Raw genomic sequence first — 288358 nt, 5'->3', positions numbered from 1 at the left:
GGGGGCTAAAAGGCGTAGAGGGAGACCAAGAGATGAATATAGCAAGCAGATCAGAAAGATATAGGTTGCAGTAATTATTCGAAGATGAAGATGCTCGCACAGGATAGAACAGCGTGGAGAGCTGCATCAAACAAGTCTTTGGACTGAACACCACAACAATAACAAAATGAAATTTCATGGAACAGTTTTGTGAAGTTCACGTTGGTCTTAGATGTGGGTAGCTACAGCAACACTGTATCTGTACATCATATTGAAAAGTCTGCGATCCTTTGTTGCTAGCAAAGTGATCACGCAGGTTGGCAATGAATGAACAAGATTCGCAAGTTCTTGTAAAAGGATTGTAGCACTTCCATGTAGTTTGGGGCACGCATATCACCGTTCTCGTCTTCTCCACAAGAGTAAAACTGCAGCCTTCGAAGATGTTTATGGAAACATATGGTTAAATATGAATCTGGTTATTGGAGAGGTGAGGTGTCTACGAATCAGCACATTTAACATAAGAACTGTTGTTTCGATAACACGAGTTGTGCACAACAGTGCTAATGAAGCATACACAGGGAAAATGTGCACTCTTTTATAATTGGCTTTTCTTTAAAAATTAGTCCACCAAATTGATGGTATCCCGTCCCACAGGCAAGCATTACACAACGATTCCTCAAAAAGTTTGCATTTGTCGGTTCAACAGCTGCTCTCCTCACGTACACTGAAATGACGTTTCCACAGGCACACAGGGACTGTGCATGCAAACGAAATAATGATCGTAGCTGCTTTTTAACAACGATATATGTACTGTCCGTTTAAGCAAACAGTGGCATTGCCTCTGATCAGTTCAAATGTTACTAACATTATTTCCGGGTACTTTTATTCAATTCATGCACGTTACGAAGTTGCGTTCTCGGCACGCAGATATAGACCATGAGAAGTATTCTGGAGCATCATGTAATAATCCGCGTTTGTGAAACAATCCCAAAACAATTTAGCTCTGAGTCTCCTTAGCAGCCACCAAAGATCATCATGTTGTGAGTTCTCGATCTGCGGTGGTGCATGGTATTGAGGAAACGAAAGGGGTGGGGGTCATGGGCAGGTGGCAGATGCCGCTGAGCCGGATAGTGTTGCTCACGTAGCATTCACAGCAACGATCCCACCCGTAGGGACCACCTTCCTGATACATACAAGACAGACGGTATCAGTAGATAGGTAATAGTTCAAATGTATTCATACTTTTTGGTACTGCTCCATCTCTGATTCTTTGGCGACTGCTCAGCATGGACATGTAATGTTTGCAATAACTAACGTTATATTTTCAGCGTTTATTATACGTGTTTTGCTGTAGCTGTGCATACAGTTGACTTAATCAGTTCCTCTAAAAGCAAGGGTAATATTAATTAGTTATGTGCTCCATACGTGATATTCATGTGTGTAACATCTAAATCGAACAAACGGAGAATGCATGTTAAGAAGAATTACTGACACATCTGCAGAAATACTTCTTGATAAATGAAGAACCACAGCAGCTGTTGAACGATTCTTTATTAAAATACTGGTTTTGCATCTTATAGCTAACGTGTTCATACGTATCTAATTCATATGAAATCGAGATCAGAATTACGTGGACGGCCCAGCATTCTTAGCCCGTGCTTTCGAAGGTCGTTTTATTTTGATTTGACTGAGAATGTTGTCCGTCCATTTAATCCTGGTTTGGATTGTATATGGATTGATTATGTGGACCTGAGGTTGCCGCTAAAAGCTACAAAATCGCACGTTTTAGTACTGGATCGTTAAACAGGTGTTACAGTTCTTTATTTGTCAATAAATATTTCTATAGCTACGTTCGGGCCATTTACAGGTTTTTCTGTATAAATGAGTAATTATTTCTTTTCAAGAAGTCTTGTGTTGAATAGGAGTTGTTAAGAAGAAACATCTTTCATCTACATTTGAAAATACTTTTCCTGTCTGTGAGACGTTTTATTTTCGAGGATAGGTAAAGAGCTCTCTAGCTATATATTTCAACCTCTTCTGTGCCCAAGCTGGATCAGTTAAAGGAAATGCAGATCATGTTTACTTGTAGTGTAGTACTTGTGAATATCTCTGTTACTCCCAAATTCTGATTGATTATTGATGACAAATTTGATAAATTAAGAAATTGGTTTGGAGGTTATGATTAATATCCCCAGCTGCTTAAAAAGATGCCCGAAAGATGTACGTCAGGGAACCCCACACACCACTGTAATTATTACGATATTACAGTGCCTGTGTTATTCAGAATTATGATGAAAAGATCCTTGGGACAAGCATGCATGTCCGAAGGCATAGGCATTGCGGCGACTACAGCCGTTACGAAGTAGATGAAATGTATTCGCAGTTGCCACTATGGACAAACATCAGCTGTACAATGGAATGATGACAATGAAAATTTATGCCGAAACAGGACTCGAACGCGGATTTACCGCTTATCACGAGCGGTCGCCTTACCATTTGGCTATAACAGCACGACTCACGGCCAGATCCAGACTTCCACATGTCGTTAACATGTATCTACAATCTGTACTCCTACATCCATATGTATATTCTAGTACGGAGGAGACATTTTACTTGAAAGTAGCTTTCCCGATGTCGGAGGATAAATATGGTATTCTAGTGCCAGTGTTGTTCAGAACTACGATGCAAAGTTCTTTGGGACGTACACTGTGTGATCAAAGGTATCCGGACACCTACCAAAAACATGTTGTGGTCTTCAGTCCAGATATTGGTTTGATGCAGCTCTCCATGCTACTATATCCTGTGCACGCTTCTTCATCTGTCAGTACCTGCTGTGACCTACATCTTTCTGAATCTGCTTAGTGTATTCATCTCTGGTTTCCCTCTACGATTTTTACCCTCCACGCTGCCCTCCAATACTAAATCGGTGATCTCTTGATGCCTCAGAACATGTCCCACCAATCGATCCCTTCTTCTAGTCACGTTGTGCCACAAATTTCTCTTCTCCTAAATTCTACTCAATACCTCCTCATTAGTTATGTTATCTACCCATCTAATCTTCAGCATTCTTCTGTTGCACCACATTTCGAGGGTTCTATTCTCTTCTTGTCTAAACTATTTATGTCCACGTTTCACTTACATACATGGCTACATTCCATACAAATACCTTCAGAAACGATTTCCCTACGCTTAAATCTGTACTCGAGGTTAACAAATTTCTCTTCTTCAGAAACGCTTTCGTTGCCACTGCCAGTCTACATTTTATATCCTCTCTACTTCGACCATCATCAGTTATTTTGCTCCCCAAACAGCAAAACTCATTTACTACTTTAAGTATTTCATTTCCTAATCTAATGCCCTCAGCATCACCAAATTTTATTCGACTACATTCCATTATTCTCGTTTTGCTTTTGTTGATGTTCATCTTATATCCTCCTTTCAATACACTGTCGATTCTGTTCAACTGCTCTTCCAGGTCCTTTGCTGTCTCTGACAGAATTACAATGCCATAGGTAAAACTCAAAGATTTAATTTCTTCTCTATGGATCTTAATTCCTACTCCGAATTTTTCTTTTGTTTCCTTTACTGCTTGCTGAATATACAGATTGATTAACATTGGGGAGAGGCTACAACCCTGTCTCACTCCTTTCCCAAACACTGCTTCCCTTTCATGCCCCTCGACTCTTATAACTGCCATCTGGTTTCTGTACCAATTGTAAATAGCCTTTCGCTCCCGGTATTTTACCCCTGCCACCTTCAGAATTTGAAAGAGAGTATTCCAGTTAACATTGTGAAAAGCTTTCTCTAAGTATACAAATGCTAGACACGCAGTCTTGCCTTTCCTTAATCTATTTTCTTAGATAAGTCGCAGGCTCAGTATTGCCTCGCGTGTTCCAACATTTCTACGGAATCCAAACTGATCTTCCCCGAGGCCGGCTCCTACCAGTTTTACATTCGTCTGTAAAGAATTCGTGTTAGTATTTTGCAGCTGTGACTTATTAAACTGATAGTTCGGTAATTTTCACATCTGTCAACACCTACTTTCTTTGGGGTTGGAATTATTACATTCTTCGTGAAGTCTGAGGGTATTTCGACTCCCGGGGCCTTGTTTCGACTCAGGTCTTTCAGTGCTCTGTCAAACTCTTCACGCAGTATCATACCCCCATTTCATCTTCATCTACATCCTCTCCCAATTCCATAATATTGTCCTCAAGTATGTCGCCGTTGTATACTCCTTCCACCATTCTGCTTTCCCTTTTTTGCTTAGAACTGGGTTTCCATCGAAGCTCTTGATATTCATACAAGTGGTTCTCTTCTCTCCAAAGGTCTCTTTAATTTTCCTGTAGGCAGTATCTATCTTATCCCTAGTGAGACAAGCCTCTACATCCTTACATTTGTCCTCTAGCCATCCCTGCTTAGCCATTTTGCAATTCCTGTCGATCTCATTTTTGAGACGTTTGTATTCCTTTTAGCCTGCTTCATTTACTGCATTTTTATATTTTCTCCTTTCATCAGTTAAATTCAGTATCGCTTCTGTTACCCAAAGATTTCTGCTAGCCCTCGTCTTTTTACCTACTTGATCCTCTGCTGCCTTCACTATTTCATTTCTCAAACCTACCCATTCTTCTTCTACTGTATTTCTTTCCCCCATTCTTGTCAATTGTTCCCTTATGCTCTCCCAGAAACTCTGTACAACCTCTGGTTTAGTCAGTTTATCCAGGTCCCATCTCCTTAAATTCCCACCTTTTTGCAGTTTCTTCAGTTTTAATCTACAGGTCATACCCAATAGATTGTGGTCAGAGTCCACATCTGCCCCTGGAAATGTCTTACAATTTAAAACCTGGTTCCAGAATCTGTATCTTACCATTATATAATCTATCTGAGACCTTCCAGTACCTCCAGGCCCCTTCCATATACACAACCTTCTTTCATGGTTCTTGAACCAAGTACTAGCTTTGATTAAGTTATGCTCTGTGCAAAATTCTGCCAGGCGGCTTCCTCTTTCACCCCTTAGCCCCATTCCTTATTCACCTACTACGTTTTCTTCTCTTCCTTCTCCTACTATCGAATTCCGGTCACAGATCACTATTAAATTTTTGTCTCCTTTCACTTTCTGAATAATTTCTTTTATCTCATCATACATTTCATCACTCTCTTCGTCATCTGCGGAGATAGTTGACATATAAACTTATACACGAAGCCCACGGCTATCACAGTAGTACATCTTGGCCACAATAATGCGTTCACTATGCTGTTCGTAGTAGTTTACCCGCACTCCTATTTTTTTTTATTCATTACTAAACCCGCTCCTGCATTACCCCTATTTGATTTTGTATTTATAACCCTGTATTCAAATGGTTCAAATGGCTCTGAGCACTATGGGACTCAACTGCTGAGGTTATTAGTCCCCTAGAACTTAGAACTAGTTAAACCTAACTAACCTAAGGACATCACAAACATCCATGCCCGAGGCAGGATTCGAACCTGCGACCGTAGCGGTCTTGCGGTTCCAGACTGCAGCGCCTTTAACCGCACGGCCACTTCGGCCGGCCTGTATTCACCTGACCAGAAGTCTTGTTTGTCCTGTCACGGAACTTCACTAATTCTCTCTCTATCTAACTTTAACCTATCCATTTCCCTTTTTAAATTTTCTAATCTACCTGCCCGATTAAGGGATCAGACATTCCAAGCTCCGATCCGCAGAACGCCAGTTTTCTTTCTCCTGATAACGACGTCCTCTTGAGTAGTCCCCGCCTGGAGATTCGAATGGGGGACTATTTTACCTCCGGAATATTTTACCCAATAGGACGCCATCATCATTTAATCATACAGTAAAGCTGCATGCCCTCGGGAAAAATTACGGCCGTAGTTTCCCCTTGCTTTCAGCCGTTCGCAGTACCAGCACAGCAAGGCCGTTTTGGTTATTGTTACAAGGCCAGATCAGTCAATCATCCAGACTGTTACCCTTGCAACTACTGAAAAGGCTGCTGCCCCTCTTCAGGAACCACACGTTTGTCTGGCCTCTCAACAGATACCCCTCCGTTGTGGTTGCACCTACGATTCGGCAATGGTTCAAATGGCTCTGAGCACTATGGGACTCAACTGCTGTGGTCATCAGTCCCCTAGAACTTAAAACTACTTAAATCTAACTAACCTAAGGACATCACACACATCCATGCCCGAGGCAGGATTCGAACCTGCGACCGTAGGAGTCGCACGGTTCCGGACTGCGCGCCTAGAACCGCGAGACCACGATACGGCTATCTGTATCGCTGAGGCACACAAGCCTTCCCACCAACGGCAAGATCCATTGTTCATGAGGGGGTGGGGGGAGGGGGGGTGCGGCAGGAACATACGTTTTTCATATGAGGTATATTGTGGTGCCACCTACTGCCAGGTACTGCACATCAACGATCTCAGTAGTCATTAGAAATCGTGAGAAAGCAGAATGGGGCGCTCCGCGGAACTCGCGGACTTTGAACGCGGTTAGGTGATTGGGTGTCACTTGGGTCATACGTCTGTACGCGAGATTTCCACACTCCTAAACATCTCTAGGTCTACTGCTTGCAATGTGATTGTGAAGTGGAAACATTAAGTGGGAAAACTTGGATTTCATTATCGAGCGGCTACTTGTAATCCACACATCACGCTGGTAAATGCCAAACGACGCCTCGCTTGGTGTAAGGAGCGTGAACATTGGAGGATTGAACAGCGGGAAAACGTTATGTGGGGCGACGAATCACGGTACACAATGTGGCGATCCGATGGGAAGATGTGGGTATGGCGAATGCCCGGTGAATGTCATCTGCCAGCGTGTGTAATGCCAACAGTAAAATTCGGAGGCGGTGTTATGGTGTGGTCGTGTTTTTATGGAGGGGGCTTGCTCCCCTTGTTGTTTTGCGTGACTCTATCACAGCACAGGCCTACATTGATGTTTTAAGCACCTTCTTGCTTCCCACTGTTGATGAGAAACTCGGGGATGGCGATTGCAGCTTTCATCACGATCGAGCACCTGTTCATAATGCACGGCCTGTGGCGGAGTGGTTACACGACAATAACATCCCTGTAATAGACCGGCCTGCACAGAGTTCTGACCTGAAACCTATAGAACACGTTTGGGATGTTTTGGAACGCCGACTTCGTGACAGGCCTCACCGACCGATATCGATACCTCTCCTCAGTGCAGCACTCCGTGAAGAATCGGCTGCCATTCACCGAGAATCCTTCAAGCACCTGATCGAACGTATGCCTGCGAGTGTTTAAGCTGTCATTAAGGCTAATGGTGGGCCAGCATTACCGATTGAAGTCGCCACAAACTTGTAAGTCATTTTCAGCCAGGTGTCCAGATACTTTTGACCACATAGTGTGCATGCATCTCTCTAGCACATGTGTGTTGTTCGAACCGACCAGTAACAAATTTAGCAACCTGTCTCTTAATTGATTCGGTTTCTTTCTTTAATGCGACCTGGTACTGATCCCAACATTCGAGCAGTACTCAAGAACAGGTCGCAATAGCGTCCTATGTTGGATCTCCCGAAATTCTCCTAATAAACCGAAATCGACCATTCGCCTTCCCTCTCACAATCCTCAGATGCTCGTTCCATTTCATATCGCTTTGGAACGTTACTACCAGGTACTTAAATGACTTGACTGTGCCAAGGAAGACACTACTAATGCTGTATCCAAACATTATTGGTTTGGTTTTCCTACTAATCCGCTTTAACGTAGGTTTCCTAAGTTTGGAGCTAGCTAACATTCATCACAACGACTATGAATTTTGTCTAAGTCATCCTGTATCCTCCTAGTCACTCAGCTTCGACATTTTCCCGTACACCACAGCATCTTCAGCTAACAACCGCAGATTGCCGCCCACCCTTTCTGCAAGATCATTTATGTCCTATCACACTTCCCTGGGACAGTCCTGACTTTACGCTTGTCTCTGCGGAACACTCGCCGTCGAGGGTAACATAGTGTGTTCTGTTATTTAAGAAGTCTTCGAGCCACTCACATATCTGGTTCAAATTGCTCTGAGCATATTGGACTTAACATCTGTGGTCATCAGTCCCCTAGAGTTAGAACTACTTTAACCTAACTAACCTAAGTACACCACACACATCCATGCCCGAGGCAGGATTCGAACCTGTGACCGTAGCAGCAACGCGGTTACCGACTGAAGCGCCTAGAACCGCTCGGCCACAACGGCCGGCTCCACATATCTGGAAACATATGCCAAATGCTCGTACCTTCATTAACAGTCGGCAATGGGGCACGATGTCAAATGCTTTCCGGAGATCTGGAAGTACAGAATCCGCCTGTTGCTCTTCATCCGTAGTTCGCAATATGTCATGTGCCAAAGGGGAAAGCCGAGTTTCGCGCGAGCGATGCATTCTAAAACCGTGCTGATTCATGGACTTCAGCTTCTAGGCCTCAAAAAACTTTGTTGTACTGGAACTGAGAATATGTTCAAGGATTTTGTAGCAAATCGATGCTACCGATATTAGTCTGCAATTTTGGGGATACGTTCTTTTACTCTTCTTATATACAGGAGATTTATGGAGGGGTCGTTATTGCCGAGGTAATCGAGATACCGTTCCTCTCATCTCTATAACGTACATCCAGCATCTATGCTAGGTACTACTCGACTCAAAGAGCTCCGCGTGATCAGGACGAGACAGTTTATTTTCTTCTCTTGAGCTTACGAACGGGGATCTAGTAAGTTTTGCTGCTGACGCGGCACCGCACCCGCACCCGCCGCCTGGGTGCTCGGCTCTCCCACACAGCCAGCACGCGCAGGGCTGACGGCGCCTGCGCTGATGGCCGCTTAACCCCGGAGCACGCGAGGGGGCGTAGCGTTTCTTGACGTCACGTCAGAGCACGGCACGGCTCGCAGGGCCCGGCCGTGGGAGCAGCACGGACCACTGCTCCACACGGCGCTGTAATTGGCCCACGGGCGCTGCCAATGTACATAAACGACTGGATGCGCCATCACCCCACGAGAAACACCGTTCCCAAGAATGGCCGCATCTTCAGAGGCATTGACTGCGGGAAATTCACTGGGACAGCGTGGGCGCTGTACCCAGTCTCGTAACGACGGGTTTGTGCGCGCCACTGCTTATAACGCCCGCAACTCGGCGCGGCGGTGGCAGATTCACAGTTGGTGAACGCTTCCTATCTGGAGGAGAATATTCTGTCTCTAATGCTAGTAACTCTCAGGCCATGAAAATCCCTTCCTGGCGTTAATTCCGTGTTCGTCGTTTACGCAGTTCGGAAATGATGTATACACTTTCATGATGATTACAGCAATTACTACATTTTTGTTCGCAGATGCCAACCTCGCGCCACATGCGTACAAATTTGTTCGGAATCTGGCGAATCTGCCTGTATCGCGAGGTGCCGAGATGTGCTTGACCCAAAACTAGTACGCTCTCAGAAAGGGAGAACCTCAACAAGTCAAGATTAGAATGTGACGAAACCTAGACAGAGTACAGAACACATAGACGACGTAAGTAAGACATTCCAACGTAGTTCTCAGCAAAGAATTTATGGGAGAACGTACAGATCTTGTGCAATACACGTCCATGTTGCTCCTGCATGTTTTCTAATATCATCCAGTCAGCTTACATTAGATCAATGTATCTTTCTTTTGTTCTTACGTCCTGGAATTCAGTGAAAAATTTTGTTTGTCCTTCTACCAGCCGTTACCTCCCACCCACATTCACTTCATTTCCGTGACGGTCATAACTACTTCTTGTACTCTCTCAGTCATTTTTGTTTATTTTTCCTTTATTTTCTAACAAGTATCCGTTGTTCGCCGATCAAGCTCTACCTTTGGAACTGTTTTCACATTAGAAGTGTTTTCTGACTACCGTAACTCAAAACAGGTAGCACACAATTTTTGTACGCTTTTATTTCAGATGCAATGGGGCCTTTATTTTGATACCCGTATTCAGTTAACCAAATATTCAAAACCTCATTAACTGCAGTTTGTTAGTGTGCTGGTTCCACTTTAAATTTATCTTATTGTGATTTTCATACTATCAGATCTGCTCTTTGGAATTCCTCTTTTCGTATTTTATCGGCACTACAGTACAACGTCATATGTGTGAATGTAGAATCTCCCGACATGTACTGTCACTGGAAAGCCCTCGGCTTTCAAGCCGGCTAATAGTGTTAAACTACCGTTTCGAAGAGTGTCGTGTTCATTATTATACCCGACAACTTTTTCACCAATAGTGTACACCGGGAGAGTCTACATTCACACATATGGCATCTGTACACGGAGAAGGTGACCGACAGCTTCAGCCAAATGCAGAAAGAAAACACGGGGAAAGGGAAACTTCTCAGCAACTTAGCTTTCCTACAGCGACGTCGAGATGAGAGCATACATCCTACCACGGTGTGCGGATCTAGTACCCTGTGAGAACCAAGAAGGCCAGCCGGATTCTACTATGAACAGGCATGGCCATAGCGAGGGGGCACTCGGTTTACATGGAAAGAGCTGGGCAGGGATGCACTTACGCTGCTCGCATCCCACTTGCATGTGGCACTCACACGTGGGAGTGAGCGGACACAAGTGGCACGGTGCCACAAAACAGCTCAGCAAATTCGACAGCCCTGACTACTAACAAGGAGGCGGATTGTACTACAACTACTGTAACTTTAATAAAGAAGTTACTAGATTTAGCTACAGTTTCCGTTCTCGCGAAAGGGCTGACCTTCGCACACATCCCGAGGACCATACCGAAACTGGACATCATTAGTGGTACGGAAGTAGCAATTAGAGGTCTGCTAAAGGAAGAAGCAGACGAGATATGGCGGAAAACCTTTAGGGTCGTCGATAAGTCTCAACTTCGGAATTCACACATGACCGCTGCGAAACGTAAGGCAATCCCATCACTGAGAGATGATACTGACACTCTGGTTCTTCCAGCGAATAAAGGGGTTACAACGATGGCGAGGCACACCGACGACTACCTTCATAAAGTTGGCTCGCTGCTACAGTACCCGGCTTTCAAGAAACTTAAGAAGGATCCAACCTCGACGTTGACCAGGAGAACGGTGGCTCTGCTGAAGAGTTGAGATCTGCCACAGGCAGTGATGAAGCGGCTGTAACCTAGGAGGCCTGTGTGGACTATCTAAAATCCACAAGGGTCTGGTGCTTGTGCGGTCAAAACTCGACACAATTAATTCACACAATGGCCAAGTATCTGGCGACACTTCTAAAAACACTTATGGGACACTGTATTCATCATGTTAAGAACACAGACGATTTCGTGAAAATACGTAACGACATGCGACTTCAAAGAGATGAACAACTGATGAGTTTTAATGTTGTATCTATATTCATGAAATATCTTCTGCAAGATTCTTTGGCGCTGCTTTCGCAAGATTTCGAACAGCAAATATTGAAACTTTTTGAACATGCACTGACGACCACCTACTTTCAGTGCAATGGAGGCTGGCTCCAGGGATCGCAGATCTCTACAGGGAACACTTTAAGGAGGTGCTCCTTGAAACCTCTTGTCAGAAATCCAAGCACTACTTTCGCTGTGTCGGCGATATTTTCGTGGTATGTGGGAAAGGCAGAGAGGCACTGGATGTGTTTGTGGACCACCTTAAAAGCAGGCTTCAAAATATTACTTTCACCACTGAAACTACGAGAATGGTTGTCTCCCTCTCTTGGGCGTAGTAATAAAGTAGAAAGAAAATGGCACTAGGCCATTCAGGGTATACGAAGAAGACACTTAAACACCTGTACCTGCATGCAACTAGCGCCATCCATACAGAGCAACGGAAGACAGTTCCCACCAACATGGTACACAGAGCGTTTGTTAGTGTTACTCCTAAAAATTTAAATGGTATGATATACTCCACATGTTCATTGCTAATCTTGTAACGAAATGCTATTGGATTCTTTCTCTTTGTTATGGGCATATATTACTTAAAATGTTCTCCATTCAGGTTGTGTAGAGACTAGAAATTTTGAGAAGTGTCACAAACAATACAGGTGCTAGAAAACTGGAAAGTTGTACTAAAGACAATAATAAAAAAAATTAAATTGCATTTGTAGCTGTAACAACTTCAGCTGAATGACGGAATGTTTTTCTAACATAGATACCGCCACTCTTTCTCAAAACAATAGTCTGATGCACCTAAAATATTTTGTGTAACAGGTATATTTCTTATACTGATACCTTGAAATACAATATCTCAAATGTGAAAGAAAATTGGCCGTGACCTGTTAAAATAAACTGCCCCGTAACACGTCTGAAAAATGTTTATTGCAGGCTGACAGTCTCATACCCACAGTTGCAATTTCGACATTTTGATCATTTTCAAGTGGTGACGGGTTCTGAAAACACAACAGTACTCAACATTAATAAGAAGTACAAGAATGACGCGCGTCTCTCTGCGCCTAGTATCAGCCTCTGTCACATACACCATCGTTATGTGACGAAACCCACGAAACGAAATTCGTGCTTACTGGTCATGTGATATCGAATATGCAGAAATGAGAAGTACGAGATTCTCGCTGGATACCGTGAACCGTTACCTCGTTTCCAGCGTCCACGACGTCGGTAGTTGGCTAACCTCTGAACCCTCCTCCCCTTCACGTTCTGAGGAGAAGTATCTGGTCTGTTAGAGGATCCCCACGCCGGCGGTGTCCGGTGCCGGGGAAGCGGCCCGCGGCTGTTCCAAATGACGGGCGGGCTGTCTGACGCGGGGGCGTAGGAACGCAGAGGTCGGCGCGCCCCGCGGCGAGAGACGGCCCGAGCCGAACCGCGCCTGTAATTGCAGGAGGATCCCACCTCTCTGGCGCCCGCATTTGAATAATCGTGCGGCCCGGGCCGGCAGTTCACACGCGAATCCAACACTCCTCGTTTTGTGAACGTGGCCGACACTGCACCGCGCTGTCATCAACACCGAGGGACGCCATCTTTTGGACAAACAGTGCCTGATCTGAAACGTGACGGTGTTACACTGGGGGGAGGGGGGGGGGGGAGAAGAAAAGTTACGAATAAAAATTTTCTTGCTTTTATAAGTACAATGATGTTGTCAACCTGAAGTTGCTTGTGTCCTATCAATTTGGAGAATCAGCTTGTAGCTTAAAGCCCACTTGCTAGTGTCCTCCGTAATTCCTGTTGCTGCTCAAGCCGCTGCTAGACGCACAACAGCCATTTGAATAATCTACATTTATACTCCGCAATGGACAATGGATGACTCGCAGCCACCTCTGACATTTTCTTCTGCCTTATGCTGATGACACTGGCTGTTCTTTTGTTTTTATACACTATAAACCTTGCGCGTTGTGGAGCTCAATTGTTCAAACACTTTCTATAACCAGGGTGTTACTCAAATCCTCAGGCCTACGTACTACCCGGATGCATCGCTAATCTGGCTGAAACCATGACGAACACAATCAGCGACCAGCCTAGAAAACCGGTGGCGACACTTTCTGCAGGACTCGCCCATCATTCTACAGGACACTGCCCGTGTGCATATGGCACAAGTTGTGACTGTTTCATTCGGATCGATGGCACTTGTGGTGTCACCGCTAGACACCACACTTGCTAGGTGGTAACTTAAATCGGCCGCGGTCCTGTAGTACATGTCGGACCCGCGTGTCGCCACTGTGTAATCGCAAACCTAGCGCCACCACATGGCAGGTCACAAGACACGGACTAGACCTCGCCCGAGTTGTACGGACGACATAGCTTGCGACCAGACGTACGAAGCTTTCCTCTCATTTGCCGAGAGACAGATAGAATAGCCTTCAGCTTAGTCCATAGCTACTACCTAGCAAGGCGCCATTTGTATCAGTGCTTATAGCTTACTAATATTCAAGAGAGATGTATTCCAACAAGAGAATAAAGATAAGTATTAAAAGCATCTACGTACTTTTCCTCTTATTCATTAATAAGTCTCATGTTCCAGAACTTCAAGCCCGTCTGCGTTAGTTTAGCGTGCACCTAGCTACCTCATTGTGTCTATGCTGTATGAACTAGACACAACAGCACTGGCAAGTGCTGTGCCACCCACCACATTCCCCGGACTGAATCCCTTATGAAGTCAACTTGGTTTATAAATTGAGGGAAGCACTTCATACCATTCGCTTCAGAACTGATACAGAGATTTGCCGGGCAACAGACGGGCTCCACTCGAACTATCAACGTAACTGTCGGTGCTAAAGGTATCCAATGACTCCCACATCACTGCCAACGGGCTGTACACAACGCTAGTCACAATTACTTTGAAGGGCAGAAAAACTGTGAAACATGTATCCAGTTTGAAAACGCTGTAGCGCGACTGCTACGGTCGCAGGTTCGAATCCTGCCTCGGGCATGGATGTGTGTGATGTCCTTAGGTCAGTTAGGTTTAAGTAGTTCTAAGTTATAGGGGACTGATGACCACAGATGTTAAGTCCCATAGTGCTCAGAGCCATTTGAACCATTTTTGAAAAAGTTGTAAATAAATACTTGCTACTATTAAAGTTCCAACCCATCTGTATACTCATGTATATGAATATATACAGGGTGTAACGGGAATAAGTTAAGATATTTCTAGACCGAGGTGTCAAAGGTCTTCGGATAGCGATATACGCGTGTATAAAGATGGCGGTATAATTTATTCTCATGTGATTCATTTGAAAACATTTCCGGCGTGATTTTGACCACGACGGGAATTAACAGACTTTGAACGCGGTACACTAGTTGGAGCTAGGCAAATGGGACGTCTCATTTCGGAAATCATTATGAAATTCAGTATTCCCAGAACCGAGGCGTCAAGAGTGTACGAGAATACCAAATTTTAGGCATTAATTCCCTCTACGGACAAGGCAGTGGCCGACGCACTTCACTTAACGACCGAAAGCAGCGGCATTTGCGTAGAGTTGTCAGTGCTAACAGACAAGCAGCACTGCTTGATATAACCGCAGAAATCAATGTGGGACGTACGACGAACGTATCTGTTAGGACAGTGCGACGAAATTTGGCGTTAAGTGGGTATGACAACAGACGACCGACGCGAGTGCTTTTGCTAAGAGCGCAACATCGTCTCTCCTGTGCCTGTGACCACATCAGTTGGACCCTGGATGACTGGAAAACCGCGGTATGCTCAGATGAGTCCCGACTTCAGTTTGTAAGATCTGATGATGGCGCAGATCCCACGAAGCCATGGACCCAAGTTGTAAACAAATCTCTGTGCAAGCTGATAGTGGCTATATACTGGTGTGGACGTATTTACATGGAATCGACGTGTCCTCTGATCCAACTGAACCGATCATTGACTGGGAATGGTTATGTTTATCAACTTATAGGCCAATTATTATCAAACAACGGTGGAATTTATCACATTGACTGCCATGATGAAGTTTGGACCATGCGTTCTATGCCACATTGGAATCAAGAATATTACTTCTGAGGCCAAATTGATTTTTTTACATCAGATGTCTTCTTTTGAACATGTAAAATTAAGTTACTTGATAAAATGTCAGTTTATGACTGATCTGGACTGATAACAGGCGTGAGCCATATATGGCTCACGTGGCCCAACAGCAACATTTTAACACAATTATAAACTGTGGCCACATGCCACATGTGGCTCACACGATTTAAAACCACATAGGTACAAAAAATCGTTTTTCAAGAAGTGATTCAAACACTTAGTTTATTTGATTATATTAGCTACGTATAATATTATTTACAATTTTTTTTGCTTGGTCTGACAATATTCATGAATAAAGATCTTAGATGTTCTACTTCTTCAACACAGCATTGTCAATGTCACTAAAACACTCGTTGCACATAATACTGTCACATTTATTGCATTTAGTGCACACCGTCGTCACTTTCTTAGCAGCATCTTTTCTTTCTTCAGTTCTTCGCAGGCGTTTATAACAGCCCGAACATCATCTTTGACTGCTGTGCTTTGGTCCCTCTACTGTCAAAAGGGGGTGGCTGTTATCTTCGTAGAACCGTTGTAGTGTTGCTCGTGGTTGTAGATCTTTGGCATTCAATAGCAGTAGAGTCAAGCGCCACCTGAAAGGAATTATTTGTTTGCGAGATGGTTCAAATGGCTCTAAGCACTATGGGACGTAACATCTGAGGTCATTAGTCCCCTAGATTAACTAACCTAAGCACATCACACACATCCATGTCCGAGGCAGGATTCGAACCTGCGACCGTAGCAGCCGTGTGATTCCAGACTGAATCGCCTAGAACCGCTCGACCACAGCGGCCGGCTGTATGCGAGACTTTGATCCTTTGTTTGCCGATTTGTATAGCACTTGAGTATTTACAAACATGTTACAAAAAGGATTTCAAAAACGATCTTTCTGTACCATTTAACCGTACGGCGAAGTTAGGAATCACCATGGCTACCAATTGTAAAAATATTGAGTGTTACTAACACGAGAGTGTTCCGTGGAGCCACCACTTTTAAACCTATAGTTGAAACGCATTATCTATGAGCCCTGTGAGGCTCGCGAGCCTCTAAACACAACTCTGCATGTGAGCCAGCTATGGTTCACGCGGCCCACAGTACACTGTATACGTGAACCAAATACGACTCACATGGTGTCACAACCGGCGTAACTTTGAGCCACCATTGGCTCATGTGGCAGTCAATGTGTTGTATGGATGGAAATACGCAACAACACCGCCCCGGTTCGAAGAACATTTTGGACAATTCGAACAAATAATGTGGCCACTCAGATCTCCCGACATGAATCCCATCGAAAATTTATGGGACATAATCGAGAGATCATTGCGTGCAGAAAATCCTGCACCGGAAACACTTTCGCACTTATTGACGGCTAGACAGGCAGCGTGGTTCAATATCTCTGCAGGGGACTTCCGACGGCTTCTTGAGTCCAGGCTACGCTGGGCAAAAGGAGGTCCAACGCGATATTAGGAGATACCCCACGACCTTTACCAGCTCAGTGTATTTGGCATTTTCTTCAGTAAAATAAACAGCGGCTGTCCAGTATTTACATATTTCAGTATACTATAACGTAATTTGTTTTCATCATTGTAAACATGTAGAATCGTGTAGCAGAACAAGAAGAGTGTTATGTGACGAAGGTTTGCTACCAGATGACTGAAGGGCTCAATTTCTTTTGACATAGTGATACAGCTGCATTTGCAAAACCGTTAACTGTGTTTGTTATCAAAATTCGTACATACTGCTATGCCAGGGTGACATTCTTCACATGTACATTGATAAGCCAAACTATTTCTACGACGAGACTGAAGGCAGCCTGGTAGCTTCCAGGGCATGTAACGTGGTAAGGAAAGTATGTAAGCGGAGCAGAGAGGAATGGGGAATCATTCTATCGACGATATTGGTCGCAAATGGTAAATCCGTCATAAGTGACTTTGGGGCGAAGGGTGGATAGTCATGACCCGGTGCCCGACAGCGAGAATCTCTGAAACTGATTTGCTGGTCGGCGGCTGTTTGCATGCAGCTGTCGTGGGCATCGATGAAACGTGCTTGAAGGACGGTGAAACCGCGGTTAGGCGACAAGGTGTTGGACGTTCATGTCGCATCAATGAACGTGGACGTCGGAGGTTCGCAGGATCTGCAGTGATCTACGGCAGATCTGATGACAGTGTCCAGTGCTGGTGCAGGCGCAGGTATTTCGGAGCATACCGTTCGCTGGACGTTGTTGAACATGTAGCTCTGCAGAAGACGACTACTATGTGTTCCCATGTTGATGCAACGACAGCTTCAGTTACGATTGCAGTGGGTATGGGATCACTGAAATTAGAGAGTCGACCAATGTAAACGTGTCGCATGCTCGGATGAATCACATTTCTTGTTACATCAGGATGAAGGTATTGTCTGCATACGCCATCATCCAGTCAAAGTTCTGCTTGAAATATGCACGCTCTAACGGACGCATGCCAACGGGGGCACTGTTATGCTATGGGGGACATTTATCTGAGTTTTCATGGGACTTGTGGTTAGTACTCGAAGGCAACACTGGCAGCTGTGGACTACTTGAATACTACTGCATGTTTGATGTCTACTTCGACGCCGACGGCATCTTCCACCATTATAAGTGTTCTTGAAAGATCACGGCCGAATTCCGTCCTACCACAATCCGAGCTTATACTCCGTCTCTAATAACCTCACCGTCGAAGGTACATGGACTCCCTATTTTCCCCCCTTTCTGGCTAAATGGTTAATAGAAATATTTCGACAGAAACACCTTAGTAGTTGTGTGTGTTCGTGTAGGGGCAGCAGGGGAGGGAGCTTAGTTTAGCTTGGCTTAGGATGAGTGACACAGGTGCTCATAGCGTTGCACGAGTTTCACTTTCACCCATCCAAATTAAGCTATAGGTGCGATCTAACTGGCTCTATAAATTCAAGGGTCGAATGAAATCAAGGGCATAGCACCTCCAGCTTTTAACCCTAATTTTCTTTCTTGTTCCTTGACGTTAGCGTGCTGTTTTGAGTCTGTTTCTTCGTGCGTTGGATATCGCTGTTCAATGACCTTTTCTGTTTAATATTACTAATCTGTTTAATATTACTCTGTTTAATATTACCATATTTATGGTAGACAATGTGTATACAAATGCAGAGATATGTAAACAGGCAGAATATGTCGCTGCGGTCGGCAACTCCTACTCTATGTGATCAAAACTATCTGGACACCTGGCTGAAAATGACTTAAAAGTTCGTGGCTCCCTCCATCGGTAATGCTGGAATTAAATATGGTGTTGGCCCATCTTAGTCTTGTTGACAGCTTCCACTCTCGCAGGCATACGTTCAGTCAGGTGTTGGAAGGTTTCTCGGGGAATGACAGCCCATTCTTCACGGAGTGCTGCAGTGAGGAGAGGTGTCGATGTCGGTCGGTGAGGCCTGTCACGAAGTCTGCGTTCCAAAACATCCCACAGGTGTTCTATAGTATTCAGCTCAGGACTCTGTGCAGGCCAGTCCATTACAGGGATATCGTGTAACCTCTCCGCCACAGGCCGTGCATTATGAACAGGTACCCGACCGTGCTGAAAGATGCAATCACCATCCCCGAATTGCTCTTCAACAGTGGGAAGCAAGAAGGTGCTTAGAACATCAATGTGGCCTGTGCTGTGGTAGGGCCACGCAAAACAACAAGGGGTGCAAGCCTCCTCCGTGAAAAACACGACCACACCATAACACCACCGCCTCCGAATTTTACTGTTGGCACCACACACGCTGGCAGATGACGTTCACTGGACATTCGCCCTACCCACAGCCTGCGGTCGGATCGCCATATTGTGTACCGTGATTCGTCACTCCAGGCAATGTTTTTCCACTGTTCAATTGTCCACTTTTTACGCTCCTTACACCAAGCGAGGCGTCGTTTGGCATTTACCGGCGTGATGTGTGGCTTACGAGCAGCCGCTCGACCTTGAAATACAAGTTTTCTCACCTCCCGCCTAACTGTGATAGTAATTGCGGTGGATCCTGATGCAGTCTGGAATTCCTGTGTGATGGTCTGGACAGATGTCTGCCTATTACATATTACGACCCTCTTCAACAGTCGGTGGTCTCTGTCAGTCAAAAGAAGAGGTCGGCCTGTACGCTTTTGTGCCGCGCGTGTCCCTTCACGTTTCCACTTCACTATGACATCGGATATGTTTAGGATTGTGGAAACCTCGCGTACGACGTATGCCACCCAATCACCTGACCACGTTCGAAGTCTGTGAGTTCCGCAGAGCACCCCATCCTGCTCTCTCATGATGTCTAACGGCTACTGAGGTCACTGATATGGACTACCTGGCAGTAGGTGGCAACGTATGTTTTGGGGGTTATCCGAATACTTTTTTTCACACAGTGTATACAAGAGAAGTGTTTGGTGCAGTTGTTAGGTCGGTTACTGCATCTACAATGGCAGTTTATCAAGATTTCAGTGAGTTTGAACGTGGTGTTACAGTAGGCGCACGAGCGGAGGGCCATACCATCTCCGTGGTAGCGATGGAGTGGGGATTTTCCAGTAAGACCATTAACGTCACGAGTGTACGTGAATATCGGGAATCCGGTAAAACATCAAATCTCCGACATCGCTGCGGCCGGAAAAATATCCTGCAAGAACGGGACCAACGACGACTGAAGAGAATCGTTCAGCGTGACAAAAGTGCAACCGTTCCGCAAATTGCTGCAGATTTCAATGCTCGGCCGTCAACAAGTGTCAGCGTGGGAACCATTCAACGAAACATCATCGATATGTGCTTTCGCAGCCGAAGGCCCACTTACGTACCCATGATGACTGCACGACACAAAGCTTTACGCATCGCCTGGGCCCGTAAACACCGACATTGGACTGTTAATGGCTGGAAACATGTTGCCTGGCCGGACGAGTCTCGTTAAAATTGTATTGAGCGGATGGGCGTGCACGGTAATTGAGAAAACCTCATGAATTCATGGACCCTGCATGTCAACAGGTGTCTGTGCAAGCAGGTGAAGGCTCTGTAATGGTGTGGGGCGTGTGCAGTTGGAGTGATATGGGACCTCTGATACGTCTAGATACGACTCTTACGGGTGACACGTACGTAAGCATCCTGTCTGGTGAGCTGCATCCATTCATTTCCATTGTGCATTCCGACGGACGTGGGCAATTCCAGCGGGACAATGCGACTCCCCACACGTCCATAATTGCTACAGAGTGGTTTCTGAAACACTCTTCCTAGTTTCATCACTTCTGCTGGCCACCAAATTCCCCAGACATGAACATTATTGAGCGTATTTTGGATGCCTTGTAACGCGCTGTTTAGAAGAGATCTCAAGCCCTTCGTACTCTTACGGATTTATGGACCGGCCTGCAGTATTATTGGCGTCGACTCCTTCCAGCACTACTTCAGGCTTTAGTCGAGTCCATGCCACGCCGTGTTACGGCACTTCTCGGTGCTCGTGGGGGCCGTACACGGTATTAGGCAGGTGTGCCCGTTTCTTTGGCTCTTCAGTGCAGATTACCAGACGTCAATATCGTCATCCCCATCATCCCCTCTTCAGCCCCAACCCAGTGTCTCAATCATTATCCATAGACAACCGCTGGTTGATAAACAACTGCTTTAGATGTTTTCATGGATCTTAATCTGAAGCGATACACGGCTATGTTGTGCCTGAATGTTTTCTAATATAATCTACATCTACATCTACATGGATACTCTGCAAACCACATTTAAGTGCCTGGAAGAGGATTCATCGAACCACCTTCACAATTATCTATTATTCCAAACTCGTATAGTGTGTGGAAAGAACGAACACCTATTTTTCGGTAGGAACTTGTTTCTTTTCTTTTCTTTTGTCTTGCATTGTATCAAAGTATTCCCGTAGTACATCAATTTTTAATTCACATTCATCGATCTATATTGTGTCCTACCCACCGACATTTAATTTTCGTTGGAGTCACAATTACATCTTCCATTCCAGTGGTTCCCTAATCCTCTTTATAGGAATAAACTAAACTTAATAAATGAATGTCTTATTTTCAATCTTCCAACTACCTTCGGATACTTGCAACCTCTGATGAAGGTGCATAATCTTGTTGAAGTATCTCACGCCTCTCAGGAAAAATAATAATCATTAACGACCACACGTGATCTGCGTGGCTGATTCGTAAAGAATCTCATTACAGCAGTCCGAGAGAATACACTAAAAAACCCACCATAGCATTGATCTGTCGTCATTGGGTAGTATCCTTCGCGCTGAGCGAGATGGGAATGCCGGAATAGTTCTTTCGAAGAAGACGTGGTCAATTTCCTTTTCCTTGTGCTTCATCTCTTGCTACCTCGTTATCGATGGAACGTTAAGCTTCAACGGTTCTTTTTACTGTCGTCCTGTCTTCGTCGTTGATTTCGTGTGGCGTAGAGTTTAGGTGAGTGGGGTTCGAGTTGGTGGTTGTGCAGTGTGGACCTCAATTTAACAGTTATTTTAATTAATATCAACAGAATAGAAATATACTTTCACAGTAGCAAAATATTTCTGTAGCGCGTAAACTTTATTAATTAGGACTTCACACAATCAATACAAAATATCTCCCATTAAATTATAAGAATACAATCCAACCTTGGCCCCAACACAATAAAAAAATCCACCACGAAGGAAATATCCGAATGTGACGGGAATCTGTAGACGTGATGTACATGTACAGACAAACAAATGATTACAATTTCAGAAAAAGGACGATTTATTCAAGAGAAGCAGCTGCACGTATTATGCAAGTCAATAACGCGTTAGTCCACCTCTGGCCGTTATGCAAGCTGTTCTACGGCTTGAGACTGACTGACAGAGTTATTGGACGTCATGCTGGGGGATATCGTGACAAATTCTGTCAAACTGGCATGTTATACCTTTCAAAATCTCGAGCTGGTTAGAGGGTCCTGCCCATAATACTGCAAATGTTCTCGGCTGGGAACAGATCCGGCGACCTTGCTGGTCAAGGTAGGGTTTGGAATGCACGAAGACAAGAAACAGAAAATCTCGCCGTGTGCGAATGGGCATTATCTTGATGAAATGTAAGCCGACGATGGCTTGTCATCACGGGCAACAAAACGGAGCGTAGAATACCATCGACGTACCGCTATGCTGTAATGGTGCCGAGGATCACAACCAAAAGGACCCTGCTGTGAAATGAAGTGGCACTCCTGGTTGTCAGGCCGTATGGCCGGCAATAGTCAGGTCATGATCCCACCGCTGTCCGGGGCGTCTCCAGACACGTCTTCACTGGTCGCCGGAGCTCATTTCGAAACGGGTTTCATCGCTGCAGACAATTCTCCGCCAGTCAAATAGGTTCCAGGCCGAATATGCGCGCTATCACTGCAAACGGCCTTGTTGGCGTACGGGTGTCAATGGTAGTGGGCACAAGAGGCGTCTTGAGGTCAGTCCCCCTTTCTGTGAGCCGCCTATTAATGGTGCTCGCTGTTACTGAAGCACCACCTGCACGTCGGATCGATAACGACGATGAATCTGGGATTCTGAGTGCCTCCTGAACACTGCTCGGTTCTCACGTGCTATCCTCTCTCTAGGTCGACCGCCTTCCTTCTTGACGCCGTGTTCGACCATGATGCACCCATTCTGCTAACATCGTCGAATAATGTCATTGCTTTTGTTCAAACGTCGTACAATTAGCCGATTACTACAACAGGCTTCTTTTAGAAAAAACTACGCGTTCTCTCTCAAATGCAGACATCTGGGCATATTATTCACGCGCCTGCCTGCGAAGCATAGTTACTGTCCAACGGAGTATATGGAATGTTACCTGCAAAGATTTTATGTCCTGGTAGTAACATGCCCCCGGTGTACTACCTTTTGCAACTGCGCGGTGAAATTGCACTGCAGCGTCACACGTTGATCCATCGGCCTCCAAAGCATGCAGTTTTGTATTTTCCGTCGGTACCTGTATGAATAATAGTTTGTGACTGATTTGCATCATTCTTTCGTGGAGGGTCTTTTTTTGGCGTTAGGTTGGACACATAACTTGGCAGCAACATTAACAATTAAAATTCCTATATATGACGGTAGTATCTGTTCCCGAAAGAACACATACCGTGGATGACCATGCAGCTTTGCTAGAAATGAAATGATAATTAAATAGACACCCTAGCTGCAAACATGTCCCCAGTGAAGTATATCAACGCCAGTTTGCAGCTAGGGTGTCTAATTATCATTTCATTAAAATTCCTGGCCCTCGGGCATAATCAGTAATGATGTCTGAGACAGTGCAAAAACAATTCTTAGGCTTAAAAAAATGGTTCAAATGGTTCTGGGCACTATGGGACTTAACATCGGAGGTCATCAGTCCCCTAGAACTTAGAACTACTTAAACCTAACTAACCTAGGGACATCACACACATCCATGCCCGAGGCAGGATTCGAACCTGCGACCGTAGCAGTCGCGTGGTGTGGTGTCACCGTCAGACACCACACGCGGTTCCGGACTGAAGCGCCTAGAACCGCACGGCCACCCTGCCAGCTCTTAGGCTTCGCTGCGATAATAGCACACAACTTAGCATCGGTATACTACCATCATACTTGGTTAAATGTAAGCCCACGATGACTTGTCATGAAGGGCAACAAAACGGAGCGTAGAATACCATCGAGGTACCGCTTCGCTCTAATGGTGCCGAGGATCACAACCAAAGTTAACCATCACTCCTGGCTGTCGGACCGTATGGCGCATATACCTTAATAAATCCTTTAAAATAACACAAACAACTGATTATTCACAAAAAACAAGTAACAAGTTGAAATCTCAGCAAAATCGTGTAACGACAGAATGAAGCTCACGGCGTAATTTAAATAAACAGATTAGGATTAATACAATTAATCACGATCGCAGCGTGTAGTTAAGAAGTCGAACAGCTCTCGTTCACAATACACATACTCGCACTTCTGTGTACAATCAATAAACAACCACATCTTGTCACACGACAACCATTGACGACTGGGCAGAGTGCTGTCGCTACCAAATAAACCCAATGCACTGCTCGTATGCTGCGCAGTACACTGTATCAACCGTAAAACCACCAGCATGCAATAGTCAGCTGCAGCTGCACTCAGGTAGTGCTCCTCTTGATACGCAGAAGCCCCTTTCTCTGCCTCGACTGGTGCCACTGCCGGCCCGCTGGGCAAAGACACCAGCCGTTCTACCAGGTTGTTGCGTCCACACAACGACCACGCCACGTGCAGATCGTAGCGGCGTCTGGCTGACAGAATCGCAGTACATCTGATTCTTGAGGCCCGTGCTCACGTCTCTTCCCAGAACTCGTTCGTTCGTCTTCGTCAAGTGACTGATCGCAACACCTGTAGGCCCAGCCGCCGAAACAGACTGGCCGCAGGCGACGCGCCGCTGGTGTATTCACCGTTTCCACCATGGCGAGGGCGACGGCGACGGCCTCCACAAGACGCCACTGGTTCTACTTGCTGCAACTGACTTCCTCCTGCCGATGCCCTTTCGACCATCTCAGCCATGGTGGCGCTCGCAACAATCACGCGCTTGCACCGTCCGATTTCTGGCGGCTCCAGCACCACTCTTAGTTCAAAATATCTCTGTGAAGACGAAGAAGACATCTACGCCGTTCAGCACGGGACAAGCACATGAGACAAAGTTGCTGGTGATCGTCCGTTGGATGGAGACGTTAAGCTCTGTGACAACCTTGGTGCTATTCGACAAGAGTAGGTTCTGTGCTGGCACCAGGTTTCATCCTCTCCTTTTCACAGTGTCATACAAAAGAAACATAGCACCACACTGTACACACACGTCCATTACACTCTCCTGAACTCATCAGATAAAAAATGGTTCAAATGGCTCTGAGCACTATGGGACTCAACTGCTGAGGTCATTAGTCCCCTAGAACTTAGAACTAGTTAAACCTAACTAACCTAAGGACATCACACACATCCATGCCCGAGGCAGGATTCGAACCTGCGACCGTAGCGGTCTCGCGGTTCCAGACTGCAGCGCCAGAACCGCGCGGCCACTTCGGCCGGCACTCATCAGATACACGTACACCGTGTGTCCAAAGTCTTCAGAGACTGATTTTATTCCTGGGGTACAAGCAACATCAGCGAAGTAACTACTATACCAGCTTGAACTAACAACCGCAAAAACTGTTGTGCAGGAAGCGTTACGTAGTTGACTCGCGACCACAGTAGGTCACAAAACGCAATGGAGCAACGTCTCTTAATCAAGTGGCCAAGACATTATCCAGAATGTTTTGACGACGTGAAAAGGGAGTGCAAAATTTATCCCTCACTCCTTGACTCGCGAAGAAAAACAACGATGCGTCGACGCCTGCCGCTACTTGACTGAAATGCGAAACGCGGAGAATTTTTTTCTGCAAAAGCTCATCGCGGTTGACGAGACTTGGTGTTGCCAACACGAACGTCCTACAAAACAACGAAGTGCAGAAATTTATGTGACGATATGATCGACATGCAAACCGATGCGACGGGCGAGTTGAACAACATCCCAGAAGAGGTCTCTTCTGACAGTTTAACATGGTTGTATGAACGATCTATGCCTTGTACTCAAGTAGGGGGAAACTATGCGGAACACCTGAAGCATTAAAGAACCATCTTAACTTTTCCCTCTTTATTTATTGATACAGTCTCTAAACGTTAAGGTCTGACGGGGTACAATTCACTCTCACCGCGAGGAAATGTTCTATTACGCGCGCAGAAAGAAACCCCTTCCCGTTTAGGCGGCCGAACCTACCCGTCGGGTTCTCCCCACCAATAATGGCCTACAACTCTTACTTTTTTTCTTTCCACCGAAGATTGCAGCATCCTTCTTTGTTCATTGATGCCTCTCGATGGACAGGCTGACCCCTACAAGTCAGCAGAAAACGAGATCCATCAGGGAATGCTAGCCAGCTCCAACCAACAGCAGGGCGACTGCAATACTATAGGACATAACAGAGGCGCTCCTAGCGATGTAACGCCATTGACATTAGCACGCACTATCCTCGTGCTTCGTATGCCCGTACGCAGCAGGATTCACTGAACTTTTGTCATAGATATGAGTTCGGACGCACCTTATTTTATTTATTCGTCTGTAGCAGGTCGGTTGGTCATCACACACCGTCGTCATCAACGTTTGCCTTAGATATACAAAAAGCTCGTGCTTACTGAAGGTGTCAGTAACGAACAGCGTACTGATAAAAAAAAAAAAAAAAAACAAAGAGTGAGAAACGAGCTCCAGGGAATGTATGCCACCCCGGAAGACTACGCTTGTGACACACACAGATGTTCTCATACACAACCTTTGTCAGCATTGTTATGTATACTCTTAGGTGCTAATCTTCTTGTAATAGGAAACCGAGAACAATCAGGCTTTATTTAAAGTGGAAAAAAGCTAGCAAGAAACGTAAATACCCAGTAAACTATCGAATACCTTCAATGCTAGGTGGTTATGAAGACAAAATATTCTCGTACTACATAGTTACCTTGTTTTTATATAATACCCAGGCGACACGCGACAACGACGTCAAGCAGTGTAAATTCATTTCTCAGTGTCAGATACAAAGGCAAATGTACAAGGTATTCATTTTAATTGAAGACATTGAAATATTTCGAAAACTACGCATAAGATCCCACTCCTTGCATGTGTTGCAGGGGGGGAACTTTGAAATCTTCAGTGAGAAGTCCCGTTTATAAATGCAGATCACGATTCTACTGCAAAATGTACAGACGTTTTATCTGAAGCATTTTCTTCCTTTCGGCACAGATGGCACTGTAATCGGAGGAGTAGAAATGGGTACACAATCGTAATTTACAACATCCCACTCAATGGCCCTTGAATGTCCAGTTCACGTGGGACCCCACCTCCAAGCTACGAGGGTAGTACAGGCCAGTACCTCACAACTTTTAACTGGGAACCTCATTCGAAACGTTTTATTCCTCCGATACATCGAACAGGGAACTGCTCGACGCGTCACTGTGGTCGTGTAGCGAATTATGACGTATCATAGCGTGCAGTACACTGCGACCGGAGCTCGCGTGTCGTGCAGACGTAGAGCAGACAGCGGCTCTAAACATTAAAATACTTAAGCAATGTTTATTGCCTGCACACCTGCCTATCACTTGGAGAAGAGCTGTGCAAGTGGACGATGAATGTTGCAACCGCAGAAGAAAAAATTGAAATGATCCTGATTTACGAAGAATGTAGGATAAATGTTGAGGCTGCTGTTGCCTTGTACGCCGATTGTTTTCCAGAGAAAGCTCTCGTTTACAAGATTGTCAACGCCTTTATAGCTCACGGCAGCGTTCAGACCGGCAAAAGAAAATTAAGCAAACCTGTTGCAGGAGAAGCTAATGAAAAATCTGTACCACAACCCACAGATAAGCGCCCGGCAATTGTACCTCGATGTCCGTAGGTAGCATTGTCGCCGTACTGCATCGTCAAAATCATCATTCAACCACTTGTCACAGCGTGAAGAACTTCATGGCACCGATTTCCATAACCGGATAGTGTTTTGTGAACGGGCTTGTCAACAGATGCAAACGACCCCCCCGTTCTTTGCCGAGGTACTATTTTCGATGAGTCGACATTCACAAATGATGGTAGCGTTGTTAAGCGGCATAACATGCATTACTGGGGTGTAGACAATCCCCACTGATTACGGAAAATTGACCATCGAGGCCCTTTGTCAGTTAACGTGTGGTGTGGTATAATGGGGAACAGACTTGTTGGTCTGTATTTTATCGACGGACTCTAATAGAGAACGTTTTTGGAACAGGAACCACCGGTACTACTGTAGGGTCTTGCCCTGCACGTTCGACAACGTATGTGGTTTCAGCATGACGGTTCCCCAGCGCAATACGCAATTGAAGCAAGGAGGGTATTAGACCGCGTTTATACTGGTCGGTGGATCGGCAGAGGTGGCCCCATTAATTGGTCCACTAGGTAGCCGGGTTCGACGTCACCGGATTTCTTTCTGTGGGGATATTTAAAAGATAAGCTGTACCAGCACGTGCCAACAGTTCGTGAAGACTTGGTCGAACGCATCAGAAAAGCCTGTGCTGACATTCCCGCAAATACACTCCTGGAAATGGAAAAAAGAACACATTGACACCGTTGTGTCAGACCCACCATACTTGCTCCGGACACTGCGAGAGGGCTGTACAAGCAATGATCACACGCACGGCACAGCAGACACACCAGGAACCGCGGTGTTGGCCGTCGAATGGCGCTAGCTGCGCAGCATTTGTGCACCGCCGCCGTCAGTGTCAGCCAGTTTGCCGTGGCATACGGAGCTCCATCGCAGTCTTTAACACTGGTAGCATGCCGCGACAGCGTGGACGTGAACCGTATGTGCAGTTGACGGACTTTGAGCGAGGGCGTATAGTGGGCATGCGGGAGGCCGGGTGGACGTACCGCCGAATTGCTCAACACGTGGGGCGTGAGGTCTCCACAGTACATCGATGTTGTCGCCAGTGGTCGGCGGAAGGTGCACGTGCCCGTCGACCTGGGACCGGACCGCAGCGACGCACGGATGCACGCCAAGACCGTAGGATCCTACGCAGTGCCGTAGGGGACCGCACCGCCACTTCCCAGCAAATTAGGGACACTGTTGCTCCTGGGGTATCGGCGAGGACCATTCGCAACCGTCTCCATGAAGCTGGGCTACGGTCCCGCACACCGTTAGGCCGTCTTCCGCTCACGCCCCAACATCGTGCAGCCCGCCTCCAGTGGTGTCGCGACAGGCGTGAATGGAGGGACGAATGGAGACGTGTCGCCTTCAGCGATGAGAGTCGCTACTGCCTTGGTGCCAATGATGGTCGTATGCGTGTTTGGCGCCGTGCAGGTGAGCGCCACAATCAGGACTGCATACGACCGAGGCACACAGGGCCAACACCCGGCATCATGGTGTGGGGAGCGATCTCCTACACTGGCCGTACACCACTGGTGATCGTCGAGGGGACACTGAATAGTGCACGGTACATCCAAACCGTCATCGAACCCATCGTTCTACCATTCCTAGACCGGCAAGGGAACTTGCTGTTCCAACAGGACAATGCACGTCCGCATGTATCCCGTGCCACCCAACGTGCTCTAGAAGGTGTAAGTCAACTACACTGGCCAGCAAGATCTCCGGATCTGTCCCCCATTGAGCATGTTTGGGACTGGATGAAGCGTCGTCTCACGCGGTCTGCACGTCCAGCACGAACGCTGGTCCAACTGAGGCGCCAGGTGGAAATGGCATGGCAAGCCGTTCCACAGGACTACATCCAGCATCTCTACGATCGTCTCCATGGGAGAATAGCAGCCTGCATTGCTGCGAAAGGTGGATATACACTGTACTAGTGCCGACATTGTGCATGCTCTGTTGCCTGTGTCTATGTGCCTGTGGTTCTGTCAGTGTGATCATGTGATGTATCTGACCCCAGGAATGTGTCAATAAAGTTTCCCCTTCCTGGGACAATGAATTCACGGTGTTCTTATTTCAATTTCCAGGAGTGTATACTTGTGTCCTGTGTACGGTCATTTGAAAAGCGAATCACTGAGCGAATGGAAGTTGTCGGCCTTAAGTTTGAACACTTACTCTAAATGGAAAAATAGAGAGCGTTCGCCTCGAGCCACGGCCACAGTGGAGCGTCGAGTAGTCCCGTGTTTCATATGTCGGAGGAATACAACGTAGAGAACGGGGTTTCCAATTAGAAGTCATGAAATACTGGGCTGTCCTACCCTCGCAGCATGGAGGTGGGTTCCCACCTGTCACTGGATATTCAAAGGCCGTTTAGTAGCACGTCATAAATTACGATTGTGTAACCATTTCTGTTCCTCCGATTACAGCGCCATCTGTGGCAAAAGGAAGAAATTGCTTCTGACAAAAGGTATGTAGATTTTGCAGTAGAATCGTAATCTGAAATTTAAAAAAATGGGAGTTCCCGTTGAAAATTTCGAAGCTGGCTCCCCGCCACCCATGCCATAGGTGAGTCGAGTGTGGTATCATTGGATGTCCTCCGCGACAAACGAATTGGAACTTTTTTTGATCCGATGTGAAGTTTTCTATAAATTTCAATATCTTCAGTTAAAATTAACACCCTGTATAATATTACTAACGATAAAGAATATCTCCTTTACGTTGAAATATAAGTAACGCACTTCGTGATAATGCATTTAACACGTCAGATGACTTGTCAGGGTAGGCAGACGTCATACCACTAAACATTAAACAGTGCAAATAGATTACTGTACGGCAGGCATGCGAGCAAATGAACTCTGTAATGTCTTGTAACGTCTACCAGCAGATGTCGCAATTCAACAGTGGCAAAATCGTAACATCTCAAGACGGCTGTTGATCGGTTCAGTTGTCAGCATCTCATGACTGCTATGCGAATATGAACTCCGTGGATTCAGGAGGCCCACACTCAATTCCAAGCAGGATATAAGCAGCACTGCATGACTAGGGTCCGAGAGGACAGGCATATTGTCAGGAAACAAGGTGGACACATCACTTGGAGCACCACGGACGAGGCTGTGGTTGTTTTGCTCGTGTATGAAGTGCCTGTCTGACTTCAGTATGTGCTGGGGATTTACGTGAAGATAAGGGTTTTGGGATTGTGTGCGTGTTTCCTATGTGTAAACGTGTTATGGGTCCCTAAAGAGGAGTGTAAGGATTAATTTTGGGCGTTTGTGAGAAGCTTCAGCGAGAACGGCGATCACTGTTGTAGCCTCACATGGCGTGGCAGCGGAGAAAAGCGCGCTGGCAGTGGTGCACCTAACGTGTACACATTGTATTTTGAGACAAGTCACGACAGATATATCTGTGTGTGGAGGTTCCGAGAAGAATGAAAGGTAACAGGTTGCATTTGTCATCGTCACACTGGCCCATCATGTAGCGTAATGGTAGAGGGTGCCATTGGGCCTACAACACGATCACCTCGGGTTCGCATAGCCTGTAATTTCAACAGCAGCGTTACATCTCTGACGTATTAAGGTCGGTGTCTGTGCCCTATCTTCATGGTCTCAATGATGTGATATATAAACAAGATAACGCAAGACCCCACGTTTGCCTTATGGGTTGTCCTACTATAACACAGAAAGTGTTGGGCTGTTACCGTGGCCAGTACATTGTATACATCTCTCGCCCACTGAAGGCAATGGCGTCACATTACTAACACCGCTTTCTGCCCGGTCACCGAATGTAACCAACACTGTGCACGGTTAGTTCTTGGATGGGTAAGTGTATGCAGAAGATAACCTCTGTTGGGTCCAGTTAGTATTTGAACAGATCCAAGTATTCCGGGTGAATGAAAGGTAACAGCTCTGTGTATATTAAATTTCGCACCTTTTATACCGCCAATCACCTAAAAATTTAATCATGAATTCTTCCTATTGTAGTGTACACGCACTGCAAAATTTCTTTGTTATCCTTCTTGGTGAGACTACTTTAATGGATAACGCTGTGCTTACGCTAAAATATAAATAAATGTTGAGGGAATCTACCAGAAAACATTAAGATAAACCTGTGAAAACAGAGAAACGTAACCTGCGTGGTTTGACAGCTGTCAAATTCAATTTTTCCTCGCCATGAAGCTGTGACTAATAGCGAACAAGCAACTTTAATTCTACTAGCCGGAGCCCAGAAACTAATGGCGGACGCCGCGATTTATGCGCGCAACCGTATCAGACATTAAGGTATGCCAACTCACTTGAAAAATAACACTGCCCAAGCGTTTGTGGCACTTCCTTCCAAAAGGCATGCAAAATGCACGAAACTGCAGCAGTATTAATTTAAAAGAAAGAGATAGTTTAAGTAAAAGAAAAATGCTTATAATTAATAGTGGGTCAACAAAGCGACATTGAAAGTTAATAGTTCACAAAAAAAATGGTTCAAATGGCTCTGAGCACTATGGGACTTAACTTCTGAGGTCATCAGTGCCCTAGAACTTAGAACTACTTAAACCTAACTAACCTAAGGACATCACACACATCCATGCCCGAGGCAGGATTCGAACCTGCGACCGTAGTGGTCGCGCGGCTCCAGACTGTAGCGCCTAGAAACGCTCGGCCACTCCGGCCGGCTAATAGTTCACATCAAGCAATTCTATTCACGCAGAAAAAGTCAAGAAAAGAAAAAGGAAGAAAGTAGTTCTACAATGGAACAAACGGTTTACAATCTGAACCTGTAAGCGTAAAGTCATCCACATGAGCATTAAAAAGAATTCGCTAAATTTCAATTACACGATTAATCACACAGTCAACTGTAAACTGTAACTGTAAATACTTAGCGATTGGAATTACGAATAACTTGAATTGCATAGATAATGTTGTGGGGAGAGTGCTTTCACTACGGTTGTGCGCCCTTTTCTGGAGTACTGCTGTGCGGTGTGGGATTCGCATAAGATAGGATTGACGGAGGACATCGGAAAATTTCAGAGAACGGCAGATCGTTTTGTATCGTGGCGGAATTTTGTTGGCCCCCACCTACATAGGGAAAAATGATCATCTTAATAAAGTAAGAGAAATTAGAACTCGCACAAAAAGATTCGAGTGTTCGTTTTTTCCACGCGCTATTTGAGACTGCAACGGTAGAGTAGTAGTTTAAAGGTGGTTCGGTGAAGCTTCTGCCAGACATTTAATTCTGAATTGCAGCGTAATGATGTAGATGTAGATGAAATGCTGAATTGTGTTAATCTTTAACTGGGGAGAGCGCACGGCAATGCAGCTTATTTGTTCGTTGTTGGAGAGATGTGGCGGAATGTCGAGATGACAGCGGAAGTGTGGGATGTTGCTTACGAAGTTATTACAGCAACTAGGTCTGTCGTATTTCCACAGACAAGTATACTGATGAAGTCACTTCTTGGTTAGGCTGCAAAAGCTATCCGTAGCGGCGTTCAACAACCCACTGGGTAAATAAACGTAATTGTTTATCATAATCCACAGGTTTAGCATGTGCACGTTTGTTATTAATTATACTCACCTAGCTCTCGTTTCAGCACTTTGTACGCTGATGTACTACTCGTAATAATTTCAGATCGCCGTGTAACTGTTCGTCGTGTTTTCGTATGAATACCGCGGTAACGAACTCACAGTCAGTAAAACCGTTCTTACATCTGATCCACAACTGTAGATATGTTCATCGCGACAGTTACGGCTGCAGACACTCGGCTGCTCATTAAGAACATAAATATATTACACAGTTCTAAGGAGCCTTGGTTCTCGCCATGTGGTTAAATATAAAAGCAGTTTCACTCACGAGGTAGCAACAATTATAATGTTTACTCGCGAAAGCATTGTCAGTACCGTTTGAGACACAGTCCAACAAGTAATACTCAAACCGTATCATCTTTCTGTCCATAATGATCACTTCAGCTTTCATTAAGCACAGTGACAATAATCCGAGTCGTCAGTCATAAAGTACCACAATTCACTGTCCCAGCAAGTTTTGCATCTCAAATCAATAACTCGTGCCTCGCCATACTGCCGCGCACACCCACACACGCATACTCACTAACACCATCACTGTATATCACTGCTCAACTATTTCTCTCGATATCGATATGTGCTTTCATGTCCACGATTTAAATAGCAGTTCTTCAAATCACAGTTGATATTACAAATGCAACTAAAATAAACAAAAGAATTTAAAGTCTCTCTATATTCAAGTAATAATAAAGAAACATATTTATCCATTAAAGAAATAGAAAAAGAAATAAATTGCTGTTGCATTTTAACATTATTGTCAACACAGCTGTGCTATACCATCGAAGATGTGAATCCTTAGTCTAAGAAAGCAAAAGAAAAGACAGAAAAAATTACCTACCACTCACGGCTACACAAAGGGTAGAGAAGTGCAGTCAACTGAAGAGGGATATCTGCATGTAACAGAACAATAGAATAATAATATAAATAGGCAGTCGCACTAAAATAAAATAAATACAAAACAACAACATTGGAGAAAAACTTGAAAAATGTTACAATACGGAAGGCAGTGTGCTGTTTCTGCACCTCTTTCGGCTTCGAATACTCGATTCCATTTACCACTAAGGCTGTAATAGCTGCCCCACTGACATTGTTGTACTTCATAAATGTTCACAGCGGTTTTGGTAACAGAACTCCAGTTGGCAGATACTGAATGGGCTAAAATTTTGGTTTCCACCAAGCTACTTTTATTCTTATTTGTGAAGCGTTGTCCAGATATTGTCCGTATCTCCAAATGACAAACATGAATATCATGTCACAGTTCTGAACGTCAGTCTTAAACTATGTGCTTGGACTTGTCAATATAACAGCTGCCACACTTACATCATTCAATATACCCAGATAGGGGATATTTTTTTTTACTAGGGGGAAAGCTTTAATAGGGTTCCACAAGGTTCAGTATTAGGTCCATTGTTTCTCATATATGTATTTATCCTTTCATTTAATTACATTAAACAAAACAAGTTCTTTTTGGAGGTGATGGAAGGTATGAAAGGGATGCAGCATCAGGAGAAATTGTAAGAAATATGTTTGAGCGATTGCTGACTGGTTTGAGGATAATGGCCTCTTTCACATGAAAATTTAAATTTAAAAACGGAAACAAATTTGAGCTTTTTAGACAACTCTGTTCAAGCAGTTTGGAGCTTTGTGCCATAGAATGTGTTGGAAAGAAACAAATCAATAACACACATTTACTGAATGGAATTATATGGAATTTATTGTGTGGTAATGAGTATTTAAGGAAGAAAATTTTCATTACAAAGAAATGTTGTATAATAATAGTGATAATAATAATAATGAGATGCAATAGTGGATAAGTAGGAAATAGAAAGGAAGAAGAGAAATTGACCTTGTTACATGTTGCTAGTTGGTCAGTACGAAGATAAATAAAAAGTAGTGATCGCCCATGTCTTGTACACGATTGTTTCAGAAGTATTTTAAGTTCGTGGCAGTACATACTTGATCTCAAAATTTTGCAAATAATCCTTTAGAAATCAGAAGAATTAACGACGTCCATAATTACATCATTAGAAGACAAATACCTCCATTGCTCTTAATTAAAACTTACTTTATCTCAGAGAGAAGTGAATATTACTGCTACAGGAGTATTTGATTACATATCCAATGGTGTTATGCCTACAGACAGCAAAATCAAATGTCAAAGTAGGCTGAGAAATTTCCACCACGAAACTACACCGCTGAAGGTTTCTTTTTAGAAACTTGTAGCTTTATTTATTGTTAACATGTTTCTTATTTATTTATGTTGCTACATATTAGTTTTTATAAATGATCAGCATGCATTAGTCTTTAAGTACAAGTTAATACCATGTAAATGGATTGATTCCACATTATTACGGAGTATAGTGCAAGAGACCAAGTAAGTATGTCACTAACAAGGAAGCGACCTCCACAAACTCTGAGACTAAGAATTCATTTTCTCTGAGTAGAATCTCTCTTAAACTCTTTGGTGGCCGGAAAAAAATTCGATTGTCTAATCTGCTCAGGATGCAGCCCCGGCGGTGGATACCTTCTTGGTCTGTTTCCTTCGCGATAGTCTTTGTAAAGTGAACGGTAAACGGGGGTTTTAATTTTTTTCTGAGGTTTTCAACGCACCACTCCGTTGTCTCTTGGTGAGGTAGCGAAGAGTGTAATTGCCAGAATCTAATTTCAAAAATCGGTGGCAAATCTCCAATTATCCCAGCGATGGCTGGTTTAGTCACTTCAGAGATCAGTGGGAGGCAAGGCGATATCAAAATTAAACTTTGACCTGAGGACGCTTTTCTTGTAGCTGATTACGTATGCGGTAGAGCTTCCAGCTGCAAATGTCTTAAGTACTGTTAAGGTCCGAGAAATTACTTCAGCCCTCTTCGCGATGAAGCTGGATGTGGTGACTTTGCGGCCTGTGTCACCCCATGACCACTCTCCTAACGACAATCACAAGCAGATCTGATCCAAGACGAGGCCAGCACTGCGTCCGACCTGCGGCCTTGTTCTGGCGGCCATTGTTTGGCGGGTCATCAGTCACTGGCGGTCACTGGAAGGTTTCCCTTCAGCAGCTTGCTGGCTTGCTGATCGCCGCTGCGCGATACGGGCGTGGCCTCCGGACCTCCTCAACTCGCTGACAGATGTGGATGGCCCGCCATGTCGTCTCTTGACAGCAGCACATTGCGCACCTAAGAGTTCCCTGTCTGTGTGGCACGCAGAAACCGGCCCGGGTTTCGTTCTGCCAACCTACATCCGGTGCATATCTGACGCTGGGGAAGCACACATCCCAACTGACTGGTTCTAAAACATGAAAATGTCTTATCTTCTTGCAAAAGCAGTTTGGTTTCAGTTCCAGGGATAGAAAGGTAATCCATCCAATTTGTGCGAAGCAGACTAGAGTGATCAACACTGAAGTAATGATATTGAGCATTCGTTGTCAATAACATCCAATATTTTCTGAAAATATTACTGGAAAATCAGTGAACTGTTTAGATAGATAATTTGAAATAGTAATCAGTCTTGATCGCAAATCTTTACTAAAAAATTAAAGATCATATGTCAGCGGTAACCGGTTTCGATCGCGTATAGGTCAATGGACCATGTCTCCTGAGTGCAAAAGATAATTCTCCTCAGAGGATAACAGGTACCAATATTACACAATTTATCTACATAATATAATATGGATACAAAATAATAATAAAACAGAAAGGTTCTTGTGTTATTAGGTGGTGACCAGAAACGATGAGTGGATCACTGGCAAGTATCGGAAGACAACTGCTGCATAACGTCAAAACGCCGCGCGTTGTGAAGGCGCGAAGTTCTGCCCCTCGCGTGCGGTATAACCTCATCGGGAACCAACACGGCTTAACATACCATGATAACGTATGTGAAAACGTACACTATCAATCTAGACACAAAATTAAATATAATATGAAAGCTGCTTATTCTGCTGCTGCTGCTGCATATCCACTAATGGATGTTTGCTATCACATTGCCGAGTCTTCTCTATCTCTTCCAGTATGGATCAAGCCCCCGCATTTCTTATTCCTGTCCATTATCTGACGTTGCGCAGCCATGACATCCCCCTCCTACCAATTCATAATACACCTTCAATCTTCCCCACGATTATCAGATAGAGAAAAAAAACTTTTATTTCGTATCACATGACTTACGTAAGCTGTTTTCTTGCGTTTGATTGTGGTTAGCAGTTCTCGGTATCTTTTTACTGTTCTCAAGATCTCTCCATTTGTTTTCCTTGCTGTCCTTCGAATTTTAAGAATTCTTCGATACAACCACATCTCGAATGTTTTCACTTGTTCTTATTGTATACATTCAATGTCCGACTTTCCAGACGTCATACAAATAAATATAATTCTGATATTCAGTCAGAGCTTGTAATCACTTTGTTAAATCTCATGAGTGTACTGCGGGCCTTCTCTATTCTACATCTTATCTCCATGTAGGACGACGAATTTTCGCATAACCACGTTTCTAATTATATGAATTTATTCTTCCTTTCTGTGGGCTGATTGTTATGCATTAGATCTACATTTTTGATGTTCGTTTGGGTTGCGAGTGACTCTCATAAATAGCTTAAAAATGTCAATTGGCCGTAGTAGTAATTTCTTTACATTTGTAAAAGCTATTTACAAACGTGCATGAACAACCAATAGTATTAGTTGTTATCATGCGATATACGGGCATTACGTGAAAGCTCAAACTAAGGTCTGGAAGCAAAGATAAGCGTAGAGGCGCCAGGCGTTGCTGTCGAGATGGCAGCGTGGAACCTCTCGATGAGTAGCGTCAGCAGCGAGGAATATTATTCGCCAGAGATATAACGTCAGAAGAGCGACACGGTCACCACAGACGCAGTGATCGACAAATGGTGCTCAGTGTCGCAGCTTTGAAAGTATAAAACATAAACTTCGATGATAAAATTGTGTAAGAGGCGAAAAATGTCTGTATACATGTCAAATCGGTCAGACTTAAAACGATACTAAGATAGAATGAGATTTTCACTCTGCAGCGGAGTGTGCGCTGATATGAAACTTCCTGGCAGATTAAAACTGTGTGCCCGACCGAGACTCGAACTCGGGACCTTTGCCTTCCGCGGGCAAGTGCTCTACCAACTGAGCTAACGAAGCAAAGGTCCCGAGTTCGAGTCTCGGTCGGGCACACAGTTTTAATCTGCCAGGAAGTTTCATATCAGCGCACACTCCGCTGCAGAGTGAAAATCTCATTCTGGAAACATCCCCCAGGCTGTGGCTAAGCCATGTCTCCGCTATATCCTTTCTTTCAGGAGTTCTAGTTCTGCAAGGTTCGCAGGAGAGCTTCTGTAAAGTTTGGAAGGTAGGAGACGAGATACTGGCAGAAGTAAAGCTGTGAGTACCGGGCGTGAGTCGTGCTTTGGTAGCTCAGTTGGTAGAGCACTTGCCCGCGGAAGGCAAAGGTCCCGAGTTCGAGTCTCGGTCGGGCACACAGTTTTAATCTGCCAGGAAGTTTCGATACTAAGATAGTCCACCGACAATTAGTCGGTAAAAATATTATATGTACACTTGCAGGTGTATGACTCAATGTCATGGAAGATACGATGACATTATCACCACGTTCACACGCTAATATTTGTCATACAAAACTTTGAGCTAAAAACGAACAAACGGATGTTTGGGTAAGAAAGGGAAGACGGAAACATAAAGCTAATTTAAAATATTTTTCGTAACAACAAGGAAAGCAAAAGAAGACATACATTACAGCAAATCGTCAGAAAGATCAAAGAATCGTTCTCCCTAATATCCAACTACTCATTTAAGCAGGGTAGATGGGTGTTGTGGTATAACTGGCATAGATTTCAACCTATTCCAAATCATTTAATAAGTGCCCTTTGCGGGTGTTGTGTAAATTTTTAATCTCTCTTGAATAAGCCTTTCTGGATGTTTATTATATATTAAATGCTGACCAAGCAGTGATTTAGTACAGGCTACACTTGTTCTTTCTACGGAAAGAAACAACTGCTAACACAAGAAAATATAAAGCTTGGATCCAAAAAAATATAAATAAAACGAGATGTTTGGAGCACAGCAACGCATGCAACATACGGACAGTACGGAATACAGAAATTAAACGACTACAGGTCTTAGAAATACGTTGCTACAGGAGACGTTTGAGGATCAGACAGATTGATCCAGGATGGTATGAAGACATCTTGCCACGAATCGAGAAAAATATCTAACAAAAACTCAACACATCGAACGTAGTTAGAATGATTGACCAAGTATTGCAACGTGAATCATTGTCGAAAAACATAGTTGAAGGGATCGCGGAAGGTAAGACTTGTAGGATCAGACCTAGATATGGGTACATAGAGACAAATCGCCGATCACGTGGGTTGCAGCAGTTATGATGAAATTAAGAGCATAACAAGCAAGCGACAGGAATGGAGGACAACCTATAAATTGATAATCGAAACAATAAAAAAATCTCACGTATCTGAAGTACCCTCGATCAAATCTACTCATTATCAATCAAGTGCCAGCGTCGTCCAGAAACAAAATTTATTCTTCTGAACATCGAGATTATGACGAGTAGGAAGCTCGTCGAAGCGTTATTTCTCGAACACGCTTCCACTTGGCTGACAGCACGACTACATTTGATTACTGAAATTCGCCGAAAAAGGCTGCAACTTTTGCAGTACTTTTTATTTACTGTACAATAATTACCGTCCACACAATTTTTAAGTTCTTGCTTCGTACTGTAGGCTGGTCGCCTAGAACATTATGACCACGGATCTACTATCGATATAAAAGCGTCCAGGAGATAGCAACGTCGCCTGGCTTGGAATGACTGCTATTCACACACACGTACATTGAATGCAGTACCAATGAGCGTGCTGTCCCTGTGTAGAATAGGGAAGGCGCAAGATCGATCAGAGTTTGACCGAGGGCAGACTGTGACGGTCCGAGGGCTCTGTACGAGCATTTCGGAAACTGCACGAGTTGTGTCTCCGAGGAGTGTTGTGGTGAGCGTCTTCACACATGGCGAAACCAAGGTAAAACCACATCCAGACGTCGTGGTGTTGGGAGGCCACCCCTTATTACAGTCGGCCGCGGTGGCCGAGCGGTTCTAGGCGCTTCAGCCCGGAACCGCACAACTGCTACGGTCGCACGTTCGAATCCTGTCTCGGGCATGGATGTGTGTGATGTCCTTAGATTAGTTAGGTTTAAGTACTTCTAAGTCCTAGGGGACTGATGACCTCAGATTTTAAGTCCCATAGATGCTCAGAGCCATTTGAACCATTTTGAACCCTCGTTACAGATGTTGGACGTCGTAGGCTGGGCAGCTGGTAAAACAAGACAGGCGGCGAACTGTGCTGGAACTAACAACAGACTCTGATGCTGGGCAAAGTGAAAATGTATCTGAACTTAAAAGTTCACTGGACATTTGCAACGATGGGCTTCCGCAGCCGACGATCCATACATGTGCCAATGTTAACACCACGAAACATCGGCAACTACAACTGAAATGGGCACGTAACCATCAGCACTGGACCTTGGCGCAGTGGCAGAGTGTTGCATGGTCTGATGAATGCCGATACGTTCTTCATAATTCCGATGGGATGGCACGAATTCGTTGTGTTCCAGGGGAACTGCTCCTTGATACTTGTACTTTGAGACGGAGACAAGCTGGCGGCGGCTCCATTATACTCTGGGGAATATCCAGGTGGGATGGGCATCCATTGGCCCAGTGGAGGTCGTGCAAGACACTGTGACAGCGAAGGAGTATGGTACGCTGGTTCCAGATCACGTACATTCCTTCATGACGATCGTATTTTCCGAAGGCAATGGCATTGTTCAACAAGACAAGGAGTATGATGGAGTGGTTCGAGGTAATCAGTAGCGAGTTCCAGTTGATGTGCAGCTCCCCCAACTCGCCAGATCTGAACCCTATCGAATACATCTGGGATGTGAGTGAACGGGGCGTCAGAACTCATCGACCCCTCCTCGAAACGTACCGGAATTAGGTGACTTATGTGTGTAGATGTGGTGCCAACTCCCTCCAGCGACCTATCAACGACGCGTCGCCGCTCTTATCCTTGCCAAAGGTGGACGTATCGGCTGTTAGGTAGGTGGTCATAATGTTTTGGCTCATCAGTGTACACTTTACCAGTTAAAGATACAAATTTCGTCTTCTGACGTCCTGAGAAACCTAGTGGTATCGTTGATCCTTAAGGGCTATGCTTCACGGACATATTCAGAAGTTAACCGTAGCACATACCTTTGCCTAGTCCCTCGAAAAACTTACAACACGTAAGCTGCAAGTTAACGCTAAATATAACGCTCTTGCGGACTAGTGTTATCCTCTGGGAGGAATTTAGAAATGTTTTGACTGTATGTTTACCTAATGGGCAGAGGGTATCGAACAGTAATTTCGTATTTATGGCAATTAATAGAAAATTGTACAGGCTTTGCTCTGGGAGTAACGAAAGTGTGAGGTTCATACAAATGAAACTATAAACGGTGGCCAGCCTAATTAGGCATGATAATTTGAAACATTATGTTTTAAGAAAAATGAATATGACTTACTAAATTGACTTTCATTAATACTCCTTTTGAATAGTGCAATGAATACATACGACTACCGGACGAACTGAGTAGTGGGTAGCAGTAGTTACTGTTTACTCAAATCAGCGATCATTGGAAATTTAGAAGTTATTTAATTCGTAGTAATAATAGTTACTGTAGCAATCAATAGCTAACTCAGCACTAAGATGTTATTAAAGACCTCATGAGGCTAAAATTGGGCATGACAAGAGTCCTGGTTTAACTAACATACAGACACCATAAATTAGGTTAAATAACATCACACAGTCGCTTTTTATACTCACTTATAGAAATGCTTCAGATTTCTTTAGCAAAAGCAATATTTAGTATATCTATCTTATAGTAGAAAAGAATATAGTGGGGACACATAAACTGAAACTGTCTTTACAGGAAAATTCTGTTTTAACTCCACATGAAATAGTTTATGTGCTCATACTTTAAAGCAAGTAATTCAAATATTAAGTTCAATTAACTTCAGAAAAAAGTTCATAGTAATAATAAAAGCAAAATTACTTCTCATATAGGTTCAATTTGTGTGCCTTATCCATTACCCGTGAAGCAGGTATTTTTACGGTAACACTACACACATTGGCACTGAACTTAAGCACATTTAGTACAGAAGCAAACCATTAATTAATTAGAAACAGGATACTCGGTTTCTGCAAATTTAGGAAGGGCCCCGCATTGATTTCATGATTCGGACAATTTTAAGTTTCAAACACATGTTTGTATCACTGGAATTATTACTTAAAACACTCACACAAACATACAGGGCCATACTATGATACATATCTGAGTTCCTGAACTGGGCGGAGCAGTGGCGCAAAAGTGGTGGAAAGCACGTGGCGGCTATCTGGTCTTACACTCTTGATGTTGAATCTTCTTTATAAATTCTTCTTGGCGACGTATTATCCTCGTTTTAAAGCCATTTCATAATAACAAGAGCACCATACGACAGCCGAAACCACATCCGAGACAATTTCAATATACATTGGCTTCCAAATGCCTCACTTGGCACCCTCGATGTTAACCATACAACGGCTAGCCAGTGACTGCGTAGAATGCTCACTCCGTAGCCGCCTAGATCGACCACCAAAACCACCTTTTACCGAGCGCCAAGCCACTTCCGTAGCGGAGGGGGTTCCCTATATCTTTTATACTACACAATACAAATTCCCTAAGCATGAACCAGCATTCAAAGTACAATTTTTTTATGAGCAGACATATAAAATTCCATTATTTTTCAATATCCTTTAGTTTCTTTACAATACTTATATTACAAACCTTCCCCCCCATGAACCATGGACCTTGCCGTTGGTGGGGAGGCTTGCGTGTCTCAGCGATACAGATGGCCGTACCGTAGGTGCAACCACAACGGAGGGGTATCTGTTGAGAGGCCAGACAAATGTGTGGTTCCTGAAGAGGGGCAGCAGCCTTTTCAGTAGTTTCAGGGGCAACAGTCTGGATAATTGACTCATCTGGCCTTGTAACACTAACCAAAACGGCCTTGCTGTGCTGGTACTGCGAACGGCTGAAAGCAAGGGGAGACTACAGCCGTAATTTTTCCCGAGGGCATGCAGCATTACTGTATGGTTAAATGATGATGGAGTCCTCTTGGGTAAAATATTCCAAGGGAAAATAGTCCCCCATTCGGATCTCGGGGCGGGGAGTACTCAAGAGGATGTCGTTATCAGGAGAAAGAAAACTGGCGTTCTACGGATCGGAGCGTGGAATGTCATATCCCTTAATCGGGCAGGTAGGTTAGAAAATTTAAAAAGGGAAATGGATACGTTAAAGTTAGATATGGTGGGAATTAGTGAAGTTCGGTGGCAGGAGGAACAAGACTTCTGGTCAGGTGACTACAGGGTTATAAACACAAAATCAAATAGGGGTAATGCAGGAGTAGGTTTAATAATGAATAGGAAAATAGGAATGCGGGTAAGCTACTACAAACAGCATAGTGAACGCATTATTGTGGCCAAGATAGATACGAAGCCCACGCCTACGACAGTAGTACAAGTTTATATGCCGACTAGCTCTGCAGATGACGAAGAAATTGAAGAAATGTATGATGAAATAAAAGAAATTATTCAGATAGTGAAGGGAGACGAAAATTTAATAGTCATGGGTGACTGGAATTCGTCAGTAGGAAAAAGGGGAGAAGGAAACGTAGTAGGTGAATATGGATTGCGGCTAAAAAATGAAAGAGGAAGCCGCCTGGTAGAATTTTGCACAGAGCATAACTTAATCATAGCTAACACTTGGTTCAAGAAGAATCCTGGAGATACTAGAAGGTATCAGATAGATTATGTAATGGTAAGACAAAGATTTAGGAACCAGGTTTTATATTGCAAGACATATCCAGGGGCAGATGGGGACTCTGACCACAATCTGTTGGTTATGAACTGTAGATTAAAACTGAAGAAACTACAAAAAGGTGGTAATTTAAGGAGATGGGACCTGGATAAACTGACTAAACCAGAGCTTGTACAGAGTTTCAGGGAGAGCATAATGGAACAATTGACAGGAATGGGGGAAAGAAATACAGAAGAAGAAGAATGGGTAGCTCTGAGGGATGAAGTAGTGAAGGCAGCAGATGATCAAGTAGGTAAAAAGACTAGGGCTAGTAGAAATCCTTGGGTAACAGAAGAAATATTGAAATTAATTGATGAAAGGAGAAAATATAAAAACACAGTAAATGAAGCAGGCAAAAAGGAATACAAACGTCTCAAAAATGAAATCGACAGGAAGTGCAAAATGGCTAAGCATGGGTGGCTAGAGGACAAATGTAAGGATGTAGAGGCTTATCTCACTAGGGGTAATAGGGGTAAGATAGATACTGCCTACAGGAAAATTAAAGAGACCTTTGGAGAAAAGAGAACCACTTGTATGAATATCAAGAGCTCAGATGGAAACCCAGTTCTAAGCAAAGAAGGGAAAGCAGAAAGGTTGAAGGAGTTTATAGAGGGTCTATACAAGGGCGATGTACTTGAGGACAGTATTATGGAAATGGAAGAGGATGTAGGTGAAGATGAAATGGAAGATATGATACTGCGTGAAGAGTTTGACAGAGCACTGAAAGACCTGAGTCGAAACAAGGCCCCGGGAGTAGACAACATTCCATTAGAACTACTGACAGCCTTGGGAGAGCCAGTCCTGACAAAACTCTACCATCTGGTGAGCAAGATGTATGAGACAGGCGAAATACCCACAGACTTCAAGAAGAATATAATAATTCCAATACCAAAGAAAGCAGGTGTTGACAGATGTGAAAATTACCGAACTATCAGTTTAATAAGTCACAGCTGCAAAATACTAACGCGAATTCTTTACAGACGAATGGAAAAACTAGTAGAAGCCGACTTCGGGGAAGATCAGTTTGGATTCCGTAGAAATATCGGAACACGTGAGGCAATACTGACCCCACGACTTATCTTAGAAGCTAGATTAAGGAAAGGCAAACCTACGTTTCTAGCATTTGTAGACTTAGAGAAACCTTTTGACAATGTTGACTGGAATACTCTCTTTCAAATTCTGAAGGTGGCAGGGGTAAAATACAGGGAGCGAAAAGCTACTTGCAATTTGTACAGAAACCAGATGGCAGTTACAAAAGTCGAGGGGCATCAAAGGGAAGCAGTGGTTGGGAAGGGAGTGAGACAGGGTTGTAGCCTCTCCACGATGTTATTCAATCTCTATATTGAGCAAGCAGTGAAGGAATCAAAAGAAAAATTCGGATTAGCTATTAAAATCCATGGAGAAGAAATAAAAACTTTGAGGTTCGTCGATGACATTGTAATTCTGTCAGAGACAGCAAAGGACTTGGAAGAGCAGTTGAACGGAATGGACAGTGTCATGAAAGGAGGGTATAAGATGAACATAAACAAAAGCAAAACGAGGATAATGGAATGTAGTCGAATTAAGTCGGGTGATGCTGAGGGAATTAGATTAGTAAATGAGACACTTAAAGTAGTAAAGGAGTTTTGCTATTTGGGGAGCAACTGATGATGGTCGAAGTAGAGAGGATATAAAATGTAGACTGGCAATGGCAAGGAAAGCATTTCTGAAGAAGAGAAATTTGTTAACATCGAGTATAGATTTGAGTGTCAGGAAGTCGTTTCTGAAAGTATTTGTATGGAGCGTAACCATGTATGGAAGAGAAACATGGACTGTAAATAGTTTAGACAAGAAGAGAATAGAATTTTTTGAAATGTGGTGCTACAGAAGAATGCTGAAGATTAGATGGGTAGATCACATAACTAATGAGGAAGTACTGAATAGGATTGGGGAGAAGAGAAGTTTGTGGCACAACTTGACTAGAAGAAGGGATCGGTTGGTAGGACATGTTCTGAGGGATCAAGGGATCACCAATTTGGTATTAGAGGGCAGCGTGCAGGGCAAAAATCGTAGAGGGAGACCAAGAGATGAATACACCAAACAGATACACAAGGATGTAGATTGCAGTAGGTACTGGGAGATGAAGAAGCTTGCACAGGGTAGAGTAGCATGGAGAGCTGCGTCAAACCAATCTCAGGACTGAAGACCACAACAACAACATATTACAAACTCCAACTTTCTCCAGTAATTCATCTTTGAGAAAGTCTTCATTGCTCAAAAATGTGCTGTGCATAGCCACGATCAGCTTGTAGACATCTGTTTAAGGAGTTAGGCGTTCTGACTACTGCTGCATAGTATATTTGTTCCCGCGTGTTGTTGTAATAATCCGCTACAATTCAAAAGCAACGTACATAGTTACAATACCAATTACAATAACAGAAGGAAAAATGACTTAATTACTCCACATTCAGATTTTTTTAGCAGAAAAAGCGGTGCACAACAAAAATGTTGGATAACTTACACAGGGACATAAAATGTCTGACAGATAGTAAAGTAAAATTTGAAAACAAACGAAAAATGTTTCTCCTTATCTGCTGCTTCTATTCTGTATAACGATTTATACTACTGTAATGTGTAGAAAGTGGTGGATAAAAATTACTAAATCACATCTGTAGCTATTAAAAAAAGTTCTATAAATTTCAGCATTTAGCCGTATTTAAAAATTGATATGTGTACGTAAAATGACTCATTCCACATCACTACGATTTATCATGCAAATGATACATGGAACATGAAGCTAACTAACTAATCAACCACGCTCAGTGATACAGTTCTTCCTATGTCAAAATATTCAAAGGTGATCACAAGCGAACCATATAATTCATTGTTTTCAGATTTTTGTAAAGATTTTGTTTCAGTGCTCTCGCATTCGGGAGGACGACGGTTCAAACCCGTCTCCGGCCATCCTGATTTAGGTTTTCCGTGATTTCCCTAAATCGTTTTAGGCAAATGCCGGGATTGTTCCTTTCAACGGGTACGGCCGATTTCCTTCCCTAATCCGAGCTTGTGCTCCGTCTCTGATGGCCTCGTTGTCGACGGGACGTTAAACACTAATCTCCTCCTCCTGATTCAGTGCTGCATCGACACCTTCTAAAAGAAATACTTCTATTATGACATGTTTAACTTGTTTTGCGACTGGAACGAACATTTCCTGAAGGCTGCACTCAACATGTTTTCTTGGATGCGGAGTCATCTACAAACAATGAAGTAATGTCTAGTGTGCCCCAGGGAGGGTTACAGGACATTTGCTCTTAAGGATTTTATACGTTACTGACTTAAGGAATAGTGTTAATAGAAATCTCAGAATGCAGACGATGCAGCTATCTATAAGAAATTTCTATGCAATAATAATTTTAGTAATATTAGTTGGATCTCGACAAACTATCAGTCTGATGCAAAGGCTAGAATCTGTCTTACGTAGAGAAATGTGATCAAGTGCTCTTCACGAAAAGTAAAAGCTTTCTATTCTCTTACGACTTGCTGGGACGGTTCCTTCAAAAGGACATCGTTAGTTTTCTTCTACAGTACGAGCTTATGCTTCATCTCCAATGACGTAGTTGTCGACGGGACGCAAACTTTAATCTTTCTTTCATCTTTTCCCTTTTTCTCACAAAGAGAGTCAGGATTGGCATAAAAATATTTGGCGGTAGCAACTAGTAGAAGCATGAAGGACAACGATCGTATTGACTCAGTTGCAGGTAAAGCAAAATGGCAAGCTACGACTCACTGGTAGAATATTGGGAAATTGCAATTACTCTACAAAAGCGATTGCATTGAAAATACTTGTTTCATACATAGTTGAGTACTGTTGACTTGTATGGCACCACTACGAGTTCGGAGTAATAGAGGACCCTTAGCCAGTACAAAGAAGTGCGGTGCGAATGATCAAACGCTTGTGTGACCGTCGTGACAGTAAAACAGAAATGTAAAAAAGCTGAAAACGCACACACCAATAAAACGACGCCATATACCTCACGGGAGATTGATTAGAAAATGTTAAGCAAGTTTCTCAGGGCAGAAACAAGTCGTACTCTTCAACGAATCATGTATTTATCCCGTACAGACAGTGCAGAAAAAAATAGGTACATAACAGCTCTCATAGAGGCGTATAAACAGCCGTTAATCCCACTCTCCACCCGTGAACCCAGCAGCGCGAAGAAACCTTAATAAACGGTACAATAATAATTAACCTACGTTGCCATCTTTACGGTGTTTTGGGGAGTATAGTAGCTGTTTAAGGGGCAGTGAAATGAAAATGAGCCAAGAGAAAAAAAGTAAGAGAACTGTTCGTTATTGCAATAGTAATCGCCATAATTCTTAATATATTTATTCCACTGTCAGACAAGACGGTCAATGCCTTCATGGAAAAATGTTTGTGGTTTGCTACATAACCATCATTGGATCCGAAGCAAATCGATAGCCACAAATGTCTATCTGCAGGGTTCCAAAAATATGGAAATCGCATCGGGAGAGTGTGCCCCAGGGAGGGTTACAGGACATTTGCTCTTAAGGATTTTATACGTTACTGACTTAATAGATTTCCAGTGAAACTTCTGCAGCGTCGTCGAAACAACCTTGGCACATGTGAGCCGTTAGTAACCAGTGACACGAACCACCGTCCGATGGTAGCAAGGTTCATAGCTACAGCAAGGTTTCGATGGACGTGATTCGCGAAACGATAGTGTAATCTCTGCAGTATTATACATACGGTCATAATTCTGCGTCCACACTTGTTCTGGGACTAAAATAAATGTCAAACTCTTTCACCACCAGGAAATGGTGGGAAGTGACGGAGAGGTGATTTACATTTCCTGATGTCTAAACCACGTATGTATCCAGACATTTAAACTCTAAGCTTGTCCCATGTGTTTCATGGAAAGAGTGCATGTGACTTTGTTGATGATGATCCGTTCGTTGCTGGAGAGATACATTTCACTTCCTACATTTCCTACATGAGTGCTGTCGAGCGCCTCTCATTGGCCACAGCTGAAGTGTATGCCAGCGTATATTGAGAATAATAACCACACTGTCTGAGGTCACAGATATATCCTCCTTTAACTGGGATGTAGCGTTGAAAGTGTCCCTATAGGTAACAGGAGTGCCGTAGCAGTAAGGCTGGTGTGGGTGGACTGGGATTTGATATCCATCTTGATGTCATCTGGTGTCTGTGGTTGCACTGTGTCCTCTGCCTGCGGTAGGGGCGTCATCACGATGCTGGAGCTGGTCGGTGGTGGTGTTACATTTCCCGGGTCCCCACTGGGTTTCATTAGCGCTGGAGGCAGGAGAGGGCCCCACTTCCTGGGAGGCATCCTGCGACGTTGTTGAATTCTTGTTGCTGCCCTGTGTCTCTCTTGCCTGTAAAGTTCTGCGGGGCTGATGGTGGGTGGTCTGACGTGGAAGCTTGTAGGAGTGAGCACAGCATTCTGCCATTGGCATCCACAGTGAATGTCTGTGGTACCCGGGAACTCACCCAAAAGAGCGAGCCCGTGCCTTTATACGAGGCCTAATTTCTCTAATCTTCACTGTCCTTACAAGAAACGTACATTGGCGGCAGTAAATCGTTCTGCAATAAGCTTCAAATTCCGGTTCTGTAAATTTACTCGATAGTGTTGCGTGAAAAGAGCGTCGTCTTCCCTCCAGGGATTGTTACTTGAGTTCACAAACATCTTCGTAATACTCTAGTGGTGATCGAACATGCTGGTAACAGATCTAGCAGTCCACCTCTGAATTGTTTCCATGTCTTCCTTCAATCCGGCCTGGTGGGTATCCCAAACACCCGAGAAATACTGAAGGATGGCTCGTACTACTGTTGTATACGTGGTCCCATTTACAGATGAACCACATTTTCCTAAAGTTCTCCGAATAAACCAAAGTCGACCATTCGTCTTTTCTACTACCGTCATTACAAGCTCGTTCTGTTTCATATCGCTTTGCATCGTGACGTCTGGATGTGACTGTGTCAAGCAGCGCACTACTGACGCATGCTGTATTCGAACACTACGAGACTTTTTTTCCTGTTCATTTGCACTGATTCGCAATTTTCTTCATTTAGAACAAGGCGCCATTCAGCACATCATCTAGAAATTTCACTAGAAATTCTGTCCAAGTCATCTTGTATCCCCCTAGAGTCACTCAATGGCGACACCTTCCCGTACACCATAGCGTCAGCAGCAAAGACCACAAATCGCTGCTCACCCTGTCCGTCAGCTCATTTGCGGATGTAGAGTATATATACAGCCCTATCACACTTCCCTTGGGCACTGATGACGAAAAACTCCTATCAGATGACAACCGAAAGTCATTGAAATAATTCAATGGCGAATATTTTCTGCATGGTGCTTATTGTCTCCCTTGGTCTCCCTTGCTATACTATTCGGTGTTCTAGTGACATACGGGATTTCGAGAATGAACAGATGACGATGCGGCACGTCTCTCGCAGGAATCGGCCGGCATAGTTAACGTGCAGGCGCCCCTTCGGCCGCTGCGGCGTTGGACAGCAGTAAAACTGATACGGGAGTACTGATTGGTCGACCCGGATGTTGCATAGGCGCGCACTGCCCTCATATGTCGTGCGTGGTGCCGAGCCAGTAGGCGTACCGCCTTGTTGCGTGGCATCCTCAGTGGTCAGTACGTAGGAAATTTATGACACTCTGGTGGAGTGGCAGCCGGATGACTACCCGATAGTTGTCGTCGTCTGTTGTCTGCATCAGTTCTCCCTACAGCATGTGGAACCTATTATTGAGAGAGAATTATGCGGTGTTTCTGAAAGATAGTGGGGTGGCAGGTATTCGGGACAAACTTGGTGAACATGATATAACACCTTGCTTTAGGGAGTGTCCTCAACCATGTCCTTTGTAATTGTTGCTGTTGTGAGGGGAAAATGTTGTGCACGAGTTTGTAAGGTGTCACTGATTTGGAAACATAGTGTCTCGTGAGAGTCAAATTTGGTTTGCCCAAATAGGTAGAGCATGAGTATGGTCGTTTGCATGTTGTGCTGTCGGCCGATGATGAACTGTATAAATGCTTAGGAGGAGAGCCATGCGTTGGGATCCCTGGGTCGTTTCCTCGTGAGGTTGCCCGTTATTGCCGAACAAGGAGATCAGTGGTTTGTATCAGTAATCAGGTGAAATTTTTGTTAAATAGGGAATGTATGCTATATCTGTGTTCTTAAACAGTGAGGGCGATAGTATATACACTGCCAAAGCTGCTGAGAGGAATCACATGGCCTTGGACTTTTTTAGATTTAAGAATAGATTATTCGCGCGGGAATTAGCATGTTCAGACGCGTAACCGCTTGGACGTCCATACCTATCAGCGCCTTTGTGAGAAAGAACGGCTCTGATGCCATGCTCAAACGTCTCGTTGGCCAGAATAAGCTTGGCCAGACCAGAAGAGAACTTTAGGTGTTTCCGTACCTTTTCTAAAGCTTTTTGGCGAGAAGAGGAGAGAACTTTAGATACTGCTTTAACTTTTCTAAAGCTTTCTCACTCTGCTGTGACCATTCATATTTTGCGCCTTTCTTACGTGGTCTGTGCGGTTTTTGGCAACGTACTTTATTACGCCAGGAAACGAAAGGTCTTTTAGGTTGGTAGCCACGAGAATTATTTCTGTGGCTTCCACATGCTGCTGGTTTGGTTACGGTCCTTTGCAACTCAATATATGGCCTAAATATTCCAGCTTCATTTGAAAAAAATTTACAGTTTCATAGATCGCAATTTAGCCCATTTTTTTAGCAGTTTCTGGAACAGTAGATTGAGGTTTGCAAGTTGTTGCTCTCTGTTACTAATATATGGTCCAGACAGTATACCATATTCGAAATCTTTTTAATCAGCTGCTCCAAAAAAACCTCGAATAATTGCAAGTACACAAGCAATTTCGAATGGCAGCCTGTTACATCTGTAGGATTCAAATGGGGTGTAAATATCCAATAGGTGGAGTGACTGTTCGTCTAGCGACAGTTTTAAATATCCTTAGGATGTATCAATTTTAGACATAAATCTCCGATTTTGCAATCGTTTTTACTTTAAAATTACCACGGAGAGAATCATTCGGTTTTGAAAAACTGTGAACAATGTGCGTAGACATGATATCATGGGTGGGATGGCCGGCCGAAGTGGCCGAGCGATTCTAGGCGCTACAGTCTGGAGCCGCGCGACCGCTACGGTCGCAGGTTCGAATCCTGCCTCGGGCATGGATGTGTGTGATGTCCTTAGGTTAGTTAGGTTTAAGTAGTTCTAAGTTCTAGGGGACTGATGACCTGAGAAGTTAAGTCCCATAGTGCTCAGAGCCATTTGAACCATAGGTGGGATGGTGCCTTGTTGCCTTTGTTATTATTCCAGTAAATGCTTTTGTAGCTGTTATTATTGCACATGCTGTTGCATTTTCAGCTGGAGCTTCATGAATTCTGGATTCATGATCACTGAAATTGGTTTGATTTCATAACATATACGCTAAGTTCGTGTCATCGTCGACAATATTACAATTGCCATAAACAGTCTTTCCTACACAGTAAGGATGGATTCACAATTATCACTTGAAATTCCTAAAACCAATTCCTTTGGGATCATCATAAAGTTGTAGAAACATACCAAGAGAGGAATCCAGATAATCCGTGGTCTCGCAAGTCCGTTAGCATCCGTGTATTTGCAGTAAAAAGAGTTTTCCAAGTGACGTCCTATAAGCAGCATGGTGACTTACGCAGTGTGTCAGCGAGGTGGATACCAGAGCACAGCGCGATGCGAAGTCAGTTCATGCTGGCAAGGCGGCTAGTTTTATTTCCTGCATGATGTCAGAAACCAGGCCTGTGCGATTGCTTCTGGGCGCTTCCTATGGCCGTAGGTTGAACCTTTCGCAGCGTATACCGCAGACTGTCGACCACACTTCTGCAGTCTTCTCCGTTGTCATCAACTACATTACTCTCTGGGCATACTCAACACAGTCCCCTACGCTTAATACACAACATTTGTACTTTGAGAGGAAAATGTCATAACGAGCGTGAAGCAAGGAATCGTTACCAGGCGGGCGGATAACAAGCTCCCTGGTGGCTCACAGCCAACAATATAGATGAAGAGTCACAGGTGCATTGGTTTTAGTAGTATTGCGTCACACGGCTGGCTCCTTACGCCTCATCAAAAATGGTTCAAATGGCTCTGAGCACTATGGGACGTAGCATCTGAGGTCATCAGTCCCCTATCTATCTAACTAACCTAAGGACATCACACACATCCATGTCCGAGCAGGATTCGACCCTGCGACCGTTGCGGTCGCGTGGTTCCAGACTGAAGCGCCTAGAACCACTCGGCCACACCGGCCGGCTTACGCCTTATCAACTCGCATGAGATGGTATCCTCTGTTGATAATACTTCTGAGCCAGCACGGGATGCCTCTCCTGTTGGAGCAGCGGCCAATGTTCCTGCCCAGTCCGGACAAGAGCAGAGGGAACTCTGCGTTAGGCAAGTAGCAGAGCCCATCAGGGAAATAACTTGCAGGACGGGGGAGTATGTCAGTGTGCAGGAGGCTTTGCCGACGGCTATCGAGCGCACTAGGTGCAACCAGCTGCAAATAGTGGCACATGCCAGTACGTCTGACACATACCACTGGTTTTGAGACAGTCCTCAGCTACTTTTTGCGGATGGCTGATATGGTGAAGGCAACTAGCATCGCCCGTGGGGTGCGGTCTAAGCTGACTGTAGCACCATACCCATGGTCAGTCGCGGTCATCTTGTTTGGAGCACCGTCGAAGGCCCAAACCAGAGGCTCAGACGTCTCTGGGAAGGTATCTGATGCGAATTTCTCGACCTCCGCTATCGGGTAGAGAATTGTAGGGTTCCCCTTAATAGCTCAGGCGTCCACTACACGCTGGGACTGGCTACTAGGGTGCCTGTGTACATGCGGCGTGCACATGGGTTTTTCGGTTTAGAGAACTCCCGCCTCCCCACTTGGGATCAGAATTAGTATCGCTTATTGAAGGCTGTCTAGGCAGAAAGCACTGGGAACAGGAAGTTGGTTGACACCGGAAGCGAATGGCAACGAAATCCTAAGTTCAGAATGGAATATTTTTCGTAAGGACAGGTTAATCGCCAATGGTGTTGGCGTATTTATTACAGCAAGGAGCTCGATAATATCTCGCGAAGTTATCACGGATTTCAAATGTGAGTTAATCTGGGTGAAGTTAAGCATCAAGGGTTGGTCAGAAATGGCAACTGGATGTTTTTATAGCCCGACTGTGTTACCACCTGTAGTGGTAGAGCTCGTCAGGGAGAACTTCCAGAATATCGTCAGGAATTTTTCTAATAATGACTTTGTAACACGGGGTGACTTCAACTTGCCAGATATACTTATAGGTGGAAGACATACGCTTTCAAAACTGGTACCGGAGACTGGGATTTGTCTGACATTATTCTGAATGTCTTGTCCAAACACTGCTTCGAATAGATATTTAGAGAACCAACTCGAGAAGGTAACATTTTGTACCTCCTAGCAACTGAACTTCTCGAAACATTTGACGTAGAGTGACAAGATACAATTTGCAGAGTCTCTGAGTAATCAGCGTCAAAGATTAATTGCTGAGGATGAAGATGTGGAGCACAAATGAAAAAATTCGAGAGAATCGTTCAATATGCCTTAGACAAGTATGTTTCGAGCAGGGTCTTAAAGGGAGGAATGACATTATTCCTGAAGTGTGAGGATTTTCATCTGTATCATATATCCTGTACACCACGTAATATGGTTTTCTCGTGGCTGGCCCTTCCAAGATCTCAATAGTTTTGAGGAAGTGTCTACTCGAGGGACCTTGTTTCCACTCACGCCTTTCAGCGCTCTGACAGTTTCTTCTCACAGTAATATCTCATCTTCATCTACTTCGTCTTGCCTTTCTAGAAGAGTGTCTCAAAGTTATTTCCCTTCTAGAGACTCTCAACGAATTCTTTTCTCCTTTCAGCCTGTTTGGAACTGGCTTGCCATATGAACTGTTGATATTCGGTTTCCTTCCCCATACATGAAACAATCCGAGCTTGTACTCTGTCTCTAATACCTCGGTGTCGACGGGACGTTAAACCCTAATCTTCCTTCCTCTTTCGAGCCTAGCGGTAACAAAGCTAACAGCACGCGTCTCAATTTCTCCGATATCTTCCTTCAATACGACCTGCTGGAGATCCCTAACACTTGAGCAGTATTCTGGAATGGGTAGTACCAGCGTTCTATTCGCTGTCTTCTTTACAGACAAGCTATATTTTTCTAGAATTATCTCAATTAACCGAAATCCAACATTCGCCGTATCTACTACAGACCTCATTTCATTTCATTTCATTTCATGTCGCGATGCAACATTACGCGTAGATATTTAATAGACGTGACTGAGTCAGCCAGCGTACCGCTGACACTGTATTGGAGCATTTAGAGGACTGTTTCTCCTACTAATCCTCATTAACTTGCTTTTTTTTCTAAATTTAGAACAATGTGTCTTCCATCACACCATTCAGTAGTTCTGTCCAAGTCTTGTGTATCCTTTTATAGTCATTCAAAGACGATGCATTCCCGTATACTACAGCGTCATCAGCGAACAGGCGAAGATTACCGCTCATCTTATCCGTCAGATCATAGAGAATAAGAGCTGTCCTATCACAGTTCACTGGGGCACTGTATCCTCTTATTAGATGAAAACCGGAAGCCATTGTCTGAATTATGTCTTGCATCTCATCACACATCACAGCTACTTGGTATAGAAACCTGTAGTGTTATGCTGAGTGTTGGCTTTATGTCTACGGGTATATTGTCTTCAATAATGCGTTCGATATGCTGTTCATAGTAGCCCACCCATTTTCCGGGTTTTCTTATTCATTGTAGTCCAAATCCTAGATTACCTCAATTTTATTTTGTATTTGTAATCCTGTACTCAGCTGACCAGTAGTTCTTTTCTTGAAACTTCTGGGCAGATTAAAACTGTGTGCCGGACCGAGACTCGAACTCGGGACCTTTGCCTTTCGCGGTCAAGTGCTCTACCACCGAGCTACCCAAGCACGACTCACGCCCCGTCCTCACAGCTTTACTTCTGCCAGTACCTCGTCTCCTACCTTCCAAACTACCTTTCCAAGGTTCGCAGGAGAGCACTTACCCGCGAAAGGCAAAGGTCCTAAGTTCGAGTCTCGGTCCGGCACACAGTTTTAATCTGCCAAGAAGTTTCACATCAGCGCACACTCCGCTGCAGAGTGAAAATCTCATGCTAGTTCTTTTCTTAATGCCACCAAACTTCACTAAGTCCCACTATCTCTCACTTCATCCTACTCATTTTACTTTTTAAATTTTATATCTTCTCTACCCAGTTAAAGGATCTGATATTCCACGCTCCGATGCATAGAATGTATCTGTTGTTTTTTTTCTGATGACGATGTCCGCTTGAGTAGTACCCGCCCGGACCTCCGAATAGAAGACAATTTTACTACACAATAGGATGCAGCCATCATTTAACCATATAGAAGTGATGCATGCCATCGAGAAAAATAACAGCTGCAGTTTCCCAATGCCTTGACACGTCGCAGTACTGGCACAGCGAGACCAGTTTAGCTAACGTTACAACGCCGTATCAGTCAGTCATCCAGAAAAACGTGCTGACTCTCTTCAGAAACTATACGTTTGTCTGAACTCTCCACAGATAGCCCCCTGCTGTGGTTGCACTCACGGTACTGCCAAATGTATCGTTGAGTAACTCAAGCTATCCCATCTAGGAAAGGTCCATGGTTCATGGGGACTGGCAATAATGTCTTGTGGCATCATTTTCTGGATAGCTCTTCGTTGAGAATGAAAATATTCGTTGCAAAGACACTACATGTGAAACGTTCCTTATCGTCCTTCGTCGGAGTTTGCGTAGTGTCTGACGTATTCCAAGTCGCGACAGTGGACAGAATCAACGCAAACTTGGTACTGTGCGACCCACGAGACAAATTGTTTGCTGTTTTCTCCTCAGACTTTTTTCGGAACCGTTTCTAGCGAAGCCAGACTAATTCTCTGCACTGTCATTCGTATTTTGTCAGTCTACCTAATGGTCGTCAAACTCGGTTTGGCCTGCGAGACAGGTTTAAAATTGGCACTAATCTGGTATCAGTAACCGGTGCCCTGTAGCAATCTAGCTACTTTCAAAAGACTCTCAGATCCGACCACGGGATTGGAGAACGAGCACAACGAACAGTCACAACAGTCGTTACAAAGCGGTTTCTACAATCTCGTCTATCAACAACACACAATCATAGTCTTAAGTAAACAAAAAACAAAAAAAAAAAACCTACAAGGCCTCTAAAAGTCCGCCTCTTCCTTATCAGACAGTACCTCCAGCTTTGTGACGTCTCCACGTTTTGATACGTGGTCTTTGCCCACAGAATAAGTGCTCGCTCTCCTTGTCACCCAATTGCTCATAAAAACCGCAACACCTATGGGATCTTAGTTTTTCATAGCAGAAGTACAATTTTATTGATCACTGAGGTTCACTGATTCCCGATTTCATACACGCTGCATTTTTAAAACCTCAACTTCACCCTACAGGGTCCATTACTCCTATCCTATCCCCACGAGGCTGACGGTTTACATTCGATAAGTTCCAGAAACCGTTCCTCTAACGTATTTTAACATTAAAGACTTTCGGCCAATCAGTATCCAGAACTTGGCCATTTCCTGATAACGCTCATAGTATTTTCTGTAAAGTACTGCTTGTACAGCTGGTGTCCCCCCAAACAATTACTACTCGTCACAGCCCGCCGCGGTGGTCTAGCGGTTCTAGGCGCTCAGTCCGGAACCGCGCGACTGCTACGGTCGCAGGTTCGAATCCTGCCTCGGGCATGGATGTGTGTGATGTCCTTAGGTTAGTTAGGTTTAAGTAGTTCTAAGTTCTAAGGGACTGATTACCACAGATGTTAAGTCCCATAGTGCTCAGAGCCATTTGAACCATTTGAACTACTCGTCACATCTTTCATGCGATGCCAAATGTCTACAGAAAGCGTCGGCTTGTTTCCCATTATAAACGGAACGATATTTAAATCGGGAATTCACGTGTCTGTTCGATAGAAAGCTCCCAAATTAGTGTATTCCGACATTTGTTTTATCGACATATATTAAGCACGAGGAATGAACAGCAATCCAGCAGTGACTAGGTAGCGCTGCATGCTCGGCAGTAACAGTCAGTTCGGGCCAGGGCGCTGCTGTTGCTGCTGTCGCTGCTGTTACACTGGTTACTCTTCGAGTTTCATTGTTATGTTAATACATGTCGATAAACCAAATGTCACACTAAACTAATGTGGGACCGCACTATCGAATGGGCAAGGTAAAGTCCAGCGTTAAAATCGTTTCGTTAGTAGCGGTAAACAAACCGATGCTTTCGATCGACGATGGACGTCGCACGAAAGAATAGATGAGCAATATTTGTGTGGGTTGATTCCAGGTACAGTATTTAAAATAGAAAGTGCAAATATCTGCCGAACCACCAGAAACAAAGTTCTTGAAGACTCTTTGGAGTGACCCCAGTACATATACAGGGTGACCCGAAGGCCTGTTAACATTTGAAAATACACTAATTGGCGGAATAATGCAGATATAGAAGTAAAAATTGACTCGTATGCCTGAAAAGTGGCGGGGTTTTATTGAACCAGTGAGAAAACTAGCCAATAGACGCCGCAGAACACCAACACTTCAGTGACGTCACATGAGAATCGTGTATAAAATGAACTGTAGTTCGAGAGGGTCTCTGGCTGCAAATACCAGCAGGATGGCGCTCCATCCTATATTGCTATATTTGTGGAAGATTCCTTGCACACATCATTTAGTGAGCCGCCATGTGCGTCACGATTGGTCTTCCAGCTCCCCATACCTCCATTCATGTGATTACTGGTTGTGGGTTTACCTGAAGTCTTAAGTCTACCTTAATCGTCTGACATCATCAGAGGTGCCAAAAGACTGCACCCCATGGCAGCTTCTCACCAGACTTACTAATATGATGTACAGTGTTGTTCACAACGTTGCCCCTCTACTGCATGTATTGTTGATGCATGCCGGCCGACATGTTGAGTAGTTGTTATAAAGAACATCGTATCTGCTAAGAATCAATTCTTGGTCATGTTATGCACTTTTTTGTTTCAAGCATATGTGGAAGTATTGGATTTTCAAACGCTAGCGAACACTTTTGTGTATGTAATACACACACACACACACACACACACACACACACACACACGCAGGGAGAGAGAGAGAGAGAGAGAGAAGGGGGGATGCACATACAATTATGTATAAAGATACCACGTGAAAATGGTAGGCCGGTTACCACAATTTTCATTTAGAAACTGAACTGCAAAAATTAACTGGCACGTTCCACATCAAAACGGGGCCGGGTATTTATGACCTATGTTACCAGTAAATAACTATCAAGCAAACTGATTGATTACGAGCTGTCTCTGGAAGATTCGCAGATTGCAGCGAAACTTTTTGGCTGCCGGTACTTGCGTATCACCTTGGCACATATATTTTCTGCTCTCAAGTCGACTTTTACAGTGTTTGCTCCACCTGGCGCTCCCCGTGCTTTACAGGCGCTCGTTTCCAATAACAATCTTCTCCTCCGCATGTCCCCCGCAGGTGAGCATAGTGCGGGCTGATCGGTTCCTGAGAACAAGTCGCCACAACCGGTCCACGCCGCGGTTTCCCGGAACGATCGCAGTCCGCAATTTACCCTCCCTAAAAAACATTTACACGGCAGCCGCATTCTGCGCTGTTTGGCGTACTGACTGCTTGAGCGATTCTGCTGGCGTCTCATCGCTGATGTCCCTTGTCCGCATACCATTCCTCAGGTATTCTTTCGCAACGAGAAATTTATCGGTATTTCACAGTTGCAGCGGGGGCTTTAAACCCCAATATTTCTTTCTCCCTGTCTTTCTTTGTCCGACGTTGTAGATGCTGTGATGACAGTCTAGAAATATACAAAGATCGGTTATTTTGGCCGGTTCTGGAAAGCAAGGTAACGCCCCTTGGTATTTTAGTGACCAGCGCTATTCAGAGGTGTGACTGGAATGGTGCTCTCTATTATCGGTCGCTGTTTTCTTCGAAAGGTGCTAATGTCATACTGAAAATTTACGTTTTTGTTTTAAATGTTTCCGCGATCAGAAAAACGGGTAAATCGAAACAAGAATATCGAGGATACACTGTCAATATTTCGTTATAAAAAGCCGCTCGCGCTAACTTCACAGCACGATACCTTGCATAATAGCATTACAAAAATTTCTATAGCAACATTTCTTTCTGTGTAGATTTGCGTCAGAAAATAGACCTCAAACAATGGCAGTATAGCGGCACTGGAATGCTATCTGTGTCAAGTATCTTCAGTGCGGTGTAATGTGGATTAGAATCAAGCACATGAAATCGAAAGAAGCTGTGTCAATCATATTGCTATGTCATGCTTATTGTTTAGACGGGGCTACTGAGGAGAAGAATGATTTCAACAGTGCAGAGCAACAGAAGCAGCGATAGACCAAATAGTAGATGGTTGTAGTTATTGTTTTTTGACTTTCGGTGGACACTATAATTGAAGAAGGGGGAGCAATACTCATAATTGACAGAAAGAATGGAAGGGTCCAGTGCGTGTTAAATGTACAGAGTGAGCACTTAAAGATAAATTACGTCTCTAAAAGACTCGTTTCTTCTCAGTGTTACGTAACTGCACAAGTTTTACAATTCCCGATGTAACGATTAAGAAGCCAAATAAAACTAACAAATACACTTAACCCGCAATCTAGCCCCCACATGCAACCCACTGCACTAACTGGCCAGCGTTGTTATAACGAGTTCGGTGAGGATATTTCTAGTACATGTGATCACAGTGTAGGCGGAATGCTATTCTTTGTGGTATATTTTCTTCTGAAAATATGCATAGATTGAAATTTGGTTGACACATTCGTTGTTTATACGCAAGGATTCACGGTACAATGTCGTAATGCGTGAATTTTTCTACGCCCGTGTGAAACAAAGCTATCATCAATTCGAAGGTCGGCTGAAATATCGCAGTGCTTCACTGGGGATGGTGCTGTTGGAAGTTGTACCGGGTGATCAAAAAGTCAGCATAAATTTGAAAACTGAATAAATCACGGAATAATGTAGATAGAGATGTACAAATTGACACACATGCTTGGAATGACATGGGGTTTTATTAGAACCAAAAAAATACAAAAGTTAAAAAAATGCCCTATAGATGGCGCTTCATCTGATCAGAATAGCAATAATTAGCATAATAAAGTAAGACAAAGCAAAGATGATGTTCTTTACAGGAAATGCTCAATATGTCCACCATCATTCCTCAACAATAGCTGTAGTCGAGGAATAATGTTGTGAACAGCACTGTAAAGCATGTCCAGAGTAATGGTGAGGCATTGGCGTCGGATGTTGTCTTTCAGCATTCCTAGAGGTGTCGGTCGATCACGATACACTTGCGACTTGAGGTAACCCCAAAGCCAATAATTGCACGGACTGAGGTCTGGGGACCTGGGAGGCCAAGCATGACGAAAGTGGCGGCTGAGCACACGATCATCACCAAACGACGCGCGCAAGAGGTCTTTCACGCGTTTAGCAATATGGGGTGGAGCGCCACCCTGCATAAACATCGTACGTTCCAGCAGGTGTTGATCAGCCAGGCTGGGGATGATGCGATTCTGTAACATATCGGCATACCTCTCACCCGTCACGGTAGCAGTTATCCAGCGCCATCTGTCGGACATTTTGTGAACTTTGATTTTTTTGTTTGTTTTTTTTTTTTTTGTTCTAATAAAACCCCATGTCATTCCAAGCATGTGTGTCAATTTTTACCTCTCTATATACATTATTCCGTGGTTTATTAAGTTTTCAAATTTATACTGACTTTTTGATCACCCGGTATATCGCGTCCTTCCTCTATCCTTCGATCCGACTTACCCAGCCAGTTATAGCAGAACTTAAAATTTAACGCAGACTCCGAGGAATGGTACATTTCGACATTGTCCACATTGAAAAATTACTGCCAGAGGTGACAGAAACGGTAAGAGGCAGAAATAATTCTGCGATTGACTGGCGTTTGTACCGTGGCCCGTGGAGTCGTAGACCGACACTTCTTCACTTAGCCGCCGAGTTTATTGTCCCTACGTATAGTCTACTCTCTGGATGAAGTTTGGCCGGCCGAAGTGGCCGTGCGGTTAAAGGCGCTGCAGTCTGGAACCGCAAGACCGCTACGGTCGCAGGTTCGAATCCTGCCTCGGGCATGGATGTTTGTGATGTCCTTAGGTTAGTTAGGTTTAACTAGTTCTAAGTTCTAGGGGACTAATGACCTCAGAAGTTGAGTCCCATAGTGCTCAGAGCCATTTGAACCATTTTTTGATGAAGTTTGCCGGATACCGTAATGCTGCAAAATTTGCAAGATACGGTCCTCGTAGTAATGTGGGACAGGAGCAATATTTTTCAAATTAATTTTTATCGATATAAGCACTTAGATCGTAATAAATCTGTGCAAGACTCGTGGTTTGAACATAGTACATTATGAGGAAATCATCGTATTACAAAAAACGGTATAACAAAGGACCATTCTTAAGATATACACTGATCACACTGAACAGTATGGTGTACCATCGATATAAACCCGCCCAGCCGATAGCAGCGTCATCTGGCGAGGAATGACTGCTGGTCACACACACGCACGGTGCATTTAGTATCAGTGAGCTTGCTGTCTCTGTGTAGAATGGGGAAGGCGTGCGATCTATCTGAGTTTGACCGAGGGCAGATTGTGATGGCCCGGGGGCTCGGCACGAGCATTTCGGAAACTGCACGACTTATAGGATGTCCGAGGTGTGCTGCAGTGACCGTCTTCAATACGTGGCGAAACCAAGGTTAAACCACGTCCAGACTTCGTGGGATTGGGCGGCCATCCGTCGGTACAGATGTCGGACGTTGTAGGCTGGGCAGACTGGTAAAACAGGACAGACAGCGAACTGTGGAGAAACTAACATCAGTCTTTAAACCTGGGCAGAGTACAAGTATTTAAGAACACATTGTTCCTGTGGAGAACATTCACGTGGGCATCCATGGGTCCAGCGGAGGTCCTGTGGGGCGCCATAATCGCCAAGGAGTGTCGTGCACTGGTTGCAGACCATATACACCTCTTCATGACGATCATGTTTCTTGACGGCAGGGGCATTTTTCAACAAGATAATGCGACATGTCACTTGATCAGGAGTACAATGAAGGGATGCTAGGAATACAGTGGCCAGTTCCAACTGAAGCGCCGGCCTCCCAACTCGCCAGATCTTGAGGGATGTGATTAAACGTGGTGTCAGAATTCATCATCCCCTCCTCGGAATTTACGGGTACTAGATGACTTGCGTGGGCAGATGGGGTGCCAACTCCCTCCAGCTACCTACCAAGGCCTCATGTCTTCCATGCCATGAAGCATCGCTGCTGTTACCCGTCCTCAAAGTGGACATACTGCCCATTGGGTAAGTGGTAATAATTTCTCGTTGATCCGTGTACAGTGCCTTGTAAATTTCAAGAAAATGATTAAATGGCATGCAAGGTGCCGCAGAAGGGAGGGACAGATGGCCAATTGCAGAAGACACTGAAAATGAGGTCACTTTAATTTTTGTTTTTCAAGTTTATTTTTAAATCGTCCACACAAAAAACACATGTTCTCATAGAGATCGGCATGGTTCATGAAGCCACCTAGAACATCCTACACATTGAATCCAACCAGAGGCAGACGATGTTTCTTGATAACGTTCAAGGCAATGTACACAATGGTTTTCTTCAAAATGCGTTTCATCGGAGGAAATATTGTGTAGGAAAATATAATCGTCATCTTCATCTGAAATTGTGTCTTTAAAGAAACGCTTCTTTGGCGTTTTTTCCCTCTGCTTTTGGGGATTTGATTTCTTTGAGCTCCTACATTTTTTGTGCACCGGCTTTTTCTTTCTTCTTTCCTTCAGTGATTTTCTTTCTTTTCGTTGCTGTAAACTCGTCCTATATTAGATTCATTGCTGACTGTTCTGTTTTGGATTTACTATTCTGAGGTAGTGCAGGAACAGATGAAATCTGTTCCAATAATTTTGATGGAGTTACTGAGTTGTCACTTACACTGCAATTGCAGTGTGCAGTTGGTCGAACAGTAGCCAAATTTGTGCATTGCTTGCAAGGAGAAGGTTATCCTGTTGACAAATTTGTTTCAGACGTTGATTTTGATGGCTGTTCTGGAGTCAAATCATTAGAGACGTCTTCAATAGTCGGGAGTTCAGTCGCAGTATTAGTAATGTCTAAAATAAAGACATGGATAGGAATTACTTCTCTATCAAGCGGGATAGTTCCAGTAGCACTAAATCTGGATACACTGATCTGGTCAGTTGCAGTACAAATCCACGCTTTGAAGAGCAACTTTCCAAACTGCTGCCTTGTAATTCTTCTGTATTTGCTTGCGTTAGCTACAACCCATCAATGACAAACGTCTTCAAAGTAAGATTTTAGCGCTTGAAAAATGATCGGTCTAGTGGCTTTAAAAATGTGTCGTATGACTAAGCCAACAAACTATCGACACTTCGTTTTCAACAGCCAGGGATATCACGTCGCTTATTCCTGTACTTGTCAGAATTTTAGGTACTGTCCGTTTTACAAAACGTCTGACTGCATAATGATTGTTGGAAAAAATTTACACACAAACAACTCAAACCATATTAAAAAAGCACAAAATGGCACCCATTTACTTTATTCTTTGTGTCTTGTTTTCTTTCTACGAACCAGTTGACAACCAAACTATTTTCACTGATGAACAGAGGTGGCATATGTACTGTTGAGACTACTTTCAATAAACAATATTTACGGGCATATGTTCACATCCGGATTTATGCACACTGCAGGCTTTTTATTTGCTTAGATATTGTAAAATCTAAATAACTTCTTGCTTTAAAGTATTTGATCTCTTATGGGAGAACCGTCATAGATAAAATATCGAGTCCTCGCGCAACTATCAAAATTGTCAAGACACAAAATCCATTACTGTAATATGTATGAACATAATGAGATTTCGATAACATCCAACGTTAGGACACGATGCTACCGTATCACATGTCTGCGCATCCGCAGCGTTTAGCATGCTTAGGAATTTAGAATGCAGCTCTCGACGTAACAAATTAACCATTGATGTCACTGAAATATTCGAGGCACAATTGGCAACTTATTTACAGACTGGCAAGTGACGTGCACCCACCACAAGCAGTCGATCTAGGCCAGAAAGCCGCTCGTGTAAAAAAGGCTTATATGAGAATCTGACGGAATCGGAACGCAACACTCTTAGGTTACACCGTGAGTGTCACAGAGCTCACTTTAGGCACTTCGCGGAACACCAACTTGGCAGGTGCGGGAAGTGGACAAAGCGACACCACCAGCTCACGGGGCTCGTAAAAACTCTGCCTCCAAAACGTTTCCTCAAGAGCCTTGGAAATAATATGTTACACACTACGCGGACAAGACGAATTGTTTCTCTGGTACTAGGCATCTCTGAGAAAAAACTGACGCTAACGTCAGGGCACGTTTACTTAAGACATCAAACTCACTGCTTCGTAATGCCGCATGCCAGTGATACTGCTAGCAGACAGTCAGCAGCTGCAGCAAACTTAACAATCTTGCATTTTTACAGCTGTAGCAATAGGAGGAAGCACCGGTACTTGCACTAATGAGCCTATGTTTCTTGTGTCCAGATGCAGTCATTCGCAAAAGTAAAACAACTTCCGCGCAGTGAAATTAGCTGCTTGCACTTCCGCTCCCATCTGAGTAAGAACAGAACACGGAGTTATTTGTTGTTTCATCTCCACTTCTTCCTGTGCATTGGCTCTCTGCTAATCAATATGAGGTACCTGGGAGTGGGTACTTACCACCATGCTTAATATGAAATGCTCTTTCCCTCTCATTCCATTCACATTGTTCTTAGCCAGCTGCTCTAGGCTCTGTCTGTAACACTAAAGTAACGCTTCTGAAATATGACAGTTAAATTTCGGGAGAAAATAGGTCTCATTTTTGTTAAATTCTATTGAGAACTAAAACTGATTGTAGCTATCCGCGTTTACGTATTTAGGTCCTCTGCAAAATCGAATTTGACACGCATTTCTTCAGACTCTTTCAATTTTTTACGCCAAGTCCTACACGCGTTTCGTATGAAGTCGCATTTGTCTAAACATGGAAATTTTACTTTTTGTTCAAAAATGTTCAAATGTGTGTGAAATCTTATGGGACTTAACTGCTAAGGTCATCAGTCCTTAAGCTTACACACTACTTAACCTAAATTATCCTAAGGACAAACACACACACACACCCATGCCCGAGGGAGGACTCGAACCTCCGCCGGGACCAGGCGCACTGTCTTTGACTGCGGCTAATCCCGCGCGGCTTACTTTTTGTTCTTGTATCCGGTTGTGGAAACTAAATGCACTGTTGTTCTGTAGCACTGATAAAAAGAAACTTGATGATTAGTTATGGATACGACAAGTGAACGAATTCTTTAGGTAGTAACTAGATTTTGTCTTAAACGCGACTTACAACACTGCTTACACATCCGGTACATGTAACATGCTGTTTCTCTTCTATTACGAATAAATGATGTCACATACTGCGCATCAACATACAAGGTACCGTAAAAATTACGATAAACTTGACGTGTTGACGATTAAAGTGTACTTATGCTTATCAGTAAGTATCAGTTCGATTAATTACCAATTGTAGAGTCAGATATTTTACACCCAAATACCTGTCGCGCTGGTACGGGGGCATTAGCAGTTTCAGTCAGTCAGCTAGGATTATCTGGGAGAGGATTCCCAGAATTGAGAAAATGAACTACACACATAAAAAAAAGGTTTGCATCTCCTCGGTTCCGAGAGTTCCGGAACCTGTACAGAAAATTGAAATAGAGATCAACATAAACATCATTTCCACCCTTTTTATTGCTCATGAAAACCACCCATTGCTTTTTGTACCACCATAAAGCGAGACCTTCAGGTGTGGTGGTCCAGATTGCTGTACACACCGGTAACTATAATACCCAGTAGCAAGTCCTCTTGCATTGATGCATGCCTGTATTCGCCGTGGCATAGTATCCACACGTTCAAGTCACTGGTGGTCCAGATTGTCCCACTCCTCGTCGGCGATTAGGCGTAGATCTCAGAGTGGTTGGTGGGTCACATCGTCTGTAAACAGCCCTTTTCGATCTATCTCAGGCATGTTTGATAGGGTTCATGTCTGGAAAACATGCTGAACACTCTAGTCGAGCGATATCGTTATCCTGAAGGAAGTCGTTCACAAGATGTGCAAGATGGGGGAACGAATTGTCGACCATGAAGACGAATGCCTCGTCAATATGCTGCTGATATGGTTGCACTATCGGTCGGAGGATGGCATTCACGTATCGTATAGCCATTACGGGGCCTTCCATGACCACCAGCGGCGTACGTCGGTCCACAAAATGCCACCCCAAAAGAGCAAGCAACCTCCACCTTGCTGCACTTGCTGGACAGTGTGTCTAAGGCGTTCAGCCTGACCGGGTAGCCTCCAAACACGTCTCCGACGATTGTCTGGTTGAAGGCACATGCGACACTCATCGGTGACGAGAATGTGACGCCAACCCTGAGCGGTCCATTCGGCATGTTGTTCGGTCCATCTGTACCGCGCTGCATGGCGTCGTGGTTGCAAAGATGGACCTCGCCATGGACGTCGGGAGTGAAGTTAAGCATAATGAAACCTGTTGCGCGCAGTTTGAGTCGTAACACGACGTCCTGTGACTGCATGAAAGACATTATTGAACATGGTGGCGTTGCTGTCATGGTTCCTCCCAACCATGATCGTTAGATAGCGGTCATCCGTTGCAGTAGTAGCCCTTGAGCGAGGCATGTCATCGACAGTTCCTGTCTCCTTTTATCTCCTCCGTGTCTGAACAACATCGCTTTGGTTCACTCAGAAACGCCTTGACACTTCCGTTGTCGAGAACACTTCCTGGCACAAAGTAACAATTCGGACGCGAACGAACTGCGGTATTGGCCGTCTAGGTATGGTTGAACTACAGACGACACGAGCCGTGTACCTCCTTCCTGGTGGGATGACTGGAACTGAGCAGCTGTCAGACCCCCTCCGTCTAATCGGCGCTGCTCATGCATGGTTGTTTACATCTTTGGGTGGGTTTAGTGACACATCTGAACAGTCAGAGAGACTGTGTCTGTGATACAATATCCACAGTCAGCATCAATCTTCAGGCGTTCTGGGAACCGGGGTGATACAAAACTTTTTTTGATATAGCTGCCGAGAGAGAGAGAGCGCTCTGCTCTTGTTGCCACATCGAACAGAAAATTTCACCCTGTCGCATGACATATTTTCTGTACTTTTACAGACCATAACCGTGCCGTGCCGTTTGAGTACAGGATGTGCTTGGCGTACGATAACGGCGCATTTGATTGCAGTAACATCGTACGTGTTCAATTTATGTGCCACGCCATTACAAGGTCACGCAGCTGTCGAGCTTTTCAGTGTCGCTGTGTCAAGAAATAAGCACGAGTTCCTCGATTTCGGAAACTACCAGACCAGAACAAACAACTGTAGAACTAGGCGGATCACAGAGCAGAATATCATTTGTTAATTCAATGACGGGCAATTACAACCTATGGGCAATGCGGGGTTACGAAGGCTTTGTCCTTGTGTTGTTTGTAGGTTAGCTTTCCAGGCAGTCCACCTCATGTACATCTTCATAGATACTTCGCAAACGAATAAACCTGAAACACGTTCCTCCAAAGCAAACGCATCAACACTTGACAGCTCTAGAGAATCACTATTTTTGGACGTAATATTAATTGATATCAACTAACATATAAGACTCATCAAAGAAGCAGGCAGAAAATTCTTGGTTTCAACTGTGAGTTTATTCCCGTCGGTCTGAGCGGCCGCCTTACACTGAAAAGCTAAAGATATAAGATATTGGTAGACCTGCTTTAATTTGCATAGAGCACGCAGAAGTGCCGCAAGACGACGTCGCATGGACTCGACTAATGTCTGAAATAGTGTTGGAGGGGGTGGAGATCTCTTCTGAAGAGTACATTGCAAGGAATCCCAGATATGCTCAATAATATTCACGTGCGGGAAGTTCGGCGGCCAGCGGAAGTGTTTAAAGTCAGAAGAGTGTTCCTGGAGCCACTCTGTAGCAATTCCGTACGTGTGGGGTGTCACATTGTCCTCCCGGTATTGCCCAAATCCGTCGCAATCCGCAATGGACATGAATGGATGCTTACGCACGTGTCACCTGTCAGAGTAGTATCTAGACGTATGACGGGTCCCGTATCACTCCAACTGCACACGCCCCTCACCATTACAGAATCTCCACCAGCTTGAACAGTCCTCTGCTGACATGGTGGATATGAAACGAGACTCGTCCGACCAGGTAACATGCTTGCAGTCACGAACAGTTGATGACGGGCCCAGGCGAGGCGGACGCCTTGTGTCGTGCTGTCGTCAAGGGTACAGGAGCCCTATTTCAGTCACGGGCACACACAAATATGGTCTTTAATTTAAAGGCAACACAGATGGCGTAGCATTCTATAAACATTACTACAATAACTTTTCTTCAAGAGAAAGATGGAGGTTGTTTTTCGGGTATGAAAACTAAAGAAATTTTAAAAATGCAGAAGATCGTTTGTCTGAACTAACCATCGAAAAATTCAGTCATGTAAAAGAGTTAAGAAACTGCTATTAAGGTTCTTACAAAATGGTGTCATCAACTCAAGGAGCCCATAGGATATTTTGTAGGGATAGGGTATTAGGCCTAGTGGTAGAAGTATTTTTAATATTTTGGAAGACGAAAGGTGACTTGACTTGTAGGTAGCCATAGAAAGCTCCAGTTACGGCCTGTTAGAAACATGCGTAATATCGGCCTTGAAATAATGTTCTTGAAAGAAAAACACCTGACTGCACTATATTTTTTTCTTTCCTGTGAGTTTGGAGGCCGTCCTTGCCTTTGGTTATGAGTGCCCTTGCATCAACTACTAACTTTTGGTATTTTTCAATAGATATCTTTGACTTGGAATGAAGTAATTAGAAAGGACGTTGCTTTCCTTAAGGAAAATAAGTAGATATTGTGAGTCAGCACTGTTTGACAAGTACGCACATTTGAAGAATTTATGGCTTCAAAAGTTTCAGAGGATAACTCGAAGTCAATATTAGTTGCCCAGAATAAATAGTTGGAATTTTTCAGAAGTATAGAGTTCAGCGTTCAGAACTCAGAATTGCTAAAGATATGCCATTGTACATACTTTAATTGTAGCACATAATTCTATTGTCGGGATAACTTTGTCGTTAATGGGAGCTTAGCGGACCAACGAATGTAATCGTTTGGAAGTAACAACAATTGAGAGCGTCTTACAAGGTACTTAAAGCTTTCAAATGCTGAGTTTTAGCCGGCCGAAGTGGCCGTGCGCTTAAAGGCGCTGCAGCCTGGAACCGCAAGACCGCTACGGTCGCAGGTTCGAATCCTGCCTCGGGCATGGGTGTTTGTGATGTCCTTAGGTTAGTTAGGTTTAACTAGTTCTAAGTTCTAGGGGACTAATGACCTCAGCAGTTGAGTCCCATAGTGCTCAGAGCCATTTGAACCATTTTTTTGCTGAGTTTTATAATTATGCAAGTAAGCAAACTTATCTTCTGAAAGCTATCAATTCATCTAAAAATGGCTCTGAGCACTATGGGACTTAACTTCTGAGGTCATCAGTCCCCTAGAACTCAGAACTACTTAAACCTAACTAACCTAAAGACATCGCCGGCCGCGGTGGTCTCGCGGTTCTAGGCGCGCAGTCCGGAACCGTGCGACCGCTACGGTCGCAGGTTCGAATCCTGCCTCGGGCATGGATGTGTGTGATGTCCTTAGGTTAGTTAGGTTTAAGTAGTTCTAAGTTCTAGGGGACTTATGACCACAGCAGTTGAGTCCCATAGTGCTCAGAGCCATTTGAACCATTTTGAACCTAAAGACATCACACACATCCATGCCCGAGGCAGGATTCGAACCTGCGACGGTAGCGGTCGCGCGGATCCAGGCTGAAGCGCCTAGAACCGCTCGGCCACTTCGGCCGGCTATCAATTCATCTGAGAAATATGGCAGGTTCATAAGATAATATGAATAAACATATTTTTGTAACTTATGTTACATTTTGTTCTTTTGAAATAAACTGAAGAGCCAAAAATCTGGTACACCTTCCTAATATCGTGTAGGGCCCTCGCGTGCACTTAGAACTGCTAGAACACGACGTGGCATGGACTCGGCTAATTTCTGAAGTAGTGCTCGAGGAAATTGACACCATGAGTACTGTAGGGCTGTCCGTAAAACCGTAAGAGAACTAGGGGGTGGAGATCTCTTCTGAACAGCACGTTGTAAAGCATCCCAGATATGTTCAATAATGTTCATGTCTGGGGAGTTTGGTGGCCATCGGAAGAGCTGAAACCCACAAGAGTGTTCCTGGAGCCACACTGTAACAACGCCGGACGTGTGGGGTGTCGCACTGTCCTCCTGGAATTGCCCATGTAAGTCGGAATGCACAATGGACATGAATAGGTGCAGGTGATCAGACCGGATGCTTACGTACGTGTCACCTGTCAGAGTCGTATCTAGAGGTAGCAGGGGTCTCATATCACTCCAACTGTACACGCCCCACACCATTACAGAGCCTCCACCAGCTTGAAGAGCCCCCTGCTGATATGCAGGGTCCATGGATTCATGAGGTTGTCTCCATACCGGTACACATCCATGCCCTCGATGCAATTTGAAATGAGACTCTTCCGTCAAGGCAACATATTTCCAGGCATGAATAGTCCAATGTCGGTGTTGATGGGCACAGGTGAGGTATAAACACCTTTGTGTCGTACAGTCGTCAAGGGTACACGAGTGGGCCTTCGTCTCCGAAATCCCATATCGATTATGGTTCGTTGAATGTTTCGCATGCTGACACTTGTTGATGGCCCAGCATTGAAATCTACAGCAGTCTGCGGAAGGGTTGCACTTCTGTCACATTGAACGATTCTCTTCAGTCATCGTTGGTCCCGTTCTTGCAGGATCTTTTTCCGGCCGCAGCGACGTCGGAGATTTAATGTTTTACCGGAATCCTGATATTCATGGTACACTCGTGAAATGGTACGGGGTAATCCCCACGTCGTCGCTACCTCTGAGATGCCGTGTCCCACCGCTCGTGCGCCGACTATAACAGCACGTTCAAACTCACTTAAATTTTGATAACCTGCAATGGTATCAGCAGTAACCGATCTAATAACTGCGCCAGGTACTTGTCTCACATAGGCGTTGTCGACCGCAGCGCCGTATTCTACCTGTTTAGATATCTCTGTATTTGAATACGCATGCCTATACCAGTTTCTTTATCGCTTCAGTGTATATTTATACTAATATTATGCTCAGCAGTGACGCATAGGTTCCAGGCATTTGAAGTCTCTCCTCACCCTCGTTATGATTGGATTTCTGTGGATTCTATCCTGTTTTAGTACCAATATGTATGGCAAACCTTTATTAAGGGGAAGAGCTTAAATTTGCCATGTGGGTACTGACTTAGACCTGAAACTAATTGCGGCTAAACAAATTATAGGTACTGCAAGATACTGGCTGGCCGATGTGTTTTTGTTATCACTGTAATACCAGAGAGGCCAGTATTCTGTATCCGTCATGGATGAAGTGGTACTACGTGAGCAGGCTCGCAGGGCAGTCCGGTGGGGCTAGCCTCTGGGGCTGCTACCCTGACTCGGTCAGCTGGAGCCCTTGTCGCGAACAGATGGCACGAAGCAATCACACACTTAGCTGCAATCAAGTAAGACTGCGCTGCCGTCTGTCCGTCCAGTGAGCGACGAGGCAGTGGAATGTGTGACCAACGGCGGCCCATCGGGGGACAGCGTGCTCGCGTCACACACACGCACACGCTTGTTTTACTCCAGAAACGTCCGCGGTGGTTTCTGTATCGTACGACAGGCGCGCAGCAAACACGCTAGCAGGTAATGACCGCCCTGCACCGGTCGCCTTATCCTCCTATTGCAGAGCCGCGCCTAAGAAGAGCGCATCTACGGAACGTGGGGGTTTTCACGTTAGTGAATTATAGCGGCGTCTAATACACCACTCAGTCTCGCACGCTCGCTCAAGTGCCCGCAATCTTCTATTTTGCTCCGAGATGAATAATCGAAAGCCAATAACACGGAAACGAATCTTATACTTTGTCGATGAGGGGTCGGTCGGGGATGATTACAGGCCTCCTCGAAGATTTACAGCTCGAGAACAGACAACTTTTGCTGTCATCCGCGAGCGTTACGCCGCCGTCATAGCACTTCCCGCGGCTTGCCGATAAAAGCTTTCCGTTATTCTCTGCTGCAGTGACTCTGAACATGTTTGGAAACTGCGTATGAGCAAGTGTGTTCATTCTGCCCTGCCGAAGTGACACAAGTAAACGACGATGCCACTTAGGTTTTGCTGTTCATCACCGGTTGTTAGTCAGATACTTCCAAGGAGTGTTCTGGAGGACGGAGGGCAACGAATGTTTTTGTACGATCTTTTTACAGAGAACATGAGTCTTCTCGTTCCATTTAAATGACACAGTCTTCAGACAGCTGCGACTGTACTTTAATGTACTACGGCACGCAACAGAATTAAACAATCACTTGCTAGAAACCCCGCTATTGCCTCGCATTGCAATGCATAACTTAAAATTTTGGATTAAAGGTACCTACAGCCACCCTCTGTAACAGTGCAAAAGGGTGGCGCCTTGCGAGGTCAACCTAGGCTTCGGCGACGCTTCAAACAACAAGGTGTCCACACATGGAAAAAAAGACGACGACTCAGAAGTTCATTTGAGCTGGAAGGTGGGTTAATAATGTCACATTGGCACCAAATTTTATCGTAATTCTACTGCACACCACTGTGGACGTGTCACACGATGAGAAGGCCGTCACAGCCTCTCTTACCCACACTTCGCGCCTTCTTTTGACGGCTCTGCGACAGATAACAGAACCGAGGGTTTCTTGAGCGTGGACAAAGAAAACATGTCAGACCCACCGCCGTTCAGATTCGAGGCGAAAAGGCCTCGGGAGGTGGCATAAAGGGAGTCAATGAAACTACCCTTATCGCTGTTGATTTCTGTACATTTTGCGGTCGAAAACGATTTTTTGCAGTGCGACGAGCAACAGGAAGATGTTCTTGACAGATTTTGACACTGCTGACACCTTCGGACATTTCAACCATTCACTAAGAACATTGTGGGGCTGCAGTCCCATTAAACGCACCCCCTTTGGTGTGCAGTGCGACCGCAATTTTTGCTCTCGTGTACAGGTTGGAACCACTAGGGGCCGTTGTATACTATTCGAGGAAATTTGAACGTTATCCGAAAGAGCAAAAGGTACTTGTGTTTTTAACCCACGTGATCACCCCCACCCCACCCTCTCTTTCTGGTTCAGAGAACGTTCAAAATTTGTCGAATGGGAAAAAATTGCTGTCACACTGCACTCCAAACGGGTGTGACGAAGTTCAATGGGGATGCAGCCCTACAGTGTTCTTAGAGAATGGTCCAAATGTCCGAGAGTGTCGGCAGTGTCAAAAGTTGTGAAGAACACCTTGCTGTTGCTGATCACACAGCGAACTGTCGCTTTCGACCGAGAAGTATGTGGGAATCAACGCCCCAGGGAAAGGGGTGGTTTTATTGACGCCCTTTTATGCCACCTCCTGAGGATTTTCCGTCTCAATTCTGAGCGGCGGTGTGTCTGACATGTTTTCCTTGTTCAAGCTTAACAAAACCGCATGATTTAAACGCTTGCTGTCGCGGGTGTGACACCCATCGCTCAGCCGTCAACAGATGGTGCAACACGTCCACGGCGGTGGTCGGTAGAATTATGGTAAATTTGGTGCCAATGTGACATCATCAACCCACCCTCCAGCTCACATGAACTCCTGAGCTGTGGTTTTTTTTCTATGTGTTGACACCTTATTGTTTGGAGCCTCGGCGAGGCCGAAGGTGACGTGGCAGGGCGCCACGCTTTAACAGGCAGAGGAAGATTGCAGGCCTAGGTTGACCTCGCAAGGCGCCACGCTTTTGCACTATTACAGAGGGAGGCCGTAGGTACCTTCTAACAAGTGACTGTTTAATTCTGTTTCGCACCTTAGTACATTAAAGTGCAGTCGCAGCTGTCTGAAGACTGTGTCATTTAAATGTAACGAGAACACTCATGTTCTCTGTAAAAAGCTCGTGCAAAAAACATTCGCTGCCCTCCGTCCTCCAGACAACTTGTTGAAAGTATCTGAGTCGACTGACAACCAAATTTCAAAGTTGTTCGTCGCATTAGGAGGCAATTACAGAGTTTCGACAAAGTGATCGTTTAATTTTGTTGCCCAGTGTATTTTTCACAAGGAAAATCTTTCGAGCCAAAGTCCATTTCCAACATATCATTCATCCCAGGAATGCTTCTTTTGCGGCGTGCTCAATGTTTTGTCCACTTAACGAGCAGTTTTGGCGTCACAACTGATTTAAAGTGCTCTGCGCAGCTACTCGTCATCATTATACAACTTTTCGAATCGCCAGAAAAAGCTTTTTTTTTTTTTTTTTTTTTTTTTTTAAACAGCAGAGTAACCTTCCTCTCTTCTGTTGTGCTCGTTACCATTTTTCGTCACATTATAGGCCTCCAGCCTCCAGGCTGTGAATGTATCTCGCAAAAGACCATGAAAGTAAAATGTGAGAGATTTAAGCTCAAAAGAATGCTTATCATCGATCATTGTTTCCGCCCATCATTCACCGTAGGAATAAAAAAATAGGGAAATGACAATGGTTCGATAAGTACGCTTCACCATAAATCGCAAAATGTGGTTGTATAATGGGCATGCAAATGAAAACTAGACAGATGTGAAAAAAGTAAGCGAACTGTTTATTATTTCAAAAGTAATCGTCATAATTACCCCACTATGAGACAGGTCTTCGTAGAAAAATGATGGCGGCTGCCTACGGAACCCTCATTGTACCCAGGCGTGAACCTTTTCGTCTGAAACAAATCGACTGCCACAAATGTCTTTCTCCAGAGACTCAAAAACATGGAAATCGCAAGGGGAGATAATTGGACTGTATGGAGGATGTATAACTTCCCAGCGAAACCCTGCAGCGTAATCCAAACAAGAGCCGCGCCAGCCCCAGATGACTTCCTCCTTTGAGTGCAACGAGCCGCTGCGCATTGACTTTCTGGAACACCACGCCACGATTAACGCACAACGGTGCATGGACACTTCGCAAAAATTGAAGCGCGCTGCGAAGTACAAGCCCTAAGGACTACTGATGGTTGGCGTCATCCAGTTGCAGGATAATGTCGGCTCACATGTTGTCAATGTTGTTTCTGCTACGCTGTAGAAGTTTCTGTAAGAAGCCTTTACACATCCTCCATACAGTTCCGATATATCCACATGCGGTTTCCATGTTTTTGCAGCCCTGAAGAAAGACACTCGTAGCCGTCGATTTGTTCAGACGTAGAGACGCCTGGGTACAATAATTTTTTCGTAGACAACCGGAAACATTTTTCGAGAAGATATTGACACTGTTGTCTCACAGTGGGCCAAATGTATTTTTTATGGCGATTTCTTTTGAAATAATAAACAGTTTACTTACTTTCCTTCGTCTGCCTCGTTTTAGTTTGACTGTTGCTCATATATGTAGCTCCGAACATGCAGCACGCGACTGATATTAAATAGACGTGTTCACTTCTGTTTGCTGTTTTTCTCTTCCACGCAAAAATATGAGTAGAATTCAGTTTCAGGTAGCTATTTTCTGTGACATTGATGTGTTTCATAAATGCAGTAGATACTTCTACTTCTTGCAATATAAATGTATTCACTCGCCGTCGATGTTGGCAGCGGCCAGAACCTGTTTCCGAACATTCGTTTTTAAGGCCTTATTGCACGGAGCTCATTTTCTGTATTTCACTTAAGTGACTGCGCATACGAATTTTTGCGTGAAATTTACATCCTGCGCAACGTACGCGATAGGTAGAGGTGAACGTCACTGAATATGGCAAACTTCTGTGCTCGTGAGTTGACATCTTTACGTTGGGAGGTTCCTCTTCAGATGCAGCCACAGTCGTGGAGACAGTTTGCGCCATCATTAACAGCCTGTGCATGCTTCTTCAGGCCTATAGAGTGAGCTGAGCGCTCTACATCATGCGTTTGAGTTAATTTTTGTCACGCATCGTTGGGCATCCTTGTAGTTTCGAACGAGATTGTACTTTGCTGTAAAGAACTCGGTGGGGAAGCCTGACTTATGTCACAACTATCTTAGCCGATTCTGGGAGATGATGGCTTCCTGTGAAGAATGTGTACCTCACGAAGGTTTATGAAAAACAGTTCTTTCCGTGTTGTTGCTAATTCTAAATAGACGTCGACCTCTTGTAACAATTAAGATTGTTGCGTCCAGAGTGTATTTCTCACTCTGCAGCGGAGTGTGCGCTGTTTTGAGGTTCGGGACAGATTAAAACTGTGTGCCGCGTCGGGACACGAACTTGGAATCTTGCTTTTCACGCAAAATGTGCTTACTGTGCTTACTGACTAAGGTATCCAAACATGACTCATATCCTCGAAGAAAGGATATCCTGGCGAAATTCCTAAGTCCCACCCTAGGGGTTGTTTCCATAATGAATCTTTCGCTATGCAGTTTTGACACTGCGGGTAATTTGCCGTGCACCGATAGGTCAGTCAGTACATGAAAACAAGGTTCCAGTTTTGTGTCTTGGTTCAGTACACAGTTTTAATCTACCAACAAGTTTCATACTGTTGCTGCTCCTCTTCTAGTATGAATCGCCTAAAACTTGCACCACAAATATTGCGGAATTGGAGAGTGCTATTGGTGTGCGGTTTTTGTTGGATGGATTGTTTGTCAGTGGCTCGTATTTTTAGCAAATAAACAGATTGCAATAATACTTATAAAGTGTATTTTTTGTGCAAACATGCACTTTTTAAACAGAATAATGGCTATTGACATTAACAAACTAAAAGTGGGTAAATTAGAATGTCAGTGGTGTTTTTACAGGAATTTAGTCCGAATCGTTTGCAAGATATCTTATTTTGAAAAGTTTCCACACCGACACTGGTTTGTGCCATTCAACCCGCGTAGTTCATAGGTATGATGTTGTTATGTTTGCCTGCAGTGTGCTTATGTGATGCTTGAGTGCTAGTCAGTGAGTAATAGTCCAAGCGGTAGTTCGTGAATGGACGGATAGATTTACCAATGCAGATAAAGCTGAAATGCTCATAGTGTATGAAGAGTGTAGGAAGAATACAGTTCGTTTCTGCACGGTGTTTGCGACAAGATATCCGAGTAGATGTCAGCCATTTCGTCAATTATTTATCTGCCCCTTCATCCAGTTACGTGAAAGTGGTCGTGTAACACGTAATGGAAGGAAACAAGTGACGACAGAGAGGGGAAAATTAATTTCCTCGCTGCTGTTGCAGTTAATCCGCATGTTTGTTCCCGCGCAATCGCACGAGGAAGTGACACGAGTCAGCCACGTGTCCTACGCATTCTCTATCGACATAGGTACCATCCCTATCGAATCTCTCTCCATCAAGAGCTGCATCGAAACGATTGTGAGAATCTTGTTAACTTCCATACACGGGCTTAGAGAGGATACTCCAGACGTGTCATGTATCTTACTTAGTGGTGAAGCTAAGCTTACCAATCACGGCCAGGTAAACAGCCGAAACGTGCGCTATTGGTCTACTGACAATCCCCGTTAGCTGCTTCAGGTGGAACGTCAGCGTCCATAGAGTGTAAACGTGTGGTGTGGGACAGTTAACCATCAGCTCATAGGCCCGTCTTTGATAGGCGAAACACTGAACGTGCACAGATATCTCAGCCTCTTAACAGACCATCTTACACGGATGCTGGAAGACGTTCCTCTGCAGACTACCGGAACCGGCAGTACGATCGTGATGGCTGTCCAGCCCATAGTGCACGAAGTGCTGCACCATGTCTTCACGAATTGTTTCCAAATGTTTGGATTGGGCGCCTGTAGACTTTTTTTCTATGGGGAAAGCTGAAAGACGCTGTCTACAAGGACATATCAACTGTACCTGATGATACGCAGGGACGTACTCCTGCAGCCTGGTCCGACATCTCCGCTGAAATGTTAGCACGTGTGCAGCAGTCATTCCTTACCATACTGGAAGCGTGTATTGCTGCTGTCGGTGGTCATTTTGACCAGAAACTGTGAAGTCAATTGACTCGGTACTGATCAGAATCCGCATAAGTGGTGTATGAACTTGGGTTGTTCTTTAGTGTGTGGTACCTCAGGTATTGTACATGTGTCGGTGTGTTTGAGTTTTCAAAATACGATATTTCGTATTTCCTGCAACAAACGCCGACTGGCATTCTAATTTACCGCAGTTTTAGTTTGTTAATGTCAGTAGACATTGTTCCATTTAAAAAGTGTATGTTAGCACTAAAAATATACTTTCTAAGTACTATTTCAATCTGTTTATTCGCTAACAGTACAAGCCTATGACTACCAATCCATTCTGTGAAAACGGGGCATCTATAGTACTTTCCATTTTCGAAATATTTGCGGCGCAAATTTTAGGTGATTAGTTCAGTAAGTAAGTAACACTATTTCCTTGGTCAGTTTCGGTTGAAAAAACGCGAAATTTGTTGTGGGACATCGTGGAGTATTCCCTCTTCAGCGCCTATAGTTTCATGAAGATTCGATAGTGGTGGCGTTACACGTAGCTTTCAAAATGGTGTCTGCAATGGAAGTGCCTTCCAAGCAAAATGTTCTAATTGTGCTTCTGTTGACGAAAAACCAGAGCATTACAGATATTCATATTCGCTTTCAAAGTGTCTAGCGTGAATCGGCAGTGAATGACACCACGGTGAGTCGTTCGGCAAGGCGTCTGTCGTCATCGCAGCAAGACCGCGCAAAACTGTCCGCTCTCCCACGTCAGGGACACGCTCCGAAGAGAAAGTTAAAAGGCGTACCTTCTGCAGGTAAAGTCATGGCGACGGTCTTCTGTGACTCTGAAGGGGCTATTCTGTTTGATGTCCACTCTCACGCTGCAACGGTCAACTCTGAAGTGTATTGTGTTACCCTCAGGAAACTGAAGAAAGAGGAGTGGTCGTGCGATTTGAGGCACCATGTCACGGATTGCGTGGTCCCTCCCGCCGGAGGTTCGAGTCCTCCCTCGGGCATGGATGTGTGTGTAGTTCTTAGCGTAAGATAGTTTAAGCAGTGTGTAAGTCTAGGAACCGATGACCTCAGCAATTTGGTCCCTTAGGAATCCACACACATTTGAACATTTGAAACCACTTCAGCGTGTTCGTCGCCAGAAAAATGCAAATAGTTCTCCTTTTCCATGCCGTTGCAAGGACGCACACATGCCTGCGCACCCGAGAACAGCTCACGACACTTCACTGGACTGTTCTTCCTCATCCGCCCTATAGCTCGGATCGCGCACCTTCCATCTGTTTCGACCGATGCCAGTAGAGTGGTTTCGTGAGCGCATACAGGCCTTCGCAGTAAGGTGGCGTAAGATGGTCGCATTGAACGGAGACTATGTTGAAATACGGGGTTTATAGGGAAAAGTTCTGGGAATAATGTGGTGTATTGTTATCCTGAATAATACCAACCTGCTTTCAGAAAAAAATGAATTGCATTACTTATTGAACCCCCCTCACACGTATGTGTGTAGCCGATTCAACGTCTCTACATCGAGCAAGAGAAAGACATTCCACATTTTCATATCGTAAATGAATAATATCGATGTAAATAATTTACAGGCAAGCTGCACGTAGAGTTCAACGACCAGATGTGGAGTAGGAAGGGGAAGAATCTGAGTGAAACTCGATGCCAAGATGAGTTTTTTAACGAATAGAGAGCTTGGCAGTCATTGATCAGCGCGCATACCGATACACTTTGGGCAGCTGGAAACGTTAAGTGGGCCTCGGAGAGGCTTTGTCCTTTAAAGGCTGGACCAGTGGACAGTGAGTGATCGTTTCTGGCGTGTAGACAGCTCTGTAATCTACATTTGGCTTAAACACAGCTGCAGTGGACGTGTCGCGTAAATTCGCAGCAGGAAAAAGCTGTGTAGCTGCGGTGTGGTCGGAATTACAGACAGCTCGGCCTGCGACAGAAGGCTGCAGTACGCCGTGTTGGTGGACAGGGAGGGAGGAGGGGGTAACGCTGCTGCGAAGTCGTGGAATGCTGGGGTGCGCGTGCTGCGCCTCCTAATGGCGAACAGCTACCGCTGTGGTCTGTCCGTCCCTGCATTTGAGCGCGACATGGGGTAGCCTGGCGCCGTCACGCGGTGCCACTGGTCATTTTCCGTGCGACGACAATACGGCAGCACCGTTCTGCAACAAATCACACGCTCTTCTTGCATGTGCAGGTGGGGAGGAGTGGTTCAGGTACTCAAGGATAAAGTTAGAGCTTCGAGGGACCGTAGGTCACACACCCAGGGGATCATTTAGATTAGAAATGTGTCCTTTCTTATCTGCCGTTCGTGAGTCACGTGGGCGAATGAGTATCATGGTACGCAACGCACCACGACCAACACGCAGCCAATAAGAAAGAGAATGAGCCAAATAATATCCAATCAAGCGATTGATGGCGAACATATGGAGTACGTCACAGCGTTTAAAAACTTCGAGATGGTATTAAGAACGGTAAGAAACGGGGCGAACACGTAAAATCAGTATTAAGAGAGGTAAAAAGAAGACTTAGATACATTGGAACTGTTTTTGAAAAGTGCGAATCATCTGTAAAGAAAATCACGTGACAGACGATAGAATGACGAATTATGGCGGACTGCCTAAAGGCTGAATGAAGTAGACAGAAAATAGCTGAAATTTGGGCGGAGTACCTGCTGCCACACATTACACAGTGACCTGTTGTCTACATGTGCTGAGTGAAGCCCCACAAGGATAGGAGAAAACGAAAATCTAACTTCACGGTTTGACAGGATGAGTACACAATCGAGCCAAATTTATAAAGAACTTGGAAGTATTAACCCAAAACTAACCAGTAAGACGTTGCGCTCCCCTCTGTCGTGGATGCATGCACTAATTCGGATGGGGAGGATGCCGTAAAGTCATTGTATCCTCTCCTGAGGCAAGCTGGCGCACAACTGTTGCAATTCGTCAATGATATTCTGGATACTGGCGCTTGGACGCCGTTTACATCTGTTCTGTGTTCTATCAGGGAAAGATCTGGGGATCTTGCTGGCCACAGGGGTACTTCATCATCACGCAGGTAGCGCACAGAGACACGTGCCACGTGTGGGCTAGCATTGTACTGTTGAAAAATGATAGCAAGATACTGCCGCGTAAGAGGTAACATGTGAGGACGCAGGATGCCCGTGTTCTAGGTCCTTATCGTCAGAGTTCCGTCTGTCACTGTCAGCCGTGACCTGCAGTCATGCCCGACAGCTCTCGACACCGCGATGCCAGGAGCAAAACTGCTGGCCCTCTCCAGAACACTGGTAGAGTGCGACCTCCTCTTAGGTCGTTGCAATGGTCATCTGTGGTAGTCCAAAAGCGTGATTCATCGCTCAATACAATTGGATGCCTTTCACCGGAGTCCATGCTTCCCGGTCAATGCATCACTCCAAACACAGCTGTTTGTGTTGTGATGTTAATGACAGCCTAAACATGAGACGATAATTATCTAGTCTGGCTACTGGTAGTCTCCCTTCAATGCTGTGAGATGGCACGGAATGTTGAGGGGATTCCATTATATTCTGCGGTAGCAGGTGCAGATGTGACCATGTTCTTGGATCACAATACGGCAGTCCTCCCTTGTGGTGGACAGACATGGTCGACTGGAACCTTCACGATGAGTATGCTGCTCTCACTTCCCCATGCACTGCACATTCGAATGCCGTTCGAATCTGGGTATTCCGAGACTATCAACCTGTCAATGGAGACCCATAATGACGCTCTTTCCAAACTCTTTGCAGATGCTGATAGTGCTGTCTCAGACCAGTGCTTGACATCTCTGTGTCTTTCACAGTGATCACTCAACATTTGATGTGTTTTACGCCCCTTGTATAACCTAATAGCCATGGTAACATTTAACACGAACAATACTAATGCTCTCTGGTGGCCATATACCAGTTACAGACAACTGCAATATTAATATTTACATACCGCATGATGGTATGTACGTGTACGAAGTTACATTACAGTCCTCCCATATTGTCTTGGTGTTTCACTTTTATTTATCACGCAATGTACTAGTTGTTCCACTTCAGAGTTCACAGTGTGCTTTAGCCGTTGTTGGTTTTCACATATAAGGCTATGGGTGCATGTTTTGCGCTTACGAGCAGAACTACTTGTAATAGTGAGACGAAGGGCATTAGAAGAATCGCTAGTCTTGTTTATTACTATCGGTTTCCTGACACCCATACAACAGTAACTTTTATACATTGTTGACGCTTTTGAGAAACATGTCACTTTGATGGTGGAAGGTGAGATGTGGTAACACTGGCTTTTTGTGAAAGACGTTTGGTTATGCCCCAGCACACGCTCTGGTTGGTGTTGCCTAAGTAAAGTCGTACTGAGAAGCAACTGTATCGGGTACGAGTGGATGGCTGTAATGCTTCTCTGAATGGTTTGTGTTGCATGACAGCGATAGAAGGTGAACTCGGTTGCTTACTCCTCTGGAAAAGAATCTCATGGGCCACCGACCCTAACGCCTCATCCGACGGATGAGTCACCATGAACATTGCACGTGCCCTCACTCTAAGAGGTACTGTGCTGGCGGTTTGAATTTAATCTATGTTATCGGCGTAGACTCTGGAGATCAGGGCTTTCCCAAACAGCTCTCTCATCCGTGTCAGCAAATATTGATTGTAAAAATGCCGAATACCACAACGATACTAACCGGCTTTCTCCGAGTTGAGCACCACCGCACTGTTTCGGCTACTTTCCTTTAATTAATTTTTCTTTTTTCCTTTTTTATAAATTTCTTCGTCATCCATATGGAAGACTTTTCCACTTTTGTCGAGATTTCTTGTCGACATGGTGTGTGGACTTCGAATTTAAAGGGATTTTCAGGTACTTTTAAAAAGCTGAAACCTTAAGGAGCTCTTACAACTCGTGCTAGTGAAGCTCAAGCTATAATTCTATTGTTGCTGGCTTGCCCCTCAGACCGAGAACGTAATAAAAGAGAGCAAATTATAACACAAATGTCAAACTCTCACTTAATCTATAGCCTATTATGTGGAGAAGGCGGGTTTATTTGGTGAAGGGAATACGCATGGGATGGATGTTGTATTCTAATGTGAATGAAATTATGAAAGATGTTTCTATTTAGTACACAGGCATTTCATTAGGTACCAATGATGATTTATCATGTGAGCCGTGAAATCTTCAAGTTCTTGGTGGGGCGTTTTTACGGCACAGTTCACGAAGTACCATCCATCCAAACCAAGCTGTGATGATGCGGGAAGAAAGAATTGCCAATCCCTCTGTAGTTTAATAGGAGCGATATCATGACAGCAGGATGCGACGGTATATAAGGGTTATCGAGCGAGATGCCGCAGTGATTAGCACGCTAGACTCTCATTCGGGAGGTCAACAGTTCAAAGCCGCGTCGGGCCGTCTGACTTAGATTTCGGTCATTTCCCTAAATCACTCCAGGCAGATGCCGGGATGGTTCCTTTGAACAGGCACGGCCGACTTCCTTCCATAACCCGATAGGACCGATGAACTCGCTGTTGGACACCTTCCCCAAATCAACCAACCAGCGAACCTAACGGTTACTGCTGAGTAGTTGCTATTCGAAACAGCATCCCATACGAGCATACCAGTAGCGTCTTTGCCTGCGGTTACTCGTACATTAGGTACTTGAGCTATACACGGCTCTGTTGAAACATAATAGCTCGATGTAGTCATAGGTTGGAATCACACACGTCAGCTTTCATGCCCCGCAGCTAATTCGCTGCAAATTACAACATATAGCTGTGATCCTGCCCTCAAATAGTCTATGCATGGCTACAATTGCGAGTTAATAAAATACACAGAAATATAAAAGAAAAGAATGTTTTTTTTTCAAGAAAGGACATCTCAAATAAACAGGTCGTGGTTCTACGTTATTCAGTCAAAATACAGACAGGAAACACACCCTTATCAAACGCAGTAAAGATACATTGAAAGCGTTACGGAAATGGCGCCGAAGTCTCCAGACCAAGTAGTAATCGAAGATACGTGAAAACTAAGTCGATTTCGTAATGACCATACAGGAACATTCGCGAGCTCGAAACAGTTCAGAGTTCAACATGATGATTCACGAATCAGCGCCTACGATACAAACAACAGTAACTGATACTCTGTGTGTACAGTTCCTTATAAGAGGTGGAAAAAGTTAGAGTCCTGCTCTGGAGCACATTCAGACCTCTCTAATTATAAAGTACCTTCAGAAGTATGATAGCGGCCTTTCACTGTCCAGAGTCAAACGCCTCCACGATCGAACCCTGCACATTGCCGCAGGCAGGTCTGCCTTCTTCAAGAACCTGCCCAGGATCGCTCCATTGAGCTCTTCACTCGGAAGGTCTCAGCCTCCACTTGACTCCCGTACTGTTCCGCTGCCATCTCCTTTTATTCCATTGGCTGAAGGCCATCCCCACCAAAAATACATCGTCCTTAAGCTCTACAGACATGATATGATCCAAGTTGGCCTCTTCCTGGACTAATATATTACAACGATATTTAAATAAAGAAATGTCATATACATTTGGTTAGACTCAGGTCATTTACAATAAATGTAAGTAATAGTTGGGTCATAATTAAATAAATAAGACAGTTTTCTTACGCAAGCGTGCCCACTATAAATGACAACAGATTGTCATTAAGTATTGTTTAAACTGTTATTTGTGCCTTCTTGATAGAAACATCTTTCGGTTCTATTTTCAGTCTTAGTGTCCACTAACAACTGCGACTGAGCATTTATAAATTTGTAAAGTTTTTTTAATAGCGCTTGCAAGCAACGTTTAAATAAAGTTACTGACAAAGTAATTAACTGTTCATTAAATAACTTCACAAGTATGACAATATGCGGTACTGATGCTGTGTTCATTTACTGTGTAATTGTAGCGGATACGATCTTCTGACTTACATCTGCATAATGAAACAGATATAAAAGACGTAGTAAATCAAGAAGTAAAATAGATATATGTAGCTTTCAGAGATGATAAGAACAGTGTAAAGGTATCATCTGAGACATCGTACGTTGAAATCGAATGAAAGCCTTTAAAAGTTGTTAATTCAGAGATTCATTGTGCAAATTTTTAGTGACTGTAAAACATTAACTTTGTTATTTTAAAGATATTGAAACTACTGTGTCACTGGATGAGCCTTGTTTTTCTGGGATCGGCGATGTACTAAGATGAGCATTAATATTGGATTGTAAATTACTATATACTCTCAAAGAGGAGCAAGACGCCATCTTTCGCCTTCTCTCAGAGTCAGTCTTTGCTGGTCATTCCGCAGTTCACTAAGCGAGCGACCATTGTCCAGCACCTGCTCCCGGGATTTATACACATCCAGTCTTCGTCCCAAGCTGGCCCGCAGCGGCGACTGTGACCAGTCATGAGTCCAGTAGCGCTCTGCCGTACATCAAATACACCTTACCTCGCAGCAGTTATGGGAAATAAATACGCGTAATGTTACATATCTCCCCTTAATGTAGCACATTATCTCGATAACTTCCACATTAAGTCGCACTAAATTTGACATACTTACATAACATAATGCATACATAGAAATACACAGAATCCCCTACTTGCGTGTTAGAACAGAAGTGTAGGTATCTTTGTGGGGGTGTATGAAACACCATGTACCTGCTAGGATGTGTCATAACATCTTATCAGCGCACATTTACTATATAGCACAACTTATAAAAATTACGACATTTTAATGAAATGCCCAAATAAACACGTAACGTTTATGTAACTTTTGAGACATTTTGATTTTTCAGACGTTTTTAGCTATTTTGCGTTCGTCTGACAGCACTTTTTTGCTTTGTCCTCATCGTAGCTCTTCACATCATCAACATAGCACACAATCGGTGTTCTGGCGTCGAAGTTTAGGTGGTTCGCAGTTAGCCGCCTCTGCCGAAATTCATGACACTCAATCCGCTGTCACCGTCAGTGGCGAAGGACGATAGCTCTCGACACACGATTGTGGTTTAATTAACAATAATCGTACGACTTCTCGAATCCCCACAGATCAGGCACTGAACGCCTCCCCAGTGAAATCGATACATTCACAAACAGGATAGCAAGAAAACACTGATTCATAGCATAGGCAAAACATCTGACTCAACTCGACATTTAGAACACACTTTCCACGTTCCCACGAGATAGCATGTCTTTCATGCTACGAAATTTGTTCGACACCACAAATCAACTAGCACTATCATTTTTCTATAATTTTACCGCATATAATCAGAAACTTGAAAACTAACATTGCCCTGTGCAATAATCGCCAATTTAGCTTGCGCACATCTGGAACAATAATTGAGCAAATGTTCACACTTATTTGCTCTAAAATACTATTTATCCCTAAAATTATTCTCTTAAACATATTACGAAGTTGTCTGAAAAATTTCACATATAAACGTATTCAAAATCCTTCTAAAATAACGTACATCATGGAATTAACCCACTAATATACCTCCGAAAACAACTCAAACTTTGCACCTAACTACATGTTTTAAACCCACAAGGAACTGAAATTTTAATGAGGTCTGATAACCTCCACACACCAGATTTTGTGCGAACAATAATTACAAATAAACTACATACATCACAAGATAAACCCCTCCAAAATTTTACAAATAACACCTGTAAATAAGGATTTGGGATTTCCACTCAGATCTTATGTACAGACAATTCATAATTCGCTCTTTCGCAAATCATGAACTTGATTACTTTCTTGCCGACTTCAGAGCAACAAGAATCGTGCAACAAATGTCGACATTCTCCTTGCTCCGAGTTGTGCCTCCATACTTTATCACTTGCATCTTAAATTTACCAAATTACCGATTACACAAAACAGAAGTAGCCCCAAAATTCTTAAAAACTGCCCATAAAATATACGTATATACACGCAGTTATGCACACACCGTTCTCCTTTCACAAGGTGCAACTCTGCAACTGTCGCCTTTTATAAGATTTATCTCGCCAGTGTGAATACCTTTTGAATCTCACTTTTTTGTGTTATTTCACCCGATCGAATGCGAGTCCTTTTTCCTCGTTTACCACCAGACTGTTACGTTCACCGACAAGATTTGTTCAAAAATGGTTCAAATGGCTCTGAGCACTATGGGACTTAACATCTGAGGTAATCAGTCCCCTAGAACTTAGAACCGTAGCGGTCGCGCGTTTCCAGACTGAAGCGCCTAGAACCGCTCGGCCACAACGGCCGACGGCAATATTTGTGACTACTGTTGGAACACTAATTTTTGGTTAGAGAAATACCAACTTTCTTTCTTCAGTAACATCGCTCAATTCACTTACAGGCTACACATTTTTAATTTCATACATTTCTAAACACTATTCCCTCAAAAGATCATTTTCAACGTCCCTTACTTTTTCTTCCATATTTATGGTGCACGTTATAATTTCGGTATAACTCTCAGTTTCATCATTTCCTCGATTCTACTGATCTAACTCCAAATCACCTGTAGCATCTAAATCTTTCGCAGAATTCATCGTTTCATCGTCCTGTTAAGAATCAATTATACTGTTTCCTTTCTCGGAATTAAGGATATCAGTAGCTGCAACATTCTCACAATGAACCGCACAATTTTAAACTTGGTCTGTGTTAAACAAATTATTACTCATTTCCGCAGATACGCTGTGAACTTTATCAATATTAACTTGGTTAACATCCATCGATAACTCATAAGATTCATTACTTAAAACATCCATTATATCCTTCGATACATTATATAGAATTCACCACCAATAACTGCGTCAACCTCCGCCGTTACACCAATAAATTATCGTTACCACATCATTCCACATTAGAATTCGCAGTACACATGAATCCCTTCAAACGCAGATCTAGCCCTTTACATTTTCTTTCCTACCAGATTCCTCTGACACTCTAGAGTCTGATCTACCATCTAATACTTTCACATTCATCCTTCCACATACATTCATAATTCATGCTTTCATCAAGAGTCATTGGTTCACCTCCATCAACAGAAATAAATGCACAAATTAATTGCTGCAAAATATCTAAATCATTATCTTCAACCTTCGCAGATTCAGCACCTACTACATTACCTCTACCTTCCTTTAACAATAAATCAACCACATCTACCGATACATAATAAAATTCATCACCAGCTGACGAGACATTTGCTACGCTGCCTTGGTTCAAATGGTTCAAATGGCTCTGAGCACTATGGGACTCAACTGCTGTGGTCATAAGTCCCCTAGAACTTAGAACTACTTAAACCTAACTAACCTAAGGACATCACACACGTCCATGCCCGAGGCAGGATTCGAACCTGCGACCGTAGCGGTCGTGCGGTTCCAGACTGTAGCGCCTTTAACCGCTCGGCCACTCCGGCCGGCTACGCTGCGTTCACATATACACTATGTGATCAAAAGTATCAGGACACCTGGCTGAAAATGACTTACAAGTTCGTGGCGCCTTCTATCGGTAATGCTGGAATTCAATATGGTGTTGGCCCACCCTTAGACTTGATGACACCTTCCTCTCTTGCAGGCACACGTTCAATCAGCTGCTGGAAAGTTTCTTGAGGAATGGCAGCCCATTCTTCAGGGAGTGCTGCACTGAGGAGAGGTATCTATGTCTGTCGGTGAGGCCTGGCAAGAAGTCGCCGTTCCAAAACATCCCAAAGGTGTTCTATAGGATTCAGGTCAGAACTCTGAGCAGGGCAGTACATTACAGGCATGTTATGTTTGTGTAACCACTCCGCCACAGGCCGTGCATTATGAATAGGTGCTCGATCGTGTTGAAAGATGCAATAGCCATCGCCGAATTGCTCTTCAACGGTGGGAAGCAAGGAGGTGCTTAAAACAATGTAGGCCTGTGCTGTGATAGTGCCACGCGAAACAACAAGGGGTGCAAGCCCCCTCCTGGAAAAGAAGACCACACCATAATACCACCGCCTCCGAATTTTACTGTTGGCACTACACACGCTGGCAGATGTCATTCACCGGACATTCGCCATACCCACACCTTCCCATCGGATCGCCACATTGTGTACCGTGATTCATCGCTCCACACAACGTTTTTCCACTGTTCAGTCGTCCAATGTTTACGCTCCTTACACCAAGCGAGGCGTCGTTTGGCATTCACCGGCGTGATGTGTGGTTTATGAGCAGCCGCTCGACCATGAAACCCAAGTTTTCTCACCTCCCGCCTAACAGTCATAGTATTTGCAGTGGATCCTGATGCAGTCTGGAATCCCTGTGTAATGGTCTGGATAGATGTCTGCCTATTACACATTACGACACTCTTCAACTGTCGGCTGTCTCTGTCAGTCAACAGAAGAGGTCGGCCTGTACGATTTTGTGGTGTACTTGTTCCTTCGCGTTTCCACTTCACTACCATATCGGAAACAGTGGACGTAGCGATGTTTAGGAGTTTGGAAATCTCGCTTATAGATGTATGACGGATGTGACACCCAATCACCTGACCACGTTCCAAGTCCGTGAGTTCCGCGGAGCGCCCCATTCTGCTCTCTCACGATGTCTAATGACTAGTGAGGTCGCTGATATGGAGTACCGTGCAGTAGGTGGCAGCACAATGCACGTAATATAAACATCGTATATTTTTGGGGGTGTCCGGATATTTTTGATCGCATAGTGTACGTTCACGTACTTTCGTCGATACACCACAAAATTTCTCTGTAGCTGACGACTGCTTCACCCCTTCACAGCTTCATCTGATTCCTCCGATACAGAATCATCTTCATTACTTTCACTTACTTTACTGTAACTGTTGTTACTGACTAGTGACTCATTAGAATTTATCATACATTCCACCTCCACGAAATGCGTATCTATCTCAGCCTCTCTTTTGATCACACAATTGTTCATCAAACATACATTCATTTCGTCATTCACTTCCATTTCACAAACTAAATTCTCCGGGACCATATCATCATTATCAAATATCCCCAGACATTTTACAACCTTTGCTGTGCTCACTTTGTGATAGCGCTACTTAAACTTATTCCCCGTTTTATTTTTATTTCTTATAACTCCCATCTGAAACATTTGTGGCTCCTTTGCCGAATTTTTAACAGCCACAGAATTTTTAAAATAACGCGTCCCTTTCGTCGCCGGTTTATTTCACCACCTCCGGACCTGAGATGTGGCGATCCCTAATTTTCCGACCTCGTATTCTGGCGTTGCGTTTCGTGAAAGTCTTGTCCCTAAAATCTTCGTTCCCAGTTTTGATTTCCATTGCGAAAGTTCCCGTTTCCATTTTCCCTTTGAAAAATAGTTACCATTGCGGTGATAAATATTTCTGTTATGATCATTATGATTATTTTGGATATTACTATTGTTCACGTTCTGATGCACATTTCCCTGTCTAGTGTTCCCGTTATGAGGCTTTAATTTCAACGACTGTACAATTCTCAATAAATTCTTAAAAAAACCTCAATGCAATTTGTCGGGCCCTGGACAAGATCCCATTGTATCTATTCCGGTAGGCGACTCTTGAGCTCCTTGATTTCAGTCAGCGCTCCCAGAGGACGATTTATATTCGTCAACTTAACGAGTTGGCGCCCACAAGAAATGCGCATCGGTACGTTTCCGTGTTTGAAACTTGGTCCGTTGAGGGACTCATTCTGAATCGCGCATGCTTCGCTTCACTCCAGAATATGTTCAGAAAACAATTCTCAAACACTTAATAGGTAACGTTGGAAGCTGAAGAAGTGAATTAAAATTAGTGCTGCTGCCGGTACTCGAACCCGGGTCTTTTTGCTTACTAGGTAAATATGTTGACGATTACACCACCGCATGATAATGGTTAACATAGCTGCACGAACTACCAAGTCAAATACCCTACCCAACAAAAACTCCCATTCACATCTCCCCTTATATTGTCACTTCTAATAGGTAGTAAATGAAGCACTCAATGAATTTGCCCGTGATTGTGCATTGCCTTCGAGATGTCTTTTGCGAACTTAATTTTAGCCTTTTCCTACATTCCTCTCACAAAACCATATCTACATGCAGCAATAGAATCAACTGGATGGTATTTCCTATCATCTCCAAAACACTTTGTCATTCCCGAATTACCCCATGGAACACCCATCCTAGTAACAGCTTGATTCGCTGCTTGAGCATTTAATTCTGCACGTTCGTCTTAAATCTGCAGTTCCCTCTGCAAAACTCGTTTCAATCTCTGCTCCTAACTGTTTACTTTTCACCACCTCTCTTTCACACTCTACCACTCTACCACTCTACCGGACAAATTGTTAATAGACTTAGCGATCACTTTCTCAAGTGCGTTTTGCCTCACCACACAATTCTTAACATTGCCACAGAACTCGTAATGTATCTTTCTCTACTTTTAACCGAAATCTTCATCCGCTGTGTCGACTCCGGTGTTAACCCGGTCAACCTCTTCAGAAATTTTGTCCGCATCCGCCCTTATACCTTCTAATTTTGAATCAATCAACCCTTCTATATCGGATTTAATTTTGTCCCGTTAACTTTAACACTTTCTGCCATACTTGTCTCTACTGAACCTATCTCTGTTTTTATTGAACCTGCCTCTCTACCCAGTATCCCCATTTTAGAGTTCAAGCTTGTCAAGAATTTCCCTTAACCATGTGTGATACCGCCATATATGATTGATTCTGAGTAGTGAACAGCTGCTACGATACTTTAACTTTTGAAGGGACCCTAATTCACGAGATGTCAGAAAGTGCTCCAGAGTAGACCTCTAACTTTTGCTGCCTGAGCTGAGAATAGACGTATCAATTTGTGAATCATTATGCTTAACTCTAAACTATTTTGAGCTAGAGAACCTTTCGAGTACTGTGGTCACGAAATGGACTTAGTTTTCACGAGTCTTTGATGACTATTTTGTTTGGGTATTTTGCTACCACTATCGTAACGCTCTCATCGTAACTTTACTGCATTTGATAGGGATATTTTCAGTCTGAATTTTGACGAATATCGTACGACCACTATCCGTTTATTTGAAATGTCCTTTCTTGGCTCAAAATGGTTCAAATGGCTCTGAGCACTATGGGACTTAACATCTGAGGTCATCAGTCCCATAGAACTTAGAACTACTTAAAGCTAACTTATCTAAGGACATCACACACATCCATGCCCGAGGCAGGATTCGAACCTGCGACCATAGCGGTCCCGCGGTTCGAGACTGAACGCCTAGAACCGCACGGCCACCACGGCCGGCTGTCCTTTCTTGAATAGAAATTATTCAATATAATACTCTTAAAATTCAAAATTATTCAATATAATACTCTTAACTGGAATACTCTCTTTCAAATTCTGAAGGTGGCAGGGGTAAAATACAGGGAGTGAAAGGCTATTTACAATTTGTACAGAAACCAGATGGCAGTTATAAGAGTCGAGGGGCATGAAAGGGAAGCAGTGGTTGGTAAAAGAGTGAGACAGGGTTGTAGCCTCTCCCCGATGTTATTCAATCTGTATATTGAGCAAGCAGTAAAGGAAACAAAAGAAAAATTCGGAGTAGGTATTAAAATTCATGGAGAAGAAGTAAAAACTTTGAGGTTCGCCGATGACATTGTAATTCTGTCAGAGGCAGCAAAGGACTTGGAAGAGCTGTTGAACGGAATGGATGGTGTCTTGAAAGGAGGATATAAGATGAACATTAACAAAAGCAAAACGAGGATAATGGAATGTAGTCAAATTAAATCGGGTGATGCTGAGGGAATTAGATTAGGAACTGAGGCACTTACAGTAGTAAAGGAGTTTTGCTATTTAGGGAGTAAAATAACTGATGATGGTCGAAGTAGAGAGGATATAAAATGTAGACTGGCAATGGCAAGGAAAGCGTTTCTGAAGCAGAGAAATTTGTTAACATCGAGTATAGATTTAAGTGTCAGGAAGTCGTTTCTGAAAGTATTTGTATGGAGTGTAGCCATGTATGGAAGTGAAACATGGACGATAACTAGTTTGGACAAGAAGAGAATAGAAGCTTTCGAAATGTGGTGCTACAGAAGAATGCTGAAGATAAGGTGGGTAGATCACGTAACTAATGAGGAGGTATTGAATAGGATTGGGGAGGAGTTTGTGGCACAACGTAACTAGAAGAAGGGATCGGTTGGTAGGACATGTTTTGAGGCATCAAGGAATCACAAATTTAGCATTGGAGGGCAGCGTGGAGGGTAAAAATCGTAGAGGGAGACCAAGAGATGAATACACTAAGCAGATTCAGAAGGATGTAGGTTGCAGTAAGTACTGGGTTCAAATGGTTCAAATGGCTCTGAGCACTATGGGACTCAACTGCTGAGGTCATTAGTCCCCTAGAACTTAGAACTAGTTAAACCTAACTAACCTAAGGACATCACAAACATCCATGCCCGAGGCAGGATTCGAACCTGCGACCGTAGCGGTCTTGCGGTTGCAGACTGCAGCGCCTTTAACCGCACGGCCACTTCGGCCGGCAGTAAGTACTGGGAGATGAAGAAGCTTGCACAGGATAGAGTAGCATGGAGAGCTGCATCAAACGAGTCTCAGGACTGAAGACCACAACAACAACAACAACAACAAATACTCTCTCGTCTACATCAATTACAGACGTTAGAAGAATGGTTCAAATGGCTCTGAGCACTATGGGACTCAACATCTTAGGTCATAAGTCCCCTAGAACTTAGAACTACTTAAACCTAACTAACCTAAGGACATCACACACACCCATGCCCGAGGCAGGATTCGAACCTGCGACCGTAGCAGTCCCGCGGTTCCGGACTGCAGCGCCAGAACCGCTAGACCACCGCGGCCGGCTAGACGTTAGAAGAGAACCATTGTTATTAAATTATTCATTTGACTTTTATATTATGTATCTGTGTATTTTATGAACTCTCAATTTTAGCCAATGTATAGACTAGACACAACTACAGGTTATTATTTGCAGCGACTTAGCTACAGGGTCATGAAAGCATACTTGCGCGGCTCGACATACGAATATATCGAGCTATTCTTTATAAACAGAATTGTGTATAGCTCAAGTACCTAAAGTACGAGTGGCCGTAGGTGAAGTCACAACTGGTTTGCTCGCATGGGATGCTGTTGTGGAAGAGCATCTACTCAGCAGGTGGATGGTTGGTTGATCCTTAAAGGGACCAGACTACTAGACCATCAGTCTCTATTCAGAAGTAACGGTCAGGTAAAGCCGCAATTGGGGTCTCCTCGTCCGGGATATGAATGAAAAGCTATTGCATATTAGGCAGTTTGTGTGGGGGCTCCGAACGTAATATTTTGCAGCAGTTGTGTGCGTGATAATCGGTAGCAAATGCTAGACGTGGATAAATTCGCCGCGGAACTTTAAGAAAGAAGAAGACTACACAGGGGCGGACTGAGTTCTAGTGTGCAGCGCGGGTCGCCGCGACTTCTAGTTCATCGGCAGCAACCGCACTGTTGGCACCAGCAGCAGCAGCACAGCAGAAGCAGCCAGCATTACAAGTAAAGTACTTGCGCCGAGAGCGTTAACATATGTGATACCGCAGGGCCGTCGTCGGTGAGGAACGTTACAAAGGCTAAACAGTCATCCAGTGTGTTTCGTTCAGATAATGTTGGTGGGCCAGTTAGTCCAAAATCTGAAATTGGTGGCGTTGATAAGAACGATATTAGTGGGGCAGATAGTCTGAAATCAGAGAAAGGAGGTATACAGTCATATAGATAATCACTCATCTATATGGCTATATCACACATGTTAACATATGCAAGTCTACCTTCTTCCACTTCTCGGCACCAAGTGTCCGTAATCTCTCCGTTCACTCAAAACGTCCCAGTCTACACTTGACTCTCGTAGTGTTCCCCAGTTATCTGCTTTTCCATTGGCTGAAGTCCATCACCAAAAATACATTGTCCTTAAGCTCTACAGACTTGATTTGACTCATCCTCACCACTTCCCAGACTAAACTAATACATCACGACAGTATTTAAATAAAGAAAGGTTATAAAAATTCTGTCGCATTCAAACCATTCACAGTAAACATAAATAAAGGTTTGTCCATAAATAAATAAACCAATTTTCTTACGCAAGTGCGCCCTCGATAAATGACAGACTGTCGCTAAATAACATTTAAACAGTTATTTATACGTTTTTAACGAAAGCACCTCTTCGTTGCCTTTTCAGTTGTGTCTGCTAACATTTGCAATTGACCAGCAATTGACCACTTATAAATTAGCACAGTTTTTGTTAGAACTTGCGGTCAACATTTAAATGAAGTTACTGACAAAATAGTAAACTGTTCAACAAGTTATAAAAGACGTTGTAAATCAGGAAATAAAATAGATACAGATATGTAGCTTTCAGATATAATGGCCATAGAGCAGTGCTATGATCCGAGATATCGTGTGTTGAAATCGCATGAAGCATTTAAAAGATGTTAATTCTAAGTGTGTAAATGTTCAGTGCCTGTGAAATATTAGCAATATTGAAATATTGTTTCGTCATTTGATGTGACTTATTTTTCTGAGATCGCAGATCTATTCAGTTTGTACTAATGTTTGACTGAGTTCTTGTCGAATGTCAAAGAGCTGTAACGTAGCGATATGTAAGTTCTCTGACACTTCGCCAGCTCTTGGAGCATCACTTGGCCTCTTAAGCGAAAGTCTGTCGCCAAATTCCTGTACTGGGTGCTTTGCTGGCGTCCTTGCACCTGGCCCGCTTGGAGCCTAGCCGTAGCCAGAGCTGCCACAGTGGTCCCTGAGACTTTGGCCTGCTAGCATTCACCCGCACAACAAATTCGCCGTACCACGTAGCGGTTCTGGCCGGCAGATTAGCTCGCCTAATATGTGTGACATTACAAAGAGACCTCATTGTAGTGATGAGAGTTTCATGTCCAGCTGCAAATTACTGCTTGATCCCGACGTAGGAAGCGAAGTTCGATTGTATAAGATATATGAAAATAGTCGCAGATCGGTCTCTGTGCAAGGTTGAAGCATCGTAGCTTCTCACGTGTAAACACAATCTTTCCGTCCGCTTCATAACCAGATGGTCTGTACTAAAGTACCACTTAGTGCAAGAAATTACTTTATATTAGGTTGGTGCATAAGTTCGTAGCGTCTTTGTTCTGCACGTTGGTACTAAAGTTACTTTGTGTTTACCGATTGTCATTCTTTATTTGTAGTTCGTTGTTATTTGAGTTTACTTATTGTGATTCTGTCATCTGGAGGTAGTGAGAGCAGCTGTGGTCGCTAGGAAATGAAGTTCCAAGTGGAGAAATCGGAACATTTCCGACATATTTTGCCATTTGGGTTCAGTAGAGGTGTGACAGCAGCGGAGGCAGCCAGAAACATTTGCGCCGTTCATGGGGATAATGCCACTGAACAGAGCACAGCGAGAAAATGTTTTTCTCACTTTCAGGAGGATTGTTTTGATTTTAGTAATTCTTCACGTCCAGGAAGATCGCTTAAAGCATTTATCCTCAATGATCCATGTATTTGAGAACTTGCAGATACGATAAACTGTGATAATTCCACCATCGTGCGACATTTTCATGCAACTGGGATGGTACTAAGTTCGAGTAAACGACTACCGCATGCTCTAAGCCAAAATCACAAAAATCAGCGGGTAGCCATATGTGAATATCTGCTTCCTCATCATCAATCGGCTAGTGAACAACGCCGACCAGTCCGCACTGTATCGTTACTAGTGACGAGAAATCGTGTCTTTGTGCTAGCATAAGGTAAAGAAAGAAATGGTTGAGTCCAAACAAAGCAGCAACTCGCAGTAGAGAGACACGGGCGCATCCACAAAAGGTAATGATATTCATTCGGTGGAACTGCGGCGGTGTGGTATGCTACGGATTGCTTCCCCGAAGAGTAACCATCATTGCTAACATTTATTACCAACAACTAAGACGTCTTGCAGATGCAATCCGAGAACAACAATCAGGAAGACGGCGTGAAGCGACGCTACTCCACGGTAACGCCCATCCGCATTCTGCTGGACTGGGTTGGGAAGTCATTCCGCAACCATCTTATTCACGTGATCTTGCTGCTATATGGTACAAAACCTACAGTTTGTCAAAGAAGACTCTTCGGAGCATTCTTGACTTCAAACACCTGACTTAGTATCATTCCAATGTTTAATTACGAAAAGGGTGTCAAGCGAAATTTGTGACAGGATAGTGGATTTTTTTGGCATGAGGTATCGGTGGGAAACGCAGCGCAGCGCGCTACCTTGGATGAAGAGTTACCGGCAGATGCAGAAAAAACTTCCGACGTACCTCAGAGTTTAGTTTCGGATACCTTCCTGTTCATTTTGTATATTAAGTTCTTGGCGGTCAATATTAATAATCAGTTTTCTTGCAGATCCAGTTACCTATAATGAAGTACTCTCTGCAAAAGACTGCACAAGTATTCATTCAGATATTGAGAAGATTATAAAGTACTGTAAAGATTGGCAACTTTCACAATGAATTTTCATTCCACTTTGCACTGGAGTGTCCGCTTAGTTGGTACTTTCTGGAAGATCAAAACTCTGTGCTAGACACGGTCTCGAACCCGGAAGGTCTGTCTTTCGCAGGTAAATGCTCTACCGACTGAGCTGTCCAGTCAGGACCAAACCTCAAAGCTAAGGAATTAGGAGAGAGGTGCGACTGGAAATAAAGCAGTGATGGAGAGCTGTGAATCATACGTGGGCAGCTTAGTCCGTAGAGCATTCGTTAGCGAAAGGCAAAAGTTCCGGGTTCGAGTCTCACTCCAGCGTACTGTTTTAATTTTACAAGAAAATTCGTTGACAACTCTCTTTAAATGTTCAGAAATATACAGTTTTGCAGTATTCAAAATGCAGGAACGTAGTATCGAATTACTAAAGTATTATTGAGCTACAACTGGAATCAGTCAAGTAAGAAAAGTGTTTAGGTGGGACAGTTTGTCGAAATATGAAACAGAATGATCACATTGGCACAACTGCAGCTAAAGCAAGTTTCAAAACTTAGCACACAGAGAAAATGTATTCCGTGTACATAGGAAATTCTGTCGGAAACACTTGTTCTTCCTCTCCTAGGTTATTGCTCACCTGTGGGAGACTCCTTCCAAACAGAACAATCAGGGCGTTTTGAAAGTATGCAAGGAAGGACAACCCCAATGGTGTCGGGTTTGCTTGACTCGCGGCAAAGCGTCGCGGAAAAGCTGAGAAATCTGAACAAGCAGATGTGATTACGAAGGCTTTCCCGGCGTAATAATTGATAATATTCTTCTCGGGCGTGCAGCCGGATCATAACGTCATCTTGACACAAGTTTCAAGATGACGTTATTATCCGGCTGGCCGACCAGGGTGGCCGAGCGGTTCTAGGCGCTACAGTCTTGAACCAAAAAAAAATGGTTCAAATGGCTCTGAGCACTATGGTTCAAATGGCTCTGAGCACTATGGGACTCAACTGCCGAGGTCATTAGTCCCCTAGAACTTAGAACGAGTTAAACCTAACTAACCTAAGGACATCACAAACATCCATGCCCAAGGCAGGATTCGAACCTGCGACCGTAGCAGTCCCGCAGTTCCGGACTGCAGCGCCAGAACCGCACGGCCACCGCGGCCGGCTAGTCTGGAACCGCACAACCGCTACGGTCGCAGGTTCGAATTCTGCCTTTGGCATGGATGTGTGTGATGTCCTTAGGTTAGTTAGGTTTAAGTTGTTCTAAGTTCTAGGGGACTGATGACCTTAGAAGTTAAGTCCCATACTGCTCAGAGCCATTTGAACCATTTTTGTCTAAACAATGCAAAAGTGGTCTACAGATCATGAATCGCATGAAGTGCGGTATAGTAGCCGCTGTTTGAAGTCTCCCGTGCGTGTCTGTATCTTCAGTGCACGGCAACGAAGGTGGAATCCGTCCAATGTCATGATTACAGATCATGTTACTAAATACCACTGACCACAGACATTGTATCGGCCACTTTTGATCTCGCGGTCCCCAAACAAAACATCAAGTGGAGGCTTTCCGTTGATCGGGAAATTCCAGACACTTTTCCTGTTTCTGTCTTTCTCAAGAGGTCACACCCTGATTTTCTGCGTGATCCAACGTCCCGAAACATGCAGACGGAGGTTTTCATCTCTCCTCAGAATACAGTGTTCCTATTGGCTAATGCTGGAGACTAAAGGAGAGCTGATACATTTTCGATAATCAAAAATAGAGTGAAATAAGCCATTTGTACTACCCTTCCAAATTAATTGTTTAAAAATTTACAGCAGTCAAATAGATAGCTTAAAACACTCACATTCACCTTACGATGATACTTTTTTGTAATAAAATATATTTTCCATGTTTCAGTGTGACACACAAACATTATACGAATCGAGTAATAAAATTGCCACCACAAATAGGTCGTAGCGCTAAAGATTTCCGAGGTCTTTTATGCGCGAATTTTTGAGAGCGCAAACAGCCTCCACCAACACAACATTCCACTAAACATATCTGATGGGAAAAAAAAGAAATTCTAATGATCACACAGACTAGCGATCACGAGGCGCGCGCCGTTCTCCATCTACAGCATAACTCCCGTCCGCACCGGTCGTCAGAGAGACCCACACCTGAACGCATGCGTGCATGCTATACAACTATCGGAAATGCGACTGAAATTCTAAAAGGTACTATAGGATTCCTAAATTAGTTCTCTCTGCTACATTCGGAAGGAGAGAGGGAGGTTCCAGTGCGTATAGAACAGAGACAACAGCAAATACCTCTGCAAGACGGAGTCCGCTGCGATGTATTGAGAAGCACTAAACATGACACACTTAAACCACGATCGAATCCGTAGCAATAAGCTGAATAAGCTGTCGTGGCTAGATGTCAGAAACAGCTGAAAACACTCACACATCCCACGCGCTCCTGTCCCGAGGTCCGCACGCAACGCACACATTCCCATGTACACTGCCAGCGCCCACGTAAAAAGGTCGGTGAAAATTTCCGTTGCAGCCGCAGCCGCAGTTGTGGACACGTGTGTGCCAGAATGCACCACCCCCAATCATGGAGGGCATCCGGGGGTGGTCGGAGTGGTAGGAATTCGGATGTTATGTCCAGCGCAAACGTCCATCATTTTGAATCTTTTCTCACGTTACACACACACACGTCTGCTTCTGTCTCACTCACCCACCACACTAGTCACTTCGCCAGCCCGCGCTGCCACGGGCAAGATCAGGCAGATTGGCTCATTCTTTGTACACATCAAAAGCTGAGCGAAACCATTCCTTGTGGTTGCCGACTAGGCAGCCGCAGTGCACTGCAAAACAAGCAGCTGCAGTTTGGCCCTATACAGTAGTTATAAACAATTGCACACCGACATAGACACACCGGCTTAAAAAATCTACTTTGCCCAATCCGAGGCAACGATGTTGTTGACCGTACACCTCGAATTTGTCAGATATAAGGTTGATTCCTCCCGTTTCTACGAGTTATTTTTGGAGACAGTAGAAATCGGACAATACACATATTTTCACGCCACTAAAGTACCGTTACTTATTGTGAAAATCCTGTACAGGACTATGGAATAAGCTATATTCCTTCTAAATATTCTTTCATCAGGTAGAAAAATATCTTTCCTGATCTTTCACGTCAAGTATCACTGGACTAGAATATTAAACTCATTTTTGACTCATGATGGAGTGGTAAGATCTACCACTGTCGCATGACGCCTCCTCACTTTCAAAATCTCTCTTAAGGTAACCACATCTCTCGCCACAAATGAAGTCTCGTAAGGTAACAGCACAGAGATGGTGTAAATATAAGTTCTATAAAATGTATCATTTTATAAATTAGATAACACATCTGATTTCATAACGATGTTTGTCTCTCGCTGTATAGGTGGACGATTGAAATATCGTTGAAAGATATCGTCGCGACGGAAAAAACACGAAGGGAAGAATCATACCCATGGTGCCCTAGCCATCGCCTACAACCGCCAGGTGACACGTCACTGCAAAGGCTAATTAATTAAATGGAACGTTCTGTATCATCGCTAAACCGCTCCTTTACTACTTTGCGAGTATCTTTGCGAATGTAAATAGATGGCTGTGCACTACGTTCATTCATTGTTAATTCACGAACATATGTACCAAAGCATCCCGACAACGATTTACGTGTTTCTAGCACTTCGAACATAATCCGTAATTTACGATTACCATTGCCCATATCTGTCTCTGCGGATGGGAGTTGCTCGTTCTTAACCGTCTATTATATCATCACAACACTTTCATATGTACTATACACCGATAAGAGGCGGTAACCACCTCGACATTCGGTCGTTTGTAGAAATCTTGTGCTCTTGGACGGGTACGGGACAGCAGTTACGGATTCGTTTCACTCTGTTCTTTCGCGAAACGTGGGATGTAGCGGTCTACTTCGGATTAGCTGCAGGTTATATCGGTGACAGTGTTGCAGGGAGCGTTGTTCAAAAAGACAAAGCGAGGTGATCTTTCAGTCCCTCATTTTTCCCTAAGAATGTGAGAACGCTCTGTGACTCCCATCCGCAGAGGGAAATACGGGCAGTCGTAATCGTAAATTACGCAATATGTTCGCAGTCATAGAAATATGTAGATTGCTGTTTGGCATAGTTTGGTTGAAACGTCCCCTTTGAACAATTATTACAGGACTGTGCTTAACCTGACACACAATATTTTTTAGCGCAACGCAATCTGACTTTCAAAATTCCCTACAAAAGAATGGGCCCTGACTAACATTAAACTATACCTTTCACAAATCACTTACCTCACAAAAATCTTCGCTACTCAAGCTACTGCAATACAGCGAGCGCCACTACTGCCAGCTAAATAAAAGATCCAAACTACGGAAGGCACTAACTACTGATAGGGATAGTTAGCAAATGAAAGATATTAATAGAGAACAAACAATGTATTTACCTTGATATCATCATATATATAGCAGTTCATGACTGTGGTGTCACCGCTAGACACCACACTTGCTAGGTGGTAACTTAAATCGGCCGCGGTCCTGTAGTACATGTCGGACCCGCGTGTCGCCACTGTGTAATCGCAAACCTAGCGCCACCACATGGCAGGTCACAAGACACGGACATGACCTCGCCCCAGTTGTACGGAAGACATAGCTTGCGACCAGACGTACGAAGCTTTCCTCTCATTTGCCGAGAGACAGAATAGCCTTCAGTTTAGTCCATAGCTACTACCTAGCAAGGCGCCAATTGTATCAGTGCTAATAGCGTACTAATATTCAAGAGAGATGTATTCCAACAAGAGAATAAAGATAAGTATTAAACGCATCTACGTACTTTTCCTCTTATTCATTAATAAGTCTCATGTTCCAGAACTTCAAGCCCGTCTGCGTTAGTTTAGCGTGCACCTAGCTACCTCATTGTGTCTATGCTGTATGAAATAGACACAACAATGACAAATTACAAAACTCCGCCATCTCTCTCCCCACATCCACCACTGCTGGCGGCTCACCTCCAACTGCCCAACGCTATGCGCTGTTCACAGCCAGCTGCCTAACACTACAATGGCGAGTATTACAACAATGCAAAGCAGCCACAGACTGCACACCGCACAGCCAGTGATTTTCTATACAGAGGTGGCGTTACCAATAAAAAAACCTAAACAGCCTACTTACATAGCCCCCATGCTCCCCACAAAAAATTTTACAAATTGGTTTGGGCAGTGCCCAATACAGATTTGAAAAAATTTTTCATAATTACAATAACAAAGAAATCAAATGCACACACTTATTGATACAGTGTTGGTCAAAAGCTAAAATTTTCTCACAGTCCATAAAGACAGTCCTAATCGTTCATCACAGTAAAATATCAGCCTTTTTCTCAAAGTCTGAGCAGTAAAAGAAAATGCACACGGAAGTAGTGGATTTCCATGCAGTATTGAAGAAGTATTGTTATCCTTCCAACGAAAAGACAGTGCTGACTCTACATTCAGACAGGGAATGGGCCACAACAGAGTAAACCCACAGCGGAGTCAGTCGAAATTTTGAAGAGTATTGGTGGGTAGGTCATCACAGAGCAGACCCACTGTAGTCCTGGTAGAGATTACGGTATTGGTGGGCCACCAGAAGTGCAGACCCACTGCAGTCCTTGTAGAGATGGCCAGCAGCCATCTGTTGTGACTGTGCAGGTGCACAATCACCATTGAAGAGTCTTGCGGATAATATAGCAAGTCCATAACCACCACTTGTGCACTCACAAAGTTTTTGGAATTGTCCTTAGAACCAGCAATGCTGTTATCCAGTCCCTTGCTGAATTATTAACACACGTGCAAACACTATCAGTCCCTACTTCTCACATATTGTCCATATACTATGACCAACAAAAACGTGTGCAGTGAAATGTAACTTACAAGTTGCTTAATTTGATGAACTGGTGTCAATTACAATTTTATAACATAAGAACACAATAACAAAGGTACAAAACACATCAGTAAAGAACATAACAATACAGATAACATTTGTGGTAATAGGGGCTTTACAAAAGAATAAAAATAGACATATACGTCAGTGTTACGGGAATTATGACAAGAGTACATACATAAAAGATCAGAATAACTTTCGAAACATCAACTTCACACATGAGCATTAACACAAAAGAGAATAAATAATGTCTAAACATCTTTACAAAGTAAATAACATATTATTAATGCCAATTGTATTTGAGGATAACAGTATTCCTCATCATAGTGAATGTAACTTAGTATTAGAAGAGAAAAAAGTTCTATGAAACAGTACACAGAGACAGGAAGAAAACAAATACACAAGGGTACACAAACACATAGGGGGATAACACAATGGAAAGGACAGGGTTCGTTTTCAGTGTAACTTTTGGAACTGCAGTATTTTGCGAACAAAACCTATTTTGTTCTTGGAGATCTCCCTTCGTTCATCATTATTCCCAAAAAGTCCTATCTATACCTGCTTTCTGTATTCGATTCATATTTCTTTCAAAATAATTATTTCTCAGTGCACAATACTCATTTTTGCCAAATCTGTTTCATATAACCTCCAAAGCATTCTTTCCCTATTCTCCATAGTTAGGTTCTTATATAGTCTACCCCTCTTAAGCTAACTTAAATCTACTGAGCTCAGATATTAAACTAAGGGACGAGGCAATGCAGCAGCATAAAACAATTAACACAAACAACAATGACAAAAAAATGGAAATTTGCAAAGCAACCTACAGTAAATCTAAATTACCAAGCAATTCAACATTACAACTAATATGAGCCAATGTGCAGCAACAAGAAAAATAAATCATTAGTAAAACTGGCTTAACAGAATAATACAAAGTCAAATTCAATAACACTATGCCTGGCAAACAGCAGCAACTTATACCTAAACATGACATAGCTCAAGCAGAAAAAATATTACACTAAAAATGGCCATGTCTAATACCTATGTCACATCTTAACACTAGAGTGATGCATCACGAGAACTTACACTAGCAGATAAGTTATCAAATCGTAAAGAAATTGTTTATGCAATTCCTGTGAAGGGAAATGTCTTTTTATGCTCCCTCATTTTTTGGAAATATATCACAAAACTATTATTTACTGGATCTGGAGACAGAAAATATTTATATTAGTACATCTATAAAATTTTATTTTAACCAGTGCTGCAGTGCAGCTAGAAACTAGATATTAAACAAAATGAGTAAATAAATACATAAAGCAAGCCATATGGCATTTCTCTCAATTCTCGTAGATAGACACTTGTCCTAATCAGGTGTGCAGATGTAAGAATCAAGGATAATGGCCTCCCCTTTTTTTTTTCTACCACCTGCGCCACACACTAATGGCTTTTTCTCAAGGCGGCTGGCACACCTGGCCACTCACAACGCATTACGTGCAGGTGGTCACTTAACTTTCGTACGGAAATATTTACGACACCAGTTTCCGCTACAGTGACAGTCTCATATAAAAATTTCACAGGTCGAGAATTTACGTTGCAAATGTGTGGAAACAAAATCTTATGAATATAACAGTGTCCAAAAAATTTTCGCCGGCATTGTGATACATTCACGCATTTACACACATTTCATAATTCTAAAATACGATTCTTGGTTTCCAACATCCTTTTCCACAAAGCAGAGTCCCTAATTCATTACTCCTTACCTTATTACACATATACATATTCGTCGACACTTCTTCAATATTTCCTCATAACAGACATGTAGCATAATCAAATTCCTCATATAGCATCAGCTTCTTGACCATAAACATACCTCAGCAGCATAATACACATCGTCGTCGTAAAAATAACATCATAACACCTCAGTCAACTCTCAAAATCGTCGTAGCTTCCTCCAATAATTTCAAAACCTAAAAAAAATTCTCTTCTCATGTCAAAAGTGTCATCTACCTCAAATGTACTTTAAAATCATGCTCCCTTACCAAATACATCATTCAAAGCTCTCATAGTATCACAATGGTTCCGAAAAAATATGAACAGTTCACAAAGTACAGACAAAATGCAATTTCATAAGTGTGAAGTTATTCAACTGTGTAATTACGTAAACATCTGTCACTAATGCAGTAAAAAAAATGTTTATCTCTCAGTTAAATGATCAGATAGCTGTGTAATTTGTGTGTTAGAGAAATATGGTACCGATGTGTAAAGTTGTATAAGCAAATACCATATTAGCTAGGGCTCCTTGTGCGTGCCAAACACATGGTACACAAAGTAAGCGTGTACCCCCCTGAGGATTAATGTAATTATAACCTCAGGTGTTACAGATTACAGCAACGGAATGAAATGTATCACGGAAAACTTTCTTTATAATTCAAAAATCTTTAAAAAATAAACGTTTTAAGTACAAAATTAATCACTCAAATACGTGTACTGTAGCGCTAAACTGTGCGTCTTGTTGTAAGATAATCTCTGTGTAAGTTTCGTAGTTATCGTCCTCCGAAAGCTAAGTTCTGCAGAAGTCAATGTACTTACCACATGATAAGCAAAAGTGAAATGTTTTGCGTATAGATATCGTAGTTATTACGCTTATTGTTGTGATGAAGAAAGTACTGTACTGTAACGTATTGTTGTGCTACGGAAAAGGCTGCCTCATTGTTGCTATACCACAAAAGTTACTACTAAAACATGTTTTACTTTCCAGAAGAATTCAGAAAAACTGTGCAGATATAAAACAGATACACCGCAAAAGCAACAAGGTGAATTGTGTCACACATTAGTAGCGTCGTGATATAGTCGTGTAGCTGTCAAATAAACTAACCACTGTGTCACCTGGTATCTCTCAGAAAGCACCTTGAATCCATAATGTATTTGCAAGTAAACCAAAATGTTGCATTAAAAAAAGCAGATTATCTTTCAATAAACGGTTTTGTATGTGAAGTGTGGTGAAATCCTTTACTCTTCATAGTACTCAGAGTTTGAACTTGAATGCAATAGGCATGCGGTGTACGTCGGTAAAGAATACTGGAATTTTTCTCAAGGTTAGCGTCTATGTTATTTTTCTCTGAGCCAGCCGGCGCACATGGCAGCCTGCTGTGCGAGTCATTGTCTGTCTCTTTGTTGGCGCGCGTCGTTATTGGGGTTTGGAGACCTAACTTCTACAAATTCACCGTGACGAGAGGGCCCTGCCCTGTTTAAATCCCGCCAGTTCTGATGCAATTCAGGTCTGTCGTTACGATCATATCGTCTGTCGTCATGTCGGTAGATGCCATAGTTTCTTTCTTGTCGGTCATGTGGTGGAGAATTTCTCCCTGAATCGTAACTGCGCGCTGAACTGTTGCGTCTGAAGTTATTCTGTCTCCCCTGATAATAATAGTTCTGGTTACCATATTGTCTGTTTCTATGATTGTCTCTGTCGTATGCATTACTACGGAAATGCGAACTTTCTCTGTAGTTATTACTCTGCCAGTGGTTGTCATACGGGTGGTGTCTGTTTTGGTCACGATTTGTGTTGTGAGAATAGCCTTGTCGCGTCCAGTTACTATTTTTTTCATCGCGGAATTGCGACGGATGTGACCTGTAATTGTTGTGTTCCTGTTTTCGCATCCCGCGACTGTCTGTGTCAATTTCTAATTCTTGTAAGAGTCCCTGAAAAGCTTCAATGTCGTCTTTGCAACGTCCTGCTAAAATAATATTTCTTAAATGTTCAGGCAATTTCATTAAGCAAATGCGGATGAGTTCTGAAGGGCTGTATGGGTTTGAAAGATATTGATTCTTATGCAACATGTCTTCAAAATATTTGACAAGACTGGAAAATTCAGATTGTTCGAAACGTTTCATCATTATGATGCTGTGTTTTACTCGGTCTTGTGTAGCTTGAGACCAATATGCAGAGAGGAAGGCATGATAAAATTCTCCTTCACTGTGGCAATCGTGAATGACCGATCGCATTCTTACAGCTGGTTCTTTCTCTAAGTAGCCACATATAAATTCTAATCTGTGCTCCAATGACCAGTTGGGAGGAAAACAATGAGAGAATTGATGGAGCCACGCTTGTGGATGAATGTCGTTGCCAGAATTCTTAAATGTTTTGAATTTACGTGTAGTAATGAACAGCTTATAGTCAAAGTCATCATGTCGGCGAGTCGCATAGAGGTCATTGTTACGTCGTGTCGGCGGTTCCATCTCAAAATTCGGTGTGCCTTGCCAATTTCTTTCATAATTTCCGAAGTGTCTTGTGTTATTATTTTGTGGTTGTTCCGTATTTCTATGTCCCTCTTCCCGTGTTGGGGCGCGAGTGTCCTCTGAAATACGTAATTCTTGTATTACCTGTGTCAGCTGATCTTGTACTTCGCGGATTTCTCTTTGGTGTTGCGTATTAATTTGCTTCAGATTTTGTTTCAGTTTCCTAATTTGTTCGCTCTCTTCTGTGTCATTAAAGACTACCGGTTTTGTGTCGTTCAGATTATCATCTACCTTCGTAGATAAGTTAGTGAACTGATCCGAAAGTTCGGCTACTTTCTCCGATAGTGAACACATTTCCTCAGTGTGTTTTTCTGAACCAAGTTTCAGAGTGTCCATTTGTGTTGAAATCGAATCTACTGTGTCCTTCAAGTTTTCCTGAGTTTTTGCAAGTTGCGTAACCGAATCGGTAGATGCAACTGAGTCAAATTTAGCTTGTAAGGTCTCATGATTTTCATGAACAGTAGTTTGCAGTTCTTTTATGGCTGCTTCGTGATTCTGTAGTGCATTTTCATGACGCGAAAAAATAGGTTGGAAATGCTCACAAATTTGTGTTTTTACGTCGTTACAGACTTTTTGACATTTCGATTCAATGTGATGTAACTCATTAGTTAAACCCTCACGTGTTTGTTCAAGTGTGGTGTCTAACTTTTTAAGATTTTGTTCCACTGTGTCTAACTTTTGAAGATTTTGTTCCATTATGTCTAACTTTTGAAGCTTTTGTCCCATTTGTTTCTGATTTTGTTCCATTTGTTGCATTAATTGCAATAATAATGTATTAGTGTCTGGAATCTGTTTCTCTACGCTTTTCGGCAGTGCATTTGCACCGGCAACATTCACATTTTGACAAGCAGAAAATGTGTTTTGACTTATTTGAGAAAACGGTGATGACCCAAAACCTGAATCTACAGTATTTGCGAAATTGTGTCCTGTCATTTCGGATTCCTGAGGCGAGCTGTTGCCGACCGACCGATCGATAATGCTTCCCTGCTCACTAATTGTTTCACTGTCTACGCCATTGTTTGCCGCCCGCTCCATTTCCCTATGCACAATTACCAAATTATTACTTTGAACATTAGTTAATTCATTACTCGGTGGCGCTAACACACTGCTTTCGTTTTCACTCTCATTTCGCAGTTTACTTTGGAGCCTAGTATTACGTTTTTCACACGCCATTATTGTCACAATATTTCACACGACAACACAGAAAAACACAATTTGAAGAGCAAAAATAGGGGAACACATTAACATAGCACTGAAAATAATATCTAGTTAATTGCAGCTGCGAAATACTTGGTGCAAATCTACATGCATACCACAACTGTTCTACTGTACAACAATGAAAGACTGCAACTACAAAGGAGATTTTCTCTACAATTACGCGCTAGCAATAAACAAAAGCTACACTAATGACACAAACTACAAGAAAAAAAATCAGAAGATTCCAGTGAGGTATCCTCGGCTAAGGGTCGACATATGAAACGTCCCCTTTTATCAATTTTACTAGACTGTGCTTAAGCTGACACACAATATTTTTTAGCGCAACGCAATCTGACTTTCAAAATTCCCTACAAAAGAATGGGCCCTGACTAACATTAAACTATACCTTTCACAAATCATTACCTCACAAAAATCTTCGCTACTCAAGCTACTGCAATACAGCGAGCGCCACTACTGCCAGCTAAATAAAAGATCCAAACTACGGAAGGCACTAACTACTGATAGGGATAGTTAGCAAATGAAAGATATTAATAGAGAACAAACAATGTATTTACCTTGATATCATCATATATATAGCAGTTCATGACAAATTACAAAACTCCGCCATCTCTCTCCCCACATCCACCACTGCTGGCGGCTCACCTCCAACTGCCCAACGCTATGCGCTGTTCACAGCCAGCTGCCTAACACTACAATGGCGAGTATTACAACAATGCAAAGCAGCCACAGACTGCACACCGCACAGCCAGTGATTTTCTATACAGAGGTGGCGTTACCAATAAAAAAACCTAAACAGCCTACTTACATGGTGTATATGTTCAAGAATTAACAATGAAAGGACGTACTGCACATTCACCTATCCACATTCGCAATGGTACTCCCAAAAGTAGAGGAGGGGCGGTTTACGTACGATACAGAAATCGGGAATCAGTCGTCGTGTCACTGGTCTGCGTTGTCAAAAACTGGTAAAATTGCTAAAATTGTATGCATTATCAACTGTGATGCTTATTACAGTACATCAGTGGTGTGTTTTACTTTCCATCTGTCCACTCGTATGGTGTTGATTTCCACATAATGACTGACTGACATCGCTTGTTTGAGATGGATAAAGAGTCTGGTGAAGGGGCAACACATTCTGGGGATGGCTAGCACCGAAACAATGGTCGTGTACATGACTGCAATATGAAGGATCAATGGAAATGGAACACCGAGCCATCAGCTATCCCATCAATGTGGCAGGTGAATTGTCTGGAAACGCTCCATAATGCCGCAAAACTCTTCCAGTTGCCTTATGTTTTGATTGTCTTTTATTTCAACCATCCACTGCGTGCGTGTTGTGGGAGCAGCAGCTACATGATTTATACCATGCGATGTCCAGTTTTCTATGAGAACCAACGGATTTAAACGTGTCGCTTGTGTGTGCCTGTACAAGACCGATTTTTATGCTAGGTGACGGTAACATGGTCGTTGTGGTCCTGTTTTTAATAGCGCAGTCATTACGCGTAATGTATGTTCCCGGCAGTAGAATCATTCTGTGGTCAGCTTCAAATGTCAGTTCCCAATAGCGTTCCTCGAAAAGAACATCGTCTTCCCTCCAGGGACTCCCATTTGAAATAGCCATGAGTGTAATCCGACTACTGAAAAAGAAAAACTATTCGCCATATTCATGGTCAATAAAATTAATTAGCCTATCAATTTGATATCAGTGACATGCCACCCTGTGAGTGTAGGCGATGGTTTGGGCACCACAGATATCACTCTTCCCTTGGTGTTTTTTTTTTCGTTCCAGAGAGATCTTTTAATGATATTTCAATCATCAACCTATACAGGAAGAGACAACCATCGTAATAAAATGTGTTACAGAATATAGGGTGATACACAGTATAAAACTTATATTTTCACTTTCTCTGTGCGGCTACCTTAAGAGACTTCATATGTGTTGCGGCGTTAAGTGAAGCGCCGGGACGCCAGTCGGGAACGGTAGAGATGGCTGTGAGAAGACCTCAGCCAATCGCGCGCTGATCGACCCCTCTCCAAGACGAGAAGGCGTCAGCAGCGGCCCCTATGTGATGAGAACATAAGCGCCGCCACCAGCTGGCGACAACCAGTTCAATTGTAGCTTCAAGACTAGTGACTTGAGTAGCAGCGTCAACTCTGTTCACATTGCTTGCACTGTCTTTGTAGCAGGGACTTGGAATTGTTTACACTGAAGAAACTTCCTCATTTTGTATGCCGCCCTTTGCTTGCGACACATCTGTGTGATTGACAAAGTTAAGTATTATCTCTTTTCGTTTTGTAATAAAGCTCATTAATACGATATGTTTGAGTTGATTGTCTAGCGAACCGCTTACGAAGGATTCCTAGAAACCCCATATTTGACGACAACGCTGTGACGAGAGATTATGTTACCTTAAGAGAGAGTTTGAAAGTGAGGAGGCGTCCTGTGGCAGTGATAGATCTTAGCAATCCTAGATGAGCCAAAAATGAGTTTAATATTCTAGTCCTGTGACGGTTGACATGATAGGTAAGGAAAGATATTTTTCTACCTGATGAAAGAATATTTGGTGTGAATATAGCCTATTCCACAGTCCTGTACAGGATTTTCGTTTGAGAAATTCGAGGTGTATGATCAACAACATCGTTGCCTTAGATTGGGCAAAGTAGATTTTTTTAAACTGCTCGGTCTATGTTGGGGTGGAATTGTCTAGAACTACCGTATACGTCCAAACTGCAGCTGCTTCTTTCGCAATGCACCGTGGCTGCCTGCAAGGGCAGTCACAAAGAGTCGGCAACGGGAAGTAATGGATTATCTCAGCCTGTGATGGGTGCAAAAAATGCACCTACCTGTCTGATCTTGCCCGCGGCAGCAAGGGCTGGCGAAGTGACCAGTGTGCTGGGTGAGTCGACAGAAGCTGACGTGTGTGTTGATGTGAGAAGATTCAAAATGATAAACGTTTGCGTTGGCACATTGATAACATCCGAATTCCTACCACTCCAATTATGCCAAGATGCCCTCCATGAATGGGGGTGGTGCACTCCAGCTCACACGCGTGTCCACGACTGCGACTGCGGTCCCGGTGGAAATTCTCACTGACCTCATTAGGCGGCGCTGGTGGTGTACATGGTGATGGGCGTGCTATGTGTGGACCCCAGGACAATGCGAATGTTTTCACCTATCTCGGACAACTAGTCAAGGCAACTGCTGCTACGGACTGGATATGGTTTAAGTGTGTCATCTTTAGTGATTCCAATACATCGTAGTGAGCTCTGTCTTGCAGAGTTATTTGTTGTTGTACATTGTATCACACCTTCCTCCCTCCTTCCGAATGTAGCGGAGAGAACCAGTTCAGGAAATCTATAGTACTTTTAAAAACACAATCGTGACATTAAATTACGGATTGATCAATTTATTATTTCTGACAGTTGTATTCCATGCACGCATGCGTTCAGGTGTGGGTCTCTCTGACAGCCGGTGCGGACGGGAGTTATGCTATAGATGGAGAATGGCGTGCGCCTCGTGATCGCTACTTTGTGTGATCAGCAGAATTTCTTTTTTTTTTTATCATCAGATATGTTTAGTGGAATGTTGTGGTGGTGGAGGCTGTTTGTGCTCTCAAACATTTATGCATACAAGATCTCGGAAATCCTTAGTGCTACGACCTATCTGTGGTGGCAGTTTTATTACTTGATTTGTATAGTGTGTGTGTCACACTGAAACATGGAAAATATATTTTTCCCGATCAACGGAAAGCCTACACTCGATGCTTAGTTTGGGGGTCACGAGATCAGAAGTGTCCGATACATGGTCTATGGTATTTAGTAGGTGCTATTTAGTAACGTGATCTGTAATGAGAACATTGGGCGGTTTTGACCTTCGTTGCCGTGAGCAGACGACAGCGACATGCACGGGAGGCTCCAAACGGCGGCTATACCACACTTCATCTGATTCATGATCTGTAGACCACTTTTGCAGCGTTTAACTTTCAGTGCAATATGACTGCTGTATGCTTCTCGATATGTACAAAATAGTTTGCCCTTGAGATTCTAGTAATTTGTCCGCTTGCAGAAAGTGACAGCGGGTTTCTAAATATGTCATGTACTTTTACATTTGTAATTGTTCTGATTTTCCCGTCTATACTTAGACACCAGTGTGCTTCGAAAAGTAAGGAAAATAAATAAGAGGCTTAACATCACTGACTCTGGCAGCAAATATAAACTAAGCCTACTCAGCGTTTGCAAGCACGATAAGAATAAAAAATCACTGCAATTGTTTAAATATTCCATACTGCCATCGATTTCCTGACAAACTCTTTAAATAAATTAAATTCCATACACCATATTGTATCCTGTAAATTATTTATTTAAGCAATATACCACACGTTGTCGAAATTGTTTAAACAATATTCCATACACTGCACTTAATTTCCCACCAGTTCCTTAAATAAATAATTGTTTAAATTGTTTAAATAATATTCCATACACTGCAATCGATTTACCCTCCAAATGGCCGATGAACTGGGTCTTTTTCCCACCACTTTCCTGGAGGGGGAAGGGAGGAGGGGGGCTGGGATGTTCCACCAGAGGGTTGATTTAATTTATTGATCGATTTAATTAGTCAAAAGAACTGATATGAAAAGCGTGCTTGTATCCGTGTGGAGATTTCGCTGAGGGATGGGGAGGAGGAGTAGGAGGGGGAGGAGGAGGAAGGGGAGAACAATTATTTCATTGACCTTTCTAGCAAAAGGAGGAATTATCCCCAGGGGGTCATAACCTGTCACTCAAAAGGATGGTTCATCCCCAGGGGTCTTAATGCTATTAGCAGAACTATAGGTTAAGGACCTGTCAGTCAAAGAACAAAAGGTTTGCCCTTGAATGTAAACTTGTCCCTGATGTAGGCAACCCGCAAAGTGGCGTGATGCCGCTGTTGCCCTACTACTTATGTGCAGTTCAGCTTGCATATTTGAAGCGATCGTTATAGATTACACAAAATGATCTAGCTCCTTAGCGGTGTATTGATGACAGACGAAATGGTGTTTTCACGTCCTGCAAATACACACGCGGAAAAAACGCGAGCCACTTAGCTTCTGCCTCCAGGCGCAACTATCAGGGGCTGACCACGAGCTACCTAATGCATGGGCTCAAGTACTCGCGGTCCCATTCCACCTGTGCTTATCTCATTAGAAAAACGTGATTACGTAACAAATTAGGAACTAATTTTGTCTGATTATATGGAGCGTTTTTATGGACTCTTTCCATTGCTGCTCATAGAATTTTCTTGTGTTTCTCCTCATTTGAATAAGGAGATTCTCTTTTGTTGGCTAAATGAATAAGTAATTAATTAAATATAAATTTATAATATATTGCCAGACAGGGCACATCGTGCTATGTGGTGCTGTTCGTGAGGAGTGGGCTGCACAGCACAGAAACCTGATACACTGTACGCTCACCCATTACAGTCAGCAACAAGCAGCAGACAAATTTTAGAAATAAATCTCACACTGAATGCAATGTGGGCTCTGTGAACTGAGGGAGGAAACCCTCTGATTAGGCAGATCTACAAATCCTCTGAATCTCCCAGTCGATAGCGTCATAGCAGTCTTTCTCTCTGTACTTCTCACGTTTGATCAGCAGTATTTTGGGAGATCTTGGTCCATCTTTATACTGAATGAAGGTACACTTGTCTTGGTCACCAACATAATTTTTACGAGTACTAACTTCTCATTATGCGGTTCAGGATATCCCCATTGTCAGTTGTATTCAAAACGATATACAGTCTTATGTCGCCTCCTACTACATTGTGCAAATGAAGTGAGCAAGTAAAATCTCGTCGACAAAAGTACAATGTCCCGTCGGGATGGTGCATGGCAGAAATAGAAAGAAAGGGAAAACACAACCACTGTGAGAAATTTGGTAGTACTCAGCTTTTGTACAGAGCGTCTGTGTCGAAATCCATATCCAAGTGCCCGCATCTCGTGGTCGTGCGGTAGCGTTCTCGCTTCCCACGCCCGGGTTCCCGGGTTCGATTCCCGGCGGGGTCAGGGATTTTCTCTGCCTCGTGATGGCTGGGTGTTGTGTGCTGTCCTTAGGTTAGTTAGTAGTTCTAAGTTCTAGGGGACTTATGACCACAGCAGTTGAGTCCCATAGTGCTCAGAGCCATTTCAACCATATCCAAGTCCTTGGCACAGCTGGGATAAGTTAAACATTTTAACAGTTACAGAAATAAACATAAGTCTTTAGGTTAGTTCTGATTTACTGTTTTCGTAAAAGAAGTTTAGACTGCACTATGACGATCCTTGACAGCTGCTAGTTGGAGCTACTCGACAACTGCGCAAGAACTGCAACTAGGCTAGAGCTGCAGTCGGGCGGTCTCTTACCCACGTGATTCGCAATCCGTGGCGCCGATGGTAACTCAGCTCAGAGGGCGTGGCAGGCGTGTGGCCGGCATGTGGCCGGCGCCGGTCGCTGCCCCTGCGGGGCAGCAGCGGATACCACAGCCAAGGTGCAGTAGGAGGCGACAAAAAAAATTGTACGTGGTTCTGAACAGATCTGACGATGGGGATATCCCGAACCGCGTAACAAGATATTACTAAAAATAATGTTGGTGACCAAGACAAGTATAATTCCATTCATTTTCTGCACCTAGTTCAGAAATTCGCCGTTATCTAATATGACCATATTTCATATTTTCTCTTGCTGAAAAGAGGTCACTTATCAACAGACTTTTTGAATTAGCGTTAATCTTAGTCTTTCAAGTTACACAACTTAAACCTTATTTATGTATTTACTATTAATAAAATATAAATGTCGGAGTACTCAACGTAGGCCGACCGAAGTGGCCGCGCGGTTCTGGCGCTGCAGTCTGGAACCGCGAGACCGCTACGGTCGCAGGTTCGAATCCTGCCTCGGGCATGGATGTGTGTGATGTCCTTGGGTTAGTTGGGTTTAACTAGTTCTAAGTTCTAGGGGACTAATGACCTCAGCAGTTGAGTCCCATAGTGCTCAGAGCCATTTGAACCAAGTACTCAACGTGAGAACGAAGTCATTCGCGACGGCACTGCTATGTGAAAAATTCTCAGTTTTCTTGCCGCGTTATTTCAGGATAAAATCTCAAGCTTTTGACGATAACCTCGTTCTTCATCGTCAGAAGCAACTGACTGTCTTCACTGCTGCTGCGGTGGCCTTATATAGCCCGTGGACGGCTTCTGATTGGTTGGTGATTACATACTGCCGTCGCAGACGGTGTCAATGTCTGCGCTGGTGGCGCCACCGCTTCCTTGGGAACATAAACACTGCAAGGAATGTCTCTGCTGCTTCTCAGCATCCAGCGCTCGTTTCCATGCACCGCGCAGATAATATCCGCTATAACTGTTAAAGGTCTTTTCGCTAATTCGTATTTCAACAGCCACCTTAATAACAGAATCCCAGTATATGGAGGCATGGGACAAAATTTTTGTTTCATCGAACAGTATTTTATGTTAGTTCGGGAGGCTGTGCTTCGCAACTGCCCATTTCTCTTGTTCTCTATTTCTAATATGCCATTGGAGTTCTGCACAAAATGGTTCAAATGGCTCTGGACAGTATGGGACTTGTCATCTGAGATCATCAGTCACCTAGAACTTAGAACTACTTAAACCCAACAAACCTAAGGACATCACAAACATCCATGCCCGAGGCAGGATTCGAACCTGCGACCGCAGTGGTCGCGCGGCTCCAGACTGAAGCGCCTAGAACCGATCGGCCACAACGGCCGGCTGTTCTGCACAGCGATCTGAAACGGTACGATTGGTTTGACCGCTGTGAAGAACTCCAACTACATAGTAAAAGTAGACAACTAGAGAAATTGGCAATTGTGGTGCACAGCCTCACTAACAAACATGAAATACTGTTTGATGAAACAAAAATTTTGTCGTATGCCTCCACATAGCGGGATTCTGTTATTAAGGAGGCTGTTGAAATAAGAATGAGCGAGAAGAACTTTAGCCGTGATAGCGGATATTATCTGCGCGGTGCATGGAAAAGAGCGCTGGATGCAGAGAAGCAGCAATGACATTCCTTGCAGCGTTTACGCTCCCACGGAAGCGGTGGCGCCACCAGCGCAGACATTGACACCGTCTGCGACGGCAGTACATAATCGCCGACCAATCACAAGCCGTCCACGGGCTACTTAAGGCCAGCACAGTAGCAATGAAGACAGTCAGTTGCTCCTGATGATGACGATGGAAGCTACCGTCGAAAGCTTGAGATTTTGTCCTGAATTGATGTGGCAAGAAAACCGAGAACTTTTTACATACTATTCAACGTGTCCATTATGACAAACAAAATGTTATAATAACATAAAAAATAATATTACGTATAAAATTACTGTGTTGTTGTTGTGGTCTTCAGTCCAGAGACAGGTTTGATGCAGCTCTCCACGCTACTCTATCCTGTGCAAGCCTCTTCATATCCGAGTAACTACTGCAACCTACATTCTTCTGAATCTTCTTAGTGTATTCATCTCTTGGACTCCCTCTACGATTTTTGTCCTGCACGCTTTCCTCCAGTACTAAACTGGTGATCCCTTGATGCCTCAGAACATGTCCTACCAACCGATTCCTTCTTCTAATCAAGTTGTGCCACAAATTCCTCTTCTCCCCAATTCTATTCAGTGCCTCATTATTAGTTATGTGACCTACCCATCTAATCTTCAGCATTCTTCTGTAGCACCACATTTCGAAAGCTTCTATTCTCTTCTTGTCTAAACTATTTATCGTTCATGTTTCACTTTCATACATAGCTACACTCCATACAAATTCTTTTAGAAAGGACTTCCGGACACTTAAATCTATATTCGATGTTAACAAGTTTTTCTTCTTCAGAAACGCTTTCATTACGCATTACTATTACTGTAAACATAAACAAAAAACCATTATGTTACATAACTCATAAAATTGGTATTGGACCTTTTTTTCTGGAGAATGAACTTTCTTGAGAAGTGTCTCATTCTGCTTCAAGAAATTGAAACTCTCAAGGCAGCTGTATTTGAAGTTTATTTTGCTAAGCAACAACTCTTTCAGCGTTTCAACTTTCGTGTTTTTCTTATGTTCATGCTTGCAAAAATTTTCTCTGCGGGTGTATTAGTACATGGCAGTGATAACCCAAATTCTACTGCATTAGAAAAGTTGCTTTTGAGAGGAGAAATACTGAAACGTTTATACCCATCCCAAATGAAGCTCTTTTCTTTTATTCCACTGAGCAATTCTGTTTGCAGTGGCATATAATTTTCGTTCTTAGCAGTTATGGACATAGAGATTTGAACATTACGTAGTGTAACATAGACAATAAAAAATAAATTCTACTTTCTAACAAAACGGGAAGACGCGTCCCGACAAAATCTATCGGGACATCGTGACCGCAAGTTGCAAAATGGCACCGCCGCGTTCTAAACGGGACGTCTGGTCACTTTACCCTATCGGATATCCCAGCCAGGTTTACAATCGACCGAATACTTCCTTACAGGCAGATCTCAGAATTTTTTTCAAATAATTTTTCCTCAACATTTATATTATGGGTATTCCTATTAGGTGCTTGGCAGAGAGCACTTTTTATTGTATCACTGATGATTACTCCCCATACAAAATTCATTGTGAGCTGCAATACATATCAACCAACTGGAAAGGTTGACGATTAATACTAAAGACAGTGGTATCTGAAGCTGTCCATGTTCCCGCTTTCCTCAGTCAGTAATACAATTTCATATGTTTGAAAGAAAAATGCAAATAGTGCACTAACAAACAACAATTATTTACTGTCGAAAATGACAGTGTGCACTAAAAAAATTGTAATTTTTGGGATTTTGTAATTGTGCTTTGACGTTTCACAGAGTAAGTGACTCACATCGTTACAAGTGAAATCTCAGCGATGCCTTGTTCTTGAGAAACGACCGAAAAGCAATCAAACAACACCTGAAGAACACGAAAAAGGACGGCAGTACGGCACAAACCACGTTAAAAATGAAAGATATGTTGTAAGGTTTTCTGAGAAGATAGTGCAATACTAATAACCCAACGCATTTTGTCCATAAGTAAAAAAACGGTTAACAACAAATATAATATAATAGTATATTCCAAGTAAATGGACTTCATGGTGATTTATGAAACGTATAAATTTAGTATCGTTTGACTACAGAAATAACACGACACAACTGGAGTCAATTAACTCATATAAATTTAAAAAAAATGGTTCAAATGGCTCTGAGCACTATGGGACGTAACATCTGTGGTCATCAGTCCCCTAGAACTTAGAACTACTTAAACCTAACTAACCTAAGGACATCACACACATCCATGCCCGAGGCAGGATTCGAACCTGCGACCGTAGCAGTCGCGCGGTTCCGGACTGCGCGCCTAGAACCGCTAGACCACCGCGGCCGGCTCATATAACTTCGCAGCGGGAACGATCGGCTAGCAATCGTAGGCAAAGAAAGCCAAAGGCTTCGATTTATCAGTAGAAAACTACGAAGAGATTACTAGTGTGAATAGTGAGAGTTGCACCAGAATACTGCCAAAGTGCTTTCTATCTCCTTCCGATTGGACAAAGAATACATTGAGACGATAAAAGTCGTGGGATACCTCCAGATATCGTATCGCACCTCCTTTCGGCCGGAATGGCCCAATAGCTCGACGTGGCATGTACCCAACAAGTCGTTGGAAGTCCCCTACAGAAATATTGAGCCATGCTGCCTCTATAGTCGTCCATAATTGCGAAAGTGTTGCTGGTGCTGGAAGTTTGGCACGAACTGATCTTCATTTTTTAGGTCAGTCTTGATGACACAATAATTTACACTTCACTATTACCTGTTTCGGCTACTGCCATCTTCAGGTCTGTTACAAACAAAAACAGTATGTAAATATCTAAGTTTAGTTTGTTTACGCTAAAACTATAAAAGTTCTGGTGCTACATAAGAAAGATAAAAAGTGTTTACACTATTATCAGCCATTATACCAGCCATACAAACCATAAAATATTCTGATGTAGTATCAACGTCAACCTAAACATGTAGGTAGATAATAAGAGTTGGTAATGCTCAGAATGCGTCTGGTATTTATACAAGGAAACTGAGGCTAGGAGAGGGTACTACAGCTAGGATACAAGATTAACTAGTATCGCAAATGTAATGGTTAAAATGTGGTATGCGTTGTCATAAATTAAAATTATTTCACATGGCAAAACGAGCCTCTGACAATAAAACATGTATTGACATACTAGTATACTTGGAATTAGATGCATACTTAAAATCCACATAAAAAGTGCAAATACTATTAATGTGAAGCTCCTAGCCTGGCAATTGTATAAAAGCCAGTGTAAAAAGTATAAGATTAAAAACATCTATGAGATAAAATCTTCGAGCCTGACAGATCAATTACCGTAAACGTAACTGCAAGGTAATTAAGGAAGCAGTGACGATTAATTAAAAATTAAAAAATCGATAGTCGATCATGCATCCGGAGCGTGGTCTTAATGGCGGCACGCCGTGGCTTCTCTGTATGACGTTCCTGCCTTCCTGCGGCGGAACTTGAGGAGGAAGGCAGAGTCTCCTCGTCGCCGGCGGCCGGCGACGCCAGTCTGCTGGGCCGTTCTACGCTGCTCAAAGCAGTAGGTTTCTGAATACATCAAAATAAACATTTAGGTTACACTCATTCTGTTCATTCAGCAGTAATTCCTGTTGCCGTTTTCTGTGCACATTTCCTAGAATAGGTTCAATAACTGTCCTTTTGGCGCCCTATGCAACACTTTCATATTATTCTGTATGTTTCCTACCGAATGTCTATCTCTGTCTAAATGTGTACCGATAGCGCTCTTATTTTTGGTTATCTGTATGCTCTCTAAAACAAAAATAAGAGCGCTTTCGGTACACATTTAGACAGAGATGCGATTTACTAAATAAGGTTACTAAATACTGTTTTCCCAAATTCCTTCATAAAAGAAGGCGAAGTAATTATTGCAGAATTCGAATTAAAACTGCTCCCAACAGTAACATGGAATTAAATATCCTCGGTGTAGAGAAGGAACTTCAATTACTTAATAAAGGCAAGTCTTCTGGTCTAAATTGTATGCTAATTAGATTTCTTTCAGAGTATGCTGATGAAATAACTCCGATATTTAGCAATTATAACAACAGCTCGCTCGACGAAAGAACCTGTCTAAAGACTCTAAAGTTCCACAGGCCACACGAATACTCAAGAAAGGGAGCAGAAGTAATCTGCTGAACTGCAAGCCTATATCACTGACGTCTATTTGCACTTGGATTTTCAAGATACGCTGCTTTGGAACGTTATGAATTACCTCCAAGAAAATGATCTGTTGACACTTAGTCAGCACAGGTTCAGAATAATCGCACTTGTGAAACACAGCTACCTCTTTATTCTCATGAAGTAATGAGTGCCATCGACAGGGGATGTCAAACTAATTCCATATTTCTAGATTTTCAGAAGGCTTTTGATACCTTTCCTCACAAATGGTTCAAATGGCTCTGAGCACTATGGGACTTAACATCTATGGTCATCAGTGCCCTAGAACTTAGAACTACTTAAACCTAACTAACCTAAGGACATCACACAACACCCAGTCATCACGAGGCAGAGAAAATCCCTGACCCCGCCGGGAATCGAACCCGGGAACCAGGGCGCGGGAAGCGAGAACGCTACCGCACGACCACGAACTGCGGACGCGCTGTTCAAGATTGGAGCGGTTCAGTAATAGTGTCAAAGTGGTTCGATGAATCCTCTGCCAGGCACGTAAGCGTGAATAGCAGAGTAGTCACGTGTATTTGCACTATATACAGGGTGTTTCAAAAATGACCGGTATATTTGAAACGGCAATAAAAACTAAACGAGCAGCGATAGAAATACACCGTTTGTTGCAATATGCTTGGGACAACAGTACATTTTCCGGCAGACAAACTTTCGAAATTACAGTAGTTACAATTTTCAACAACAGATGGCGCTGCAAGTGATGTGAAAGATATAGAAGACAACGCAGTTTGTGGGTGCGCCATTCTGTACGTCGTCTTTCTGCTGTAAGCGTGTGCTGTTCACAACGTGCAAGTGTGCTGTAGACAACATGGTTTATTCCTTAGAACAGAGGATTTTTCTGGTGTTGGAATTCCACTGCCTAGAACACAGTGTTGTTGCAACAAGACGAAGTTTTCAACGGAGGTTTAATGTAACCAAAGGACCGAAAAGCGATACAATAAAGGATCTGTTTGAAAAATTTCAACGGACTGGGAACGTGACGGATCAACGTGCTGGAAAGGTAGGGCGACCGCGTACGGCAACCACAGAGGGCAACGCGCAGCTAGTGCAGCAGGTGATCTAACAGCGGCCTCGGGTTTCCGTTCGCCGTGTTGCAGCTGCGGTCCAAATGACGCCAACGTCCACGTATCGTCTCATGCGCCAGAGTTTACACCTCTATCCATACAAAATTCAAACGCGGCAACCCCTCTGCGCCGCTACCATTGCTGCACGAGAGACATTCGCTAACGATATAGTGCACAGGATTGATGACGGCGATATGCATGTGGGCAGCATTTGGTTTACTGACGAAGCTTATTTTTACCTGGACGGCTTCGTCAATAAACAGAACTGGCGCATATGGGGAACCGAAAAGCCCCATGTTGCAGTCCCATCGTCCCCGCATCCACAAAAAGTACTGGTCTGGGCCGCCATTTCTTCCAAAGGAATCATTGGCCCATTTTTCAGATCCGAAACGATTACTGCATCACACTATCTGGACATTCTTCGTGAATTTGTGGCGGTACAAACTGCCTTAGACGACACTGCGAACACCTCGTGGTTTATGCAAGATGGTGCCCGGCCACATCGCACGGCCGACGACTTTAATTTCCTGAATGAATATTTCGATGATCGTGTGATTGCTTTGGGCTATCCGAAACATACAGGAGGCGGCGTGGATTGGCCTCCCTATTCGCCAGACATGAACCCCTGTGACTTCTTTCTGTGGGGACACTTGAAAGACCGGGTGTACCGCCAGAATCCAGAAACAATTGAGCAGCTGAAGCAGTACATCTCATCTGCATGTGAAGCCATTCCGCCAGACACGTTGTCAAAGGTTTCGGGTAATTTCATTCAGAGACTACGCCATATTATTGCTACGCATGGTGGATATGTGGAAAATATCGTACTATAGAGTTTCCCAGACCGCAGCGCCATCTGTTGTTGAAAATTGTAACTACTGTAATTTCGAAAGTTTGTCTGCCTCAAAATGTACTGTTGTCCCAAGCATATTGCAACAAACGGTGTATTTCTATCGCTGCTCGTTTAGTTTTTATTGCCGTTTCAAATATACCGGTCATTTTTGAAACACCCTGTAAGAAGGAAATATAGGATACAAACTTTAAAAAAAGTGGAAACAGTACCATATGCGTATGTAAGAGTTGATATCTTAGAACTTAAGTATATAATTGGAGGCATACAATTAGAGGCGCTTTTGCTCTTCTTCCGGCAGTAAGATTTTTCGTTGACGTTGTCATCTGCAAGGCGGCGTCGAGATGGCACTGACAGGACGGTACAACGGCGGCGACGGCGGGCGTCGGGAGGGATGTGAGCGAGGAGAGGACTCGGGGTGCAGGTAGGCCGTGACGTGGTGGGCAGGTTGCACCGATTTCTGGTTGGGTGCAAATTTCAATGGGTGTAGTTTTCATGTAGCTGATCAGTGGTATAACGCTTCTAATTGTAGTTACGTGAGGTACAAGAAACGGTAGCCGAAGGCTGCAGACAGAATGCAGGTCTACGTGCCCTGCCAAGTCCACACACGAATTTTCCAGATTTATTTGCGAAAAGCTTTGCTACCGGATTAAAGAAGGGTGCATCACAATACTTCTATCTTCAAGCTCATAAAAATACAATATATAAAGCATGCTTTCGAATAAAATTATCTATTGTTACTTCAATATATCGAGGGATAAAAGGCTTAAAAGTATTAGCCCTGCTGTGTACATCCATTTGCTGTCAACTAAGCGACCCTATCTGGAAACGTTTTCAAATTATTAACGGCGTCTAATTTATAATTCAGTGCTTACGGATACGAATTTTGAACTGAACTTAAGGTTAAGGATTCTACAGTGTTACATTTGATGGGTACAACTTTGCGGCGTAGACAGTTGGATATTAAAAGGAAATAGTATCAACAAATTAAAAGCGTTCAAAGATAGTGCAGAGTTGTTAAGATACCACAGACGGCGGAATAACTAGTCCTGAAGATGTCAGCGGAGAACTAGACTTATTTAGCATAATTAAGAAGAGAAAGATGGCGTATTGAGAGCAAGGTAGACGAAGCGACAAGTACCGATTCTTTCACTGATGACTGAAGGCGGAAGAGCAGATGGAAGGAAGCAGATTTCCTGGCTGTCAAACACTAGGCAATGGACGGTACCACATGATATCCTATCATTGTTACATACCTCAGGAAACCGACAGTCTACGGAAAATGTGATGGCAAACATATATTAATGGATGTACTCTGGAAGAAGGATATCACATGGAACGCTCTGTTCATTACAGTAGAAGCTCCCAAATTTCTCCTAAGACGGAACACTTTGAGAACTCTGGTACTTAGAAGGACCATCTTGTTTATTTAGAACGTTAATGAAAGCTAATCAAAATTTTAAAAATTAATAAAAACGTTTTATTCAGTGATTACTTCAATTTTAAAACATAACTTCTAACACAGAAATCATTTTTAAGGAAAAGGATAAACGTCGGAAAGCCGGCCGCTGTGGCCGAGCGGTTCTAGGCGCTTTAGTCCGGAACCGCGCTGCTGTTACGGTCGCAGGTTCGAATCCTGCCTCGGGCATGGATATGCATGCTGTCCTTAGGTTAGTTAGGTTTAAGTAGTTCTAAGTCTAGGGGACTGATGACGTCAAATGTTAAGTCCCATAGTGCTCAGAGCCATTTGAACCTTTTTTTTGATAAACGTCGGAAACAAATACCATGTTATTAATAGTTTCTCGAGGAGCATTTATTCACTTCTCGCGGTACACAGTTTGGGAAACCCTGCATCAGAGAACGCGATTGATGTTGCTGACGTGTGAAACGTTACCTTTTGGTTACTGAATCTTACAACGTATTTGTTTTATGTCGCGGCACATGTATCTTCTTACTACATTCAATAAACTCAACACACAGAAGTAAATATTTGCCGGTCTTTATTTAGATTTCAGAGCAGTAGCTATGACAGGCACAATACAACAGACGAGCGAGGTGGCACTGAACAACAGTGATTTCAATCCTCGCCCCATCATCAAAACTTAAAGCTCTGCAGTGCTTCCTTTAAATTGGTTAAAGCAACTGCTGGGTTAGTCCATAGAAACAGACGTTGCCGCACACCCTGCCTTTCGTTTTCCAACCAGAGCTCTTGCTACTCTATTGAAACGTGTTTCCTTGTTTTGCGAAATTGAACCATGAAAGGGGCAAAATATGGGCTGAAAGTTTTTATCAGTATATTTCGTTATGTTCATTTTTAACCATAAATCTATAAAAACTGGTATTTGATTTCCAAAGAAATCTGTGGTACGAGGTGAAAGTTTCTATGAGAATATTACCACAAGAACCCAAAAGCCGGGATTAACAGGTACCTCAGAGTCTAGCTACCGGAATCGCTTTTTGGTCAGAAGTACATTCCGAAAAGACCATCTTACTATGACCTTAATTACCTGAAATTTTTAGAAGGTATTGCAATTCTTGAAGTAAATCGAAGAAATCTATTTAACCGTCACCACGACAATTCGGCTTTGTCTGAATTGTATATAAAAAGAAACGTATCTATAATACATTGATTCTTCAGTAGGCCTAATATATGTTTATAAAATTATTTTTGCTGTAATTACTACTCAAATTAATCATTACTGAAGACAAAATAAGTAGCACGTTTAAATGCGATTGCATGTCCGGAATATCCGTTTGAGACGAGAAACTTCAATACCGGGCATAACACTGACGATAGTAACTGCAGAACCACTTATCCGATTTGGCTCTTTCTTTCTTTACCTCACTGTTGAAATTAAGTGAAACCCGTTGGAACACTGGCAGCTATGTAAAGGGTCATTAACTTTTTTTATCATGCGTAGATTTGCACATGAGCAGTGGATGTAACAACATAAAAATTCGATGAAATAAAATTTTAAAAAATCAGACCATACAATCCAAGCGATCTAAACAGCGCTCCAAGCTAGCGTAATTTAAGAGTTAGAAAGTCTTTTTAGAATGTATTTTCGTGTAAATTGTACAGAAGTGAAATGTGGTCGATAAATAGTACAGACAAGAAGAGAACAGAAGTTTTCACAATTCGGTGGTACTGGAGAGTGCTGAAGACTGGACTGGTACAGCGGTTAGCTAATGATGCGGTCCTGAATCGAATCTGAGAGCAAAAGCACTTGCTGCAAGAAGGAATCGACTAATAGGGCACTTGTCGTGGTATCAAGGAATCGCCACGATTCCCTGTGTGTGTGTGTGTGTGTGTGTGTGTGTGTGTGTGTGTGTGTGTGCGCGCGTGCAGGGTGGGGGGCAGGAGGACGGGAATAAGTTAAAATTGAAGAGGGAAACCGACGCTCGACTGTTGGTACAATGATCGAGTTGATACAGGTTATAAAAGCTTTGTAGAGAGTAGACTACGATGGGACGGTGCATCAGACCAGTCTTCGAACTAACAAAAACGGTGCGCTATGAAAATTAATAGTGAGTAAGCAAGGCTGGTCCGCGAGCCGCACTCGCTTCAGTTGGCGGACGTCTCGACTTAGAGAAACTTACTTTTGCATGCAGTGGACGCGCTGCGCTGCCCATTGTGGGCAGGGCGCACGTGACGCCGGTGGGCTGGCCTGGAACAGCTTCATTAAGAGCGGGCTGGCAGCTGGCAGCGAACCCAGGACTGGCGCGGCCGAGTGCTGCATTATTCAGCGGGCCGACACCCAGCTAATTGGCTGACGGGACGGCTGGGACGTCGCCTGTGGTCTGACGAGCTGATTGCCGCGGCTGACCAGTCGGCGAGACCATTGTCGCGTTAAACGGTCTCGGTGCACTTGTTTATGAAACTTCGAGCTATCGGGCGAAAAATAGTCAGCTCTTTCCCGAAAACGCAAGTGAAAACAAGGTCTCTCCCGATCTGTGGAGAAAAATCAAGTAAACCTTGGTGAATCTTAAACCGACAGTCAATTAACCACTTTCGACCGCCAAGAAAATCAAGTAGATTTGTGTTCACAATATTTCATGAAAATGTTACAGTAGTTACACGGTAAATGATAGCAAATACAGTGAAGAACAAGTACTGAACACAGCAACACAGCATATAGAACAAGAAACCCGGCCAGTGTGGCCGAGCGGTTCCCTGGCACTTCAGTCTGGAACGGCGCGACCTCTACGGTCGCCGGTTCGAATCCTCCCTCGGGCATGGATGTGTGTGATGTCCTTAGGTTAGTTAGGTTTAAGTAGTTCTAAGCCTAGGTGACTGATGACCTCAGATGTTAAGTCGCATAGTGCTTAGAGCCATTTGAACTACCGGCCACCTAGAATGCTTCGTGAAAAAACCAAGGGAAACGCATGAAGACCGACAGAAAACATAAAAATAATAGAATTTTACACTATTTTACTGCACATCCTAACGGGATGCAAGCTGACCTCTTAGTGCAAGTACGAGGTAAAACAGTATTGAATTTTTGGACAATATCTAAAATAGGGTACATTTGACTTTATACCAAACACCGTGTAAAACTAGTAGAATATACAGTGTAACGATGCCATGCAAGTGTTAAAACGGGTTGTGTACAAGCGGTGCGGAGGTAACTTACTACTGTGACGTTAGGTGGACGTACGCTTCCGAAGCCTGGTTGTTAATTCAACCCTGTGCAGTTGTTCTCGAAGCAGAGATGAGCACCGCAAATCCTGCTGGTGGAGGGTATATTCTTCGCTATTTGTGCTGTCAAAGGAAATTGAGGTAGAGTCTAACAGTTCCCAATCACCAGAGCTTGCTTGCGCTTTCTTCCAGGGTTAAAACCGAAACAACTACATAATCTCTCCTGGAATGATGACAGGTGTCTTTGGCGACTGTGGACCCCCTGCTGAATAATCCATCGTCTTAGTGCTACAGAAGTGATATGGGTTACGGTTCAAATGGCTCTAAGCACTATGAGACTTAACATCTGAGGTCATCAATCTCCTAGACTTAGAACTAATTAAACCTAACTAACCTAAGGGCATCACACATCCATGCCCGAAGCAGGATTCGAACCTGCGACCGTAGCAGCAGCGCGGCTCCGGACTCAAGCGTCTACAACCGCTCGGCCACTGTGGCCGGTAGAGATGGGTTATGGCATTGGCTTTTTCTCTAGCCATTCACTGTGGACAACGATGCTGTTACCTACGTTCACCAGTTACACTTAAGAAACTTTGTACTGAAGTCAAAGAAGTAGCAATTAGAAGGCGTTGCAGCAGTCCTTAAGAGTTACGGACAGATATATAAAAATGAGTGCGGTCATAGTATGATGGTTGTAATTTGACTTAAATCTACTTTATGCATCTTTCCGTGAGGCATCTGAGTGTGTCCTCTCTGGAAATAAGTGGATGTCTAACACCAGTTCCGATGCTACTTACATTCCATATAATAATTTTATGAATCGTCTTACATCATAACTGCAAGTATTTGAAATGATTCTTATGTGTTTAAAACAGTCCTCCTCGCAAAACTTTTTTTCCAACGTTGCACTGTTCATTTCTTCAGCAATTTTTGTAGTTAGATGTTTGCAGACCACAAAGGATAGTCTATTTGTGAATAAGAATAAGGAGTGTTGCGGGCTTGGGCCGAAAAGTGGACGACTGGGGTTTTTGTTCAGCCAGGTGGTGATGGGCTGGTGTTCCCATAGTGACGTACTTCTAAGTGGTTTGTGGTCAAGGCCCACAAGATGGCATTGAGGTAAGGGCTTGTGACTTTCCTGTGACGGGAGGTGTCTTCAGGAAGCAGCACATACAGGATAGCGTTGTTCGTGGGAGCAGGAAATGGTCAATTGAAATGTCTTATTTGACTCCTGAAGTTGATTAGCAGAAAGGCCCGGATGTAACATAAATTTCGTGGTGCGATTTTGAGTTCTCGTAGCCGAGAAGTCGTCACGTGGGCCTCGTGGGTGTTGTAAGTAAGGCGTGTGCACTTTGGGGCGGACATGATATGAAGTACGATGAAGTAATCCTCAGGGATCAGTAAGTTTTTCGAAATTTTGGTAGAGTTCACAGTGCATTTCCTCTCGCAGGCGTTGAGTTCTAATTTTTCGTTTTCCGGTCATCTCGGCGAGTGCTGCTAATTAGAGAGCGAGCACGTGCTCGATAGGTCGAGGTCTTACAGTAGATCACGGAGCCAACAGCTAGCTGGAAGTGGTGTTTGACTGACTTGATGAGATTTAATTCATACAGTGCCATTTGTTTCACTGGAAACCGTGTATGTGTCGCATTTTAGTGTATATTTTGACAAACTGATTTCGAGATGTATTTTGTTGTTGTGAGTACTGTCGATGGAACTTAGTAGGAGCCATCTGGAGGCGATGTATAAACTGTTGGCAGTCTACATTCTACAATGTAGCGGTCAAATTTTAGTAATCTAGGATAAGTAAAATTTTAACCCTCTCTCACAGGTTAAAGCGGGGCTGCCGATACCTATTTATAGTGAATTAATGGCGTAGCAGTGGAGAGAGTAACAAGTGACAGCCATAAACATTTCCGAGTAAATATGGGATCACTACGTTGTGGAATTTCTCTCGTGTTGTACATCGTGGATAGTACGTGGAGTCTGGATGTGGCCGCGAAAGGCACTTCGCGCGTGTGACTGAGACTCCTACCACCGACGAAGGTAACGTTTCCAAGAGATACTCAAATGAGTTCCCACATTTTGGAGAAATAGCGTTAAATAGTCAGGTCATCAATAAATGCGTAGGGAGGCTGTTGGTAAATTCGTCGCGTTGGTGTCACTTCAAACTCTTATGACAACAAACGATTCGCTCGAAGGTAGCAGCGAAATGATATCGAGGACGGGTACAATGGGATTCATTTTCCAGCTTGTAAATAGTATCTGAAAGCACGAATTGATTCGGTTTGCTAAGATTGGGAGATGTGGCGCAATAATAAAACGTTGGACTTGCATATACAAGTACGGCGGTTTAGTTCCCTGTCCTGACTATAACGTCGTTGATTTCCTTTCTTATAACACTCAAGATAAATGCCGGGATGCATCCTATAAAAATATGCAGCCGATTTCTTTCCTAAACCCGAATTTCTGTTCCGTTTCTAATAACCTCGGATGCCTTCCTTTCTTCAGTATTCAGTTTTTGAAGAAACTGGATGTTCGTGGTTCCAAATGATTCGCCAATTCAGAACAAATTTACCACTGGACTATAAAGGGCGTCAATGTTCCGGTGAGGTACTGGAATTGGAGTAGCCACACAACTAGGTGCCTACTGCAGTTTCCATTGGGACAATATCTCTAATACAAATTCCTGCACGTGGCGCCTCTCTGCTGTTATTCAACCCCAACAGAACAGAGATAACAGAGGTGAAGCCGAAGTAACGAAGTGTGGTTCTGTGTTCTTGGTGGTGTAACACTTGTATTATGGTAGCTATTTTTTGTCTGAGAAGCCTGCATACAGCAAGGTACGACTTATTTTGCACAGGACGCATGAATCACGTAGGAGCATTTAGAGCTGTAAGTGTGTGCGTATCGCGCCAAAGGGAAGCACCCGAGCACTGGACTGCTATTACCCGAGATGCTAATGAGACCAGCTTTACGAGCGATAAATCAGGGAGAGGCAGAAAGGCCAGCCCGGGAGCGCGAGGTCGCGGCTAACGAATAGTTATTGCGCGGGTGGAGCACTATTTCACGACTATCGCGGCGCAACGCGCGGCCGACTCGGCGACAATTAAGTCTGCAGCGCGGACGAGCGCTGTCGCTGGGCAAAAGCCGCTCTTGGGACATTTAGCACGAGGGTACAGATAGCCGCGACCCTGTGCGCGGCGGCGGCTGCCTTTATTACCTCTGATAGCGGGTATGTCCAGTCTAGCTGCTACCGTGGGCACTGTATGAAAATTATGAGAACCTAGTTTAAGTAATTGACTGTCGTTAAAAGGACGGAAGGAGAGGAGGAGAAGTCCTGCACGTGCTATCTTCTGCAGTTCTTATGGCCTGACTGGTTTATTGTTCGTGAGCAGTCAGCTGCTTGGTCTGCAGCTGCCTTGCATTAAGTGAAATACACACACACACACACACACAGACACCGTTTCGTCTACCCCTTACAAAGACCGAGTAATTCAGATGATGAAAGCCAATCACACATTCAGGGGAAATTAAAAATCCAATGACCTCCGTGACGGGCCGATTGCATGCATATTGAGTTGAGAAACTCAGTACTCAACTTTCCCCTACAAACACACTTCTGCTAGGGAGTCTGGACCCACCGTTCTGTTTCCGAAGAGCGGGACCGTCAGATGATAAGCTCAGAATAATTTTCGCATTTCACCAAGTGTATATGCACGTCCGAAAATAACGGATAGCTGAAGTTCAAATTAACTTAGTGACCGCGGTGGCGAGCAGGAAAACCTTTTTACTCGGTGTCCTCGAGTGACTTCACTTCAGAATAGCCGACGAAAGAGCGGGAAGTCACCTCCATCCCACCGCAAAAAGAAAAAGCTATAGGAGAGGTGAGCGCAGCCTCCCCTGTAAGGATGGCTACGTGAACAATGCTACTGGTGAAGACACAGCCACTCTTGGCTCTAATCTGCTGCGTTTCGTTTTGGATTGTCCGCGAGGATTAGGGAGGAAGTTATGACATGTCAAATAAATCTGGTTGCCTTTAGAGGCGTCACAATGTATTTTGTCGTTCAAACTACTGTGATCGCAGCCAGGAGGTAAGCTAAGTCGAAGACTTATGTCATATTTTTGTAACTGATGTCCATGTCAACAGCTAAGTTGTAGAAAGCAAGTGCAATGTCGAGCCCCACAAGCATTCAAAAAGAGGCGGCAAAGATCATCCTTGCGTCGTCAGCACAGACATACATCACTAAATTGCCAATACCGTATGCAGGATCATTGGTGTCACTGAAGCTAGCAGTTTAGTAGCAATGTGCGGCGAGCGCGAAGGACTTGGGAACAGCTGTTTACTTACTGATAGAACACTCGTAAGAAATGAGTTAAACTGATACAATTATGTTACCTTTAGAGTTTTGGCATAATGGCTAATACATGCGTCGTGTTTAGCTGTAAGTTTTCTTACAGCACATGGAAGATTACAAGGAAAGGAACATGTTTTGATGTAAGCATAACTAGAAACATCTTACGTATTTTTGCTTTTGTACTGTATGTAAGCCTAAATAATCACATTACAGTTTGTCTTATCTGAAATGCCGGTAATATTTAAATGGTTTATGCCTATTTTAGAGCGTTTAATAATTAGTATTAAGAGACACAACTTAATGATGTGCTTTTAATCAGTTTTGATAGGCTTCGGGCCCGCATCTCGTGGTCTTGCGGTAGCGTTCTCGCTTCCCACGCCCGGGTTCCCGGGTTCGATTCCCGGCGGGGTCAGGGATTTTCTCTGCCTCGTGATGGCTGGGTGTTGTGTGTGATGTCCTTAGGTTAGTTAGGTTTAAGTAGTTCTAAGTTCTATGGGACTGATGACCATAGATGTTAAGTCCCATAGTGCTCAGAGCCATTTGAACCATTTGATAGGCTTCGGCTTTTCTTTGAACAGTGTGTGCTCGTTATGAAAATGTTCCTGTAATTAGAACGTACAGTTTGTCCTTGATAACGAGTGTCTTTATTCATTTAAGCGTTCCTGCGGAAACTAAAGTCTGCTTTAAACGTGCATATATGTAAATTGATGTTCTTCTCATAATACGATTATACATTGTATCTGTCAATCTCAACCAGAACGCAAATATTTGCTCAACTCCACAAATTCTTTAAGCTATCTCGTAAAGCTTAAAACGCCATTCCATTTCAGAAAATCGTGTCAGTACCACGCACAAACTTCCTGAGGCCGCCATATTGCCTCACCAAACGTCACGCTACATTTAAAGCTATGCCTTTGCCATTCTAGTGGGGTATGTCTGTGGTCATCAGCCGCAGCAGCGACTGGGCACACCAAAGATAATTGCGGGCGAGCTGGTCGCTAGAAGAACAACCGATGGCCACGAAATGTTCACTGTTAATTGTTAAATATAATAGTAGCGTTCTACGTTTGTCCAAACGAATGATTCACCTTCACCTATGGTTTGCTGTGGGAGCAGAGTCAGTCACTACTGAGAGTCGAAGAAAAAGGGAGCGAGTTCATTACTTCGTGATTATTTGGACACATTTTCAAGTGTCAGAATCCATATACAATTGATGGGAAGTGTATTGATTATTTCGCGGGCTTAAAATAATCCGCGAATTTTACCGTGAATGTAATTTACGTACTCCTTCGTTGAAAAGCTCAGAAAGGAAAGGGTGAAGTGTTGCAGTAACTTATTTTGCGTACTTCGAGTGGAATTATACTCCGAATTTAATTCAGAGTTGGGCTCCTCATATTTTATTTTGTGTATGACGGAAGGTCATATGACATGAGACTCTGTACGGGCTTACTCAAGTAATTCTGGTGCCCTGATTTTGGTGGCTGATAATAATTTTAGTGAGTCTGAACAATGAATTCAGGATTTTTTCAGTGGATTCTTTTTGTGATTGCTGTGTTCTTCGTTTGTGCATACGCCAGTAAATTGTCTGTAGCAAATGGTTTTTGATCACTGAGGAAGACAGAGTTTAAAGAAGTTGGGTGTTAGCCCCTATTGTATTTTTATGTAGGTACATACTACCAGATAGTAAAGTTTGTTGTGTATGGAGAGGTAGTTTATCGAACTGTAGTCTCGAATTCTAACCGATCAGTAGATCAAGAAAAGGAACACACGGACCGGAGTTCATGCTTATAGTCAGCGCACTTCGGCTGTAATGAGAAATAGTGATAAGACATTACGTGACAACTGAGTTAGTAGTATCCTAACTTAACCATTCCGACACGGACATCCATCCCGCTATCATTATTTTAGTAGTTCTCCGTGACGAGTAACAGTAAATTAAGATTTTGTAGGTGGCAACGCGATAATCTAACACCTCAAGAGGCTGATCTGAACACCTGCTACTAACTAAAGTGGTGGTGGAGCACAGCTTTTTTTTTAATTGTTCATCCCGCATAGGCTGGGGATAGTTTTGTCGCCACTGTTCCACATTACGAAGTTTGTTTATTGTAAAAATGTATTCTGAAAAAGAGAAAAAATAATCTGATATATAGTACGTAAAATCTAATCTTAAGTCACAAGAGTTTTCATTTCTACTCAAATGAATGAATCATTTTATAACTAATTTTAAAGGGAGAGAATTTAATTACATTCAGTTTTACAAGTAGCGGAAACCCGCTAAAGTCAGATGTGTCATATAGACTGCGAACTGACAGTTGATGCAGAGAGATTAATGTGCTAAGAATATTTTAATACGCTATCAGTCATTACAGCAGTAAAAAGTGTTTTCATTGAAGCATTGGGTCAAAATTAAAGGTGGATATTATTTGAGAACGTTTTAAACAATTTTCAACAGGACTGAACATAATTTTCTGTCTAAAGATAAGCCGGCCGTTGCGGCCGAGCGGTTCTAGGCGCTTCAGTTTGGAACCGCGCTACCGCTACGGTCGCAGGTTCGAATCCTGCCTCGGGCATGGACGTGTGTGATGCCCTTAGGTTAGTTGGGTTTAAATAGTTCTAAGTTCTAGGGGACTGATGACCTGAGATGTTAAGTCCCATAGTGCTCAGAGCCATTTGAACCATTTTGTTTAAAGATATTAATAAGTAAGGAATAAGTAGGCAGCTGAACACCAGAAGTTGCGTAAGTTGCGTCTAGCGAAGTTTATTGTCGTTGACTTAACAACATGTAGGTGGATTAAACGTCAAGCTCTGCTTCTTTTTAAAAATGTATTAATATCCTACGTTAAAACTTTAGTGATGATAATTCTGAAATTTTAATGACTTACGGGATCTGAAGAAATCTGCCGTCATATTAGCTTGCAGCCTGTTCTGACATTCATCGGCTTGGATTCAGATGTGCATAGAGTAATCGTGGTAGGAATGAGAGAGGATGTACGCGACTCCCGTGATCGCCGAAATCACGGGCACGCACAGCCTGCCCAGCTAGCTAACAGCACACCATACGCAGACTCTACCTTGGTAGGAGTCCCACATGCGGCCGTTTGCATTCTCACGGCCAAACAAATCTCTCCGCTCTTTCTCAGTGCTTTTAACGCGATAATAATTAGAAATCTCTAAGGGCTGGACGAACATTTTTGTACCGGCGTTTTCGCCTCGAGGAAAGATTGTCTCACATTTGTTTTGTGTTATTGATTCAGTCCGTTCACAAATTAAGTGACGTTCTGTTACTTGTCTTTGGTTTTCCCCAGTCCCAAATCTTGCAAATATTTTTCTCCGTAAACACCAGCTATAGACTGCGATGTTGCCGCGGAGGAGGAGGCAAATAGATCTCTGAGGTAGCTATTGAAGTGGGATCTTCTCCAATTACAACTCTGCATGCTTGGCAGAGCGTGTGCACTCAAGCTTCTACTGCAGCTAGTTAAACAACAATGTACTAACGTTAAATGTGGCCGATGTACACAAACACAACACAAACACAGCAAACCAAAACTTTATAGTATACCTGTTTATCTTTATCATACCTAACCGGGAAAGGTATGGGACAAGTTAAGGGTCTTGTAATGGAAGCCAGATATGCTATTAAGAAAGTTACTATTTATTGTATAGTTGAACAATGTAAGTCAAAAAGTCATCTTTAACAGTATCTTGAAACAGAGGTTAGTTACAAGAACTCAGATCCTTGCAAAATCTGATTTTTCTCTTAAACTGAGGAATATCAAACCAAGGCTAAGAAAGACAAAAGTAATCTGCTTTCCGCAGAAACAGATTTTCCTCTTGAATTTAGCAGTTAGTAAACTTTGACAGTGAAAGAAACAAATCAATTGTCTTTCGATATAGTGTAACCATCTGGGTGAGAGTAACACCGTGGGAGGACTCCTATAGACGGAAGACTAAATGGAATTAACAGCGTCAATATGTTGCTATCTGTGCAGATTGCTGATCCAAGACTAAGGAAACTGAATTCCAACTGGAGTTACGTCAGGAACATAGAATGCACATTCAAACGTATGAAAGCGATGAGCTCAGATTTCGGATCGGGCTAGCGCGGATTGCGGAAACTCAGCCCTGCTGCAAGGCAGCGGAATGCTGGAAAGCGGCCACAGCTGCTTCCGTCTCTCTCGGTCAGTGTCCGTGCCTCTCGAACCTCTGTTCCCGAGTCCCCGAAAAAATTCCTTCCTCCTGCCTAGCTCCCAATCTCTCAAAAATCGCAGGTGGAGGGGCTAACTATTGTAATACCAACATGACGGCCGAAATGCCACAAATTTCTCCAAAAAACGGGGAAAAGATAACGAATTTCCCGCTCACTGCCTACACAAAGCACATTTAACCTTCACTAATTGCTGTTGGTGTGAAACCAAGTTGTTTTCGATTAGTCGACTGGTCTGCGCCCTGCTGTAGGTGGACCGAGGGAAAGTCATTGGCTGAATCAAAGTTTTGGAGCGAAAAACAGGGTCGACACTGCAACATTCTCTGGCTCCAGGACGTCCGTCCTCAAGACGCCAGCACAGAACAGCCTGGTACCGTTCCACTTAGGGGGCGGCGGGGCAGCTGCGGACCACCGCCCCACTCGGCGGCTGCAAACACACAAGAGGTGACGGAGGGACCGGGGGGGGGGGGGGGGGCGTTCAGAAGGACGCCTAAGTTTAGGCCACCCCTAAGGGCATTGTGGAAGCGGTAAGATTTACTGACCACCTTCTTTATCGGTACAAAAAGCCCTTCAACGCACAGGGCCCAGTAGACCACCTACGTAATAATGGAAAAATATGCTGGACCTGAAAAGAATCGTTGTCGCATAGAGGTATTTGACGGTCATGTTAAACTATTATTTACCTGGGGATAGCGAGAGGGCCGGCCGGTGTGGCCGGTTCTAGGCGCTACAGTCTGGAATCGCGCAAACGCTACGGTCGCAGGTTCGAATCCTGCCTCGGGCATGGATGTGTATGTTGTCCTTAGGTTAGTTAGGTTTAAGTAGTTCTAAGTTCTAGAGGACTGACGCCCTCAGAAGTTAAGTCCCATAGTGCTCAGAGCCATTTGAGACTTTTTTTGTGTACCCCGGACCAGCTGCCATTTGTATAGCGAACGAATATCTTACTGCTGCTGAACGATGAACCGGAGCTGGCACCCAAGTGTGCGAATCGATTAATTCCTTTTGCAAAAGATGTTAACTGGGCTCAAATTAATGCTCAGATAATGGCATCATTTGCATGTTCACGATTGGCTTTTAGTGTGCAAATGCGTGGAAAAACGTTTTCCTGGGAGGTTTCTGAAGTTCGTCACTTTTGTATTTTATGTCGAACGAATCAGTAGATTTTGCACTAAGGCAGATAAATGGCTGAGTTCAAAACTATATCCAATAATTTTTATCCGTTGTCGAGAAACGTTAGTTTAAAGCCGAGGTAAATGTAACACGTAAAATTCATTCTAACGTGCGCGGAAATGTTTTAAAGTGATTCAGATAAATAAAAAATGCTTTCTTACGGTAACACTGAAAACTTGCTTTCAAAAATCTATCTCCAGTCAGATTTTACGTACAAGAAAATATGGTTTTATGAGGGTCCCTCTCTCTCTCTCTCTCTCTCTCTCTCTCTCTCCTTTTTTCTTTGCACCCGCCAAAGATGAACGTGTGCGAATCGGTTGGTATTTTGTAAGGAGGTAGACAAATACATGTAATTAATAGTCGTCCTATTGTTTTGTGAATCTTTATCCGTAGCACGATGTAAGCAACATGGTTTGAAAGACAATACAGAAACTTATACCTGATCAGTCGTCGATCGAATCAACAAAAATCTACATCGGTCGCCAAGCTATGGAGGCCTAATGCCGTAATTATCGTACAGAAAATGTTGGGAAACAGAATGAAAAATGCTCCTATCAAAAAAGTCAAATATGTCAGAGCAGAGTTAGGGATGTAAAAGAAGGGAACTAGCATTTCAACTTATCTGACAGCTTCGAAGACATTTAATTCGAAACACCTTGAAATATTCGCGCTTTTTTCCGAGTTTGCTCTTACTTCCCTAGCGTAGTGAGCGCTCTTAGCTGCAAAGTGTTTACACAAATCCATTTTGCAATTGATAGGCTAAAGTTCCTGATTCTGCGTCCAAAATTCAGAAGGTTCACCAGGCACAGTAAACAACATATATCATATGACTGAAGAAGATATGTGTAACTTTTAAAAGCATTTTTCTGCGGAGATAAAATTTCTGGTGGTGGATTTGTTCGTATGGGGATGAAATCATGTGTATAGTTACTTTACTTGGCGCAATGCATTACATGATATGGGTACTAATATTAGCAAGTCAAGCACGAATACGTCAATATGTTTTGATTAAAATGGCTTTAAGGCTGCCAGATAAGGTGAGAAGCTAGTTCCCTCCTTTTACGTACCTAATTCTGCCCAGAACATATTTGCCTTCTTTGTGCTATGGCAGTAGTATTTTTCATTCTTTTCATGTGATGATCGAGAAAAAGATTTTAACATTCATCGGTCAAGGTAGAGGCAGGTAATACTAAGAAAGTATTCTACTCCATTTTCAACAGTTAAAAATTGATGACTTATTTCATAACTGTTACAATTTCCTGGAAGATTATCCCCGTGAAAGACCTTCCAAAACCATAACTGCTGGTGCTAACATATCAGAAGTTCTTAGTATACCATATCGCCTTAGACTGTTGAGCGATAATTAAATAGATGACGTCGCAAGCATGTTAAAAGAAAGAGTACAGAACATTATTCACGGGGAAGTACTTAGAAACCTTCGAGTGAGATGAGTGCCTCATTCGGTGAACGCTGACCGAAACGAATTGAGAAAACTATTTTGGCTGCAATGTTTGGACCTTTTCAAAATGAATCCAACCAACACCGTGAGCCATCTTGGTACTGTCGATCAGACGTGCGCTCGCCACTTCAGACCAGATAGCAAACAGCAAACGAGGCAGTGAGTGTGAAAGGTGGTTGTTAGTTCCGCAACCTTTCATCATTACAGAGATATGAGATATTAACGTCTTCCGAGATGCACAGTCGAAGAAACCCGGCAACGATCCATGTTTTTACGGACCATTGCTCATGTATCTTCGTTGTTTTCTTTCTCATCCCAGCTCTTTCTCCTACAATTCAAGTCTCTTTGGCCAAGTAAGGGTTCTAAGTAAGGGTTCTGTTTGGGGAGCTGGACCATGAGAAAATGAGCTGCTGTTGGCCTAAGAGCTGAAATAAATGTGCAGGTCTGATAAATGGTTTACGATAAATGATGGAGAATTCGTTGAAATCGGGAAATGGCCATGGGACTATGACTGTCGTCAAAGAGTCGAGAGCCCTGACGTTTTATAAGCGTGTATTTAACACTCATTAGCAAAGGTGAAGGGCACAGGCAAAATATAATGTACCATATTGGCTAATGTTAGTGGTCAATAACTGGGGGCTCACGATGGAACATGAAGGTGTGCACTGAACAGCACGTGTGCCGCAGCTAGAACTTACGGCTTACACATATCTGTTCCAGAAATGAATGAGACAGAGAAGGAAAATTACAAATAGTGCACTATAAAGTCTACCGGTAACACATTGAGAGGACTCTCGCAAACGATATTTATACTCTGCTACGATCATTTCAAAGTCATTCTGTAGTTCGCATTCACTACATAAACAAAAGAAACAAGGGAGAAACGTAAGGACGCAGCGAACCAAGTAGTCTGCAGTGGCATTCTGAAGAACGTCGCAAATTACGTAGCTGCAACTTCATGAGAACAGTTTACCAGAGCTCCGGCTGCACACTGATGACCCCCCGCGATGCAGCAGCGTTCACTTCCAGTCGTTCACAACAAGACAGTTTTCCGCCAGCCGAACCGAAAACTGTGTGCAAGGCGATCGGAAATATGTGTGAAACCACGTCAAGTTATTTGCGAAAACTTTAATCTTCATTCTGAAATTAGACGCGAGTAGAAATACAAGTGAGAGATGCTCCAACTTCTCAAAGACAGCTCTTACTTTGCCGAAGAGCTCTAATAGTGCGAGAGAGAAAGAGTGAGAAAGAAAGAGAGCAGCCCGTAAAACCATGTTTCCATGTCCCGTTTTTCGTCTGCTGCAAATCAGAAGATGTCAATATTTTATGTCTCTGTTACAATGAAGATTGCACAACTAACGGCCATCTTTCAAGTGGAATTCGGTAGCCATGCAAAATGTTCTCTCCTTATTATTTACCTTAGACAAGATGAAACAATAAGTGGAGAGTACCTCGCCAGTTTTCTGGACCACATGGGTGAGAAAAATAAATGTTCAGAAAGCTACGTTGCAAACGAAGTAGTAATTTTTTGTCACCAGTCACAAACGTCCTTTCGTAACAGGATTAATGAGCGATTTTATGGCAAATTGTTGAAATATCCTCCCCGGTTACCAGATTTGGTACTTCTTTCTTCCACAAACTCACTCATGTAGAATCCTTACTGGAAAACATTTTGAGTCCAGTAAAGAGGTTATGGCTGCTGTGGAAGGTTATTATCGTACAAACTTCAAGAACGATAATTCAAGAGAGGGATCTACTTACAGGAAAAAAATCCTCTGATGTACATCAGGAGCACATCTAGAAACAAATGCCTTTGCCTTAAAACGAAAAATATAATCATTCATGTAATATTCTACTTAAAATTTCTCGTGGGGCAAAAATTATAGCCCACTGTTGCACAGAGGTTGTTCCATAATTAACCACTTCCTGTTATGTAAATGTCACCGGTTACTGTGAACTCAAGGGGTATATAGCGCAGAAATATTTGATAGAATTTGTGGGCTTGTCTTTGTACTGCGGGATAATTATTGTGGGTTTGTCTTTGTACCGCGGGATAATGTTACTTTCACCAAAATGACGAGATTTACACCACCCCAGAGCCAAAGAGCTCCAGTAACCTGCTCACCGACTTTCCGCTCCGAGTACTTTTTCTTGCACTGTCTACAGTCCAGCGTGACTGGGAAATAAACGCACGTAACTCTTATTAAAAAATAAAAAAACAAAACAAAACATAAGAATTGATGCACATAAGTATACAAAAATAGTTTATGTCTGTCTTTTGAAAATCCAAATACATATTCTAGGATCACTCTATCATTTCAGTGGAGGAAATGAAGCCTGTCACGAAGAATTATCAAGGAATCGGAAAAAGAAACAACCGTGTGAAACACAGCGTCTTTCATTGGCATACGATATCTTAAAAATGGCAGTTGCTGAAGAGCAGGTAGAGTGCGTATTCTTAGATTTTCTGAAGGTGTTCAACCTACGGTCGAATGTTCATTATAAGTGCAAGTAATAAGGTTCATCTGCCAAAGATGTTTAATGGTACCTCTAATGTACTCAATATACATAAGCGATTTACCAGTTACAGCCAACAGCGCCATCAGACTGTTAGCCTATGACGCTGGCCTACCGGCCCTTCGTCGAAAACTTTTTTTTTTTTCACATTTGACTGATTTCGTGCGGCCTTCCACCAATTTCTCTTCTATGCCAACCTCTTCATCTCAAAGTGGCACTTGCATCCAACTTCCTCAGTCATTTGTTGGATAAATTCCAATCTCTTCCCTACAGGTTTTTACTCTTCACAGCTTCCTCAAAGAAGTTTTTCCCTCATATCTTAATTGCTCTATCACCCTGCCACTTCTTCCTGTCGTTATTTTCCAGCCGGCAGCTGTGGCCGAGCGGTTCTAAGCACTTCAGTCCGAAACCACCCTGGTGCTACGGTCGCAGGTTCGAATCCTGCCTCGGGCATGGATGTGTGTGATGTCGTTAGGTTAGTTAGGTTTAAGTAGTTCTAAGTTCTAGGGGACTGATGACCTCAGATGTCAAGTCCCATAGTGCTTACAGCCATTTGAACCATTTTTGAACTATTTTCCACTTGTTTGATTCCTCACTGATCATACGGAGAACTTCCTCATTTGGTTTCAGTCCACCTAATCATCAACATCATTCTATAACACTAAATCTTAAACGCATGGATTGTCCTCGTTTCGAGTTTCTCTGCAGTCTATGATTAACTTCCTTACAGTTCAGAGCTTCAGACCTATCTTATCAAAAAAATCTTCCTCAAATTAAGGCCGTTGTCTGATACTACAAGAATTCTTTTGGCCAGGACTACCCTCTTTGTCTGCACTAGAGTGCTTTTTCTGCCCTCCTTGCTCTACCCATCAGTGTCATTTTGCTTACATGCTAGCAGAACTCCTTTACTTCGTCCACTTCGTGGCACTCAGTTTTGTTGTTAACTTTATCGCTTTCGTCTTTGTTCGGTTTACTCTCAGTCCATAATGTATTCTCGTTAGATTACTCATTCCGTTCGCCGGCCGGTGTGGCCGAGCGGATCTAGGCGCTTCAGTCTGGAACCGCGCGACCGCTACGGTCGCAGGTTCGAATCCTGCCTCGGGCATGGATGTGTGTGATGTCCTTAGGTTAGTTAGGTTTAAGTAGTTCTAAGTTCTAGGGGACTTATGACCTCAGATGTTAAGTCCCATAATGCTCAGAGGCATTTTTTTTCCAAAATGTCGTCGTAATCAAATTTTTCAGTTTTTCTCAGGAATTATAACACTTGATTATTTACACAATAGCCACAAACAACTAACTGCACATACGTCTCTGAAATTTCACATCCTGCTCTCTAGAATCTTAATTTCAAATACATGGTATTTTGTCCTCATTAATGAGATCTCTGTGTTAGCAGAACTGGGCCCTTTGAGAGGACTACGGAGTCCCTTATGCCTTAAAATTCGAGATACAGCCATAGCGTGGTAGCGGCTTTTGATACTTTGACCGGAGACATGGGAGTATTCGAGTAGCTCAGCCAATGAAAGCATTACCCGTAATAAACAACGATCTGGATTTTATTCTGCCTGTAAGTTTATTACGGTTTTTTCGCTTGGGACGATAGTTAGTGTGTCCACAGCGTCGTGATTTTGAATTTTAATGGCTGCTCAGATGTTGTTGCTGTTGGACAGGAATGCTGAATAGCGAAATAGAGCCGACCGGAAAGAATAAGTTTATTTTATCTCTTACAAGAGGATCTTACGAACTGCTGTACCCTCTTCCATTTTCTTCATACTTGTATGATATGAAAGTCACAGTGCGGACATGAGTTTTCTAAAAACGTACAACGCAATTTTCAAATTACTCGAAAAAATCGCCATTCAATGTTATAAGATTTCCAAGCGCTGTGACGTACAAAATCTTTGCGCATTAGTAGTTTAGTAGTCGGTAGCTGAGTGCGTAGCGCTAAAGACTGATCTGTAAGGTCGATAGTCTTCGTGCTATTAAGTTCGTACGCAACGTAATACAAGGGTTGCACAAAAATACTGAAACACCGCGAGAAATGTATGCTTGAACACAAATACAGAATCTAGCCTAGCGGGTTGTGCTGATGTATTTGACCGCAACTGATCAATGTCCTCAATACGTTGCAAGTGTCAGTCGTGGCCAGTAAGTGTTCTGTGTAGATGTGAGTGTATTATGTCGCAGCTGAGTGACTTCGGCCGCGCGGAGTGACCGATCGGTTTGAGGCGCCATGTCACGCACTACGCGGCCCCTCCCGCCGGAGGTTCGCGTCCACCCTCGGTCATGGATGTGTGTATTGTTCTTAGCATAAGTTAGTTTAAAGTAGTGTGTAAGTCTAGGGACCGATGACCTCAGCAGTTTGATCCCTTAGGAATTCATACACATTTGAACATTTTGAGTGACTTCGAAAATGGGCAAATTGTTTGTGCACGTAGGGTTGGTACTTCCGCAACTTAAGTAGCAGTGTGTTTAACGTTTCAAGATAAATAAGATTTTTTCTGTATACAGGGAACGCGGGAAAACATAATCCGCTAAGACAACGCGGACTAAAATTTGTGTTTAATGATTGTGACGGATGGCAACTAAAGAGAATTGTGACAAAAAATAAGAGGAAGACAGCTGCAAAAAACCGTTCATCAGTAATGTGAATGCCCGTATCTACATCTACATCTGTACTCCGCAAGCCACCTGATGGTGTGTGGCGAAGTACGTCTATCTGTTCTCCCTTCTATTCCAGTAACGTATTGTTCGTGGAAAGAAAGATTGTCGGTATGCCTCTGTGTGGGCTCTAATCTCTCTGATTTTATCCTCAAGGTCTCTTCGTGAGATATACGTAGGAGGGAGCAATATACTGCTTTGACTCCCCGGTGAAGGTATGTTCTCGAAACTTCAACAAAAGCCCGTACCGAGCTACTGAGCGTCTCTCCTGCAGAGTCTTCCACTGGAGTTTATCTGTCATCTCCGTAACGCTTTCGCGATTACTAAATGATCCTGTAACGAAGCGCGATACTCTCCCTTGGATCTTCTCTATCTCTTCTATCAACCCTATCTGGTACGGATCCCACACTGCGGAGCAGTATTCAAGCAGTGGGCGAGCAAGTGTACTGCAACCTACTTCCTTTGTTTTCGGACTGCATTTCCGTAGGATTCTTCCAATTAATCTCAGTCTGGCATCTACTTTACCGACGATTAATACCGGCCGGTGTGGCCGAGCGGTTCTAGGCGCTTCAGTCTGGAAACGCGCGACCGCTACGGTCGCAGGTTCGAATCCTGCCTGGGGCATGGATGTGTGTGATGTCCTTAGGTTAGTTAGGTTTAAGTAGTTCTAAGTTCTAGGGGACTGATGACCTCAAATGGTAAGTCCCATAGTGCTCAGAGCCATTTGACGATTAATTTTATATGGTAATTCCAGTTTAAATCACTCCTAATGCCTACTCCCAGATAATTTATGGAATTAACTGCTTTCAGTTGCTGACTTTCTGTATTGTTGCTAAATGATAAAGGATCTTTCTTTCTATATATTCGCAGCACATTACACTAGTCTACATTGAGATTCAATTGCAATTCCCTGTACCATGCGTCAGTTCGTTGCAGATCCTCCTGCATTTCAGTACAATTTTCCATTATTAAAACCTCTCGATATACTACAGCATCATCCGCAAAAAGCCTCAGTGAACTTCCGATGCTATCCACAAGGTCTTTTATATATACTGCGAGTAGCAACGGTCCTACGACACTCCCCTGTGGCACACCTGAAATCTTCTTACTTCGGAAGACTTCTCTCCATTGAGAATGACATGCTGCGTTCTGTTATCTAGGAACTCTTCAATCCAATCACACAATTGGTCTCATATTCCATATGCTCTTACTTTGTTCACGAAACGACTGTGGGGAACTGTAACGAACGCTTTGCGGAAGTCAAGAAACACGGCATCTACCTGGGAACCCGTGTCTATGGCCCTCTGAGTCTCGTGGACGTATAGCGCGAGCTGGGTTTCACACGACCGTCTTCGTCGAAACCCATGCTTATTCCTACAGAGTAGATTTCCAGTTCCAGAAAAGTCATTATACTCGAGCATAATACGTGTTCCAAAATTCCACTAGTGATCGACGTTGGAGATATATGTCTATAGATCTGCACATCTGTTCGACTTCCCTTCTTGAAAACGGGGATGACCTGTGCCATTTTCCAATCTTTTGGAACACTACACTCTTCTAGAGACCTACGGTACACCGCTGCAAGAAGGGGGGCAAGTTCCTTCGCTTACTCTGTGTAAAATCGAACTGGTATCCCATCAGGTCCAGCGGCCTTTCCTCTTTTGAGCGATTTTAATTGTTTCTCTATCCCTCTGTCGTCTATTTCGATATCTACCATTTTGTCATCTGTGCGACAATCTAGAGAAGGAACTACAGTGCAGTCTTCCTCTGTGAAACAGCTTTGGAAAAAGACATTTAGTATTTCGACCTTTAGTCTGTCATCCTCTGTTTCACTACCAATTTGGTCACAGAGTGTCTGGACGTTTTGTTTGGATCCACCTACCGCCCTGACATAAGACAAAAATTTCTTAGGATTTTCTGCCAAGAAATTTTTTTCGAACTCGTTGAACGCCTCTCGCATAGCCCTCCTCACACTACATTTCGCTTCGTGAAATTTTTGGTTGTCTGCAAGGCTTTGGCTATGTATATGTTTGCTGTGAAGTTCTATTTGCTTCCGCAGCAGTTTTCTAACTCGTTTGGTGTACCACGGTGGCTCTTTTCTATCTCTTACGATCTTGCTTGGCACATACTCATCTAATGCATATTGTTCGATGGTTTTGAACTTTGTCCACTGATTCTCAACACTATTTGTACTTGAGATAAAACTTTAACTGTTTCAAATAGTTCGGGTCTGTTTGTCACCAGAAGGTCTACTATGGTATCGCCACGAGTCGGTTCTCTGTTTAACTGCTCAAGGTAGTTTTCAGATAATACACTTAAAAAAAAGGCATGTAAATTGAAATGAGCGCGTATGGCATCGTAGGTCGGGAGGTCCCTATTCGTAACAGGGAAACGTAGTGCCGAGGCCATAAAACCTGGAGAAATGGAAGAAAGTCATCTGGTAAGATGAGTCTCGTTTCACACTGTTGTCAACTTCTGGCCGAGTTTACGTAGCAAGAGTGCATCGTGGTGGGATTTTCGGTGACGATTTGGGCAGTCGTGTCGTCGTATTCCACGGGCTCCGTGGCGACTCTGCAAGCTCGCATTACTACCAAGGATTATGTGACCATTTAGGCTGATCAGATGCGTACAGTGCTGCAATGTTTACACGCCAGTGGTAATGCTGTAAAGGCTACAGGGCCTTATTCATACATACAGCTAGTATGGTATAGGACTGGTTTTGTGAGCACGGGCGTGGCGACCACAGCCATCAGATCTCAATATTATTGAAAATTTGTGGTCTGCTTTTGAGAGAAGGGTGTGCGATAGCTATCCACCTCAATCACCGTTTCCCGATCTTGCCACTGTTTTGCAGGAAGAATGGCATAGGAATCCCCTGAAAATCATACAGGACCTGCATTTATCCGTTCCGTAACAACTAGAAGCTGTTTTGACTGCGAACTGCTTTCAAAATGGTTCAAATGGCTCTGAGCACTCTGGGACTTAATTTCTGAGGTCATCAGTCCCCTAGAACTTAGAACTACTTAAACCTAACTAACATAAGGACATCACACACATCCATGCCCGAGGCAGGATTCCAACCTGCGACCGTAGCAGTCGCGCGGTTCCAGACTGTAGCGCCTAGAACCGCTCGGCCACCTTGGCAGACACGAACTGTTTTCCTGCAACTAATTAGGCATAGTGATGTGTTGTGTTTTTGGGGTTTCCATGTTGTTGCGCCCCCCCCCCCCCCCCCTTGCATTTCGGCAACAGGTCTGATTTTTGATACACCGCCCTTTGTAAACTAACTTCCCGTTATTGACCTATGCTGCTGATGATGAAGAAAAAAAATACGATTATCCTTGAGTATGCTAAGTGTATACGTTCATCCATAATAATGATCCATTATGCCCTTCGTTGTTGTCTCTGTAAGTTCGTAAAGTCAACAAAAAATACTTCTCCTTTTTTTATTCAGTTGCCCCCACTTTTTTGAACAATAATTCTTTCCCTCTCCCACTCACTTATGTAGGATTTATTTACATGCTTCTGTCACACACAGCTATGTTGACTAAACGTCCGCCTACTTAGCTGGGTGGTAACGTGCTCGCCTCCCATGCAAACGGGTCCGGGTTCGATTCCAGACAGGTTGGAGATTTTCTCCGTTCGGGGACTGGGTGTCGTGGTGTCCTCATCATCATTTCATCCTCTTCACCGTCGCGCAAGTCGCCCAATGTGGCGTCGAATGAAATAAGACTTGCACTTGGCGGCCGAACTTCCCCGAATAGTGGTCTCCCGACCAACGATGCCATACGCGCTCATTTCAGTTTTCATGTTGACTAAAGAAAGAAGTTGATCTCCAGTAAAAAAGATTGAATCTCGCCACTGGAAACAATTTTTTCTTATAAAGGGTGATTTAACAGCCCCTACTCATATGGTTTTATGCAACCCGCACTACATCTTTATCAGGCAGGCGACAGTCATGTTATCAAGGTAAGTTTCCTCTCAGAGCTTTTTGCGACTTTTGGCAAACGGAATCATACTGTCAAAAATACAAGTGAGGACTGGCCGTGAGTTACACGGTATTTTTTTTTTTTTGACCTGGATATACTTTACTTGGGCCTCACTTATCCAGCTGTCTACTGTTTTTATTTGTGTAATTTGTGGTGTAATCATACAGGTTTTGAATGTCTAAATTTATTTCGTTTATAATACTTAATCTTTCGTAAATAGTTCAAAATCCTTGCCTTATAAAGTGTCTTTCACCATCGGAAACAATAAACTTAAGAGGAGATATCAAAACAGGAAGTGTGGAAGTAACAACTTCCCGGAATGTAACCAACTGAAAGGATTAATTTATGACTCGCCACGTAAAGGTGCTGAAATAGTTTCAAAACAAAATTTGTTTTATAGTTCTAAGAGGTCTTCATATACCAGTTGTAATGCGACATGTTCATCTCCACCTCCAGAGTGACCTGACCAATAACATTGTTCTATCACGTGGGATTGCATAAAACATCGGCAAAGGCAACTGCATCACCCTGTATATTAATCTTGTCCGGCTACCGTTTCTGTTACAGTTGTAGTCCAGGTTGCATAAAACGACGTCGGTAGGGGTGGCGAATTTGTATCATATTCTTATAATACAAAAGCAAATGTTTACTCTTAATTTTTGCTCGTATAAAAACAAATTAAAATTTTATACAAACACATTATATGCCTACTTGTTCGACGAAAAAGTTATATGCATCAATAATATTGTTGATTCTCTGGAAAAGACAAAGTATTTTTTTCTATTTGTCATTCCGAATTTTTGCACCAAATTTTTAATTTACTATGAATATTGGCATTTTCATTCGATTACTAATTAATAATAAAACACGTTATTTTTATGAAAAGATTGTGATACAATTCGTTAATAAATATGGAATTTAAATATAAGAAGAACATGTTTGCACTGGCGAGAGTGGAAGCAGCAACTGTACAGGTACCAGTGTTCAACGCTGTATTCTCCACTACCAACGGCACTGCTAATAAAAGACAAATGCACTCTAAAATCTTGTAATTTTCGAAAAAAGATCTTTTAGAATTGCTTTATACCACTTGAGGGAACTGATTTCCGAACACTGACTTTCATGGCCTACACGTGTAAAGAAATTGGAAGAGTGTAGAGCAGTCCGTGAGGTCCACCTGAGATAGGCTAATCTACATAGTTTGTGGAAAAATTGAAACAGGATGGCTGGATGGGGACTGAAATACGGGGCCTCTCGAATAAGCGCCTGCTATCTTATAACCACTAAAACATAAAGCAGACAGTATAGTGAAAGATTTTTGGCTGAACCCCACTTTATGATGTTAATTAATATTGTAATGAATTTTTGTGAAAGGCTACATTGGGAGGTTTTTAAAGTTATTAGACACTTCACTTAAGTGTGCCATTTGTAATTATTGTCATAGTTACAGACATCAGCAAGAAAATTATGACTACTGATCTACTATGGACGTAGTAAGCCCGTCCAGTCGATAGCCTTCAACACGTGGCGAAACCAAGGTGAAACCACTTCCAGACGTCCTGGGATTTGGCAGCCACCCCTCGTTACAGACTGGGCAGACTGGTAAAACAGGACAGGCAGCGAACTTTGGTGGAACTAACATTAGGCTTTAATTCTGGGTAGAGTACAACTGTGTCTGAACACACGGTGCACCGTACCCAATGTTAACACCACAACACTGGCAACTACTACTTGACCATCGGCAGTGGACGTTGGCGCAGTAGCAGAGCGTTGCATGGTCTGATGAATTTCGATACCTTTTTCATAATGCCGCTGAGAAGAAGCGAATCCTTCGTCTTCCAGGTGAAAAAGTCCTTAACATTTTTACTGCGGGACGGAGAAAAGCTGGCGGCGGCTCCATTATGCGTTGGGAAACATTCATGTGGTCATCCACGGATCCAGTGGAGCTCGTGCAAGGCACCTTTATATCAAAGGAGTATCGCACACTGTTTAAGTCCACGTACACCCCTTAATGAATCCTGTTTCCCGACGGCAGTGACGTTTTTCAACAAGATAATGCGCCATGTCACAAGACCTGAAGTGTGATGGAGTATTTCGGGGAACACAGTGGCGAGTTCTAGTCGGTGTGCTGGCCCCCCAACTTGACAGATTCGAACCCAATCGAACCATCTTGGACGTGATTGAACGTGGCGTCAGAGCTCATCGTCCCCCTCCCTGGAATTTACGGGAATCAGGTGACGTGTGTGTGCATATGTGGTTCGAAATCTCTCCGGCGGCATACTAAGGCCTCATTGCTTCTGTGGCACGACGCGTCGTTGCTGTTATCCGTGACAATGGTGGACATACCAGCCGTTAGGTAGATTGTCATGATGTTCTGACTGATCAGTGTAAAGGAACTGTGAGCAATGGCGCCACGATGATGACGCATTCGTTGATGTCTGGAAGGCATTCAGGACTTCTAGCAGACGGAAGTAAAAATGTAGTTTTTAACGGAACTAAATCTAAAGTTACAAAAATATTTTCGGTAGTATCCGAAGGGAGAGTTATAGGTCTGTTGCTGTTTATACTCGTAACACACGGAAAATATACTGCGGTTACCGTACGCCACTTCACGCGAGTGTTCACGGACGATGATTTTGTCTATTGGGAGGTTTGAAGGCCAGAGGACCATCGAAATGCAGGAACATTGCAGATGATCGACAATTGACGCACTGACTGGCGGGTGACTCTAAACGTAAATCAATGTAACGTATTGTACTTATACAGGGGAAGAGAAGCATAACCGTTTGATTAAACAATTGGAGATAATTGATTCGAAACAGTAACAACCATGATAAACCTCGGAGAAACCGTCCAGAGTGACAATGAAATTGTCACAAAAGACTAACTGTGGGAAATGCAGATTCCAGCGCGAGATTCAGTGGAGAAATATTTAGGAAACAGGTCCGCGGAGGAAGGAGCTTGCGAAACTCTTCTTGAAGGCAGTTCACCAGTTCGGGTCCCTTGAAAGACAGCGTTTATAGAAGAGAAGATCTAACGAAGAGTGTCGTGTTTTGTTAGTGCGTGAGCGTTATCAAAGTGCTCAATAAATGCCAGTGACAGGCAAAAGAAGAGAGGTTTTGCTGTTGAAATTCCGATAGTGTACTCTCCAAGAAGAATGGGGAAACATATTACTTCCTCCCACAAACGTCTTGGGGACTGTCGACGTCGAGAAAATCAGAGAAACTAGAGCTCGCATGGAGGTTCACCGATAGTCGTTTTCTCACGAATAATTCACAAACTGGACCAGGAATGGGAGAAATGATACTTGTACCAGAAGTACACTTCGCCAACAACCGTAAGATGGCTTGAGAGGTAAAGATATCAGTACAGTGTGCCAGATACCAGAACGTATATACAGCACGACACAGTCGTTTTGTTTGCACAAAATGTTCTGTTTTGCACTTCGTTTGATAGTTTGTGGTACCCTTCACAAAACACAATTTTAAAACATTTCACTTATTCCTCTCATTAGATGAAAATAATAAAACAGTAACAAGCACATTATACTAAAGAAAATTTTAGGCTCTTTTTTCCGTTGTTTTAGTAGACAAACGGGACATTTTCTGGCAGAGTAAGACAAGATTCCTTCAGTCCAAGTTGTTACCAGCTGACGATTGGTCTGTTCGATGACGTCGGAACAAGAATCGGCGACGTGGAGGCGGCGAGCGTTGCGAGTCTTGCGGCTGAGGCCAGAGCTGGACGTAAGTGGGCCTCTACCGGCTGTGGCCTACTGATGCACTTCGCGCTCAGAACTGAGCAGTTTGCGAACTGTATATGAACAGGTTTTCATCAAGACTAGCAGCAATTTGTCCTTCATGAGCGCTCTTATTCAAGTCCAACACAGTAGGAGGATCTCTCTCCGAATATCTCTAAGTTTTCTGTGAGTGTGTCCATACAACTGATTGGCCGAGTCGGTTTCTTCGCCTCGTCAATCGAACCATTTGTAAAATACTTTTGCCGCTGTTCCATAATACACTGGTGAGAAACACAGTAATCTGTCGGTAGAAAAAGCTTACAACTACGAGAACATCAGAAATACTAGGCCCTCCAAATAACGAAAAACAATTACGAAAAATGTAATTTTCAATCTAAAATTTATTGTACGTACTTCTTTCTGAAAGGGCCTAGTCATGAAGTGATGCACGGTCATTTTCTGATCTCGTACATTTTGGGCTTACTTCACCAGTGCCAGATGTACGTTATACTGATTTGATAATACAACGTAAATAATTATTTGCATTATATATGCTTATATTTAGAACATGTTCAACTGTGTTTACAATCATCAGACCTTTACTGGTTTTATGCTATTCTTTTTTTTTAATTTAGTGCTAATTTCTACTAAATTACTACACCTAACATCTATAATAAGTTTTGTAGATTCTAATCCTTCTCGCCCCTAACTATTTCTCCCTTTAGTCTTGCTTCCTGCACTAAGTTACCTAATCCTAGAAGCCATAGCAGACGTATCACTAAACCACCCGTATAGCTGAGCGCATTAACGCGCCGCTTTCGAGACTTGGGGAGACGAATTTCGCTCGAATCGAATCCGCTTCGCAAATTGAAGATTAGAGTTGGTGAGCTGGCCAGCCTGTATGTGGTTTTTGAGCAGGTTTCCACATCCCATCGGGTGCATACCGAGCTGATACCCACGTCTCGCCTCAAATACTCGCTACGCTAACATTTAGAAAACGCTCTCACTCAAAATGGTTCAAATGGCTGTGAGCACTATGGGACTTAACATCTATCGTCATCAGTCCCATAGAACTTAGAACTACTTCAACCTAACTAACCTAAGGACATCACACACATCCATGCCCGAGGCAGGATTCGAACCTGCGACCGTAGCGCCTAGAACCGCCAGGCCACACCGGCCGGCAAACGCTCTCACTCTTGCATATCGAATTAACTCCAGACGCAGACAGACGGGGTGGACAGATTTCTTCGTGGGAGATGACTATGGCTAATGATCTTAGATGTTTAGTCTCTTCAAACTCTTAATCAGCAGCAACAGATACTCCGCTAGCTTTTGCCTTCTTCTGGCAAATGTCCCTCTGAGTTCTTCCTCACAAATTTATTTAGCACTTTGCGTTCCACACTTTATCTACGCACAGATTTCAATATAATTCGCGGAAAAAAAGAAAGAAAAACACTTTAATCAGTTTCTTTTCCGGATTTCCAATGGCCACGTTAACACTACACTCCAGATGTAGGCTTTCAGGGAGTCCTTGCTGATTTCTGTATCAATATGGGAGTCCTTCCTGATTTCTGTATCAATATCTCACACCAACTGGGCTTTGTTCGTTTGCACCAGTGTACACCTGATATCTTCCAGAATTCGACAATACTGTGTACTCTTACAAGGGAACCTCCCCATCGCACCCCCCTCAGATTTAGTTATAAATTGGCACAATGGATAGCCCTTGAAAAACTGAACACAGATCAATCGAGAAAACAGGAAGAAGTTGTGTGGAACTATGAAAAAACTAAGGAAAATATACAAACTGAGTAGTCCTTGTGCAAGATAGGCAACATCTAGGAGAGTCCGAGTTGAGGAGCGCCGTGGTCCCGTGGTTAGCGTGAGCAACTGCGGAACGAGAGGTTCTTGGTTCAAATCTTCCCTAGAATGACAAGTTTACTTTCTTTATTTTTGCAAAGTTATGATCTGTCCGTTCGTTCATTGACGTCTCTGTTCAGTGTAATAAGTTTAGTGACTGTGTTTTGCGACCGCACCGCAAATCCGTGCGATTAGTAGCCGAAAGAACGTGCCTATCCAATGGAAACCGAAAACATTTAATTGCAAGGTCATAGGTCAACCGATTCCTCCACAGGAAAGCACGTCTGATATATTCTATACGACACTGGTGACGGCATGTGCGTCACATGACAGGAATATGTTGTCGACCCACCTAACTTGTACACTTGGTGAATGGGTAAAAAGATTCTTCTACCTTGCCCAATTTAGGTTTTCTTGTGGATGTGATAATCACTCCCAAAAAAGTGTGAAAACATAAGAGTTTGTCACATAAACTGCAACAAATGAATGCAACAGTTTCACAGTCGCACAGTTTTGTCTGTGCTCTGTCAAAACGTATGTTTTTAACGTTTTCAAATTTTTTCGTGTGTAGACCGTCAAATCCTGCATATGTCCAAGCAAATCTGAACATGTCCTGGAATTTTGGAGAGCGAAGTTGATTATATGTGCGTGCCTGAACTTTGATAATTGTCTGAAAATAAAAAAGTAAAATTTTCTCCCGAGGGAAGACTTGAACCACGGACCTATCATTCTACTACCGCACACGCTAACCACGTGACCACGGCGATCATGGGTTTACACGCACCTAGTTGTTGCCTATCTTACACATGGACTACTCAGTTTGTATATTTTGCTTATTTTTTCATACTTCCACACAACTTCTTCCTGTTTTCTCGATTGATCTGTGTTCAGTTTTTCAAGGCCTATCCACTGTACAAACTTATAACTTATTCTGAGGGGGGTGCGATGGGGAGGTTCCCTTGTTAGTTCCCAGACAGATGAATTCCTTCACTACTTGCGCCACCTTTTCGTTACTAGTTTAATCTTAAGCAGATCTTTGTTCTCCTTTCAACTACTCTTCATCTCCTCCGTCTTTGCGATTCTTCTCTTTTAGTCACATTCTGTACTTTGTTCATAACCCGATTAGAAAATCCATTTTTCCGACATGGTGGGGTATTATGTTCACTGGCAGTTTATGATGCAACGTTCCTGATGTTTCAGCATGTTTGTTCGAACAACACAGCCAGGAAATCAATAACCTGTGTTTGCAGATGTGACAGGTGGGGAAGTTGATGTGAACAAAACAGAATTTTAAAATTGATTTTATTTGTGAATCCGCCTGTGTTGTAGCTCTGTCTGGAGTTCTCCTGTGGAAACTGCTGGTACAGTACAGCTGTCAGACCACCGGGGACAGGACACATTCCCCCTGCCCAGTGACAGTCGGCTGTCTGTCGTTTAATGTAATTGCAGTCGTCGATGTCGGCACAGTATAAGAAATGCGCCGCAACTCTCTGCTCATTCCAGAGACATGGTGGAGACCCTCTCTCAATTAAAACTTACCGGAGAGGCTTTTCGACAAAAACATTCTCCAGGATCTTCGTTAAGAGTCTCAAGTGAGTCACGTCTCACAGAGGGAATTTCTGTTGTGAAGAAGTTTCCTATCAGGATACCACAGCAGACTAGTCTGCGATCCAAAAACAAGAAGAAAAATCGGCAGTAACAATAATAAAAGAACCAGTGAAAACGAGTGGAATCGTAAAATTCCATGGCTGAACAGAAAAAAAAAATGCTTCGTAAGAACATTTTCCCCTAAAATCAGCGACACTTTTAGATTAGTTTCCCGGATGGTTTGTGGTACAAAGCCCACCGTTGTCTGTGAACTCATCATCTTCTTCAAGCTATGCCTTTTGGCTGCAACCACTCTACCCTATTTCGTGGTTCTCTTTTCCTTTCTTGATAATTTTAACTATTTATTCCTTGAAACATATCTTTCTTTTTCTTTCCCAAATTTTTTCTCTCAAGTATTTTTATTCAAAACTTACCGTTAAATGTAAAGAATATTCGCTTTCCTTTTTTGAATTTTGCTATCAGATTTCTTCGCCCATTGATCGCTTTCAAAACATCCTCAAGTTATTTTCTCTCTGATCTGATGGTCCTCGTTTGTTTTTTCCAAAGCCACAGTTGCATTACTTCTAAGCGTTTTGTTTATCTTAGTAACTTTCACAGCAATACATGCACCCACTACATTTATGTATCTACAGTCTCCTTATAATTAATAATACTTAATAATATTGTGGCAGAGCAGAATAATTTTACTGCATTTGTTTAAACTTTTTTAAAAATTCTACAGAACACAAAAGGTTAACTCTGAACCCGTGTGTCAATCAGAACGTCAACAAGGGTACTGACAGTGTGACAGACGCCAAGCCAAGAGACGAGCAAAGCGAGGCAAGCAGAAAAGCAGGTGTTACCATGCTACATAACAAGGCTACATAACTCCAACGGCCCAGCACCACTGCAGAATTCAACGCAGGCAGAAAGGACCGAGCTAGGATCCCAGAGCAGGATAATTATTGAATTACCACAGCGAGGTAAGGAGTGCTGACGGATCGATAAAAAAGGGCAAATGTGCTCACACACCCAGAGTCACCGAATCATAGGCACGTGCCCGACCCTTTTAATAACGAGTCTTTCGGAGCTTAAAGACACGTTCAGTCTTGCTGCTACTGTATCCATGTTGCTAGAGGCAGAGAATGACAAGTCTATTGACTTTCAGTGACAACACTGATTGATAATGGCCTACCTGCTACCTGCTTGCTGCCTTCAGCACCTAAATGCCGCCAACCTAATGCATACCACATCAATGGTCTGCTGTAACTGCCTACTGGGTGACTGTGGATGAGAAGCCTTGGGTGCCTCCATCCCTCATCCATCTTGGGTGCAAGCTGCCCTCTCCACACCGAAGAGTCGCACAGCCTCCTAGCCAACTCGAGGACATCTGTTGTAACCTTGGTGGATCCATGGTGGTAATCAGGGCCCAGTCCTCACGACAACCAACACCCTAAACCACTGACGGCGGTTTCCACTTGAGTGCGCGAAGGGCTGACTTCGAGAGATCTGAGGTGGAAGCCGCACTGTATCGAAGAACGTTCGTCGGGCGACGCCTCCTAAGTCCTACGCTGTCACCAGCACAGCACTTAATAATATAACAACAATAACATAATGATTATACTATGTGATGGACCGCACTGACAGTCCAGATATCGATGCCAGACACTTGTCTTTCATGGCAAATATTCTTACTGAATGAGCTACCGAGGAAAGTATGATTGACTAGCTCTCATCATTAATCTGCTAATGCCTCTGTCCTAATGTTGGTTCCATATTATCTCTTCCCCATACTGAGATACATACTGGTGACTTGACTGTCACCACTGCCTATGTTCGATGTCAAAGCAATAACATCTCACGGATGGCAGGTGTCAGCACTAACAGTGGAGGGTTTATACAGCACGTCCGGGGGATGTGGAATACAGTGCAGTAGTTGTCGTAATGCTGAAACAGGTGGATTTCTCTGACGTCCAAAAGGGCATTATCATTGGCTTTCGCGCCAAGAGTGGAAGCATTTCCGAAAAGGCTACGTTTGTAAACTGTACCCTTGCCGCCGTGGTTATAGTGCACCGTGCATGTTGAAAATACACTATCCAAAACGTGCACCGAGGAACTGTGGTGTAAAACGGTCTATAGATGACCGGAGTGAACGACTGATGTGGGGATGTGTACAGGCGAATATACGTGAAACTGCTGAACAACTGACCACCCAGATGAGCCAGGGGTTACCAACAGTGTCTCCTCAACGACTGTTCAGAGCACATTGCTGCATATGCGGCTCTGCAGCTGTCACTTGGTTCACGCTCCCATTTTGACTGCTGTTCACCGGCTTAGAGGACTGGAATGTCACGCTTATACTGTAACTGGACGTCCACTGAGTGCCGGTAAGTCGCCTTTCCAGGTGAATCATGTTTTATGCTGTATCAGTCAGATGGCCGTTGGCGTGTGTGGCCCATCAACAATCGTCGTAAGGATCCAGGCCGGAAGAAAATGGCTCTGAGCACTATGAGACTTAACTGCTGAGGTCATCAGTCCCGTAGAACGTAGAACTACTTAAACCTAACTAACCTAAGGACATCTCACACATCCATGCCGGAGGCAGGATTCGAACCTGCGACCGTAGCGGTCGCGCGGTTCCCGACTGCAGGCCGGAAGAAGGAGTGTTATGGTCTGGGGAATGTTTTCGTGGCATTCTCTGGGTGATCTCGTCATTATAGAAGGCACAATGGATCAATAGAAGTAAGCATCTATTCTTGGGGATCGTGTGCACCACAACATGCAGTTTGTTTCCTCTTTGGCACCATGGCATCTACCAGCAGGACAATGCAACGTGTCACACAGCTCGGAGTAAACGTACGTGGTTCGAAGAGCACCTGAATGATTTTACCGTATTCCTCCGGCCGTCAAATTCCCCGGATTTAAACCCAATCGAGAAACTGTGGGACCTCATCGACCGGTCTGTTCGTGCCAACCGAGAAACCTAGCTCAGCTGCCCGTTGCACTGGAGTCGGCATGACTCTACATCCCTGTCGCTAATTTCCAGACCCTCACTGTCTCTTTTCCCACACGTCCACACTGAAAAACGTGATTATTCGAGCTTTTGACAGGTGGTCACATTAATGAGACTGGGCCCTGTAGAAAGGTGATGAAAATGGAAAAGATATGGACCCACTTGGGTGCTAAAATGTGATCTGAAAACAGAAGTGACAGTGCCCCTAACTGGGTTTGAAAATGTAGTGAATTCATATTAATAAAGTAGGGAAAAAACCGCGTGTAGACACATCTGGTAACGTGTCATTTAGGAGCCACACAACGGAATCAGTGGTTGATGAAGACATGGGCAGCTGGTATGATGTCGGCGCGAATATCGATCTTGAGGCGATATGACCTGATGTCGTGTGGCCATTAATTGGCAAATGGCAGTTTTTATCTCCGTATTTCCATGTACTCACACCCTCACAAGTGACACCAAGAGGAGTTCAACACACGTTTTTCTCCTCACTCCTGACCAATCGCTCTCCAAATAAAACCAACACCTAGTGATCGACGTAACTCTACTGTCCTCGCCGAAATGGATGCTTTCTGGCTCCCAATGTACGTGCGGCATCCATTTATTGTCTACAGTAATTAGACTACAGTTTTTGAGAATAGCTTATATCTGAATTTGGATTTCAACCTGCGGGAACGCTGTTGAATACTTATATACACTTGCATCAGACTAACAGATAGACCAACCGACACAGAATGCGACTGAGGATGATAAAACTACAAATAGGCATCGGTATGAAGATAGGGGTCAGGTTTATAGTCTGAAAATGATCAAAAAACAGGCTGACATGCCTCCATGATGCAAAGGCAGAACATATCATGTGAAAAAGCAGACGAGTCAGTATGACATCGCATGAAAATCTCTTAAAAAGGTCTTCAGAACAACTCTCAGAATGATCACAAAATCAGTCAGAATGATACCAGAACGCACATGCTCAACAGGTTTGCCCTCCTTCCCACACTCTCGTCTTACAAGGCAGCACTGAATTTCCCACAATGTCATCTTGTCATTGGGTGGGCTCAACATCCAGTGTCACCCAAAGAACGGTTGACGCTGGAAACTTAATCTTGCTAGTCTTGGTTATAGGGGGACAGTCATTTACATCTCGTTTTGGAAAGTCTGTCGGCAGTGGTTGGGACTCTGAAAAAGAATTCAGGTGGTGTTCCCACGAAGTAAGCGTCTCGACGCCTGCCATTGCCTGCGGAAAGTTCCGTAACAGATTAAGCGTCGCATTTCCTTGTTATACCTCTGTGAGTGTGTCGAAGTGTTTATTTACATTCCCTAGTCGTCAAGAAGGCTGCAGCTGAACAGCAGGTCTATGTATAACAGAACTGCTTTTAAGCCTGTCCGTTCAAGTGTTTCGTGTCCTTAGAAACTTGGTGACATCGCTCACCTGTCAGATGATCTTTAGCAGGATTCTCTTTCCAGGGAGAGGCACAGTACTTGTAAATCACTGTGTCTTTCGGGAAAGATGACCGGAACCCTCTCGCATTCGGGAGGACGACGGTTCAATCCTTAAATCTCTCCAGGCAAATGCCGGGATGGTTCCTTTCAAAGGGCGCGGCCGAATTCCTTCCCCATCCTTCCTAATCCGATGCTACCGATGACCTCGCTGTCTGGTCTCCTCCTCCAAAACAACCTCAATCGGAACCCTTTGACCTGAGCATCGGACTGCGAAGTATTACAACAACTTTCTAGACTAGCACGTTGTGGAGAAACAGTAGGTATTTGCGCAGCGAATATTCCGTTGTGAATATGTAACTATACGAAGCATTAAATGTGTGACAAGGATTTTTATACGTGTTGGGTAGCGCCGTCATAAAGAATTCAACTGCGAGAGTTAATGGCCTAGGTTCGAGACTCGGTCCAGGCACTGTTTTAATAGTTCCACTTATTGCCTTAGTTAATCGATAAATACTATCGCAATCGAAGGTCGAGCACCTTCCATCATTAAAAGTGACGAATATCAAACTAAAAGGACATAACTGATAGAACAGAAATCAGAAACGATGTAGAACTTTTTCTTGCAAAATAAACAGCAACTACCAAGCATTGCCTCATGTCACTTGAGGGAAGACCTTTAAGAAGTTGTGGAACTGGTTTGTAGATATCTATTTAGAACTGGCAGGTCTAGAAGCTCCCCCGCCACAGTCAGTAAATTATAGACTAGTTTGAAATGAGAGGAAATTGGTTTTTGGTCTCTTGCTCGAAGTCCTCAATACCAAAAAAATTGACATGCCTTAATGCGTTCATAAGGAATTACTATATCTAAAAATTTTGTCATTTTGAGAGTAAAAGTGGAGAAAAGTCTACAGTCGCTTCCTAGTTCCTATTCCTTAAGAGTGATGTCAACTGAACTGCATAGGAAGATAGTAGGTCGAATGAACGCCGTTAGGAAATATCTTCCACAGGGCTATGTACAAAATGATTATCAACCTTTACAAGCATAATGCTTACGTAATGCTATCAAAGCCTCACTCGAACTCGTCTGTCTGCTTAAAATGAGATGCATGATGGTACATGTTATCATGTTGCCAACTTCAGGATCCAACGTCGTGAGTTGCAGCATACAATGTATCTTCTATGGTTTCGACGGTGAGGCTGTAAAGGGTCGCCTGTTCTTGTTATCATGAAGAGCCGTATAGTATGGTACTGAATCACGAAAATAATTCAGGAACTCAGACTTGGTCAATGAACAATGAAGAGATGCACAATGGTAATTGCTAGGAAGACAGAAGAAGAAATGAATGAATCGGATTACAAGTTGGAGCGATGGACGTAATTGCGACTGTAATGAAAAAAAAGTAGGCTGGAAAATAGATGGTAGAGGGAATCCAGTAAATATCTTCCGTGGTCCAAGAGATAAGAAAACATCGATATGACGACCTAATGGAATGTGGGTAGATTACAGACCAAACAGAAACATTCTCGATGGGTATAGCTGAAGACTGCAGTGAATGAAAACGTCTACAGGAGGACTTCTCAGCAGTGGAGGTCAAGTGAGTGATAACGACTGAAAAAGTATAAATCTCATGAGGTATTTTGGCGTGCAACATGATATAGCCAAGGTTATGAAGTATGAACTCCGTGAAGATAGTAGCTCTTGTGGGTAGCATCTACCCTTGACAATTGGTACCTCAAATGGTTTTCACATGACAACTTCCAGTGGCTTAAAGGGTAATGCGAATGATTTATCATGGAATTTTACTGTCCCGGAAAACATAAGTCGGGTTATCAGTACTAACACACGGATAAGTAGCGCGTCACCTCTGTGTGACACACGCTGACCGTATCAGAATGCTGACACATCCAGAGTCCAAAACGAAGTGCGATGTGCACTTCTCAAAGTGTGTGGATAACGCTCCACTATTATTAGCAGATTTCAGGTGTTTGTTAACTTCTCTCTCGTCTCGTGCAGAGTGTGTATTAAAATCAATTTATTTGTCTATTGCTGAAGCGGCTAGTATCCTCATGAGCGATAGACCACAGCAAACCGTAATGACTGCAAAATACCGAAACAAACCGTTCGAAGCGGCCTGAAAACGAACGACCGCACTGTAAGAGGTTGTGGATCACGGATAAGTTCACTGACAAATTCCAAGAGAGTTCGTTCCAAAAATGGTCAGACACACGACATGTTGCTTTTTCCTACATGCATTTCGTGAAATGACGAGAAGGAAATCCGAAAATTAATGCTCATCCGAAGACTTACTGATGGTCGTTCTCCCAATATACCATTCATGAGTGGGACAGGCGAGGGAGGAAAAATGATGATACAAGGAGTAACAATCACCAGGTGGCTTGCAAGGTCTAGAAGTCCGTACGCATACGTTTATAGACAACGCATGCAAAGCAGTTCGTCTGGAATGTAAATAACACGGGGAAGAAAGAACATAGTGATGTCATACAAGAAAGGCGTTTTGTAAGCGGTCTGGCTGGTATAAATAGCGGTTTAGAGTGGGAAAGAATGTGTCTGCTTTACGACCGTGTACCTGTCCCACCTACGTGTACGCAGATCTGCTCATTAGGATCGTGGTTCTCTTTGCAGCTCTGCTGAAATGTTGCTTTCAGTATAAAGTTCAGTATGGAGAGAATGTGTGTCTGCTATATCAGCAGTTAAGGTAACACAGTTTGTAAGGTATCTGTCAAACTGGACGTCGCTAGTATCAGTGGACATTAAAGTCCCACTTGAAATGCCTCTGATTACAGATGTCGTCTTTACAAGCGAATAAAGCGCAAAGAAAATATTACTACGCGATCTGACTATCCGCAGGAATAATTCATCACAGACACTCAAACGCAAAGCAGAGGGAATTCTCTTGGCATCTGAAATGATTTATTACTGGTTAGCGTGACCTAGTAATGTAACGTTCTTACAGAGCAGAATAATGAACGACAAAACAGCTGTTGCCCAGAAACTCTTGAGGTAAGCTTATCTTCCTTAATCTCAAAATAATTTACTATCGCCAAGAAGTGCTTTATATTTGAATAAATTGCTCAGAGTAGAAGTGGTTTCTATTGAATTATCGATCGAATTAAAACACGGAACTATTTCTGTAATTACTTCTACATAAGGCATCAGTACAAGCATGGTGACTGACTTGCAAAAATAATTGTATAATTTTTAATTAAATTAGTGAAAGCGACTAAACAACAATAAAGACATGGAATTTTGTACTAACTTCAGTGTTGTCATTAAACTAGCCCGTTGAACGCGCAGTTGTCTATGGCGTGTTGTGAGTTAAGTAGTTGCGACTTTGCTGTCCTCATTAGGGAACGTGCAGAGGCGTTAACACTAGCAACACAACATTTTCTCCCGACAGTGAACAAATGTTGACTGTGGAATACCCGAACATTTGTTTGAAACTGTCCAACAGCTGTAATGTTACAGGTATGTTTATGTTTGGAGGTAAATATGTTAAAAATACGAATTTTTTAATAGATACTTCTTAAAAGCCTGTTGTAATGCTTACTAATTGTTACACATGTGTAGCCTTGACGACGTATTGAATAATACAGAAAATAAATGATGATGGACGTCAACTGTGTTCTGTCTCGGAGACTATTCGCAATAGGGCATATGTCAATACGAAGTTTTTTGCTTCAAATGATCGTTTCTGTCATATCTGTGAATACTGACCATTCCTCCTCGGACACCCTGTATGCTAACACAGCCACATTTGTTACCACATCATAATACGCACGAGCAAAACACACCTTCACTCCAGAGCAGCCCAAACAGAGTAGACTCAAGTAGAACACTTGGTTTACCTTCCAAACCGACAAGACAGGTGTGGTGACCTCGCCCTTGCTAGACGTTGCCCGAAGCCACTGTAGCCTCAAAGATCTCACTCATATACACTTGTGCAGCCGGAGCAGCCATCATACCATAGATATAATAGCAAACATTGCCCGAGACAGGAAACAGAACATATGTATAATGGTCGATTGTAAGAAGCACCTTTCAAGTTCTAACAAAGTTTCACTGTATTCTTAAATGCTTCTTTCTCGGGGCTGCACTGTTCACAACCTGCTTACACAGTCGAAATCACTCAGGTCTACTGATAGTTTATTCGTGAGCATAACTACAGTGTTGGTGGTTCAGTGCATGTGGTGTGGCGGATCTCCATGGATGAGAGGTATTGTCACGTACGATTTGTTGAATCCTTGTTAGCGGCTTTTATGTCGTCTCGTCGTATCTGTAGAGTTTTGCTAAGGGAAGCAAGGAGAGGAAGTTGTTTGGTGGCCGGTATCCTCTTGCTACAACATAAACTGCACGCAGTTAATAACTGGGTCCTTTATTTACATAAACAAAGAGCTACTTAAGATTCCACGTGCTGTGGTACAAGCTCTCCTATACAGTCCACTTTAGCCTCACTGATGGTGAAGTGGAAAGTCCACTATGGACACCATTTTGGTTGCTGTGTTCTGCCTGTCTCTGAACTAGCGGCTGTGACTGCGGCTGTGGCTGCGTCTCGGTGACACGCTGGAACACCACGGCGTACAGACTCGAACTAACTGACCTAATAGGCTGAAATTAATTAACTAACGGGCCCTTCCGGCGATCCTAAATAGTGGAGGCCGAGAGGGCGTTGGCGGCCCGTTTCCAGCAAGTCTGTCGTTGTTCTCGATTCATCTTCTTGTGACGTCTATGCCGCATGGTGTGCTGGCGTCAGCTTACACCAGAACACAATTGGGCTTAACTTTGTCACTAGACGTGCCGTCAGCACTATTACGCGTCACACATAGTACTCGCGCAAGTAATAACTGCTTTTTACTACACAAAATCAACTATTCTGATGTCACACCTCACTCCATGGCTCCGACGGTCTAACGAGTTTCCGCTACTCTCTTAATCTCAACTGACGCTCTTTACACGCCAACTGCCACCGCTTGCGCTCTAAAAGAAATGCAGCGTTAAGGGCGGTAACACGAATTTGGATACCAACGATATTACGCATAGCTTCCAACATTCTCAGATAAGAGTTCATGTCGTGTTGGCTTGTGAACAGTTACCTGAAGTTGCAAAAAGAGTAGGTGTATTTTATCGTTAGTTTTTAGTTGACCTAATGTCTTATTTTTACCAAGAAAATCTGTTATGGCTACCATAGAGTTTATTGTAATCCGCAGTACTCTGTGCAACCAACACTAATATTGACATCGGCATTATCGAACTTCCTATACTCTCTTGATACTTATTTCGTTATTTAGGGCCTTCTTTGTCAACTGTTGCCTTAGGTCAACACACTTAAGAGTTGATTACAGACCAGTTTGTTTCACCGGACGCGATACTACTGTATATTGGATAAGCTATGAACCACTAATATTATTGGGTCGGTCCAGGGATGGATGAAGAGGAATGGGTGGGTGCAGTGACAGAGAATAAAATTATGAGAAGCTCACTTAGCATATTCTTAATTCTGGTTTACTGAACTTCAACTGAGCTACTCCAATTATATTCCAGCAGTCCCTTGATACAAGCAAGTTCGTCATAGGCTTCGAATCCGCCGAGTTAACTCTGCTATCCGGCTCGGCTGTCATCGGTGCGGCGTCTTCTAAATCGGCTCTGTGGTGGCGCTGGCCTCACGTGCTGCAGAGGGTGTGTCTTACAGCCGGCTGCGGGTTGGCGGGACAGTCACATGAGTTACTGCCAACCTCTCGATGTTGACTGCCTGGCATAGTGTCGATAGCGTATGACATCGTATTTCTCCTGCAAAAACTCATCGCTGTTATACGGTGTATTGCTACGTGACGGGGGGGGGGGAGGGGGGAGGGGGGCAGGGGAGGCAGAGGGAGTGGTGGGAGGTTTTCACGCAGGTGCCATTGAGGAGGCAGGAGCTAAAAATTCAACCGATGACAAGCTCAGGCCTGCACACCGACATTCGTCTTGCGAGTGACCAGATACATCGGTCAAAAAAAACGAACAACAGGGTGCACACCCACACGCAGAGGCGGATCATAATCTTCCGTTGGTGAAGGCGCAACGGCGACGGGAGCGTCCACAGTGGCCCACTGGAAGGCAGCAGGGCGAAAGGGCCCGTCCTCTCGTTGCCCGGGCTGCCGGCGCTGCAACGACGGCAACACTGCTGCGCCGACGTCCACTGGCTCCACGTCCACCAGCGGTGTCGCAGGGCCCGAGGAGTAGAAGGCAGCTGAGGCTGTAGGCGTTCTCATGGTCACTGAATCTGCAAAGGAGAAACCTAGGCAGGATGATGCAGCCCACACAAGTGTATGATGTTTCTACAACCCAGTGGGACCCAGTAAGACATATAAAGAGTGGCCCAAGATTTTTACGATAATTCCTCATTCCCAGACCTGTGTCTGCCAAAAGCTCTGAACAGACCAAATCATTTACATTAAACTTAAAGCACTGTGCATGATGGGCCAGCCACAGCGGAGGTTGCAGCAACTAAATCAGTGTCCTATGTCTGCGTCCACGCAAAATTTTCTCGGACGACTTGCCGTTGTGTGGCTGGGAACAGTATGAGGAAAGGAAGGGGACTAACGCCTGCTTCGGTGTATGGGAAGCACGTAACTTGCTCATCTGTTACCTGATTTTTCTGACGAAGCATTTCACTTGATCATTTAGTGGAAAGTGAAACAGTTCTGTTGTCACATGCTTGATGCAATTGCCATCGAGAACTGATGAAATTCTGCCAATGTGGAACTGGGATCCATTGTCCGAAACCAACACTTCTGGTACACCTTCGATGATAAAAATCGGCGTCAGAGTCTTTGTAGCACTAGCTGCTTTGGTGTATTGCATGGGCACCACAAAGGAAAACTTGCTAATGGCGTAATTTCTGCAGCGGAGCTCCCAGGTATTCCACACGAGCCGCAAATTATGCAGTCAGTTGTTCTATTTGAGTGTCCATGCCGACTCATGTCCAATGACGTAGAACGTGCTGCTCAGTGCGTACAATGCTCCAGTGTTCCTGATGTAGAAGATGAAGAATTTACTTCTAAATCAAACATGGCAGATCCACACGTGACTGACCATTATCTCTATGTAATAGAATGACACCCTCCTGCCCGCATCTCGTGGTCGTGCGGTAGCGTTCTCGCTTCCCTCGCCCGGGTTCCCGGGTTCAATTCCCGGCGGGGTCAGGGATTTTCTCTGCCTCGTGATGGCTGGGTGTTGTGTGCTGTCCTTAGGTTAGTTAGGTTTAAGTAGTTCTACGTTCTAGGGGACTGATGACCATAGATGTTAAGTCCCATAGTGCTCAGAGCCATTTGAACCATTTTTTTTTGACACCCTCCTGGACAAATAAATTGTGTCGAAGAGGAAAATAATGGAATACAACCGGGTCATTGTGTCATTAATCTGCTTAATAGGATGTGACCAACCGGTGGGGAGCGACTGCAACAGAATCTTGACACTGGCGTGCGCAGCCATTGCCTAAGCAATCCATCGATGGTCGATGGGAAAATTATCAAGTGTGGAAATAAGAATCCTCTGAAGTGTCGAACGCCAAATCAGTTTCTACTGGTATGCGAGAGAGAGTGTCTGGAATCGAATGGTTAGCTGCTGGCCTGTACAAAATTTTGTACTGATGATCTCAGAGGAGTAGAGACCAACACCGCAACTTTTGCGCCATGCGCAGAAGGAATGGCTTTGAAGGGTCAACAATGAGATGCCTGTGGTCTGTCATCAAGTACAAACTTCCGGACTACAAGTATTGCTGAAATTCAGTCGTCCCATATACAATAGCAAGACTTCCTCAGTCTGCAAGTAGTTGCATTGTGCTTTATTAAGGAGTTTTGACGTGAGGGCAACTGATTTTTCCAATGATACAACTCTACTCGAGAAAGCTGAGCCAGTCCTGCAATCAGATGCGTTAATCGGAAGCACTATCAGCTTAGCCTGATCAAAATGTACCAAACAACTATAGCCTGTAAAGCATATTGCAGTTTCTGAAATGCGACCTGATATGCTCGAATACACTCAAACAATACATTTCGTCCAAGATGATGCGATAGAGCTGCAATCTGTGCAGCGTTCAGAGTGAACCGAATGTAATAAGTTGAGACCGCATTATATGCATCACAAAACCTTAAAATATGCATGCAAACATGCAGGAAAAATGGTTAAAATCGCATGAAAAGTGTCGAAATACGCAAGATGAAATAATTAATAAACATGGTAGTTACTGCATGCATTGTATCTCAAAGTCGAATCTGTGTATGTCCGTTACGAGGAAGAGCGCCGGCTACGTGAGAAATCGGTACATGTAGAACGCTGATATCATTTTCTGAATACTTTCTGGTAGAGGTTAGGAAGGGGTCCTTTCTGGGATTATTTTCTGAAAATTTCTGAAAATTGCAAAATGGGGACGCACACCGTGTTTCAAGAATTGTTCGTTCCTTGATATTGTTGTCGGTAACAAGCGAATGCGATGCGAGCGAGTCGCAGCGAAACAATCGATAAGTACTGACTGGACCAACTTCGATATTTATCGCACACAGAGGGGCACGCTCAAAAACTCCAATATTTTACTTAAAAAACAACATAAATCTTGAATTTTTTGAACAGCACTAACTTTTAATTAATACTATTGGACCAAAGCATCATTTACAATTTATTTTACATTTTTCTACTATTGTAAACATAAATGACCGAGTACTGTTCCAAATGTTCGGTAGTAAGATTGTGTCTTCGATTACTCAAAACATTTTTATAAGCAGGGAAGGACCGTTCTACATCAACTGAGGTAACTGGTCAGTATTCGAATTTTGGTGCTTTGTTGGTACTTGCTGTTTCTGGTAAAAGTTTGCCTGTCCCATTAATAAAACTATCAATTTCTCACAGGGGTTCAAAGCCTGGCTTATTGTTTAAAATGTTTTCAAACTGTTCTTTAAGTTTTCTTGGGAATACCTCCGGCAATGAGGAGTACACTAGAATACTTTTATTCATTAACTGAATAGATCCATTCAACGCCAAACCTTGAGTTTTAAGCATTTTAATACTTGCAGGTATATGGAAAAAAACGAGTGCTAATTACACCAGCGTCTTTTTTATCTTCGGAATCATTAAAAGCTTCTTTGCACTTGAAAACAGCCAAAGCCTCGGCACTATCGAAGTCGTTTACTACCCTTCTAAAGGCCTCGAAATGTTCATTGTAAAACAACACAGCTTCGACCCACGTACCCCAACGAATTACCACTGGTTCGGAAGGTAGAGGCACATTTGGTAGGTTTTCTTTGTCGGTCTTGATGCGAGCAGGAGCCTTTAGACACACTTTCTTTGTGGATGAAATCAGTTTATTTACATTCACAGACGTGGAACGTACTTCTTCAGCAAGGCTACGTACTCCATGAGCGAAGCACATCACATGAATCAAATTGGGATAAAATACTCGGAGGGCTTCTCCTGCTCTGATCATCTGAAATAAATATCTGAAATAAATACAAACACCCTTTCATATGCAGAAGATTCGGAAAATATTTTTTAATACCCTCATTCACAAACCTGGCGATCATAGAATGATTTACTTTTTCAAGTTCTTTACAGACCGCTAAATAGGAAGAAGAAGACTCTTCTTTTAAAGCACTAACAATTAAATTTGCAATGTAACGGCCACAAATGTCTGAAGTTTCGTCAACTAGAATCCAGATAGTGCTGTCCTTTAGTTCATTGCGTATTTCTTTCAGAACGTAAATTGTTGGTATGTAATTTTTACGCAATGTCAGTTCATCTGGTATATTTCGATTTAAGGAATATTTGCGCAGGAAGCCTTTGAGGATAGGATTTGTAAGTTTGTGAATAGGAATGTTGCTTGCAATGAATGCTTCACATAGATCCATGTTAAACCGACCTTTTTTGGTTACCTTTGGACAAATCTGTGCTATTGCAAATTGCTGTTGTCAGAAGTTATTGTTGTGGTCCTTTCTTCTGCATTCCTGCGATATGAAGTCTTGATATGCTGGTCTATGTGAAACTTTTTTTTTTGCACGAACCGTTTTTCTCGCAAACTCGACAACATAAAACAGTACGCCGGCCGAAGTGGCCGTGCGGTTAAAGGCGCTGCAGTCTGGAACCGCAGGACCGCTACGGTCGCAGGTTCGAATCCTGCCTCGGGCATGGATGTTTGTGATGTCCTTAGGTTAGTTAGGTTTAACTAGTTCTAAGTTCTAGGGGACTAATGACCTCAGAAGTTGAGTCCCATAGTGCTCAGAGCCATTTGAACATAAAACAGTACTGTCATATGGAAATGATCCAGGATGGTCAAATATCCACGAAACGGCGTTTTTTCCTTGGGGGCATGGCGTGCAACACGTTACACACTACATGTCGTTCAACTGCGTACAAGTAAATAGAAAGCTAAACTGAAACAACAGACGTGCGACTAAGAGCTTGCGTAGTTTAATTTAACTGTTGCCGACGCGTACGGTATGACAGCGGAGGGGATTAACCGAGGGAGAGGGCGCAGGAGCATTCACTCTATCTGCCTGTTCCTGTTCATCTTCTGTTATGATTTCGTTAGGCAGTGGCCTCTCGGTTAGCGACTGCACGCGGTTGTAGGTTGCGGTCAATCTGTGAGACATCAAAACTAGATCGAGCTAGATTTTTAAAATATTGTAAACACACGACGAAAATATGCATCGTCACTAATTTTTTTATTTAAAATATGCAGTAAACGGTGAAAGGAGCCAAATATGCAAATAAATATGCAAAATGCAAGTGTCAAATAGCTTGGATCTAGTAGGGCCTGTATGGCGGTTAAGTGTGGCTGCGAAGGGTGGATACCCTGACCGTTGATCTTCTACTCCCGGAGTAGGAGCACATGTCTTTATGCACTTTAATCCAGCATCTGAGCCGGTCGCTGTGGCCGAGCGGTTCTAGGCGCTTCAGTCCGGAAACGCGCTGCTGCTACGGCCGCAGGTTCTAATCCTGCCTCGGGGATGGATGTGTGTGTTGTCCTTAGGTTAGTTAGATTTAAGTAGTTCTAAGTCTAGGGGACTGATGACCTCAGATGTGAAGTCCCATAGTGCTTAGAGCCATTTGAACCATTTTGAACCAGCATCTGAGATTGGAAAGTTGTTTATCGGAAGTATAACCCGAAACGACTGTGTCATCAAAATAGCTCAAACAGGAAGGAACTGTAGCAGCTGTGACAAATAACACTGAAAAATTGCAGGTACGGACGGACTGCCAGAAGGGCAATCTCAAAGCTGAAGTAACCCCATGTGGGCGTTGACCACAAAAACAGTTGTGACTGTTCATCTGCAGCGAGATGCAAATAAGCATTGCGAAGATCAGTCTTGGAAAAGAAGTGACCTGGAGCAAGTTTGTCCATGAGTTTGTCATGCCATGGCAATGAAAATAAGTCAGTCACAGTCTGTGGATCTACTGTTGCCTTGAAATGTGCACATAAGCGTAACGTGCTTGGAGGTTTCTTTGTTATCACTAAAGGTGATGCCTATTGACTAGTTGCTACAGAGGAAATCACAAAATTGTCCTGCCAAGATAAAGAATTCCAGTGGCCTTGACCTCTGGTAGCTTGAAGGACGGCCAAGCTCGGAAAAACCGTGCGTTCTGTCTATCAAAATTATTAGCTTCGTCTAGGCTATCTTGAGAAAGTAACTAAATTTACTACACATTTCAGGTACCCTGTCTGTCGGCACACAAGAGTTCACACGGAGAACATTGTCTCACATGTGCAAAGCAAACATGTCAAAGGCGTCCGTGCCAAAAATATTTTCGCTTTCACATGAGCACAAAACAGTGAATGAAATTGTCTTGGTAACGTTACGAAAAGTGGCAGGTAGGCTACAAACGTCGAAAACAGGAATGTCAGGTCCACGGTAACCTGAAAGAGCTGCCTGCGACTTTTGCAGCTTAGGCTTTGTAAGTGTTTCCATTTAACAAAGTCACTGGGGTACCAGTGTCCAACTGTATGCCTTCTTTGCTTTGCTACTGAAAATCTGCGGAGTGACTAACAACATATTAGCCTTATGCTGAATGGAAGATGTGTTTGACTTATTAGCTGCTGCACCCGGATTGCAGTAATCAATACTAGAGTCACTATGTGGCTGTGATAAAACTGCAGTAACGTTCATGGACTGAGACTTTTGAGAACGTATGAAGTCAGTGTTGGACTTGCCTTTTTGCAAACAAGTAGCTTGAATATGACCGTGCTTGCCACAGTTTGAACACGTGTTAGCATCACGACAGGAGCACGCCTGACGTTTGTGTGCTGTGAAACATCGAAGGCACGATGTAACACCGCTAATCTGTTGCCTGGCATACTGTTTCTGTTTGCGTGACTGGCCTGGCTGAGACTTAGGGGGCCGCGGCGCACAAAGTACGGGCACAACTTGCTTACCATTACTGTGTATGGCACAAATAGGAGCAGAATGAAAGTCAACCGCTGCACTGCCGCACGTATCCTGACGCTCCACTATTTCCAAGACCTGTTAACAGTAGGATAAGGATATTTAAAAATTTGTTCACTTGTGCGAGGATCTGACACATTTTGGGGAATGGTGTCCCTGATCATGCCATCACTATAAGAAAGGCCAAACTCTCACTTAAATTTGTAACGGCGTGTAACCTCTCGTAAGTCTGACATCCACTGCTTATAAGCCTGAATTGGGTGCCTCCGCAAACAAAAGAATTTGAAACGCGCAGCTGCAACATTAATCTGTTCATCATAGCGTTTGTCTAGCGGAGCAATGAATTATTCATAAGGGAGACTTTCAGGGAGAGCAGTGGGGAAAGTTTGCATGTGTGCCTGCGCCCTGTCACACAGACTGTTGCAAGAAAATGAGGCTGCGCGTCCTTACCTGCAATATGATGCGCCCTGTTGGGGACGGCTAGTCATGATCAATACACACACAAAAAATTACAGAACATAAAATAGTATGAGAAAAACACGAATGTTTGCTTCAGTATGCACAAATAAACACACTCAGTTCAGGCCACGTTGTGAAACACGAAAGCACAGTAATTCAAGGAATGTGACAAAAGACAGTTCTGCAAAAATAGATTCACAAGCACTAGCAGCATCAGGTGGTTGTACGCCGAGAACTTTTATCAAAAAGGAACACACGTGGGAACAGTCTCGTCGCCAGTTATTGGTTCGGCCCAGGGTGGATGCGAAGGAATACTTGAGTACTGAAACAGAGAAACAAATAATCAGAACACACGTAATGTGTACCGGGTGGTTATAATTAAGCTATTCCTACTTAACACGTTATAACACGGAAACTAATTACCGCACGAGTACAAAACTTGGTAGCATTAATGCCCAGAGTATGGGATGCAGGATCTCCATGCGTCATAGCGCCACCGTCCAGTTCCAACTATGGTCACCAGGTGCCGTAATCAGTTGTCGTGATTCATGATTACGCGCACATGACTAGTCGCAGTGCATTTGTTTACGTGTCAACATGAGCTTGGACAAAAGGAGCAGGACATTGTTGGTGAAGCTCCATTATCAAAACAACGTAGTGCTGCAGATGCACTTCGAGAATATCGACGGCTGAAAGGATTACTGAAGCGTCCTCTTCCTCCGCCTGCTGTGCGGAGCATGATGAAGTAGTTCGAACTGGAGAACTGGCCGTCGCTCCGGGAAGAGGCAGACAACCGGTTGCACCACAGGTGGTTGGTGAAATCGTAGTTGCTGTGGGAGACAAGGCTGCGCGCAATTCCCGATCGTCAGGCAGTGCGATTGCTGTGTCACGACAGTTGGAGATCCCGTAGTCCACTGTATGAAAGGTGCTTCGAACCATTCTCAGTTGGTACCCGTACAAGATCTATATCGTACAACAGCTTGCACCTCAGGACGCACAACGACGTGCTGACTTCGCTCTTCACTTTCTCTCAAGGGTTGAAGTTGACTAGGCTGCCCCCGGACCATCATATGGACAGATGAAGCTCATTTTTCCTGATGTGTGAGGTGAACACGCAGAACTGCCGAGTGAGGGGATCTTCACCTCCAGCCACTGTGCATGAAGTTCCAGTGTATGGTGAACGTGTCACCGTATGGTGTGGTTTCACGGCTACTTTCATCATTGGCCATTCTTTTTGAACAGGTTGGCACTCAAGCACCAAAGACGTGTAGTGTACCTCGCCAAAGTTACTGCGATATGCTTCGCTACCATGTCATATCCGCGTACAGGACAGAGGCGCATTGAACTCAACAGTCTTCGTGCAAGACGGTACCCCACCGCACATCGCTCGTGAAGTTCACCTGTTTCTCCGAAACGATCGAATTATCAGCCAATCGCTTCCAAACGCTTGGCTAGCAAAATCACCTCATCTCACTCCCTGTGATTTGTGGTTGTGGGGCTACCTGAAGTACAGGATTCACACATGTGCTATTCTAAAGAGCAGCATATCAAGAAAGGTAGTCAGCATACCTACGTACATGCTTCTTTCTACTGTGCAAAATGCAATCTTCCGTTTTCATACTCTTCTGGACACTGACGGGCGCCATATTGAGCCCCTTTTGTAACAGTAATGTTACCTGCATGTAATGGTATGATGTACCGTAGCAACACATAAAAAGTGTTTCAGTTGAACTGATACTGCATTATTTCTCTTTCCCATGTCCTTGACAATAATGCTAGTAAGTTTGGTCCTCGTACGGTAATTAGTTTACTTGTTATAACGAGTTAAGTAGGGACAGTTCATTTATAACCACCCAGTATGTCACTCTGGTTTACTTGACTTCCGTCCAATTGGACCAGTTCAACACGAACAGTTCCTTAACACAAACAAGTTTGTCGTAGATAATAACTGAGAGTGAGGCTAAGTAATACGCTTCGCGTGCGCCGCTGTCCGACTGGGCTGGCATCGGTGCGGAGTCTTCTTAAATCGGCTCTGTGGTGCCGCTGGACTCAACTGCTGCGGAGGGTGTGTATTAGAGTCGGCAGCGGATCGGCGAGGCGGTCACATGAGTCACTGCCAATCTCTTGACGCCGACTGACTGGTGTAGTATGGATAGCGTTCGACACCACAAACATTTTTAAGTGCGAAAAAATGCACATCCTAATCTCTCAGTCACAGTTACATGCCTTTGCATTCAAACGTAGAATCGTGAAAGAATGGAGTGTTTGAACGGTTAGTTAAAAGATGAATGTATCATTTAAATCGTTTTGTTTTCAAGTTTTTACGTTTAGGTAAAAACATTTTCTTTTCGAATGTCACACATTAAACACAATCGATTTTTATAGCTTTAAGTGCCTCTTCTTGGCGCAATATGTTACTAATTCTGTTATTAGAGTTTTTAACTGTACCTGTACTTATTTTTTGTTTACACATAAGGCTTTTCTGCGTGTACAACATATTTTTAAAAAGTATTACATTTCGCTAACGCCGTTCTAGCCAGGTGGACTATGCTAAGACGAAGGAAGATGGATCCCTATTTTATCAGCCGGCCGGTGTGGCCGTGCGGTTCTAGGCGCTTCAGTCTGGAACCGCGTGACCGCTACGGTCGCAGGTTCAAATCCTGCCTCGGGCATGGATGCGTGTGATGTCCTTAGGTTAGTTAGGTTTAAGTAGTTCTCAGTTCTAGGGGACTGATGACCACAGATGTCAAGTCCCATAGTGCTCAGAGCCATTTGAACCTATTTTATAAATTAATACACACATAAAAAAAAGTTTTGCATCACCTCGGTTCCGAGAGTGGCTCTGAGCACTATGGGACTCAACTGCTGTGGTCATCAGTCCCCTAGAACTTAGAACTACTTAAACCTAACTAACCTAAGGACATCACACACATCCATGCCCGAGGCAGGATTCGAACCTGCGACCGTTGCGGTCGTGCGGTTCCAGACTGTAGCGCCTTTAACCGCTCGGCCAGGTTCCGAGAGTTACCGAACCTGAACAAATAACTGGAATGTAGATCAACATAAACATCATTTTCGCCCTTTTTATTGCTCATGAAAACCACACATTGCAAGTTGTACCAACACGCACTTTCAGAGGTGGTGGTCCAGATTGCTGTACACACCGGTACCTCTAACCCCCAGTAGCACGTCCTCTTGCATTGATGCATGTCTGCATTCGTGTGCCATACTATCCACAAGTTCATCAAGACACTGTTGATCCATATTATCCCACGCCTCAACGGCGACTCGGTGTAGATGCCTCAGAGTGGTTGGTGAGACACGTCGTCCACAAACAGCCCGTTTCAATCTATCCCAGGCATGTTCGATAAAGTTCATGTCTGGAGAACATGCTGGCCACTCTAGTCGAGCGATGTCGTTATCCTCAACGAAGCCATTCACAAGATGTGCAAGATGGGGGCGCGAATTGTCGTCCATGAAGACGAATGCCTCGCCAATAAGCTTTCGATATCGTTCGACTGTCGGTCGGACGAAGGCATTCACGTATCGTACAGCCGTTACGGCGCCTTCCATGACCACCAGCGGCGTACGTCGTCCCCACATAATGCCACTCCAATACAGCAGGTAATCTCCACTTTGCTGCACCCGCTGGACAATGTGCTAAGACGTTCAGCCTGACCGGGAGGCCTCCAAACACTTCTCAGGCGATAGTCTGGTTGAAGGCATATGCGACACTCATCGGTGAAGAGAACGTGATGCCAGTCGGAAGTGGTCCGTTCGGCATGTTGTCGCGCTCATCCGTACCGCGCAGCATGGTGTCGTGGTTGCAAAGATGAACCTCGTCATAGACGTCGGGGGTGAAGTTGCGCATCATGCAGCGTATTGAGCACAGTTTGAGTCGTGACACGACGTCCTGTGGCATCACGAAAAGCAATATTCAATATGGTGGCGTTGATGTCAGGGTTCCTCCGGGCCGCAATCCTTAGGTACCGGTCATCCTTTTCAGTAGTAGCCCTCGGGAGGCCTGAGCGAGGCATTTAATCGACTGTTCCTGTCTCTCTGCAGCTCTTCCATGTCCGCACAACATCGCTTTGATTCACTCCGAGACGCCTGGACACTTCCCTTGTTGAGAGCGCTTCCTGGCAGAAGTAACAATGCGGACGCGGTCGAACCGCGGTGTTGACCGCCTAGGTACAGTTGAACTACAGACAACACGAGCTGTGTACCTCCTTCTTTGTGGAATGACTGGAACTGATCACCTGTCGCCCCCCCCCCCTCCGTCTAATAGGCGCTGCTCATTAATGGTTGTTTACATCTTTGGGCAGCTTTCGTGACATCTAGGAACAATCAAAGGGACTGTGTCTGTGATACAATACCTACAATCAAAGTCTATCATCACGAGTTCTGGGAACCGAGATGATACAAAACTATTTTGATGTGTGTATATTGATAACGGGAAATATGTGACTTTTGTGAGTGTTTGTAAAATAGTTTATTTAATATGTCACGATAGCTTAGATATACAAAACATATTCACCTCCCCTTTCGGCAAGAAGTTGTTACATTCAGGTGTGCTGTATCCACTAGCAAACTTCGTACAGGTATATAAACAAATAGCTTTATAGCGAATGTTGATCATATCGTTTGATAAGACTTAGGTGATCATAGTGCGAACGTTCATTGAAATGTTAAATTTTATTTATTTTAATTACACATCAAGTTCCATAGGACCAAATTGAGGAGCAAATCTCCAAGGTCATGGAACGTGGCAGTACATTAAATTAAAACATAAAACCAATAACAGATAAAAATAAAATGCTTATGAACCCGATAAAAGTCAATCCATAAGTTTAAGTAAACGCAATCAACTATACAACAAGAATCAGCTTAATTTTTCAAGAAACTCTTCGAGAGAATAGAAGGAGTGATCCGTGAGGAAACTCTTCAGTTTCGATTTGAAGGCGCATGGATTTCTGCTAAGATTTTTGAACTTGAGTGGTAGCTTAGGGATGCAGCAGCATACTGCACACCTTTCTGCACAAGAGTTAAGGAAGTCCAATCCAAATGCAGGTTTTATTTCTGCCGAGTATTAACTGAGTGAAAGCTGCTTATTTTTGGGAATACGCTAATACTGGTTACAAGAAATGACAGTAAGGAATATATATATTGAGAGGCCAATCGCAAAATACCCAGACTTGTGAACAGGGGTCGACAATAGGTTCGTGAACTTAACACCACTTATTGCCCGAACCGTCCGTTTCTTAGCCAAAAATGTCCTTTTAGAATGGGAACAGTTACCCCAAAAGATAATAACATACTACGTAAGCGAATGAAAATAAGCAAAGTAGGCTAATTTTCGTGTCGAACGACCACTCACTTCAGATACCATTCGAATACTGAAAATTGCAGCATTAAATATATGAGAAACTATCAGCCTCGATTGTGGTACCGCAATCGAAGCTGATAGTTTCTTATATATTGTATTATCACGATTGCTGATTGGGCTGCAATGTTGAAAGTACAACAGCATAAGTCTTTGAACAAGATCCTGAACGTGGGCTTTCCACGACAGAACCTATAAATTGGAGGTGTTCATTTTGAATAATCATATGCCCATTCTGTGAAATTAAAATGTCAGTTTTTGTTGAATTGTGTGTTAGAAATTGTAAAAACTGAGTCTTACTGTGATTTGACGTTAGTTTATTTTCTACAAGCCATGAACTGAGGTAATGTACTGCACTATTTGAAACCGAGTCAATGTTGCACACAATATCGTTAACAACCAAGCTAGTGTTATCAACAAACAGAAATATTTTGGAGTTACCTGTAATACTAGAGGGCATATCATTTATATAAATAAGGAACAGGAGCGGCCCCAACACTGATCTCTGGGGCACCCCCCACCTGACTGTATCCCACTCAGACCCCACATCACAGCTATTCTCAACATTGCGAATAATAACCTTTTGCTGTCTGTTGCTAAAGTAAGAGGTCAACCAGTTGTGAGCTACTCCCCGTATTCCGTAATGGTTCAACTTCTGGAGCATTATTTTATGATCAACACAATCAAACGCCTTAGTTAAATGGCATTATGATGTTCACAGTGCCTAACTGCATTGCTTATGTATCAGTAAGAACTTTTTAGCGGATTAAGCACATTTGATGTTGGCAACTACTTGGAGAAACCGATAATGTGAATATTTTTTCATATCTAAGCGATCGTGGTATAGTAAGTTATTATAGAATGGTCCACCCTGGTCTTTTCAACGGAACCGACTGTTTAAACGATATCACGAAGCATGTACATGAGGATGACATTGTCGGAATCTGAACTCTGCTCTTTTCGGATAAGAGTACAGGGCTTCGACCAGCAGGGCGCACTATAAGCCACACAGTACAGGCCTGACACGAACCGTCGTTTGGTGGCCGCGCGGTCACGCCACACCGGTTACCGCAGCTCTCACGTATGCTACAAGGCGAGCGCTCAGTTCGCTCGCTCAGTGTGAGGGGGTTCCCCGGGCCGCCCTAGTCGTGACCTGCCGCCGCCTCTGCCGTGTGGGAACGCGACCGCCGCCGCCACTGCCGCTGATTGGCCGAGGCCATTTGTAGCGGCGCCTCGTCAGGCCGGCCGGCACACGCGCTGCATTTGGATCAGCAGGGCTATGTCGGGCGGCGCGGAAGTAGTGGCTACAGGGCGACGCCGGCTCATCACGCTGACGGCCAGTGACTAGTGACGCACTTCTACAGTCGACAGCTTACCATGGGATGGATTTACTCTTTTGTTTCTGCAGCTGTAACACACAGTTAACAACGAGATCATTACCGACAGAGCAATAGCGCTCCTCAGTTGGTTTTTTGACCGTTCCTTACTCGCTCGGTAATTCCTGACATGGTTACTCATGTCATCCACAACATACACGTTGTATTTGGGCGCAATGAACGGTGTATATGAATGATTTTAGAAGTGTATTGCCCGCATCTCGTGGTCGTGCGGTAGCGTTCTCGCTTCCCACTCCCGGGTTCGATTCCCGGCGGGGTCAGGAATTTTCTCTGCCTCGTGATGGCTGGGTGTTGTGTGCTGTCCTTAGGTTGGTTAGGTTTAAGTAGTTCTACGTTCTAGGGGACTGATGACCATAGATGTTAAGTCCCATAGTGCATTTATGTAAATATTATCACATGTTGCAATAAAGGGTATTGTATTTTCATTCAGGAATAACTTTGTAATATGTACTTCGGTCTGTGTTATACGAGTTTCATTTTTCGGTCCAGTAAATGTGTTGTAACATTACAAGCTCTTATTCTAACATTGGCAGGATATTTATTTTTTCCATTTAGCTATTCCACCTTTAATAAAAGAAATGCGTCCTCTTGAAATACTTCTTCTCATGATACAAATTCATCATTTTCTGACACTTCTTGTTCTCTTCTTGAGTCATGAACGCTTTCACGTACACTATCCTCGTTCTCTGAGCCAACAGAATCACCGTAAGAATCATCACTCAGCTCTTGCAACCATTCCAGTCACACATCATGATCTCTGCTAAACTCTGTCTTTAAAATGAGCTCATCCACTCTGCAGTCCAGATGTGGCGTCCTCAGACTTGCATCTCTTTAGGCCACGAAAGGATTCTCTACGGGGGACACAGTTTGAAGATGACGAAAGCACAATTCATGCAGTGAATACATGGCCACGAGAATATATCGTGCAGTGAAGACGATCATATCCAGCAGCATACCTGTGATGAGCATAAACAAAAGAAAATATCTTACTGACGTTGTGGAGGGAATAAGGCACAGGAAGATAAAGTCTGCTGCACAACAGAATGGAAATAAGAAAGGATCAGGCTTTCTGCGCTGGAGAATAGGTCATGGGAATGCTTTTGAAATATGCGGTGGTAGTATTTAGGTGTATAGTGGTATGGGTGGCCAGTGTGAATTTATTTGATGGAACATTTTGAAGTACAGTTGTAGCTAGATGAATAACACCTTCAGACGTGTGGGAATAATGCTGGAGCCGGCCGCGGTGGCCGTGCGGTTCTGGCGCTGCAGTCCGGAACCGCGGGGCTGCTACGGTCGCAGGTTCGAATCCTGCCTCGGGCATGGGTGTGTGTGATGTCCTTAGGTTAGTTAGGTTTAAGTAGTTCTAAGTTCTAGGGGACTTATGACCTAAGATGTTGAGTCCCATAGTGCTCAGAGCCATTTGAACCATTTTTGAATAATGCTGGAGGTTGCTGTTTAGGTGGAATGATTTATCGATGGGGTCAATAGGGATAATTAAACTGAGCTTAGGAGGAACCTTTGCTTTACATATACAGGAGAAGGTACAAGGTATCTATTATCGTATTCTATAGAAGTAGGTACTGTATGGTGATAAATCGCTTTAGGGAGCCACTGGATTTCAAATGGAAAATTGTGGTAATGTCTTATGGGACTAAACTGCTGAGGTCATCGGTCCCTAAGCTTACACACTACTTAATCTAATTTACACTAAGGACGACACACACACATCCATACCCGAGGGAGGACTCGAACCTCCGATGGGGGTCACTGGATTTGAGATGAGGAGAGCTTTGCTATATAGTACTTTTAGGTAAAGCGATTTTGAGGACTGTATGAATTTTAGCTAAGCAATTTTCACAAAACGCTGTTATGTAGCTCGTCACATCTTTTGCGGTGTTGTTGGTGGTGATGGTGGTGGTAACGGTTGATTGGTTGGTTGGTTGGGTGATTTGGGGGAGGGGACCAAACAGCGAGGTCATCGATCCCATCAGATTGGGGAAGGTTCAAAGGAACCATCCGGGCATTCGCCTTGTAACGTTCCCTGGCATTTTCACAGTTTATTTGTACCATATACGCCGCTCTGGGCAAGTTGTATATATCGTAATTATTGAACAAAAATATTACTGAATGTGGTATAAAATACATTAGCTATTCTCCTTATATTTTTATTGTAATATTACTCTGTATTTAGGATAGGAATTTTTCTGTATTTATTATGTGAATGTAAAATGTGTCAGTATTTGCGGTATCAGAGATATAAAAATTTGCCAGAAGAGAATAATATCGTCAATTTACAAAGAAATGTTAATAGTCGGGAAATGCTATATAAGGACTAAACATTATGTATTCTTTGGACTTCTCTGTTGAGACGTTATCGAGGTAGGACACTGTGAAGAAGCTTTTAACGAATGTGTAGACTTCTTTTGTCTCTGTCTGGACTTAGCCGCCATTAGACGATGCGTTACGAATTAATGTGAATTGAATTGTTGTTTGAGCTAAATATATCAGTATTTATCAGAGGTGTGAATTATTTATGTAAATTAGCTTGCCCACGTCATCTATAAAATTTCTTTAAGAATTTTTCAGCATTTTTTAGCGGTGTTGCTGGGCTGTGCCGCGACCAACAATCGCAGATCTGAAGAGGCGGCACATTTAAAAAATTATCAAACCCGTAAATCGGGAACAGATGCATAAAAATCAATAGTGAATTAAGAAATTGTTTTCCTTTTCAGTGATCCCGTGGCTGATAAAATTTGAATTAATTATACGTTTGTGCATTCGTAGGCGGATAGTTAATGTTAGTTAACATTGAAATTTAAACAGTTCGGTTCTTTAAAATAACTCAAATGCATAGTAAAGTAGGTTTGATCAGTGATAAAGATCGGCTTGGCAATAATTAAAACATTTTCTGCTGATAGAGATAATCTTGTGTTCTATGGCTAGTGCCGGGATAAAATTCAGTAAAAATATTTAAAAAAAAAACCACTGCATCTGGAAAGTGTATGCCAACGCCGAATGATTTAAAGGACTCAATTCTCAACTAAATATTCTTAACCAGTTCATATGAGTTCACGTAAATATTTTTTCTTTAAATGTACGTAATTCTTAAGAAAGTAAAATTTTTTATTACCACACGAAAATAAGAGAGTGGTTCTACAACAAAGTTCGCACGAAAGAAAATTAACTTAAAAGCAAAAGATAAAATTTATTATTATTCTTTAACGAAAAATCAATCAATTCCATTCATTATTCCGACAGATTTCGTTAAATTGGCGCCCAACGTGGGGCGCCAATTTAACGAAATTGTCGGAATATTGAATGGAATTGATTGATTTTTCGTTAAAGAATAATAATAAATTTTATCTTTTGCTTTTAATTAATTGTCTTTCGTGCGAACTTTGTTGTAGAACCACTCTCTTATTTTCGTGTGGTAATAAAAAATTTTACTTTCTTAAGTATTACGTACATTTAAAGAAAAAATATTTACGTGAACTCATATGAACTGGTTAAGAATATTTAGTTGAGAATTGAGTCCTTTAAATCATTCGGCGTTGGCATACACTTTCCAGATGCAGTGGTTTTTTTTTTTAAATATTTTTACTGAATTTTATCCCGGCACTAGCCATAGAACACAAGATTACCTCTATCAGCAGAAAATGTTTTAATTATTGCCAAGCCGATCTTTATCACTGATCAAACCTATTTTACTATGCATTTGAGTTATTTTAAAGAACCGAACTGTTTAAATTTCAATGTTAACTAACATTAACTATCCGCCTACGAATGCACAAACGTATAATTAATTCAAATTTTATCAGCCACGGGATCACTGAAAAGGAAAACAATTTCTTAATTCACTATTGATTTTTATGCATCTGTTCCCGATTTACGGGTTTGATAATTTTTTAAATGTGCCGCCTCTTCAGATCTGCGATTGTTGGTCGCGGCACAGCCCAGCAACACCGCTAAAAAATGCTGAAAAATTCTTAAAGAAATTTTATAGATGACGTGGGCAAGCTAATTTACATAAATAATTCACACTTCTGATAAATACTGATATATTTAGCTCAAACAACAATTCAACTCACATTAATTCGTAACGCATCGTCTAATGGCGGCTAAGTCCAGACAGAGACAAAAGAAGTCTACACATTCGTTAAAAGCTTCTTCACACTGTCCTACCTCGATAGCGTCTAAACAGAGAAGACCAAAGAATACATAATGCATTGTCCTTAAATAGCAGTACTGATTATTAACATTTCTTTGTAAATTAACGATATTATTCTCTTCTGGCAAATTTTCATATCTCTGATACCGCAAATATTGACACATTTTACAATCACATAATAGATACAGAAAAATTCCTATCCTAAATACAGAGAAATATTACAACAAAAAATATAAGGAGAATAACTAATGTATTTTATACCACATTCAGTAATATTTTTGTTCAATAATTACGATATATACAACTTGCCCAGAGCGGCGTATATGGTACAAATACACTCTTGTTGTTTAATAACGTGAAAATGCCAGGGAACGTTACAGCCTGAAGTGATTTAGGGAAATCATGGGAAACCTAAATCAGGTGGCGGGACGCGGGTTTGAACCGTCGCTCTCCCGAATGCGAGTCCAGTGTGCTAAAGAGTGCGCCACCTCGCTCGGTGGTGGTGACAGTGATGTCCTTGAGGGTGTTGGTGATCGCAGTGTAAACAGAGCTGTGGCTCACAGTAGAGCTATATTAGTACCAAAAGAAAATACTCTTATGTTCTTTGCTTGTTAACGTGTGGTGAAGGACGAGGAAATGGAGGAATCACTTTAACAGTGGGATGTTTGCGATAGAAATACATTTATTTATGCATTTATTGCAATTTGTATAACACATACGAAATGTATAATAATAATAATAATAATAATAATAATTTGGAGAAAACTGGATTATCTGGGGTTTGACTGTTTGGCTTTAGCAGACGATCTTGCCATTTTAGCTGAATTTATAGAAGATGCAACAAACGCAGATAAATCTCCTACAGAAATAGCTTCAAAAGTAGGTCTATGTATGTCTTCTGAAAAAGTATGGTATATGACAGATGCGAAGAGGGCACCAAATACATGGAAACTGATTATGACGAATAAAAAAGGCTACAGCATTTAAATATTTAGTTGAAATAATACAATCGAATGTTTTTGACAAAGAAGTTAACTTGACAAGGACAAGGAATGTGGAGATGGCTCTTCCGTTAATAAAAGATCCATGTAACAAGAAGTCTATTTCCGTAAAGGCAAAACTGCAGCATTACAACACTGCTGTTAAACCAGAATGCCTTTATGCTTCAGAATGCCGTTCGTTAAATACAACTAAACAATGAAGTGAAATAGAAGAAAAGAAATTAATAGTAATCAGGAATTTCTTCAGACCAAAAATATGAGAGTGGGAATGGGTAATTAAGAAGTAGTAAAGAAATTTTTGAGAAAACAGAAACAATATCAGACACAATAAAGAAGAGAAGAGATGTATCCTATAGACACTTAAAACGTCTATATGAAAAGAGGGTAACAAAAAGAATTTTTACGTTTTTGACAGAAATCCAAAAACACCAATGACATGGATGAAAGAAGTTAAAGCAACCCTGGAAGAAATGGAAATAACCGAGGAAGAAACAGGAGAAAGAGAAAAGTCCAGAGCAAAAGTAAAAAGTTTCAGGGTTTCCAGGAGAAAACAGACAGGCGCATTATGTATAGAAGAAAGAAGAGAAAAACATAGGGAAAGAATGACAAACTTCTGCAAAGAAAGAAAGGAGAAAAGAAAGAAGACGATAAGTTATTTCATGTGGTCCGTAGTAAACCAAACCAATAACAATAATAATAGTAATGACAGCATTGGTAGTAATGAATATGTGGAATCCAGTAAATATTAGTCTTATTTACATTAAGAAGTTCCCTTGTCGAATATGAACAGACACTTTTGACGGAAACGTATGACAACAGTACAGAAGGAATCGATGTGTAGAAGTAGTGGCTGGCCCGAGGAAGAGGGAGAAATAATAAGGTGAGAGTAGCAGATAAGATAGAATGAAGTAAGCAGAAATAGAGAGGGATAAGAGAAGCATAGAAAAGGACGCTACGCGTGTTATAAAAGAAAAATCTGTCCTCTACAGTTAAATACAGAGTGGTTTTGCATAAGATGCAGGTTACCGGTGGCTATTTGTTCCAAACGTGTATGGCTGGAATCGAGAAAGACTTAGTGTTGCGCAGAAGTGCAGCCAATCTGATGTTACAGCTGTGAAACGATGATAGGGAACTGATATTTGAGAAGGGCAACTGAGGGCACCAGTAACTAAGAAAACGGTTAAATACACAGAACGTTTGAAAATCATGTCGCCCATCTTGTCGCGTCCAACGTAGTTGAGTGTATGAAAGGCTGATGTAATCATAGAACCGAATGTTGAACACTTATCTTACGCAAGCGTTCACAGCTAGCTCGGATCGTCGTGTGTTTTCGCTGTTTGACCGTGTTGAACTATATATCTGGCTTGAATGAAGACTGGACTAAATTTTGTGTAACCTGACATGGTCATTTTTTCTAAAATTTTGGTTCACACGTCCGTAGGAGAGAGATTTCATGCAAGCAACAGCAGTTTGTTGTTCCCAGTTTAGATTCTCATCTAATATTATACCAAGGACTCTTATTGTTTTTTTAATGGTAATTGTGTAGCATTGAGAGGTGCTGGAGGGATCAGCTTTCGGTGAGACATGCTGACGAGCTGTGACTTTTTAGGGTTTAGCGTAAGATCTACGTCTTCTGTAAATCTTGATACTGAACAAAGATTACGGCAGCAGCAGTGTTTTGAGGGCTGGCACTTATATACGAGTAACGGAAATTCGTCCGCATACAAGTGATGGTTACAAGAGTGAAGCACAAACAAAATGTCGTTGGTATATAACGAGGAAAGCAAAGGACCAAGGACAGAACCTTGAAGGACTCTAGAGAGTAAATTTTTCCACGATGAGTTTTCCGACCCACAGACGTTATATTTTTTGAGGTAATACCTCAGACGTTAAACAATATTGTACTCCAACACTTTAGATAGTGCGAGCAACTTTCTGATCGGCCTATAGACAATTTATGGTTTTCGGTTATCATTCTTGGATACTGAGCTTAGCTTTGCTCCCACTCAGTAGGATATGTACTACTAACAGGAGAGAGACTGAAGATGTCTGTTAGAACCTGTGACACTAGCGAAGAAGAGTGATTGGAAGGATGATAAAGCACCGATTTTTTGTGGTTTTTAGAGTACTAAAATTAAAAAAAATTGTGATTAGATACATTCATTTCGAAAAACAAGAACTTTTCTTTTCTTTCACTGTTTGCGTCCGATTTACTTAGTATGTTCAGTTTTTACCAAATCGTAAATATCCACCCATACCACCCCAAAGATGAGTTACACGATCAATCCGTAGCACCTGTTGTAACGTTCTTTATAAATATATTTGTGTAGCATTCGTTAAAAAATATAACTTCGGTATCCAAATTTGCTGTTTGTTGTGTTGAGCAAATGGTGTGCTTAATCAGTTTTACTGTAGTCCAAAGAAAAATTAAACAACTTAATCTCGAAAACCGTGATGCCTATAATAAAATCAATCCCTCTGAAATTTTTCTCAGTCTCGTGAGCACCGAGTTCTGTGCTCTGTGCAATAAACTGATAAAATTCCCTATTCTTATCTCTTCAGTCGCAACGGATGTAATCTTGGTATTCTGTTCTCTCCATAGTGCGCATACAAAATATTCAATCGTGGCTCAGCGAAGTGCAATGCCGGCCGCAAAATAGCTTCAAACAAACACTAATACTTTTCTGATTCTGGCACATTAAATTTTTTCTTACTCTGGTTGAAAAATCATTTGTCTTAATAAATTTTCATTGGATTTAAATAAAAACGATGTGGAAGAGGATGAGGTACTGATAAGGGGATATGCTAAGACCAACTGGTCCAGTTTGAAACTTGTATTTCTCCTTCACAAAATATGATGTGACACGTTTTCGTTAACTTCAAAATCAGTGAACTTCTCAGTTATTCTACAATTCTCACTTACTGGCGTAATTAAAGACACTTGGATTGTTACACGACAAAAAATATAACATAGTTTAACAAAATAGATTCCAGAATTTAAATTCACTGTATCAGGATTACAAAACACACAAAATATTAAAAATCGGGTATACCTAATCAACCTATACATTCAACCTGATGGCAAATACTTGGTTCCTACATTGAAGGGCCAGTATTGCAAAATTAGCAAGATCCACATTGCGTTGCTGCATACTTACAACTACACAAAATTTTAGTTCCTTACAAAATTGTATTATGCTGCGTCCATAGGCCAACAGCTAAATTGTCACAGCTAGCCACTAGCTTAAAGTCTTACATCCTACTTTTACAGAGTGCAACGGCAACTGCTACCCATACTTACAATTGATTCTGCCCTTCAGGCAACATCTTTGGTCAGGGGTGTCAAACATACAATCTCTTCTACATGTGATAACCATTTCGTGTTATATTACAAAATCGGTCTCCACGTACAAGTGGACCCCTCACATTGTGAATTGGGGAGAGTCGGTGAAGGTGTTTCGTTTGAGCCGCGGCTCGGAGATAAGAATAACTTGGAAACGTAACTGGTGGAACAGATCATATATCAGGTAAAAGGGCTTATACATGACTTTAAATCGTAGAGGTCGTACGAAGCATTATTGATTATGGAGGCAACGCGGTGAGTAATAATGGCGAAAAAAAGAGTGTTGATGACGTAGATAACACAGGAAAAGTTAGCGACGGCACAAACAGTACGGGGACTGTGATGGAAAAAGCTCGGTGAAACACCATTAGGTGACAAGCATTGAAACTTCAAAAAATCGAAGGGAGACTAGCGAATGCACGATCGGATAAGATGTGGAGTGAATCTTTAAAATATGTGAGGGGAGATCAAAAAGTTTCCGTGTGAAGACCGTACAGTCCAGGATTGGTATGCGAGTCAAGCAAAATCTCCGTGAACAGTGAGACAATCAACCCGACGACGCACCTTGTTGCAGAACCCTGTTCGTAAAATACCGTGTCTCGCTGCCCTGCTGCGTGGTGAAGTCCGTAATTGCCTGCTGCACACACTCGTTCAACAGGAATCGTCGACCCTTCAAGGTCTTTTTTTAAGGGACCGATGACATGACGTTCGTATTGGGAGAAATGACTGTAGGGCAGGTGCTCGAGTGACGCTGGGCTCCCAGATCGACCGGCGTCTTGTGTCGCATTGCGACCACCACGAGCTTGGCACTATACCACAACGGTGGTTTTCGACAGACATGCTGCCCCATTCACATTTTTCATTCTCCGATGGATGTCTACCGGTGATTGTCCTTTTCTTGCCTATGAAAAGAATGATAACACGTTGGTCCTGTTTGGACATATTTGGTGGTAACGTCGGAAAGACACGAATGCCTCACTGATCCCATTCCAACATATTGGTGCTTACATACCCGAATCGGAGACGTGCCACGTTGAATATGGGCTGCAGTAACTCCCTCAAACGTATATCTTTCTCGATCGTCACTTGTAAGTAGGCTGTTTAGGTTTTTTTATTGGTAACGCCACCTCAGTATGAAAATCACTGGCTGTGCTGTGTGCAGTCTGTGGCTGCTTTGCATTGTTGTAATACTCGCCATTGTAGTGTTAGGCAGCTGGCTGTGAACAGCGCGTAGCGTTGGGCAGTTGGAGGTGAGCCGCCAGCAGTGGTGGATGTGGGGAGAGAGATGGCAGAGTTTTGTAATTTGTCATGAATTGCTATATATATGATGATATCAAGGTAAATACATTGTTTGTTCTCTATTAATATCTTTCATTTGCTAACTATCCCTATCAGTAGTTAGTGCCTTCCATAGTTTGTATCTTTTATTTAGCTGGCAGTAGTGGCGCTCGCTGTATTGCAGTAGCTTGAGCAGCGAAGATTTTTGTGAGGTAAGTGATTTGTGAAAGGTATAGTTTAATGTTAGTCAGGCCCATTCTTTTGTAGGGAATTTTGAAAGTCAGATTGCGTTGCGCTAAAAATATTGTGCGTCAGGTTAAGCACAGTCACGTGTAGAATTGTTAAAAGGGGACGTTTCATATGTCGACCCTTAGCCGAGGATACCTCACTGGAATCTTCTGATTTTTTCTTGTAGTTTGTGTAATTAGTGTAGCTTTTGTTTATTGCCAGCGCGTAATTATAGAGAGAATTTCCATTGTAGTTGTAGTTTTTCATTGTTGTACAGTAAAACAGTTGTGGTATGCATGTAGATTTGCACCAAGTATTTCGCAGCTGCAATTAACTAGATATTATTTTCAGTGCTATGTTAATGTGTTCCCCTATTTTTGCTCTTCAAATTGTGTTTTTCTGTGTTGTCGTGTGAAACACTGTGACAATAATGGCGTGTGAAAAACGTAACACTAGGCTCCAAAGTAAATTGAGAAATGACAGCGAAGACGAAAGCAGTATGTTAGCGCCGCAGAGTAATGAATTAACTAATGTTCAAAGTAGTAATTTGGTAATTGTGCATAGGGAAATGGAGCGGGCGGCAAACAATGGCGTAGACAGTGAAACAATTAGTGAGCAGGGAAGCATTATCGATCGGTCGGTCGGCAACAGCTCGCCTCAGGAATCCGAAATGACAGGACACAATTTCGCAAATACTGTAGATTCAGGTTTTGGGTCATCACCGTTTTCTCAAATAAGTCAAAACACATTTTCTGCTTGTCAAAATGTGAATGTTGCCGGTGCAAATGCACTGCCGAAAAGCGTAGAGAAACAGATTCCAGACACTAATACATTATTATTGCAATTAATGCAACAAATGGAACAAAATCAGAAACAAATGGGACAAAAGCTTCAAGAGTTAGACATAATGGAACAAAATCTTCAAAAGTTAGACACAGTGGAACAAAATCTTAAAAAGTTAGACACCACACTTGAACAAACACGTGAGGATTTAACTAATGAGTTACATCACATTGAATCGAAAAGTCAAAAAGTCTGTAACGACGTAAAAACACAAATTTGTGAGCATTTCCAACCTATTTTTTCGCGTCATGAAAATGCACTACAGAATCACGAAGCAGCCATAAAAGAACTGCAAACTACTGTTCATGAAAATCATGAGACCTTACAAGCTAAATTTGACTCAGTTGCATCTACCGATTCGGTTACGAAACTTGCAAAAACTCAGGAAAACTTGAAGGACACAGTAGATTCGATTTCAACACAAATGGAAAATCTGAAACTTGGTTCAGAAAAACACACTGAGGAAATGTGTTCACTATCGGAGAAAGTAGCCGAACTTTCGGATCAGTTCACTAACTTATCTACGAAGGTAGATGATAATCTGAACGACACAAAACCGGTAGTCTTTAATGACACAGAAGAGAGCGAACAAATTAGGAAACTGAAACAAAATCTGAATCAAATTAATACGCAACACCAAAGAGAAATCCGCGAAGTACAAGATCAGCTGACACAGGTAATACAAGAATTACGTATTTCAGAGGACACTCGCGCTCCAACACGGGAAGAGGGACTTAGAAATACGGAAAAGCCGCAAAATAATAACACAGGGCATTTCGGAAGTTATGAAAGAAATTGGCAATGTGCACCGAATTTTGAGATGGAACGGCCGACACGACCTAACAATGACCGATATGCGACTCGCCGACATGATGATTTTGACTATAAGCTGTTCATTACTACACGTAAATTCAAAACATTTAAGAATTCCGGCAACGACATTCATCCACAAGCGTGGCTCCATCAATTCTCTCATTGTTTTCCTCCCAATTGGTCATTGGAGCACAGGTTAGAATTTATGTGTGGCTACTTGGAGAATGAACCAGCTGTAAGAATGCGATCGGTCATTCACGATTGCCACAGTGAAGGAGAATTTTACCATGCCTTCCTCTCAGCATATTGGTCTCAAGCCACACAAGACCGAGTAAAACATGGCATCATAATGATGAAACATTTCGAACAATCTGAATTCTCCAGTCTTGTGAAATATTTTGAAGACATGTTGCACAAGAATCAGTATCTTTCAAACCCATACAGCCCCTCAGAACTCATCCGCATTTGCTTACTCAAATTGCCTGAACATTTACGACATATTATTTTAGCAGGACGTTGCAAAGACGACATTGAAGCTTTTCAGGGACTCTTACAAGAATTAGAAATTGACACTGACAATCGCGGAAAGCGGAAACAGGAACACAACAATTACAGGTCACATCCGTCGCAATTCCGCGATGAAAGAAATGATAACTGGACACGACAAGGCTATTCTTACAACGTAAATCGTGACCAAAACAGACACCACCCGTACGCCAACTGTTGGCAGAGTAGTAATAATTACAGGGAAAGATCACCTCTCCGTGGTAGTGACTATCACAGAGACAATCAGAGAAACAGACAATATGGGTACCAAAACAATTATTATCAAGGGAGGCAGAATAACTTTAGACGCAACGGTCCTGCACGCAGTTACGATTCAGGGAGAAATTCTCCACCACTTAACCGACAAGGAAGAAACTACGGAACCTACCGACATGACGACAGACGATATATTCGTAACGACAGACCTGAAATGCATCAGAACTGGCGGGATTTAAACAGAGCTGGGCCCTCTCGGCAAGGCGAATTTGTAGAAGTTAGGTCTCCTAATCCCAATAACGACGCACGCCAACAAAGAGACAGACAATGACTCGCACAGCAGGCAGCCGCGTGCGCCAGCTGGCTCAGGGAAAAATAACATAGACGCTAACCTTGAGAAAAATTCCAGTATTCTTTACCGACGTATACCGCATGATAATTGCGTTTAAGTTGAAACTCTGAGTACTATGAAGAGTAAAGGTTTAAACCACATTTCAAATGTAAAACCGTTTATTGAAAGATAATCTGCTTTTTAACTTTGTCTTTGCCATATAACTTTTCACTTTACATTGCTAGTAAGCTTTGTCAGACTTAGAATCTGTTAACATACAACAATGTTTGAAGTTAAGTATCCAATCAAGAACCAAGAGAACTTATTTAAACAGAAATTACGAATGCATTGTTATTGTGAACAGACGACACAGTGTTATTGTGTGTGTGCATTCTTGCTTGTTTGTTGCACGATTAAGACTATAAGGCTCACATACTTAGAACATTTACCAGTACTGTTAATGAGATTTTAATACAATATTTTGGTTTATTTGAAAATACATTCTGAAATTAAAGTGCCAGATGACACAGAAGTTAGTTTATGTGACAGCTACACGATTTTATCACGACGCTACTAATGACACAATTTACATTGTTGCTTCTGTGCTGTATCTGCTTTATATCTGCACAGTTTTTTTGAATTCTTCTGGAAAGTAAAATACGTTTTAGAGGTAACTTTTGTGGTATAGCTACAATGAGACAGCCTTTTCCGTAGCACAACAATACGTTACAGCACAGTACTTTCCTCATCACGGCAATAAGCGTAATAACTAAGATATCTATACACAAAGCATTTCACTTTTGTTTATCATGAGGTAAGTACATTGACTTCTGCAGAACTTAGCTTTTGGAGGACAATAAATACGAGACTTCCACAGAGATTATCTTACAACATGACGCACAGTTTAGCGCTACAGTACACGTATTTGAGTGATTAATTTCGCACTTAAAACATTTTTTTTAAAGATATTTGAAGTGCAATGATACAAGGGTTTTCCGTGATACATTTCATTCCATTGCTGTAATCTGTAACACCTGAGGGTATAATTACATTAATCCTCAGGGGGGTACACGCTTACTTTGTGTACCATGTGTTTGGCAAACACAAGGAGCCCTAGCTAATATGGTATTTGCTTATACAACTTTACACATCGGTACCGTATTTCTCTAACACACAAATTACACAGCTATCTGGTCATTTAACTGAGAGATAAACATTTTTTTTTACTAGATCAGTGACACATGTTTACGCAATTTCAAAGTTGGGTAATTTCACACTTATGAAATTGTATTTTGTCTGTACTTTGTGAACTGTTCATATTTTTTCGGAACCATTGTGATACTATGAGAGCTTTGAATGATGTATTTGGTAAGGGAGCATGATTTTAAAGTACATTTGAGGTAGATGACACTTTTTACATGAGCAGAGAATTTTTTTAGGTTTTGAAATTATTGGAGGAAGCTACGACGTTTTTGAGATTGGACTGAGGTGTTATGAAGTTATTTTTACGACGATGTGTATTACGCTGTTGAGGTATGTTTATGATCAATAAGCTGATGCTATATAAGGAATGTGATTACGTGTTTATATGTATATGAATAATGGATAGAAGTTAGGGACTCTTGACTTGTGAAAAAGGATGTTGGAAACCAAGAATCGTACTTTAAGAGTTATGAAATGTGTGTAAATGTGTGAATGTATCACAATGACGGCGAAAATTTCTTGGACACTGTTATATTCATAGGATTTTGTTTCTACACATTTGCAACGTAAATTCCCGACCTGTGAAATTTTTATATGAGACTGTCACTGTAGCGGAAACTGCTGTCGTAAATATTTCCATAAGAAAGTTAAGCGACCACCTGCACGTGCGTCGTGGGCACACAGCTGTGTCAGACACCTGGAGAACAAGCCATTAGGGTGTGCCTTTCCGGAAGCACAGGTAGAGAAAAAAAAAAAGGGAGGCCATTATCCTCGCTATTGACATTCGTTTGTAGAAAGCATCGTAAATACGACACGCTAATAATAACTTGGACACATTCATACATCTGCACACCTGATTAGGACAAGTGTCTATCTACGAGAATTGAGAGAAATGCCATATGGCTTGCTTTATGTATTTATTTACTCATTTTGTTTAATATCTAGTTTCTAGCTGCACTGCAGCACTGGTTAAAATAAAATTTTATAGATGTACTTATATAAATATTTTCTGTCTCCAGATCCAGTAAATAATAGTTTTGTGATATATTTCCAAAAAATGAGGGAGCATAAAAAGACATTTCCCTTCACAGGAATTGCATAAACAATTTCTTTACGATTTGGTAACTTATCTGCTAGTGTAAGTTCTCGTGATGCATCACTCTAGTGTTAAGATGTGACGTAAGTTTTAAACATGGCCATTTTTACTGTAATATTTTTTCTGCTTGAGCTATGTCATGTTTAGGTATAAGTTGCTGCTGTTTGCCAGGCGTAATGTTACTAAATTTGACTTTGTATTACGCTGTTCAGCCAGTTTTACTACTGATTTATTTTTCTTGTTTGCTGCGCATTGCCTCATATTAGTTGTAATGTTGAATTGCTTGGTAATTTAGATTTACTGTAGCTTGCTTTGCCAGCTTGAAATTTTTGTCATTGATGTTTGTGTTACTTGATTTGTTCTGCTGCATTGCCTCGTCCCTTAGTTTAGCATCTGAGCTCAGTAGATTTAAGTTAGCTTAAGAGGGGGGTAGACTATATAAGAGAACAAGTTGTGATGAATTGGAAGAAATACATTGAAAATCTATAAGAAAATGGTTTGGCCAAAACAGTATTTTGAAAGAGGATATGAACCAAAAAAAGTAGGGTTTAGGGACAACAGGTTTAGGTAGGATTTTCTTGGAAATAAATGATGAAGTAAAATAATGGAAAATAAATAATGAGGTAAGAAATATGTGAACATATATATATACAGAAAGCATGCTTGAATAGGATTTTTTTTGGTGGAAACAAATGTGGAAATAAGACGAAAGATCTCTGGAATGAAGTTTTGGGTTGGACTGCAGCACCAAATATCACACTGAAAACAAACCCTGTCCTGTATTTTTGTGTTATTACACTATGTGTATTTGTGTTTTTCCTGTCTTAATGTGTTTAGCTAATAAGAGTTATGTTGTAGAATTTTTCTGATAATATGTTATTTTCTTTGTAAAGATGTTTAGACATTATTTATTCTGTTTTGTTTTAATGCTCATGTGTAAAGTTGATGTTTCAAAAGTTATTCCGATCTTTTATGTATTTACTTATGTCATAATTCCTGCAACACTGTTGTATATGTTATTTTGATTCTTTTGTAAAGCCTGTACTACAAATGTTATCTGTATTGTTATGTTCTTTAATGATGTATTTTGTACCTTTGTAATTGTATTCTTATGTTATAAAATTGTAATTGACACCAGTTCATCATATTATTAACTTGTAAGTTACATTTCACTGCACACGTTTCTGTTGGTCATAGTATATGGACAATATGTGAGAAGTAGGGACTGTTAGTGTTTGTATGTGTGTTAATAATTCAGCAAGGGACTGGATAACAGCATTGCTGGTTCTAAGGACAATTCCAAAAACTTTGTGAGTGCACAAGTGGTGGTTATGGACTTGCTATATTATCCGCAAGACTCTTCAATTGTGATTGTGCACCTGCACAGTCACAACGGATGGCTGCTGGCCGTCTCTACGAGGACTACAGTGGGTCTACGTCGTTGCTGACTCACCAGTACCATAATCTCTACAAGGACTACAGTGGGTCTACATCTTTGATGATCCATCAGTACCATTATTTCTACAAGGACTGCAGTGGGTCTGCGCCTCTGGTGGCCCACCAGTACCGTAATCTCTACCAGGACTACAGTGGGTCTGCTCTGTGATGACCTACCCACCAATACTCTTCAAAACTTCGACTGACTCTGTGGTGGGTTTGCTCTGTTGTGGCCCATTACCTGTCAGCATGTCAAGAGTCAGCACTGTCTTTCCGTTGGAAGGACACGACTTCTTCAAGACTGCATGGAAATCCACTACTTCTGTGTGCAATTTCTTTTACTAATGAGACTTCGTAAAAAAAAAAAAACTGTAATTACTATTATGATGAATGATCAGAACTATCTTTATGGACTGTGAGAAAATTTTAGCTTTTGACCAACATTGTATCAATAAGTGTGTGCATTTGATTTCTTTGTTATTGTAATTGTGAAAAAAAATTTTAACAAATATGTATTGGCCAGTGCCCAAAAAAATTTTGTAAAATTTTTTGTGGGTAGCATGGGGGCTATGTAAGTAGGCTGTTTAGGTTTTTTTATTGGTAACGCCACCTCAGTATGAAAATCACTGGCTGTGCTGTGTGCAGTCTGTGGCTGCTTTGCATTGTTGTAATACTCGCCATTGTAGTGTTAGGCAGCTGGCTGTGAACAGCGCGTAGCGTTGGGCAGTTGGAGGTGAGCCGCCAGCAGTGGTGGATGTGGGGAGAGAGATGGCGGAGTTTTGTAATTTGTCATGAACTGCTATATATATGATGATATCAAGGTAAATACATTGTTTGTTCTCTATTAATATCTTTCATTTGCTAACTATCCCTATCAGTAGTTAGTGCCTTCCATAGTTTGTATCTTTTATTTAGCTGGCAGTAGTGGCGCTCGCTGTATTGCAGTAGCTTGAGCAGCGAAGATTTTTGTGAGGTAAGTGATTTGTGAAAGGTATAGTTTAATGTTAGTCAGGGCCATTCTTTTGTAGGGAATTTTGAAAGTCAGATTGCGTTGCGCTAAAAATTTTGTGTGTCAGTATAAGCACAGTCCCGTAAAATTGTTGAAAGGGGACGTTTCACACTTAATACACTGGAGAGCCAAAAAGACTGGTACACCTGCCTGATATCGTGTGGGGCCCCCGAGAGTACGCAGAAGTGCCGCAACACGACGTGGCACTGACTCGACTAATGTCTGAAGTAGGGCTGGAGGGAACTGACACCATGAATCCTTCAGGGCTCTCCATAAATCCTTAAGAACACGACGGGGTGGAGACCTCTTTTGAACAGTACGTTGCAAGGCATCCCAGATATGCTCAATGATGTTCATGTGTGGGGAGTTTGGTGGCCAGCGGAAGTGTTTAAACTCAGAAGTGTGTTCCTGGAGCCACTCTTTAGAAATTTTGGACGTGTCGCGTGTCGCATTGTCCTGCTGGAAATGCCCAAGTCCGTCGGAATGCACAATGGACATGAATGGATGCAGGTGATCAGACATGATGCTTACGCACGTGCCACTAGTCAGAGTCGTATCTAGACCTATAAATGGTCCTATATCACCCCCCGCACCATTATAGAGCCTCCACCAGCTTGTACAGACCCCTGCTGACATGCAGGGTCCATGGATTCATGAGGTTGTTTCCATATCCGTACATGTCCATCCGATCGATAAAATTTGAAACGAGACTCGTCCGACCAGAAGACTTATTTCCAGTCATCAATAGACCAAGTTCAGTTGTGACGGACCTAGGCGAAGCGTAAAGCTTTGTGTTATGCTGTCATCAAGGTTACACGAGTGGGCCTTCGGCTCCGAAAGCCCATATCGATGATGTTTCGTTGAATGGTTCGCACACTGACACTTCTTGATCGCCCAGTATTGAAACCTGTAGGAATTTGCGGAAGGGTTCCACTTCTGTCACAATGAACGATTCTCTTCAGTCGTCGGTGGTCCCGTTTTTGCAGGATCTTTTGCCGGCCGCAGCTATGTCGGAGATTTGCTGTTTTACCGGATTTCTGATATTCACGGTACACTCGTGAAATGATCGTACGGGAAAATCCCCGCTTCATCGCTACCTCGGAGATGCTGTGTCCCATCTCTCGTTCAAACTCTTAAATGTTGGTAATCTGTCATTGCAGTAGCAGTAACCTATCTGACAACTGCGCCAGTCACTTGTTGTCTTCTGTAGACGTTGTAACGTCCCCTTAGAAAAATTTATGAATTACTGTGCTGATAAAACTCTTACGCCATTTGATTTTCAAACAGCTGAGCAAAACTGAACGTACTCAGACATTTCGCTCTTTACCTATTCTGATCAATACTAAACTGACACACAATATTTTTTTAGCGCAACGCAATCTGACTTTCAATAATCCCTACAAGAGAATGGCCCTGACTAAATTAACCTATACGTTTCACAAAACGTTGCCAACCGCAGATCCGTATTCTGCCTGTTTATATATAACTGCATTTGAATACGCATGCCTACACCAGTTTCTTTGGCGCTTCAGTGTATATTTGCAGTGCATTGCCTGAGATACCGCGTTGACAGTCAACAGATGCATTCAGTTAAGAATGTACTCTCAAACTTGTCTGCACCCGTCTACTAAGTAGGCCATAGTGTAGTTGTCTCGACGGTGAAACATTCAAATAAGTTTTTTTAAGGGTCTGCTAAATTTTTACACTTTTTTTCAATATATTGTCACTTACATAATGGCGCTGCCACGTGCACAGGATGTCATCCGACTGACAATATGGGTTATAAATATTTCATAACTTAACTATACACTCTTTTCAACAAACTGCTCTTTGCAGCACTATCTATGAACAAGTTTTAGTGTTTTATTAGCACCACTGATTGCTTTTTAAGTGGTACAGTCCTTTTATAGTTTCTATACAATCGCACCATCTCCTATTGATACGATACCGAAACCGGTTACAGATGCACAAATGGAAAGCCAAGAGGAATGGTCGATATTCAGGGATACGACAGAAAACTATCGTTCGAAGCAGAAAAGTTTAGTAAACATAGTCTCTAAAAGGCATACCTTACGAGCTATGAGCACTTGTTCGTCTTTGATACTATGAAACAAATCTCTTCTACTGCAATGTCTTTGATTGCTATATTCTGAGACGTCATATTATGGACCAAAACAAGAAAAAGTGCAGTAAATATGGACTGCAGTATACCTTAAAAGCTATGACAACTTGTTCATATTCGCTACTGTGAAAAAACATGTCTTCTACTGAACAAGTGCTCATAGCACTTAATAGATGCGTTTTTGAGCCTACATTTGGTGAACAGTTTTTTTCTTGTTTCGGGACATAGTATCTCGTCCCAAAATATGGAAAGCAAAGAGCTTGCAGTAAGAGAAATTTGTTTCACAGTATTGCTGTTTGAGTTTCTAAGGTATACGTTTTGGAGCCCATGTTTGCTGGACCTTTTCGCATCGAATGTCATTTCCTGTCATATTCCTGAATATTAACCATTCCCCCTGGGATACGCTGCGTACGGATCCAGTCGATGTTTATGTTTGATTATACGGTAACCAATTGTGAAATATACACCGGCTCACAAAGGGCAGTTGTCTGAGGTCCGGTGTAATAAGGGTGATTCAATTTTGCGAGAAACGACGACACATCGACAAACACCAGACGTACCTGTATGGAATACCTTGCTACGAAACATTGTCTGAATGTCGGGAGATATATTCTGAGGTGCTTGCACGAAACGTTACTGCCTAGGAAGAAAAAAAGTAAGGCGTTTACTTTGAACTTGTAAACGAAACTACGTACATGAGACATTACGCTGTACAGGAATCATGTCGATCCACGCGACAGAAACATTCTAATCTCAGTGGCTGTGTGCTACCATCTGTAAATCTCCTCGGACGCCACGTGAAGCTCTTGACCGCTTGGTGGTCGCTCAGCAGGCTGTTTTCTGGAGTTCGCAGATGATATAAGGAAAGCTGCGATACCAAGCAGTCGACCCCATGTGCACAGAAGTAGACCGTAGATCATCTTTTGGCCTGTCCTGGGCGTCACCAGAAGCAGACAGCCGAGATCGCGACATAGGATTCACCGAGCGTTGCTCAGCACATTGGTTATACGTGCGAAGAAGATTTGTCATATCGATGTACCAGTATTTTACGTCTAAAATTTAGTTTAGATATATGAATAGCTGTAAGGCTGAGTAAACTAATCCGTTTAATACCTTGCATAGGAACAATTAAAGAAAATATTTTTATGTTTTCTTTTGCAATCCAGGCCTCTCGTCGATCCACTTGTCCAGTGATAAAGAATATTTGCGTAATATTTGTTATTGATTATTTCTGAAACCCTGAGCTGCCGACAGGTGTTGTTGATATACCTCGATGTGGACAGTTGAAAATGTGTGCCCCGACCGGGACTCAAACCCGGGATCTCCTGCTTACATGGCAGACGCTCTATCCATCTGAGCCACCGAGGACACAGATGAATAGCGCGACTGCAGGGACTTATCACTTGCACGCTTCCCGTGAGACCCACATTCCCAACTGTCCACAATTCTACATATGTAATGTACCCTATAGACATGTAGAATTGTGGACAGTTGGGAATGTGGGTCACACGGGAAGCGTGCAAGGGATAAGTCCCTGCAGTCGCGCTATTCATCTGCGTCCTCGGTGGCTCAGATGGATAGAGCGTCTGCCATGTAAGCAGGAGATCCCGGGTTCGAGTCCCGGTCGGGGCACACATTTTCAACTGGCCACATCGAGGTATATCAACAACACCTGTCGGAAGCTGAGGGTTTCAGTTAGTCATCATTTATTCCAGGGAAAAGCTGCACGGTCATCAACAGTATTGTGTTCTTTCGAGAACAGTTACTGTCTTCGTATATATTGATTATTTCTCCACTGCTTGTTTCGGTTGTCAAATTTTTCTTCACTCTCTGTGTTACCCTGACAAGGTACCAAACGACCAACAAAAGTACTCTGTTGATGTGAACGATAGTTCTGTGTTATACTCAGCGCTTTTGACCTTTCCCTCGTAAAGTGACCTGGTAGAAATACCTGTACGTAATTTTGCGGGGCTGTGATGTATACACCACATATAGTCGCTATGAATACAAGAAAATGTTTTATAAATTCATCGCAGTGTGATATTTTTAGTAATTACTCGCAGTGGTACGTGGCCTCGCATTCTTGCAGCTACTGCCCACGATACCGCCCAAGACGCGCACAGCCTTGGCAGAATTGGACCAAACGCCATACCTGTGCGTGCGTTTGATTGATGAGCGGATCTGGGTGCGTGACCAGCGAGGGAGCAGGCGGCCATCACGACCGCGACCTCTCCCACGGTAGCAGGCACCGCCTGTCTGTTGTACACCGACGTCCCGTCGCTACCTTTTTACAAATAACGCATCCACAACACTGTTCCAGTACCGCATCAGCACTTTCTAAAGAAAGTACGCCCCAGTGCGGTAACTAAGTGGGTTTGCTACTGGATACCAATTTCCGGACAGGCAGGTTGCAGCATATTATCCTTCACAGATAGTCAGTCACCTATGAAGACTGAAGTAATGTCGAGTCTGCCACCCAGCAATGTCGCACTATCTTAAGATTTTGGAATCGCATTTGGGACATCGGGGGTTTAAATCCCCGTCAGACCATGCGGACTTAGTTTTTCCCGTTGTTTCCCTAAACCTTTCAACGCTGAGATCGTTTCTATGAAAATGACACGGCCTGTTATGTTTCCCATCTTCCTCCAATCTTGTTTGTAATGTAAGTCTAACGGCATCGATGTCGAAGGGACGTTAAGACCTAGTCCTCCACGTCGCTCACTGTTTTTTTTTTTTTTTATATTTCTAATTTGAAGGCGTAGCGACAAGAGTTTGCCTCCGTGTGGCGTTCAATAAGTAATTCAACATACATTTTTCCTGAAATTAGAATTATACACTACTGGCCATTAAAATTGCTACACCACGAAGATGACGTACTACAGACTCGAAATTTAACCGACAGGAAGAAGATGCTGTGATATGTAAATGATTAGCTTTTCAGAGCATTCACACAAAGTTGGCGCCGGTGGTGGCACCTACAACGTGCTGACAAGAGGAAAGTTTCCAACCGATTTCTCATACACAAACAGCAGTTGACCGGCGTTGCCTGGAGAAACGTTTTTTGATGCCTCGTGTAAGAAGGAGAAACGCGTACCATCACGTTTCCGACTTTGATAAAGGTCGGATTGTAGCCTATCGCGATTGCGGCTTATCGTATCGCGACATTGCTGCTCGCGTTGGTCGAGATCCAATGACTGTTAGCAGAATACGAATCGGTGGGTTCAGGAGGGTAATATGGAACGCCTTGCTGGATCCCAATGGCCTCGTATCACTAGCAGTCGAGATGACAGGCATCTTATCCGCATGGCTGTAACGGATCGGCCGAAGTGGCCGTGCGGTTCTAGGCGCTGCAGTCTGGGACCGCGAGACCGCTACGGTCGCAGGTTCGAATCCTGCCTCGGGCATGGATGTGTGTGATGTCCTTAGGTTAGTTAGGTTTAAGTAGTTCTAAGTTCTAGAGGACTGTTGACCTCAGATGTTAAGTCCCATAGTGCTCAGAGCCATTTGAACCTTTTTTTGGATCGTGCAGCTACGTCTCGATCCCTGAGTCAACAGATGGGGAAGTTTGCAAGACAACAACCATCTGCACGAACAGGTCGACGACGTTTGCAGCAGCGTGGACTATCAGCTCGGAGACCATGGCTGCGGTTACCCTTGACGCTGCATCACAGACAGGAGCGCCTGCGATGGTAAACTCAACGACGAACCTGGGTGCACGAATGGCAAAACGTCATTTTTTCGGATGAATCCAGGTTCTGTTTACAGCATCATGATCGTCGCATCCGTGTTTTGCGACATCGCGGTGAACTCACATTGGAAGCGTGTATTCGTCATCGCCATACTGGCGTATCACCCGACGTGATGAAATGGGGTGCCATTGGTTACACGTCTCGGTCACCTCTTGTTCGCATTGGCGGCACTTTGAACAGTGGGCGTTACATTTCAGATGTGTTACGACCCTTGGCTCTACCCTTCATTCAATGCCTGTGAAACCCTACATTTGAGCAGAATAGTGCACGACCGCATGTTGTTGGTCCTGTACGGGCCTTTCTGGATACAGAAAATGTTCGACTGCTGCCCTGGCCAGCACATTCTCCAGATCTCTCACCAATTGAAAACGTCTGGTCAATGGTTGCCGAGCAACTGGCTCATGACCTGTGGTACCACGTTGAAGCTGCATGTGCAGCTGTACGTGTACATGCCATCCAAGCTCTGTTTGACTCAATGCCCAGGCGTATCAAGGCCTGAGGTGGTTGTTCTGGGTACTGGTTACTCCGGATCTATGCATCCAAATTGCGTGAAAATGTAATCACATGTCAATTCTAGTAGAATATACTTGTCCAATGAATACCCGTTTATCATCTGCATTTCTTATTGGTGTAGCAATTTTAATGGCCAGTAGCGTATTAGTACCTCTTGCTGCTGATGGGCGTTTATATACGTCAACGGGGACAGGTGAAAATGTGTTTCCCGACTGGGACTCGAACCCGGGATCTTCTGCTTACATGGCAGACGCCGTATGTAATTTTTTTTTTTTTTTTTTTCGTTGTGTTTGGACGTTGCGGACGTAACATGACATCGGTTCAAGTTCATTTATGGATCCTTCCACTCAGTTTTTTTTTATTTCAGAGGTCAACTGGCTCTCTGACCGAACACTTAGCTACCGTGCCGGCTTAGCCGCTGAGGGCACAGAGGATAGCACGACTTCCGCGAGACTCACATTCGCACCTTGTATGTCCACACACTACATTCGTAGTGTCCCACCCCAACACACTCATTACTCGTGGAAGAGATTCTCACCAAGTCCCGTAAGAGTTCGGGGAATATGTGTGCATCCGCACAGAAGAAGAAAGTCATGGCTGGAACTTCCAGAACTATATACTTATATGGATATGGTGTTTGTTCTTTCTGACAATGAGTGTGATTGGTAGGGACACTACGAATGTAGTGTGTGGACATATAAGGTGAGAATGTGGGTCCCGCGGGAGGATGCGCGAGATAGTCCCTGCGGTCGCGCTAACCTCTGTGTCCTCGGTGGCTCTGACGGATAAAGCGTCTGCCACGTAAGCAGGAGATTCCGGGTTCGAATCCCAGTCGGGGCACACATTTTCACCTGTCCCCGTTGATATATATCAACGCCAATCAGCAGCTGGAGGTATTAGTATAATTCTAATTTCATTCTAGGCGGCTGCAGGTCACCAATGGTGTCTGTTCTTTCGGACATTCGGACATATCCGAAAGAACAGACACCATATCCATATAAGTATATTTTTTTCCTCGCCGAGTTTCGAATGAAATAATGTGATATTTGTGGGATATCGTGGTATATTCCCGCTTCAGCACCTACAGTTTCATTAAGTTCCATTAGGTGGCGACGCTAATGTAGCCCTCAAAGTGGTGTCTGTAACGGAGTCATTTCCAAGCAGAGGGTTTTTTTTCTTTCTTTTTTCGGAGAACCAGAGCATCACAGATATTCACAGGCGGTTGCAGAATGTCTGCGGAGATCTGGCACGATGAGTACTTGGACATATGGGCGTGCGTCTGTCATCATCACAACTACGTCACGCAATCTTGTCCGATCTCCGCGTGCCTGCCAGCCCCACACAGCTGTGACTCTTGCAGTGCTGGAACGTGCGGACACTCTCATTCGAGGTGATCGACGAATCACAATCAAGCATCTTACTGTACAACTGGACATCTCTGTTGGCAGTGCTGACACACCAGTCCACCGGTTGGGACACTCAAAGATGTTTGTCCACTGGGTTCCTCGCCGGATAACGGAATAACATAAAGGATGTACACCACAGAAAGTAGTACATGGATGATGGAGAGGTTATTTACGCTGCAATACGTTGGCTCCGACGTCAACCAGTAGAGTGGTACCATACGGGCATACAGGCCCTCTCAGTAAGGTGGCAGAAGGCGGTCGCATTGAACGGAGATCATGTTGAAAAATAGAATTTTGTGTGTTGGAATCCTGAATAAAACTAATCTGGTTGCAGAAAAAAACTTGTTGCATTACTTATTGAACGCCTCTCTTAGAAGCAGGTGCGAAACAGGCTTATTGTGATCAGGAAATGGTGGCCTCATAGGCTGATTCTTAGGCAACTCTTCCATTCAGGCTCTCGTGTAGCCGTCTGGTGTTGAAACAGAAGACTGCAGAAAGCAAGCAAATCATTAAATTTCGCATTTAACAATGTGTTTACGCATGAGGATGCTACGGCACCAATGTTTGGCCGTCGCAAAGGCTCACACGTGAGAGACGTCGAATTTACAGAACCGGTACTGAAAAACAATTGACCACATAAAACGAACAAGGCATCAGTCGCTGTCGGAATTCCAGTTGATTTTACACTGAATACTCTGTGTGATTAGCTCATTTGCTAGTTTCATTTTTTTTCGCTTTTTTGGTTGGCATGTGGTGAACGCCATACTCCATCTACACCATCCATCAGCTCATATTTATCCACAATTTTTTATTCAATATACCATTTCCTCTGACTCGAAAAGAGTGCAGGGCACTCCTGTTTACACTGAGGTGACAAAATTCATGGGGTAGTGATATGCACGTATAGAAATGGCAGTAGTATCGCGCGGGCAAGGTGTAAAAGAGCGGCGCATTGGCGGTGCTGTCATTTGTACTGTGGCACCAGACGATCGACGCGAATGCCTTTGCTAACAGCACGACATCACCTGCAGCGCCTCTCGTGGGCTCGTGACCATATCGGTTGCACCCTAGACGACTGGTCAGATGAGTAGCTACTTCAGTTCATACCTGAAGCAGTGAAGGAGGAGATTAGTGTTTAACGTCCCGTCGACAACGAGGTCATTAGAGACGGAGCGCAAGCTCGGGTGAGGAAAGGATGGGGAAGGAAATCGGCCGTGCCCTTTCACAGGAACCATCCTGGCATTTGCCTGAAGCGATTTAGGGAAATCACGGAAAACCTAAATCAGGATGGCCGGAGACGGGATTGAACCGTCGTCCTCCCGAATGGAAGCAGTGAAAAACAGTAGGGTTCCATGGAGCGCTGTCCCACGAACCCATGGACCCAAGTTGTCAACCATGCACTGTGCAAGCTCCATAACGGTGTGGGCTGTGTTCACATGGAACGGACTGCGCCCTCTACTCCAACTCAATCGATCATTGGCTGGAAATACTTATTTCGGCTACTTGCACACCATTTTGAGCCACTCGTGGGATTCATGTCCCCAAACACCGGGGCACAATTGATCGCGATTAGTTTGGAAAGACATTCTGGGCAATTCGGGCGAATGATTTGGCCACCCAAATCGCCTGACCTGTGTCGCATCAAAGATTTATAGAAGGGGTCAGTTCGCGCGCAAAATCCTGCACCAGCAACACTTCCGCAGTTATGAAGGACTGTAGAAGCAGCAGGGCTAAATATTTCTGCTGGGGACGTCAAACGACTTGCTGAGTCCATGCCACGTCGAGCTTCTGAGCCAGGCAACAGGAGGTCCGAAATGTATTGGTTCAAATGGCTCTGAGCACTATGGGACTTAACTGCTGAGGTCATCAGTCCCCTAGAACTTAGAACTACTTAAACCTAACTAACCTAAGGACATCACACACATCCATGCCCGAGGCAGGATTTGAACCTGCGACCGTAGCGGTCGCGCGGTTCCAGACTGTAGCGCCTAGAACCACTCGGCCACACCGGCCGGCCCCGTAATGTATTAGGAGGTATCCCATGACTTTTGTCACCTCAGTGTACAAGATGCGTCAGAGACTGGATGCATACAATTAGAGACAAATATCGTAGTCGTCCGTCTGTTGGAACCGGAGGAAGACAAGCTGCTCGTACAGAATCAGCAGGGGATCAGGAATAGTCATCCGTCTGAAATTGAACTTGCTGTGTCCCAGTACGTCTTGCAAATAATATATGCAGGTGAGCGAGTTGATGTCATCTCCTTAGATTTCTGCGAGGCATTACATACTACCAAATTGTCGACTGCTGAACATGATACGGTACCTACGTGAGACGTGTGATTGGTACGTTGAGTGCTCGATTGGTAGGGCTCATTACGTTATCCTGGATGGCGAATGTTCCACACAAACGAAAGAAACATCACATGTGCCCCAAGAAAGCGTAATAGGACATCTAAATTTCTCAATATACATAAGCGATTTATTAAATATAGGGGTTGGACAAAAATATAGAAACCTCGTGACAGATGCTCGCTTGAACATAAATACAGATGCTAGCCAAGTGTGTAGCAGGTTGCACTGTTGTACCAGGTGGTTATAACTAAAGTGCAGCTACTCGCACAGGACCAGTGTGGGCTGTAATTATCGTATGACAGCGAAACTTGGAAGATATGCTAATGCGTTAATGCGCAGCCATTTTACGCTGGAAAAACAGTAATTCCAGTTTTGCTCAGCAGGTGAAAATCTGGCACTGAGAATGCAAGAAAGTCTTACAGAAATTTTTCCATGAGTGATGGGTTAGGAAAGGGAACTGGGCAGTAAAGGTAAAACAAGTGAGAAAGGCATAATGTTGATTTCATCATTAACCACCGCCTACATGGTTCGTTCAGTATGAGCACTGACGAGATGCTGGCAATCAGATCATGTAGATACTGAACGTGTCGCTGATAAACGCGTTCTTTTAGATATCACAAAGCGAAAGTTATATGGATTCAGATCAGGTGATCTTGCAGGCCATGCATCTCGAAAACCTCTAGACATAACACTTCCGTGGAAGGTTGCATTAAGAGGATCTTTCACTTGCGGAGCGACATTAGATGTTGCCTCTTACGTTGAAAAGAGTAGCTTCCACACAGTTGCGCTCTTGCAAAGCAGGAATCACATTCCGTACAAGGTGGTCTCGAGAACGTGCAGACGGTACACCTGACAGGCCATCTGGGTGTATTCTCTTCAAAAAAGAACGGACCGAGAATAAAGGTACTTGTGAATACGCACCACACGGTCACACACTGCAAGTGCAATGACTCCTCGTACGTAGTATGTGGTTCAACAGTACCCCAAATTCGACTTTTCTGTGTACTCACTGCACACTGTAGTGTAATATGTGCCTCGTATATCCACAGAATATTTATTGACCAGCCACATGTCATCAACTTCGATCTGTGCCAAAAAACGAAGAAATAAACTCAGAACATTGCTGCGGATCATGAGGTTTGAGTTGCTGTACCGTCTGGGTCTTGTGTGGATACCAGTGTAATATAGGCCGCAAAATTTTCCGATCTGTTGATCGTGGGATGGACAGTTCTTGGGACACTGCACGAGCACTATAACCGGCAGGGGGCAAATACTGCGTGAACTGTTACATTGATATGTTACAGCAACAGCAATCTCGTCAATAACTTCTATCGAAATAGGACGCCTTCCTGTTCCAGGTGCCACACGAAGGTCACCCGTGTTTTCAAATTTCAGTATCATCTTCTTAAACTATTTGATGACATCGTGTCTTTCCTCTGAACTTCCTGTCGGCGATTCTGTATCAATGCAGCACTTTAATTGCTGTCGTTCACATAACGCAGTTTGAGTAACAGTGCACGGTTTCTCTTCTCGATAGCTATACTGTTCAATCACTTTTTGGCTTGTCAAATGACAGCGTGGGTATGACACCGTCATTCAGTGTACGGCGCCATATTTTCACCTGGTGGCCAAAATTGCAATTACTTTTTTCCAGGGTAAATCGATTCCGCATTAACGCACTGGCGTATCTACCAAGTTGCTCTGCCACAGGATAATTGCAGGCCACGCTGGACGTCTGCGAGTCTCTGCACGAACGGGACCTGTGCAGTGTCCTCAATACGTCGTGTGTCAGTCGTGGTCAGGACAGAGTCCCGTGTTGTTGTGAGTGCGTTATGGCTAAGTGAATTGTAAAGTGGGCAAATAGTAGATTGAGGCAGGTGTTTTCGTAACCAAGCTAGCCGAATTATTTTGCGTTTCAAGAGGCGCCGTGTCGAAAATTTATGCCACCTACAGGGAAAGTGGAAGAATACCATCCGATAAGTCCCAACGCGGGCGAAAGTGTGTGCTGAGTGATCACGACAGAGGTCACTAAAGAGGATTGTGACCAAAAATAAGAAGACAACAGCTGCAGAAGACACTGCAGAACCGGATGTCGCACTTGTAAACCCCGTCAGCACCGAAACGACACGAAGGGGGCTGCATAAGCACCGAATTGCAGGACAAGTTGGAGTTTCGAAACCATTATCATTGATGTAAAAACCCGTAACATGAAAACGTTGTACCGAAGCAATTACACTAACTACTGGTCAATGGAAGAAAGACATTTAGTCAGATGAGTCTCATTTCACGCTGTTTGCGACTTCTACCGAATTTACGTCCCAAGAGTAGAACATGGTGAGGGATCGGTGATGACTTGGGCGGTCATATCGTCGTACTCCATGAAAGGTCACATTACTGCCAATGATTGTGTTCTTTTGGCTGGTGAGGTCCATCCTGTGTTAATTCCGCAATTACGGTGCTGTGTTGAAAGACAACAGGGCCTCTCCTCACACAGCTCACATCACCCAGCACTGGTTTTGTGAGCACGGAGATGAATGGCCGCATCTCTACTGGGAACAGCAGTCACTAGACCTCATGTTATTAAAGTTTTGTGGTCTACTTTGGAGATAAGTGTGGGTGATCGCTAATCATCTCCATCACCGTTACTTTAACTGGCCATTATTTTGCAGGAAGAATGGTATAAGATTCCATTCATAATCATAAAGGGCCTGTATTTGTCCATTCCGAGAAGACTGGAAGCTGTTTCGAATGCCATCGTGTTTCCTAAACCGTATTAGGTACGGTAATGTGTTGTGTTTTTGGTGTTTCCAAATTTTTGTGCTCCCCCTGTAGGATAGCAGCGCCATAAGATTGGTTGCTAACGACGCTGTTGTGTACAGGAAGGTAATGTCGTTGGTGACGAAGGAAGTTCAAAAAGAGTTGGACCAATTTTCTACTTGGTGTAATGAATGGCAGCAAATATGAATAAAGTTAAGGTAATACTTATAAAAAAGAGAAACAATTATGTAGCACGTGGTTACAAGATTAGTGACGAACATTATGAGTACGTCAAGCCGTTGGCACACGGGACGAGTTAGTTATCATTGACGTGGCACTCTATGAGTTTTGTGTAGTCACTTTCTGCTATTTAGCTTTGAGGAGCCATTTCGTCACGTGAAACACAAGATAAGTGCTCCGATATTTCGACCATGTGCCACGTAAAGCAGAACCAATAGGGACCAAGGACGATCCCTACGTCACAAGCAGAAAGCAAGATGCTGTACTGTGTTTGTCGTTTTTCGTAGAAGCCCATGGACCACGAGAAATACGGGCCCCCGACGAAATTTGGATGAGAAAAACCGATCGGTTAAAACTGATACCGGTATTTTAGTTATGAATAATCGACATTCTTCCGTATTTGTTTGATATCGGTTATAACAGGTGCACTATGTGATCAGAAGTATCCGGACACCCCCAGAAACATATGTTTTTCATATTAGGCGCATTGTGCTGTCACCTACCGCAGGTATTCCATGTCAGCGACCTCAGTAGTCATTAGATCATCGTGAGAGAGCAGAATGGGGCGCTGCGCGGAACTCACGGACTTCGAACGTGGACAGGTGATTGGCTGTCACTTGTGTAATACGTCTGTACGCGAGATTTCCACACTCCTAAACATCCCTGTGTCCACTGTTTCCGATGTGATGGTGAAATGGAAACGTAAAGAAACATGTACAGCAAAAAAGCATGGAGGCCGACCTCGTCTGTTGACTGACAGAGACCGTCGAAAGTTGAAGAGGTTCGTAATGTGTAATAGGCAGTCGTCTATCCAGACCATCACACATTAATTCCAAACTGCATCAGGATCCACCGCAATTACTATGACAGTTAGGCGGGAGGTGAGAAAACTTGGATTTCATGGCGGCTGCTCATATGCCACACATCATACCGGTAAATGCCAAACGACGCCTTGCTTTGTGTAAGGAGCGTAAACATTGGACGATTGAACGTTGTGTGGAGTGACGAATCACGGTACACAACGTGGCGACACGATGGCAGTGTGTGGGAATGGCGAAAGCACGGTGAACGTCATCTGCCAGCGTGTGTAGTGCCAACAGTAAAATTCTGAGGCGGTGGTGTTATGGTGTGGTCGTGTTTTTAATGGAAAGGGCTTGCACCCCTTGTTATTTTGCGTGGCACTATCAGAGCACAGTCCTAAACTGATGCTATAAGCACTTTCTTGCTTGCCACTGTTGAAGAGCAATTCGGGAATGGCGATTGCGTCTTTCAACGCGATGGAGCACCTGTTCATAATGCACGTCCTGTGGCGGAATGGTTACACGACAATAACACTGGACTGGCCTGCACAGAGTCCTGACCTGATTCCTACAGAACAACTTTGGGATGTTTTGGGACGCCGACTTGGTGCCAGGCCTCACCGACGGACATCGATACCTCTTCCCAGCGCAGCACTCCGTGAAGAATAGGCTGCCATTCCCCAAGAAAGCTTCCAGCACCTGATTGAACGTGTGCCTGCGAGAGTGGAAGCTGTCATCAAGGCTAAGGGTGGGCGAACATGATATTGAATTCCAGCATTACCGATGGAGGGCGCCACGAACTTGTAACTCATTTTCAGCCAGGTGTCCGGATGCTATTGATCACATAGTGTAGTTCCCACAGTTTGATATGGGCTAATATTAGACGCAGACAGATAGAGTACAGGAATACCGTCCCGATTCGGAATGGGAAATACTCTGCCTCTAACATTGACAAATCCAGAATAACACACCGACCCCATGAATACACACGATAAATTAGGCCAAGAAAAGGAAGAGGACTGATAAGCGGTATGAAGTGCAATGATTACATAAAATCGGTACTCAGGAAGGAGAATGGAAACAAGGTTTTATTTTATGGGTGCTGTATCATCTGGAGATAGCGGTGCCACGCCAAAGTTGGTAGTGCGAATCAGTACCACAGACATTAAGCGAGAACTAGCTGCAACGTGCAACAGTCAATGGGAGACGCTCCAGAAGAGACCCCCTCCCTCTCAGCACTGCAGCACCCTCGTACTGAGGTCAGTATAGAGCCGAGTATGGAAGCGCTCTGCCCAGTTCGTGGCCTCCTCTAAAGATGTTTTACATCATCTGTAGCAAGTGACAGTTAAAGTTTCTGAGGAAATGTACTTTGGAAATGTTGCTTTTTGTACCGCAAGAGAACAGTTTGTTAATCTGTGTTTCAACTGATGCTTTCACAGTCGATGGTAGTTGTAAATTATCAAGTAATCTTGAGACATAGTTAAGTAAGTGTTTTATTCATTTATGTAATAAAGTCAACTAATATTCTAGTTTGATGCGCCTTCGCCCAGAGCAATCAAAAAAGCCCCAGTTATGGCCGGACGAAAGGAGTTTCGTCTGGTCAAAACACTGGGAAAATGTAGTGTGTCTGTAAAGGAAATCGCACGTAAGACAATGCGGCCAGTATTGTTCCAGTGTCTGAAGTCCTTAGGAAATAGACTTGACAACAGACATCAAACGAATTCAGCGACCCCCTGCATCCATCCTAGGACGTTGGCTGGATTGTGGTCCACGCGAAAGTTTAACACAAATGTTTGGGGAAATTATGTGGGAATATTTGGCGAAAATACGACCTAGTTCTCGCACAACAATATTGGGTAAATTAAGGGAACCTCTACTCGAGGAACAATATACGAAAGTTATGCTGCCACCATCGTGTATTTCGTGTACAGATAATAGGGATATGATAAGAGAGATTATGTTGCCTAGAGGCACGTACAGACACTCTTGATCTTGCAGGCCACGTATGTGAAAAATTCGGGAAATAACACGTTCGTGGAAGATTGCATTAAGCAGATCTTTCACTGGGCGAGAGTCACGAGGTGTTGCCCCACATTGTATGCAAACAGTGATTCTCAGACAGTTCCGCTCTTGCAAAGCAAGAATCACATGCTGTACAAGGAGGTCTCGATGAAGTGCTGACGTCGCGGTACACCTGACAGGCCCTCCGGGTGTATCCTTTTCAAAGAAGAGCGGACCGAGAATGAAGGTGCTTTTGAATCCACGCCACAGAGACACGTTCGGTAAGTGCAGTGGCTCTTCGTACACAACCCGCGGTGTAACAGTACCCTAAATTCGGCAGTTCTGTGTATTCACTGCACCCTGTAGCGTAAAATGTGCCTTGTCACTGCATATAATATTGTCCTGCCATATGTCATCAGCGTCGATCCCTGCAAGAAGAGTAAATTTAGAACGTTGCTGCGGATCATGATGTTTTAGTTGCTGCACCGTCTGAATCATGTGCGAGTACCAGTGTAAAACAGACCGCAAGACTTTCGGTACTGTTGACCATGGGATGGACACTTCTCCAGACATTGCACGAGCACGAGCGCTACCTGGATGACGCGCCGCGTGGTCACATACAGCAATACCAACTTCGTCAATAATTTCTACTGGGATGCGACGTCTTTCTCGTCCATGCACCACACCAAACTCACCAGTGGTTTTCGAATTTCGTTATCATTTTTTTAAAAACATTTAATGGCACCAGACCTTCCAGTCAGCGATACTCTCTCAGTGCACCGCTGTAATTGTTGCCGTTCACATAAAACAGTTTCACTAGCGGCGCATTCGCGGTTCTAGGCGCGCAGTCAGGAACCGTGCGACTGCTACGGTCGCAGGTTCGAATCCTGCCTCGGGCATGGATGTGTGTGATGTCCTTAGGTTAGTTAGGTTTAAGTAGTTCTAAGTTCTAGGGGACTGATGACCACAGCAGTTGAGTCCCATAGTGCTCAGAGCCATTTGAACCACTAGCGGCGCACGGTTTCCCTACTTGACAGTCACAGTGTTCACTCACATTTTGGCTTGTCAAATGACAGCATGAATGTCATACCTCCATACAAACAGTGTACAGCGCCAGATATGCAAAACTGTTACTAACTGTTTCCAGTGTGAATCGCTTCCGCGACAACGCATTGGAACATCTACCAAATTTCTCTGCCACACGATAATTACAGTCCACACTGGACCCTCGTGAGTAGCTGCACTCCAATGAAAACCATCCGATAGGTGAGTAGGGGACATCTTCCGTATCGGAAAGCAAATAGCTCAAAATTTGATGTTGTGTCGTAGCTTGCAGGTCATGTGAACCTCCAAAGACCAGTGGCGACTCTTGGTGACCAGACGCGTCCAGCGGCGCGTGTTACATAGCTCCATCCTGCTTTTGTTGCGGGCCCACCCACAAAAAACAGAGTCTGGCAGCCGGCAGTCGGCGTTCTGAGAATGCACTGGCGGGTCGGCAGGCTCTGGCGGAATCCAGCGTGTTTACGGGGATTCCTCTTGTCACAGGTTAACAGCGCGTTAACGACGGGAATTAGTCTCCAGCACGCTGGCCGGGCCTCGCCTGCTGCGGCACTACTCCAATGGAAGCGCTGCTTGAAAGGGGGCTGTAGTGGCTTCTCTTCCATGAACATAAAAAAAGAGTTAGAAATACTTGTCTGCGGCGCTATTCCAAGAAGCGCCAGTCTGTCTCACAAGACTGCGTTTACGAGCACTTTACAATTCGTATGATTTCCTAAAACGTCACTGTTGTCTTTCTTTTTGTTGAGATTTTTCGATATATGAAAGTCTGAGGAGATAGTTCGTCGCAGTACTTAACTAACTAACAAAATTCCCTACTTTTCAGCTTACACGTTTCTGGAATTAGAACCATGAATCTCAAAGCTCGATGTATTATTACAGTGAAATAGGTTCCTTATCGCTGAGTATCGAGTAACTACCTCATAAATGGTGCTCCAAACGTTCGTAGCAGCATCTTCCACTCTTCACACCTTTCTCCTCCTCCCACTGAAAGAAAAAGTGCTGGTACTTAGCTTTGATATAAATAATTAATACGAGGGAGAACTGAAAAGTACACTGATTCCTTTATTTTTTAAATAAAACAAATATTATTAACACCCTGCTTCTTTATGCTTCATCTCTACACATTCACTTCTCAGCATAGTCACCCTGGCGACGAACGCTTTTGTCCCAACGAGTCACCATTTTGCTTATACGGTTACTGTAGAACGTTTGACTTTGTTGACGGATGCCACAACCTCACTGCTTGCGCCGCTTCCGAACTATCAAAGTGAAGTCCTAGAAGAACAATCGTCAGGAGCGCCCTAGGAAAGTGCGACAAGACCTCTATTATTTTCAAGATACATAAATGATCCCGCAGACAGAGTGGTAGGCAGTCTACGGTTGTTTGCTGGTGATGCTGTGGTGTACGGTAAGGTGTCGAGGTTTACATCTACATTTATACTCCGCAAGCCACCCAACGGTGTGTGGCGGAGGGCACTTTACGTGCCACTGTCATAACCTCCCTTTTCTGTTCCAGTCGCGTATGGTTCGCGGGAAGAACGACTGTCTGAAAGCCTCCGTGCGCGCTCGAATCTCTCTACTTTTACATTCGTGATCTCCTCGGGAGGTATAATTAGGGGGAAGCAATATATTCGATACCTCATCCAGAAACGCACCCACTCGAAACCTGGCGAGCAAGCTACACCGCGATGCAGAACGCCTCTCTTGCAGATTCTGCCACTTGAGTTACGCTATCACGGTTATCAAATAACGCTGTGACGAAACGCGCCGCTCTTCTTTGGATCTTCTCTATCTCCTCCGTCAACCCGATCTGGTACGGATCCCACACTGTTGAGCAATACTCAAGTATAGGTCGAACGAGTGTTTTGTAAGCCACCTCCTTTGTTGATGGACTACATTTACTAAGGACTCTCCCAATGAATCTCAACCTGGTACCCGCCTTACCAACAGTTAATTTTATATGATCATTCCACTTCAAATCGTTCCGCACGCATACTCCCAGATATTTTACAGAAGTAACTGCTACCAGTATTTGTTCCGCCATCATATAATCATACAATAAAGGATCCTTCTTTCTATGTATTCGCAATACATTACATTTGTCTATGTTAAGGGTCAGTTGCCACTCCCTGCACCAAGTGCCTATCCGCTGCAGATCTTCCTGCATTTCGCTACAATTTTCTAATGCTGCAACTTCTCTGTTTACTACAGCATCATCCGCGAAAAGCCGCATGGAACTTCCGACACTATCTACTAGGTCATTTATATATATTGTGAAAAGCAATGGTCCCATAACACTCCCCTGTGGCACGCCAGAGGTTACTTTAACGTCTGTAGACGTTTCTCCATTGATAACAACATGCTGTGTTCTGTTTGCTAAAAACTCTTCAATCCAGCCACACAGCTGGTCTGATATTCCGTAGGCTCTTACTTTGTTTATCAGGCAACAGTGCGGAACTGTATCGAACGCCTTCCGGAAGTCAAGGAAAATAGCATCTACCTGGGAGCCTGTATCTAATATTTTCTGGGTCTCATGAACAAATAAAGCGAGTTGGGTCTCACACGATCGCTGTTTCCGGAATCCATGTTGATTCCTACAGAGTAGATTCTGGGTTTCCAAAAACGACATGATACTCGAGTAAAAAACATGTTCTAAAATTCTACAACAGATCGACGTCAGAGATATAGGTCTATAGTTTTGCGCATCTGCTCGACGACCCTTCTTGAAGACTGGGACTACCTGTGCTCTTTTCCAATCATTTAGAACCTTCCGTTCCTCTAGAGACTTGCGGTACACGGCTGTCAGAAGGGGGGCAGGTTCTTTCGCGTACTCTGTGTAGAAACGAATTGGTATCCCGTCAGGTCCAGTGGACTTTCCTCTGTTGAGTGATTCCAGTTGCTTTTCTATTCCTTGGACACTTATTTCGATGTCAGCCATTTTTTCGTTTGTGCGAGGATTTAGAGAAGGAACTGCAGTGCGGTCTTCCTCTGTGAAACAGCTTTGGAAAAAGGTGTTTAGTATTTCAATTTGCGCGTGCCATCCTCTGTTTCAATGCCATCATCATCCCGGAGTGTCTGGATATGCTGTTTCGAGCCACTTACTGATTTAACGTAAGACCAGAACTTCCTAGGATTTTCTGTTAAGTCGGTACATAGAATTTTACTTTCGAATTCACTGAACGCTTCACGCATAGCCCTCCTTACGCTAACTTTGACATCGTTTAGGTTCTGTTTGTCTGAGAGGTTTTGGCTGCATTTAAACTTGGAGTGAAGCTCTCTTTGCTTTCGCAGTAGCTTCCTAACTTTGTTGTTGAACCACGGTGGGTTTTTCCCGTCCCTCATAGTTTTACTCGGCACGTACCTGTCTAAAACGCATTTTACAATTGCCTTAAACTTTTTCCGTGAACACTCAACATTATCAGTGTCGGAACAGAAATTTTCGTTTGGATCTGTTAGGTAGTCTGAAATCTGCCTTCTATTACTCTTGCTAAACAGATAAACCTTCCTCCCTTTTTTTATATTCCTATTAACTTCCATATTCAGGGATGCTGCAACGGCCTTATGATCACTGATTCCCTGTTCTGCACTTACAGAGTCGAAAAGTTCGCGTCTGTTTGTTATCAGTAGGTCCAAGATATTATCTCCACGAGTCGGTTCTCTGTTTAATTGGTCGAGGTAATTTTCGGATAGTGCACTCAGTATAATGTCACTCGATGCTCTGTCCCTACCACCCGTCCTAAACATCTGAGTGTCCCAGTCTATATCTGATAAATTGAAATCTCCACCTAAGACTATAATATACTGAGAAAATTTATGTGCAATGTATTCCAAATTTTCTCTCAGTTGTCCTGCAACTAATGCTGCTGAGTCGGGAGGTCGGTAAAAGGAGCCAATTATTAACCTAACTCGGTTGTTGAGTATAACCTCCACCCATAATAATTCACAGGAACTATCCACTTCTACTTCACTACAGTATAAACTACTACTAACAGTGACAAACACACCACCACCGGTTGCATGCAATCTATCCTTCCTAAACACCGTCTGTGCCTTTGTAAAAATTTCGGCTGAATTTATCTCTGGCTTCAGCCAGCTTTCTGTACCTATAACGATTTCAGCTTCGGTGCTTTCTACCAGCGCTTGACGTTCCGGTACTTTACCAATGCAGCTTCGACAGTTTACAATTACAATACCGACTACTGCTTGGTCCCCGCATGTCCTGCCTTTGCCCCGCACCCTTTGAGGCTGTTGCCCTTTCTGTACTTGCCCGAGGTCATCTAACCTAAAAAACCGCCCAGTCCACGCCACACAACCCCTGCTACCCGTGTAGCCACTTGCTGCGTGTAGTGGACTCCTGACCTATCCAGCGGAACCCGAAACCCGACCACCCTATGGCGCAAGTCGAGGAATCTGCAGCCCACACGGTCGCAGAACCGTCTCAGCCTCTGATTCAGACCCTCCACTCGGCTCTGTACCAAAGGTCCGCAGTCAGTCCTGTCGACGATGCTGCAGATGGTGAGCTCTGCTTTCATCCCGCTAGCGAGACTGGCAGTCTTCACGAAATCAGATAGCCGCCGGAAGCTAGAGAGGATTTCCTCCGATCCATAGCGACACACATCCTTGGTGCCGACATGAGCGACCACCTGCAGATGGGTGCACCCTGTACCCTTCATGGCATCCGGAAGGACCCTTTCCACATCTGGAATGACACCCCCGGTATGCACATGGGGTGCACATTGGTTTTCTTCCCCTCTCTTGCTGCCATATCCCTAAGGGGCCCCATTACGCGCCTGACGTTGGAGCTCCCAACTACCAGTAAGCCCACCCTCTGCGACTGCCCGGATCTTGCAGACTGAGGGGCAACCTCTGGAACAGGAGAAGCAGCCATCTCCGGCCGAACATCAGTATCAGCCGGAGACAGAGCCTGAAACCGGTTCGTCAGACAAACTGGAGAGGCCTTCCGTTCAGCCCTCCGGAATGTCTTTCGCCCCCTGCCACACCTCGAGATGACCTCGCACTCTACCACAGCTGAGGGATCAGCCTCAATGTGGGCAGTATCCCGGGCAGCCACAGTCGTAGTCCGATCGGGGGATGCGTGGGACGAGCTGGCCGTCCCCGACAAACCCCCATCCGGACCCCCACAGTGATGCCCATTGGTAACAGCCTCAAGCTGTGTAACCGAAGCCAACATTGCCTGAAGGTGGGAGCGATGGGATGCCAACTCAGCCTGCATCCGAACACAGCAGTTGCAGTCCCTATCCATGCTAAAAACTGTTGTGCAAAGAACGTCTGAACTAATCTACAGAGAGTACAAACAAATCGACACAAAATTTAAGCGGTTATTAAAATACAAGATTGCCTAGTAAATGCAGTAATGCTGCTACTTGCGCACTGCTGACACACTGCTTGGCGGCGGAAGGAGACTACGCGATTTTACACTATTCAGGTACTAAAATGCGATGCTAAAACTCTCAAATACTATAATACGCCAGAAATTTATGAATTTGAACAATGCAAGTACCAAAAACACGCAAAGAAATTAAGAATTAAACTATGTAACAAATGAGTGAGCTAGGAGTATACGACTTTCTGCTGGCAGCTGCTTATCCAACGGCGGCAGGGAGTGTTTGTAGGATGATACAAGAAGAATTAAGACAAACTTTCTAGTTGGTGCGATCAATGGCAGCTGGCTCTGAATGTAGAAAACTGTAAGTTAACGTCGATATGCAGCAGGATTTTAGAACATATATTGAGTTCGAACATTATGAATTACCTCGCAGGAAACGGTCTATTGACACACAATCAACATGGGTTTAGAAAACATCGTTCCTGTGAAACACAACTAGCTCTTTATTCACATGAAGTGCTGAGTGCTATTGACAAGGGATTTCAGATCGATTCCGTATTCCTGGATTTCCGGAAGGCTTTTGACACTGTACCACACCAGCGGCTCGTAGTGAAATTGCGTGCTTATCGAATATCGTCTCAGTTATGTGACCGGATTTGCAATTTCCTGTCAGAGAGGTCACAGTTCGGCAACTGATGGAAAGTCATCGAGCAAAACAGAAGTGATTTCTGGCGTTCCCCAAGGTAGTGTTATAGGCCCTTTCCTGTTCCTTATCTATATAAACGATTTGGGAGACAATCTGAGCAGCCGTCTTCGGTTGTTCAGATGACGCTGTCGTTTATCGACTAATAGTCATCAGAAGATCAAAACAAACTGCAAAACGATTTATAAAAAATATCTGAATGGTGCAAAAGTGGCAGTTGACACTAAATAATGAAAAGTGTGAGGTCATCTACATGAGTGCTAAAAGGAACTCGTTAAACTTACACGATAAATCAGTCTAATGTAAAAGCCGTAAATTCAACTAAATACCTAGGTATTACAATTACTAACAACTTAAATTGGAAAGAAACACAGGAAATGTTGTGGGGAAGGGTAACCAAAGGCTGCGTTTTATTGGCAGGACACTTAGAAAATGTAACAGGCCTACTAAGGAGACTGCCTACACTACGCTTGTCCGTCCTCTTTTAGAATACTGTTGCGCGGTGTGGGATACTTACCTGATAGGACTGGCGGAGTACATCGAAAAAGTTCAGAGAAAGGCAGCACGTTTTGTAGTATCGCGAAATGTGGGAGACAGTGTCACAGAAATGATACAGGATTTGGGCAGGAAATCATTAAAAGAAAGGCGTTTTTCGTCGCGACGGAATCTTCTCATGAAATTCCAATCACCAACTTTCTCCTCCGAATGCGAAAATATTTTGTTGACACCGACCTACATAGGTAGGAACGATCACCACGATAAAATAAGGGAAATCAGAGCTCATACGGAGAGATATAGGTGTTCATTCTTTCCTCGCGCTATACGAGATTGGATTAATAGAGAATTGTGAAGGTGGTTCGATGAACCGTCTGCCAGGCACTTAAATGTGATTTACAGAGTATCCATGTAGATGTAGATGTAGAAAAACAAATCAGTGATGTTCGGATACAGTATTAGTAATGTCCTACATGACACAGTCCAGTCGTTTAAATATCTGGGTGTAACATTGCAGAGTTACATGAAATGGAACCAGCATGTGAGGATTGTGGTATGGAAGGCGAATGGTCGACTTCGGATTATTGGGAAAGTTTCAGGAATGTATAACTCATCGACAAAGAAGAACGCGGATACAACACTAGTGCGACCGCTTCTTGAGTACTGCTCGAGTGTTGGGATCCCCACCAGGTCGGATTAAAGGAAGTCATCGAAGCAATCTAGAGGAGGGCTGCTTGATTTGTTGCCGGTATTTTTGAACAACATGAAAGAGTTACAGAGATGCTTCGGGAACTCATATAGGAATGGCTGGAGGGAAGTAACACTATTGAGAAAATTTAATAGAACCGAATTTAAGGCTGACTCCAGAACGATCGTACTGGGGCCAACATACATTTCGCGTAAGGACCACGAAGATAAGTTACGATAAATTATGACTTATACGGAGGCGTAAAGATAGTCGTTGGTGCCTCGCTGTATCTGCAAGTGGAGCAGAAAAGGGAACGACTAACCGTGGTACAGGGCACCATCCGTCACGCTCCGCAAGGTGGCTTGAGGAGTACGTTCGCAGATATGTATATGTAGATGTTTTGGAAACGGATGAAAATCGGATGGGGCCAAGTCGGGACTGTACAGAGGATGATCGATGACAGTGAACCAAGGCGTCGGATTATTGCCGATGTCGCACTGTTTGCGTGTGGTCTGGCACCGTCGTGCTCAAGCAGAGGGTGCTCCACGTGTGGAGGAATTGTAATTCGTGCTTTCAGTTTTCTGAGAGTCTAGCAGTAGTCCGACATAGTTACGTTACACACCACCGTGTTGCACGCTACAGTACGGAGTCCTCTAGCGGCAGAGGTTTGCAACTTGCGTCAGCGAAGCAGAAAAGTCGGCCGAGTAACATCCATTACATGCAATACCTCAACCGAACTAGAAAACAGAAACACACCCTTCCATGTTACTTTACCTGGAACAGTGCGATTACCGTGGCAAATTAAACATTGTGCTTATAAAAAAGTTAAAGTATCACAAACATTCGCTTAAAATACAATAAGAAATTAATGCAAAATGTAATGTGAGTCGGGGGTTATTCTGTGAACTGGGCAGGAAATAAGAATCCGCATGTTCCTGACTAGACGGGAATACAATCGCCGTTCTTCCCGAAAAGCAATCCAGTGATACATGCACCGCTTGCCTGGTTCGACGCATGTTCTGACAAGGGAACCTCCCCATCGCACCCTTCTCAGATTTAGTTATAAGTTGGCACAGTGGATAGGCCTTGAAAAACTGAACACAGATCAATCGAGAAAACAGGAAGAAGTTGTGTGGAACTATGAAAATAATAAGCAAAATATACAAACTGAGTAGTCCATGCGCAAGATATGTGACATCAAGGATAATCTGAGGTCAGGAGCGCCGTGGTCCCGTGCTTAGCGTGAGCAGCTGCGGAGCAAGAGGTCCTTGGTTCAAGTCTTCCCTCGAGTGAAAAGTTTACTTTTTTTTATTTTCGCAAAGTTATGATCTGTCCGTTCGTTCATTGACGTCTCTGTTCACTGAAATAAGTTTAGTGTCTGTCTTTTGCGACCGCACCGCAAAACCGTGTGATTAGTTAACGAAAGGACGTGCCTCTCCAATGGGAACCGAAAACATATTGCCCACGAAATACATCTCACGTATTTAATGCACTCTCGTCGAAAGTAGCGAACAGTCAACTGCCAGCCAGGGAGCCTCGTTAGCAGGAAAATTCTCTCTTCCGTGCGCTGTAGTCGTCTGACGTCGCGTGTTTCGATGTTTGTTTAGGTGTAGCGTCCCCATACTACGGCGCAGTTACCTCGCATCGGACGGACGGACGGACGGACAGATAATAATTGTCTGAAAATAAAAAATTAAAATTTTTCACTCGAAGGAAGACTTGAACCAAGGACCTCTCATGCCGCAGCAACTCACACTAACCACGGGACCACGGCGCTCCTGAGCTCAGATCATCCTAGTTGTTACTTATGTTGCACCTGAACTACTTACTTTGTATATTTTGCTTATTATTTTCATAGTTACACACAACTTCTTCCTGTTTTCTCGATTGATCTGTGTTCAGTTTTTCAAGGCCTATCCACTGTGCCAACTTAGAACTAAATCTGAGGGGGGTGCGATGGGGAGGTTCACTTGTGAGAACAATGCGTCAAACAGTCGCAAGTGATTACAAATTGTCTGTCTCAGCACATTGCGTTCTTCCTGCGAGTTCCTATATTATCTGCCTTCTAATACGCTTTCTAATAATCCACAGTTTGAGCCTGGTGTCTGAAATCCTGGGGTTTTGGTTTCCCTTATGCAACACCCACTCTCTCAGTTTTAAGACCGAATGTAAAATTAGAGAGATTAGAGCGCGCACGGGGGCTTTCAGACAGTCGTTCTTCCCGCGAACCATACGCGACTGGAACAGGAAAGGGAGGTAATGACAGTGGCACGTAGGGTGCCCTCCGCCACACACCGTTGGGTGGCTTGCGGAGTATAAATGTAGATGTAGATGTAGGGGACACTACAGTTACGATACTGTAATAGCATTCGAGAAGAACGGGCTTCAAATCCCCGTCCGTTCGTCACGTTGTTTCCCCTAAAGCAGTTCAGATGAATTGTTGATGACTTCTATAAGAAAGCGTTGCCCTATTTCCTCCCTTGTATTTGAACGATCCAAGCTTGTACATGCCTCAGTTGATTCGTTGTCGACGGCGTCAAGTCACAATATTTCTTCCTCCTCGAAAGATCAAGTCACTGCGCGATCAGAGCTACATCCCTGTAGCGTTTCTGTGACTCTCCCAAACTAGGTGAACCCATAACGATTTGTGGGTTTCTTCGTTGCATTTCTGTACTCCATTAACAGATTTCAGTAAGAATCTCATTTGTCAGACTGACGGATAATAATACTCAAGAATCGATCGAACTAGCAATTTACAGGCTTACTCGTCCATGAATGAATTACAGTTCGTTACGATTCTACCAACGAATCCAGTATAACGCGTGCTGTCCCGACAACTAGACTCTTGTGGCCATTATATCTAAAATATCTCCGGATGGAATCCCGGCATTTTTATGCTTGCGACTGTTCCAGTTATTGCTCAGCGATTATGTAATCAAATGGTATCGGGTTATACATTTTACTCACGTGCAAGACATTTTCTATATTTATGGCCCTTTGGCACTGTTTGCATCGTACATTGTTAATATGTCGCCCTTGCTGCATTTCGCAACAGTTCTCTGACGGTGGTATATTCTTATATGCTCGTATGTCGTCAGAGAATAATTTTAGGTAGTTGCAGACAGTACAGTTATATCGAGTCACTTATTTCATCAGCGGTCCTGCCTTTATCAAACATATTGTACGCCCCACATTACTATGGTTTGTGATAACGTACCCACTGAGTGTCTTGAGTAATGTTTCATTCGATGTTTTCAGTACAGACTTAAACCTTGTCTATTATTCTTCAAGCACGTATTTTATTCGGTAGGCACCAGAGTGGAGCTTATAAGGGGTACTACTACCGATCGATAGCGGTATGACGTAGTAAATCGTACCTCTTACGCGTCACTGGCGCTGTAGAACTTTGGAACTGGGTGTGACTTTTTTTCGACAGGGGCATTGTCTTACTGAACGTTCAACAGTGCCAAAGCGCTACCGGTCATGCAGCGGAATAAGACGAGAGAGTCGCTGTTCGCGTTTCCTGATGAAAGGTCGCAGGTTGTAGCATCACGTCGAAATTATCTGAACATCTTGCTAAAGTGATGAATTATCAAGTTATCTGGACTATTACGTCGAATGGTACGGTAATATTGAGCACTGATTCGGTTTATTCGCAGAAGGTGCGGATAAGTACAATTGAAATCAGTGGACGAAATACACTCCTGGAAATTGAAATAAGAACACCGTGAATTTATTGTCCCAGGAAGGGGAAACTTTATTGACACATTCCTGGGGTCAGATGCATCACATTATCACACTGACAGAACCACAGGCACATAGACACAGGCAACAGAGCATGCACAATGTCGGCACTAGTACAGTGTATATCCACCTTTCGCAGCAATGCAGGCTGCTATTCTCCCATGGAGACGATCGTAGAGATGCTGGATGTAGTCCTGTGGAACGGCTTGCCATGCCATTTCCACCTGGCGCCTCAGTTGGAACAGCGTTCGTGCTGGACGTGCAGACCGCGTGAGACGACGCTTCATCCAGTCCCAAACATGCTCAATGGGGGACAGATCCGGAGATCTTGCTGGCCAGGGTAGTTGACTTACACCTTCTAGAGCACGTTGGGTGGCACGGGATACATGCGGACGTGCATTGTCCTGTTGGAACAGCAAGTTCCCTTGCCGGTCTAGGAATGGTAGAACGATGGGTTCGATGACGGTTTGGATGTACCGTGCACTATTCAGTGTCCCCTCGACGATCACCAGTGGTGTACGGCCAGTGTAGGAGATCGCTCCCCACACCATGATGCCGGGTGTTGGCCCTGTGTGCCTCGGTCGTATGCAGTCCTGACTGTGGCGCTCACCTGCACGGCGCCAAACACGCATACGACCATCATTGGCACCAAGGCAGAAGCGACTCTCATCGCTGAAGACGACACGTCTCCATTCGTCCCTCCATTCACGCCTGTCGCGACACCACTGGAGGCGGGCTGCACGATGTTGGGGCGTGAGCGGAAGACGGCCTAACGGTGTGCGGGACCGTAGCCCAGCTTCATGGAGACAGTTGCGAATGGTCCTCGCCGATACCCCAGGAGCAACAGTGTCCCTAATTTGCTGGGAAGTGGCGGTGCGGTCCCCTACGGTACTGCGTAGGATCATACGGTCTTGGCGTGCATCCGTGCGTCGCTGCGGTCCGGTCCCAGGTCGACGGGCACGTGCACCTTCCGCCGACCACTGGCGACAACATCGATGTACTGTGGAGACCTCACGCCCCACGTGTTGAGCAATTCGGCGGTACGTCCACCCGGCCTCCCGCATGCCCACTATACGCCCTCGCTCAAAGTCCGTCAACTGCACATACGGTTCACGTCCACGCTGTCGCGGCATGCTACCAGTGTTAAAGACTGCGATGGAGCTCCGTATGCCACGGCAAACTGGCTGACACTGACGGCGGCGGTGCACAAATGCTGCGCAGCTAGCGCCATTCGACGGCCAACACCGCGGTTCCTGGTGTGTCCGCTGTGCCGTGCGTGTGATCATTGCTTGTACAGCCCTCTCGCAGTGTCCGGAGCAAGTATGGTGGGTCTGACACACCGGTGTCAATGTGTTCTTTTTTCCATTTCCAGGAGTGTAGTATTGTCGTTCTCACTTACAACTAGTAGCTTTTGTTGACTAAACATTATTATTTGAGCAATTATAAAGAAGCTGCCATGGACAGTTATAAAGCGAAAGATTAATTCGGGAAAGCAATACAGCAATGGCGAACTTCAGTGTGGAAATGAGATACATTTAACTATTAATACGAGCACGGTTGGATCTAGGCATTATTAGGAACTGTGTTACTTGCAAAAAGTCACTAAACTAAATAAAATGATCTGTTTTCCTTTGAAAGCAACATTTTCCAACAAAAATTTTGTCAACTTTAATATTCGTAGAAGTAGAGACACGATTTCGTAATAAACAACATTGTCAAATTTATTTTGCAAAGAAAGTGTGTTCTTCATATTAACTACCCTATAGCAATGTCCCACAGCAGCAAATTAATTTAAAGGAATGTAAGGGAGAAGTGACAAGGTGCATCTAATGCTATTTCGGAAGTCTAGAATTACTGCATCATTGAGTTGCCCTATCAACAGCCGTAAGAGTTTCATGAACAAAATAAGAGAGATACGTTTCAAAAGTAGGTGGGCGCCAACAAAATATTTTCATACTCTGAAGAGAAAATTGGTGATTGAAATTCCGTGAAGATGCTGCCGCGACGAAAGACGCCTTGCTTTAATGACTGGCACCCTAATCTGTGGCCGGCCGGGGTGGCCGAGCGGATCTAGGCGCGACAGTCTGGAACCGCGCGACCGCTACGGTCGCAGGTTCGAATCCTGCCTCGGGCATGGATGTGTGTGATGTCCTTAGGTTAGGTTTAAGTAGTTCTACGTTCTATGGGACTGATGACCTTAGAAGTTAAGTCCCATAGTGCTCAGAGCCATTTTTGAACCTAATCTGTGGCCCCATCTCTCCTGTTTCGTGTTAATGCAGAATTCGCTGTCCGTCTTCGAAATTTTTTGATGTCCTCCGCCAATTCTATCCGACGCGGATCCTACAGCGCACAGCAATGCTCCAGAAGAGGGTGTGTAGGCAATCTCTTTAGTAAACCTGGTGCTTTTTTCAAGTGTTCTACGAATAAATCGCAGTCTTTGCTATGCTTTCCCCGCAACATTATCTATGTGAACGTTCCAACTTAAGTTATTCGTAATTGTAATCCTTAAGCATTTAGTTGAGTTAACAGCCTTTAGATTTATGTGATTTATCGTGTAACCGAAATTTAGCGGATTCTATTTACTGCTCTTGTGGATGACTTCACACTTTTCATTATTTAGAGTCAGTTGCCGCTTTTCGCACTATCTTCTGTCGTTCAACAGTCACTCAACGACGACAACCCGTACACGACAGATCGTCAGCAAAGAGCCGCGCGATGCTGCTCGTCCTGTCCGTCAACTCCAGGCCAACGTTCTTCACTCCGACATGCGAATTCGATCGCTGCCTGGCTCACATCCCCGTCTCGCAAAGTCGATCACTACGCGTTATGCGATACGATGGCATCAGGTGGACTCTAAGACGGCGCCGAGTATTTTTTGGAAATCTTTTCTCACTTAATTAACCAATACCTTCTGTAACGTCACCAGTCTCCTGGAAAGCCGGATTCCGCGTGACAGTACATTACCAACAGCACTCGCCGTCTTGCCCTGTCGCCTACCGGGCCTAAGCTAAATATCGGCAGGCTAAAGTGGCCGCGATTATATCGACACGTTTCTGCGAAATTCCGTCTCTCTCGCCACTGACCTGCTCACAAGTGCGCTCCAAGCAGGGGAACGTTACAAGACACTCGCGTCTTCCATCAGGCGGTCGCTGCGTGCCGTCTTAATGAGTTCCCCTGGTCGCTGTCGGATTTGTGCCGTCGCTTTATCCCTGACTCTGTCGCCCGGAAGAGTTTTTGTGCTCCATTCTCGGTTAGTCCCCTGCTACCACTTGTAGGAGGCTTTATGAAGGTTAAAGAAGACAGAATTCCGTAGCGAGCCGCACCAGCTGTGAATATTTCTGTTCGGCGAGGAGTATTTTCAGAGAAAGAGAAAACAAAATTGTTTAGAAGCCTCACACTTAATTTCGAATAAATACCTCTTTTTCAAATTACATTTAACTGGAGTCAGTAAGCTCACATTCTTCAAGGGGAAGTATATAAGATAATATTTTGTATGATAGAAGTCTGTTGTGAGGCAGTGCACGTAAAGTAAATGAAGTTTTTATTCAGCAGAAGTAGATAACCCTACACGTCGCAGAGGTCTATTTAACCACCTTGAAATGATTACACTCGTTGCCCAGTGCATTTCCTCCTTAACGCTCTTTCTCGCCGCTTATGAAAAGCTATTTCATATAAAGGATGCTCTATACAATCCGAATGCTAGGCTCAAAAGTAATTTTCTTGCAGATTTTGTCTCCTTTAATAGAATTCAGAGTGGAATACTTTGCTACAAAGGCATTTAACAAACTCTTGTCGAACACAAAGCAATTAAAGGCCTTATCCCAACCATTTCAAGAGAAAAATTAAAGAATATTTCAGTACCCACTCTTTTAACACATTGCCTAGAACCAAGAACTGAAAAGTGCTATCAGCTGCATGAGAAGCAGAGGCTGTTACAGTGTTTGCAGATGATGCTCTCATTTACCGTCTAGTAAAGTCATTAGAAGGTCAAAACGAACTGCAAAATGATCTATACAAGGTATTTGTATGGTGCCAAAAGTTTCACTTGGCTGTATGTAATGAAATGTGTGAAATCATCCACATGAGTACTAAAGTAATCAGCTAATTTTCGGTTGCACAATAAATCACACATGTCTATAGGTTGTCAAATCAGCTTAATACCTAGGAATTGCAGTTACGAATAACTAAAATTGGAAAGAATACGTACTTAATGTTGCGGAAGGCTGCGTTTTATTGGCGGAACAGTTAGATGCAACAGGTCTACTAAAGAGCTTCCCCGTCTTTAGCTAGAGTAGTACTGCGCGATATGCAATCAGATAGGATTGACGGAGAACATCGAAAAATTCAGAGAAGGGTAGCTTGTTTTGTAGTGCTCTGAAACAGGTGCGAGACTGCCACGGTTATGACGCGAGAGTTGGGGTGTTAGTCGTTAAAACAAAGGATTTCCATGTTGCGGCGATACATTTTCACGAAATTTCAATTTTCCATGTTCTCCCACGAATATGAAAATATTTTGTTGACACCCAGCTACATAGGGCGAAATGATCATTTCAGTAAAATAAGAGAAATCTGGTCTCGCACGGAAAGATTTAAGTGTTCGCTTTACCAGTGCGCTATTAGAGTGTAGAGTGCCACTTGCCGCTTGTGTGTGGTTATTTATTGTACATTCTACATCTACGTCTACATGGTTACTCTGCAATTCAGACTTAAGTGCCTGGCAGAGGGTTCATCGAACCAGTTTCATACTACTTCTTTACCATTCCACTCTCGAATGGCGCGTGGGAAAAAGGAACACCTAAATCTTTCCGTTCGAGCTCTGATTTCTCTTATTTTATTACGATGACCACAAAATATTTTCGCATTCGGAAGAGAAAGTGGAGGCACAAAACCGTTTTTACTTGATGATTATTTTATTGCACTAGAATGCAATACATCAATGTGGTTGCCGATTTTTTGTTAATACCTTTCAGAATCTGCTCTATAGCTACTCAGGCAAATTGCTTGTTTTGAGGTCCATACATTAATTAATGGAGAAGTGAACGCTGTTCACAAGTGATATTTAAAATATTCAGTTGGATTTAAGGTGACAAAATTGCCCATATTTGAAGCTACCCAGAGAAAAAGTAAGTTGCTAGAACTGCTGTTACAAAATGTCTGCAGAGAGTTCCTAATTGCTACTGCGGAAATTTAGCATAGAGGCCCTATAGTAATCAAGAGGTTCATTTCCTTCATACTTATCACCCTGGCATGTGAGTCTTAAGTGAAGAACAATACTGAAATTCGTATCGTTGACGGTCGATTAGAATTTCTTCAGAGACGCAGGTATTGCGAAGCAGCTTCGCAGTCATAAGGCCGTGACCTATGACCATTAACACAACTTACTGAGTCGAACTACCAAGAGGATTTGATGTGTAATGGTTTTCTTCCGAATTCGTTACAGATTTTTTTCTGGAAATTCGCAGCTCCATAAAATATATCAGAAAAAAAAGCTCGCACACGCTGGCCACTACTACGGTTAAAACTGACGACTGATAGAGCCGTTCTGATCCGAGACACGGGCGGCACCACACTTTTTTTTTTTTTTGTTTAATCTCATTTTCTTGTTCGCTGTATCTGCTTGGGGCGGACGTCGTAAGACATGCGATTAAGTTCGTTGATGATCGATTAACTCAGTTTTTTTTATTACAGAGGGTACGTAACCCTCTGACCGAACATGCTGAGCTACCGGGCCGGCATCGGGCTACGGACACACTGCTGCCTAAACGCCACTTTCATCATGATATTGGTCGCTCAGCCTCGTAACGCATCCTGAAAGATAATAAGAATTGTCACTAACGTAAAAGAACAGCATTATTTTAGCCTAAAAATTGATTTTTCTCTCTGAGTGTCTTAGTTTACATGACGATTATATAGCACGAGTCATTCAAATGGAAAGGGAATATCAAGCTATTTATGAGTCAATTCAGTACCATACACGGAAGTGATTGCATAGTCAAGTCTGTTCATGTGTTGCCAACAATCGCAAAAGGTGTCGTTATTTCTGGTCAAACACGCACACATCTTACTCTTGGTGAGTAAGCAATTGATACTTAAGCTACACTCATGGATGCACGGTAGGTGTGCAATTCGATTGTCGCTTAGGCACAAAAGTTTGTATCCTTATTTTAGATTCAAACACCTAGCAGCTGATAAGAAAAACCGATACGTAACATTTGATTTTAGTAGTTAACAATCCGATTACGTGTTGGTTTCGTATCTCCGTCACAGAAGTTCACATCATGCACTTCATCTTTAAATGCATGCACACTTTGTTACTTCAGAATGGAGATACACTCCTGGAAATGGAAAAAAGAACACATTGACACCGGTGTGTCAGACCCACCATACTTGCTCCGGAGACTGCGAGAGGGCTGTACAAGCAAAGATCACACGCACGGCACAGCGGACACACAAGGAACCGCGGTGTTGGCCGTCGAATGGCGCTAGCTGCGCAGCATTTGTGCACCGCCGCCGTCAGTGTCAGCCAGTTTGCCGTGGCATACGGAGCTCCATCGCAGTCTTTAACACTGGTAGCATGCCGCGACAGCGTGGACGTGAACCGTATGTGCAGTTGACGGACTTTGAGCGAGGGCGTATAGTGGGCATGCGGGAGGCCGGGTGGACGTACCGCCGAATTGCTCAACACGTGGGGCGTGAGGTCTCCACAGTACATCGATGTTGTCGCCAGTGGTCGGCGGAAGGTGCACGTGCCCGTCGACCTGGGACCGGACCGCAGCGACGCACGGATGCACGCCAAGACCGTAGGATCCTACGCAGTGCCGTAGGGGACCGCACCGCCACTTCCCAGCAAATTAGGGACACTGTTGTTCCTGGGGTATCGGCGAGGACCATTCACAACCGTCTCCATGGAGCTGGGCTACGGTCCCGCACACCGTTAGGCCGTCTTCCGCTCACGCCCCAACATCGTGAAGCCCGCCTCCAGTGGTGTCGCGACAGGCGTGAATGGAGGGACGAATGGAGACGTGTCGTCTTCAGCGATGAGAGTCGCTTCTGCCTTGGTGCCAATGATGGTCGTATGCGTGTTTGGCGCCGTGCAGGTGAGCGCCACAATCAGGACTGCATACGACCGAGGCACACAGGGCCAACACCCGGCATCATGGTGTGGGGAGCGATCTCCTACACTGGCCGTACACCACTGGTGATCGTCGAGGGGACACTGAATAGTGCACGGTACATCCAAACCGTCATCGAACCCATCGTTCTACCATTCCTAGACCGGCAAGGGAACTTGCTGTTCCAACAGGACAATGCACGTCCGCATGTATCCCGTGCCACCCAACGTGCTCTAGAAGATGTAAGTCAACTACCCTGGCCAGCAAGATCTCCGGATCTGTCCCCCATTGAGCATGTTTGGGACTGGATGAAGCGTCGTCTCACGCGGTCTGCACGTCCAGCACGAACGCTGGTCCAGCTAAGGCGCCAGGTGGAAATGGCATGGCAAGCCGTTCCACAGGACTACATCCAGCATCTCTACGATCGTCTCCATGGGAGAATAGCAGCCTGCATTGCTGCGAAAGGTGGATATACACTGTACTAGTGCCGACATTGTGCATGCTCTGTTGCCTGTGTCTATGTGCCTGTGGTTCTGTCAGTGTGATCATGTGATGTATCTGACCCCAGGAATGTGTCAGTAAAGTTTCCCCTTCCTGGGACAATGAATTCACGGTGTTCTTATTTCAATTTCCAGGAGTGTATATCAGACATCTTTCGTGGTTAGTTAACAGGGACGAAAGGGTCTTGATAGGAGTCCCGGTTTATTACAGAAATTGTCGTCTTTTATTTTCAAGTTTAGATTTGCTTACTGGTATTGGCAAAAAATTCGGTAATTCATGACTCTTGTGGCTAGTCATCAATATGATATGATTAGATTAGATTTGATTACATTAGATTAATTCTTGTTCCATAGATCGTGAATACGATATTTCGTAATGATTTGTCATTTTAAAGAAAGATTTCTTTACATATGCTGATTCAATTTCTTTACAACAATTTTTACTCTTTCTGTCTCATTCTTTTTTATTTCTCTCTCTCTCTCTGTCACACACACACACACACACACACACACACATATTCTTTTTTCATTTCTATTTGTTTGTTGTGCTCGACTATCGGCGAAGCATGAATACGTCTGTGCATGAGTTTCTTAGTTTTGAGTACACTTACGAAAGAAATATAGAAACAACTATGAGAGTTACTGATTTATGATGGTTAGTTTGCAGTATGTCTATTATTAGTGACTACGCTCGAGTCCCCAAACCTAGTTACAAAAATGCGAATCAGACGCATTACGTATTCCAGGCCATAGCAGCCGCGACTTGGAGATAGCAGCTATGGTCACTTCCCAGCTTGCTGTAGGATCACATCGGTTCGTCTTCCTCCTGCTGGTAATGTAACTGAGATTTGGCAACAAGGCAAGGTATGTTTGGCAACTCTGTGTTCGACGAGTTACTTCCTGGTGTGCACGGAATTAAGCCTCGAAGTTCACTTGATTTTACCTGTCATTTCAATTGAATAATCTGAGTTATTATCGCTTGAGGTGTAACAAAAGACTGTAAATTTACAGTTTTCAGCCCAGGAAAGTCGTTCAACGTGGAAATCGCAACTAATCTCGTCCTTTAAATAGCGGTTTACGAGTTCCGGGCACTGTTGGCCTCGTAAGAGGAAGCTATGTGACATACCTCTCCGCCGCCCGCATCTCGTGGTCGTGCGGTAGCGTTCTCGCTTCCCACGCCCGGGTTCCCGGGTTCGATTCCCGGCGGGGTCAGGGATTTTCTCTGCCTCGTGATGGCTGGGTGTTGTGTGATGTCCTTAGGTTAGTTAGGTTTAAGTAGTTCTAAGTTCTAGAGGACTGATGACCATAGATGTTAAGTCCCATAGTGCTCAGAGCCCATACCTCTCCGCCAGCTCTTTGGTAATGTGCTGACAGCTGAAAAAGCGTTTGTTGTGGTTCGCAGTTCCAGTATCACTGACCTTAATGTTTTTATCCCTTCTTTGAAGGAGCTACAAGGTCAGAGTAAACATCGACAAGGAAATCGCAGAAAATACTTTCAGCTCATAGTGCAATGCTGAAAAACTTACAATGCTGCACAACAGGTAACGCCTCTTTCCGCTGCTGACAAGCAAATTTTGGGTTTCAAGGAATACATAACTTTATTTATGAAATGCCACATTTGCATATCTTTTGAGTATGACACAGCATACCAATTAAACACAGACCCAATCAAAATCTAAGTGAGTAGTATTTTACTAATTTGCGTCGATAGAGGCACGCTTGTGTACAGATACTCAGTTTTATTAAAACAGACTTTCGTCGTAGGGTTATTGTGGGCAGTTTTATTTCATTTCTTATAATACAGTGCACAGTTTTTGTAAAAGTTTCCTATAGTGTTGTTAAAATAATAGTAATCATGAGAGAGAAATTAATCATCAACGATATATGAGAATTCTCTGATGCTATCTATAACAGTCTGCCAATCCACATGCATTTTATTGATTACCTGGATGTAGAAAACTTGTTTTGTGTTAAAGCTGTCAAACAAGGTTTGAAGAAGAATAAAATGCCACTACCACATGACAGCTAATGTAGAAAATACTTTCCTGACGTATTTTGGAACGATGCGCTCTCCCCATACATAATACAAAAGTTTCGAGATGCATTGCTGCCTGGCTGTCTATTAAACCTGAAAAGAACAAAATGTCGCAGTAGTTAGCCTTTTTTCCACATGCGACTATTTTGGGTTGAGAAGTGAAGGGAATTATGTTCAAAGTTCAATTGGATTGATAACTTCAGCAGGCAGCAGAATTTCGTTTAAAAAAATGTAACAGTGAACCTACTCGAACTCGCGACATCTTATCAACTGTGCACGACACTTCCCATTTCACTACTAGCTCACACGTAGCTTCAACCGCTCTAGAACTTAATAACAATTCCTCCAGAACTCCTACATTCCACAGTGCTGTGAGATAATGCATATGGCTGGGTCTAGACTTCTGAGAGACAAACAGTTATAGGTTTTCTTTTGTACTGCATGACGTTTTCAACAAACAGATAGCGCAATAGAGTAGCTCAAGTGGAAAGGAACACTTCCTATTTAAATTTCTGCATCCTACACTGTTGGCAGTTCTGTGTAGGTGGCAGTTACGTGATTTTATTTCGGCGATTACAAAATAGAGTCGAATGTATGCACTGGGTAGCCGAGGCAGCTAGTTCATGGTGATTCGGTCAACCAAGTAAATGACTTTACTGAACATGCTGCAAATTACTACAGGGAGCCTGTGTGTCAGAATTGTCATCAAGTGTGGCGCAACGCCGTTACGATAGAAAAATGAGTCACGGAGAGGAGGATTTGGTGGTCTGTTGGACTGATGATAGGTTCATACACATATGGTCTGGGTTAGATTCCAACTTCTGTCAATGATTTTAGACAGGGAGAGACAGATTCCATTCTCTTCTTGCTACATCAAGTGAAGAAGATATAATGGCATTGTGGTCTGAAATTCACATTAAAGATGATATTCCTTCTCTACCAAGTAGACGATAGGTTGAACCACAATAAAGTCTGGAGTGGCGACATGTAGAAACTATATCACCAGTAACCTTTCTTATGCTAGTCATTTATTTCTAGTGACGAAACAAACGCTATGTAGGGTTACAGGATACTTATCACGTCTTTTATTTGAGCGTCTGTATGTTGATAAAATTGGTTCTGAACCGAGAATGCAACTCGGACCGCCCTTCACGCCGAATTTGATCCCTTCGTGACAATACAGCTCGGCTACAATTTGTTGTTCGTTCAAAACTGCAGATTCCTCAACATCTCCACATATTGCGCGTGAATGGGTTCGAAACCTGGCCCGGCACTAAAGATTTTATTACGTATTAATTATCAAGCTCTAGCATGAGAACACCTATCTGCTGGTGGATAATAATTTTGATTTTTAATGTATTTTCATTCTTTGTTAACACTAACGATATCTGACGTTTTTGACTCCCAGTGAGACACAGAACTATTTGCGAGATCACTGTAAGTTCAAGATGTTATTCCGAGCTGATGGTGGAGAAAAATTCGGTAGCTGACGTCTCTTTGTGTGTAGTCAACAACTCAACAACGATATGTATGGGGCTCTATTCCCAGTCAGCACTGAACTCTTCGCCCGCATCTCGTGGTCGTGCGGTAGCGTTCTCGCTTCTCACGCCCGGGTTCCCGGGTTCGATTCCCGGCGGGGTCAGGGATTTTCTCTGCCTCGTGATGGCTGGGTGTTGTGTGCTGTCCTTAGGTTAGTTAGGTTTAATTAGTTCTAAGTTCTAGGGGACTTATGACCACAGCAGTTGAGTCCCATAGTGCTCAGAGCCATTTGAACCATTTGAACCACTGAACTCTTCGTGATATTATTTCTAGTTCGAACATGCTCACATGTCGCTGCTGGTGCAAGAAACCCATATTTAACGTTCGTTTTCTCTAGAATATAACAGCGAAAGGTGCCGGGTTGGAGTCCTGGAAGGAAAAAATTAATGTTTCGTCTCGTCATTTCAGTTAAAACATCTAGCTACTGCCGAGAAAAACCGATATGTCACAGGCGCTTGTGCTTCGATGTCAATCCGTTTATATTCTGGGTTCGAATACCTGTCCAACACAAAGCCTTACCTCACGGCATTTCAAGTAAGTTACTTGTGGAGAAGCAATATTTAACATCGCTCGTAGTTCGTTGACAGGGACAATAGATGCTGGCTGGGATTTCGCGTCCGTTACAAATATTTGCGCTATGTAATTTAAAGTTGATATTTGCTAACTGATACTGTCTAAACTCGAAGTATGTCACTCTCTGTATGCCTAATCAGGAATGACTGTTAGTTTCCGTCAGTCATGAAATCTTTGCTTAGTTTGCATGACCTGGGTTTGAATCCATATGCAGAACGAGACGGTTCGTCGTGTCATTAGAAGTTCATACATATTCTCAACTAGCTGCTCGTGAATAACTTAAATTTTAATGTCATTTTGTGTTAAATAATAAGTACGGTATGCTACTTTGAAGAGGAAATCATGAATACGACCAACTTACTACGTGCATTACCTATCTGACGTAATAATGAGAGTGCTAACATTTCAGGTATGTCATTTATTGTAATAAATGTGAGCCTACAAGCCTCAAGGACAGTCTTTTCTGTGGTAAGGTATTCCCTGATATTTGTAGTTGGTTGGTTGGTTGGTTGTTTCGGGGAAGGAGACCAGACAGCGAGGTCTTCGGTCTCATCGGATTAGGGAAGGACGGGGAAGGAAGTCGGCCGTGCCCTTTGAATGGAACCATACCGGCATTTGGCTGGAGCGATTTAGGGAAATCACGGAGAACCTAAATCAGGATGGCTGGAGACGGGATTGAACCGTCGTCCTCCCGAATGCGAGTCCAGTGTGCTAACCACTGCGCCACCGCGCTCGGTGTGTAAGAATTCATGGAAGAGTGTCTGACCCTAGAGTTGACATGTAGTTGAGCTTTTCATAAAAATCCCAGATGCTCTGTAGTTGTTGCCTGCAAATTGCACCACTAAAATTTCGCGGCCAGACAGGAGTTAATTGCAATCGAATTATTAGCAATAATGACGAATTTGTAACAGCTACGTACGATCCAGAAAAGGCTGTCTGGCAGTGATAAAATACAGTATTGCAGATAAATATCATGAAAGAGGGTAGGATTGGTGACAGCGGTCTTTTGATCGAATGGCTGGAGCTTCTTGACTGAGTGCTAGCCTAGTGTGTCATGGTTTCTGCCACGTGGTGAATGGATAGGCTTGCTTCTCTTCCCTATGTGTTTCTACACGGTGAGGACGAAGCGGCGGGTCGTCTTGGCAATTTAGTAGCAAGAATATAATCGTAGTAGAAAATCATACTTCCTTTTCAGCTTTAGTTGTTAGAAGGGTTTCTATTTTAGTGGAGTACATTAATTACTGAATAAACAAAAATGTTACCATATGTAACACTAGCAGATGTGTTGTGAATATATACTGTAGTGTACAGAAGCAGTGATGATTTAATGTGTCGATGACAGCTGCATAAATAAACTCTTTGAGGCCTGTTATTTAATGTGTGTAGGCTATAAGTGTAGTTGTTGTGGCAGCCGAAACACTCCTGCTCTATGGCAATCCATTGTCAGCACAGGGCAAACCAGGTGGAGTAGGGGAGAAACACGATGTCATATTCCACGTATCCCTCATGTGGTCAGCACGTGCCGATATTTTTGATCTGCTGTTCCAAGTACCCACGCAAATTGATACAGCATGAGATAGTTATGTAACTTCCCTCGCCACAAATATACTAACTGGTCGCGTGGGACACAGACTAGATCAAAAAGGCGCACTCAAGTCGTCATAGTTACTGCTAGCCGACCTATGGCAACATACTTCAAATTTTGTAGAGATTATCTAATTGTAATTCTGCGATAATTGAAACTCCAAGAACGTGTTCACGGACGAGTCCGCAGAATGTTTGAAAAAATTATGTTTTCTGCTATCTCCTCTGAGTGACTGACTTTGGCTTTCTTGTATTCCAGGTGAGATGGCGTTGCCATAGCGCTAAGCTAACTGTGTTACGGCTGTCGCGCGTTCGTAGGAACAGTCGTAGCGCGGGCAGCTAGTGGCAGTAGCACGTAGCAGGCGCAGTCCATTGGTTCTACATAGCAGGTCTGTAAAGACTACACTGCCTGTTTAACTTAGTACCTAAATATTGAGTAGTTTACTAATATTGTAGAAAACTGTTACAAGGAATCACGTGACATGTCTCTTAGAAGTGAAAGTTTCTACGTACCGAGGAGTCCCCGATGAAATCGTACAACTTCGTTGCTGAAATGTAGAACGACTTCTACCTTTTCATCTCGCTGGACATTCAAGATTAATCCAGGACGAATTTTAGACTAGTGGATCTCAGTACGTTATAATGGATGGCAAATGTTCGACAGAAACGAAAGTGACATTGTGTGTGCTCAAGGTAGCGCAATAGAACACACAGTACACACAAACTATAAATCAGACGGTCAGCGGCACTATCGAAGTGTTCGCTGAAAATGCTGTAATGTAGAAAAGTATCGTCATTGTACCGTGCTAATAAATCTCGAAAGTCTTGGGCGAAATTTCCACTTGTATAAAGGGCAGCCCTTTTGTAAAGGAGGATGAATACAAGATAAAATCCATAACAAGGAGAAATAATCAAGCAGAATCCAGCTGAAAGATAGTGGCGAATGCCTTGAGCATGTGACATTGATTAAATACACTCCTGGAAATGGAAAAAAGAACACATTGACACCGGTGTGTCAGACCCACCATACTTGCTCCGGACACTGCGAGAGGGCTGTACAAGCAATGATCACACGCACGGCACAGCGGACACACCAGGAACCGCGGTGTTGGCCGTCGAATGGCGCTAGCTGCGCAGCATTTGTGCACCGCCGCCGTCAGTGTCAGCCAGTTTGCCGTGGCATACGGAGCTCCATCGCAGTCTTTAACACTGGTAGCATGCCGCGACAGCGTGGACGTGAACCGTATGTGCAGTTGACGGACTTTGAGCGAGGGCGTATAGTGGGCATGCGGGAGGCGGGGTGGACGTACCGCCGAATTGCTCAACACGTGGGGCGTGAGGTCTCCACAGTACATCGATGTTGTCGCCAGTGGTCGGCGGAAGGTGCACGTGCCCGTCGACCTGGGACCGGACCGCAGCGACGCACGGATGCACGCCAAGACCGTAGGATCCTACGCAGTGCCGTAGGGGACCGCACCGCCACTTCCCAGCAAATTAGGGACACTGTTGCTCCTGGGGTATCGGCGAGGACCATTCGCAACCGTCTCCATGAAGCTGGGCTACGGTCCCGTACACCGTTAGGCCGTCTTCCGCTCACGCCCCAACATCGTGCAGCCCGCCTCCAGTGGTGTCGCGACAGGCGTGAATGGAGGGACGAATGGAGACGTGTCGTCTTCAGCGATGAGAGTCGCTTCTGCCTTGGTGCCAATGATGGTCGTATGCGTGTTTGGCGCCGTGCAGGTGAGCGCCACAATCAGGACTGCATACGACCGAGGCACACAGGGCCAACACCCGGCATCATGGTGTGGGGAGCGATCTCCTACACTGGCCGTACACCACTGGTGATCGTCGAGGGGACACTGAATAGTGCACGGTACATCCAATCCGTCATCGAACCCATCGTTCTACCATTCCTAGACCGGCAAGGGAACTTGCTGTTCCAACAGGACAATGCACGTCCGCATGTATCCCGTGCCACCCAACGTGCTCTAGAAGATGTAAGTCAACTACCCTGGCCAGCAAGATCTCCGGATCTGTCCCCCATTGAGCATGTTTGGGACTGGATGAAGCGTCGTCTCACGCGGTCTGCACGTCCAGCACGAACGCTGGTCCAACTGAGGCGCCAGGTGGAAATGGCATGGCAAGCCGTTCCACAGGACTACATCCAGCATCTCCACGATCGTCTCCATGGGAGAATAGCAGCCTGCATTGCTGCGAAAGGTGGATATACACTGTACTAGTGCCGACATTGTGCATGCTCTGTTGCCTGTGTCTATGTGCCTGTGGTTCTGTCAGTGTGATCATGTGATGTATCTGACCCCAGGAATGTGTCAATAAAGTTTCCCCTTCCTGGGACAATGAATTCACGGTGTTCTTATTTCAATTTCCAGGAGTGTATTTAGGAATGATACTAAGAAGTGACAGGAAACGGGGCGAATACGTAAAATCTGTAATAGGTAAGGAAATGGAAGACATAGTTTCCTTGGAAGAGTTCTGGAAAGGTGCATTAGATCTGCAAGGGCACTGCATCGTGACACTAGTAACAAAGATGTTCGTCTAACTTGAAACGGAGTATCTGAAAGAAGTGGGGCGTTATTCTCGAAAAATCTTGTTGAATAAATTTATCAGGTGTAGAAGTATGAAACAAGAATTTGATTGCAATAATTACACGTCTGTTGTTTGAAACCGATAAACAATATTTTATTCAAAACAATCTCCACTGCTATTTATACATTTCTCCCGCCACTCCGGCAGGCTATGAATGCCACGTCAAAAAAACACTTCTTCTTTTGAAGCGACCAAGTCAGCGAGCATTTTCGTACATTTTCATACGAATTGAAGCGTTGTTCAGCGAGAGCTTGTCCCTGTGATGCAAATAGATGATAATTGGACGGAGCCACGTCTGGAGAATAAGCCCCATGCCCTAGTATTACCAAAATGAACTCCTTGATCGTTTCCCTGACACGTTTTGTCCGCAGCTCGTGGTCTAGTGGCTAGAGTAGCTGCCTCTGGATCACGGGGTCCCGGGTTCGATTCGCGGCCGGGTTGAGGATTTTCTCTGCCCGTGGACTGTGTGTTTGTGTTGTCCTCAACATTTCATCATCATCATTTGGGACAGTGGCTAGATTGGAATGTGTAAAAAAATCGGACTGTGTAAAAATAGGGACTTTGTACGGGCGCTGATGACCGCGCAGTTGAGCGCCCCACAAACTAAACGTCATCATCTGACCCGTTTTGCTGTATGTGATGGGGGGTTATCATGGAGCAATGTGACTTCTGTTGCCTTCTTCCATATTCCGGTCGTTTTTCACATAATTCTCGTTTTAAATTGATAATTTTCTGTTGGTAGCGATAAGTGTTAACGGTTTCACCAGGTTTTAGCATCTCGTAATAGATGACACCCTTCTGATCGCACAAAACACAGAACATTGTCTTTTTCCCAAAGCGATTTGGTCTTGCAGTGGTTGTCGTTGGTTTTCCTGGATTCACCCATGATTTGCGACGCTTAGGATTCTCAAAATATATCTATTTTTCATCACCTGTCACTATTCGGTGGAGAAATGACTTTCTTTTATATCTGGTGAGCAGCGTTTCACAAGTGGTCTTTCGATTTGCTTGCTGTCACTGAGTTCATGTGGAACCCATTTTCCCTATTTCTGCACATTTCCCATAGCTTTCAACTGAAGGGAAACGGCTTTCTGCACCACATTCAATTGTTCCGCGAGTTCCTGTTGAGTTTGAGTATTATCTTCGCCCAATAAGGCCTGCAGTTCGTTATCTTCGGACGTTTCGGTGGTTCCCGCGCTGGTCGTTTCTCACGTCAAACCACTCGAAACACTGTGTTTTCCGAGGAGCGTGTTCGCCAAAAGCTTCGACAAACATACGATGCGATTCTGCAGCAATTTTCGTGAAATGATAACAAGAAACCGATGCTGTCCGCAAATTGTAGTTCGTTGGCACAAAACTCGACATGTTTGCAGGTTTAAACAGACATCGATGTATGGAACTTGGGTTACTGTGTATTGATGTTCGTCGTCAGCCAGTACAGGAAGCAGATGGCGCTGCAGACGCAGTCTCACGGCCCTACCCTGACGGCTAGCAGCGTATTACACTACTGGCCATTAAAATTGCCACACCAAGAAGAACAGAATGCAGATGATAAACGGTTATTCGTTGGACAAGTATATTATACTAGAACTGACATGTGATTACCGTTTCACGCAGTTTGGGTGCATAGATCCTGAGAAATCAGTACCCAGAACAACCACCTCTGGCCGTAATAACGGCCATGATACGCTTGGGCATTGAGTCAGAGCTTGGATGGCGTTTACAGGTACAGCTGCCAATGTAGCTTCAACACTATACCACAGTTCATCAAGAGTAGTGACTGACGTATTGTAACGAGCCAGTTGCTCGGCCACCATTGACCAGACGTTTTCAACTGGTGAGAGATCTTGAGAATGTGCTGGCCTGGGCAGCAGTCCAACATTTTCTGTATCCAGAAAGGCCCGTACAGGACCTGCAACATGCGGTCGTGCATTATCCTGCTGAAATGTAGGGTTTCGCAGTGATCGAATTAAGGGTAGAGCCACGGGTCGTAACACATCTGAAATGTAACGTCCACTGTTGAAAGTGCCATCAGTGCGAACAAGAGGTGACCGAAACGTGTAACCATCACAACAACACCATCGCAGGCGCTCCTGTCTCTGATGCAGCGTCAAGGGTAACCGTCTGTTGACTCAGGGATCGAGACGTGGCTGCACGATCCGTTACAGCCATGCGGATAAGATGCCTGTCATCTCGACTGTTAGTGAAACGAGGCCTCTGGGATCCAGCACGGCGTTCCGTATTACCCTCCTGAACCCACTGATTCCATATTCTGCTGACAGTCATTGGATCTCGACCAACGCGGGCAGCAATGTTGCGATACGATGAACCGCAATCGCGATAGGCTACAATCTGACCTTTATCAAAGTCGGAAACGTGATGGTACGCATTTCTCCTCCTTACACGAGGCATCACAACAACGTTTCACCAGGCAACGCCGGTCAACTGCTGTTTGTGGATAAGAAATCGGTTGGAAACTTTCCTCATGTCAGCATGTTGTAGATGTCGCCACGGGCGCCAACCTTGTGTGAATGCTCTGAAAAGCTAATCGTTTGCATATCACAGCATCTTCTTCCTGTAGGTTAAATTTCGCGTGTGTAGCACGTCATCTTCGTGGTGTAGCAATTTTAATGGCCAGTAGTGTAATATTCGATGAAGACTGAGCGACATTTCTACGGCAAACATTTTACGGGTATACCTTGCGCAAGGATCAGAGACCAGGGTGAGTACGTATGCCATTTGTCGGACAATTTGCGTCTCTCAATATACAATGGAATAAAATTAACTTTGCTAATATTTGTGCAAAGTAGCTGTATGCACGCAAACACAAAGGCTTGCAGAGGCTAGACAAACCTTAGATTTCACAGAAATGCCTTTAGTTGCAAAGTATGGTGAAGTTAAAAGCGTGTGCGTTGAACTGTAAGACTAAATTTACCAGCTATATATTGCATAGAGCTATGGGACTTTTTTTATTTGTCTAGAAGAATTTACTCTAACTTCTGTCTATCTCCACGAATAACTTGGAACTTGTATGTTGTGCATTCCATATGTGGGGCGGCGGGTGGAAATTATTACTGTTTTATATAATGTTTTGTGATGTAGAAAAGATGCATTTCCCGGCCGATTAACCATATGTGGGGCGGCGGGTGGAATTAATTAATATATAAATGTTCCTATTATTTATGCTGTCTTTTGCCGTTTTCAACACTGGCTCTCTAACTACAATATTGGCAACCAGAAAGGGATTAGCAAAACGTGAAGCCTGTAATTAGAATTCCTAGTGCCCACTTCATCTGAGAAATACACTTATAGCTACAGCTTATAGCTCTGAGGAATTAGGAGATTGTCTGGGATTCATAATCAAAAACGATTTTCTAAAAATAGTTCAGTATATTCTGAAAGTCACAGATGAAAAAAAAGAAGAATCCACACAATCTGACTAACAGAGCAGTTCAGAGTCTAATGCGCTGATGCAACTATAACTGTCCAAATTAAATGTTTAAGTGAATGCTCGCCATAATTTGATGATTAGGTTCATCAAACGCAACGCTAAATAATGGTAGAATGTCTGTCCCGCGGCGGCACGTGAAAATACGACATACGCAAACTGAAGATATATAATTAAAGTTATCCCAGAATTAACACTTCTCTCGAAAATCATTTCATGGTTACACGTATCCCGAGTAACTTAATACGGCATCCGAGGCTGTTTATAGCAATGATACCGACGCGACGCGACTCCCGACACAGATGGTGTGCTATTCAGTGTCTGGAGAGAACTGGAGCCTTGCTTCCTCTCGCAGCGTTCTTATATATAAAGCCGCGGTGCGGACGGCTAAGGGAACGCCTGATCAAATCCGCTCTCCCGACTAGCCGCTGGGCGAGTAATGCACAACTTTAAGTTACCGAATAAATCATAGCTTCTTTTGCTGATGGCCGATGAAGCTCTCAATGTAAAAGTGCATTCAACACGCAGGTAAGTAATCATAATAAAAGTTTGACGTGGCTAAGTTAAATATTTTGGGCGAGAGAATTAATTTAATTACACTGCACGCAGTAGACGAGCTCTGAACTTGCCCTTTGGAGATACGCTATCGCTATAGTTTTATAGTTATTCAAATGAAACTTCTCACATCTTTATGGTTATAGCGGATCTCCATTCTACTTAAATATAAACATACTAGCCTTATTTATTAGCCTACTTGATCTATCTTGCTTCCTTAATTTTTAAGACAAAAACCAGAAAATCATGAATTTCCACTAAAATCTTAATTTGTGAGATCCAAAGTACTGTTTCTATTAAATTATTATGGAAAAGGAATCTAAATATGAATTTTTAAGTCTCTAGCTCTTTTCTGTTGCGCCAATGATTTTTACAGAAAAACGTCCAAATTTCGAAAATGGTTAAAGTTATCGAACTGATATTCAACACATATTAATTTAGTATTACTCCTGACATGCTAGAAATGTTTTAGGTTATTTATTTGATTTTTAAAGTATTGCGCAACATTTATGACGTCAGAGCTAGTTACAGCGGACTGGCTGGCACACAATGGAAAGACTGATGTGAATTTACTACGGCGTGAGTAGGCTGCTTCCCAACACATAGGACATCAGAATCAAGCTGACTGAAATTAAACTTGTATTGACTCCATTCGGCATAAAGAAATAAATATTCATTTTTGGATTACATACCTCATTTTGGTGTTCAGAAATTCCATTTCATGACGTGGATAGTTCTCTTGCATCTTAAGCCACCCTAGTTACACTTTGAACGTTCTGTAGGGATTATGTGATGTGATTGTCTTCAGTCTCAAAATATCCAAGTCTTTTCTAGAATCGTAGTTGAAAAGCATTAACTCTTTTGATGGTCCGATTTCCGCTGCAGCACGCAGTTTTTAACAGTCGCAAGCTCCGAAATCAATTTTTTAAACTGAACGATAGTTCATTTCCGTACAACCATCAGTGCGTTCTAATTTCAAACATGGACACCCAGTTTCAGCTCAAGAATGACGCAGATAACGTAAATGTTACACACAATACCTGTAAACTAATGACAGTGTAAAGTTTCGTGGTCAACACTACAATTACAACTCACAGAATGAATGGTTCCAAGAAAGTGTAAAAAATGAAAATACTTTATCTTGCGCAACATTTTAACAGAAAATTGGAGCACTGTTCAGGTTAACTTTTCAATACAACCTTCACCAAACTCCGTTGCCAACACCTGATACCTGTTTATAGACAAAAACTTACTATCATTTATGGTCACCATATACTCTAACTCACGAGTCAATACAGTAACAAACAGCTCTGACTACATCACACAAAAACGAAGAATCATAAACAAAAAAAATTGCAAGCTACGATTACACACATGTGTTCATAAAAATGGAACTATCCTGGTGTACCATATTTGTTGAAACAATAGTGGATTCAGTAAAACAAAAATATGTAACGTCGACCTCTTGAACAGTCCCCAAAGACCCTGTCAATATTCCGCTTATCAAAGACCATTAAATGAGCCTTTATGGGAATTTAAAAATCGTTAGACGTAACTTTCTTTCCATAATTGTCATCTGCAGGTACTCTTGAAATGTTGTTTACTTCTTTACTGTTTATCTATCCCGCCCAGAACCTAATTGCAACTGGATGCTCACAAAAATCTGGAGATCACAAGGGAATTAATGAGCCTCACTGCCTTCATAAAACGCAAATCCTCAGGACTTCAGAAAAGTTTGAGACCAGAGAAATTATAGAATCAGCTGCTGCAATTATTGTTGTACACATTACATTCAGGATGATAAACATATTTAATCCTTCCAGTTCAAACAAAACGCTGACAGCATAAATAAGGGAAGATTGCCGACTATAAATTATTCTGGAACAATTTCTGTCGAATGTAGGATACTGAATGTTTCTCAAATTCTCCGAAATCAGAATTACACCTCAGTGAACAGCTAGTATTTCCCTCAAAAGTTCTTAACAGTCACAATACTTAAATTCGGTGCTATTAACTATGTAGAATTTGAACAAGACAGTATTGCACTCGTCCTTTCAGCTTTAATTAGTCATTTTGCAATTATTAATCTCCAAGCGATCTATTCAACAACGATAAACCTTGGAGAAATAATATCAATGTAATAACTTTGTAACGCTGGAAATGCATATCCTCCTATTTCCATCTATTGTACTATAAATTTTTTCCCTTATTTTGTTACCTGAAGATATGACATTTCTGTGTCTTTATATGTTGTAATTGTTTTACTATATATATATATATATATATATATATATATATATATATATATATATGCATTTAGGTCGATGTGTAATTGGTTTGTTTTGTAAATACTATTTGTAGTTTTACGCTGGGTCTGGCCTAGGGAAAACTATGCTATCGAACGATTACATCGATAGGTCGTGTGGAGAACCAAAGTGTTTAGGATCTTTGGAAGTGTGAACTCTGCCGCGTGGAGCGGCGGGCAGAGCAGGTGTGTTGTGTGATGCTCCCGCGAGTTGCCGCGCTTTCGGGGTTTGGCAGCATGTAATTGCGCTCGACTTTTATGATAGTTTCTGACACGGTGTCGCGGACGGGAAGCATTAGCTGGCGCACATCAAGAGCCCGTTTCGCCTGGTGACAGTGTCGAGAAGAAGGCGCGCCAACATCCAGCTTCTGCAACAGCGACGGCCGACAATGAGTGACTGTCGCCACCTCCCCGATCGACGACTGCAACCTTCAATCAACCAACAAGAACTAAAAGCACGTAAAGTTTTAGAACTGTATGGCAGACCTCAGCTTTTCAAACTGTTGCATCACAAAAATACAGCAACTTAGCATGAACCTTTGTTGCTCATTGTCCCAATTGCATTACCAAGCAGGGTCCCTTCCTTTTGCGGAATTAACCCGAGTGTCGTTGAAATTCATACGCCAGCATTAAAATAATATCAGTCCATTTCACTGCTTTAATTTCAAAGTTCAGTTAAAGTATTCATAGCTGGCTACAATATTTAGATTACACAAGCACAAATTAAGAGTGCGAGTTTTGTTACCATATTTTAGCTTACCTGTGACTGCAGCTCAGCTTGGTACGTACTAAATTTTACTATTGTTAATTGTTCAGAATCATTTAATTCAAGTTCAAAGTTAAATCTCTTATTTCTAAATTGCGTAGATTCAAGTAGCTTTTGAAATGATTGTTGAGGTAGCCCAAGACTAACCTTATTTTATTGAATTTCGTAGTGCTTCAGAAACAAAGTTCACTATTAATTTCAGTCACTAAATTAACTTTCAATTTTCCGGTTTTATTAATTCATTTGCTAAATTAAGTCAGTGTGTAGCGAAATTTATTACTTCTGACAAACATTCAGTTTTTACACAACACGTGTCAACCTTCAGTTGCCACGCTTTTAGTGCTAATTATATGTGTAATAACCTTTCTTTTTGAGTTACTATAGTAATTTTCCTTAGGACTGGCGACCGTAATTTTCCACAAATCTCAAATGTCTAATTAACGCCAATTAATTGCTAACGTAACGACCGCACATTTACTTTCTTTATTAACTTCACCCTTTTTCATAATTAAGTTTCACAATTTCATTTGCATTTTTCCTTTCATTTAGATGTAACCCTTTCCTCCCTCTTTACCGATAAATTAACTTCGGTGACGATTGCTTTTCCCAAATTTCCATTAGGTACACGCGGTTTAATTTTTCACTGTCATCTTGGTCGATAACTTCCCCGCCTGCTGTATTCCTTTCTATTAATAATTGCTTTTTAACTCAGATGAAATAACTGCTGCTGTCTCAATCCTAACATACACAAACGATATGTGTAATACGTTCGCTATTACGCCGATCACACGTCAGCATCAATTTATGAACTAAGGACATACATACAGTATATCTCACCGCAGCTGACATTATCGCTCCATTTCAACACGGAATGTACGAGGAGTAAAATGTACTCAATTGAAGCCCAGTCTTTACAAATGAGTCAAAAATTGCAGGAGTGATAAAAAAAATTTCAAACGAATAGTCGTATAAACAACAATTCAGAGCATAGGCGGCTACTAAATTACAGTAAAAGCTTGTACTGAAAGGTGTGGAAGAAATTGAAGTGGAAGATGTTCTCTACGTGTTTGATATCCCACAGCTACAGAGTGGAATGGATACTAAAGTGAGGTTATCAAAATAAAGAACCAAAACTCGGAAATGAATCTCTCAGGCGCTACGATGTCTTGAGTTAACAGTACGTGTGAGCTTATGTTCTGCTTATGTTTCATGGCAAATAACAGCCTGCAGCATGGACACTGGTAGCGTTACCTTGAAAAAGTTACGTAAAGAATGTACGTTTATTTACCATCATATGTAACGGTTGCCGTCTACTAGTTAACAATTACAGAAAAGAGAAAGCTATACTATGATTAATCTTGAACTATGAACCTTGCCGGTGTGTGTGTGTGTGTGTTTGTGTGTGTATGGTGTATGTGTTGCACGGAGGGGGGGGGGGGGGGGGGAGGAGGAGGGCACTTGAGTGCCTCAACGATAAATATAGCAATATCAAAAGTGCAACCACAACGGAGTGGTATCTTTGGAGGTGCGAGACAATCATATGGTTCCTGAAGAAGTGTAACGGCCTTTTCAGTAGCTGCAGAGGCAACAGGCCGGATGACTGCATGATCTGGTGTAGTCGTGATAGCCAACATCCCATTGCTGTGCTGATACTGTGAACGGCTGAAAACAAGGGGAAACTACAACTGTTATTTTTCCCGAGGGCGTGTAGCTCTTCTGTATGGTTAAATAATGACATCCTCTAGGGTAAAATATTCCCGCGGTAAAACAGTCCTCCATGCGAATCTCCATGGGTAGGATACCGTTAGGAAAAACAAAACTGTCACTATTCCGGTTGAATAGGGTAATTAAAAATATAGTGAGGATTAGTGAAGTGTAGTGGCAAGAAGAACATGTGAGTAAAGGTTTATAATTTCAGAATCGGACAGGAGTATTGCAGCAGCGGTTCTAATGATGAAGAAAATAGGAATGCGGTGATGTACTATGAACAGCATAGTGGGCGTGTTATAATCAATACAGACACGAAGCTACCACTCACCACATTAGTACAAGTTTCTATGCCAACTAAATCCGTATATGATAGAGAGAGTGAAAGAATGTAAAATGAGCTGAAGGAATTAAGCAGATAGTCAAAGGCGAAGAAAATTTACTTAATTGTGTGTGACTGGCATTCGACTGCAGGATAGAGAGGGAAACGTGGGAGGAGGATATGGACTCAGGGAAAGGTATAAAAGAGGGAACTGCGTGGTAGAATTTTGCACACAGGATAATTTAATCATTGCTAATACTATGTTTAAGAATTATGAAAAAAGATTGTATACGTGGAAGATAGTAGGGGACACTGGGAGGTTTTGATTGATAATGTAACGGTGGACAGAGATTTATAAACCAGATCTTTAACTGTAAGACACTTCCAGGGGCAGATGTGGACACGGAGCATGGTTTATTGCTTATGAACTTAAGAAATTCCAAAGTGGTAGGAAATTAAAGAGATGGGACCTGATTCAGTTGAAAGAACCAGAGATTGTTGGGAGTAACAGAGGGAGTATTAGGCAACGTTTTAAGACGGAAGAAAATACTGTACGAGACCAATGGACAGTTCTGACGAGGAGACAGACCAACAAACTTTTTAATCATGGATTTCGCTGATTCTCAGGTATGTTATAAAAGTACCTATACTGAGGACCTGTCTAACGACTATTCATACGATCAGCCGTAGTTTCACCGTAGTTCCCGAGATATTCGAGTTCCATGCGTTCTCCTATATCCGGAACATTAAATGCGTTTCGACCGTGAGGGCGTAACGCAGGGGCTAACGTTGATCGCTACCACACTGACGGCGCGGATTTGAACGTTGCCCTTGTACTTTTTTCTCCAAGTTCATGGCACAGAATTAAATAGCACGTCAAGCAAAGTTATGAAAATATAGTTATTTTCGCCGCATTAATTTCTTTAATAAATCAGTACTACAGTGCAGTTTCTTCAAATGTGTATTCCGTTTGTGGTTCATGATTAAAATTCCAAACATTTGTACAGCTCTAGAGTTGTCAACTATGCACGAAGTATTGCTAGCTGCCGCGCGGGGTAGCCGCCCGGCATGAGGCGTCTTGCATGATCCGCGCGGCTCCCCCCGTCGGAGGTTCGAGTCCTCCCTGGGGCATAGGTGTGTGTGTTGTCCATAGCGTAAGTTAGTATAACTTAGATTAAGTAGTGTGTAAGCTTAGGGACCGATGACCTAAGCAGTTTGGTCCCATAAGATCTTACCACAAATTTACAATTTTTTTATTGGTAGCTGAGGAAGGATTCCAGATACAGACGAAAGTACTCATCCCCAATTTTGACCTTGATTATTATAATTACGATGGATTGCTGAAAAGTAATGGCTCCGGATTTTTATGTGAAAACTCTTAAAGCTTTTTAAATGAAACGAACGCTATTAACCGTCTACATCTTTCTTCTTCGTATCTACATATTTATTTCTCGACATAGTCAACCAAGTAACGATCACATATCTCCCAACGAAAGACCAGGTTGTTGGTACCATCACTATAGACTGTTTGACTTTCTTGATGGAGCCACAATCTCACCTCCGCTTACACTGCTTCATAACTATCGAAGTGAAGTCCTCGAAGATGTTCCATAAGTTTTGGAAACAGATGAAAAATCGAATGGGACCAAGTCGAGACTGTATGGAGAACGATCGATGACAGTGGAATTCGAAACTCGATTACAGCGCGCTGATTCTGATGTACCGACGTAATTACGTTACACATCGCCATGTTACATGCTACAATTCGGAGTCCTCTGGCGGCAGAGGGCCACGAATGTGTAGACGTGAAGAATAAAGATGTAGAATGGTAATAACGTTCGTTTTATTTAAAAAGATTTACGTTTTCACGTCAAAAATTCGGAGGCATTACTTTTCAGCACGACCTCGTGCTACCAATCAAACAGGCTGCAAGTACCAGTCTACTTACAATAGATCCCTTGCAGAACAAGGAACTAAAACCGATATGAACAAGATTAGCCATTCCTTCACAGTACAGTATACTAGTATATTACAAGTATAGTATATTATGCTATGAGATGTTCCGTTTAATGTTATTATGTATGCAATAGCCATCGGGGAAATTTAGTCAGATTGTTCAAAATAAAGTTGACCACTTGACTCATAACTTTAAAAAAATAAAATTGTGACCTGTACGAAATCAGAGAAGTACACGAAAGTGCTGCACGAAGAGTTTTTAAAATGTGTCATTATTTCGTACGTGGGACACGGAAATTTCTTTACATTAGTGATCAGTGGGGCCGGCCGTTGTGGCCGAGCGGTTCTAGGCGCTTCAGTCTGGAACCGCGCGACCGCTACGGTCACAGATTCGAATCCTGCCTCGGGCATGGATGTGTGTGATGTCCTTAGGTTAGTTAGGTTTAAGTAGTTCTAAGTTGTAGGGGACTGATGACCTCAGATGTTAAGTCCCATAGTGCTCAGAGCCATTTGAACAATCTGATTAGTGGGGAGAGCAGACAGTTTAAATCAAATCTTATACTGATTAATGATATTCTTTACTATGAAACTGAAAAAAAGTACAAAGGTAAGGTTTGAACCCTTACCGCCAGTGTGGTAGCCATAAACCTTAGCCCCCTGCACTGCGCTCGCTCGATGGAAACGTACTAAGCATTACGGATGTAAGAGGTATGCATAAAACTTACAGCATCGATTTTCTTAGAAACTGTGGCCGTTGCGTGAAAAGCCACTATCCGAGTACTGGGGACAGGTCTCTCTACAACATACGAAATAACCACCAAAATACCTGACTAACAGGTCTGATGGTCCTTCTGTGGGATAAGCAATAGTGAAGGCAGTATAGGATGAAATAGACAAGAAGAATGAGGCCCAGTGGAAATTCTTGGATATAACAGGAGACACTGAATTTAATTGATGGAAGCAGAAAATATAAAAATGCAGCAAATGAACCAGGCAAAAGTAATAATAATTAGGTGCGTGTTTGCTATTGTGGGACACTTAAATGATATTTAAGTTAGGGGCCAGAATCACGATTTTACGCAAATCATACCCAAATGGGTTTATATTGAATCTGCACGAGATGTGTAACGCAGTCTTAAAATGAACCAACATAAATCCTACGTGGTGTGGCTAGTCTCTCAAATAATTTATTCATTAAATTAATTGATCAAAGTTCCCCTCCATAAATGATGATGCGGAAGAATTATGGTGAGTGTTACTGTTTAACAGTTAAATACCGTCCTAAAAATTATAATTACATTTATTTTCATTAAATGGAACACAAAAGTGATCATGAATTTGTGCAAGGAACAATCATGTATATGAGCGTAAACCAAACATATAATTAATCCAAACCTGATAGAGGTGCTGGCAAGAACCTAGTACAAACACTGCACGTAATCTAGTATGCTTGTCTGCTACGAGATGGGGAGCAAAGAGGACAGATGAAATGTATAATTATTATTATTCACGTTTGGGCCCTACTGGACCACGCGAAGTACAATCACGGGGCATTCAGTTATTTTCTTTTAGACTTTCTCTCTGCCCAAATTGCTTTCATTCTCTCGGAATGAGCTCTTTTCCTTTCATCAGACCATGTGGTTCCAGTTTTCTTTGGTTTTTCAGCTTGACCAACTACCCAGTCATGAATTTTTTTCCTAAATAATTTTCTGTCTTGAATTTCATCTTGTTTTATATCTGCCTCTTTCATGTCCTCTTTTATAGCAGCAATCCATTTTATTGTCTCAAATTTAGCTTTACTTCGATTTTCGTAGAATTCCACTACTTGTTTAGTTAGTCTGGTAGCATCCATTCTTTTAATATGCCCATAAAATTTTAATCTGCGTTTTTTCATATCTGAATATATGCTGGTGTATTGTTGAATTTCACTATTTGCTCTTAGCCTGTATGTTCCTTCTTCAGTATATTTTGGACCTAGAATTTTTCTGATTACTTTTCTTTCTCTTTTTTGGATTTCTTGAATGTCCTTTTTTCTGCTTAAAATTAGCGTTTCAGTCCCATAAAGGCACTCTGGTTTTATGACCGTGTTGTAATGTCTCAATTTAGAGTACCTCGAGAGACATTTTTTGTTGTAGATGTCTTTTGTAAGTCTAAAAGCTGTCTCCATCTTTTGACAATGAATTTCATTTCCAATTTTTTCTAGACCAGTCTCTGACATTGTTTCACCTAAATATTTGAATTGCGAAACTCTTTTGATTTTTCCATACTTAGTTTCCAAAAGTTTGGGTGCCAGTTTGTTGCTAGTCATATACTGTGTTTTTTCAAATAAGATTTGGAGACCTACTCTTTCTGCTGTTTCTTTAAGGATTTCTATTTGTTTCTGAGCAATTTGGATGTCCTGCGTTAGAATAACCAAGTCGCCTGCAAAGGCCAAACAGTCTATTCGAATATTTGTTCGTCCTAATTTCACTGGTTGGTCAATTTTGAACTCCAATTTTCGTTCGCGCCACTCTTGTATTACTTTTTCTAGAACGCAGTTAAATAGCAACGGAGAGAGTCCATCACCTTGCCTCACGCCTGTTTTTATTTCAAAGGATTCTGAAATTTCTCCTCTGAACTTTACTTTTGATTTTGTACCAGTTAGCGTGTCTCTGATAATTGCCGTGGTTTTAGGATCAAGGCCTTGTTCTTTCACAATTTGGAAAAGAGATTCACGATCCACTGAGTCATAAGCCTTTCTAAAATCTACAAAGGTACAAACTAGTTTTTTATTGTAAATTTTTTGATGTCTGAGAATTAGTTTGAGGACTAAAATCTGTTCTGGGCAAGATCTATTTGGCCTGAAACCTGCTTGATATTCGCCAATTTTCCATTCAAGTTGCTGTTGTGCTCGGTTCAGAAGACATTGAGAGAGGATTTTGTATGTGACTGGAAGAAGAGAAATTCCTCTGTAATTATTAACATCAGTTTTGTCTCCCTTCTTATGAAGTGGGTGAATCAAGGCGGTTCTCCATTCATAAGGAATTTTTTCAGTTTGCCAAATGTTTTGCATGATTGAAGTAATTTCTTTAACGGTTTTTGGACCAGCTGCCTTTAAAAGTTCTGCAACAATTCCATCTTCACTAGATGCTTTGTTGTTTTTCAACCTATGAATTTCTTTAATGATTTCCTCTTCATTTGGTGCAAGTGAAACTGGATTGCATTGTTGGGGAATTTTTGGTGGAAATCTTTCTGTGGGCTCGGGGCAATTTAGAAGATTCTTAAAATATTTAGAAAGTTCTTTGCAATTTTCTTGGTTGTTAAGAGCCAACTGTCCATTTTCCTTCTTGAAGCAAAGATTCTGGGGTTGGTACCCCTTTATTTTGGTTTTAAAAGTTTTATAAAAATTTCTGGTATGTATAATATCGATAAAGAAATAGATAATCAGGTGCAGTACCACGGTATCGCCTAAAGAGACAAGGTGGTTCTGCAGATGCCACCGCTGAGAAACCTCAATTCGATTTTTGGGTGGCTGGAAAATCAAGTGAAACCCTATAGGTCGGAGCTGTGTACATTACCGACATTACGGCGCAAGACGGCATGCTGATGACGCTGCTAGTCGTGCTCGGCTACGCACCATGGAGACGGGGGCCGCCTTGGAGACCGATCGAAGCACAAGCTCGAAAAAACTGTTTCTCCGGCTGGCCGGACAACTGAAAGCGAATGAAATTACTCTTCAGCAAGGGCGGCAACGTACGCGACCGACTCCTGCGGCGGTCAGCAACCAGCTGGCCCCGCGCCTAGAGAGCGTCCGCTCCGCTATGCGAAAACTCAGCCACGCGCCGACGATGACAAAGCTTTCGCCAATTATGGCCTTATAACAAATTCATCTGCACTCCCACAACCATACTCCACCATCGTAGGCGCCGATACGAATCCTTCCAGCCAGTTCCCGAAGCAAGAGTCGAGTAGCCTCCTATCAGAGCCTCCGCTAGGACTTTGCGCGGGAAGCTTTCAGGTGACGGACGCCAACGGAATGTGATAATTAGGGTGGTACACGTGGCGCCCTTCTCTGCCCTGTCCTGTGCAGCTCGGCGACCATTTCTCCAAAACATTTCAAACACCACCACAGCCGTAGTGCCGAGCTGGCGCGTTCCTGCCCAAAAATTAGACTTTCGCGAGAAAACCACCTTTGACCACTGTAAAAAAGCAAGCGTCCTTTATTGTAACCCCTGAAACCTGACATCGAAAGAGAAACACTCCAGCTGTGGGTTGGGCCTTCGAAATTCCCAGTGTCCAGATGTTCCCTCCGTACTCTGACCGTCCGCTGCTATTTTGGGCACTTGGCCTCTTCACAGACCAAACGTTCGGTTGATCTCCACAGTGAAATGAACAAAATAATGGTTTGCATGCAACCTACTCCCGATCATGTACATGCCGGTACACGGCAACCGATTACCAACTTTGCATTACAGCGTAATACGGTAGCGGAATGACATTAATTTGTATGTATACAAATTCTGGTTTTAGAAATGTAAGAATGGCTGGTTTGATGGCCATTAATAAATGCATGAAGAGGCCAGAGGGCATGGTTCAAATGGCTCTGAGCACTATGGGACTTAACTTCTGAGGTCATTGGTCCCGTAGAACTTAAAACTACTTAAACCTAACTAACCTAAGGCCATCACACACATCCATGCCCGAGGCAGGATTCGAACCTGCGACCGTAGCAGCAGCTCGGCCACTACGGCTCGGCCACTACGGCTGGAGCTGGGAATACAGACGTCTATAAATGAGATTGGGATAAAGTACAAAATGCCTAAGAACGAATGGCTACAGGCCATATGCAAGCCTGTGGAAGCATTTATAACAAGAGGAAAGATAGTCACCGCATGTACGAAGATTAAAGAGAAAGCTGGAAGGTGGAAGAAATACATAGAGGGTGCCTCTACAGGGAAAATGAACTTTACGGTATAAAAAAAAAATTGTCGTGTGACGAGGGCCTCCCGTCGGGTAGACCGTTCGCCTGGTGCAAGTCTTTCGATTTGACGCCACTTCGGCGACTTGCGCGGCGATGGGGATGAAATGATAATGATTATGACAACAAAACACCGAGTCCCTGAGCGGAGAAAATCACCGACCCAGCCGGGAATCGAACCCGGACCCGTAGGATTGACATTCTGTCGCGTTAACCACTTTTTTTTATTATTAATATCATTTTGTTCGTCTTTGTTCGCTGTATTTGCTCGGGGCGGACGTCGCAAGACACCCATTTTAGTTCGTCATTGATCCATTAACTCAGTTTTTTTTGTTACAGAGGGCAGCTAATCCCCTGACCGTGCCGGCGACCACTCAGCTACCGGGGGCGGAGACTTTACGGTATTATAGAAAGGGAAGAGAGAGCGGATGACGATGAGATGTGAGATGTAATACTGAAAGAAGAATTTGACAGAGAATTGAAAGATATTAAGCGAAATAAGGACTCTGGATTAGACGACATTCCATCAGAATGATTGATATCTTTGGGAGAGGCAGCATAAATAATTATTGCACCTGGTGTGCGACATTTATGACTTTTTCTATGTATGCAGTCAGGCTTCAACAAAACTGTTATAATTCCAATTCTAAAGAAATGAGCTGCTGATAGACGAGAATATTACTGAACTATCGGTTTAATAAGTCATGGTTACAAAATACTGACACGAATTATTTACAGAAGAATGAAAAAACTGGTAGAAGTCTACCTGGGGGAATATTAGTTTGGGTTCCAAAGAGATTTGGAACACGCTAGACAATACTGACCCTACGACTTATCTCAGGAGGTGGGTGAAAGAAAGATAAGTCTACGCTTATAGCATTTGCAGACATAGAGTAAGCTTTTGACAATGTTGACTGAAATATGCTCCCAGAAATTTTGACGGTAGCGGGGCTAAAATATAAGAGGTGAAAGGTTTTATACAACTTATAGAGAAATTAGACTGCAGCTATAGGAGTCGACGGACATGAAATAGAAGCAGTAGTTGAGAAGGGAGTGAGACAGGGTTCTAGCCTGTTTGCGATGTTATTCAGTCTGTACATTGAGCAGGCAGTAAAGGAAACGAAGGAAAAATTTGAAGAAATATTTGAAGTTCAGGGAGACGAAACAGACACCTTGCGGTATGCTGATGGCATTGTAATTCTGTCAGACTTGAAAGAGCAGTTGAACGGAATGCAGTGAATCATAAAAGAAGCTGTAAGATGAGCGCCGGCCGCGGTGGTCTTGCGGTTCTAGGCGCTCAGTTCGGAACCGCGCGACTGCTGCGGTCGCAGGTTCGAATCCTGCCTCGGGCATGGATGTTTGCGATGTCCTTAGGTTAGTTAGGTTTAAGTAGTTGTAAGTTCTAGGGGACTGATGACCACAGATGTTAAGTCCCATAGTGCTCAGAGCCATTTGAACCATTTTGTAAGATGAGCATCAGAAAAGTAAAACAAGGGTAACAGAATGTAATTTATTCCGGATTTCAGTACACTATACTGTTCCCCACTGTTCTGGCCACAAAGCCCTATTTTTCAAAATAATCTCTGTTCAGTGCGACGGCCTTACGCCACCTTACTGGGAGGTCCTGCGTGCCTGCGTGGTACCACCCTGCTGGTCGTTGTCTGAGCCAACGTCTCGTTGCATCAGTAATCTCCTCATCATCCACGTACTGCTTCCATCTGCATCCTTCATTGGGTCAAACAGTTGGAAGTTGCTCTTTTTAATCTGTTAGGCGGTGAGGAAACCAGCGGGCGCACACTTTTGAGCAGCCCAAATGATGGGCGAGCGTGTCAGCACTCCAACAGAGACGTCCAGTTGAGCAGCGAGGCATCTGACTGTGATTCGTCGACCGACTCGAATGAGAATGCCCGCACGTCCCAACACTGTAGGAACCACAGCTGTGTGCGACCGGCCAGCGCGAGGAAGCTGGGACGTATTTACGCGACCTTGTTGCGATGTTGACGAAGGCTTCGCCCGACTCGCCTTGCTGTTTTCCGTTGCCAGAGTTCGGTAGACAGATGCAAGATGTGTGCTTTCATCCTTGAATATGATATTGTTATACCGTGAAGTGACGGAAGAATCCATTGACGTAATTGTGCTATAGTAGAGCGTTTTGTTTATTCTCATTCGGAATGTTAGCAGGAAATGAATTTCGTTTTCTGTGGATAGATAACAGCTCGTCGTCAATACCGTGCAAATAAAATTGCCTCCCGTCGGCACTCCTTCCGTTCTTAACGCGATATGCCGTCGAAAAATGCTGGTCATTATGTGCTGTATGATCGCGTCTATTGAATGCGGAGCCCCGAACAATCACGTGGGCCACGCAGTAATCGCTGGTCGGCCGGCGGCTATACCGCAGTAATTTGGGGCCGTGTGCAGGGTACTGCGTGGTCCTCATTCTGTAGCCGGTAATAGCGAGGTCGAGGCGCTGTGTTTGCGCACGTCTCGTGCTGGTCTCGCGTAATTAGACCAGTGTGTGTGTGTGTGTGTGTGTGTGTGTGTGTGTGTGTGTGGTGCCTCCTCTCCCACAGCGAGGGGTATCCCGGCCACGTCCGTAGTGCAGGTACACACACCAGAGGACGTATCATTTCTCTTCATTATTTGTACTTGGCGCTCTACGCTGTGACGCAGCACAGTCACTTCGGTGAAGAGATTTCTTTATAGCATAATTCATTTCTAAACTCTCACTGCCCACTGTTTATTGTGAATGAAAAGTAGCTTTATAAGCTATGGATCACATCATTCTTCCAATAGACTGCGTTACAAACAAGCTAAAATCACACATCACACTGTTATTTCAAAAGATTGCATAAATGGTTATGTCAACAGTTTCTGTCTAGTTACACTGTGCAAAAGAAACAAAGGATTATTTCTTCTAAATCCCATTATTGCCTCCCGCTGCGACGCATAAGTTTTGAAATTTGGCCCAAAGTTGTGTATAAAGGATCGATTTTTTAAATCCCGTAATTGCCCCCCATTGTGACGCATAAATTCGAGCCGCGTGGAGTGGCTGCGCGGTTTGAGGCGCCATGTCACGAATTGCGCGGCCCCTCCCGCCAGAGGTTCGAGTCCTCTTCCCTCGGGCATGGTTGTTCAAATGGTTCAAATGGCTCTGAGCACTATGGGACTTAACATCTATGGTCATCAGTCCCCTAGAACTTAGTACTTAAACCTAACTAACCTAAGGACAGCACACAACACCCAGTCATCACGAGGCAGAGAAAATCCCTGACCCCGCCGGGAATCGAATCCGGGAACGCGGGGCATGGTTGTGTGTGTTGTTCTTTGCATAAGTTAGTGTAAGTAGTATGTATGTATAGGGACTGATGACCTCAGCAGTTGGGCTCTTAGGAATTGACACTCATTTAAACATTTGAACATTAATTCGAAATTTGGCTCAAAGTTGCATACAAAGTTTCCCTGCAACGGTGGAAAACCGTGGCGCACTGAGACGTCACCCTCGGGCCGACGACGCGTCAAACACCATGGTGTTGACATATGCGACAGAAAGGCCACAGTTTGAAAGTTCATGTGAGATGTAAGGTGGGTTAATGATGTCAGATTGGCCCCAGATTCACCAAAATTCTGCCCAGCGCCGCCCTTGACGTATCAGACGATTGATGGAGAAAAACGTTGCAGATACACCGCCGCTGAGAATCGACACGAAGAGGCGACAGGAGATGGCATCAGGGGCGTCAATGAAACCACGACTTTCCCTGGACCGTTGGTTCCCACACATTTCGCGGATGAGAACGATTGTCCGCAGTGCGATGAGCAACAGTAAGATTTTCTCAACAACCTTTGACACTGCTGACACCCTTGAACGTTACAGTTCTTCAATAAATATGTTATGGAGCCGCGTCCCCAGTGAGTGTGATCGCATCTCTTTGGAGTGCAGTTCGACCGCAATTTCTGCTCTCGATTACAATGAGGAACCAGTAAGGATCGGTCAGCATTATTAACCGACCTTACACGTCAGATGAACGTCTCAGATATGACCGGTTTTTCGCATGTTTTGCTGTATGAAGCGTCGTCGAGTTCGAAGGTGACGTCAGAGGGCGCCGCTCTTTTGCACCATTGAGGAAGGCCGTAGGCACCTTTTAGTCAAATTTCAAATTTTTGCGTTGCCATGGGATACGATTACTGTCTTTCGAAAGAGTGATCCTCAATTTTGTTGCCCATTGTAATTAAAAATATAACTGCTTGTTATCCAACGTTAGGACGAACTCGAAATCACGCATATCTGTTAGTGGTCGAAGGGGCACTGTGATAATTGCGAATTCTTGTCCCGGTCAAGGTCCTAGTGTAGTGTAATGTTTTCGGTGTTGTGAATGACTAAAGCCGTTGGAGTGAAGACTTCCTCGCAAAGAGAATGCAGCACATCGTTCTGAATGGAAATACATCGTCAGAAACGTCAGCTCCGTCTCATTTATCTGAAAGGAGTTTCATTGGACCGTTAGTGTTGACAGTACCTACAGATGACATGGGACGTATGGACCGTAGCTCTCTGATATTGCTCGCAGCCGGCTCAGCTGTGCACCAAAAGGTCACCCGATTGGAGAAATGTTACGAAATCAAGGTGACTTCAGTGTACCTTCTTCTACTGAGGTATTCTACATTTTGAGATACCTTTCTCACTTAATTACATGGTTCCAAAATTTCTTAGTATTGGCAAGAAACACACTTTCGATTACTTCTTTCTGTCATGGAATAACAGTTGAATTTTCTTCTTTTCATAAACTAAATTATACTACACGACATTTTATCAAATAATTAGTATCTGGACGTTGTCGCTATTTTAATTTTCGCTGTGTCAGGGAGAAAACGCTATCACCACACACTGTTTATTTATATCCCTGAACTCATTATGAAAGTTTCTTATAAAAATTCTTTAATACTCGTGTTTGTAAGTGTCGAGCTGGTCTCTGAGAAATGTGTCAAACTTATTTTGAAATAAAAATATGTAAATTTCGGTGCAGGGCAACAGAACTACCATGCGAAATTTAGTTTCGAACGGAAATACGCGGAGCTCACACTACACAATGCGAAAGCCAGACTAGCCGATACATAAACAATTCGTCTGCGAGCAAGCAATCCGTTTTCAATGAAATTTACACGCGCCGTCTGATTGAAAAACAAATGACTCAGATTAAAATGTTGGCCCTGAGTATTGCTCATCTCTGTCTTTAGTCTTGCGAACTATCACTGTACCAGAATTGTTACTGTAATTACATATCGAATGAATATAAAAAATAAACGCACCTGACCCTCCGATAAAACTTGTTGAAAACTCACAGTACAACACTTTACTGAAACCTTCTACTATCATTAAGGCTTTGAACTGAAATGACGTTATTTTCACAAATACACTGTGACAATCACTGTGCCTTTCAGTGGACTTGAACTTCGATGGGAATTAAATTTGTTGACCTATCTGTCCGCACGGAACGCTCGTCTCTTCTGCAACTTATCGCTATTAGGAATAAAGATGACTGTGAAAAATCAAATGTCGTTTGGTGTACTTGCGATGTGCAGTGCAAGACGATAACTTACCAATTTTCATAAAATACGTCTCAGTACATACAGCGCAATGGGAGTTTGCAAACAGAGTCGTAAAACTACAAATATAAATGGGAAAAAAATCTTAACGACTGATAAATAACAACAAAGACTCCAGGTTTAACTATGCTTCATAAGCCATGACAACAATAGACCTTTTCATAAATTTCTTACACCTAGACAAGTTAGCAAACTTTTATTAATAACTCTCCTGTGTGCAGTTGCCTTCCTTGACACTTGTTCCAACTACAAGACCATGCCACGTGCTTCACTACAAAATTTCTACAGCAGGCTTCAAACATACGCAATGTTTTGGCAATAAGACGCTACACAGTTACAAATATAAAAAACTGGATTACCTTAAAAGTTGGTTTTATCGTTCTTCCATCAATGTAATATCATCTGTTCAATATCTTTACTCAAAGAATATCATTACAAAATCATTTTAAATAATGCTACCTTCACTATACTGCAGACCAGCTTCCATATTTTTTAAACCAAATACATTGCACACACTGCATCAACACACTCTTTGACTTACTCTGATCAACATCTCTTGTCACAAACACGTCTTACAAAAAATATGATTGTCTGTATTCCAGCCGTTGAGTAAGTTTATCAAGTTCGCTACTTCATTCGTGTTCATAGCCAAAACTTGTAAAATCTTCATGGCAGATAGGGTATCCACCTTTCAAATATCTCACCCATTTCTACAGTACTAGTATAAACAATCAGTAATTACAATGAACCAAGACAAATTGTAATAGACATGAATAAATAAGTGTCCATTATTCGAAATGTGTTGCGCACCCTATTTCACTGCAAACGACGTCCACTGGCAATTCGCGCCGTTAAAATATTATTTCTACATCTACATCATACTCCGCAGGCCAGCTAATAGTATGTGGCGGAGGGTACTTTTTGTACCACTAACTGAGCCCTCCAACCTTGTTCCACTCGCGAATAATGCCTGGGAAGAATGATTGTAAGCAACCCTCTGTATTGGCTCTAATTCATCGAATTTCCTCCTCATAGTCATTGCGCGAGACGTATGTAGGGGGAAGTAATATGTTGTCCGACTCATTCGGGAAACTGCTGCCTCGAAATTTCAAAAGTAAATCTCTCCGTTATCCAGACGCCTCTCTTTTAACGTGTGCCAATGTAATTTGTTCAGCATCTCCGGAATGCTCTCGTGCCGATTAAACTATCCCTTGACTAGACGTGCCGCTCTTCGTTGGATCCTCTCTATCCCTTCTATCAGTCCTATCTAGTACGGATCCCAGATAGACGAACAACACTCAAGAATGGGTCAAACAATCCCTTCGAGGATGAGTTACATTTCCTAAGATCCTTCCTATGAATCTGTGTCTGTCAGCCGGCCGGGGTGGCCGAGCGGTTCTAGGCGCTACAGTCTGGAGCCGCGCGACCGCTACGGTCGCAGGTTCGAATCCTGCCTCGGGCATGGATGTGTGCGATGTCCTTAGGTTAGTTAAGTTTAAGTAGTTCTAAGTTCTAGGTGACTGATGACCTCAGTAGTTAAGTCCCATAGTGCTCAGAGCCATTTGAACTATTTGTGTCTCTCATCTGCTTTTCCGACTATTTGTTTTATAGGGTCATTTCACTCAAGGTCGTTCCGGATAGTTACTCCTAGATATTTTACGGCACATAGTGTTTCCAGCGGTTTGTCATCAATAGTATAGCCATTCAGTAATGGGTTTCTTTTCCTACGCATGCTCAATATGTTACATTTACGAGTATTTTCGTTCAGAGTCAGCTGCCAGAGCCTGCACCATTCGTCAATTCTCTGTAGGTCATTCTGCAAATCGTTACAATCTTCTGGCGCTGCTACTTCGTTATAGACAACCGCATCATCTTCGAATAGCCTTCGAGAGCATCCGACACTTTCTACTAGATCATTTAAATATATTGTAAACAGGAACGGTCCTATCACGCTTTCCTGTGGTACTCCGGACATTACCTTTACATCTGTCGATCTTGTTCCGTTAAGAGTGACGTGTTGAGTTCTATGTGCAAGGAAGTCTTGAATCCAGTGGTAAATCTGCTCCGATACTCGATAAGCTCGTGTTTTTTTCACTAAACGGCAGTGCAGCATGGTGTGAAATGCCTTCCTGAAGTCAAGGAACACTGCATCAACCGGAGCGCCATTGCCTACGGCACTGCAGTTCTCATGGAGGAACAGAGTTTCGCAAAAGGTCCGTTTGCGGAATTCATTTTGAATTTTAGAGATTTTTGTTCTCCAGAAACGTCATAGTTCCTCAGCATAAAACACGTTCCAAAAATCTACAACAGACTGACGTCAACGATATAGGTCTATAATTGTGAGCACCTGTCCTACGGCCCTTATTAAAAACGGGAATGACCTGCGCTTTCTTCCTGTCGCTAGGTACCCTTCCGTGCTCAGCCGATCTACAATATTCTTTGTAGTATCTTATAGATCTCTCATCCGGTACTGATGCCTTTCCACTACTAAGCGATTGAAGTTGTTTTTCTATGCCGCGATCTATTATCTCAATATCTGCCATTTTTGGGTTCGTACGTCGATAGAAAGGAGGGACCGTGTTACGATCTTACGCAGTGAAACAATTTTGGAAGACCGAATTCAGTATTTCGGCCTTCTCTCTATAGTATTCCTTTTCGGTGTCAGTATGATCACTGAGTGACGAAATAGATGATTTTGACCCACTTACTGATTTTACATACGACCAAAATCTCTTAGGGTTTTGCTGAGATCGGTTGAAAAAGTTTTACTTTCAATGTCATCGAACGCTTCTCTCGTTGCTCTCCTTACGCTCATTTTCGTTTCGTTCAGCAGTTGGGTCAGCTAGGTTTTTACTTCTCTTGAATGTGAGGTGAAGTTCTGTTTGCTTACGTAGCAGTTTTGTTACACTGCTATTATACCACTGTGGGTCTTTCCCATCCCTTAAGACCTTACTCGGAACGTACTTGTCTATGGCATATTGCGCAATTCCTTTGAAATTTTTTCCATTTGTTCTCTACATCTTCGTCATCACCAAATATTTGATGCTGACTGCTCCGATGCTCTGAAATTTGAATCCTGTCAATCTTGTTAAGCAAAAATATTTTCCTACCTTTCTTAACATTCTTTGTCAGACCAGTTTTCATAGATGTTATTACAGTCTTATGATCGCTGATATCTTCCTTTACGTTAACTGAGGTCTGTTGTTTGTCGGCAGGAGGTCTAAGACGTTACCCTCACGAGTCGGTTCTCTAACTATATGCTTAAAGTAATTTTCAGACAAGACATCCAGAACAGTGTCACACGAATGCCTGTTTCTGGCACCAGTTTTGATAGCATGACACTCCCAATCTATACCTGGCAAGTTAAAGTCACCCCCTACCGGGAAAATTACAAACGATATTCTGAAAGTTCTGTCTAAAGCGCTCTAGCACTAGAACTCCTTACCCAGGCGATCTATAAAAGCATCCGATTACCATTTTTGATTGATCATTGGTACGTAACTTCACCCAGATAAATTCACAATCGGAACTCTCGCTAGATTTTATCGAATTCCTTACTGGAATAAAACGCCGCCGTCGTTGGCGACTAACGTATCCTTATGATATATATTCCAATCTTAACTTTTTTGCTGTCGCTCCCCCCCCCCCCCCCCTCCCCATGAACCATGGACCTTGCCGTTGGTTGGTTGGTTGGTTGGTTGGGAGGCTTGCGTGCCTCAGCGATACAGATGGCCGTACCGTAGGTGCAACCACAACGGAAAGGTATCTGTTGAGAGGCCAGACAAACGTGTGGTTCCTGAAGAGGGGCAGCAGCCTTTTCAGTAGTTGCAGGGGCAACAGTCTGGGTGATTGACTGATCTGGCCTTGTAACACTAACCAAAACACCTTGCTGTACTGGTACTGCGAGCGGCTGAAAGCAAGGGGAAACTACAGCCGTAATTTTTCCCGAGGGCATGCAGCTTTACTATATGGCATGGAGATCTGCATAAAACCAGTCTCAGGACTGAAGACCACAACAACACCAAGAACGTCCGGTTTCAACCAACTATCTGTTCCTAGTACTATATATAATCTTCAGTAAGCGATACTAATTCTGGGGCCTTTCCTTGGATGCTCCTGCACTTTGCTAAAACCATATTAACCTCCTATATCTCTGATGAGCGACGACGGACGTTCTCTGAAGACATGATGACTAATTTGTCAGACAAATCGTCTTTGATCCCAAGGGGTCTAACTTAAAACAAAGCCCAATGTCCACGGCACACGTAATCTGCTACCATAGTAGCAGCTTCCTGCGTCTAGTGCACGCCTCATCTATTAAGGGGAACCCTGCCATTCTGTATCCGATAGCGGAGGTCAAGAAATTCGCATCCGATACCGTTGCAGAGTAGTCGGAGCCTCTAGTTTAGACCTTTCACTCTACTCCAAATCAGAGGGCCGCGATCAACCCTTTGTACGAGGCTACAAATAGACAGCTTAATCTGCACCCCGCGTGCGTTGCAGGCGTCGTTCGTAACGACATGTATCACTACATGCAGTCGGTTACACCCAGTGCACTCGATAGCCGCTAGCAGGGCCTCTTCCACATCACGCACGAGACCCCCCCGTCAAACATACCGAGTGCACACTGGCATTCTTTCCCGCCTTGCCTGCTATTTCCCTGAGTGTCTCCATCACCCGCCTAACATTGGAGCTCCCAATGACAAGCATACCCATCCCCTGCACTTGACCGGACTGGGCAGGAAAATCGGCCGCTGACCCCGCAACACTGGGTAGCATCTCGGACCTGTTGCTAAGGCGTCGGGAACCAGTCGCGCGACCTGCTCCCCCTTCCGCTTTTCGCCCAGTGACACGCAAACCCACCACTGTCTGCCACCCGCTCTGGAGGGAGGACGAACCAGTCAGATGTTGCGAATCAGAAGATGCAGCGACATCCGGGTCACCAGGGGATTCCAAAGGCACCAAGAGTGTCGCAAATTTTTCCCAACGCTCCGATGCCGCGGCAAGCGTGTACACTGTATCCAACGCTGCATCCAGCTGTTTACGGAAAGCAGCCAATTCTCCTTGTGTCCGCTCACAACAAGTACAGCTACTAGAAACATCGCAGTGTGTAAAAATAGATATAAGATTTCAAATGGTGCTATTGGTTTTGGAACGTACGCAAAATGTAACGAGAAGAATAAAGAGACACTAAAAACTGCTCCGCAGATTTCTCACTTCACCCTGAGACGGCAAACTCTTGAACAGAAATAAATTTCTCTGCTGAAGTAGATGTATCTCCAGTTATCTGTTACTAGAAACTCTGCTTACTCGAAAGCTATTGCATAAGGTAAGTATACAAACAAAAATGCACTGGTCTAGACTATATGCTATGTACCAGCACGAGATTTAAGCTTAGTGGTCTGACGTAGCTGTCTGACGGCGGGAAAATTACTCTAGGATGCCACCTTACACAAGGATATGTACGCAAAAACAAAAACTTAGAATAATTTGCCAACCACTAGTCTACACAGTAAAACACAAATGTACAGTTCACTCACTTGTGGAAGCACGTGGGAAAAAGCATAAACTAAATTACTGTGTATCAAGCAAATTTTACCGCTGCTGTCCTGTCGCATCAAAAAATGTGTGAAATCTTATGGGACTTAACTGCTAAGGTCATCAGTCCCTAAGCTTACACACTAGTTAACCTAAACTATCCTAAGGACAAACACACACACCCATGCCCGAAGGAGGGCTCGAACCTCCACCGGGACCAGGCGCACAGTCCATGGCTGCAGCGCCTCAGACCGCTCGGCTAATCCCGCGCGGCTGCTGTCGCGTCCGCACGGCTCGGCGTCTGCCGGTATACTCTCTCATTCGTGTTCTTTTAATTTCCTGAAATGATTGTACGTTCGCTTCCCGCGCCCGGGTTCCCGGGTTAGATTCCCGGCGGAGTCAGGGATTTTCTCTGCCTCGTGATGACTGGGTGTTATGTGATGTCCTTAGGTTAGTTAGGTTTAAGTAGTTCTAAGTTCTAGGTGACTGATGACCATAGATGTTAAGTCCCACAGTGCTCAGAGCCATTTGAATTTTGATTGTACGTGAAAACGATTGTACATGAAACCGTTTCTAACAATAAATCTTACGTTGCTAGTGACTGTTTATAATGGAACAGTTAAATTATTCCCAGGACTGTTGAAGTGAGTGGAAAAGCCAATGCTAATTAGATTGCATTGAAATACTCGTATAACCATACGTCAATATGATTTTCGGAATAATTAAATGAATTGTATTGTGGCTCTTGCATACCGTACAACATGAAGGTGAAATAAAAATATTTGTAAGACAATGGTGTTAGAGCGACGACTAATATTGCCTATTCCTAACATACGTAATTGTAACAGAACAGATGGTAGAATAAGCTTTTGTATGAGTACCTGCGTAAATAAACTTTGTTACCAAAGAGTAAGCATTGAACTTGTCATTACTAGTGGTCTGCTTCGGTTTCTTAACTGCAAGATTGAAGATCACAAATAAATAAAATTCCATCCACGTTATTGAATCCTCCAAATTTATGAATGCAATGTATATTTTATAGATCTGTCATCTGAAATTAGCTGAAGAGCTGAAATTATTCTGGAATGCATCTACTCTTCGTAGAACAGAACTAACCCCTTCCTAATCTATTTTGACTTCTTTTCTTCTATGCATTCTTGGCACATATTCCCCTACTTAATTGTAATTATGAGTGGTTATTCGATTCGTTTTTAATGTACACATAGTGCCTTTGGTTTACTTACATGTCTCTTTGCCGGTAGTCAACAGAAATCCATTTGTAACGAACTTCAAACTTGATCTTTCCATTTTTTTTTTTTGTCTGCTCACCTTGCGAATGCTTTAGTCTATACCTGTAGACAGTTTTTGGCATACGGTCATCGCCCATCTGTTCTATATGAGTTGTATATGAGACCATCAGTTGTGATGATATTCTAAAATTTTATCATCTAAAGTGTAAATGTTGATTATCTACGCTAAGTCCTCAGATCCCTTCTGCGTCCCTTTTTGTCAGTCAGTTCCCCATCCCCCTCCACACACACACACACACACACACACACACACACACACACACACACACACAACCCACGGGAGTTGCGTATCTATCAATGCGTATGGGCTTATATCTTATTTTCAACGGGAGCAGAAAGTGAAGAAATAAACCTTATGAAACTGAAAAAACAATAACCAAAGAAAAAAACACCCTGTTGTCTCTGCTCAACTGTGAAATCAAAATCTTCTCCAGCTTGAATTCAGTATGGTACTGCTCTACCCTGTCCCTTGTAACGTGCCTGGCCCTTCCCTAGCACGTTGCTCACAAGGTGTTAGGGACGTCGCTGTTGAAGTCTCTCGCACTCTTTGACGGCAGCCCACCTGAGGTAATCCACTATGTGAGGTAGGTTCCGCGACGACGCACTGCGAGGTTCAGCTGGCCGCAAGCTTGCTCGATCGGACTCATGTCAGCAGTTACGACTGACCATTTCATACGAATGAGTCCGCCTGCTTGACGAAGGTATTCGTGAGTCGAACGCGGTTTGTCCCCGTGTTACCGTCTTTCAAGACGAACCCACCACAGAAATGTTGTCTACAGGTCTTAGCAGTAGGGCGGAAAGATGCGTGGGGTGGTTAATACAGAGTCAGACATCTACAAAAAGATAACACATTAATAAGTTTATTTACATTATGTACACTCAATATCTGAGATATGTGTAACTACATACCTGTGGGTTCTTGAATGGTTCTGAATTTTATGCATTGAGAGTAATGTTCTTGATAGAAACAAATAAATAATCTTCAAAGCTGATACACTTTTTGTTTTATTCAGCAGTTTTCTGATTAGTTTGATGCACCCCGTCACGAATTTCTCTCCTGAGCTAACCTTTTCATCTCACAGTCGCACTTGCAACCAATGTCTTCAATTATTCGCTAGATGTATTCCAATCTCTGTCTTCCTCTACAGTTTTTTCCCTCTACAGCTCCCTTTAGTACCATGGAAGCCATTCCCTGATCTCATAATAGGTGTCCGATCATTCTATCCCTTCTCATTATCAGTGTTTCCCACACATTCCTTTTCTCTCCAATTCTGCGCAGAACCTCCTCTTTCCTTACCGTATCAGTCCACCAAATTTTTTACATTCGTCTGTAGTACTACATGTCAAATGTTTCGATTTTCTTTTGTTCAAGTTTTCCCACAGTCCATGTTTCACTACCATACAGTTCTGTGCTCTAAACTGACATTCTTAAAAATTTCTCCCTCAGATTAAGGTCTGTGTTTGATGCTGGTAGATCTCACTTGGGCAAAAATGCCGTTTTCTCAGTTCCAGTCCGCTTTTTATCTCCTCCTTTCTCCGTCTATGAGTTATTTTGCTGCCTAGGTCGTAGAATTGCTTGACTTCATCTGCTTCGTGATCACCAATTCTGATGTTAAGTTCTTCGCTGTTCTCATTTTTGCGATTTCTCATTACTTTCGTTTTTCTTCGATGTACACTTGTTCCATATACTTTACTCATTAGACTGTTCATACTATTGAACAAATCCTGTAATTATTCTTCAGTTTCACTGAGGATAGCAATGTCAGCAGGAAATCTTATCATTGATATCCTTTCACCTTGAATGTTGATCGCACTCTTGAACCTTCCTTTTATTTCCGTCATTATTTCTTCGATGTGTAGGTGGAACAGAGGGGCGACAGGCTCCATCCCCGTCTTACACTCTTTTTAATCTGAGCTCATCGTTGTTGGCATTCTAGTCATATTGTTCTCTAATGGTTCTTGCCCATATTGTATGTCACCCCTTTCCGTATAGCTTTTCCGTGTTTTTCTCAGGAGTTCAACATCTTGTAACTTCTTACACTGTTGAACGCTTTTTCCAGGTCTACAATTTCTATGACTTTGTGTTAATTTTTCTCCACACTTGCTCCCATTATCAACCGCAACTTCAGAACTGCATCTCTGGTGGCTTTACCGTTCCTACAGCCAAACTGATTGTCGTCTAACGGACTCTCATTTTTCTTATTCACTCTTCTGTATATTATTCTCGTCAGCAGCTCGAATGTATGAGCTGTTAAGCTGATTCTCCGATAGTTCTCGTACTTGTCGGCTCTTGCAATCTTCGGAAGTGTGAGGATTATATTTTTCCGAAAGTCTGAAGGTATATCGCCAGTCTCATACATTCTGCACACTAACGTCAATAACTCTTTTGTTGCCACTTCCTGCAGTTATTTTAGAAATTCTGATTGAATGTTATCTATTCCTTCTGCTTTATTCGATCCCAACTCTTCCCACGATCTTTTAAATTCTAATTCTTATACTGGATCCCCTGTCTCTTTTATATCGATTTCTCATTCTTTTCCTATCGTGTCATCAGACAAGTCCGCCTTCCCCCCCCCCCCCCTCCCCACTGTGGCATTTTCTCGAATCTGGTTGTCAGGCCGTATGGCGAGCAACAACAGTCAGGACGGTATCCCGCCGCAGTCCGGGGCGTCTCTGGAGAATTCTCCTCCAGTGAATGAACTTCCAGGCCAAAAATGTGTCTGGAAAGCCCCGGACAGCGGTGGGGATACCGTCCTGACTGTTGCCGGCCATACAGCCCGACGACCAGATTCGAGAAAATGCCACAAAAGAGTTAGTGCTTGCAGAGATGTTGTCGTAGAAGACTAAAAGGTAGGTATGGAAAGAAGATTTACGTTTAACGTTCCATCGACAACCAGACCAGTAGAATCGGAGAAGACACAACAGTTGGGGAAGGAAATCAGTTTCAGGTTTCGGGAAGCCTCAGAAAACGAGAACGTGGTATTCGAAGGGCAGCTGTCCTACGTCTTCTCCGCCTTGGACTATGCGGAAACAAAACACAATGTCAGTGTCTTAGAGACACGTCAGGAAGCAAGCTGTGGAATGGATGACCTGATACGTCAGAGTGTTCACAGTACTCCGTCCACACGGGGGACGGGAGCCGCCCAGTGTGGACAGCAGCAGGACAGAGCAGACGGGAGCCGGGACAGAGCGGCTGGCTGCCGCGCCGCGCCGCGCCGCACATGATGGATGCGCCGGCCGGCGGGCGCCTCGCTATCTGGCGACATCGCGGCTCCCACTGACACCTATGATGTAGCGCTGCCCACCAGCCTGGCATCCGCACCGCACCACGCGCCATCCCTCCCAGGAAACGTGGGACAGCGACTGTGCCCCTCCTCTTCAGTCCTCGCCAAGTGTTTCAAATATTTATTTTATTTTGCGTTCAACACTCAGACTACAAAAAATAGGTTTTAAACTGAGCAAAAAGCAACAAGGCACACAAATATACAGTATTACAAGATAAACATAGAATTTTGAATTCAGTCTTTGGCGCTGTCTGTAACTATGTGGATGTCGTTAAGACATCTGCCAGGAAAACTATAGACAGCACAACTTAAAATATGGTCCACGATCAGTTCCATTCCACAGTCACACTTGGGATCTTCGCCAATACCCAATCATTAATTTAATGGATCGTCTAGATCCAGTTCGGAGTCTGTTCAGTGCAGTCCAATGCCTCCGAGGCAGGTCGAAGCCTCGCACTTGCACTGTTGAGTCACGCACCAGGATGCCACTCTCTTCATATGGTATTCTCATCTTCGTCCATCTTGAAGGATTCTCAGGATTTGGGAAAGTCTTCGGTAGGAAAATATGGTGGATGGTTAAGGTATGATCTTCTGCGATTGGTGTAGCTACCCGCTCAACTGCTACTTGTCGTCGGATGTGTGAAGGGTCAATATATGCTAGGACTGGAAGCCAGGAAACGGACGTTAGTTGCAGTATTCTCGAGATTATCGTAATGATTTCATGGAATTGGATGTCAACCTTTTTTGTGTTGTTGCTCGTGGCCCACATTAGGACACAGTATCCATCAACACTACATGCAAGAGCCAATGCTGAAGTGCGTAATGTCCCAGCTGAGCTGCCCGAAGTTGTTCCTGTTTGTCAACTTGTTATACACACATCAAAAAAAGTTTTGCGTCACCCCGGTTCCCAGGACTCTTGAAGATAGACGTTGACTGTGGATATTCTATCACAGACACAGTCCCTTTGACTGTTCAGAGATATCACTAAACCCACCCAAAGATGTAAACAACCTTGCATGAGCAGCGCCTATTAAAGACAGAGAGGGTATGACAGCCTATCAGTTCCAGTCATTCCACCAGGAAGGAGGTACACGACTCGTCTTGTCTGTAGTTAAACAATACGTAGACGGTCAATACCGCGGTTCGATCGCGTCCGCGTTGTTACTTTGTGCCAGGAAAGGATCTCAACAAGGGAAGTGTCCAGGCGTATCGGAGTGAACCAAAGCGATGTTGCTCGGATATGGAGGAGATGCAGAGAGACAGGAACTGTCGATGACATGCCTCGCTAAGGACGCCCAAGCGCTATTACTGCAGTGGATGACCGCTACCTACAGATTATGGTTCGGAGGAACCCTGACAGCAACGCCACCATGTTGAATAATGCTTCTCGTGCAGCCACAAGACGTCGTCTGCGCAATAGGCTGCATGATGCGCAACTTCACTCCCGACGTCCATAGCGTGGTCCATCTTTAAAACCACGACACCATACAGCACTGTTCAGATGGGCCCAACAACATGCGAACACACCGCTCAGGATTGGCATCACATTTTCTTCACCAATGAGTGTCGCATGTGCCTTGTGCCTTGAACCAGACAATAGTCGGAGACGTGTTTGGAGGCAACCTTGTCAGGCTGAACGCCTTATACACACTGTCCAGCGAGCGTAGCAAGGTGGAGGTTACCTGCTGTTTTGGGGTGGCAATATGTAGGGCCGACGTGCGTCGCTGGTGGTCATGGAAAGAGCCTTAACGACTGTACTATACGTGAATGCCATCCTCCGACCGACAGTGACACCATATTGGCAGCATATTGGCATTCGCCTTCATGCACGACGATTCGCGCCCCCATCGCTCGAGTAGTGGCCAGCATGTTCTCCAGACATGAACTCTATCGAACATGCCTGGGATACGTTGAAAAGGGCTGTTTATGGACGACGTGACCTACTAACCTCTCTCAGGGATCTACGCCGAATCGCCGTTGAGGAGTGGGACAATCTGGAGCAACAGTGCCTTGATGAACCTGTGGGTAGTATGCCACGACGAATACAGGCATGCATCAATGCAAGAGGACGTGCTACTGTGTATTAGAGGTACCAGTGTGTACAGCAATCTGGACGACCACCTCTGAAGGTCTCGCTGTACGGCAATAAAAAGGGCGGAAATTATGTTGATCTCTGTTCCAATTTTCTGTACCGGTTCCGGAACCCTCGGAACCGAGGTGATGCAAAACTTTTTTTGATGTGTATTTTATTTCTTTTTTTCATTTTCAGGGCTATATCTTCCAAGTGGTGCTTATATGTTAATTTTTTTCCCAGGTATTTAGTGGTTCTCTAGTGTCTAAATGCTTGGCTCTTTACATTTAGTCGTTTGTTTGCTTCCCACCTGTTTAGTTGTATCATTATACCAACAGTTTTTGTTGGATTGATGATTAAATGCCATTCACTATAGAATTCTGGAATGGTTTCCAGATCAGCGTTAAGTAATTCTAATTTCTAAAAAGATTTTGCTTGTACTTCTACTTCAAGGCCATGGGCGTAATCAAATATCCATGAATTTAAAACTGGGACATTAGATATGTAGAACCTAAACAGAGGTGATGCCAGTACTGATCCTTATGGTATTCTGTTTTTCAAATCCTCGTTCTTGCTTACTCTCACAATTAGTTCTACAATAAATTTCCGTTCTCTTAATATATCCGTAAGGAGCTTCGCTGTTTTCTTGCATTTAAGAACCATCATTAATTTGGAGATAAGACCTTGAATCCAGATTACCATAGGCAGATGTGATGTGAGATCAAGCAGCACTACTCTGATCTTCAAATTATATTGGAAACCTCACTCCGAAAGAACAGATACCATCTTAGTAAAATGATCTATAATAGGTCCTATTCTGCTCATTAGAACTGACTCAAACAATTTATAGGTAGTGCACAACTGCGAAATCTGCCTGTAGTCTTTTGGGTTATCTCCAGTTTTTCCAGGCTTCTGGACAGCAATGATTTTAGATTCCTTCCACATTTATAGAATTTTACCCGTGTCTATGATCGTCGTAAACAATTCTGCAAGCCAGTATCACCTACATTCTTCAAGAATTCAGGGAGCATTTCGGTGTTTCAAAATATCGCCGTAACAATCACTCAGGTCCGAGTTTGTTCCTAGGTTACCAACACACTACTGAGGGGTTACTAAAAAGCGATATGAGATGCAACCGCAACGAAATGTAAAATCTGTAGTAATTAAGGCGAATGGATGAGTTAGATTTGATGGAAGCATTCTGGGTAAGTGCGATGGATCTGCAAAGAAGATCACATACAAGACACGAATGCGACCAGTTCATAAGTATTGGTCCAGAGTTTAGTGTCATTATCATGTAGGTCTCGCTACAGTGACGGAAAGGTTTCAGAGACAGCAGGATCGCAGGAAATCGGTGTAGCCTAAATGGAAGTCTAATAGAAAACTCGCTGAACTTAAATAGGGTTCTTCGGGAGAAATGCGATGTTGTTTTCGTGAAGAAGTGTTGGATATTCAAAGAAACCTTTGTGAAAATTCTGCTGCTACCAACCATGGTATATCTCACGTACAAATGATTATAATGAGGGAAGAGAATAGGGCGTACATAGAGGCACATATACAGTCATTTTCCCCTTCGTTCTGCAGATGAATAGTGTCGTATTTCCGTCGCTACATGTGAGAATGGAATACAATCACTGACGTTGTCACGAAGCGACCAAGGTCATGCCATATGTATTGGCTTACGGATTATACAGGGTGGTCAGAAGCAGTCTGAAAAGCTCGCGAGGGCGTTGCAGGGTACGTTGTGCCGAGAAGTAAGTGTTTAGAAAAAAATCGATACTTTGCGTTGCTTCCCAGTTAATTAGCATTGAAGTTGGCCTGCCGGAACGTTTCGTGCTTAAATTCAAGCGGCCCGCCTGATACAGTTAGCGTAAGTTGTTCTCATAGAATAGATGACAGCGCGCGAGACTGCTCAGCCTTTGGTTCGGATTCGATCCTTTCTGCTGTCCCATGCCCAATTTTTGTACTGCTCACTTGTTAGTTTGTAGGAAACTAAACTTTCGAACACGTTTGGTGACCCAAAATCGGGCAGGTCGCTTGAATGTTTGCCACACAGCGACCTGATTGGCTAGCTTTAATGCCAATTAACTCGGAAACGACGCTACGTATCGAATTTTTCAACAATTATTTCTCAGCACAAATTTCCTTGCAATAGCCTTAGGAGCTTTTCATTCTGTTTCCGACCACCTGTATGTGGAGGGTTCAGAATTAAAGTGACCTAAGTCCACTTATAGCTGTTTTCAAAATAACATGCCACTTAAACGCAAAAACATGTTATCAGTGCTTTTCAGTGTAGCACTGAACCAAGTACATAGCTAAATTTTAATCCACCAGTTGCCATTAGACATCTTTTTCTCAGAAGTACAGTCAACTGCTTTCAGAGTTTGTCAGCCAAGTCTACAATATTCTCATTTTATAATACAGTTTCACAGCGTATGTTTTCGGTTTAAAGTTTTTAAATAAAGAGCGAAACTTCTCATTGAGTTTCAATAGTTAAAAAAATTAAAAAGAGAGTACTAGTTACCAGAACTTTGTATCAGCTGGCCTTTACGACATGATACGCCATACTTTAAGCATGATGGTCTGTTTTCAGGCTTGTCCCTTGAACAATATCAAAATATAAAAATGACAGTAGGGCAATTAAAACAAGCTTAAACTCCAGATCCGAAAACAGAAACTATATATTTGATGTTCTTGGTGCCTTGGCCTTCATTGTTGCCTAACCGTGGTGATTCGATGTAATCGAAGAAGCTCGTAAAAAGAAACAATCAATTTATTTGCCAGAATATAGGATGAAATTGATAAAATCTTCAGAGAGGGATAAGCCTAAATTCTCTCCTGTTTTAATGTTCAGAAGAACTTACTCTCAGTTTAGAGACGATTAGTCTTATCAAATGAACTGTTATGTTTTCAAATACACAACACTCTGTTAACAAATAGCTCTTTATTTACAGCTAGAAACGACTGTCTACTCTATTAATTGCTTTGTCTTATCGTACTTATGTTAATGCTTTTGAATTTGACATGCAATACCCCAAAACGCTTTTGTGAGTTAGGACTTTCCTCCGACGACCGGCTCAATTTCCAACCACCAAAAGTTTGAGAAACTCTGTAGCTAGTAGGAGAGTGGACACAAGGACCGACTGTCAATTTGATGAATGTACAACGACTGACATTTTACTAAGATTCGCCGTTAACGATTAGACCCACGAAATTTTCAATGAACTTTGTGTTTGCTTTCGAGAGATGAATCTGGAGAGGAAAGGACACACAAGACCTCTTCAGACTTTAGCAAACGCGAATCAACAAGTTACCAGTCCACGTGGCTCCTGAGAGCGCACTAGAAAAATGGTTTGAAGTCGCTTGTGCCCTTCTAGCGCCTTCATCACGCACACTTTAAAAGCATTTCAGTACTTCTGAATTCGTTCTCTATGAATTTAATTTTGCAAAATGAAGATTATGATGACATTGTTTATGACTAGAATGTTAAGAAATACAGTGGAGCCCCAGTAATTCGAGCAGCGGTATTTCGAGGTTCCGTGGAAGTCTTAAGACAGTTGAAATTTTACATAAAATTGGAGTAAAAATCTGTTTTCATACGTTGCCCACGTGTACGTTTTATGCACTTTCGAATGTCTACATCTGCATCTACATCCTTACACCGACATCTATATGGATATTCTGCAAATCACACTTAAATGATCCAACCACCTTCACAATAATTCTCTATTACTCCACTCTCGAACATCGAGAGGAGAAACACACATCTACACTATGTGATCAATAGTGTCTTGAGGCCTGGCTGAAAATGACTTACAAGTTCGTGGCGCCCTCCATCGGTAATGCTGGAATTCAATATGGTGTTGGCCCACCCTTAGCCTTGATGACAGCTTCCACTCTCGCAGACATACGTTCAGTCAGGTGCTGGAAGGGTTCTTGGGGAATAGCAGCCCATTCTTCACTGATGGCTGCACTGAAGAGCGCTATCGATGTCGCTCGGTGAGGTTGGCGTCCCAAAACATCCGAAAGGTGTTATATAGGATTCAGGTCAGGACTCTGTGCAGGCCAGTCCATTACAGGGATGTTATTGTTGTGTAACAGTCCGTCACAGGCCGTGCATTATGAACAGGTGCTCGATCGTGTTGAAAGATGCAATCACCATCGCCGAATTGCTCTTCAACAATGGGAAGCAAGAAGGTGCTGAAAACATCAATGTAGGCCTGTGCTGTGATACTGCCACGCGAAACAACATAGGGTGCAAGCCCCCTCCATGAAAAATACGACCACACCATAACACCGTCGCCTCCGAATTTTACTGTTGGCGCTACACACGCTGGCAGATGAAGTTTACCGGGAATTCGCCATACCCACACCCTGCCATCGGATCGCCACATTATGTACTGTGATACGTCACCCCACCCAATTTTTCTCCGCGGTTCAATCGCCCAATGTTTATGTGGTGTCACCGCCAGACACCACACTTGCTAGGTGGTAGCCTTTAAATCGGCCGCGGTCCGTTAGTATGCGTCGGACCCGCGTGTCGCCACTATCAGTGATTGCAGACCGAGCGCCGCCACACGGCAGGTCTAGAGAGACTTCCTAGCACTCGCCCCAGTTCTACAGCCGACTTTGCTAGCGATGGTTCACTGACAAAGTACGCTCTCATTTGCCGAGACGATAGTTAGCATAGCCTTCAGCTACCTGATTTGCTACGACCTAGCAAGGCGCCATTACCAGTCACTATTGATGCTGTAAAACATGTACCGTCAAGAGCGATGTTCACCAATTATGGATTAAAGTTAAGTATTCCAGAAGCTACGTACGTTTTTTACTAGTCTCATTTCCGTGTCCTGTTCCAGACCTCACGCCAGCCTGCATGAGCTTAAACGCGTGCCTTTCGGCTTCCTCCTAGTGGATTGGCTGTCTTGCCAATCCACAACAGTTTACGCGCCTTACACCAAGCAAGGAGTCGTTTTGCATTTACCGGCGTGATGTGTGGCTTAAGAGCAGCCGCTTGACCATGGAATCCAAGTTTTTTCATCTCCCGCCCAACTGTCATAGTACTTGCAGTGGATCCTGATGCAGTTTGGAATTCTGTGTGATGGTCTGCATAGATGTCTGCCTATTACACATTGCGACCCTTTTCTACTGTCGGCGGTCTCTTGTCAATAGACGAGGTCGGCCTGTACGCTTTTGTGCTGTACGTGTTCGTTCACGTTTCTGCTTCACTATCACATCGGAAACAGTGGACCTAGGGATGTTTAGGAGTGTGGAACTCTCGCGTACAGACGTATTACACAAGTAACACCTAATCACCTGACGGCGTTCCAAGTCCGTGAGTTCCGCTTAGTGCCCCATTCTGCTCTCTCACGATGATCTAATGACTACTGAGGTCGCTGATATGGAGCACCTGGCAGTAGGTGGCAGCACAATGCACCTAATATGAAAAACGTATGTTTTTGGGGGTGTCCGGATACTTTTGATTGCATAGTGTATATCTGTCCGTGCGAGCTATGATTTCCTTTATTTTATAGGGTGGTCGTTTTTTCCTAGGCAGACCGACGTCAACAAAATATTTTCACATTCAGAGGAGAAAGTTGCTGATTGAAATTTCGTGAGAGGATCCGGTCGCAACGAGATGTCCACCCAAATCCTGTATCATGTCCGTGACGCTCTCCCCCCTATTTCTGGATAATACAAAACGTGCTGCTCTTCTTTCAACTTTTTCGGACATCGTTAACCCTTTTGGAATTTGTTTTGATCTTCTCATGACTTTAATAGACAATAAACGACAGCATCGTCTGCAAACCAACCTAAGACGACTGCTCACATTGTCTCCTAAATCGTTTATACAGATAAGGAACAGCAGAGGGCTTATAATACTACCCTGGAGAACGTCAGAAATCACTTCTGTTTTGCTCTATGATTTTCCGTCAATTACAACGAACTGTGACCTCTCTGACAGGATATCACGAATCCAGTCGCATAACTGAGACGATATTCCATAAGCATGGAATTTGATTACAAATCGCTTGTTAGGCACAGTGTCAGAAGCCTTCTGGAAACCTAGAAATACCGAATCAATTTGAAATCTCTTGTCAACTGCACTCAACACTTCGTGTTAGTAAAGAGCTACTTGTGTTTCACAAGAACGATGTTTTGTAAATCCGCGTTGACAGTGTGTCGGTAGACCATTCTCTTCGAGGCAGTTCATCATGTTCGTACACGATACATGTTCCAAAAATCCTGCTGCGTATCGACGTTAATGATGTGGGCCTGTAATGTAGTTGATTATTGATTACTCTTATTACGTTTCTTGAATATTGGTGTGACCTGACAGCTTTCCAATCTTTGGGTACGGATCTTTCGTCGAGCGAGCGACTATATACGATTGTTAGGTATGGAGCTATTGCATCAACATACGCTGAAAGGAACCTAATTGGCATACAGTCTGGAACGCAAAACTTGCTTTTATTAAGTGATTTAAGTTGCTTCATTACTCCGAGGATATCTACTTCTAAGTTACTTGTGTTGGCAGCTGTACTTGATTGGAATACCGGAATATTTACTTCATCTTTGGTGAAGGAATATCGGAAGGCTGTGTTTAGTAACTCTGCTTTGGCAACACTGCAATCGACGGGGCGTGAGTCGTGCATGGGTAGCTCAGTTGGTAGAGCACTTGCCCGCGAAAGGCAAAGGTCCCAAGTTTCGAGTCTCGGTTCGGCACATGGTTTTAATCTGCCAGAAAGTTTCATATCAGTGCACATTCCACCGGAGAGTGAAAATCTCATTCTGGAAACATCCCCCAGGCTGTGGCTAAGCCATGTCTGCGCAATATCCTTTCTTCCAGGAGTGCTAGTTCTGCAAGCTTCGCAGGAGAGCTTCTGTAAAGTTTGAAAAGGTAGGAGACGAGGTACTGGCAGAAGTAAAGCTGTGGGGACAGGGCGTCAGTCGTGCTTGGGTAGATCAGATGGTAGAGCACTTTCCTGTAAAAGGCAAAGGTCCCGAGTTCGAGGCTCAGTCCGGCACACAGTTTTAATCTGCCAGGAAGTTTTATCATGAGCATCTCGCATAGAAGTTCGCGCTGAGTTTTGAGCTTGTGTAAAAGATTTCTAATCGTTTTCGTTCGTTTGGATTTTGAATGCTTTTTACGTTGTTTGTGACTCGTTTTCGGTACCAAGGGGGGATCAGGTCCGTCGTTTATTAATTTATTTGGCATAAATTTCTCAACTGCTGTCGATACTATTTCTTTGAATTGTTAATTTGGAAGGAGTGGCGACTGTGTCTTATGAAGGCGTCAAGCGAATTTTTTGAATAGGTATAGTTTTCCTTTATTTTTGGGGGATTTGGGAGTCGCAGTATTCAGCATCGCTAAGACAATCATATCTTCAATAATCGCTGTATCCGGTCTGATGCTCTGGATTGTTTGTTGCTAAGAGATCAAGGGTGTTTCCAAAACCGTTTACTTTTCGAGTGGACTCATGAACTTACTGTTCGAAATAATTTGCAGTGAATGCGTTTAGCACAATGTCGGATGGCGTTTTACGCGTACCTCCGGATTTAAACATGTATTTCCGCCAACTTATCGAGTGTAAATTGAAGTCACCACCAACTGTACCTGTGTGTGTCTGGTACGTGCTTGAAACTAGACTGAATTTTTTTCGGAACCTTTTCTGCAATTGTATCATCTGAACTGGGAGATCGATAGAAGGATCCAGCCGTTATTTTATTCCCATTGCCAAAAATGATCTCTTCCTGTACTAACGCACACTAACTATTTACTTAAAATTACTTCTAACAGCAACAAACACGGCACCGCCATCTGTGCTTAGCCTATCCTTTCTGAAAACCTTTAGATCCTTCGCAAGAAGTTTGGATAATCTTATCTCCTGCTTTAGCCAGCTTTCAGTGCCTATAACTATTTGAGCATCAGAGCTATTAGCACTTGAACTCTAGTACTTTCCCAACACAGCTACGACAATTTACAACAATTTACAGCTGTCATACCGAGGGTTCCTAGCTCTACGTTCTTCCTGTGTTCGATCTGCATCCTTGGAGTCTGAAGTCCTTTTTGTGTTTTCCTGAGACCCTCTAACTTAAAAAAGCGCCCAGTCCACGCCAAGCAGCCCCTGTTACCCAGTAGCCACATCCTACTTGCAATACACTCCTGACCTATTTAATGGAACCTGAAACGCCACCATTCCATGGCACAAGTCGAGGAAACTGCAGCCTAAACCGTCGTGGAACCGTCTGAGCCTCTGATTCAGATCCTCCAATCGGCTCTGTACCAGAGGTCCACAATCTGTCTTGTCGCCTATGCTGCAAATGATGAACGCTGCTTTGATCTCGCAGGCAAGACTGGCAGGTTTTCCCACTTCTGACAGCCGCTCGAAACCAGAGAGAATTTCTTCCGATCCAAAGTGATACACATCATTGGACCGACGTGAGCACCCATCTGCAGTTGGTTGCACCCTGTGCTCTTCATGGCAGCAGGAAGGACCTGTTCGACGTCTGTAAGAGTCCGTTAGATATGCACATGGAGTGCAGGTTGGATTTCTTCCACTCCTTGATAGCCATGCCCCTAAGACGCCCCATAAAGGTCCTAACACTGGAGCTCCCAACTACCAGCAATCGCATCCTCTGTGATTGCCACAATGGTGTAGGCTGAGAGATTTCCTCCGAAACAGGACAAGTGGCTGCATCTGGCAGAGGGACAGTTTCAGCCACAGACAGCACCTGGAACCTGTTTCAGACTAATCGAGGAGGTCTTATGTTTGGCCCCCTGGGAAGCCTCTCGCCGCCTGCCACGCCCTGAGGCGACCTCCCGCTCGACCACGGGTTAGGAGTCAACCTCAGTGCGAGCACTAACTGGACTGGTCACCGGTGCGGACCGATTGGTGGCCTCGTGGGTCGTGCTGGAAGTCCGTTGGATCGTCACTGCCAGCTCACAACAGTGATGCCCCTCCACTGCAGCCTCAAGCTGTGTAACCAAAGCAATCATACCCTGGAGCTGAGAGCAAAGTGGTACCAACTCGGGTCGCATCCGTGCACAGCAATAACATTTCCTATCAATACTAAAGATTGTGGGAAACTACACTACGTAGACAAACAAAGAACTATCAACATGTGCTGTGGATGTCTACTGTAGACACTGACGAAAACGAAAGAAATTTCTCTAATAAATTAGATTAACACGCAGAGATTCAAAAACAAACTGCTAAAGCATTCAGGTGAGACTAAATAATAAGCTCCTGATTAGGAACTTGTAATATTTCATAAAATCGGTTTACTTTACTTCGAAAACAAAAACGGCAGAATTGTGTCTACTAAATATAAAATTAACAAGTAGAAATTCAAGAAACTAAACTACCAAAGCACATGGATGAAAATATAGAATTTGCTCCTAGTTAGCAACTCGTAAAATGTCGCAAAGTTGGTTACTCCCCTGTTGTTATACATTTTGAGCTTCCTTTCTGTTTTCCATGGGCAATACATGTAGAACTGTCCCACTTAAGGTTTTCGTTCCTAATGCACAGAAATAACTTTGGCCTCAAACTTCTTATGCATTTCTATTTCAGATGGACAGGTACTTTTTCTCGTATTAGGTTTCAAGGAGTTCACTTGCTTTTCCATTGGAGACCCTTCACTAATTTGGACCGCCTGACAATCAGTTGTACAGTGCATTTCATCCTTATTGTTACCCGTATTGTTGTGCCTACTCAGTGACAGTCCTCAGTACAGTACGTCTAACTAACAATACAGTACACATTTTACGACACTGACCGACCTACTGTAGTTGGTTTTATAGTAACATCTGTACTGTAGTGAGCCCACCTGTGTCACGTTAATTTTAAGGTTTTGTACGTATGTACAGTGTACTGTACATATTTAACTGTGCATTTCTTAATGTTTTAATTCATCCACCGGTGAGCGGTAGGAGTAAGACAAAAACTTCTGTCGTTGAACGTAAAACTGGATGCTCTGAAAAGACTAGACAAAGGAGAAGCATTAAAAAAAACTTGATGCTGAGTATGGAACCGGTGAAATGACAATCGGAGATTGGCGTAGAAACAGAGACATAATTGAGATTTTTCATCAAACATGTGTTCTATTTTGTCATTTGAACGAATGTCAATGAAGAAATCTGAGTATGAGAAAATGAGTGAAGCTTTGTTCGTTTGGTTTACTCAACAAAGACAAAAAGAAAATCCAATTTCAGGGCCTATTCTGCAAGAAAAAGCTGTATTTTATAGAAATGAGGTAAAGGAAGGTGAGGACGAATTTACTGCAAGTTCAGGACAGTTTGTTAGATGTAAGAAGCGATATAGCGTAAGGCAGCTTGAAATTTGCGATGAAAAACTTTCTGCAGATTTTCAAATTGTTACACAATTTTGTGAGAAATTAAGAAAAATTATACAGGGAAAAATCTTATTCCTAACTAAGTGTATAACTGTGATGAAACAGGGCTAAATTCAGGCACTTTTACAAACAACAGAAGGTGAAGGTTCAAAGACTTTCTAAAAAAATCTGCGATAAAATACGTAGTTTACTTGATACCCGATTCATGGTCAGAAATAAAGGCAGAGACACTAAAAGAGCATTGTAACCTAATTTTACGTAACGAAACGGGCACTTACAGTACAGACGAAGATGGCCTATCGTTGGCAGAGCTGATGAAAAAGATTGCTGGATGTGAAAATGCGAATGCGAGTAATTTTCCAGAAGGGATGAACAGTTTGATGCCACCTATCTTGCAGCTGTTGAAATGGTTAGTGAACCCGCTGAAGACAGGGACGACGAGAAACTCCCTGTAGAAATTGTACCAGTGATCACTCATACCGAGGGTTTGGTAGCGCTAGATCTGGAAATTATTTGGAAATATATGGTAAGGTTTTATGGGACCAAACTGCTGAGGTCATCGGTCCGTAAGCTTACACACTACTTAATCTAAGTTAAACTAACTTACGCTAAGGACAACACACACACCCAGGCCCAGGGGTGGACTCGAACCTCCGACAGGGGGAGCCGCGCGAGCCGTGACAAGGAGCCTCAGACCACGCGGCTACCCCGGGCAGCGCTAGATCTGACACTGCAGTTATATCAGCGGCAAGCGGAAGGTACTCCAGTTGACACCATACTTCTTAGATGGAGCGACTTCGCTCCTAAAAAACGAGGACAGTGGACTGTCCACACTTCTTTAAAATGCAACTTTTAAATGTGAGCCGATATATGTAGATGTAACACAGATACGTACTACATAGTTTTTTATTTATTTTAGTCATTATTGTGATCATTAAACATTTATCCATGATTACACTCATTGATTTAGTGATCCCGTATTCCCGTATTAACCGAGTTTTTTTTTTTTTTTTTTTTTTTTTTTTTTTTTTTTTTTTTTTTTTTTTTTTTGTAATTCGTGGTAGCCTCAGCCCCAACTAGCTCGAATTACCAGGCCTCTACTGTACTTCAGTGTGAGAGAAGTGCAATAATATTACACGTGCTACAAGCACGACGTCTATGAAAACTGAGGGTATGTAAGGTGTGTATGTTAATATAAAGGGCAATCAAATAAAAACGAGATGTGTAGAAAAATGTAGGTAAAGTGTTTATTATTGTAAAAGGTATCGCCATAGCTGTTAATACGTCTATCCCACTGTGGGTCGAGACCATCATATTGCAGTCATGTATGTGATCACTTTTTCAGTTCTAGCCATCCCCAGAAGGTGTTGCTCCTCTACCAAGAACCTTTCTCTATCTCAAACAAGCAATGCCAGTCAATCCACAGCATACCAGCTACCGCCGATATACTGCACAGTTGATAGTGCGATCAATATTAGGTATTTTATCAGTTTTTTTATAACACTGACTAGTGATTTGGTAGCATGCTTTCCAATTTCTGTATCGTCACTAAACCACCCCTCCACTACTTGCGAGTATCACTGCAAATGTTAATAGATTACTGTACAGTATGTCCATTCATTGAACCAATTTAGGAATCCTATAGTACTTATCAAAACCCAGTTGCATTTCCGATAGCTGTATTGCACACATGCATGCGTTTGGGTGTGGTTCTCTCTCCCAGCTAGGGTGGCTGGGGGCTATGCTGTAGATAGTAAACG

The sequence above is a fragment of the Schistocerca nitens genome, chromosome 4 (genome assembly GCF_023898315.1).
Source record: "Schistocerca nitens isolate TAMUIC-IGC-003100 chromosome 4, iqSchNite1.1, whole genome shotgun sequence".
Lineage (NCBI taxonomy): Eukaryota > Metazoa > Arthropoda > Insecta > Orthoptera > Acrididae > Schistocerca > Schistocerca nitens.
Note: the sequence above shows the minus strand (reverse complement) of the source record.